The 247,882-nt window shown below is 50.4% G+C and overlaps 18 protein-coding genes, 1 long non-coding RNA gene, 1 other non-coding gene and 2 pseudogenes across 35 annotated transcripts; 10 read left to right on the plus strand and 12 right to left on the minus strand.

The window, feature by feature from the left end:
- Positions 1–2,418: 2,418 nt before the first annotated feature.
- CD2BP2 (CD2 cytoplasmic tail binding protein 2) lies at positions 2,419–4,992 on the minus strand. 3 transcript variants are annotated; one of them, XM_028109792.2, is made up of 8 exons: positions 4,855–4,992; positions 4,400–4,419; positions 4,211–4,314; positions 3,834–3,969; positions 3,553–3,710; positions 3,003–3,444; positions 2,814–2,920; positions 2,419–2,721 (listed from the first exon to the last, which is right to left on the minus strand). In XM_028109792.2, the coding sequence occupies exons 3-8, from the start codon at positions 4,286–4,288 to the stop codon at positions 2,611–2,613; spliced, it is 1,032 nt and encodes a 343-aa protein (XP_027965593.1). In that variant the 5' UTR covers positions 4,289–4,314; positions 4,400–4,419; positions 4,855–4,992; the 3' UTR covers positions 2,419–2,610. The 3 variants fall into 3 exon arrangements, with proteins under 3 accessions (XP_027965593.1, XP_027965592.1, XP_027965591.1); XM_028109791.2 differs by lacking the exon at positions 4,400–4,419 and having other exon boundaries at positions 4,855–4,988; XM_028109790.2 differs by having other exon boundaries at positions 4,211–4,419; positions 4,855–4,987.
- Positions 4,993–5,084: 92 nt separating this feature from the next.
- On the plus strand, positions 5,085–10,715 carry LOC114214289 (sesquipedalian-1-like). Its single transcript, XM_028109793.2, has 2 exons — positions 5,085–5,635; positions 5,861–10,715. The coding sequence occupies exon 2, from the start codon at positions 5,885–5,887 to the stop codon at positions 6,500–6,502; it is 618 nt and encodes a 205-aa protein (XP_027965594.1). The 5' UTR covers positions 5,085–5,635; positions 5,861–5,884; the 3' UTR covers positions 6,503–10,715.
- On the minus strand, positions 6,665–16,962 carry TBC1D10B (TBC1 domain family member 10B). The gene is made up of 9 exons (XM_028109789.2): positions 15,972–16,962; positions 13,003–13,102; positions 12,595–12,702; positions 12,398–12,504; positions 9,311–9,425; positions 9,118–9,183; positions 8,747–8,936; positions 8,261–8,415; positions 6,665–8,176 (listed from the first exon to the last, which is right to left on the minus strand). Exons 1-9 carry the CDS (start codon positions 16,916–16,918, stop codon positions 7,553–7,555), a joined length of 2,412 nt encoding a protein of 803 aa, XP_027965590.1. The 5' UTR covers positions 16,919–16,962; the 3' UTR covers positions 6,665–7,552.
- Positions 16,963–20,737: 3,775 nt separating this feature from the next.
- Positions 20,738–23,188, plus strand: MYL11 (myosin light chain 11). Its single transcript, XM_028109982.2, has 7 exons — positions 20,738–20,869; positions 21,476–21,571; positions 21,822–21,897; positions 22,093–22,197; positions 22,304–22,382; positions 22,866–22,914; positions 23,006–23,188. Exons 1-7 carry the CDS (start codon positions 20,867–20,869, stop codon positions 23,108–23,110), a joined length of 513 nt encoding a protein of 170 aa, XP_027965783.1. The 5' UTR covers positions 20,738–20,866; the 3' UTR covers positions 23,111–23,188.
- A 440-nt stretch (positions 23,189–23,628) lies between these two features.
- SEPTIN1 (septin 1) lies at positions 23,629–27,567 on the minus strand. Its single transcript, XM_028110053.2, has 11 exons — positions 27,490–27,567; positions 27,227–27,317; positions 27,043–27,129; positions 26,693–26,816; positions 26,250–26,384; positions 26,038–26,155; positions 25,048–25,149; positions 24,828–24,927; positions 24,426–24,591; positions 24,094–24,184; positions 23,629–23,989 (listed from the first exon to the last, which is right to left on the minus strand). Exons 1-11 carry the CDS (start codon positions 27,490–27,492, stop codon positions 23,903–23,905), a joined length of 1,104 nt encoding a protein of 367 aa, XP_027965854.1. The 5' UTR covers positions 27,493–27,567; the 3' UTR covers positions 23,629–23,902.
- A 6,370-nt stretch (positions 27,568–33,937) lies between these two features.
- On the plus strand, positions 33,938–38,404 carry ZNF48 (zinc finger protein 48). 3 transcript variants are annotated; one of them, XM_028110052.2, is made up of 3 exons: positions 33,938–34,083; positions 34,622–34,715; positions 35,795–38,404. In XM_028110052.2, exons 2-3 carry the CDS (start codon positions 34,637–34,639, stop codon positions 37,594–37,596), a joined length of 1,881 nt encoding a protein of 626 aa, XP_027965853.1. In that variant the 5' UTR covers positions 33,938–34,083; positions 34,622–34,636; the 3' UTR covers positions 37,597–38,404. The 3 variants fall into 3 exon arrangements, with proteins under 3 accessions (XP_027965853.1, XP_027965852.1, XP_087885212.1); XM_028110051.2 differs by lacking the exon at positions 33,938–34,083 and adding an exon at positions 34,268–34,454; XM_088029086.1 differs by lacking the exon at positions 33,938–34,083 and having other exon boundaries at positions 34,495–34,715.
- A 4,763-nt stretch (positions 38,405–43,167) lies between these two features.
- Positions 43,168–54,291, plus strand: ZNF771 (zinc finger protein 771). Its single transcript, XM_028110263.2, has 3 exons — positions 43,168–43,239; positions 43,596–43,743; positions 50,197–54,291. Exons 2-3 carry the CDS (start codon positions 43,603–43,605, stop codon positions 51,007–51,009), a joined length of 954 nt encoding a protein of 317 aa, XP_027966064.1. The 5' UTR covers positions 43,168–43,239; positions 43,596–43,602; the 3' UTR covers positions 51,010–54,291.
- On the minus strand, positions 53,192–56,197 carry DCTPP1 (dCTP pyrophosphatase 1). Its single transcript, XM_028110264.2, has 3 exons — positions 56,045–56,197; positions 55,201–55,311; positions 53,192–53,687 (listed from the first exon to the last, which is right to left on the minus strand). Exons 1-3 carry the CDS (start codon positions 56,143–56,145, stop codon positions 53,387–53,389), a joined length of 513 nt encoding a protein of 170 aa, XP_027966065.1. The 5' UTR covers positions 56,146–56,197; the 3' UTR covers positions 53,192–53,386.
- A 7,970-nt stretch (positions 56,198–64,167) lies between these two features.
- On the minus strand, positions 64,168–66,413 carry SEPHS2 (selenophosphate synthetase 2). The gene has a single exon (XM_028110258.2). It carries the CDS (start codon positions 66,267–66,269, stop codon positions 64,926–64,928), a length of 1,344 nt encoding a protein of 447 aa, XP_027966059.1. The 5' UTR covers positions 66,270–66,413; the 3' UTR covers positions 64,168–64,925.
- A 17,466-nt stretch (positions 66,414–83,879) lies between these two features.
- Positions 83,880–121,886, plus strand: ITGAL (integrin subunit alpha L). Of its 5 annotated transcripts, XR_003610446.2 has the most exons (32): positions 83,885–84,066; positions 85,125–85,227; positions 86,083–86,177; positions 86,290–86,357; positions 87,807–87,924; positions 88,046–88,176; positions 88,981–89,126; positions 93,354–93,486; positions 93,629–93,779; positions 96,401–96,474; positions 96,574–96,706; positions 100,048–100,199; positions 100,553–100,690; positions 101,175–101,372; positions 101,518–101,648; positions 103,113–103,273; positions 103,352–103,503; positions 104,989–105,078; positions 107,480–107,536; positions 107,630–107,703; positions 108,048–108,189; positions 109,780–109,890; positions 110,230–110,309; positions 110,408–110,494; positions 112,025–112,100; positions 116,736–116,849; positions 117,109–117,165; positions 117,262–117,360; positions 117,764–117,859; positions 118,543–118,653; positions 120,480–120,819; positions 121,016–121,886. XR_003610446.2 is itself a non-coding variant. In XM_028110275.2 (31 exons), exons 1-31 carry the CDS (start codon positions 84,012–84,014, stop codon positions 120,651–120,653), a joined length of 3,507 nt encoding a protein of 1,168 aa, XP_027966076.1. In that variant the 5' UTR covers positions 83,885–84,011; the 3' UTR covers positions 120,654–121,886. The 5 variants fall into 5 exon arrangements, 4 of the variants coding, with proteins under 4 accessions (XP_027966078.1, XP_027966079.1, XP_027966076.1 ...); XM_028110275.2 differs by having other exon boundaries at positions 120,480–121,886; XM_028110276.2 differs by having other exon boundaries at positions 83,886–84,066; positions 107,483–107,536; positions 120,480–121,886.
- LOC114214544 (uncharacterized) lies at positions 90,131–90,943 on the minus strand (annotated as a pseudogene).
- A 4,659-nt stretch (positions 121,887–126,545) lies between the features above and the next one.
- Positions 126,546–129,128, minus strand: ZNF768 (zinc finger protein 768). Its single transcript, XM_028109771.2, has 2 exons — positions 128,733–129,128; positions 126,546–128,435 (listed from the first exon to the last, which is right to left on the minus strand). Exons 1-2 carry the CDS (start codon positions 128,818–128,820, stop codon positions 126,844–126,846), a joined length of 1,680 nt encoding a protein of 559 aa, XP_027965572.1. The 5' UTR covers positions 128,821–129,128; the 3' UTR covers positions 126,546–126,843.
- Positions 129,129–130,137: 1,009 nt separating this feature from the next.
- On the minus strand, positions 130,138–138,073 carry LOC114214273 (zinc finger protein 764-like). 5 transcript variants are annotated; one of them, XR_015769552.1, is made up of 5 exons: positions 137,575–138,073; positions 137,291–137,404; positions 135,336–136,482; positions 131,460–131,760; positions 130,138–130,702 (listed from the first exon to the last, which is right to left on the minus strand). XR_015769552.1 is itself a non-coding variant. In XM_028109775.2 (3 exons), exons 1-3 carry the CDS (start codon positions 137,768–137,770, stop codon positions 135,572–135,574), a joined length of 1,218 nt encoding a protein of 405 aa, XP_027965576.1. In that variant the 5' UTR covers positions 137,771–138,073; the 3' UTR covers positions 133,150–135,571. The 5 variants fall into 5 exon arrangements, 2 of the variants coding, with proteins under 2 accessions (XP_027965576.1, XP_027965575.1); XR_003610390.2 differs by lacking the exon at positions 131,460–131,760; XR_003610388.2 differs by lacking the exons at positions 130,138–130,702; positions 131,460–131,760 and adding an exon at positions 133,150–133,252.
- On the plus strand, positions 136,832–141,176 carry LOC114214277 (uncharacterized). Of its 2 annotated transcripts, XR_003610392.2 has the most exons (3): positions 136,848–137,076; positions 138,870–140,077; positions 141,031–141,176. It is a non-coding gene; the product is annotated as an uncharacterized LOC114214277 (long non-coding RNA). The 2 variants fall into 2 exon arrangements; XR_015769553.1 differs by having other exon boundaries at positions 136,832–137,076; positions 138,870–141,176.
- A 6,732-nt stretch (positions 141,177–147,908) lies between these two features.
- ZNF688 (zinc finger protein 688) lies at positions 147,909–151,212 on the minus strand. 2 transcript variants are annotated; one of them, XM_028109776.2, is made up of 3 exons: positions 150,631–151,212; positions 150,212–150,325; positions 147,909–149,070 (listed from the first exon to the last, which is right to left on the minus strand). In XM_028109776.2, exons 1-3 carry the CDS (start codon positions 150,824–150,826, stop codon positions 148,550–148,552), a joined length of 831 nt encoding a protein of 276 aa, XP_027965577.1. In that variant the 5' UTR covers positions 150,827–151,212; the 3' UTR covers positions 147,909–148,549. The 2 variants fall into 2 exon arrangements, with proteins under 2 accessions (XP_027965577.1, XP_027965579.1); XM_028109778.2 differs by lacking the exon at positions 150,212–150,325.
- Positions 151,213–156,832: 5,620 nt separating this feature from the next.
- Positions 156,833–161,320, minus strand: ZNF785 (zinc finger protein 785). Its single transcript, XM_028109773.2, is given in 4 exon segments — positions 156,833–159,197; positions 159,199–159,868; positions 160,695–160,811; positions 160,971–161,320. Coding segments are annotated over 4 exon segments (1,233 nt in total). The 5' UTR covers positions 161,176–161,320; the 3' UTR covers positions 156,833–158,956.
- A 5,647-nt stretch (positions 161,321–166,967) lies between these two features.
- On the plus strand, positions 166,968–167,072 carry LOC114214575 (U6 spliceosomal RNA). Its single transcript, XR_003610452.1, has one exon. It is a non-coding gene; the product is annotated as a U6 spliceosomal RNA (small nuclear RNA).
- A 3,223-nt stretch (positions 167,073–170,295) lies between these two features.
- Positions 170,296–177,607, minus strand: ZNF689 (zinc finger protein 689). Its single transcript, XM_028109772.2, has 3 exons — positions 176,910–177,607; positions 176,569–176,682; positions 170,296–175,045 (listed from the first exon to the last, which is right to left on the minus strand). The coding sequence occupies exons 1-3, from the start codon at positions 177,112–177,114 to the stop codon at positions 173,883–173,885; spliced, it is 1,482 nt and encodes a 493-aa protein (XP_027965573.1). The 5' UTR covers positions 177,115–177,607; the 3' UTR covers positions 170,296–173,882.
- A 5,314-nt stretch (positions 177,608–182,921) lies between these two features.
- LOC114214423 (uncharacterized) lies at positions 182,922–185,977 on the minus strand. The gene is given in 3 exon segments (XM_028110059.2): positions 182,922–184,563; positions 185,215–185,328; positions 185,529–185,977. Coding segments are annotated over 3 exon segments (1,524 nt in total). The 5' UTR covers positions 185,725–185,977; the 3' UTR covers positions 182,922–183,349.
- A 12,766-nt stretch (positions 185,978–198,743) lies between these two features.
- On the plus strand, positions 198,744–199,156 carry LOC148162862 (cytochrome c oxidase subunit 6C pseudogene; annotated as a pseudogene).
- Positions 199,157–210,385: 11,229 nt separating this feature from the next.
- PRR14 (proline rich 14) lies at positions 210,386–215,766 on the plus strand. 2 transcript variants are annotated; one of them, XM_028110267.2, is made up of 12 exons: positions 210,386–210,511; positions 211,298–211,369; positions 211,494–211,662; positions 212,495–212,616; positions 212,689–212,887; positions 213,121–213,164; positions 213,349–213,458; positions 213,767–214,355; positions 214,694–214,763; positions 214,844–214,935; positions 215,232–215,303; positions 215,394–215,766. In XM_028110267.2, the coding sequence occupies exons 2-12, from the start codon at positions 211,347–211,349 to the stop codon at positions 215,671–215,673; spliced, it is 1,770 nt and encodes a 589-aa protein (XP_027966068.1). In that variant the 5' UTR covers positions 210,386–210,511; positions 211,298–211,346; the 3' UTR covers positions 215,674–215,766. The 2 variants fall into 2 exon arrangements, with proteins under 2 accessions (XP_027966068.1, XP_027966067.1); XM_028110266.2 differs by having other exon boundaries at positions 210,429–210,511; positions 213,394–213,458.
- A 1,481-nt stretch (positions 215,767–217,247) lies between these two features.
- FBRS (fibrosin) lies at positions 217,248–229,980 on the plus strand. Its single transcript, XM_028109980.2, has 18 exons — positions 217,248–218,791; positions 219,081–219,260; positions 219,996–220,031; positions 220,150–220,179; positions 221,269–221,317; positions 221,409–221,709; positions 223,141–223,442; positions 223,694–223,899; positions 224,015–224,059; positions 224,322–224,417; positions 224,665–224,733; positions 225,535–225,564; positions 225,944–226,015; positions 226,326–226,446; positions 226,552–226,632; positions 227,616–227,699; positions 227,831–228,038; positions 228,138–229,980. Exons 1-18 carry the CDS (start codon positions 218,336–218,338, stop codon positions 228,742–228,744), a joined length of 2,973 nt encoding a protein of 990 aa, XP_027965781.1. The 5' UTR covers positions 217,248–218,335; the 3' UTR covers positions 228,745–229,980.
- The last annotated feature ends 17,902 nt before the right edge of the window (positions 229,981–247,882 follow it).

Below are 247,882 nucleotides of genomic sequence, written 5' to 3' on the forward strand. Positions count from 1 at the left end.
ACTGAAAGATGTTAATAAGGGAAACTGGCTGAGCTCACTGTACTCTTTTGTACATTTTCTGTAAATCTACAACTGTAAAATATAAAAGGCTTAAGTAAAAATTATACATGTGCATATGTACACACAGACGCATACATGCTGTTTTAAGAAGGGCAAGAGAGTTAAATGCTGATAGGGGCTTGAAATAGGGACAAGGCCACAGGGAGAGAGAACTCTGGGATGTTTGTGGGAGGGGAGAGGCATTCAGCTAAATGGGGTATGTTAGGTTTCCTACTGGGGCTGTAACAAATAACCACAAACTTAGCAGCTTGAAACACAAACTTTATTAGGATTCTAGAGGTCAGAAGTCCACAATGGTTTTCACTGGGTTCAAATCCTGAGTAGGGCTGCATTTTGTAGTGGCTTTGGGAAGACTTTTTCTTGCCTTTCCCAGCTTCCATAGGCCACTGCATTCCTTGGCATATGGCCCTGTCTTCCATCTTCAAAGCCAACAGCTTTGTTTAACACCTTCACCTCCCCCTCTTTGACCCTCCTGACTCCCTTCACTTTGTAGGACCCTTGTGATGACATTGGGCCCACCCACCTCAATAATCCAGAATAACCCCTCCCCCCAACTCATTGATTGATCACACCTGCAAAGTCTCTTTTGCCACGTAAGCTCCCATACTCAGATTCTGTTGAGGGTATGGATATCTTTGGGGAACCATTATTCTGCCTACACAGTGTCATCAGAGAGGTTGGGGCGCGCCTGGGTGGCTCAGTGGGTTAAGCTTCCGACCCTTCATTTCAACTCAGGTCATGAGCTCAGGGTGCCGACACCAAGCCCCACTGTTGGGGACTCTGCATCAGGATCCGTACTGGGCATGGAGCCTGTTTAAGATTCTCTCTCTCCTCCTCCCTTTGCTCCTCCCCACCCAGCTCTCTCTCTCTCTCTCAAAAACTTCAACAACAACAACAAACAAAAAAACGGTGAACACAGGAAGATGCTGTGAGGGGAAGATAGGGTCAGCTCTGGAGAGGCGGAGCCTGAGGTACCAATGGCATATCCGAGGGCACCGTGCCCTTGGCCTTCATCTATTCACCAAATATTAAGCACCTCCCATGAGTCAGTCATTGGGGTTATAAAGGGGACCGCTGTATTGTTTTTCACTTCTGAACATTTCTGCAATGAGGATGCATTTTAATCAATGATCTCCTGTAAATGTAGTTGGCAGGGGTTTCTTTCTTAAGGACAGAAAAAGACTTGTTACAATCGAAGGCATCCTGGAGTCAATGAACACCAAGCCTGCAGGGACCCAATTATTACAGAAGCTGGAGCCCTCACTGGGGCACCAAGTATCCCCACCCTGTCCCGGTCTTCCTGCTTCCCAGCCTGGCCCCTTCCACCTGGGGCTCTGGTGCTCAGCAATCCTGCAACAGACTCCAGCAGAGCCGTGGCCACACGTGCTCAGCTCTGCCACCACCACAGGATCCGGTGAGTGGCCCCTTGTTCTAGGCATAACCGAGTCACAGGAGTCAGGCTCAGTGGTTCTCCACCTGCCCGCACACTGGAATCCCCTGGGAGCTTTCAAAAACCCCAACCACCAAGCCACTACCTAGACCAATTCATTTAGAATCCGAGGAGTAATTTTACAGCTCCCCCGAGACTCCAAATGGACAGCCGAGATAGAAAAGTGGAGGGTTCAACCTCACCTGGTGCAAGAGAAGAGGTCTAAGGCGGCACTGGTGAGAGGTGGGAGGTGTTAGGTCCAACTATACCTGCCTGTCTCCCTCCTGACCCCACTCCCCAGAATCTCAACTCCTGGAAGAGGATCAACCTCCTAGCTAGCTCAGTTCCTTCAAGGCACCAGCCCTGTACCAGGCACACTGTGAGACCCCAGGAAATGGAAACTTCAGGGCCTCAAAGGTGCCAAAAAAGGTCGGGAAAGAAGCCTATTGGGTCTGGGCCAGCCCTCTGCTTCACTGTGTGAGCTCCAGGGAGGCACTACCTCTTTGTGTCTGTTCAATGGTTGGCCCAGGTGGCCTTGAGGGGCCTTGAGTTTGCCGTTCCCCCCAAGGAGCTTGAGACCCCTGGGGAGCCGGTGTATACCAGGCTTACTACTCACCCCAACAGATGTCCTAGCCCTTCGAGGCCTAAAATCTCCACTTCTGGTGCTCTATCTTATATTGGCTGCAAAGACCCTGAGGTTCTAAAAGCTGAAGATCTAAGAAGAGCAAAATAGGAAGCCTGCTCCGAGAATACTGGAGAACAGCATGTGAGCAAAGGGATTTTTTAGATGGTAAGCAGTCCGGGTGCGGTCGCCACAGACCACCCGGGAGCCCTGGCTCTGCCCCAGGAGTGGTAAACAAAGGTGAGGTGGTTCAAGTGACCAGAAACTCCCAAGAACGAACTTCATGAGGAAACACTCATGAGGCGAGTCCAAAGGGGCTATGAAGAGCCTTGGCTTCTGCCCATCAGCACAGCCAAGGCCCTAATATACAACTAAAGGCTTTTATTGGGAAAGAAAAACTGAATGAAAAATGGCCCCCCAAATCCTCACTGCCTGAGGCAGCTGGGGCCTCCTCCAGAGAGTGCAGGAAAAAAAACATCAAGCTGGGCCCTCGGCAGGCTCAGGTATAGAGGTCAAAGTCAATGCGTTTGGAGTTATAGAACTGTCCACCGGGAGGGTCCAGCTTCCGGCAATAAACACCATCTGCGAAGTAGCCTTCGTTCACCCAGGTCTGCAGGAAACAAGAGACAGCGGAGCTGGGAGCGATCTGATACGGGTGCGGGGGCGGAGAGCAGTGGCAGAAGGAAGCAGGCAGGGGCTTACCTGCATCTGGGCGCTGGTGAAAGGCCCGTAAAGCTCGGCGTCCCCCGTGTTCTCCCACTTATACTCCCACATCACGTCCACCAGACCGTCGCCTGGCAGCTCTGCTTCTAAAACAACAGGCAAAGCCATCTGGGCCTCAAGTGCCCTGCCCCCTGCCGCCATCACCCCTCCTCTGCCTTCCAATCTTACCTCCCTTCTGGGTAGGGGTTGGGGTCTGCAGCTCCCCCTCTGCCACTTCCTCAGCAAACATGTCCAGAGTGGGTGGGGGCGTGGGCTCAGGGGGTCCCTGGGTCCGGGACCCCAACCCCTTCAGCCGCATGGCTAACCGTTCTCTTGTCTCCTGATACACACCAAGGTTGCCCCGGGCCACCATTTGGTCAGCCAACCCAGAGAGCCGATCCAAGCGCTGGGGGGAACTAGGCCGCCCAGCCCCCTTGCTGCCCCCTTTGCCTCCTCCTCCTCCTCGGGCCCCCAGACGCCTCAGTGCCCCGGCCACTGTCTCTCTTGGCAAGAGCAGCTCCAGAAGACCCTCCAGGAGAGCTTGGGCACTCATTGGTGTCTGGCCCAGGCTGTCCTCTCCCTCTGAGTCTGACGGCGGGTGCTGATCAGGTGGTCGCTCCCTGATCTTCACCTGTGACATGAAAACAGGGGGGTGTTATCTCCAACAAACAGTGAGCAGGGCCCAAGCCCAGCACTTGCTGCCTCCAGGTCCCCAGCCGTGTCAACCCCTGGGCCACACCCAGTCAATGTTGTCCAGCCAGCTGTCTCGGATCTGAGCATCCCGGTTCAGGAAATAGTTGCCATCGGCGTCAAAGTGGCCCTCCTCCATCTCTTCCTGCAGGTTGAAGGGTGTGATCCGCACACCTCCCTCACTGGGGAGTGTGGCTGCTTCCTGACCTGCACCGAACACAGGGGTGTCCCACGCTGAGCAAGCAATAAGAGACAAAGGCCTTCCTTGCCCCACATCCCCTGAAGCCCTATCTGTTCCTCCAGCAGCCTCAGTTCTTGGATTTAGCTCACCTTCCACATCCTCTGAGGCCAGGATGTCATATTTGCTGGACCCCTCCTCATCATCATCCTCCTCATCGCTGTCCAAAGAGTGTTTGCCTTTGAAGCGGCTCCCAGGACCCCCTGCCCCGGTCACAGGATCCACCAGCTGTGAGGAGGAGCAAGTTGAGAGAGGCAGGTTACTGGCGATTCCTCAAAATACTCTAGGTAGGTTTTTCTTCAAAGCCTTCTCGGACTGAAAATTCTCCAAACCCATTTCCCAGAGAACATGGAAAAGCTAGCCCTTTCTACGCGTCCTTTGTCCCCACGGGCTTTCTTTCTCTTCTAGCTTCTAGTTCCTCTTCCCTCCCCTCACTCCTCCCCACAATGCAAGAGTGTGGCCCCCTCACCTTCTTTTTGGGGACACTGATTTCATCCTCATCAGCCTCATCTCCTACGCCTTGGAAGGTCACTTTCCTCTTTGGCATGACTGCACAGAGGGGCCTTCCCCAAGCTGAGCCGAGGTGAAAGGGTGCAGATTAAGGGAACTGGGCGAGGCTACTCACCGCCGAAGGGCCCCCAGCACAACAAATTATCACCTGGTACGCACTAGATCCAGCTTGGGAGGAGAGGGAGCACAGAATCAGGGGCCGAAAGGGAAGCTGGCAGCCAGGTGGCCCCCGGGACTTGGTTTGGTCCAAAAGAGTCGCTGGAGACAGGCCGGAGAGGCGGACGCGCGGAGAGGTTTCCCACGGGCAACCCCCACCCTTGACGAAAGGAGACAGGCTCCCCCCACACGCACCCCCCATTCCTGGCCCCCGCAGTGCTGGATGCGACGGGGCTCCGCGGGCTGACACCCGCTCCTACACCCCCAGCTCCCTCAGAGCCCGCGGGGCCCGGGCGGACCCAGGACCTGGCGTCCTGGCAGCCCCCCTCCTCCCCGCGCCGAACTCCCAACTCCGCGGGGTAACCACCAACTGTCCCGGGCTAAATATACAAATCAGAGGGGCGGCAGAACCGCGGGGATTCGAGGACCCCACCAGCGCGCGCTCACCTAAGGGTCTACGGGAGGCTGAGGGGAAAGAAAAAGAGAGAGGCTTTCACCGGGGCTACGTCCGGGGCACCGGCCGCCACCACCCGGAAGAGAACTGCGGAAGGCGCCAGAGAAAGCCGGAAGTGGCTTCACTCGGGTTAGAGGACTAAGTGGAGAAACGGGCGGAAGTGCGCCGTGAGCGGGGAAGACCACGCCGCCCTGCCCAGAGTGACGTAAGCAGCGTGGGCGACAATGGCGAGGACAGGGGACGTATGAACGCTTAGACCCTGATCAGACGAAAGGGATGGCCGGCTGCGATTCCGACTCCCTCCTACAGCAGTTAGAGGCTCTGGGGAGAAAGTGGAGCACACTCTACTTAAAGGGGCACCCGGGACCTTGATGGAGGGCCAGAGTGGGACAGTGGGTTTCGGCCTGTTTCCCTCTCCAGGGTTGAGTCACCCTTCCCCAGGATTGGCCAAGAGCTTTGCGCCCCTCACCACCTCTTTGGGGATCCTGCTTTTCCCTTCAGCGTCCAGTTCTATCCTGTCCTACTCCTAGGTGCGGCCTTGCTCTTCTCCCTGGGGAGAGGCCGGGTTCTGACGGCCCGCCTGGAGGCCCCGGATGGCTCTGGGAGCACTTACCGAACCCAGCTCTCTTTAGGACCCAGGGGAAGTCATTTACCCCACGCCAATCCCTTGGGCGAGTTCCCGGTTTCTGAGGTGGGAAGAGCCATCACCGGAAAGGTGACGGTGATACCTGTGCCCGGTACCCAGGCCAGAAGTCTCTTGTGTCCTGATCTCAGGTAGGCCTGGAAAAGGGCAACGGTGCCTCTCTCGAACCACAGCCGCAGGCAAATAGGGGCCCAGGCCAGCGTCCCCTGCCCAAGGTCTGTAAACTGGCCCAAGGGCCAGAGCGGGAGGTGGGAGGTGTGGGTCCCAGTGCTGTGGGGACAAGACCGTTACCTCTTGAGGACAGAGTCTTAAATCCCACCGGGCTAGGACCAACCCTCCTCTCTCCTGACCCCCAGGGTTTACTCCCCAGTTGGACTACCATGAAACTGCACCAAAAGCCCGTGCTCAGTTTCTTCCGTGGATGCAGAACACAGGCTCCAGACCGGGAGGGCATCTTGCTAAAGAAGGGAACCCGAAATACCAGCTATCAACGCCGCTGGTTCATCCTCCGGGGAAACCTCCTCTTCTACCTGGAGAACCAAGCGGATCACACCCCCCTGGGCCTCATTCTCTTGGAAAACAGCCAGGTGGAGCCACGCCTTGGGGCCACAGAACCCTATGCCTTTACCATCCTGACCCCCAGGGCTGAGGGCACAGGTGGGCGGGCCTACAAGCTAGCGGCAGAAAACCAGGAAGAGCTGGGAGCCTGGCTGTGGGCGCTGGCTGGGGCGAGCTGGAGGCGGCTGATGGTGCTACTGCCCCCCCTGGAGGCCCGGTACCGGGAGCTGTGCCAGGCAGCTGGCAAGGAGCCCAGCTCACCCCCAGAGGACTGCGGCTTCCTAGCCACCCTCAGTGCCCCCTACAGCTTCCAGGAGTTGCACGAGCACTTTGGGAAGGAGATCCGGGTGTTGCAGATGGTACGTAGAAGGCCCCAGGCCAGTCCCGATGGAAGCAGCAGATCCCAGGCAGAGGAGGAGCAGGAGCTCAACAGCTGTTGATGAGTGACTGAAAGATGGACCAAAGACCAAGAGGTACCTACCTGCCAAGACCAGCCAACTGCTTCAGGAGACACCCAGATCCAGGCCTGCTCCACTGTTTCCCACCCCCTGCCCCGTCCTTATTCTAACCCCCATCATCAAATAACAAAGCGGGAGACAGGCCCAGGTACAACAGCAGGTTCTTTTCTGGTTCCTCAAAGCGCCGCACAGGGTGGGAGCAGAGACAGAAGAGAATGTAAACATTGGGTTCCACCCCCTGGAGCTCAAGGGAAGACCCCCTTCCCCAGATGGGGGCTGCAGGGGAAACAAGGTGAAAGGTGGGGACCCTGGTGGAGACAAAGCAGAAGCCTGAGAATACACAGGAAGGTGGGTGAAGAGGAAAGAAGAGCAAGGAGGATGGCGGGTGGGGAGAGGGGGGACATGGCCTGTTCCAGTGCATGTCCCCTTAAATAAATGAGTGCAAGAACATTGTGGAAGGAGAACTAAAGGACAGAAGACAGAGCGAACACCCCCACCCTGGACCCACCAGGTCCTCTGTACATAATTACAACAGAGAGATGTCCACAAGTAGAGCGAGGAGAGCCTCGGCCCCCAGGCAGGAAGAGGGGGAGACCGGCAGAGCTGAAGAAGGGAAAAGGGAACCCAGCTCCACTCACGGATAAGGGGAGAAACTGGTGTAAGAATCTGAAAACTGCTGATTCCCATCGCCGAGTCACCCCTGAGGTGACAAAAGGCCAATTAGGACTGCACCTGGGAAGGACCCCAGAGGGAACTGGGGCAGGAGTGACAGAAACCCCAGCTGGGCCCAACTGGAGGTGAGGGGGCTCCAGATTTGTTCACGGCTGCCCCAAGGAAAGGCAGCTGCCCTGTGCACTCACTGTCCCAGCTGTGTAGGGATCAGCAGCTGGCAAGGAGATGGGGAGCCAAACCGCTTTCCCCAGAAAGAGTGACGGCCTGCCCAAGAAGCTCAGGGCAGCACCCCAGGCCAGGCCTGCTCTTGACTGAGGAAAAAGAAGAGGGAGGCCGAGCAGTCCAGCCCCGACACAGATGTCAGAAGTAAGCATCCTGCCGGGCCTCAGACGCCGAGGACCTGTCCCCACCATCCTGGGGGGCCGGGGGCCCATCTGCCTTTCGACGCAGCGAGAGCTTCCTGCCTTGGGCCTTCTTTTCCTGCTTCTGCCGCTCCTTCTCCTGCTCTTTTTCCCACTTCTGCCTCTCCTTCTCCTGCTTTTCCCGTTCCTTCTCCTGTTTCTGCCGTTCCTTCTCACGTTCCTTTTCCTGTTTCTGCCGCTCCTTCTCCTGCTTTCGAGTCTCCTTGCTGGGACCCAGTGGGGTGCTGTTGCCAGTAGGCGAAGGAAGGGATGGATGCAGTCCCTCAGCGGTGACCACAGGCCCTGGGGCAGGTCCAGCGCTGGCCCTGCGGGCAGGAGGGGGTGGAGAGGGGGCCCCCCCGGCTGCCCGGGAACCTCGGCTCTTGAGGCCAGGGAGGCTAAGAAGGCTGGAGGAGGGGCCCAGGGGTGGCTGCTGCCGCCGCCGCTCCTCATGGATGGCCCGGGAGCCGTGTAGTCGTCGAGAGGGCCGATACTGCAGCTCCCCCCGGGTTTCCCGCCACTTCTTGAGCTGGGCCGTGTTCTCTCGCTCAATCAGTGCTTCTGTCACCGGGAGGGTGGTCACCTAGACCGAGAAGGAATGGGGAGAGTGAAGGGGAGGGCGGAGACGTGCTGAAGCAGGTGCGGGTGGACTCAGGCTGCGGCCTACCTCATGCACCAGGAAGTCCTCCTGCATGCACTGCGGGGGCAGGTTGCGCAGCTGCTCCATGGTCTCGTACATGCCCTGGCAGGAGCGCAGCTTCTCCACCGAGCCCAGCGTGTGCCGCAGCAGCACCAGGGCCACCCGGAAGATGATCTTGACGCCTGCAAGGGCACAGAAAAGATCAGGGCTGGGATCTCCGCCCGTCCCATTTAGAAGAGACTCACAGGCCCTATCCCCGTCTTACTGCCATCCTCACAGATGAGGAAATGGAGGCCCCACGGAGGGAAATGAGCTGCCATGGGTTTCAGACTCCTGGGAGGGAGAGTGGGCTCCGGAATGATGGCAGAGCCAAGACCAGGCCCCAGTTTCTCCAGCCCCCGGACTGCAGACAGGGAAGCCTAGGCCTCAGACGTACCTTCTGGCAGCAGGCCCCTCTCTGGCAGCCACTGTGGAAACCCCAGACCCCTCATGGCCTGAGCGGCTCCAGAGTACCTTCACAGAAGAACATATCCCAGACACGCAGCACTGACGCCCAGGGCAGGGTGCGGGCAAAGATGCACATGAACCACTCGGTCATGTAGAGCACGGGGTCAATGCGCTGCCGCCGCAGGTGCCGGTGTGCCAGCGGAGAGGCCCGGCGCAGCAGCGCGAAAAAGATTTCTCCATCCAGCTGAATGGCCTCCTGCAGGTGGGAGAGGCCATGAGAAGAGTCCTACGGTGGCCCCCGTGGGGTAGCACTGTCCCTATGAGGGGATCCTCACCTCAGTGGGAGAGGCCCAGAGCAAAGGGACAAAAGGGCAGCAGGTGGGGCAGGACAAGGACTTCCCTGCAGCCTTGGGTGCACCCAGCCTTCAGACACTCACCAGCCCTGCACTGTAGTAACCGGGGAGGTACTTGTCGCAGATCTGCACCAGGCACCAAAAAGCTTGCTGAGGAGGGCAAGAACAAGGGGCGGGGGGATAGGACCTGAGAAACAGGGAGTAGAGTGCTCCCCCATCACCACCGTAGGCCAAGGTCCTCCCAGGCCCTCCCCAGCCAAGACCAGGGTATGCTGACCTCAGCAGGCATGTGCATGAGCAGCACGGCGGCCACTGGGGCCTGGGCCTGGCAGTAGCCCTCATCGGGCCGGTAGATCGTGTAGGCCTTCAGGATTCGGTACAAGTCCTGTTGCCTGTGGGTATTGGGAAAGACCATGAGGGCCATCAGCGGAGTTGGGGGCTCTCTGCCCCAAACTAAGCCTGCTCCCCCCAACCAGCCCCATTCCAGACCCCTCCTAGATCCAGTTCCAGATTAACCTCAGAGCTTCCCCACCACACACCTCCACTGGCGTTCCTGGTGATGCCCACCAAGGTGAAGCCAAAGACTCCGACCATAAGCAAAGCATTCCAGCCTTCCACCTTGCCTGCACACCCCACATGCTCCCTACCCATTCCCCCGCACAGACTGTGCTCTCTCTCCTTCATCTGCCACCATCCCATAGACCTTCAAAGTCACCTTCTTCGGGAAGCTTTCATTGCCCGCAGCATCAGCCCTCCTGTCGCACTGTCTGAATGCTTTTAGTACCTCGGAGCAGGGGCTCTCCCAGAGCAGGGCTCCCCTCATCTGCCTCACTGGATTGAATCAGGTCTCCATCACCATGTCCAGTGGGCCCTGGTTCTTGGGAAGCCTCAGTGAAGGCTTGGGAAGCCAGCTGTGCCTCAAACCTTTCTCTTGTCTCTGCATCCAAAAGAATAAAGTCTCTGCCCTAGACCTGCTCCTCTTTCTTGAGGGCACCCCATCACTGTGTCTGGGAATCCCATTTAGTCAGCCCCACACTGGAAAAGAGAGCCCTTCATCACTCCCCGTGGCTAAAACCAAATCTTCTCAACACTACCTCTTGATTTTCATTCATATCTGTTCCTTCTCTCTGCCTCCACAGCCATTCCGTAGCTCAGACCCTTATTTCTTACCCAGAAAAAAAGTAAGAATAACCTCCTCTATCCCAAAATTCAGTCACTGAAATGTGATCTTCATTTGTGCTTTATCTGCATACCTCCTGGCTATTTTTCACTTAATCTTTTTTCTCCACTTTGCAATAGCATCCATGAAATGACAGGTTGGATGCACTAGTTATTTTACCTAATACCTATTAAAATAAACATGTAATTCCCACAAGCTCCCATGCTTCATTCACCTACCTACCTGCATGTGTCCCTGCTTTTCTCCCCTGTTGCTGTGGGTGAAATGTCTGTGGTCCTGGCCAAACACAGCCTTTCCACTTGGGCACTGCACTCCATCCACTTACCTACACGGGCCATCACCCCAGCAAGCCTCCCACCTCTCCTGCATCATCAGTTTTTCTCTCCCTACTAGATCATTCCCATTGGCATACCAACATCTGTTATTTCCTCTTGCTTAAAAAAAAATGTCTCTTGACCACCACCCCCCTTTCCCCTCCAAACACCATTTTTCTCCTTACCTACTCAGCAAAAACTTCAGGGTACAGACTCGCTGTCATCAAGCTCTTTCCTCCCATTCTGCAGTCAGGCTTTAACAGACTGCCCCGTGCAAAACTGCCCTTATCAAGGTCACCAATGACTGCCACTGTGCTGAGTCCTGAGGTCAATCTGCAGACTTGACTTTACTTGACCCATCAGCAGTATTTCATACAGCTGGTCCTGAAACCCCTCTTTAATTTGCTTCCAGAAACCACACTGCCCTGGTTTTCCTTCTACCTCTCCAGCTTCTGCTTCTAGTCTCCCTTGCTGGTTCGTTCTCATCTTTCCATTCTTGAAATGTTGGAGCAACAGGGCTCAATCTTTGAGCTTCCTTTTGTATCTACACTTGCTGCTTTGATGATCTCATCCAGTCCCATGGGTGAGATTTAGTCCCATCTAGAGGCTGACAACTCTCAATCTCCAGCTTACCCTCACTTTAAACTTCTCCCCAAATTCCAGGCTTGCATATAGTGTACATTCAACTTACTTGACATCTCCATCTGGACATCCAATTAGCATTTCAAACCTCATATTCCAAAACTGAACTCCTGATGTACCCCTCTAACTTCTTTATCCCCATTTTCCCCATCCACATCAGTATACAACAATTCCATTTTTCTAGTTTCTCAGGCCCAAAACCTTTAGAGTCAGCCTTAATTGTGCTCACTCTCTCTCACACACATCTGTTGGCAGATCCTTCTGTTGGCAGATCCTTTTGGCTCTACCTTCAGAATATACCCAGAACCCAACCACTTCTCCCCATAGTTACATGGCTACCAATCTGGTCTATCTGTCATGGTCTCTCTCCTGGATTATGGAAATGGTCTCCTAAAGGGTCTCTCTGCTTCTGTCCTCGTCTCCCTATAGTCTATTCTCAGCACAGCAGCCAGAACGATCCTTTCAAGACACAAATCAGATCAGATCACTTGTAACCCCATCTCCGTTCGCATTCTCTATTCCCCTTTCTTGCTTTAAACTCCTCTTTCATACCATTTCACATGCAACATACTTTTTCCTTCTTTGTCTTATTTATGTATTGTCTATCCCCACTAAAATGTAATAAGCCCCATAACGGGAGGAGTTTTTGTCTCGTTAACTGCTGTCATCTGTGGCTAGACCAGTGTTTAAGTGTTTGCTGAAAAGATGAACCAACTGATGAAAAAAGTCCACCTGCGAGCCACCTAATACCATCTTGCATGTTACTAAGGACTCATACATATATATACATCTTGGGGAAGCCTAGCATACAGAACAAAAGCACAAGTGCCTGGGAACAGTTTTTAAGGGCCTTTGGTGATCTGGCCCTAAACTGCTTCTCCAGCCTCAGCTCTACCCAATCGGCACATCCCAGACAGAGCTTACATAAACCCCCGACCAGGAAAAACCTGCCCCCTGCTCTGCTCCCAACTATCCTTCAAAACCCAGTTCAAATGCGATCTCTTCGATACGTCGTTGTGCCTCCTGTACCCCCTCCAGCAGCCCCCCAGCCCCAAGTCAGAATCTCCCTCCCAGCACGCTTCCTTCAACATGGCTTGGCACTCAGTCCATGAAGGACCACTCTCCTAGAATCCCTGGAGAGCAAGAACTGCTTTCAACCCAGCCCTGTATCCACCTGGAGCCTTCTACCAATGTTGGCTGACTGACCTACGCGGTCAGGCCATCTCACCCATGCCCCCCTCGAGCAGCAAACATCTCATGGAAAGGGAACTGGCGGTGCAGGTCCTTCTCAATTACATCCAGCCACTTGGGGTCCCCAGGCGCCCGTTCCAGCTCCTGCAGTGGGACAGCAGGGATTAGCTCAGGATCTGGAGGGGACTGATGATACCCTTCACACCATGTCACATCCCCATACCCTGGACACACCTCAAACTTGCCGGGGTTCTGCTCCAGGAGTTCCTTGCTATTGGACAGGTACTGCCAGGCCTTGGCTCTGAGGGAAGAGGGGATCCCCTTCCGGCAGCGCAGCTTCACCTAAGACAGAACGGCAGGCAGGGCAGCAGCTCCAGGGGCTGGCAGAGCCTCCAGGCTTTCCCCAGCAGTCGTCGGGCTTCCCGGCACACCCCTCACACATCCCATTGGCTTGACTCCACTGGACCTGGTCTGGCCTTCTATCTTTAAAGCTACTCCTCCCCCCAGGCCCAAGGACCACCTGCCCCCCAGTGTGGCCTAGAGAGCAAATACTAACATGGCTTCCCCGGACCACATGAGCCCTCCCTGCCTGCCCCCTTCCCAACCTGTCCATCGCCCTGCCCACCACTCAGCCTTCCAAACCTTCTGGAAACGCCGTGACAGCCACTTATCCCAGTTACTGAACATCTCCAGCCATTTGAGCTCCCGCTGCCGAGCCACATCTACAGGAATGGAGCTCTCTCTGCAGGATGAAGGGAGCATGGAAGGGGTCAGGAGTGGTAGTGTAAAACATGGATTGCTGGCGGAACTGAAGCAAGCCACCTCCCCGATTTCAAATGAGAGACTGTGAGCTACCAAATATCAGGACATCTGGCCGCTCAGCCATCCACGGTCTAGCTTACCACACTGAAAGGACTTCTCTTTAGAAGGAATCTCTGTACAGAGATTGTGTTCTCATGTTGGATCTCTATACATGCTGGGTGTGTTCAAATCCTGCTTATGGCACATACAAGTTTGGGGAGAGGGTACAGAATATTTAAAAACCACACTTTGCATTAGACCTGGGTCCAAGTTCTAGCTTTACCACTTACTCATTGTGTGACCTTGGACAAGTCACTGAATTCCTCTGATCCTCAATTTCCACATTTGTAAGATGCAGAGGTCATAGGAGAGAACAAACAGCAAGTGCTCAGTATTGGCAATTATTATCCATAAAAGAAAATACAGAACAAATATATTTCTCTGCCTCCTTAGAAACAACTATCTGAGTTTCCTCCTTTCAGACTCTTGAGATCTCCTGGGCCATCTGCAATCCCCTCTACCTCCTCCTCCCTGACATCACCCTAGATTCCCAAGCAAATGAAGTTTTCCTTGCACTGTTTGCCCACTGTTCTGTCACAGCCTCACACTCAAGATGCCCAATGAGTCTTGAAACAGTTACTTGTAGGAGCCAGTACCAGGAGGTGAATGGAAGAAAGAGCTTGAGTTTCCAGACAGACTTGAGCTCAAGTCCCAGTTCCATCCATCTATTAGAAGTTGGGGAATCTTGGCAAATAATAACCTGAGTCTCTTCCTCTCCTATAAAAAAGCGATGTCACCACCTACATCACAAAGTTATGAGAGGACTACTGAGAAACTATATAAAGGACTGGTAAATGGAAGGGCTCTTTAAATATTGGTTTCTTTTGTCTTAGAAGCCCCTTAACCACCTCTCATTAATTTCTATCTAAGTCAGTTGGAAACTCTACTAAGGATCAGGAAGAATAAGATAATATCTTTCCTGTCCTCAAGAAGGTCACAAGCTTGCAGGGGAGATCACTGCAATGTGGTATGGGAAATGCAATGATAAAAATGCACAGAAGAGGCACCGACTGGAGTAGGGACAGTGGATATCAGAAAAGGCTTCCTGGAGGAGGAGATATCTGAGTTATAAGCCATGAAGGACTGAGTAGAACATACTAAGACAAGAAGGGGGAGAAAGGCATTCCTGGCAGGTGGGAAAGCCTGAGTAGGAAGGTGGGAAGACTACAATCCATTCAACAGGACCACAGTACTAAGTGCACGGTTAGGAGTGGTGACAGAGAACACCAGAAAGGCTGGCAAAGCCAGATACTAAGGAGCCTATCTGCAGAATAAAGCACTTGGGACTTCATCCTGTGGCCAGTGGGGAGCCACTACAAGCTTTTAAGGTAACACGTGCCCCAGTCTTAACTCAGAAGTATATTCCGCCAGCACAGTAGACGGATTTTAGAGGAACAAAATTACAAAACATAGAAATAGCAACAAGCACGGTGCCTGGCACACAAGAGCAGCTCACTAAAATGTAATTCAATCCAAGCTCCTAAGGGCAGCATGGTATTGAGAAAGCCTGTCACACAGATCAAGATGTGAGTGGGGCAATTCACTCAACTGCTTCAATCCTGTTTCTTCACCTATAAATTGCGTACAATGCTTCCTCCATGCATGGGAAAACACCAAGGTCAAACTTCAGTTGCCTTCCTAAGACCATGAATGTTGGTGCTCAATCAAAGGTTTTCTGGTTTCTGTTGGATTATAAAACATACTTAGAATATCCTCCCAAGTGTTCCCCCCAACCCCAACATGCACATACACAACTAAATCCTACATTTAGTCAGCATTCAGACCAGCCTCAGCTGACTTCTGAGTGGGCAAAAAGATCCCTTCCCTAGGTGCTCACAAAATCCTGTGATGATCTCTAGGCTAAACCTTATATCGAAACCAACTCTTGAAGTATTTGTTTCTCCCTCCAGATGATAAGCACCTTGAACAACTATTTTATCCAGCACAGGGTCTGGAACCTGGGTGCTCCAGTGATGCTGTAGGTTAAACTGACCAGCAGGTTAAAGAGGTACAGGAACAATGCACAGGATCCAGAGAGAGGGAAGGAAGAAGTCAGAGGCAATCACACCCCTACATCAGGAGTGACTCAGGCCCCTGGAGGGAACTAGGAAAGAGTAAGCCGGGCTGGGGAGATGAGGAAATGGGGAAGAGGCCTCCCCCAACCCTTTCCTTCTAAGAACACAAGACTGCCCTTCTCTGTTTTGCAGGGGAGCCTTGCCTTCAGGGTCTCCCCTCCATCAACCAGACTTCCCCATCTCACTGCCCCATCAGACCTAGGGCTATGGGGGAGGGGAGACGCCTGCATCCCTCCCAGACTCCTTCCCCCCTCAGGGACCAAAGATCTCTACCAGAACCCCTGCCCAGCCAGCCTTCCAGAATATCTGGCCCACAGCTGGAGTTTCACATCAAGGGCCTGGGACGACCTTAGGTATCATGTCACTCAACCTTTCACTTTATAGAGAAGGAAACTGAGGCACGGAAATAGGGAAGACACTAGCTGAAGGCACACAACACACTAAAAGCAAAGCTCAGACCCAGAACTCCTGGAACCCTAACATGCAAGTGCCACCAAAACCTCAGGATGCTCTAGGCATGATAGGGATCACCAAATATCTCACTCCTGCTGGAGCCACTCCCCTGGAACCTCAGAGGAGGCTGGGCTGCCAGAGTCTGGGCAAGGTGTATCATTTCCTCCTCCCCAATCTTTGCTTCCCTGAAGCAGTCCCACTGGCTGCCCACTGGGTACTCACAGACTGCCCGAATACTGGCTGCCCCCAAGGAAGCCATACTTGTCCGTCTTGCGCAGGGCCAGCCCATTTATCTCCGAGTCTGAGCCCATGGAGCTCACATCATCTGCCAAGGACTCCAAGGTCCCAGACATGAGGCTTACAGAGTCCAAGTAGCTCAGAGTGTCCGGGGCCTGCCCTCGAGGCCCAGAGATGCCGGGACCCAGGCTGGACGTGGAGCCTAGGTCCTGAGAGTTTTCAGCAGGCTCCGGAGCTGGGGTGACCGTCACGACAGCTACCAGAGCCTCACATGTCCCTGAAGGGCCTAGGCCAGGCCCTGAGGGGTCCTCTGGAGCCTGTTCAGTTGATGCTGATGTTGCTCCTGCAGCTCCATGTCCACTTGTCACCTGTCCTGCTGTCACTGCTGCAACCCGCGCAGTCACTCCTGAGGCAACTGTGGTTCCCGGCTTGGGGGCAAGCGGGGGTTTGGCGGTCAGAGCCCCAGGAGCCGTTCTGGAAGGGGTCCTGGTGGGGGTCCCGGTGGGGGTACCTGGTCCAGGGGCGGTGGAGGTTCTAGCTTCCTCCGTCTTCGGAGAGTCTGCCCCCGGGCCCAAAGCCATAGACATCTCGGCTCCTGCCACTGCCGCGGGCACCAGGGCTTCTGAGCCAGGGGAGACCTGCGCCCTCGCGGCTTCGGGTGAGGCCTCCAGCGTCAGCACCACCACTGTGCTGCTCGTGACGGCCGAGGCCGGGGCCGGGGCCGGGGCCTGGGTGGGCTCCGGTACCCAGGCGGGCCGCGCCTCCCCGGGGGCCACCAGGGTGACCGGGGCCGAAGTGGCCGTGGTCACTGGCGGCCCCGGAGCCACCACCACGACGGGTCCGGCCCGGGAGCCGCGGGGCGGCGGCGAGGGGGCCGCGGGGGCGCCATGACGGCGCGGCGGGGCCACCAGGGGCGCCGGGCCCGTCTCCATGGCCGCGGGCCTCCCCTCACATCCCCCCGCCGGGGCGGCCGCAGAAGGCGCCGCCCCTCAGGCCGCTCCGCGCCGCCCGCCAAGGAAGGGGAGAAGGCTAAGGGCGCGGCCCGGCGCGCGTCGGGGACGGGGGCGGCGCGCGGGCCGCCGCCCGGCGCTCAGAGGCGTGGCAGGGGTCCCGGGGCGCCAGGCGCCGGGGTCCCGCTCGCGCCCTCTCACCCCTTGCGCTCTCTCGCCGCCTCCCCCTCCCTCCTGCTTCAGGCGAGCGGCCGACCTCGCGCCTGCGCACATGCCCCAGTGCCGGCTAAGCGGCCAGCGTTTCGGCGTTTCACGCCTGCGCGCGGGCAGTCCCATCGCGCTCCTTTTTTTCTCCCGCCTTGTCAGAGTGTTTGGACGAATAATAGGAGAGAGGGAACTGGGTTTCTGCCAATCGTTGGAAGGGTGGGTGGGGTTGGAGGTGGGAAGGGGCTGGGTAATTTGGAAAGAGGAAATGGAGAAGGCGGAGGGCTATAAGACCAATGAAAGGGTGAGTGAAGGCAGGAGGAGGTGGAACAAAAGAGATAACTAATAGAAAAGCGGGAAGCTGAACCTCCTGGCCAGTAAAAAAGGCTGGAGGGTGAATGACCACGGAAGGAGGCGGGGGCTGCGCGAGAAGAGGCCAGCCTGGCCAATGGAAACAGTAAAAAGGGAGCCAATGAAAAAGGGGAGTAGGCGGAGGTCAAGTTGACAGACAGTGGTGTCTCTTTGGGTGGTGACAGACAGCATCTGCAGTCAATAGGAAGAGCTGAGGAATTCTTTAGGTCTCCCAAGAAGGTCAAGAAGGAATGACAGCTGGGGGGGCGGGCCAGAATTGCTATTAATTTGCATCGTCAGCCAATGAGCGTATTCCCACACTTTAGCAACAGGGAGGGGAGATAGACGGCTGTCTCAGCCAATGGCAGCATCCAAAGGGTAGGGGAGCCGCCAGCGGCGGTGCCAGCGCAGGGATATCGGTGACAACCGGAGACAAGCGCAGGAGGGGGTGACAGTTGGGGACAGCGCCGAGAGGGGGCGGGGGCCAGGGACATTAGAGCAGTCCTTAGCCAATAAGAGCGCCGCGCTGCTTTGCTTGAGTCCTTTTTGGGCTGCCATTCTCTCTCTTTCTCTCTCTCTCTCTAAGTAGGTTCCACAGCCAAGGTGGGGCTTGAACTCACGACCCTGAGATGGAGAGCCGCATGCCCCACCGACTAAGCCAGCCAAGGGCCCCCTGGACTCCCATTCTCCATCCAGAGCCGCCTCACTCTGGTGGTCTGTAAGAGCCCACCACAGATCCAGTGCCCTGATCAAGTACTCTCAACCTCCACTCTGTCTCTAATTTTCATTCCGACCCGCAACCAACCTCAACACTCAAAGCCCAGACGACTATGACCAGAGCCCCCAAATCCTCTAAGTGACCCATCTCCCTGGATCCTCCATTTCCTATAGGAATCCCAAGCCCTAAGTCCTTCTCCTCAACACCTCCCCTCCCCCATCTATCTCATCTCCTCCCCAGAATCCAGGCTCTAATTCCTTGGACCTCATCCTCTGAGTGCCCCCCCATTCTAGTGGGTATCCTAGACCCCAAACCATGAATTCCCAGTAACATGAACTCCCATATCTGTGTTCTTATTCTTTGGGGGATCCAGGACCTGTCCCATCAACTCCTCTCCCATCACTGCCACACCTCTCTGTACTCCTCATTTTCTGCTAAGAAAGCAGACCCCAATCTCATGAGCCCCCAGGCTACCATAGATCACAAACACAAAGCCCTGACTTTAGGAGTCCCATCTCTCTCTGACCCCCATCCCTTTGAGCCTCAGGGTTAGAGGGCCCCACCTTCCATACAGAGTCCACCATCCTGGAGTTTCAGTCAAGCCTAGCTCCCAATGTCCCAGGTCCTCCTTGGTTTCGGAGTTCTCCCAGGCTACTCGTTCCCAGCTCAGACCCAGATCCTGTGTATTCCCATTCAGTGTCAGAGTTAGATATACAGCTACCTGAGCACTTTCCCCTTCCCCTCTTTGGAGTTTTTCTCCCCTCCCAGAACCCAGAATCAAGTGGGCTCCTCCCTGGGCCTAGACCCCCATGGTAACCGTATAAGGTGAGGCAGCTGTCAATTGAGGCGGGGAGGGGCCGGTGTAGGAGGCCAAGGGCAGCTGCTAAGTTTAGGGTGGCTCCTTCTCTCTTCTTAGAGACAACAGGTGGCTGGGCCCCAGTGCCCAGAAAAGAAAATGTCTTAGAGGCATTGGCATGAGACTGGAGGAGGGCAAAGGGAAGAATCACCTTCCTCAGGACATCGGGTCCTAGAGGGAGCAAGAGAAGGAGGAGACGTGTGTCCTTGCCAGCCTTGGCCTCGTAGGGGGCTTCCTCAGCCACTATTTCCCCAGGAGAGGGTACCTCAAAGTCACACAGTCAGCCAAACTGGTTCTTGCCCAGAATGAAGAAAGGAGCCACTGGCCATCCCAGCCACCCGGAAGGAGGTGACCAACTAGCTTCCCTCTTGGTATTTTGACCCCCCTCCTCTGAGTTCCAACTTTCACAATAGGATCCAAAGAAATGATTATGGACTCACACCAGGTTATGTTCTCCTGTGTCAAACTTTTCCAAGGCTCCCAAGGTCTCAATGCTCAGCCTGGCATGGAAGACCCTCCAATTTCTGGTCTCCAGCCTGCACCCTCTGCTCCAGCCCCATCACCATTCTGGCAATCTGATTTTTCACTTCTCCAGGCCTTTGTCCATCTGTGCTCTCTGCTTAGCATGCTTGCCCCTCCACTTTCACCTGACTTACTTTTCCTGGCCTTCATAAAGTCATCCCCATAGTCCCACACAGGGCTACTATGCTTTCTACTTTTGTGCTCCTAATCAGCTGTTATGACATTTTCTGCCTTTATCCTGTCTCCACAGCTAGGCTGTAAGTCCACTAAGGCAAGGCATAAATACTAATTGTAATGATTATATTTCACTAAACTGTTTCCAAATAGTGTGCATATCCACAAGTTCTGTGGGATGGGGAAGACAAGGCCCAGGGAGTTAAAGCACAAAGCGCAAGATCACAGAGCAGGCTTTCTGCTCCAGGCTGTCTAGCCTCTTTCTACCTGGTCATTCTATGCTTGGCATCTTTTCTTGAAACATCCTCCCTGCCCCCACCAAAGGGGATTTGGAAGACCTTCTTGATTCTTCAGCTTCTTAGACAGCTGTCTCCCTTTCAATTCTGCCACTACCCCACAAACATACATATACTTGACTGTGAACTCCAGAATGGGAGTGGGGGACTATGCTTGCCAGGGGGCACCCATGAGGCACAGCCCAGTGCCTGGCATACTGTAAGTGCTCAATAATTTTACTGGCTTTAAATCTGGAGGGGCGCCTGGCTGGCCCAGTTGGTAGACCATGCAACTCTTGATTTCTGGGTTGTAAGTTTGAGCCCCACGTTGGGTGTAGAGATTACTTAAAAATAAAAAATCTTTTTAAAAAACACAAATAAATAGAAACATAAAAATGTTAATTTCAAAATAAGGAATATTTTTTAAATAAATAATAAATCTGGACCCACCCCACTCAGGGGTACAGGGGCCTGACTTATCTTTCTCCCAGTACAATGCTTCAGTTTGGGTCTTCTCTGAACTCTGGCACATTCAAGTCCCCTTTTGGGAAAGAGAACATCCCTTCCTGCCCAGGTCCTAGTGAGCCATGCATCCCAAGACCCACTCCCTCCTCCCTCCCTGGGCTCCAGCTGCTGCCCGCCCTCCAAGAAAGGAGAGGCCCTGAGCCGGTCTATTTTGGTATCTGGGGTGGGCACCCACAGGGCTAAGGTTACCCTGGTATGTTGAGGGCTCCCTGGGGCAGGACTATATAACCCCAGAGGGATCGCCACAGGCTGACTCTGCTCCTTTCCAGCCAGAGCCACTGCTTTGCCCCCAGGAGACTGAAGACATGGTGAGTAAGAATCCTCCAGCCCCTACCCAGATCCCTCAGACCTCAAGGCAGCCTCACTTTTTAAAAGAAAGTAGCTGATTCCCAGTCCAGTAAGAGGAAACAGATGAATCTTCCCTTTCTTGGCATTGCTAATGAGGAGCGTACAGAACGATGGCCTAAATGACCCAGCCCAGTCTGCCCAAACTCTCCACTCACAGGAGACCCATCCCTCTCAAAGCATGCTCCATACCTTCCTGCACTCCCTCTTCCTAAAACCCTCTGGGACCAATCAGGCAAGGATTCCAACTCCCATTTTGTAAATGGGAGAGTCAAGGTTCAGACAGGGTGAATGAGTAGGTCAGGGTCACACAGCAAGTCTGGGACTCAGAGGAGGCAAGCTCAGGGCACTGAGAAGGGGACTCGACTTGTTCAGTAGAATGGAGGATAGGAATTTGGGGATACAATCAAAGCAAGTCCCTCAGCAAAGAGCTCATAAGGAGGGGAAAGCCTAGAACAAGAAGAGTTACTTTAGAAAAATGACTCAAAGAACCCTGAATCTAATCCATTGCCTCCAGAGAAGAGGAGGGATTGGCCCATGGACCCCTTTACCCATCCCTCAACCCCCAGGCACCCAAGAAGGCCAAGAGAAGGGCAGTGGCAGAGGGCGGAAGCTCCAACGTCTTCTCCATGTTTGACCAGACTCAGATCCAGGAGTTCAAGGAGGTGAGTAAGGGGAGAAGGGAGACTGAAGACTAACCAAAGGCCCCCCCTGCCGCCCCTCCCCCCCAACACCCCCTCCCTGGAATGTGCACCTGTTTGGGGGGAGGGGAAGGGCTTAGAACTCCTTGCTCCCCTCCTCATTTGGCATGCAAAAGAACAGCTGGCTGGGGGCCAGAATCTGATCTGCCTGGGGTAGGGATGCTGAAGCCTGGCCATGGGGGACCTAACCCCTCCCTGCCCCTGCCTTCCACAGGCCTTCACAGTAATTGACCAGAACCGTGATGGCATTATTGACAAGGAAGATCTGCGGGACACCTTCGCAGCCATGGGTGAGCCCCTTATCCCACCCAGAAAGATTCAAGGCTACAGAGTCCTGGGAATTCAGAAGCCTTGGGTTTCAGCCTTGCTGGCTCCACCTGGGCCTCAGTCCACCCAGAGGAAAATGGGTGGGATGGTCTGAATTTATGGGAAGGATCAACCCTTGGCCGCAGGACCCCACTCCAGCTTCCCCCACCCTGCTCCAGGGCGCCTCAATGTGAAGAATGAGGAGCTAGATGCCATGATGAAGGAAGCCAGTGGTCCCATCAACTTCACTGTCTTCCTGACCATGTTTGGAGAGAAGCTCAAAGGTGAATGAAGTGTCCTGGGTCTAAGCCCCGAGCTGCCCCTCCCCAGACCTTTCAGGGACAGAAACTTCAAGGACCCTTTAGCTTCATGTGCCTTCTGATCCTCCAGGTGCTGACCCTGAGGACGTGATCACTGGAGCCTTCAAGGTCCTGGACCCTGAGGGGAAGGGCACCATCAAGAAGCAGTTGTAAGTGACCCTCTCCAGCTGCTCACACACAGAAAGCCTCCTTAAATTCTTTTCTTTCTTAAAGATTTTATTTATTTGGGGGGGGCAGAGGGAGAGGGAGAAGCAGCAACCAGATGACCAGAAGAAGAGAGGAGCTCAGTCCCAGAACCCCAGGATCATGACCTGGGCCAAAGGCAGCCGCTTAACTGACTTAACCCAGGTGTCCAAGCCTCCTTAAATTCTCAGCAAAGGTTAGGTATTAAGGGAGGGGATAAGGGAAAAATTAGCACTGTGGAAATGGGCTATAGGATTACATTTTCACAGCACATATGGGAAGGGAAGAGCAAAAGCAGAGAGGCCAGACTGTTTGGGAGACCAGTGAGGGATCTAGAGTGACTTGGGTTTTCAAGCTGATACTAGGAATGGCAACCAGGATGAGATGGGAGGGAGTGGAAAGGAACCACGAAGCCCAATCTCAACTCCCCATATGTCACCTCTCTCCAGCCTGGAGGAGCTGCTTACCACGCAGTGTGACCGCTTCTCCCAGGAAGAGGTGAGGGGGCGGGGAGGGCCCGGGAGAAGCAGAGGGAGGGGGGAGGGGAGCATATGGAAAGGGTAGGAGACGCCCCTGAATCTTTCCCCAGATCAGGAACATGTGGGCAGCCTTCCCCCCCGACGTGGGAGGCAACGTAGACTACAAGAACATCTGCTACGTCATCACGCATGGCGATGCCAAGGACCAGGAGTAGGGGACCCACCCTCTTAGGCCTCTGCTGGCCAACGCCTTGCTGCCAGTCCGACCCCCCCACCCGACTCTAATAAAACTAAACTGGTCGTTGTTTCTTAGCGGCGGCGCCTTCGGTGCGTTTGTGGGAGAGGGGCTTAGGTGGGACGCGGTGCTAAAACACAGCCCGGCACTAAGCCAGCGCACAACAAATGAATAATTAGTGGCTGGGAGGTCTGGGTGGGGCGGTTTCGTTCCACCCGCTACACCCGCCACTTATTCCCGCTGGAAAAGTAAGACTTGCGTGGCCTCGGGGAAACTGTTTATTATTATTATTATTATTATTATTATTATTATTATTATTATTATTTAAGATTTACCCATTTATTTATTTGAGAGAGCGAGCGCGCGAGCAACGGGAGGGGCAGAGGGAGGGGGAGAGAGAGAAAATGTCTAGCCGACTCCCCGCTGAACAGGGAGCCCAAGGCCGCTGAATCCCAGACCCTGAGATCATGACCTGAGCGGAAATCAAAAGTCCCACACTTTAACCGACTGAGCCACCCAGGAGCCCTGAAACTGTTTTTATTGAAGTCACAGCTTGGGTGAAGAGCGGCGGGGGTGGGGCCAGGGGCGGAGCTGGAAGCTGGGGCGGGGCCGGTGGGGGCGGAGCCAAAGGCGGGGCCACAGATTTGGGATTGGGAGAACCCGTTAGCCGGTGAGCCCCCTGCGGGGGCGGACCTCTCAGGCTGGGGCTCCAGGATTGGATGGGAGACCGACTGAAGGCGGAGCCGAGGTAAAGCGGGGCTCCGCGGGGTCCTCAGAGAGCTTCAGACTGCTCTCCCTGCGTCTGGCTCTGCTGCATCTGGGCCTGCATCTTCTCCAGCATCTCTTGCATGCGGCGCAGCTGTGCGGGGCAAGATTGTAGGCGTGGGATCGGGGAGGCCAGAGAGGGACTTCGAAGAGGACTTGGGGCCTTGGGGGGAGGAGGGGAGCGAGGTACTTGCTCACCTCTTCATCTTTCTCGCGGATCAACTTTTCGGTCTCGGCCAGAGGCAGCATGGGCAGCGGGATCTCTGTGGCGCTCTGGCGGGAGAGTTTACTAGGGGGCGTGGGAAAAGGGACAGGGAATCAAGGGCGGGACCCTCCGTTGTGGGTCGCAGAAGCGGGGCAGGGCGTGGGGCGACGTTGGGGCCTAGGAGGCAGGGCCATAGGTCCTTTCAATGCCGTAAGCAAAGTGGGTGGGGAGAGATTCTGGAAGAGTGGTCTGGATGGTGAAGGCCGGGTCCGGGACAGTGAGGGCCGGGTCTTGGGAGCCCCTGGGACTCAGGTCGGGCTCTCACCTACGGCTGGCTCGATCACGAGCCCCAGGCCGGGCCAGGCTCTGTAGGCAGCGGGCTCGGTAGCCCTCGTAGAGCAGATCGTGGGTCACCTCCTTCAGGTCCTGCAGGTGTGTTTGCACCAGCATCCGTCTCAGGTTCAGGAAGTCGCAGTGATGTGGGTTCTCCACTGAGGGGCGGACCGGCGAGCGTCAGGGAGCTTCGGGTCCAGCCCTATTGGCCGGGTCCAGTCGGCCCGGAGTCCTGCCCCGGACCTAGGTGAGGGTCTGCAGTCCAAGGACCCCTCTTTTGGCCCTTAGGATCGCCGGGACCAGAGATCGCCCCAACTTCATATGTTGGGTGCGGTTGACTCAGAGGCATTCTGGGCTCCCTGTTGGCCTCAGAACGCATGCCCACCTTACTCACCCTCCACGGTACCCCAGGAATAGCGGCGTCCCCTCACGGGACGGGTCCCGCCGTCCCTCACGACCTCGCAGGAACCAACGACTGCGAAAGGGATGCTTTCCTGGAGGGCAGGAGTCAGGAATCACCGTTGGAGCCCCCCTGGGCAGAAACCTCGTTTTCAGCCTCCACCTCCACATCCGCCTCCCCTGCTTCTTTGCCCCTTCCTCCTTTGCCTCTGCACCTTCATCTCTGCATCCTGCCTCTTGAAGTCTTCATCCTCATCAGAGTCACAATCGGGGAACTGGTAGATGTTGATCTCCTCCTCTTTCAGCTGGTCCCGGATCTAGGAGCAGACATGCACAGACGGTGAGAAACAGAGGCTGTGCGCAGCAGACACTGCATGGCTGGACACTGAGATACAGGTTCCAGGTGGTCAGAGACAGAGAGGAAGACATGAAAGACAGAGATGGTAACATACAGTATGCCCCAAACCAAAATCTCAGAGGGGCGCCTAGCTGGCTCAGTCAGTAGAGCATGTGACTCTTGATCTTGGGGTTGTGAGTTTGAGCCCCACATTGGGTGTAGAGATTACTTAAAATCTTGGGGCGCCTGGGTGGCTCAGTGTGGGTTAAGCATCCAGCTTGATTTCAGCTCACATCTTGATCTCAGGGTCGTGAGTTCAAGCCCCATGTCGGGCCCCGCGCTGGGCGTGGAGCCTACTTAAAAAATAAATAAAAATTTGCAAATAAATAAATAAATAATCTTTAAACAAAAAACCCTCAGACAACGAGAGATATAGATGGTGAAAATGAGACAAAGACACCCTAACAGGGATGACCTAGGTCTGGAAAGATTGTAAGATGAGGCCGACACCAGAGGCCCAGGAGAGAGAGGCCTAAGCATAAACAAGTAGGAGAGGCCTCTGAAGTCATGAGGCAGGTCATCATCCTGGGGCTGGAGGGATATCAAGAGTGCTCATGTCTTTGCTGCCGCCCTCAGACAGGCCTCAGCCAAGCATCCAGTCCAGGGATTCTATTCCGGGCCTCCGGAGACATGGCTCCTTCAGCCAGCTTACTACCCACCTTCCTTGGAAACTTTCTCCCACAATGTAGCTTGACACATTATACTTCCAAAAGGCAATCCCAAGATCAAAGAAGTCAAAGCTGAGTTCAGGTTTGATAACGACTTCTGGCTTCATGTAGGACCAAAGATCAGGGGTCACCAGACATACCTTCTGCTTGAGGGCCTGGGTTTCCTTAGGCATCAGGGCATCTGCTTTGCCAATGACTGGGATGATGTTGACCTTTTCGTGCACTGCCCGGAGGAAGGCCACATCTAGGGGCCGGAGCCTGCACAGAGTGATTGGTCAGGGCTCAGCCTTAGGCCACAGAAACCCTCCCCATCCCTCTCCAAATACCCCAACCCCCCAGGGTGTCCCCAGACCCTCGGCCAAAGGGTGAGATGAAATAGAGGCAGCAGTGGACACGGGAATCCTGAATGTTCTTCCGGTTCAGGCCACTCTCATCCCTCAGATACTGCTCAAATTGCTCCTCAATGAAGCGCACCACAGGCAGCCAGCTGGGTGTGGGGCAAGAGAGTAGGTCAGAGATGAGGGTTCACAGGGCAGGGAAGGCACCAAGGTTAGCCAGGACTGGGGGTAGGAACTAGTTTCTTGGGGTCCAACCAAAGACATCAAAGGAGATTGGGAGTGTTTCGGTCAGATGTCAGGAAGCACAGGGCACTCTGGGCCACATGGCCACCAGAAACGGGCCCCACCTTCTGGGGAGGGCAGGGGCTGAGCAGACCAGCCCTGGAACTGACCCCTCAGTCTTCATAGAGTAGCCACATTGGGAAGCTTAGTCCCCGCTCCTTCCCCTGCTCCTCACCAGTCTGAGCAATCCACGGAGTCCCCAAAGCCAGGTGTGTCCACCAGGGTCAGTTTCACCTTAATACCCCCCTCCTCGATCTCCACACCCCGGCGCTCAATGGTCAGCGTTTGTGTCAAGCGAGCTGTGGGGACGGGGAGAGGTCAGGGAGCTGGGTAGGGTTCTGAGCCAGGACTGATTTCCTTTCTCAGAATCACAGTTACCCCCACCCATTTTTAGGGGAGTCTCAGAGAAAAGCAGTGAGTGGCCCAAGTCCCCCAGAAAGTCAGGGGAGACCCAGATGAAAAGAAAGAGAGTGCAGCCTGGGGATGGGAGAGACAGAGTCCCTGGAGAGGTCAGGAAGGTCTTACCACTGGCTTCTGGCAGTTGCCGGTCCTCATAGAGATTGGTGAGAAACAGGCTGTTGATGAGGGTGGATTTTCCCAGGCCTGACTCCCCTGTAGGCAGGACAGACCCACCCGGTCAGGTGAGGAGACAGCCAGGGTATCTGGGGAAGCCTCCCCCAACCAGTCCCCTGTCCAAAACCCATCAGACCTGCCACCATGAGTGTGAAGTCAAAGCCCTTCTTGACGGACTTGCGGTGCAGCTGGTTGGGGAGGGCGGCGAAACCCACATACTCCTTGTCCTGTGGTGGGGGACAGTGTGAGGCTGCTGGGAGCAGCGGGCTGGGCCCCCAGGATAACCTGACCTTGTGGGTGAGGAGAAGTCAGCCTGCTGTGGGTTGACCTGAACCTGGCTACTCTGGGGGTTGGGGGCTGAGGGCAGAGATGCCTGTATTCTGGGGCAGAAGGACTCACCATGGCCCTGCTAGCTGTCGCTGCACCTGCTATCTCTCCCCACTTCCTCTGGTGGGGCAGGAAGTTGAGTGTGGCAAATAAGGGGGCGGGCAATGTAGGAAGCTGAGATGCTCGAACTGGTGGGGAAACCCAAGACCAAGAATACCTGGAGTTCTCACTTCCTGGATCCCTTTGGCTATCCCCCCATGAAGCTTCAACACCTCAGTTCTCTGCACACCCTTATTCCAAGCCCCCTCTGTAGTCCCATCACCCGGGTAGATGGGGTATAGGCAGAGAGGAAGGAAGCAGATTGGTGTCTCTAGCAAGTGAGACGAAGGCTTTGACTGGGATGGTTAAAAAAAAAAGTTCCCAGGGTCTAAGTGGACCAAAAATCATAATAGGATTAGGGGTGGAAGGGGCCATCAATTTTCCTTACCAGCTCATGCAACTGATTCTTTTTCTTTTTTTTTTATGCAATTGGTTTCTTTTTTTTTTTTTAAGATTTTATTTATTCATTTGGGAGAGAGAGAGGGAGAGAAAGAGAGCACTCAGCACATGAGTAGGAGAGAAGGGGGAAAACGGGGGGTGGGGGAAGGAGAGGGACAGAGGGAGAGAGAGAAGCAGACTCCCAGTGAGTAGGGAGCTCACCTTGGGGCTCGATCCCAGGACCCTAAGATCATGACCTGAGCTAAAAGCAGACACTTAACCACCGAGTCCCCTTCATGCAATTGATTTTTGAAAGGACTTCAAGTCTTTGGACATCACCGCCAGAGAGACCTTCCTTTAGAATCCTGGCCAAGGCGGTCCCCTGCTCTAGCCCCTTCAGGGGCTTCCCAGTAACTTCAGAATTAAGTCTGAGTTCTGGCCTGGCAGCCAGAGCCTTCCACATCTGACCTTATCACCCATCCCTCACTTCTCCTTGGAGAATGCCCACATCCTTCACTCTGCCCACATTGAGTTGTTTTTTTTTTTTAAGATTTTATTTATTTATTTGACGGAGAGAAACACAGCGAGAGAGGGAACACAAGTAGGGGGAGCAGGAGAGGGAGAAGCAGGCTTCCCGCTGAGTAGGGAGCCCGATGTGGGACTTGATCCCAGGACCCTGGGACCATGACCTGAGCCAAAGGCAGACGCCCAGTGACTGAGCCACCCAGGCACCCCCACATTGAGCTTTTCCTTCTGCTCTTCCAGATCCTTCAAGGGTTTGATTCAAAGATCTCTTCTTCCTCCTCTAGGAAATCTTGCCCAGCTACCCCAGGCACAGTCATTTTCCCTCCTCCAAACTCTCTAACACCTTCCACAGACCTCTCCTCAATGCTTGCATTTATTTATCTGGCTATCTTCTCTACCAGCTGAGCTTTCTGAGGTCATGGACCATGTCCTCTTCAGTTCTATATCTTCAGTGTCTTGCCAAGGCCCGCCACAAAGCAGGTGCCAATAAATAATATACTAGATGAATGCATGCATGGAGTAATGAGTGAATGAAGTTGGTCAGGGCCCAAGCCTAGCAGAACATGTAAAAGGAGCCTTGCTCTGGAGGCAGAAAGCTCTGCAAACCTCAGTTCTCCCACTTACTATGGGACCTTGGGTGAGTCATTGGACCTCTCTAAACTCCATTTTCCTCATGGTAAAATGAGATACACATATTTCCACTTGGTTATCAGGACTTGGAGTAGTTTCAGATGACATGAGCTTTGGAGTCAAATCAGCTGTATGCACAAATCCTGACTTTAGCCTCTACGACCTGAGTCACCTCTCCAGGCCTCTAAAGCTAGTCTTCCTACTATGGCCTATAAGGCCCTGCTAGAACTGGATTCCATCTACTGCTCCACCTCATTTTCTTTCTCCACTGCTTGTGGTTCTATTTATTATTTCCCTGTTAGGCCCTGTTGTGGACTCAACTGTGTCGCCCTCGGCCAAATTCATGTGCTGGAGCTCTAACCCTCAATGTGACTGTATTTGGAAATAGGGCCTTTAAGAATGTAATTGAGGTTAAATGAAGTCATAAGTCATAAGGGTGGAACCCTGATCCAATAGGTCTGGTGTCCTTATAAGAAGAGACACCCATGGGGCGCCTGGGTGGCTCAGTCGTTGGGCGTCTGCCTTCGGCTCAGGTCATGATCCCAGGTCCTGGGATTGAGTCCCGCATCGGGCTCCCTGCTCAGCAGGAAGCCTGCTTCTCCCTCTCCCCTCCCCCTGCTTGTGTTCCTGCTCTTGCTATCTCTTTCTCTGTCAAATAAATAAATAAAATCTTAAAACAAACAAACAAACAAAAAACCGAAGAGACACCCATGATCTCAGCCCAGGCACAGAGGAAAGGCCACGTGACCATGTGAGGCCACAGTGAGAAGGTAGCTGTCTGCGACCCAAGGAGACCAGAAACCAGCCCTGCTGGCACCTTGAGCTTGGACTTCCAGTCTCCAGAACTATGAGAAAATCAATAGCTGTTGTTTAAGACTCCCAGCCTGTGGTATTTTGTTATGGCAGCCGGAGCTGACTGATACAGCATCGTAGCTCACTCCTATCCCTCATCCTAAGGCAACCACCCTAATGTGCTTCGAGTGTAGTTTTTTGGTTTGTATACATTTTGAAAAATGTGTAGTATACAGTGCATGTTTACACAAATGGTTATACATGTATATATGAATACATATTTGTTAACTTTTTCATTCAGCACTATCTTTTTAAAACATTTTTAAAACTTTTTTTTTTTAAGTAATCTGTACATCCAATGTGGGGCTCGAACCCATAACCCTGAGAGATCAAGATTGCATGCTGTTCTGATTGAGCCAGCCAGGCACCCCCTTCTGTACTATTTTTTAAGATCCATCCATGTTGCCATGTGTCTATCTTATTCTCACTCAAACTCATTTCTATAACTGTCCCCTTCGTGTAACCTTGGACATGAAGTCCAGGACCTCTCTGGACCTTACTTTCCTTATCTTTCAAATGGGATTGGAATCTCCTGCCACATTAAACTCAGAAGTTGTGCAAGAATCAGAGGATTATAGAGACATCGTGATTAAGAGATGTATGATCTTGCTGTGTGATCTTGGGCATCTTACTTTTACTTCTCTGTGACTTCGTTTCTTTATCTGTTAAATGTTAAATTAATAATTCTACCTCTTAGGGTGACAGTGGTCTAATTATATGGTCTAATACACATAAAGCTCTTAGTTCAGTATCCAGCGTAGGAGATGAGCGCCCACAGAATGCTGGTTATTGTTGCATTACTTGAGCGGAGGGCTGTGTCAGTACCACGGTCTCAAATCTAGTGACTGCTCTTTGCTGAGGATCCAGACAGCAGATCGGTCGGGGTTTCGGCCCTCTGGGAAGACAGAGACAGCCAGTAGTAAGTATGCCAAAGAACACTGGTGCTAAAAATGTCGTGCAACAAGGATATAAACAGAGGACTTTGAGAAGCCAAGGGAAAGGATAATTATACCCCTCCTCACTCCACCACAGCCCTTCCTCCTGCATTTCTTATCAAGCTGAGCAGGCCTAATGTCTTAATTAAAACTCTGAGCTCCTCCCCCTTTGCGCTGCACAAGTACATTTGACTCTTGACCAACACTGGTTTAAACCGTGTGGGGGGGGCACTTACATGCAGATTTTTTTTCGATAAATACAGTATTATAAAGGTATTTTCTCTTATGATTTTTTTAAAATTTTTTATTTATTTTTTAAGAGATTTCATTTATTATTTGAGAAAGAGAGAGCAGGAGAGCACAAGCCGGGGTAGGGGCAGAGGGAAAGAGAGAAGCAGACTTCCCATTGAGCAGGGAGTCCAGTGTGGGGCTTGATTCCAGGACCCCAGGATCATGATCTGAGCCAAAGGCAGACACTTAGCCCACCCACCCTGGTGCCCCCCCCCTTTTAAGATTTATTTATTTGAGACAGAGAGAGAGAGAGAGAGAGAGTGTGTGCATGAGGCAGGGGGAGAGGCAGAGGGAGAGGGACAGCCAACTCTCCATTGATGGAGGAGTGCAACTCAGGACTCCATCCCGGGACAAGATCATGACTTGAGCCAAAGTCAGATGCTTAACTGGCTGAGCCACCCAGGCACACCTCTCTTATGATTTTCTTAACATTTTCTTTTCTCCAGCTTACTTTGTTGTAAGAACACAGTATGTAATACATGCAACATACAAAATACGGGTTAATCAATGGTTTATGTTGCCTGTTCAAAGAAAGGAAGATCCTACCTTGAGATTCCTATGGGGCAGTTTATAGTAGATAGCTGTTTTCCCATTTAATCATCTGGATTAGTTCTTTTTCATCTTGCCATCAAACCTGCACAGCTATCTATGGCCCCACCAGGCATCCCTGGAGGGGCTTCTTTATCTTTAGACCCAAATTCAGATTCAGACCTAATAACTCCAGGCTTTCTCTTCCCAAAGTTAAAGGTAGCTCTGTGAGTGAGTATGGCGTGTGGGCTGGCCACCTTTCAGGGGATGATTCCTCCAAGAGGGGCTACCTCTCTGCCATTTGGTACCCTCTTAACCTGTTTTCCAGCACAATTGGCTGGCACATGGTGGGCCCCCAGGAAACAAAAAAACGTACCATTCTATCTTCAGCTTCCGCTGCTTTCCTATTATGTAAACTCTTGACACATTAAAACACAACTATTCTGTTTTCCTCTTGGAAGATAGGTCTTGACCATCTTTGGATCTCAAACTTCTAGCACATAGTAGGTTTTCAGTTAGTGTGTAGGCAGCTGTTCATTTCATTCCCTTTGTCTGGAGTTCTTCGTTCAGCCCCCACTTCAGCCCTCTCTGGACTTTGCAGAAATCTTAGCTGTTCTGAAAGGATTAGCTCAAAAAAGCCACTTTCTTTCTTGGTTGCTCCAGCCAAAAGAGTAAAAGCTGATATTTTTGGCTAAGCACTTTACACATATAACACATATGAATTCTCACCATTCAAATTAGCTATTATCATCCCCATTACAGTTTAGGAAACAGAAGTAATTTCCCCAGGGTCAAATAATAGTAAATGACAAGGTCAGGAATCAGACTGCAGGAATGGCCTTAAAGACAGAGTCCACGGCCACTAAACTGGACAGATTTCTCTCTCTGCACTACACTCCTATCATATTTTGTTCATCAGGTTGGTAGGGAATCTGTCTCATCACCTGCACATCTCCATATTCTACTGGACCAAGAGCTCCCTGAGTTCCTTTGTATTTTCAGGGCCTGGACAGTGTCTAGATACTGGTTGGTGATCCCTAAGTATGTGCTGATTGATTTGTGGCCCTGGTTTCCGTGTCTAACATCCACGCACACCAGGCACCCACAACCATGCAGACTCATTCCCACAGCTTAGAATTCTTCCTGCTCTCCCACACTATCTTGTACTGGTACATGGAACTCTCCCATGCCTTCACAATTTTCTTTTTCATATTTGTGCGCTTGCCCCTGTAAACTGGTAGCATCCAAGGACAAATCTTACATGTGTTTCATCTCTTTATCCCAAACTCTTGGCTTAGCATTAAGGTGCTAATTAAATGTGAATTAATATAGGGCGCCTGGGTGGCTCAGTCGGTTAAACGTCTACTTTCAGCTCAGGTCATGATCCCAGAGTCCTGGGATCCAGTCCTACATCAGGTTCCCTGCTCTGCAGGGAGCCTGCTTCTCCCTCTGCCTCTGCCTCTCTGTCTGTCTCTCATGAATAAATAAATAAAATCTTTTTTAAAAATGTGAATTAATATACAAACCTCAGTCACCCCTCCCTATCATCAGATCATCAAGGGACCCTTCCAGGCACTCCCCTCTTCCCCAAAGGCAAGCTTGCTCGGAGTACAGATACCTGGGAACACAGACCCAGGCGGCACCAAGCTGGGAATCAGGGTTTAATGTTTTAGGTTCCCCTTGGGTTTGGCCTTTGTAGGTCTGTCGACCTGTCCCCTAGTCTCCCTATGGGCTCTTTCTTTGTGTCTCTCTTTGTCTCTGCCTGTTTCACTGTCTTTTGTTCCTCTGCCTCCGGGCCTGCTTCTCTCCAGATTCCCTTCCTTTTCTTACAGCTTCTCCGACTGTGCTTCAGTGACTTCGTATCTATCTCTTAGGTTTCTACATCTCTTTGTCTCTGGTGGCCAATCTCTTGCTCCTGTATTTTCGGGCCGCCGCAGTCTCTCGGTCTCTTTCTCTGCCTCTGTGTCCTTTCTGACTCGGGGCTCTTAGGTTACGACTTTGTGAGTCTCTGGCTCCGGGTCTCCGCTCCGCGCCCCAGGCCTGATTTCAACTGGCCGCCTCTCCCCATCATTTCTCTGGAGTCTGTCTCTATCCTCTAGCTGCAGCTCGGGCCTCGGTCTCCCCCAGCCCAGCCCCCCTCCCTACCCCACCCCCGGCCCTAGGCCTCTCGGACCGGCCCCGCTTTGTTTCCTGTGTCTCGGCGCCCCGCCCCCGCCCCGTCTGGGGTCTCCGCCGCCCTCCGCCGCCCTTTGTTTGCCTTGGTCTCTCCCCCACCCTTTTCCCTGGGTCAGTCTTCGGATCTCTCTTTGTCTCTCCCGGCCGGGGAGGCTGGCGCAGTCGGCCAGCCCCGGAGGTTGGCGCGGGCGGCCCGACACAGCGATAAATAGGAAGAGTCTTCGGCCCTCATCGCCCGGCTCCAGCCCAGGAGGTACACGGTTAATACCACCGAGTTCGGGCAACTGTCCTCGGCTTAGAGTAGCCCTGTCCGCGGCACGCGGCCTCCCGCCGGCCACAGAGCTCCGGCGGACGCGGGCGGCCCCCACAGGCGTGCAGCTTCTCCCGGGTCCTAGAGCGGCTCGGTGAGGCCCAGCGCTTCCGCTTCCCGTCCCCGCCCCCGGCGGCCGCCCCCGGGACGCCTGGGTCCGAGCCCCCTCCCCATTTGGCGCGGAGCCCGCATCCCGGGGCCGCCGGCGGCTCGGGCAGCGGAGCCCCGCCGAGGAGCTCGCGAGGGCGCCGGGGTGACATAGCCGGAGGCGGCCAGGAGGAGAAGGGGGCGCTGCGGGCCGGAAGGAGCAGCAGGTGCAGGGGCGGCCGGCGGCGCGGGCGGGGGTCACCGGGAGCCGCGCCCCGCACCTCGGACCCGGCCGCTGCCCGGTGCCCGCGCTGGCCGGCAGAGGGCAGCGGCAGGGCGCCGCGGGCCGCACATGGCTGTGTGACCGTGGGATTGTGTCTGTCCCCTTGCTCAGGGCGGCGTGCGGGCGATGGAGCGCGCGGTGGAGCCCTGGGGCCCGGATCTCCAGGGCGCAGAGGAGAGGGAGCAGCTGAGAGGCGCCCGCACAGGTGAGGGCCGGGACGGTGCGCCGCCAGGGGCAGGTAAAGGCCGGGTGGGGACTCCGGTGCTGGGCTCTGTCTAGCCGAGACCCAGAAAAATCGGACGTGAACTGTGCTTCCAGGGGGAGGGGGAGGGGAGCAAAAACCGAGGTTAAGGAGCCAACGTTTCTGAGCACCTACTCTGCGTCAGGCCTTGAGGGGCTTCATCTCAAGGACTCTCCTGGCTCCTCGACAGTCATTACCAGCCTCACTGCCTCTGCCCTACTTCAGCCCTCCTTTTATCTCATCCTGACAATTGCAACAGCCTCCCCACATCCCTTTTCTCTTCAGTGATGCACTCAGCAGCCACATTGATCCAAGTCCGTATTTAATCCTGTTTCCCTTCTCAAAAACCTTCCCTAGCTCCTTTCTGCCTACTAATCAAAAGCCTAGTGTTTGATCTAGGCCTTACATGCTTAATCTAGTCCCAACATCCCTTTCCAGCTTTATCTTCCATTCCTCTCCGTGGTTTGCTCTTTTCTTTTGCTGTGAAAGCTTGGCCCTATCTCCTTATTTCCTCGCTCTCTTGTGACAGTGGTTATTCTGAGCCCACAATTACATGTGCTTGATCTTCTCTCTCCTACCAACCCTATGCGTTTTGAGGGACAGGTGGGCGTCTGGGTCCTCTTAGGTACAGGCAAGATGATTGAAGTAATAAATTACAGAATGGGCTACAGGCTTGGGAATCAGACAGACCTGAGTTAGAAACATGGCTTTGCTACTTTCTAACCTTTCTAACCTTGAGCAAGTGACTTAAATTCTCTGAGTCTTCATGTCTATAAAATGGGAGTAGTAATAGTATTATTTCATAGCATTGTTTGCAAGGATTCAGTGGTGCCTGGTTCAGTGACTGGCACATATTAAGGGCATGTTATAAGGAAGTTACCATTGTTAATGAGAGGCAGCATTAGGAAGTTTCAGAAGTTCAGAGGAGAGGGAGAGCATCCTTGTGACCGCAGATTGTCAAGGAAGCCTTCCTGGGGAAGTTGTTATCAAAGATAGGGGCTGAGCCAAAGGGCAGGGTCTACTACTCCCTTTTCTTTCCCCAGGTATAGGGAGTGAGAATGTGGAGATTTCTCAGCCGGATGAGTTTGAACATACCCCACAGGAGGATGACTTGGGGTTCAAGGAAGAGGAAGATTTGGCCCCAGGTCATGAAGTAGGAAATGCCTCTCTCAAACCTGAAGGCATCCAGACCTGGGATGACTTGTGGGTCCAGAGAGAGGGACCAGGAAAACCTCAGGCTCGAGACAGAGGTCCCCGGCTCCTGGGAGAGCCACGTTGGGGCCAGGCTAGTGATCGGGCTGCCGTATGTGGTGAGTGTGGCAAGAGTTTTCGGCAGATGTCAGATCTGGTGAAACACCAGCGGACCCATACAGGGGAGAAACCGTACAAGTGTGGGGTCTGCGGCAAGGGCTTTGGGGATAGCTCTGCCCGTATAAAACACCAGCGAACTCATAGTGGTGAAAAGCCCTACAGAGCCCGACCACCAGCCCAAGGCCCCCCAAAGATTTCTCGGTCCAGGATCCCAGCTGGTGAACGTCCCACTATCTGCGGCGAATGTGGCAAGAGCTTCCGGCAGAGTTCTGACCTGGTGAAACACCAGCGGACACACACGGGTGAGAAGCCCTACAAGTGTGGCATCTGTGGCAAGGGCTTTGGTGACAGTTCTGCTCGCATAAAGCACCAGCGGACACACCGGGGGGAGCAGCCTCCCCGGCCCATGGTGCCCAGACGGCAGCCTTCTCGAGCAGCCACGGCAGCCACACAGGGACCTAAGGCCCAGGACAAGCCATATATCTGCCCCGATTGTGGCAAAAGATTTGTGCTCAGCTGCAGCCTTCTGAGCCACCAGCGCAGTCACTTGGGGCCCAAACCTTTTGGCTGTGATGTGTGTGGAAAGGAGTTTGCCCGGGGCTCAGACCTGGTGAAGCACCTTCGGGTGCACACCGGAGAGAAGCCCTACCTGTGCCCTGAGTGTGGCAAGGGCTTTGCCGACAGCTCTGCCCGGGTCAAACACCTCCGCACCCACAGTGGGGAGAGGCCTCACGCCTGTCCAGAATGTGACCGCACCTTCAGCCTCAGCTCCACCCTTCTCCGCCACCGCCTCACTCACATGGAGCCCCAGGACTTCAGCTTCCCAGGCTACCCCTTGGCCCCCCTGATCCCCAGCCCACCCCCCAGCTCAAGCCCACCCCCACCTCCTCTTGGCACGAGCCCCCCGCTGACACCTCGAAGCCCTTCACACTCGGGTGATGGGCCTTTTGGCCTGCCTGGCTTGGAGCCAGAGCCTGGGGGCCCACAGGCTGGGGAGCCACCCCCACCATTGGCAGGCGACAAGCCCCACAAGTGCCCTGAGTGTGGCAAGGGCTTCCGCCGAAGCTCGGACCTGGTGAAACACCATCGTGTGCACACAGGGGAAAAACCCTACCTCTGCCCTGAATGCGGCAAGGGTTTTGCTGACAGCTCAGCCCGAGTCAAGCACCTCCGCACCCACCGGGGTGAACGGGCTCGGGCACCACCACCATCCACTCTCCTGAGGCCACATAACCCCCCTGGCCCAGCACCCACAGCCCCTCGACCCCGAGTCCGAGCCCAGCCCTCTGGACCCAGCCAGCCCCATGTGTGTGGCTTCTGTGGGAAGGAATTCCCCCGGAGCTCAGATCTGGTCAAACACAGGCGAACACACACTGGGGAGAAGCCATATAAGTGTGCAGAGTGTGGCAAAGGTTTTGGTGACAGTTCTGCCCGCATCAAGCACCAGCGTGGGCACTTGGTCCTGAGGCCCTTTGGGACAGGGGATGGTCGAGCAAGGCCCCTCAAAGAGGAGCCACCAACAGGACTGGAATGATGGGGTCCAGGGAAGATGCAAGCCCGGGAGACCAAAGGGAGGGTATCTGCTGCTTAAGCAGAGAATAAAGGGCCGGGGAGGTGGTGGGAGGGAGAAGGAGGGGAAGAAATGGGAGAAAGGAGTGAATAGATAGAAATAGAGATTGGAGACAATGACCTTGAAGCTCAGGAAACTGTCCTGGCTGGGCTCAGTCAGGACCTTGACAGTATGGTCTATACCCCCAGCTTCTAGAACACTGCCTTGTATTCTGAATAGTGTAGGCGCTCAGTACTTATTAATGAATAAACTGGCCTTAGCCTGAGGGCCCTTAAAAAACTCTAAATTCTGCTGCCTCTTAATCTAAGAATTGATCCCACCCAACCTTGCCCCTAGGAGACCAGCACCCTGGCCAGCACCAAACAGGGTTTGTTTGACCTCATGAGCCACAACAGTGAGACTTCAGGAGTTTTGGGTGGTAGAGAGGCAGGGGCATTTTGAACCTTCTGATGGGAAGAGTATTGCTGTGTGGATTGCAGTATCCAGGCTCAGGCCACTGGACATGGTCTTAGCCAGGAAGGGCGCTGTTGGACAGCCCAGACCTATCTGCCCTGGAGAACCCCAACCCGCCCCGACACCTGGACACTGGCAGAATAGACCAGAGACAGCAGAAGGAACAAACACTCGATGCCAAGCCCAGGTCCTGGTGCACGTCAGCAGACAAACTGGCTGGGAGAAGGGCAGGACTGGAGTGAGGAGAGGCCAGGGAAGCTCCAAGGCAGGACAGCCACATCTCCGTGTATCTCCTCGCCAATAAACTTTCTTGTCTGAAGCTCGGACTCTGCTTGTGTATGGGGGCGGGGGCGGGGGGGAGGTGTCAAATCCTCACCACAGGTGAAGCCATGCGCAAACTTGTGAGGGTCCCTTGCCCTCTTCGAGCCCGTCAGATAAAGACGTTGGAATAGTGAGCCCCTTTCCAGCTGTGACATCTGGTTGGAAAAACGGCCACCAGGTCTGTCAGCTGATGTCCTAGACCTGAGTTCTGGCTGTCCACAGGCGCCACCTACGCCACAACGTCGAGCGCGACCCCTAAAAGGAAAAAACACGCGGCGCCACGGGGGTGGGGGTGGGGCGTAGGTCGGTGAGCGCCGTTGCTATGGCGACAAGTGGGGGAGAAAGGTGGCCAGCTGTCTAGTAAGGCGCGGAGGTCCCGACACTGAGGCTCTGCCTACTGGGAAACCCCGCCTCCCTGAGACCCTTTTTTATTTGTTGAGAAACAGGTCATTTGACTGCATAGTCCAAAGGGAGGGCAAAGGGGATGCCTCTTTATCCCCTGGAAAAAGCAACCATATTTTCCCAGCGACCCATGCGTCATTAGGAGCAAGACTCCAATTCCTAGCTTTTTCCGAGGAGGGCGCCAGTAGGGAGGAAGGGAAGGAGGAACTGCCCTGATTGGCCAGGGACAAAAAAGACGAGGGCAGTTCACCCATCTAAGAAATGAAGTACAAGACCGCTTTGCAACTTCGCCGGTTGGGCGTCTCTGCTAGTCTCGGTGGGGGAATGGTCCCTGGATAGAGGCTCTCGCGAGATCTTAACCATTGGCCGGGCTTCCCTAGAAACCAATGAAAGCTGGCCTCGGCGCCCTTCCCCCCGATCTTCCCACCTCTGACAAGTTGTACTACACATTCGAAATGTTGCGTTCAGGCCCGGGGTTCTTGGAGGCTTCGGTCCTTAGGAGCACACACGCCCATAGGCCTGAATGGAGGCCTTTGGGGGCTTTTGGAAGATCGCCCCTGCTGGTTTCCGTGTTTCCTCTCCTTACCAGTCGGCCTCCAAGCCGGCCTGCAGTGACCTTTGTAAAATTACATCTGTTTGTGTCGCTACCTATTAAAAACCCTGCCGTAGCTCCATATGTCTCCTCTGGAAAACGTAGCTCCTTGGCATTCAGGTTGGCATCCAAGGTCTTCCATTTGTGTGGTTTCAGCCCTGTGCTTCTTAAATACTGCTTCGTTTACTTGGAATGTTCGTTCCTCCCCTCCCCCCCCACTTCTTACCTCTCCGAGTCAGAACACTTAAAGCATTACTTTCTCCCAGATGCTTTCCCTGAACCTCCAGCCTGAGTTAAAATCTACTTCTTCTGAACACTTGAAACATGGAGAACTTCTTGAGGATGATTAGTCACTCAACAGCATTACGAATTGTGTGCTGGGTATGGGGGATAGGAGGGTGAATAAAACAAAGTCTCTGCCCTCAGTTTCTATGCAGAAGACAGACGCTGGACAAATAATTACAAGTGTAGGAAGGACTATGCAGGAAGCATACCTACAGAAGGGAATCCTACCTGATTCAAAGGCCTCTCCAAAGAAATGGCAACTATGTTTAGACCTAAGGACTGAGTAAGCTAAGAAAGGAGGAGTGAGGGATGGTGTAGGAGCTGGAGTCTTCTAGGCAGAGAGAAGAGAATGCTCCCAAGTCCTTGGGCATCAAGAACTGAAGTAAAGTTCTAGTGAGTCTGAAGGCAAACAGTGACATGCAGAGTAATGAGTTGTATGATAAAGACTTTTCCAGATTCAGTTTTCTACCTCCCAGTCCCAGCGGGAGCCTGGCACACAATAGGCCTCACTAAATACTTTGGTGAGCAGTGTGTCCTTGGAACATGATGTGCTCTTCACAAGAGTTTACAGTCCCACAGGCTGCTACCTCCTTGTCAATATGGCAAGCTCCCACTCATCTTTGAAGGTCCTTCACATTTATCTCCTCAGAGAGGCCTGCACCCGATAACCACTCCCTTCCTAGGGGGTTATTGTTATTCACTCATCTTAAGTATCCTGCCAGAACACTTATACACCTACTGCTTTCCCATTCATACATATATATTTATGTTTATTTGTATATATTTATATATATATTTATTTTTTTTTATCACAATCTTTTTTGCTAGACTATGAGATTCTCAAGAACAGAAACTAGATCTGAGTTCAGGTATCTACTTGTACATGTTTGTAGAGCAAATGGACAGAAGTCCTTTTCCTCCTTTTGCAAACATCTATTCCAAAGCCCTCCCACAGCAGGAGACCCTCTCCATGGTAACTTTTCACTGTTCCCAGCTGAGTCTCCTCACTGATTGAATCAAGGCAAGCAGGTCTTACCTTTTGCTAGAAGTGGGGTTCCAGCCATAACCTCGCCCCTCCCCACCTCTCCTCCATCTCTCATGTTACATTTCCCCTTGCTAACTCACTTGGCTCCAGCCACACAAACCTTCTTTCTATTCCTTAAATATGTCAAGCTTATTCTCACCTTAGGCCTTTGCAGTTCTGTCTAGAACACTTTTCCTCCAGATTTTCAAATGGCTAATCCTTTCTTATCATTCAAGATTCATCTCAAGTATTTCCTGAGATGCCTTCCCTATCCACATGATAGAAGCCTCCAAGGGGCACCCGAGTGGCTCAGTTGTTTAAGCATCCAACTCTTGATTTCGGCTCAGATCATGATCTCAGGGTCATGTATAAGGAAGGATCTGGGCTCCATGCTCTGCAGGGAGTCTGCTTGAGATTCTCTCTCTCCCTTTCCCTCAGCCCCTCCTTCCCCTCTCTTGCTCCCTCTCATAAATGAATGAATGAATGAATGAATGAATGAATGAATAAATAAGAAAGCCCCGAACCATACCCACTCTATTGCATCATCTTGCCCTATTAATTTCATTAACTACATTTATCTTGTTGATTTACGTGTTTACATTTTTTACACTCTTAAAAGTGCCGTAGCAGTCAAGATTTTTGTCTGTTTTGTTCACTACTGCATCTCCAATACCTAGAATGGTGCCTGGCACATAGTAGGGTACACACAACCAAAGTGGAAATTGAGTGTGAGTATTCAGGCATTTGCCCCCTTTTCCTTGCTTTGAGGAAGAGCAAAAGTTTAACCAGATGTAATCCCAACGTCCAAATTATGCCCTGGCCTCTGAAAACTGAGACTCGGGTTTGAGTACTGGCTCTGCCGCCAATTTCCTCATGTAATTTCATTTCTGAAAGATAATTCGGTGCAATAGAAAGAGCATGAGCTTTGGAACCTGTTACTTACCAGCTTTGTGACTTTTAGCAAATTACTTAGGTTCTCTAAGCTTTGGTTCATTTGTCAAAGGGAGACAATATCATTGATCCCCACAGGGCTGTTATAAAGAGACATAGGGGTCACAAGCACTTGCTGAATGTTATTTCTATTTCTTTTCTGAATCTTGGGTGCCCCATTCATAAAATAGGAGAATTGGGTATCTTTTTCTTTCTAAGATATATTTTTTAAGATTTTATTTATTTATTTGACAGAGAGAGACACAGCGAGAGAGGGAACACAAGCAGGGGGAGTGGGAGAGGGAGAAGCAGGCTTCCCGCTGAGCAGGGAACCCGATGGGGGGCTCAATCCCAGGACCCTAAGATCATGACCCGAGCGGAAGGCAGACGCTTAATGACTGAGCCACCCAGGCGCCCTTGGGTATCTTTTTCAAGAGAAGTGGGAAATACAGATCCTTATTCAAAATATCCCAATTTTTAAATGTGGGAAATTAAAATGTGTAAAAGACCTCTATTTTTTAAAACTAATTTTTTAAAAGTAAAAATACCGGGGGCACCTGGGTGGCTCAGTCGTTAAGCGTCTGCCTTCGGCTCAGGTCATGATCCCAGAGTCCTGGAATCGAGCCCCTGCATCGGGCTCCCTGCTCAATGGGAAGCCTGCTTCTCCCTCTCCCACTCCGCCTGCTTGTGCTCCCTCTCTCGCTGTGTCTCTCTCTGTCAAAGAAATAAATAAAATCTTAAAAAAAAAAAAGTAAAAATACCCTGAGGGCCAAACAAGATACTTCTGCGGACTGGATTTGAGCTACTGGATTTGGGCTACTAATTTTCCGCTTAGGCTATTGGTTGTCAGGGATGCTATGACAACCCTTACTGTATAACATAGGCAAATCAGTTTTATCTCCCTCAAGTTCAATTAGCTCATCCGTAAAATGGACCCATCCTTGTGCGGATCAAAGATCAGGTGTGTAAAACGCTTAGCATTAATGCTGGAGCATTGTAGGCACACCACACAGGAAGTGGCAGCGGTAGCTTGGGTGGCTGTTGATTTGGGAAGTACGTATTCAAAAGGGGCAAGACATCCCAGAGACTGGGAAGGCGACGCCTGGAAAGGAGAAAAAATGGGAGAGGAAAAAAAGAGGGAAGGGAAGAGGTGAGCAGGCAACAGGGTCCGCCCTCCAGGCGGGGCGCCAGCGAGAGGCCCAGGCCGGGGCGGGAGCGCACGTGGCCTATTTTGGGCGGAGCGGACGCGCCTGGTCGCAGCGGAGACCTCCGAGGCGGCCACAGGAGACGAGCCTTGAAGGTAGGTTACAGCTGGTCTGCGAGTACCTTGGACGCCGGGATGGGGCGGCCCGGGGGTCCCTGGGAGTTGGGGTACAGCCGAAGGCGCCAGATCCGGGCTTGCCACCCTCCCGGGGCAGTTCTGGCCGGACGCCTGGGTCCTCTGGGCCCCTCCCCCTCTGGGGCGGGGTTAGGCGATCTGACCAATGAGCGGCCGTTCGCGAGGCCCCGCCCCGCCCCGCCCCCGGAGCCGCGGCCTCGCAGAGTGCCCAAGCGCCCGGCGCCCTGGCCAGGGGCTGTGCGAGCGCCGAAGCTGCGGCTGGTGAGTGCGCAGCCCCCGAGGGTCTCCGCCTCGATCCCGCCCCCAGCCCGTGCCCTAGAGCTCTGGACCGCTGGCCGGGGCGCTGGGGAGTGACTCAGCGCGAGGAGGGTGGCGACTTGCTGGGGCTGGAGATTCGAACTGTTCAGGGCCTTGAATGCCGGGATGAATGCGGAGAACGGGTGTCTTCGGAGCTGGTCCTGGGACCTGGGGCCGGGCTGGGGTGGAGGGAAGAGGGCAGTGCAGGGCGGGAGAAGCCAAGGCTCCTCCGCCTTGCTGGAGTCAGGGCCGTGGGGCGGGGAGGAGGGGGGTGGAGGGGGGTGCGAGTCCGGAGCTTTTGACCCAGCGCCTCGCCCTAGGACCAAGATGCCTGGTGAACAGCAGACAGAGGAGGAGGAAGAGGAAGAGATGCAAGAGGAGATGGTGCTGCTGGTGAAGGGTGAGGAAGATGAGGGTGAGGAGAAGTATGAGGTGGTGAAACTCAAGATCCCCATGGACAACAAGGAGGTACGTGTCCCACACCAGGGGGCTTGGTTACCCTTAAATCTGGCCAGGTCCAGCCTTCCTCAGACAAACCAGCGATCCGGCCCCTACTTTCCTCTGAGTCTTAGACGTAGAATCTCAGGGTTGGTGGCCCATCCTTCTGCCCTACTGCCATCGTACAGATGTTAACCTACTGCGCCAGCTATCTTTGGTTCCCCATGGAGCTTGATGTCTAGCGGGATTGGACTGACAAGTAACCACGCTGCTACAGTCCCGTGTGATGGGTGCAGGCACAGGAGGCATGGAAGCCCAGAGCTGGGAACTGCACTCTTCGGGGTGGGGGGAGGGGTGGTTAGGTAGGCAACAGCGACAGCTGACTCTGAGTAGCATTTGCTATGCACCAGACACTGTTCTAAGTCCTGCAAATCTGGAATGGAGGTAGTATTTCTTCCATTTTACAGGTGAGGAAACAGGCCCAGGAAACTGGACAGTTTGGTGACTGACCCAAGGCCTTAAAGTTAGTAAAGGGATGACTTAGCTGAGACCAGTGGGGATCTGAGATTTAGAAGGAACGGCCCGATTCATTGCTTAGGGAGGTGGGTGGGGCACTGGGAGAAGTGAAGGCAGGTGGTTCAGCCATGCTATAGCGTGAATGAGAGTAAGGTGGTTGGCAGGCTGGGTGGGACCTCTCCTCTGGGTTTTATCCTGAGGGTTTTGAAGGTTTAAAGAGAGGACTTTTAAGGAGATCTGAATAGGAGTTAGATTTCCCTATGGGAGATCCTAAGTGCCACCAGGTATGTTTCCACTTCCCAGAACCTTTTAGGACTCTCACCCCCAGCCAGAGGAGCCCTGAGTCCTATCTGGAGGACTTCTGTTGGGCGGGGTTTCTGGGCCCAGGCTCCCTCTGATTTCTTCCTGCAAGGGGCCAGTTCTCTGGGAAAGACAGTTCTGCTGCCCCCTAGTGGGCGTGTTGGGCTCTAGGGGGAGGGGGCTGGCTGCTTTGGCAACCGGTTCTAGTCAAAATAACTGTTTAGTTCCGTTTTCCTCAGGCCTCCTTGGTCTGTCATCCTAGCACAGCCTGCCTCTTCTGGCTCTGTGGATCCCCTGATCTCCACCTTTGGCCTGTAAGTTAAGAACCCAGACTCCAGGGGCGCGTGGCTGGCTCAGTCGGTAGAGCATGCGACTCTTGATCTTGTGGTTGTGGGTTTGAGCCCCAGAGTACTTAAAAAAATAAAATCTTAAAAAACAAAAGAACCCAGACTCCAGAGCTTAGGTGGACTTCCAACTCTATCACCTTCCAGCTGTGTGACCTTGGGTAAGTTTCTTAACCTCTTTGTGGCTCAGTTTCCTCTTTGTAAAAGGGAAATCATAACAGCATCTACTTCTTAAGGTTGTGAGGACTAAATGAGTTAGTACTGAAAAGAGTTAGAACTGTGTCTGGTGCATAATAAACACTATGTAAATATTTGCTGCTGATAGTCATTCTTCTCCCTATGGTTCAGGACCTTGCACTAGGACATCCTTCTGGAGATTTTTCAACTCCTTTTTATCAAAGAACTTTCTGGCCTGAACCCCGGGGCTGGGAGTGAACAGGGAAACCAACCTGGAGGCCTAGACAGAGGACTGAGGGCAGACAACTCAAGGCAATGGGGAAAGCTTCATGGAGGTGACTTTTGACTTGGTGCTTGAAGACACAGTGGTGATCTGGCAAATGGAGAAGGAGAAAGGGCATCCCAGGAGGAGGAATAGCAAACGCAGAGGCTCAGAGGAGATGAGGCCAGAGAAGTCGGGGTAGCCAGAGAGTAAAATGGCATTGGAAGCCAGCATAGGAATTTAGAGCCTCAAATTGGAGGGACATGACTAGATTTTCTATTTAGAAGAATCACTGGCTGCTATGGGGAGACCAGGCCAGGGAAGGCTGATAGCCTGCTCTAAGGTTGTGACAGCAGTGGAGAAAAGATGGAGAGAAGGGGATATTTGGGAACCCCAATTGGACTGGCTGGAGGTAAGGATGAGGAGGTGGAGAGCGGGCATGTCTAGTCATCAAAGGTATGTAGGGCTAGACTCTAAATGGTATCATGTAGCAGTGAAAAGCATTGGTTCAAATCCTAATTCTACCATTTACCAGCTTGGCCTCGGCTTTTTCATCGGTAGAGAGGGGTAATGAAAGTTAAGGTCCTCGAATGCCAGCCTGAGAAGTATCATCTGGGTTACTGGGTCTGGGGGAGGAGGTTGGAATTGAGGATTGCACACAGACACCCTATGAACATTTAGCACTGTGCCCACAGCATAGCTCATTAATTTGCTGTGTGGTCTCCCTGAGACTCAGTTTCTAAAAATGGTGATCTTGAAAGCTCTTTCCAATGCTGACATTCTGTGACTCCTTGCTATCACCCAGTCCCGTGGCCAGTCGTTGCCCAGAATAGGCCTGAATTATGCGCATTTGGGCTGGAGTATCCTCTCACTGCCTGTCAAAATCTAGTCTATCTTTAATGAGTAGAAAAGATTTTCTCAGAGGGCTCTATACATATCCAATTCTGTCTCTCTTTGCTTAAATCCTTGAGTGGTTTCCTGTTTCCTTCAGGATAAAGTCTCAGCTCCTAAGCCTAGCATTCAAAGCTACTCACCATCTGACCTCACATCTTGGCTTATCTCTAATCACTCAGTACCCATCCCATGCCCTGACTTCAAACACACCCAACCCTTTCTCATCTCTAAGACTTTGCCCGTGTGGTCTTTCAGCCTGTAAAGCCCTCTTCACCTTTTCCACCTGCTTTCTCCAGGAGTAGCTCTTGTCTCTTCTAGATCAGGTTTCTTCACTTGAACATGCATACAAATCACCTGGTGATCTTGTTAAAAGAAGATTTTGATTCTGCAGGTCTGGGGTCAGCCTTGAGATTCTGCATTTCTAGCAAGTTCCTAGTGATGCTGTTGTTGCTGATCTGTGGATCACAATTCCTGTAGCTAGGAGCAAGAGAATAGGGTTGTTATTTTATACTTTGTACCAAAAAGGGGAGATTCTGACTGCTAAAAGAGCGTAGGGGAGGGAGACAAGCTGTGTAGGTGATCTCCCAACTTGTCAATGACAGAGAATTGCATCATGGCTAAGAGAATGCGTATTTTGGACAAGGACAGACTCTCAGTTCCAACCTCGGCTCTGCCATTGATGAGCTGTAGGGCCTTGGGTAATCACTTTACTGCTGAGTCTTATTTCCTTGTTCAAAAATGGAGCAGATAGTACCTAAAAGAAAGGGTTGTGAGAGTTTAAAACGAGAACATGGGTGAAAAGCACTTAGCACAGTTCCCGGCACATAGTGAATCCTCAATGAATGGTAGCTGTTGTTTTTTGTTTTTTTTTTTTGGTAGCTGTTGTTCTTAATTTAGGAAAGTAATGGCTAGGGGGAACAGACATGTTTGCCCTGATTTAAAACAAAAACAAAAACCTAAGCAGGAAGACAAAATCACAAACTTCAAGTACTTGGATTTTCCTATTATGATATCACATTGATTGTATACTCATAGTACCTCTTGTTATAGTACAAATACCGTTCTAATATTTAAGTCTACTAGCTGTAGATTTAAGACGTAGAAGGGCCTTTAATGATCTCCTAGCCTGGTATTTGCCAAGCTTCAGTGACATGTATATTGCCCATCTGTTGTGCTCATTTATTTACTGCTTTTCTTCAGATAGATTCACACCATTTTGCTAAATAAACCTGCCTTCATCTACACAATATTGATGGAATTGTGGGTTTCATGTGATCTATTGTTTTTCTAATGTCTGTAAAAATAAATACATAATGATTATAATAAGATAGTTTTCCTACATAACACCTACAGTCCTCTTGCATCTTGTGGTGTGCATGCTTCACGTTGGGAAATTTTGATCTCACCTAGCCTACCTTGCCTTCCTTGGGACACTGAGGCAGGAGAAGGGAGTGACTTGCCTGGGGTCTTAATGAACTGGACCCTGGCTCAGTTGGTAGAACATGCGACTCTTGATCTCATGTATTTGAGGGTCACGTGTTTGAGCCTCACGTTGAGATTACTAAAAAAAAAAATATATATATATATATATATTCTTCCTGGGGCATCCAAGGCCCCTTGTCCTGAAGCTGGAGATACTAAGGCTACTCATGTGAAGGATTCCTTTCTCATAAGTCAGTGAACCCAGCACGAGGAAGCCCTCAGGCTTGTCAAAGTCATCTTACAGAAGGGTGCCAAAGAAAAATGGGCCAGAAAAATGTAAACATAATGAGAAAAATTCTCTCCACAATGGCTGATGTGTTGAAATAAAGCCAACAGATGTCAAAACCAGGGCGAGATTGCAAAGTATTACGTTGAATTCAGACTGTGCCAAACCTGCTGTGGGGAGTTTCTTGATTTAAAGTATCAAGTTGTATTTTAACCTTGAATCCCCCTTGGAGAGCACCAGGGACTTGGAGTCCAGCCTCTGTCACATCTTGGCTATTCTAGTGTGGGGAAGTAAGTGTAGCCTACTGGGAAAGGGTGAGTGCTCAGTCCCGACTCCTCCTGGCTTTGTGAATGTAATCTCAACGAGCCTCTGTTTTCCCAACTATCAAAAGATAACACCCTGATTCAAGGGGGTGACACGAAGCTTTAATACGATAATGTACATAAAATAGCATTGTCAAAGCCTTACACTGTAATGTTATCACTGTTATCACTATAAATACTGTTTAAACCAGAGTTCCCATGGCTGGTCACTAATTTCCCAAACTGCCTTGTTTTCCAGTTTGAGTTGGTTACCAAAAAGCTGCCTTTTTATAAAAGATCTTGAAGGACTTGAAGTTGCCCTCCTTGCAACTTCAGAAATAAAAGAGCCTTACTATTCCTTGTCACTCCCCTCTCTTAACAGTTTCCTTATCTATAAAATGAGAATAGTAATAACTACTTTGTGGAGATTGAATGTGGGGAGAAGCTAACACTTTCTTGTCCTTAATATGTGCCAGTTATTTCATTTGGTCTTGAATTAATGTGCCTGTCCGGTTCACGGTAGGTGTTCAATATATCACTTTTGCTAGGATGAGCATTCTCTTTTCTAAGAAGAGAGCAACGTGCCCCCAGTATTCCTCTTCACTCTGCTGTTAGTACAAAATGTTTTCTCTTCTCCTGCCTCTTACAAAGCATTTTTCTTTTCTGGATTTTATCTCTAGAGGCTCAAACCTCATGAAACCAGCTCATTTTCAAAATTTTCCATTTCAGGCCTTGCTTTCTTCACAACTTAAAAAATGATAGGTGCTTGCTCTGAAAAGTTTATTAAAGACTCTGGACTCGGTCCCGGCCTGGCTTCTAAGACACCATGCCCTCCTGGATCTCCTGCCTCATTAACTGCTCCTGCTCAGTCTTTGCTGGCTGCCCATCTGGTTGCCTCAGGTTCTCTCTGCCCATTCCTGGGGTGATCTCATCCGGACTCAGCTTTAAAAAACATTGATAGGCTGACAGCTTCCCAATTAACATCTCCAAGCATAGGCCTCTTTCAGCTCCAGATGTGTCCAGGAGAACTGCAAATATGCTCCAAAACAAATTTCACCTACCACCTTGCTTCTCCTACTGCCCTCATCTCTGCAGATGGCCACTCCACCTTTGCAGTGGCCAAACTCAAAATCCTTGGAGTCATTTTGACTCCTTTCATTACACTATGTATCCAATCTATTATCCAGTCTGTTGTCTCAAACTGCAAAATATATCCAGAAGCAGACCACCTTCACTTTCCACCTGTCACCTGGGTCTGAGCCACTTCTCTTCGCCCTCTCCCCTCCTTTCTGTTCTCAACTCCAGCAACCCGAGGGTGACTTTTAAAACGAGTCTGATCTGTTCAGATCCCTGCTCCAAACCCATCTGACATCTCTATTGGCTCCCCATCTCGTTCATATTACTTGGCCCTAAGCTAGGAGATCCCCTCCAAGACCACCCCATTCATCACTCTGTCCCTCAAGCATTCTGCCTTAGGCACTTTTTCATGCCATTCCTGGAACTCAACAGGCAAACTCCCCGCAGGGCCTTGCTGGTCCGTCTGTAGCCTGCTCTCTCACCTCCTTTAAGTCTTTGCTCACGTTCTATCAGTAAGGTTTCTTAGCAATCCTATTTAAATGTGCAGCACGCCACTCCCTGCCCCAATACCAGCACTCTTTATCCATTTTTCCTGAAGCAGTTTTTTTTTTTTTTTTTTTTAATTTAATGTTGAATCCCCAGTGCCTAAGCAGAGTCCGGCACATTGTACGCGCTCAATAAATATGTCGAATTAACGAACTGCTAGAATGACACTAGGCCTTGTGATACATACGTTAACAATACTATCTCATTTAAAGCGCACAACCGCCCCGAGGCTGGCACCGCCGCTTTTTCTATTTCACAACGGGTAACTGAGAGGCTGCAGCTTGCGGACACCCCGGCTTCCGGCTCCCGCGCCCGGCTGTCAGGGCTGACGTGTCCCCCCTCCCCCTCTCCCCGCAGGTCCCGAGCGAGGCGCCAGCGCCGTCGGCCGACCCGGCGCGCCCACACGCGTGCCCGGACTGCGGCCGCGCCTTCGCGCGCCGCTCCACGCTGGCCAAGCACGCACGCACGCACACGGGCGAGCGGCCCTTCGCGTGCACCGAGTGCGGCCGGCGCTTCTCGCAGAAGTCGGCGCTGACCAAACACGGCCGCACGCACACGGGCGAGAGGCCCTACGAGTGCCCCGAGTGCGACAAGCGCTTCTCGGCCGCCTCGAACCTGCGGCAGCACCGGCGGCGCCACACGGGCGAGAAGCCGTACGCATGCGCGCACTGCGGCCGCCGCTTCGCGCAGAGCTCCAACTACGCCCAGCACCTGCGCGTGCACACGGGCGAGAAGCCGTACGCGTGCCCGGACTGCGGACGCGCCTTCGGCGGCAGCTCGTGCCTGGCGCGTCACCGACGCACGCACACGGGCGAGAGGCCGTACGCATGCGCCGACTGCGGAACGCGCTTCGCGCAGAGCTCGGCGCTGGCCAAGCACCGGCGCGTACACACGGGCGAGAAGCCGCACCGCTGCGCCGTGTGCGGCCGCCGCTTCGGCCACCGCTCCAACCTGGCGGAGCATGCGCGCACGCACACGGGCGAGCGGCCCTACCCGTGCGCGGAGTGCGGCCGGCGCTTCCGTCTCAGTTCGCACTTCATCCGCCACCGTCGCGCGCACATGAGGCGCCGGCTCTATATCTGCGCTGGCTGCGGCCGGGACTTCAAGCTACCGCCTGGCGCCACGGCCGCCACTGCCACCGAGCGCTGCCCAGAGTGCGAGGGCAGCTGAGCCACCGTTCTTGTCGCCGCGGGGTTGCGAGCGTCCGGCTTGTGGGAGGAGTGGGGGCGGACACGCTGGGACCCTAGACCTGGGGCCGCATTAACCAGGACCTCCCTGGCTCACCACCAGGGGCTGGGAAAGGGTGGGATGGCAGGCCTGGCTGCCTTGGAACTGGGAGGCAGGGAGAATCCCCTTACTGGGAACCCTGGAAACAGTGCCCACTCCCCGCTCACTACAACCCCTTGACCCGTGTTAGTGAATAAAGTATTATATCCTCGCCCCACCTGTGCCTGTGAGTGAGGCGGGGGGAAGGAGGAAAGTTGGTGTCTTATCCAGGCTTAAGTGACTTGAATGAGTTATGGAGCCAAGTGGGGCAATAGGCCCAAAGGGGTTCCCTGAACTGGCTTTTTGTGTGTGGGGAGTCCTCATAACTTAAGGTCTGGAAGGGTCCACAAATAGAGCATATTCTGGTCAAGCAGCCGCTGCATTGTTCGGCGAGCAGGCATGAATTTCCTTCTAGGAGAGATGGGCTGACTTCATTTCTTAACTTGGATGCCAGCGTTCGGTGTCAGGAGGGCACAGGATGAGGAGCAGGACAGGAATTGAAGTGGTGGCAATTGTTACACCCCAATCTGGACACGTTGAGTGTGAGATAAACGCAGAGGAGTCAAGTGACTGGAAATAACAGCTTGGGGATAGCAGGTCTGGAGTGCATGATACCTCTCCTAGAAGAGGGTACCCAAGGAAAGTCTGTGAAAGGACAGCCAGAGCTGGAAAGAAAACAGAAGCGTCCTGTCTGGGAAATCTAAAGGAAAGTGTTTCATGGAGGGAGTGGTCACTCTGTTAGATGCTGTATCTGTAGCTCAGGGAAAGTGGTGACAGGAGGAGTGGGGGTGAAAGCCATCCTTGAGTGGGCGAGAGTATAAATAGGAGAATGAGGAAGCCGAGTGGATGGGTGTAGACAACCCATTTTAAGAGGCTTGGCTGTGAAAAGCAAGAGGGAAATGGCTGGAGGTTCGTTGGGTTTGTTTGGTCAGTAGGGAAGAAACCTGATGATGCTTTATATATGCTGGTGGCAGAGCTGACAGAAAGGAAGAGAAGTTGGTTATATAGAAGAGAGGGGAGGTAACTCATCATGGAGAGGACATACGATAAGAGACCAGTAAGGATAAGGTTCCTGCTGTCACTAGTAGGGAGAGGAAAGGTGGGTTTGGGAATACAAAGCTGAAGCAGTTCTAATCCGCATTTTGTTTTACCTGGCAAGTAAGAGGTCACTGGTTAAAAGGGAGTGAGGTCATTAGTAAAAGGAATGAGACCAGTAAAGAAGAATGCCTCTTTAGGCTCAGAGGGGCAGCAAAAGTAGTTTGGAGGGTTTTTTCCGGCATTACTGCACACTGAGGGAGGTAGGCCATGGTTATCCCCTAAAGGGAAGTGATGTGCCTGAGGTCACACAAGGGGTAAATCATACGCACCCAACACCAGAGGTACAAGTGGAAATTGGCCTTGGGAGGATAGGGGAGGAGGTAAGAGGCCCTCTCCAAGATGAGAGGAGTCTCTCTGTTCTCCCTATCAGACACTTGACCCTAATTTGTGATGAGGGCCCAGGGAGAGGAGCATTAGGCTCTCACAGGGTTGGGGTCCTGATCGACAAAGGTGGGTTTTAGGCCCAGGACCCTCTTAACTGTTGACATTCCCTGCTCTGGGGCCCTGAAAGTTTTGAGTTGAAAAAGCAAACAGATAACTGCAAACTTAGAAAGTCCCTCCTATATGCCAGGCACTGTCCTAAGCACTCTCCTTAAAAACGACTTAAACCTTACAACCCTATAAGGTAGATACCATTATTTTAATTTTAGATGAGGAAACCAAGGTGCAGAAAGACTAAGTAATTTAATGAACGTCATCCAGCTCGTAATTATCAAAGATGGCATTTGAACCCAGATAGCCTGGCTCCAGAATCTGGGCCCTTAACCAACACTACAATATAGCCTCCAGTCCCCTTTAGAGGCCCAGAAGGGCTAAGGGAATTGCATGACATCAAACAGGGATCTTGCTAGAAACCCACTCTCTCTGCCCTGTAGGTGGGAGGTATACTAGAGAAACATGGCAGCTGGGCTCAGAGGCATCCCTGGCGCCCTGCTCCAGTACCTGCTAAGATAGAGCCTCCCCAGTCACTCCAGGAAGAATCTAGAAGTTGCTAGCCAGAACTTTTATTGAGAGTGAAAAATACCAGGAGGCTGTCTTCTGGAGGTTCTTGGGCCGCAGACCTTATGAAATAGGGCCCCCAGGCCCCTGATCTGTTAGGAAAAGACTAGAACAAAGTTCCATGGCCAAGCCACTCTCTGCTTCTCAGATGCCATGCTGAGTTGCAAGTCCTGTGCCCATGTTTCTAGGTTGAGGCCTGGCCTGTGGACTCACAGTCAAGGTCTGCAGGCCCCACAGCTTGGTCTTCAGAGGTGGCCCCATGGGGCAAGTCTGTATACTTGAGGGCAGAGCCACGGGACAGATGTGCTGGGTAGCGCCGGCGGTTGAGGTCCATCTTGGAGAGCACCGCTTGGGGCAGATCCACATGGCAGCGGGCTGCTAACGCTACCAGGTAGATGAGGACGTCACTAAGCTCCTCTTGAAGGGCTGCCCGTTCCCTGGGGGACCAAGCTTGGGGGCCAGGCTCCTCATCAGGCTTCCACTGACTGGGGGCAGAACACACAGGCACAAACACAGATGCTAGCTAATACGATGGGCTCCGCCTCTCTTAGGAGCCCCCCAGTCCTTGCAACAACACACTTCCAGCTCTTAGGAAGTTCCTTCAAGGACAACTCAACCCACCTGGGCCCCAGGCAGAGTCAGGGTGGGGAAGAGACCCCAGCAGATGATTCATCCAGACCTCTGTGTCCCAACCTGAGCCAAGGACTGGCCAAGAGAACATTTCACTCGTTAAGACCCAATTCCACCTCTCACCAGCCCCAGCCACTGCGACTCCAGACTAATCCCCAGACCTGGACCACTGGGAAACCTTGCTAACTCACCTTCTACTCTTGCCCAGTACCATCTTTTAAACCCACAAATTACATCTTGTCCCTCCGCTGCTAAAGTTCCCCAACTGTACTTGGAATAAAATCCAAACTCCTGGATTTTGGGCGCCTGGGTGGCTCAGTCGTTAAGCATCTGCCTTCAGCTCGGGTCATGATCCTAGGGTCCTGGGATCGAGCCCCGCATCGGGCTCCCTGCTCCGCGGGAAGCCTGCTTCTCCCTCTCCCACTCCCCCTGCTTGTGTTCCCTCTCTCGCTGTGTCTCTCTCTGTCAAATAAATAAAATCTTTTAAAAAAATAAAATAAAATTAGTTTATTGTTATTCTCCTTGTACTGTGAAGGCAAGAACCGTGTTTTTTTTCCCCCAAAGATTATTTTTAAGTCATCTCTACACCCAATGAGGGGCTTGAACTCACAACCCTGGGATCAAGAGTTGCATGCTCCACTGACTGGGCCAGCCAGGAGCCTCAGGAACCTAACTTGTTCATTCTAGGAGCCCTAGCACATAGCTGATGCTCATATATCTGTAATGAATGAATGGCTTGCCCTCACACTTATCTCTGTGCTCTCATTTCTCCATCCCCAAAGTGACTGCCCTGGTTTAGGCCTGCCTTACCACCTCTTGCCTGACCTGTATCAGCCTCCTCATAGGTCTCCCCTGCCCCAATTCTCTTGGTAACCCAATCCACCCTGCAGAAAGGGATCTTTCTACCACTCTAATCTGGTCAGGTCTTCTGTCCAAAGTCCATCACTTCCTAACTCCAGCTCTGTCACTCTGGGTTCATATTGCCACCCTTCTATTCCACAGCCCCATCACTCACTCTGTAGATACCACTGCCTTTGGTGCACCAGGCACGTGGGACACGGCAGACAACAAAACAGATACAAAATCCTTGCTCTCCCTCGAAAAGCTTACCCTGAAGGAATCTCAGGATCTCCCTGAATTTAACTTGCCCTTTCCCACTTCACTACCTTTGCAAATGATTCTCACGGCTGGAATGCCACTGGGAGGTAGGTCTTCTAAAGAACACCCTCCTTTCCACCCCCAAGAGGGCAGGGACAGGTGAGTCCTTTCAATCCCCAGGTACAGAGCCCAGCATGGGTAGTTAATGATCAGATAAATGTTCCCCTCCCCCATAACACAGACTGTTCCAAGACGACTTCATCTACTCACAAGAGCTCCGCCAACTCCCCGACTTCCCCCACCAAGGCCAGCAGGAGGTTCCGAGGCCGGTGGAACTGGCCCCAGTCTCGTTCAGCAGCAAACTCCGCATGGAGGCGGCGGCTGGAATAGAAGAAAAGGGTGGAAGTCCTGGTTCCAGGGTTAGAGAACTCAAGAGAAGACACAGAGCCCAGGCGGGCATCTCAGTGATATGCAATGGGGGCATAAGTATCAGGGGTTGGGCAACGAATTCCTTGGATGGCCTTAAGCAAATCATTTCTTCTCTTTGGGACTTGGACTCCTCGTCTATAAAGTGGGTGCGCCCTACACAGACCCTCAACTCTATGGAAAACTAACAATACCCTCTTTTCCATTATTCCACCTCTTGCTACTGCTTCTGCAGTTTCTTCCACCTGAGGAAGAGTCCTCTCTCTGCATATCGAAATCCTACCGATTTTAGAAAAGGGCAGCTCCAGGGACACTTCCCCCTAAGAAGCCCTCCTTGATTTCCTCCAGCAAAAATAATATCACCCACCTCTCAGCACTGCATTTGCCCCGTCCTACCACCCACTCCTGGAGGGCAGGGGCCAGGCAGAAGCAGCATCGGAAGTGGCAGCCCAATTTCCCCAGGGCTGGTTCTGATGTTACTCAACGGGCGTCACCATTTCCCCTGCCTTTGGTGGGCATCACTAAGCCCATTTTGCAGATAAGGAGGTGAGATGACTCGCCCGCGATCAGCCAGCCGAGCTGGGACACCAGCATAGCCGCTTAGCCTTCTTCCAGACCACGTGAAGGACCCTCCCCAGTAGGAGGGAGAAAGGGGGCGACCTCCCCAGGCCGGGCAGGGACGGCTTACATGTCCTCGAGCGTGGGCTCCGGGCTGAAGCTGAAGGGGCCGGCAGCAGCAGTGCCGTCTCCCCCCGTGTCCCCACGCGCGTCCCCATTCGCCCGATACATGCCACCCACCACGCAGCAGTCTGGATGCACGGAACAACACCGCGCCAAGCTCGGAACCCGCCTCCAAGGACCCTGACCAATCACAGGCGATCACGACTGCTTCTCGGGGCGGAGCCGCAGGAAAGACCAATTACTTCTGTGGACTTTACTGAAGCCCGCCCTTTACCCCGCAGCCTTGGATTCTTCAGTCTTGGCCGATAGCATCTTAAAGGTATAGAGACCAGATTCGACCGCGAAGAGACAATGGACAGAGGGCGAGGAGGGTGCAGGCGCGTCCCTTCTCTTGTGGGCGCCAGATGGCGCCAAAGAGAAATGACGGAGCGGGGAAGGGGGTGGGGCGCTCCGTGGAAAACCCCAGAAATGGAGGAGGGTTTAAGCGAGAAAGGGAAATTTATTATAAGGATACAAGAATGTCTCCAGGATATAGGAACTAGGGTAACCGTTCTAAGCATTTTACATATTTAATCCTCACACCAACCCTATGAGGTAGGTAGTATCGTCATCACCATTTTACAGGTAAGGAAACAGAGAGATTGAGTAATTTAACTCAACAGCTGATAAGGTGGTAGCCAGGTTTCAGTTCTAGGCAATTTGGTTTCAGAGTCCGTTTTTTAACCCTACCCTATATTGCCTCAAATGATAATAAATACAATGGAAAAAAAAATATTTAAACACTGTGAAAAGTGGGGGCAACGTTAGATTGCATGATCCAGGGAAGATGGGGTAAGCATTGTTGGTTACCAGCTCAACTGCCTTTTCCCCTCCTGCATTCTTGCACAACCGTGATTTTATTCTGGTGTTCACCCTCCTCTACTTGATTGATCATGCGGCCCCATTGCCCTGGCCTGATCAGTTTATGGGTGAGTATATGGCCTAGTTCTTGACAATGAGAAGTTGGGAAGTCTGTTGGAGACTTCTGGGAAAGATTCTCAGTTCTTTTGTTAAAAAAATCCCAGGATGTTGCTACCTTTAGATGTTAGTATGTGAAGAAATCTTCGTGTGGAGGGCTAGCCCACAAACTGATGGGCAGCGAGGAAGATAGAAAGGACCTGGATCCTTGGTAACATTGTTGGTACACTTATTTCCCAGAAAGGTCCTAATTTAAGACTCTGGTTATATAAAAAAATAAATCCCTTTATTGGTTAAACCACTTTTAGTTGGGTTTTCTGTTACTTGTCTTTGAGAAAGTGACATTTAATCTGAGCAAAAATCAAGGGGACTAGAGCTCTAGGTAGAGGGATCACCAGTGCTTAAAGCAAGAAAGTCTTGGCATGTTCTAAAGACAGAAAGAATTCCAGTGTGGCAAGGAATATGGTGAGGAAGGGGGAGAGTAGTTGGTTGTGGTATTAGGGAAGTGACAAGAGGCAAGATCAGATTGATCAACCATGGATTTTATTTTATATTTTGTTTTATTTTAGATTTTAAGTATTATGGAAACCCTTTGGAGGGCTTTGGCAGGGAAGTTGTATGATCATATTTTGTATTTATGAACCCTCTGGCTGCCATGTTAAGAATGAGGGTAAGGGTAGAAGCAGGGAAATGAGTTACTGCAATTGCCCAAGGAAAAGATGATGTTGACTCTGGGCCAGATTGATGGTGAGTGAAGATGGAGAGAAGTGGATGTATTGGGGAGATATTTTTGGAGTTAGATCTATAGGCTTTGTTGATTTTGAATTAGAGGTATGGGAGGAAGGATAGAGTGAAGTATGGCTTAAAGGTTTTGAATGTTGAGCAACATGGTGGATGGTGATGACTCATACGGGGATGAGGAAAGTGAGGTGCAGGATTGAACATACATGGCATCAGGAGTTTGGTTTAGAACAAAGCTAATTGAAGCTACATATCAATTCAGTGGATTTATGAGACTAAGGTTTAGAAGAGAGATCAGGGCTACAGATTCACATTTGGTAGTCTCAGTCATTAGACAGTACTTAAAGTCATAGACTTGGAGAAGAATGACTACTACAGGAATCTAGATAGACAAGACTAAGATTTGGGGTACTCCAACATTTAGCAGTTGAGCAAAAGAGAAGAGACAGGTGAGATAACAGGAAAATCGAGAGTGTGGTGTTATAGAGGCTGAGGAGGAAAGTGTTCCAAAACAAGGGGACATCTGATTTGGATGCTGCTGAGCTGCAGGGTAAGAAGAGAGCACAGAAGTTGCTGCAGGATTAGGCAACGTGGAAGTTGGATATGGGATTCGGGAGAAAAGAGGGAGTCCTGGGTAACTCCTGGGTTTCTGGCTTGGGTGAATGGATGGATAATTTTGTCATTTGCTGAAAAGAGGACACAGAAGTTGAGGTGGAAAGGAAGATAATGAATTCAGTTCGGGGCCTGTTGAGTCTAAGATGGCTCTAGAACATCTAGATGACGTCCAGTAGGCAGGTGGACATACAGGTCTGAAGTTCAGAACATTGAGCTGCCTATGTATCTGGGAACTGAAAGTACCTTCCATAGCACCTACCCCAAGGTTTGCGAAGCTTCTCCAGACAAGAATCCAAAGTCTTTTACTGGAATGTAAAACACAGCTTTCTCAGGAGTCGTCTGCATCTCAGATTTTTGAAGAGTCAGGGACCAGGACTTCTAGAGCTCACAGGTCAGATGGTCCTTGGTGATTGACAGGAAGGAGGAGACACTCTTTGTGGGACTGCCTCTGCCTTCCTTCTAGGAGCTCCTGACTGAGCTTGTAAGGCTTTTGCCAAGCATCCTGCAGAACATCCCAGTTCTTTGCTCCATTGCATTGTCCTTGGAAGACCAAGCAAACCCAGCTCCAGCACAGCACAGGGTTGGAGGGGTGGGGAAGGCCCTCGTGCAGGAGAGGGAACAGACCTGAACATGTAATTGGCCCCATGATCTGGACCCTTCATCCAGACTCTGTACCCTCAGCCCCACATCCATTCGCTTTTCTCCATTCTCCTCAGACACATCTTAGCAACCCGACCTCCCTGCTTTAGTCAGGGCCTCAGTGTGCTTGGTCTTGGCTTTTGGTTCACATTTGTGATTGGCCTTTACGAGCCTATCCCTTTAGGGACTGGGTGCCCTAGTCTTTTTGACCAAAGGTGTTTTCCCAGTGTAGGCTAATAAATATTTAATGACAGGATGGGCAAGCTGGAACAAACAAACATGCACACACTGTCCTTCTGTTATGCAAGAGTTTGGATGCCTTCACCACTGTGCCCAACCATGTGCAACTGATCCCAGTATGGCTTTTGGAAAACACTGGAGTGGAAGAGGTGGCAACGATTGGAGAACAAAGTAGCAGAGACCCATAAGCTGGGTGGGTGGTGTTGGGGTAGGGAAACTGGACTGCTAAGATCCTAGAGACAATAGAGGATGATGGCAAACTAAGAGTCAGATGATTGGGAACCCAAGCACCAATGCCCTTGGGAAGATTGTTTCTTTTCTCTGAGCCATGATTTCCCTATCTATGTAATGGGGCTCTGGCCTAGGCAGCCTCCAAGGACCCTTCATGTGTGTGCTGGGAAGGCCGGGACAATGTGTATTTTGTTTGTATCACAATGCTGTTCTTATTGGAGGTAGAGCCATTGACCTTGTTGGTTTTGAACTGAGGGATGGCAGAAATGATGCTACTATAACTAAAAGTATTTGTTCTTATTAAGTTTTTCAGGGGGAGTCATGACAGAGGTTTTGAGAAATCTCCAGGCTAGCCCATTCAGGCCAGGGAGTCCCCAACACCTTTAGAAGCTCTTCCTAGGGCACCTGGCTAGCTTAGTCAGTAGAGCATGTGACTCCTGATCTCAGGGTTATGAGTTCAAGCCCCATATTGGGTGTAGAGCTTACTTTAAAAAGAGAGAGAGAGAGAGAGAGAGAAGTCCTTCCCCAATCTATGTATCCAGACTTATTCCCCTACACCCATGCTTAAATCCAGCCAGATGATCCCCACTCTCCCTAATTTTGCTCATATCTGGAATGCCCATTTTCCCTTCTCTGCATATCCAAACCTAAATTCTACTCATTCTGCAGAGCCCTGCTTCAAAGCCACCTCCTCTGGGAAGCCTTCCTAAACTTCCTCCAAAAAGGAAATAATTTGACCACCTATAGCACTTAATCCACTCTAATCCATATGTCACTTACCATTCTTCATCTTGATTTTGGGGTGATGGGTGTCCCTGTTCTAGATCTCCTTTTAGACTGAGTCTCCTGGAGAACAGAAGCAGTGTCAGGCTTTTGTTTCTCCAGGGCCTGGTACTTGATTAGATCTAATAAATACTAATTTATAGGACCATGTCTCATGGGATCCTCTCCATGACTTCCCTGCTGTAGGTGGGTATGGCTGTGCCTATTTTACAGATGAAGAAACTGAGGCCCAGAGACTTCTCTGAGATCACCCAGAAAGGTGAATGCTGAAGCTCACCAGTACCTCCCAGTGCTCCTCAGCAAGTGAAATAAATCTCCCTACCCCCACAAGGGGGTAAAAGAGGCAGCTCAATATTTTTGGTATTAGCTGAGCTTACCTTGCTACTGCCTTTTCTTCTGTCCTTCCGTCCTGTCTTTTCATCTTCTTTCTCTTCCTCTATCTTCAACTTCCTCTCCTTTTTCTTTTCTGCATTTTGCTTCCTTTTCCTTTTCTTTCTCTTTTCTTCCATCACCTTCCTTTCCTCTATTTGTGATTCTGTTCTGATTTCTACCCAAGGCCGTGTCCCCTCCACCACCTGCTGCCTCTCTTTTGCTGCCCAGCTCCTCCCCAAGGAAAAGATGGATGCCTATCTTGCTCTCAACCCCTAACCTTTTCTAGGTTAACTAAGAGGACGCATCCCATCATTTTCCTCCCCTTTTGTACTGCCCACTCCAACCAGTTAGAGAGCTGTGTATGTGGACAAACAGAACCAAGGCCTGAATTTCTTCTTCAAAGCCTTGTCTTAAGAGATTGGTGATACCAGCCTCCACCACTAGGAGACACCAAGAGCAAGGAAAGTGTGGACAAAGAAGGTGCTAGGGTCCCCAGCGTTTACCCTACTCACTCACTCATTTATTCAATATATTCTGAGCACTAACTATGGATCAGACAGTGTTCTAGGTACTGGGGATACAGAACATCTCCTGCCATCTTGGAGCTTACATACTAGCAGAAAGGGACACTTAGAAGGTAAACTAACACATTCTCAAGATAATTATAGATTAGGGTTAGAGCTATGAAGCCAATAAATGAGGTGATGAGTTGGGGAGTCGGTAGGTATGGGCTGATGTCAGAGAAGGTTTTTATGAGGTTTAATTTGAGCTGAGACAGGATTGAGGGTGAGCCTGCCAGGTAGAGAGCCTGAGGTGAGGCTCCAGACAGAGGGAACTGCAAATACAAAGGACCTCGATTTGTTTGGAGCTCCACAGGAAGGCTAATGGGCTAGAGTTTAGTGAGAGAGGGAAGCCGAGTGCCATGAAATGAGGTTGGAGATATGTAGCAGGGGTTGTATGGAAAGTGATTTAAGAGCTTTGAGTAGGAGAAAAACTGGTTGAATTTTTTTTTAAATGATTGTTGTAGTTAGATAGTATTTACATTACAACTATGTAAATGTTCATTGCTGAATACTATATATGATTACATTTCATTTGTCACACAAGGTTTTATTTTTTGTTGGAGTTGATAACTGCCTCATTTTTTTTCATTTGCTAGTTTTCTATATAATTATCACTAATTCTTTTTACATCTTCCATTAACCTTCCAAGATAATTTTTCACAAAATCAAATGTATCAGTACTCAAACAGGTCCATTTTCCTTTTCCTGGGAGGCTTTGGGTTCCTCTTCCTGAGTGATGTGCCTGTTCCAGGCTGCTCGCTCTCTAGGCCCGCTGTAGAGCTGTTATCGTGAAACCTCCCTTCAACTTCTCCTGTGCTGGCTTGGGTTTCCTGAACCCCATGTTTTCCTCTTTCCCAGTTTGCCCCCTTATTTTCCTAGAGCACATCTTCCTGTAGTTTCTTGAGATGCATGGGATGAAACCACTTTGATACTTTGCATGTCTAAAAATATCTTTTTTTTTTTACTTTTACCTCTGGCCTTGGAATGTGCTTGTTTGTAAAATGTGGCTAGGTATAGAATTACACAGAGAAAATAATTTATCCTCAGGATTTTGAAGGTGTTACTTCATTGTCTTTTAGCTTCCAATTCTCTGTTGAGAAGTCTGATACCATTCTGATTGCCAGACCTTTCTACATGCTCTTCCCCTCCCCCCCAGAAGGTTTGAGTAGAGCATAATGATTAGAAGTACGGACTCTGGAGGTATCTGGCTGGCTCAGTCAGTGGAGCATGCAACTCTTGATCTTGCCATTGTAAGTTTGAGCCCCACATTGGGTGTAGAGATTACTTAAAAATAAAATCTAAAAAAAAAGTTAATAATGGACTCTGGACTCACACTGCCTGTTAGCCTGTGCAACATTGGATTTCTTAATCTCTTTGCACCTCAGCTTCCTGATTTGCAAAATGGGGTTGTTGGCAGTTCAAATGACTTAATATACATAAAACACTTCTCTTTATTGCTGGTTATTTTAAAATTTAATAAAATTAATGTAGGTCATTTTTCATTCACTATGCTGGGAAGTCAAGAAATGTGTAGTATTTACAACTTTTTAAATTTTAGAAAACTTTCTTGTATCATTTCATGTATTTTTTTTCTTCCGTTTACTTTATTACCTCTTTTTGGAATTCCTCCTAGATGTTGAACCTCCAGGCTTACCTCTAATTTCCATACATTTTTTTCTTCTATTGTGCATCTTTTTGTTGTTCTACTTTCTGATAAATTTCATCTTCTAAGTATTCTAATGAATTTTAAAAACTTTAGCTATATTTTATATTCTAAATGCTTTGTTCTCATTACCTTTTTATGAACTCTTTTATCTTCTTTACCTCTTTTTTTTTTCTTCTGCTCCCTGTTCTGTCTCTTTACTTGGTTTTTTGTTTCTTTGACTTCAAGTTAGAGGCTTACCTCAAATGTCTGGTGATCCTTGACCGCTTATATTTAAGAATGAGGCATTGACAAGAATGTGCTTGAAACTTTTCAACTGGGAGGCTTCCTGGTACAGGGATTTTCACTAGGGGCTCCCTAAATGTTTATAGGTCTTTTTCCTGGGCACTTTCTTTTTCTCCAGAGGAGCAAAGGCGGTATAAGCTTTCTGGACTGTGTTTTTTAATAGTTAAGGGGAGGGGGCGCCTGGGTGGCTCCGTCATTAAGCATCTGCCTTCGGCTCAGGTCATGATCCCAGGGTCCTGGGATCGAGTCCCACATTGGGCTCCCTGCTCTGCGGGAAGCCTGCTTCTCCCTCTCCCACTCCCCCTGCTTGTGTTCCCTCTCTCGCTATGTCTCTCTCTGTCAAATAAATAAATAAAATCTTCAAAAATTTTTTAAAAAATAAAAAAAATAGTTAAGGGGAGGAAGGGGGCTGGGGCAATCTCTTTCAGCCTTTATTCTTGTTTTTGGTCAGGCCCCCTGTCCTTTACTGTGGTGTCCCCAACTTTGCAGTATTTTTAAAATTCATTTTCCAGAAAGTAAACCTCCCTTTACCTACAGAGGTGAGAGGCAGTCATCTGGCTATGTGACATCGGGAAGAGATTTGTGAACTTCAAAGATCTAATTATAATTACCCTATTGTATAGAAGCTTTCAAATAATATCTGTCTTTATCCCCACCCTTGACCCCTTAGTACCTCCAGAGCACATCGCCTTGCTTCCTGTTAGTATTCTCCAACTCTGAAAGCATTTACTTTGGCTTCCTCTATTCTGCTAAGTCAGTTACCCTTCTTTCACCTACTTTCAATCTTCCAAGAAGTGTTGACCCCTTTCTTTTGCTATTTCCTCTCCCACCTGCTAGTCCTTGGGGTTTATGCCCGTTTTGAGTCCTCTGCTGTCAACACAGGGGGAAGGTGCAAACCTAAATCTAGGTGTTAAATCCTCTAGTCCAGAATCTGGGAAAACATTCTTCACTCTCCACTTGCCAGACTCTAAATGTATCAATTGGTTCATTTTATGACTGTAAAAGATTCAGAATTCCAAGAATCCAAACATTAGCCAGAAGAATTTTCCCACAAAGTCCTTTTTATTTATTTCACTAGAAATTACTCTTTATTGATTAAATCACCAGGAATTTTCAGCACAAGATTGAACATCTTAATGACCACCAAGGTTTGGGCTCTGGGGCTTGTTCTGCCTCTCCCAGTCCTTAAAGGGGTTTAGAGAGAGAGACGTCATTAACAGAGACCAAATCAGATGGTTGCAGGTCCTCCTTTCCCAGTCATTGGACAAGCTGCTCAATTCTTGTCCAGAGCAGGAAAGAGCCAGTACTTCAGAAAAATCTAATAAAGAATTTGACAATGCATGTAAGATCTCTCTTAACAATTTAGATTTACCAACAGTATTGGTCCAATCTTATTTGCTTCTGATCTAAATCATTTTGCAATTTACCTTTTTTTGGTGCGTATGTAATTCTAATAAATAACCTCACTCCCTGTGCAGACAACCCAGTGCCAAGAAAAAAATCCCTCAAACCAGAATAGCCTCATCTTGCTCTTGGAAAGAAGTAACCTCTTGGAAAGAGGTTTTTCTGCTCCTTTTACACATACGAGATGAACAAACCTCCCCCCGAAGTCCAAAATATTACTTCTGGCCTTGGAATGTGCAGCTTGGGATGGGCTGATTCAAATCACCTCGAAAAGGCTGCTGGAACTACTATGCAGGCAACCTTCTTTGGAAATTTCTTCTTAAAATAAAGTTCTGAGAATCGTTAATGATCGTGTACAGAGGCTCTAAGGTCCAAACAACTTCTGCTATTCCATCTCACGAACTAGGCTCAGAGGAGGCACTGGAATTGTCAGGAGCAAGAGCGGTAGCAGTGGCCCCACGAGGTAGGACCTCAATAACTCGAGGCTTGTCAATGATCCGGGCTGTCCGGTTTCCCTTTTCCACAATACCGACGATCCATGCTTGGTGACCCTCTCCATACTTGGAAGATTTGATTTCAGAACAAAAGCGAGCTGCCTGTTCTCTTGGCAGACAAATCAGTAATCCCCCAGAAGTTTCTGCTGAGGTTCCTTGAAGGAGCCCAAAGCGCCCACTGGCCTTGCTGATGGCAGCCATCTTGGCAATAATTGGCAGATTATGAATGACAAAGGACACCTCGTTTCTTTGTTGTTTTGCAAGGTTCTGAGAGTGTCCTAGGATGCCAAAGCCTGTGATATCCGTGGCTGCGTGTGCATTAAACGTGTGCATTAATCCAGCAGCAGTTCTGTTTAGGGTAGCCATGTTGAACATGGCTTCCTGATAAGCCAGCTCTACTTCTTCTCTGGAGACCACCATATTTATTTTATTCCATCTCTCCGGATTATCCAGCCATTGGTGGGCATTGACAGCAACTTGGGTTCCTAAGGGTTTGGTTAACACGAGCACATCCCCAACAACTGCACTGTCGGGCATGATGAATTCATTTGGCTGACATACCACAGTGGCAACCCCACCGACGATAATCCAAGGGTTTACCACCGTTTGTCCACCAGTCACTGCAGTCCCTCCTTCCTCAGCAGCATCACGAAAGCCTTTGATCATGAGTGGTGTTATCTTTTCTCGCTCCTCCTCAGTCATACTCTGGCTGACGCTGAGTAACATCAACATGTTGTCACATTCAGTAATGCCCATGGCGTAGAGGTCACTCAGCACGTTGGCACACGCTATGCGCCCCATCATGTAGGGATCTTCCACCAAGGGGTAAAAGAAGTCCGTAGTCTGCACCAGTGACAGACCCCCGTGCCTCAGTGGTATGACGCAGGAGTCCATCCCAATGCCCAGGGCTGGAAAGGTGGGGTTGGGTTCGGCCCCGGCCGGTAGGCCGCCTTCCTGGGCCGCCTCTTCATGGCTTCCGACCAGGCCCAGGCCCAGCGGGGGCCGCACGTCTGGTCGCGTCAGTCCCGCCAGGAGTTTGAGCAGCGTCTCCTGGGGGACCTTGCAGCCTCAGCCCTTCATGCCGGAGAAGCCGGTCAGCCGCCAGCTCGGGCTGAGGCCCAGCGCCTGGGGCTCGAAGGGCCGGTAGCTCGAGAAGCCCCGGCCCAGAGAGAAGCCCGCGGAGCCCGAGCCTTCCGCCGCCGCCACCACCTCTCCGCCGGCGACCGTCCCCGCGGCTTCCGCCATCGCGCCTGCCAGGCAGGGAGGGAAAAGAGGAGAGGCGAGCTCCCTTCTATTTTCTACTCCAGTTACTACGGACTAACAGATATTACCGCAGAGATTCTCCCCGGCGCCACTCACGCCCCCGGACTCACTGCACACCGCGCGCTCCTGGCCTTCCTGAGGGAGGAGCCGCCGGCCTCCCCTACTTATAGTCCTAGTGATTGACAGCCGTGCCATCCAATGACGACTTCGCTACCGAGAGGCGGGCTTCCTTTCGTCTAAAAGATAAATTGCAAATCAACCAGCAGCTTGCGAAATTGTTCCCGGCGAGGTTACCCGCGAGTGCTACGGCTCTCTACCCTAGTTGTAATTTAAACGATCTCTAGGGAGTGGCTGGCGGAACTTTGCACCCCTAGAGGCAGTTTACCAAGTGCAGCATTTTCGGCTCTCTCCCCTAGTTGTAATTTAAACGATCTCTAGGGAGTGGCTGGCGGAACTTTGCACCCCTAGAGGCAGTTTACCAAGTGCAGCATTTTCGAAGACAAGGAAGATCGGTCACATGGCAGATTTGCCGGTCAGAATTGTCCTAAGGTCATTTGACAGCGCTCGTGACCAATCCAGGATAGGAAAATAGCCCAGGGAAAAATTCGGAAAGAAAAATGAGAAATTAGGTTTTAAATTACTACCATTAAGCAAGCAAACCGTAGCATCAAAATAATGAAATGAAATGAAATGAAACGAAATGAATCGAAATGAAATGAAATGAAATGGGCTTCAAAGCATTTTAAGACTCGGGCGCCTAGCTGGCGGAAGAGTATGCGACTCTTGATCTCGGGATCGTGAGTTACAGCCCACATTGGGGGCAGAGACTACATTTAAAGAATAAGATCTTAAAGTCTTTTAAGACTCTTAAGTCACCACTGTGTGAGTCACTTTCCCTCTCCCGGAATCAGTTGACTCATCTGGACAACAATGTGGCTTATCTTGTTCTGTTCTAAAGTTTCTTTAAGTTAGTATATATGAGGATCTGTGATGTATCCATTAAGAGCAATTTGGCAATATCTATTAAGAATATAACTGCACATAATACCTTTGACTCAGCAGTTCCAATTCTAGGACTTTATCCTACAGATAGATGTACTCAGAGCTGTGAGTGGGAAATGATAGAGTTGTTTTATTTTCTTTTGTTTTTTTCCTGTGCTGTTTGTAATATCAACATACTGGAAACAACTTAAATGTTTATCAATTGTGATTAAGATAAATCGTGGTACATTTATATGATAGACTACCCAAGCAACTCTTAAAACAGAATGAGAAAACACTGATGTAATTATATTGATAACAGTTACAAGCCTAAGAGGCACAGTTCTAAATGCTTTAGTATATTAACTTAGTTCTTACAAAAACCTTTGAGTTAGGATTCTTTCCACATTTTACAGATAAGGAATATACTGCACAGAGAGATTATATGACCTACTCAAGGTCATAGCCAGTTTAGAAGGGAGCTGGATATGAATCCAAGCAATCTGTTCCAAAGACCACCAGGTTATATTGCCTATGATGTTTGTTAAGAGAAACAAGCAAACTTCAGAGCAATATTTATAGAAAACTATTATTTGTTGTAAAAGGGGGGGAAAATATATTCAATGGCATATTTCTGGGAGGAGAAGCACCAGAAACCAGTGAATTGATTGCCTCTGGGGAGGGAATGAGGTGGTTGGGGATGGGAGATTCTTCATTGTATTGTCTTTTTTTTTAATTTAAAAAAATTTAAAAATTTTTTAAATATTTGAGTGTATTACATAGTTCAAAAAAAAAAAAGAACAACCTGCCTATGGGACTATAAATTGGTGCAACCATTTTGTAAAAGAGTTTGGCCTTAACTGATTAAATCAAACATGCACAAATTCATGCATTCCACCCATAGGTGGAACTCCCCAGCAATTCTACCCATAAAACATGCCCTAGGGAAACTCTTGCAAAGGTGCCTCGGGAGACACGTGCAAGAATGTAGGAGCAACGTGAAGGTACTTAACACTACTGAACTATACACTTAAAAAAGGCAAGATGGTGAATTTTATGTTATGTGTATTTTACTACAATTAAAAGCATAAACACATAGGAGATACTTAACAGCTCTTAGAGTAAGTCATTACATTTGGTTTTATTATTAAGGCATGGAGTAAATTGGAAGAAACTCGAACGTTAAAATTAGACTGAGTTGCAGTCTTGGCTCTCCTAATGACCTTGGGCAGATTGTCTAACCTCTAGGAACCCATTTCACTACCTATAAAATAGTCCTTTCACCTGAAGATAATGATAGACACCAGATGGAGTGTTTATGAGAATTAAATTTTAAAATGTGTGTGAAGCTCCTAACACAGTTCCTGGCTGATGATAAGCTGTTCATTTTAACTACTGTTAATGTGGATGTAGGGGCTGGAATTTAAATTCACAAAAGTTGTAACATCTTGGAAATGTTTTATAAGAACAAGTCCATTTGTCTTCCTAAAGAAAAAGAAGACTGTAATGCCAGGACACTGGAAACAACCTGTGTGTCTGTTAACAGGGAATGCATAAACGAATCATGGTGTAACTACACAATGGAATATTGTTTATCTGTGAGAATGAATGATAGGTCTAGGCATCATCAATAAGGGTAATCTCAGAAACAAAATGTTGGGCACAAGAAGCCAGTTGCAGAAGAATCCATAAACTAAGATGCCATTTATATAGAGTTCAACATCAGGCAAATCAATATAATATATTGATAAGAGATGCAAAATGACAAAAAATGTTTTTAAAAATAAGAGAGTGGATGATTAACAAAATTTAGCATAGGGATTACTTCTGGGGAAGGGGGTTAGGGCGGGATTATAGTTACATGATGTTCTTTAAACCATACACATCTATTTTCCCACGCTCTTTTTGTAAGCTGTATGTTAACATTAAAAAAAAAAGAAAATGTGCTATATTTCAGAATTAAAAACATTGAAGGTAACTGAGGGTTGCTGGAGTGGTGGGGGGTGGGAGGGATGGGGTGGCTGGGTGATGGACATCGGGGAGGGTATGTGCTATGGTAAGCGCTGTGAATTGTGTAAGACTGATGAATCACAAACCTGTACCTCTGAAAAAAATAATACATTATATGTTAATAAAAAAATAAAAATACTAAAGGAAACACGAAATAATGAAAAAGCAAGAGATGTGGAAGCAAAAGACCTCTGGAATTTGGCTGACCTTTAGATTTGCTGTCAGTGAGCTGTCTGCCCTTGAAGAAGTGATATAACCTCTGTACACCTTAGTTTCCACTTCTGTAAAATGAGGGTCATCGTCTCTGCTTAGGATCTGGTATAGGGATTGTATGAAAATCTCAACTATGAAAGTTTCCTTGCAAAATGTTCAGTGTATTGTACCTGTGAAGGATCTTCCTATCACTAAGGGAAAAATGAAAACGCTCTACTATCTGTGGTCACCTCACCTGGGTTAAAAAGTGACTAGATCAGGTGCCCCTGTTTATATGCTCTCTTTGTTCTTTGGACTTTCTCCTCTCGGCATTTAGGATAGTCTGTAATTTTTTTAAAAGATTTTATTTATTTATTTATTTGCCAGAAACAGAGCAAGAGAGCACAAGCAGGGGGAGCTGCAGAAGGAGAGGGAGAAGCAGACTCCCCGCTGAGCAGGGAGCCTGATGTGGGACTCGATCCCAGGACCCTGAGATCATGACCCGAGCCGAAGGCAGACGCTCAACAGACTGAGTCACCTTTTTTTTTTTAAAGACTTTATTTATTGGGCACCTGGGTGGCTCCCCCTGCTTGTGCTCTCTCTCTGGCAAATAAATAAATAAAATCTTTAAAAATATAAAGATTTTAGGGCACCTGGGTGGCTCAGTCGTTAAGTGTCTGACTTTGGCTCAGGTCATGATCCCAGGGTCCTGGAATCGAGTCCCACATCGGGCTCCCTGTTCGGCGGGAAGCCTGCTTCTCCCTCTCCCACTCCCCCTGCTTGTGTTCCCTCTCTCGCTGTGTCTCTCTCTGTCAAATAAATAAATAAAATCTTTAAAAAAATAAAGATTTTATTTATTTGAGAGAGAGAGCGAGAGAGCACAAGTAGAGGGGAGGGGCAGAGGGAGAGGGAGAAGAAGACTCCCCACTAAGCAGGGAGCCCAACGCTGGGCTGGATCCCAGGACCCTGAGATCATGATCTAAAGCATCCACTTAACCAGCTAGCCACCCAGGCGCCCCTGTAATTCTTTATTCATGTGATTATTCCACGACTGTCTGCCCCACTAGTCTGTAAGCTGCAAGGGCAGGGGCTGTCCTGTTGTGTCCACCCTGGCTTCCTTGGCACTTTACATGGCAATGACATTTGATGAACGAATACATCATTTTATGCAACATAATTTGCTGAGCTCATATGATGAGCCAGGCCTGGTGCTGAGCATTTTGCACTTATTCATCTCCTCATTAATGCTCATAGCAGCCCCAGGGAATTGGCATTATTAGCTCCATTTTAGAGATGAGGAAACTGAGGTCCCTAACAGGTCAGGAGTCCTGCCCAGGGTCACTTAGTGAGAATACAAACCTAGGTCTGTTTAACCTGAAGGTTGGTGCTCTATCCCTCATCCTGGGCATTCCTCCCCTTGAGAATACTAACAACCCCCATCATGCACCTCGAGAAACCAGGACTCTTTGGAAGGAAGATTTCTTTTCTTTTTAAGATTTTATTTATTTGTCAGAGAGCGAGTGAGCACAAGCTGGGGGAGCAGCAGACAGAGGGAGAAAACAGGCTCCCCACAGACCAAGGAGCCCTCTGTGGGGCTCGATTCCAGGACCCTGGGAAGGCAGATGCTTAACGACTGAGCCACCCAGGCACCCCTGTTTAGTACACTTTAAAAAATATATTTTATTTTATTTTTATTTTTTAAATTTTTAAGATTTTATTTTTAAGTAATCTCTATACCCAAGGTGGGGTTTGAACTCATAATCCTGAAATCAAGAGTCACGCGCTCTGTTGACTGAGACAGAAAACTTATTGCAAAATCATTATGTTGTCATTGGAGAAAAATCACAAGATTCAGCTTAGTAAAAAAGAAGAAAGTTAAAATAACTCGCAATCCCTTCTCCCAGAGAGAGGTACTAGTAACAGCCTAGCAGAGTGGATTTTAGACATTTTCCTTCAATGTTAAGGAGAGCCACTACCTCATATTGAACTCCAGGGGGAGCCCTGTCACTCCCCCAGGCAAAGTGGAGCTGTGTGCTCTGTGTATTTGCATATACTTTTTAACTTTTTAAAACAAAAATGGGATCATTCCAAGTATTTCTAGTAAGAAATAACATAATGGATGAAAATAATCTGGCATGTAATAGATGTTCAACACTCCTGCTGGGTTCATTCATAAATATTTATTGAAAACTTTTTTTTTTTTTTAATTTGAGAGAGAGCCCAAGCAGGGAGGGGCAAAGGAAGAGGGAGAAAGAATCTGAAGCCGACTCTGTGCTGAGTGCTGAGAGCCTGACGTGGGGATTGATCCCAGGACCCTGAGATCATGACCTGAGCCAAAACCAAGAGTTGGACGCTTAACCAACTGAGCCACCCAGGTGCCCCCTATTTATTGAAAACTTTTGTGCACTAGATACTGAAGTTATAACAATGAACGCCAGGCAAAACTCCCTGTCCTCATGGAGCTGACATACTAATGGAAAGAGATAGCAATAGATAAGATCAATCATTTGTTAGAGATAGATATCGAGGGAAAAATGAAGTCTGAAGAGGGGGAGGGTAGGAAGTCTGGTATGTGAATGTGTCTTCTGTGATTGTACCCAGGGAAGACCTCACTGAGAAGGTGACTTTGAAGTAAAGGCCTGAATTAAGAGAAGAATAGCATGCAAATATCTGGGAAAGAGTGTTTCAGGCCGAGAATGGTAAGTGCAAAGGCCCTGAGGCAGGAGTATACCTGGGGCATTCTAGGAGCAACAAGGCAGCCTGATGACTGGTGCACACTGAGTGGAGAGAGCTGTAGGAAATGAGGTCAGACAGGTGTGTAACAAGGTTGGTGAGGATGGCACAGGACATAGGGCCTTACAGGTCATTGTAGGACTGAGGTAATCTGACTTTGCTCTAGCTGTTACTCTGCATTCAAACCCCAGAGGTCAAAACGTTCCCCATTGTTCTGAGCCCCCACCACCCTGGCCCAACATCCAGGTCAGTGTCTCCGTTGCCAGCCCCTGAACCTAAGCCTGACCCAGGCCAGGCACAGCCTCAGCCCCCAATCCCACCTCCCCTGCATTTGCCCCATGGGGCTGCCAGCACTAGGCTCTCCCTTAGGAAACTCGAGAACTGACACCTATGTTCACAGCCCCTCACACTGTTAACCATCTTCCATCACCTTATGGGGCAGGAAGTTTCATCTCTGCCTCTGGGGTAAATGTGAGAAGCCATACTGAGTCACCTCTTGCCATAAGAATGAGAGAGACACAGCACAGAAAGAGACTGAGAGTGATGGCAGAACTCAGGGAATGGAAGGTTTGGAAATGGAGATAAAGAGCGAGAAGGTGAGTGGGAAGGTGCAGAGAGAGGGACTCGTGGGATAACCTGGCAGAACAGCACCCCTGGCAAAGGCCCCAAGACGAGCAAGCCTCATGTGTTGGATGGAGGCCAGTGTGGCTGGTGACAAGTGGGCGAGGGAGAGAGCAGGAGGAGGTGACACCGGAGAGACAATGAAAGGCCAGATGTGCAGGGCCCCTGGACTATGGGATGGCCTTTGGCTTTGGCTCTGGGTAAGATGGGAGCCACGGGACGGTTTAGACCAGAAGAGTGACATGGTCGGTCTGGCTGAGGTGAGGGTGGACAGGGTTGGCAAGTGGATACAGAGAGACAGTGAGGAGCCTCCTGCAAAAACCCAGGGGAGAGACAATGGTGACTTGGTTACATCAGGGATAATGACAGGTGGTCATATTCTGGATATTTTTTGAAGGCAGAACCAACAGATTTCCTGATGATTAGATGCAAGATCTGATGGGTTAGGGCGCCTGGGTGGCTCAGTTGGTTAGGCATCTGCCTTCAGCTCAGGTCATGATCCCAGAGTCCCGGGATCCAGTCCCCCACCACGCTCCCTGCTCAGCGGGGGGCTCTCTTTGTGCTCTCTTTCTCTCAAATAAATAAGTAAAATCTTTAAAAGAAAAACCGATCTGATGAGCCATGTGAAGAAATCTTGGACTTTTTGTCCTAAGAGAAAGAGGAAGTCACAGGATTGGTTTTAAGCAGGGAGGTGACATCATTGTATTTGTAATTTTGAAAGATCACTCTGGCTGCTAGATCAAGAACAGACTGGAGAGGAATGATGCAGCAGAGGATGGTGGTGACTTGGATTAAGATAGAGTAGGGTATGGGATGGACAGAACCAGCATAGTTCTCTCTGCCTCAGGGCCTTTGCACAGGCCACTCTTAGTTACCCAACAACCCTTCATGCCCAACAAACACTATTATCTTCAAGACTTCAGGAGGTCCCTCCCCTGTGATCCCATAACCCTGAAATTTCCTTGTTTTTGCAATTATCATTCTAGATTCCCTCTAACATCTGTAAGCTCCTCACAGCTGGGACCACGCCTCACTGGATTCCAGGAGCTCAAGGCCCAGCATGGGCTCTGGTGCAGAGAAGGCCTTAGAGAGCATTTGTTGAATGAATAAATGGAAAGAATGTGAATGAGGTGGGAGATTGACACCCTGATATTTGGAGCTCACCAAAGCACTGCAAATCCTTTATTATTATTGTTTTCTGATTATAAAAGTAATGTGTGCTCTTCATAAAAAAAAGAACACTACATATATAATGAAAGAGCTCTAAAACGTCATCCTCTATACTCTAGAAATAATCAAGACATCTCTAGAATCTAGAAATAACTATGTAGAGTCCAGTAAATACCCTCCCCCCAATTTTTTAAGTTTATTTATTCAAATAGTCTCTACACCCAACGTGGGGCTTGAACTCACAACCCAGAGATTAAGAGTCACGTGCTCTTCCAACTGAGCCAGCCAGACAGCCCTCTTCCCCCACCAAGTTTTTTTAATGTATACACCAAAAAATGAAGTGTTTAAGATGTAACACATGCTAGGGGCGCCTGGGTGGCTCAGTTGGTTAAGCGTCTGTCTTTGGCTCTCTGCTCAGTGGGGAGTCTGCTTCTCCCTCTCCCTCTGTGCTCTCTCTCTCAGATAAATAAATAAAATCTTAATAAAAAAAAGATGTAACACACACTAGTAATTTGCTTTTCTTCTCCTTATATTATCATGACAATCTTTCTATGCCAGTACATGTAAATCTACCATATTTTTTAAAGGCTGAATAGTATTTCATAAAATGGACTTATTCAACTGGTATAACCAACTTCCTATTATTGTTAGATACTCAATTTACTTTTTCCTTTTTTTAAAAAAGATTTTTATTTATTTATTTGAAAGACAGACACAGCGAGTGCAGGAACACAAGCAGGGGGAGTGGGAGAGGGAGAAGCAGGCTTCCCGCCAAGCAGGGAGCCCAAAGTGGGGCTCCATCCCAGGACCTGGGATCATGACCTGAGCCAAAGGCAGACGCTAAACGACTGAGCCACCTAGGCACCCCTAGTTTTTCCTTTTTTAATTAAAGTATTTCCTTGAATATCCTCGTTACATTTATTTCAAGGCACCAGATTTTAGGAGGATCGTTGAAATGGGCATTCTTCCTGGGGTGGTCAGAGGACTTGAGACTTTGTCTTACAGGGAACATTAGATATAATTGAGGATGTTCAGCCTGGAAGAGAGACCCATAAGCCTTGTCCACATTTCTGAAGGGGCTTCCAGAAGAGAAAAAGAACAGATTTGTCCTGGGCATTTCAGCCGGGCAGAACCAGGTCTAAAGCATGGAAATCACAAAGAAGCAAACTCGCATGTAATACAAGAAAGCATTTTCCTACAAGCAGAGCTGCAGGAGATGCAGTGGATCTCCTTGGGAAGTCAGGAGCATCCTGTCTCGGGAGGTGTGGAAGGAGAACCTGGTTGAAAATTTCATAGGAAGTAATATATAAGGGGCATTCGTGCAGTAGGCCAAAGTTTAATTAGGTGATATTTGAGAGCCCTTTCAAATCTGAAATTTTGTTACTACGCTTTTTTTAAAAAGATATTTATTTACTTGAAAGAGAGAAAGAGAGGAGGGAGGGGCAGAGGGAGGGGGAGAGGGAGATTCCCAAGCAGACTCCCTGCTGAGTGTGGAGCCTGACACAGGGCTTGATCGCACCACTCCAGGATCATGATCCCAAGATCATGACTCCAAAATCATGACCTGAGCTGAAACCAAGAGTCGGACACTTAAGTGACTGAACCATCCAGGTGCCCTGTTACGACACTTCCAATCGAAGGTATCATAAAGGATGGCACAAAGAAGTTGGCACAATGCCTCAGGGCTGGGAAGGTTTTGACAAATGGCAATGGGGATGCACGTTCCACGCAAAGGGGATAGGCTGGTGAGAGATTGAGGGCAGAAAGTAGGGCATGAAGCTAAAGAAAATTATGGAGTAAGATTGAGCATTAGCCCAGGTAACTAAGAACTTCAGAGGTTGAGGGTGAGGTGGCCAGATGCTGGTTTTTGTGTAGGACCCTGTTTCCTTGGCAGTAGCTGATTACTGTAGGGTGAACATTTCACCCCAGCTTGGCCAGATTCTCTTTCCTAAGAGTGTGGAAATTCAGAGTGTATGGAAAGTTGGGCTGATGTTGGCATTGAAGGGCAACCTTCTTCAACCTTTGTTGAAGAGGTGGAGAAGGGTGGAAGACCTGATCGTATTTGGGTTCTTCTAAGGGCTTTGTGATAGCCCTTGGACAAAGATATTCGTTTGCTTTCTGTCAGCTCAAATGGGTTCCTGTGACTTGCCATGACAGGACATTTGGCCAAGACCCTCTAAATTAAGAGGGAGTCATCCAAGGCTTTGAAGGAAGTCATCCACACCTCCTGATGGAGCTTCAGGAACATTCAGCTGGAGGAGCAGTGGCAGAAAGGATTGAGAAGAGTCTGATAGATGGTGAGAGCGGGGAGGAAGCCTTCCTTAACACTTAGATAATCAACAGGGCTGCTGCTTCCCCCAAACGCTTCACCTCATTATACAGTGCAAACACGTAATGCAATGACAAGTGTTCCAGGTTCTGTTTGACTTGTTTTCTAAACGGACTCAGGCTACCTCTTCAGAAGACAGGAGAGGTTTTCTTTTCCCCAGGGAAGGAGAGTTATGGCAGGGAGTTCACTTTCCTTGATGCAACAAAAAAGATAGGCTGGAGTTACCAATATCCCCATTGTAAGCCAAATGTGGGTTTTGGTCATTTTGGAAGTTCCAGAACAACTGGGCGTGTATGGAGAACTAATGGGGTGACCCAATAGAAGACCTAGTCAAGAGGGAGCATCAGAGTGCCCTAAGGGGGGGAGGCTCAGACTAGAATGAGCTTGACCCCAGAGTGAAATTTGGTTGTCAGAGGGGAGTAGTGGTCCTTCCTGTACATGTATCTATTCTGCAGGTCGGTCTGGCTCAGCTCCCTGAACATAAATCCGTGAGAAAGAGAGAGAGAGATTGGGGGAGAGAGAGAGACAGATTGAGACAGAAAGAGAGAAAGTCATAAGTAAAACTTGAAAGGGCTTCTTTACTAGCCTGTACACACTGGAGCCCAAGCAGTTGGAGCTTAGGGTAACTCAAAGCAGAGAGGCTCTTCCTGACTCCACCACAGCTTTGGTGTTTTACGGGCTTGGGGCGAATAGCCAAGAATTGTTGTATCTGTGGTTTTGGTTATAGAATTACAGCCAAGATGTGAAGCCTGGAGCAGCTCCCATACAAGGGAGTGGAGTACAAATGAAATACCTCTGAAGACTTTCTGAAATAGCAGAGACTTTGCAGGAAGCGGGAGATCTTGTACTAGCAGGTGGGGGTAATAAGGCAACAACATGGGAGTATTAACATTCATATGATCCTGTTTGAACTCACAGACTGGTGAGTCCTGCAGAAGCCTGAGCTGTGTAGGGAGGAGGGAACCAAGGCCCAGAGAGAGGTGAAGGGAGGTAGTGGCACAACATAGCAAGTCAATACTGCTTGAAACTGGATCCCAGGCTTCTGGCCCCGAATGATAGCCTCTTTTGGACACAATCAACCATATGCCAAGAGGCTGGACGTGGAGCCTCCAGAGTGAGGTCACTCAGTGACAACAGGACCCCGTGGACTGCATGTGAATACTCAAGAGTGCCATCCGTAGAAAATCCCTACCTGTGGTGCATTCAGCTCAGCCCTCCCTCAGAAAATCCCAGGTAGAGCTTCTAGGACTTTAGAATGCCCTGGTGCACCTAGCCATGAGATCATAAGGGCCTTGGAATAGGGTGGTGGCCTCTGTGCCGCACCCACTGTGGGTCCCTCTGGGCCTCAATGACCTCCCCTCCCCTGAGGCCCAGCCTCCTTCCCCAGGGAGTTTCTCCCTCTAACCTCCTGGCAGGTGGAAAGAAGGGGAAAGGCCACTGTGGTGAGCCAGATATTTCTGTTAGAACCATCCTGACCAAAGTGGCCTATGTTACTCTACCTAGGAGGAAGTGGTGGGTGGGGAGCCTGGGCGAGGAGATAGCAGCTGATGGCAACCAGCAGCATTTGCACCAGCAAATCTTCAGTGTGAATCTGAAAAGAGAACTTTGCCCTGGTTTGTCCTGGGTTTGTAGGCAGTCAGGCCTGGTGGATTGGGGGTGGGGGGCAGGGGAGGCCCCAGCTTGCTTTTCCTGCTGCCATCTACATCAGCCAGGGGCCCATTGGTCCCCAAACATGCCCAGAGGCTCCCTGCTGCCACACCTTTGCTTAGTCAACATTTTATTCATTTAAGCACCACAAGAGAAAGGGTTCAGCATGGCCATACTGTGGACTGGAACTAGGGAGGCCATCAGGAATGGAGGCAGCCCTCCAAGCTGTCACCACTCCTTTCATAGACCTCATGATTATCTCTTCTGACATCCATGTCTCTGTATGTCTGCATCATTCTCCCCTCCCTTGTGAATTGACCGGTCCCCTCTGCATCCTCCAGTTTCTGTTCTAAAGGGAGCCAACTGATTGCTAACCTGCCACCAGCTTATTACTTAATTTTATATATTAAATTAAATGTATAATTTAATGTGGGCCTCCACTTTCAACTCCCCCAACCTCTCTTTCTTGCTCCTAAGCATCTAGACCCTGGAAAGCAAAAACCTCTTCATTATCCTCAGCAGCAAGAGGAGCATTCATTCATCAGTAAATATTTGCTGACTACATATTTACCTACTATGCTCCAGGCACTGTTTTAGGTACTGGGGATAGAGCAGTGAATAGCAACAACAAATAATCATGAGTTTAGGTTGTAATAGGGAAGATGGACAATAAGCCAGGTGGATAAGTAAATTAGATAGTGTAAGCAGAAGTCTACAAGTGCTAAGGAGCAAAGTTCAAAGGAGATGATGCAGGAATGAGCCATGAGGCTTTCTTGGGAAAGAGAAGCAAGAGAACAGCAAGTGCAAAGGCCCTGAGGCAGGGGTGTGATGGAATGAGTGAAGAGCCAGGACAGCAGTGTAGTTGAAAAGGGACGAGCAAGAGGGGGACTGGGTTTCAGAGAGATAGTGAGATGTCTGATAGGTTAAGGCTTTCTAGGCTACAATGAGAACTCTGGCTTGCATTTTGAGTGAAATGGAGAACCACTGGAGGGCTTTGAGCAAGAAAGTAACATGATCTGATCCCTCTGGCTGCTGTGTGGAGAACAGACTATAGCAGGGGCAGGGTTGGAAGCAGGGGCACCAGTTAGGGGACTGCCACAAAGTCCAGGCACGAGGTGATGGTGGCTCGGACCAGGGAATGAGCAATGATGAAGATGAGAAATGGCTGGACACAAAGTCTTGTTTACTCTCTCCAGTGGAGCAAGAGAAAATTCTCTCTCATCGTTTTCAGATGAACCCCTAGAAAAATAAGACATAATTGAAATCATTTTACCTTACAAAAGACACAGCAGACCTGAGCTATTCAGGCCACTGAGTGCATCTTAGATGCACAGATTCTGGGTACCCCAGAACTCCCCAGTCAAGGGTCTCATTTGTCACTCCCCTGTGAGATGATATGTTGGAGTCCATTTCCATGGAACAATGGAAAATTTGTAAGTGGAACAACCAAGTCATCCTGAAGAGAGCTGGCATCTGTTGGGTTGAGTCTATTTGAGGCACCCTTCGCCCTCGGCATTGATCTTGGGTACGGCCAGCACCATCAGTTTCTTTTCCCTTTTTCCTTTTTTTTTTAAGATTTTATTTTATTGTTTTTAAAAAATTTTATTTATTTATTTGACAGAGAGAGACACAGTGAGAGAGTGAACACAAGCAGGGGGAGTGGGAGAGGGAGAAGCAGACTCCCACCGAGCAGGGAGCCCGGCACGGGGCTCGATCCCAGGACCCTGGGATCATACTCGAGCTGAAGGCAGACGCTTAACCAACTGAGCCACCCAGGCACCCCTTTAAGATTTTATTTTTTTTTAAGATTCTATTTATTTATTTGAGAGAGAGAGAGAGAGAATGAGAGATAGAAAGCATGAGAGGGAAAGAGGGTCGGAGGGAGAAGCAGACTCCCTGCTGAGCAGGAAGCCCGATGTGGAATTCGATCCCAGGACTCCAGGATCATCACCTGAGCTGAAGGCAGTCGCTTAACAAACTGAGCCACCCAGGGGCCCCTAAGATTTTATTTTTTAAGTAATCTCTACACCCAACATCGTGGGGCTCAAATTCACAGCCCTGAGGTCAAAAGTCACACACACTCCACCGACTGAGCCAGCCCAGCGCCCCAGCACGATCGGTTTTGTACTGTTCATTTGATGCAGGCAAGATAACATCAAGCAGAAAGCACCTACTGAAGCTAATTTCCTCGGGAGGGGGTCACAGTATGGCGGATGCTCTGAGTTTCATAGACTCCTCTCTAGATACTTTGTCTGTTTAAACCCTGATGAGTCATTGTCTAGCTAAGTTAGAGCACAGAGTATGGAGAGACAACGAGGCCCTTGAAAGCCATGCCAACAAACTTGGACATGATCTTGTGTATGCAAAAGGGGGAATCAATCACCTGAGGTAATTCTTAAGAGAGACATGCTCATGTTTCTCGAGGTTAATTTGGAATTCCCCAGGAGGTAGAACCTTCTCTAGAGGCAGGGTAGTGAAGGAAGAAAGAGCTGTAGAGGTTGCAAATTGTTCACATGGGAACTGATGGGGATTTGAACAAATGGAATGGAATTGGAGAAACCCAATTGGGCCCTGAGAGAACTGACAATCTGAGAGATGATGAAGACCCATGACTAACGAAGTGTGTGTGTGTGTGTGTGTGTGTGTGTGTGTGTGTGTAAGGAAAATCCTGCCTCAGGATTTCCTCACATGGCCCAGCCTGAGATCTCTGCAACCCAGTTCTTCAGGGGAGTCAACTGCTCTCTCCAACTTGGAGCCCCTGACACTCTAGAATCCTTGGGGCTTACTTGTACTTTTGTAGCTTCCTCAGCCTTAGCCCTCAAACAGCAGGGGAAAAAATATTCTTTTGTTCTTTTAAACTGAAAACCGGAATCTGATAAATATGTAAATGAGTTGCTTGCCTACTGAAGCATATAGCTAAACTACGATCCAAGCAGTGGGGACGTTGAGATCATTTCCTGAATTCCTTCTGTCCCAGGTGTTAAGACTGATACACTTGAAGTTTCTATAAACTTAAGCCCTAATTTAAGAATTTAAATTTTGAAGACGGTCTACAGGAAAACCTTCACTCTAGAAAGGGCCAATTTGGCTATTAATTCTGGGTTAGATGTTCTGTGGTGAACAAACTGGTCCAACTTGTATGGTTAATTACTAGAACTAACAAATTTTTTTCAGTCTAGAAGAATGTACGGCTCTAAATTGTTACCAATGGTTATTTTTGAGATTTAGGAGTGTGTGTGGGGGGGTGGTGGATATTAAAAGAGAGTGTTTATCCTTGTACTTTACATGCTCCTGTAGTGTTTGAATTTTTAAACATGTATTCTTTTTTGTAATTTCAGAACAACCAAAAGAATTTGATTAGATGTAAATTTTAACGGCTGTACAGAGGATCAAAAGGAGTCAGTCTGAATTATCTGATTTTAACTGAATTTGAAAAAGACTATCTGATATTATCTAAGTACCAGGAGGCAACTTGTCACGTTGCAGCTGCCTAGCAGCAGATTATAATGTGTCTGCAAAAGCATCCCACAGGCCATGACCCTGGAAGTGGCCTTGCAAGCTGAGCAGGATTTCCTCACAACACAGGGAGAATCTGAAGGGCCTTCCCACTTTCCCATAAATAAATACAAGTTCCTCCATTCTGTTGTGTTTTTAATTATTTTTATTTTCTAAAATTATGTAAGTTATACATCCTCACTGTAAAAACAAAATTCAGACAATACAGACATATGAAAACCTTATTCTTTCAGAAGTAACCACTGTTTGGAGTTTGGTTGTGTGTCCTTTCAGATTTTACACACACACAATTTCAACTCCTAGTTTTCTTTCTTTTCTTTTTTTAAGTGGGTTCCACACCCAGTGCGGAGCCCAGCATGGGGCTTGAATTCACAACCTGGAGATCAAGACCTGAGCCAAGACCAGGAGTCGGATGCCTAAGGGACTGAGCCACCGAGGCACCCCTACCTTTTTTATTTTTTTAAGATAGAATTCACATACCATAAACTTGGCCATTTTAAAGATTTTATTTATTTATTTATTTATTTATTTATTTATTTAAATGTATTTGAGAGAGAGCGAAAGTGAGAGAGATCACAGAGGGAGAGGGAGAAGCAGACTCGCCACTGAGCAGAGAGCCCAATGCAGGGCTCGATTCCAGGACCCTGGGATCATGACCTGAGCCAAAGGCATCCACTCAACTGACTGAGCCACCCAGATGCCCCAGACTTTGCCATTTTAAATAAGTGTACAATTCAGTGGTTTTCAAAGATTTTTTTTTAAATTTAAGTAATTTCTATACCCCAAGTGGGGCTCAAAATCCCAACCCCGAGATCAAGAGTTACATGCTCTTCCGACTGCACCAGTCGGGTGCCCCCTATTCAGTGGTTTTTAATATATCCATAAAGTTGCACAATCATCACCACAAATTCCAGAACATTTCATCACCCCAAAAAGAAACCCTATACCCATTAGCAGTCACTCCTCATTCCCCACTCCCCCCACCCATCCTGGCAACCATTAATCTATTTTCTGTCTCTAAAGATCTACCTATTCTGGACATTTCACTTAAACGGAATCACACAATATGTGTCCTTTAGTACCTGGCTTCTTTCACTTAGCATGTTTTCAAGGTTCTTCCACATTGTGGCACGGATCCATGCTTCATTCCTTTTTACGGTTGAATAATATTCCATCCTGTGGATAGACCACATTTTTTTGATCTATTCATCAGTTGATAGACATTTACATTTTTTTCCAGTTTGGGGCTAATATGAATAATGCTGCTGTGAGTATCCATGTATACATTTTTGTATGAACGTACATTCTCCATTCTTTTAGAATTGCTAGGTCGTATGGTAACTCTATGTTTAACTTTTCTTTGAGAAACTGTCAAACTGTTTCGCACAGCAGCAGCACCATTTTACTGGCAACTTACAAGGGCTCCAGTTTCTCCACACCCTCATCAATACATGTTATTTTCTTTCTTTCTTATTCTAGCCATCCCCATGAGTGTGAAGTGGTGTCTTATTTTGGTTTTTGATTTGCATTTCGCTAAGGACTAATGATACTGAACATCTTTTCTATGTGAGTGGCTGTTTACATGTCATCCTCAGGGGCGCCTGGACGGCTCAGTCAGTTAAACATCTGACTCCTGGTTTTGGCTCGGGTCATGACCCTGGTGTCCTGGGATCGAACCCTGTGTCAGGCTGTGCACTCAGCGGAGAGACTACTTGTCCCTCAGCCCCTCCCCCCCCAGTTGCACATGCGCGCACGCTCTCTCTCTCTAAAATAAATAAAATCTTACATATCATCTTTGAAGAAATGTTTATTTAAATTCTTTGCCCATTTGAAAAGCTGGGTCAATTTGTCTTTTCACTGTTGAGTTGCAAGAGGTCGTTGTATATTCTGGAGGCAAGTCCCATAGCAGATATAAAATTTGCAAATATTTTCTCCCATTCTGTGGATATTTTTTTCTGTTTTTTTTAATAAAAATAAGTTACTAAATATACTATCTGTAATTTGTTCTTTGTCTTCATCTGTATTATGGGCCTCTTTCAATGTCAAGAGAAAACTATGTCATTCTTTTTCCTACGTTATTTTTTTCCTTCCTTCCTTTCTCTCTCTCGCTTTTTTTTTTTTTTTTTTTTTGGTGGCATTCCATTATGATTTGACCAGTCTTCTGCTGAGCTTTACAGAGTCTTCAGCTTGTGTGTTGGTGAAAGACAAGGCATCAGCAACTGTTGGACTGGAGAGACAGTCATCTACCTACTGTGTTGTCTGCTCCTGGACGATGTGAAAACGCAAGCGGGTAAAGGAAGTGTCTCTAACCTGCTTATACTTCCTCTCAACCAATGCGGTTTCACAACCCCTACAGGCTCACCCCCACCCAGTGTCACCAGCCTGGCGCCTCTGTGAGAAAGTCCCACTGTAAGAGGCCCTGGGGCATTATCATTTCCTTCTTTCACCCTGTCTGGGTTGCCAGCAAATCCCCAGGGCTCTCTGAGCCTGGAGTGTTGGATTAGGTCCCTCCAGCTGCTGGAAAGATGAACTCCTGCATCATCATAATGAGGCTCCTGCTGTCTGGGCCTTTTCTCTTTGGTAGGCAAGGGAAAAGGGGACGGGAAGGGAAGGGAAGAGACTGTGTCGGTGGCCAGGGAGACTGCAGGGCTTTGTGGAACTGGAGTAAATGAGCAGCTGCTGGAGGGTGGGATTGGCCATAGGTGACCGTGAGGCTCAGGAATCTCGGAGGGAGAAGAGGGAAAGGAAAGAAAGTCAGAGTCCAAAGTCGAGTCAAGGTCTGGAGGGAAAGACAGAGAAGGGAGACACAGGTGGCAACAGAGAAGCGGAGTGGGGTCTTAAAAGGAGGCAGATGGCTAATGGGTACCTGGAGCTGTCGCTGGGGTCTGGTCCTGCCCGTGGTAGGACCGTGTACCACCATCTCAGCCCTTTCCCCTTCCTGCGCGTCAGTCCATTCGTCTGAACAAATGGCGGGGCAGCTTCTCTGCCATCCTAGGATGGGGCGGAAAGAAGCCTGATGCCTGGAAGGAAAGCAGAGCCAGAGAAGACAGTTAGGGACTTGCAGAGGATGCATAGGTTGCTTGAGGTGGGGGTGACATGGGGGCATCTGAGAGCTAACAGAAGGAAGAGACTGGTGCATGGTAGGGCGGGCAGTAGGGGAGCGTTAGATGAGAAGCAGTTTCACAGAGACCAGGGGATCCTGAAACCATGAGTCTGTGGGCAGAAGCCTGAGGCGAATTATCTTGGGTCTCAGGCCCAAGGGAGAAGTGGGTGTGTAGGGAGGCGAACCCTGCCATGGGGCAACCCCATCGCCTGGGGGCCCTTCCATCTGCCTCTTTCTCCCAGACCTCCACCTTCTCATCCTTCAGTCTTTGCTGGGGTAAAGCGGGCTCTGGGTAGTAAGGCTTCGCTGTTATCAGATTTCCCCGGAGTCAAGGCCCTGAAAGGGGAAGCCCAAGGGGAAATGTTCAGCTCTGCCTCTCGTGCTGGCCGCCTGCCGGAGGAGCGAGCCGGGTCTCTGTGGGTGGGCCGCCCACTGGGGGCACGTGGGCGGCGGCCAATCAGCGCTCGCGGCTCTGGGGGCACGTGCCGGGACTGGCCAGCCGAAGTGGCTGACCACACCCCCTGGTCTCCCTCAGCCCCCGCCTCAGGCTACAACTTGGAAGTACGGCACGTGCAAAACTTCTCCTTCCCACTCGCCGGGAGGCATTTTGGGTACCGAGTCCTGCAGGTTGGAGACAGGTGAGCTGCCGCCCCAGGCCCTCCCTGCCCTGCAGAGCCAGGACGGGCGACCAGGCAACCAGGCCACCAGCCCCGGGTGGGCCAGATCCGGGGAACCGGCAGGGAGTCTCCTGTCTGGAGACGTCGTGGTGGGATTTCTCGGAAATAGGAGCGAGGCCATCAGATAGTAGGACGAGGACAGTCCATGGTTAAATCTCCACACGAGTGCCTGAAAAAAGGGGAAATGTCACAACCCCTAAAGGGCTTTGCAGCACTTCTAGATTCCCCACTGGTGCTCTGACTAGACAGTGAGAGCCTTGATGGCAAGGATTTTCCCCCTCAGCCCTAGTACATGCCCCAGCCTAGCACATAGTAGATATGCCATAAATGACTTTTTAAAAAGGTTTTATTTATTTATTTATTTATTTGAGAGAGACAGTGAGAGCATGGGCAGGGAGGAGGTGCATAGGGAGAGGGAAAAGCAGACACCCCACTGAGCAGGGAGCCCAACACGGGCTCGATCCCAGGACCCCGGGACCATGACCTGAGCTGAAGGCAGACGCTTAACCAACTGAGCCATCCAGGCACCCCCATAAATGACTTTTGAATTGATAACTGATTGAATGAACTCATAATGTGACATTCTGGCACCTCATTCTCTGGACCTCAGTTTTCCTAGACTATAAATGGAAAAGATCCTTAACTTTCTAGAAGTTTGAGGTATTCAATAGGGAAGAGGTAGGGGCTGAGGAGCCTCCCTGAAAGGGACTGGCTGCATTGCTTTGAGAGATACCTGTGGATCTGAACCCCCCTAATGGGTAGGAGGGGTGGGTAAAGACGGGACAACTCCGTCTCACCGGTGAGATTTCTCATCAGGGTTATCGTGGGAGCTCCAGGTGAGGGGAACAGCACGGGAAACCTCTATCAGTGCCAGCCAGACACTGGCCACTGCCTTCCAGTCAGCCTGAGTGGTGAGTAACTGGTGAGGGGCCTGGGAGGAATGGTGTCCCAGGGAAGTTGAGGCTGGCTGTGCCACACCTGGGTTACCTAAGTTCCTCCAGACCAATCTCCTGGTGCCTACAGGTTCCAACTATACCTCCAAGTACTTGGGGATGACCTTGGTGACAGACTCCACAAGTGGAAATATTTTGGTAAGAATCTTGTGTAGTGTGATATCAGTCGATGCTAAGACAGATTGAAAAGAAGGAAGGAAAAAGTGAAGTAAAGATCCTATAGGAGATTACAGGCATCAGAGAGATTCTGATTCAATCAGGTTTTTTTTTTTTTTAAGATTTTATTTATTTTTTTGAGAGAGAGAGACAATGAGAGACAGAAAGCACAAGAGGGAAGAGGGTCAGAGGGAGAAGCAGACTCCCCGCTGAGCAGGGAGCCCGATATGGGACTCGATCCTGGGACTCCAGGATCATGACCTGAGCCGAAGGCAGTCGCTTAACCAACTGAGCCACCCAGGTGCCCTCAATCAGGGTTTATTAAGAACTGAGTATGAGCCAGCTAGTTTCGAGACCTTACTTATGTCAGTTTTTTCCAAATATGAAATGTGGCCATGGATATACAAAGATTATTTTGGTGGTACAAAAACTTTTAATGTTTTGTAGTTATATTTTTATTTAATGGTTTATTAGGGAAAATATACAACACATCAAATTCATGATTTCTTGGATCGAATTGCTTGGGATAAGGCTAAAGTTTAAATAAAAAGTAAATTTAAGGTAAAATATTAAACAAATAATAGTCTGCATGATATGCCCACGTGGCTGAAATTGTGAAGTGGTGCACAAATGCCTAAAGTTTGGGAAACACTGCTTTCTCTCTTTTAACCTTCAAGACACTCGGGGCAGACAGGGATCAATATACACATTTTACATGTGAAGAAACAAGACCCAAGGGGTTAAGAGACTTAGCCAAGGTCACATGGTTTTAAAGAGGTAAAGCCAGGATTTGAATTAAATTCCCATTTGATTCTAAGCCATTGATCTTTACAGTTTATCCCAGCAGCATCTTCTGACACAGGTATATGAGAGATAGAAGGCTGGCTGAGTGAAATATTTAGCCAGCATTTACTGGGAGCTTGTTTACTTAGCCCCTATTACATGCCAGCCAATGTGCTAGGCTCCAATGGGGTCAGAGGAGTGAGATACAAAGATGACATGAGCCCCGACTTTCCAGAAATTGCAGTCTGGAAGGAAAGATAGTCATAAATGAAAGAAACAACATTGTATATTCTGGGGATAGTGAGTGATCTGGCTTAAACACAGAAGGTGTGATTGGGAATCAAAGGGGATAGACCTGGAAATGTAGGAGAGTGCCCAAATGTAAACAGTATGAATGCCAAACTCAGGAGTGTAGACTCTCTCTTATAGGCAGTGAGCATTCACTTGTACACAGCTTTGGTAGGAGGGAGGGAGAGGTGGCTGTAAGACCTGGAGGCAGAATTACCTTGCCTTGGTCACCAGTTGGATGTAGGGAGTGAGGTCAGGGGATGGTGACCCTGAAGCTTCTTTTTCTTGGCTGATGATGCCCAGAAGACACACAGGAAGAAGCCCCACCCCACCCCCCTTTTTAACCTTTGCTTCTTTCAGGCCTGTGATCCTGGGCTGTCTCGTATGTGTGACCAGAATGTCTACCTAAGTGGCCTGTGTTACCTTTTCCACCAGAATCTGAGGGGTCCTGTGCTGCAAGGGCGCCCTGGTTATCAGGGTAAGGAGCTGGGGACCCAGGGGGTAAAAATTTCTCCCAGGGAGCTGCCCATACAAGGAAACAGTATGGGCAGGCCAACCCGTGGAGACACTTCAACTCCCTTTGTGTCTGGGGTCTGTAGAATGTATAAAGGGCAACGTGGACTTGGTATTTCTGTTTGATGGTTCAATGAGCTTGCAGCCAGATGAATTTCAGAAAATTCTGGACTTCATGAAGGACGTGATGAAGAAGCTCAGCAACTCTTCCTACCAGGTAAATATATTAATTTGTTTTCCTGTTTGTAGGCAGTAGATGCCTACTTGAGCTAGCTTAAGGCATAAAAGAAAAATTTAGTATGAGGTGTCTCCAAAACCTAAAGGCACAGTTGGACTGGACCTCTGGAAGAGACAAGAACTAGGAAGTAGAAAGTGTCTGGGATTCTCTTTAGTTCTCATTTCTGTTTCTTTTTGGCTTTTGCTTTCCTCTTCTCTCTCCACAAACTGACTCCCACAGCTTCTTCGGATCACATGGGCCTGTGGAAAGCTCCTCAGTTCACATGTTGAAGTTTCAGGAGGGTCTTTTTTCCTCTCCACCAACGCCTCCCTCTGCAAATTCCAAATTCTTGGAGGATAGATTCTGAGTGGGCTAACCTCAGCGAAGTGGCCATCTGTGGCCCAACCAGCTGTATCCAGCTTAGCAGGGTCACCAGCAGAACCATCCCCACTGGGAAGGCAGGCCGACCCAGAGGACAGGAGTTCAGCAGACAGCACTACATAAGGGATCAGAGGTTTATTTAATTGTATTTCTGTGTTTGTGTATATATTACCTCATTTTCAAAAGAATGCTTTGAGGCAGGGATGTGGGGTTGGGTTACCCAGGTCCCAGATAAGAAATAGACTGGAAGGGGCACCTGGCTCGCTCAGCTGGAAGAGCGTGCAACTCTTGATCTTGGGGTTATGAGTTGGAGCCCCATGTTGGGTGTAGAGATTACTTAAAGTTAAAAAAAAAGAAACAGATTGGAGCAGACAAGTAGGAAGGGATATGTAATGATGTTTCATTTCTTGCTTCTTTTTCTAGTTTGCTGCTGTTCAGTTTTCCACGGACTGCAAAACAGAATTTAATTTCTTGAAATATGTTAAGGTGAAGAACCCTGATGTTCTGCTGGGCAAAGTAGAACACATGCGCCAGTTGACCAACACCTTTGGTGCCATCAACTATGTCGCGTGAGTCCCCTTTTGTAGGAGACAGCCCACCCGTCAGTTGCACTGGCTTCTTCAGGTTTCAGAGTATAGGAACTCAACAGGTGGGCTCAGCAAGGGGCAGGTTATTGTAGGAATTCAAGTGGAGCAATTTTAGTCCAGTTTCTTTTACTTTTTTTTAATTTTTAAAAAAGATTATTTATTTATTTGAGAGAGAGAGAGAGCATGAGCAGGGGGAGGGGCAAAGGGGGAGGGAGAAGCAGACTCCCCGCTGAGCAGGGAGCCTGATGGGGGACTTGATCCCAGGACCCTGGGATCATGACCTGAGCTGAAGGCAGATGCTTAACCGACTGAGTCACCCAGGCTCCCCTAGTCCAGTTTCTTTTAATTATAAGTAACAGAAATCTTTTAATTATAAATAACTAAATCCTCAAGGGCAATTCTTTGGAGGATTCAGGGATAGCTCATGAGCCTTTGGGACAGGGAGTAATGCCAAACCTCATGAGGAACGAGAGCCAAGACTTGGAAAGTGATTGTGAACATGGAAGCCATGACTGAGTCACATCTGAGTTGGGGATCAGCTCTTGAAGTCAGCGTGTGAACAAAAATCTCTTAATAGTCAAAATTCTCCTTGAAAAATTCCTTGAATTGTTCATAAAATTCAATATACTCGAGTCCCATATTGGAAGCTAGCATATCCTGATTTCCTAAATCTACTTTAGATTAGAAGTTTTTTCCCCCAGAGTTGGACCAGGTGGCTGTGTTTAAATTGAGGCCTAGATAAATGCAGTTAGGTTGTGTTGAAGGGCCATATTGTATATTTTATTTGATTTTTTTTTTGTTAAGGATGATAAACAAGACATTTACTTTTCATACTCATTTGGGGGAAAGGAGAAAAATCAGTTTGTCCTACTCAACAATGGTCTGTCTGAAAGAGTCTCCATTCATTCCATAGAATTGGATAGGTTGCTTGATCTGAGGATTTTGTACTTTTCATTCATAAAGAGAACTTCTTTTGAAGTGAGTGATCAAAGGGTGAGTCTTTGTGAGCAGCTTCACTGGTGCACAGCCAAACACCCTCTGAGTGAAGCTTTTCCCACACGGGCCACATAGATAGGGTGTCTCTCCTGTGTGGATTTTGCCTTTCAGGATACAGTTCCCCCCTGGTGTGAAAACTCTTCCTACACTGTGTTTCAGGCTTGTGTGGACTCTGACGTGAACAATTCAGGTTCCTTTCTGACTGAAGGCTTTTCCACACTGATCATATCTATAGGGCTTTTCACCGCTATGAGCTCTTCTACGAACAGCAAGGTTACATTGATTCCTGAAGCTTCTCTGAGAAACAGCACACTCATAGGGTTTCTTTCCAGTGTGGGGTCTTTCACGAACGGCCAGACTACCTCATCAACTAAAGCTTTTCTCACACTCCTTGCACTGATAGGGCTTCTCTCGTGTGTGTATTTGCTGATGTGTAACAAGATTGCCTTTGGCCCCAAAGCTTTTTCCCCAATGAGGACACTCAAGGGGCTTCGGACTAGTGTGGATTCTCTCATGCAAGTTTAGACTACCTTTTTGCCTGAAGGATTTTCCATATTCCTGATACTCATAGACTCTCTGTCTCACTCCAGGTGAATCTTCCTGTAGTGTCTTAGAATCTGGGGACTTTTGTTCCAGTTTCTCCCTTCTGAAAGAATTCTGGAAATCCCAGCTTGAGGATCCTGTGGCCTCAGAGTGATCATATTTATGGTGGGCTTCTGTCATTACAGTCACTGAAAAAATGCTACATTCTGGGACTTTCTTCCATGATAGTCCAGCAGGGTAGCTGTTGGGAATCCAGTCATGTCCACGCCTGTGGTATGACCTTAATCCCTGCCTCATCATCATAGCATCATAGAAATATATTTTATGAATACTTCTTGACTACCTGTGTGCTAGGCAGTATTACAGGTCAGGAGGGGGCTGATTTTTTTCTGTAAAGGATCAGATGGTACATTTTAGGCTTTTCTGGCCACATACTGTCTCTCTTGCATATTCTTCTTTTTTGTAACTGTTTAAAAACAAAACTATAAAAACTATTTTTAGCCCATGGACCATACAGAAGGAAGCTGTGGGCTGGCTTTGGCCTGTGGGTTGTTTGCCATGTTCTAGGTCCTGGGGATATAGCAGTGAATGAAACAAAAATCTCTACCTTCTTGAGGTTTAACATTATATTAGGGGAGAGAAACACAATAGACAGGACCAGTTTGTAAATTAGACAATATGGTAGAAGATGTAAGTTTTATAAGGAAAAAGAAAGCAGTATTCAGTAGGAAGATGAGGGAAGGTTACATTTGAGCAAAGACTCATTGGAGGTGAGGAAGCAGCCATGCCCATACTGGGGAAGACCATTCCAGGCAGAGGGAATAGCAAAGGCCCTGAAATGAGAACATGCTTGGGACGTTCGAAGAAGAGCTAGGACACCAGTGTGACTGGAGAGAAGTAAGTGAGGGCGAAAGTGGTAGGAGATGAGGTCAGAGAGACAGGGGAGTCCGGAGCACTTAGGGCCTTGGAGGCCGTAGCGAGGACTTTGGCTTTTCCTCAGAGTGAGATGAGAAGTCATTGGAGGTTTTGAGCAGAGGAGTGATCATATGATTTATGTTTTTATGTTTTTATTTTTTTTAAAGATTTTATTTATTTATTTGACAGAGAGAAACATAGTGAGAGAGGGGACCCAAGCAGGGAGAGTGGGAGAGGGAGAAGCAGGCTTCCCGCTGAGCAGGGAGCCCAATGTGGGACTCCATCCCAGGACCCCGGGATCATGACCTGAGCTGAAGGCAAACGCTTAACGACTGAGCCACCCAGGCGCCCCTGATTTATGTTTTTATAAGGATCACTCCGGGGCACCTGGGTGGCTCAGTCAGTTAAGCATCTGCCTTCACTCAGGTCATGATCCCGGGGTCCTGGGATTGAGTCCTGCTTCAGGCTCCCTGCTCCATGGGGAGCCTGCTTCTCCCTCTGCCCCTCCCCCGATCGTGCTCTCTCGCTCTCTCTCTCTCAAATAAATAAATAAAATATTTAAAAAAAAAAAAAGATCCCTCTGGCTGCGGGGCTATTAGGTTGTGGAGGGAACAGGGGTGGGACCAGGGAGGCCAGGAAGGAGGCTATTGAAAAATAGAGATGAGAGGTAATGGCGGTTTAAACAGGGTGGAAATCCATGAACAGGAACCATGAGAGGCCGTGTCTGTGTGGATGGAGGCTGGGGAAATGATTTGCATCCAAGATGGAACAGAGGTCTCGGCCCTGCCCCTTTCAGAGCTCCTCTGTCCTGAGGTTCCCCCCCTGCCTCTCTCCCCCACCTGCCGTTGTGCGCCACACCCTCCCCCCCCCCCCCCGTGTGACTTTCTGCTTCCCCTTCCAAGGCAAGTCATGTCATAAGTCAGGGGTTGTAGACTGGCTGCTCTTGGATTAAGCGACCATCTCTGGTTAGCTGCGGGGTGGGGACGGAAAGATCAGATGGTGCAGAGAGAGCTCCTGTCCCAAAAGAAGCTGTGGGCACCCTGTCTTGCTCCAGAAGGAGGCTGTGGGCAGGTGGGACTTTGGAGAGTTGGCCTATCCAGTATTCAGGACTCCCTTCTTCCTTTTATGTCACGTGCGCTGAGCACCTGCTGTGTCAGGAGCCAGAAACACAGCAGCAAATCAGACATGTTCCTTCCTTGAGGAACTCATGGTTTGGGGAACATGGAAACGGAAACAGGTGACTTCGATTCCCGAGGAGACTTGCTGTAGCAGAGATCTACAGGCAGCCTGCCATCGATGGTGGGGGGTTGCCAGATGAGCTTGCTCTGGAAGCGTGACTTCCCCATTTTCTCCAGCCATGGAGCCCATTTTCCGTACTGAAATCTCACCTGGATCCCCAGCATGTCTAACCGCTAAAAGGGTAGCTGTCATGTGGTTGAACTGGAGAGTAGGAATGGAGAGTAGGAAGCCCACGGTCTCTCCTCAGAAAGCCTCCGCATCACTGTCCATGGGCTCCGGGACAACCTCCTGGCCACCCAGAATTCCTTCAAAGACCACTGGTCTGGAAGCAGAGGTGTGGCAGCCAGGGTGAGGGAGGAGGTTCAGGAGAGAACTTGGAAGACTGGGGATACCTGCCTGGGGGATAGGAGAAGGGCTTCTGCGTAATCAACAGGACAGTGACTTAATGAGCTGGGTGAGTGGGGGGAGACCTCATGATTTGGGGGGTCTTTCACATACACCCCTTCCTGGACACAGGACAGAGGTGTTCCGGCAAGACTTGGGGGCCCGGCCAGATGCCACCAAAGTGCTTATCATCATCACTGATGGGGAAGCCACGGACCACGTCAACATTGACTCAGCCAAAGACATCATCCGCTACATCATTGGGGTACGGGCCTTGGGTCCTGGCTGCTTCCCAAGTCCCATCTTCCCTCTCCTGTTCCTGAGCCTCCCTCCGCTTTCTCCTCGGGGGCCACGGCCTTCTCTGCAAGTCTGGGGATGCCAACTCTCCAGTCTTTACTCCCTCACAGATTGGAAAGCATTTTGCAACCAAGGAAAGTCAGGAAAGGCTCCACGAATTTGCCTCAAAACCCGCGAAGGATTTTGTCAAGATTTTGGACAAGTTTGAGAAGCTTAAAGATCTGTTCACTGAGCTGCAAAAGAAGATCTATGTCATAGAGGGTGAGTGGCAGACCTGGGGAGGGAGAGTTTGGGAAGTTGTTTACAGAAGTTCATCTGGGACAATAAGACTAGAGACATGCTGGGTGATAATAAAGGACACTTACAGAGTATCTGCCACCGTGTGAAGCACTCTCCTGGGAAAGGGCCTCAGGTGGGAATTTGGGGGAGGGCGCTTGATGAGGAGCCTCTGTTTCTCTCTCTGAAATTCCATCTTCCTCGTAAAGCTCAGCTGGGTCGAGGATGGGGCCCAGAACTGACCTTTAGCTTGCTGGTGTCAACCGAGGCCCGTGGAAGGAGTAGAATTCCTCCCCCCACTCAGCTCCCTCATGCTCCCTTGTCCTCAGCTTACTTAAGGTGGACGGGTGGGCAGGGCCCGAGTGCAGGGAGCCCACAGGCCCTCTTGGCCCGGAATAAGAGAAGGTTTGGACGGCAATCGCAGGATAGAGGGTATTTCCCCAGGAATCCCGGTCTGCTGAAAGCTAAGTGATTCCCTCTGGGAAGGCCCCTTTGCTAGCACTCGGGCTTGGTGTTTGGTTCAGTTGAAGGAGCAATGTGGTATATATAATGGGACTGGGTAGACCACTCAGGAATCCACTCTGCCCACGCTGTGTGACCACCACCAGGTCACTTTCTCTCTCTGAGGCTCGCTGTTCTCTGCTAAATGGGGCTAATAATACCAATCTCACAGCCCTGGGAGGTTTGACTGTTGTATTGGTTTCCTAGGGCTGTTGTAACGAAGTACCAAAAACCGAGCAGCTTAAAGCAACGGAAATTTATTGTCTCACAGTTCAGGAGGCCAGAAGTCAGAGATCAAGGGGTGGGCTGGGGCATGTTCTATCTGACAGGTCTAGGAAAGAACGCGTCCTCGCCCCTTCTAACTTCTGGTGTCTGCAGCAGTCCCCGGCATCCCTTGGCTTGTGGCTGCAACACTTCCGTCATCGGGCTGTCTTCTCCCTGCGTCATATCCTGTCTTCATATCCCCTTCTCTCTGTGTCCACATTTCCCTCTGTCATAGGACACTAGAAAATATTGAATCGTATTGGATCGAGGCCCACCCCAGTGACCTCATTTTTAACTCGATTACACTGCAAAGATCCTATTTCCAAACAAGGTCATATTCTCAAGTACTAGGGCTTAGGTCGTGAAAATATCTTTTTTTTAGAGAACACAATTCAAGCCCTAACCCCTGCTTGGCAGCGTGCTTGGTACTTTGTAGGCCCTCTGTACATCGCAGAGCTGGTTATCTCTGGCTTGGATCGTCTATCCTGACCTGCCCTTAGTCATACTTCAGATTGTATCTTAGATGTCATTTCTTCCAATAAATTCTCGCGGAACCCGAGTCTGGGTTGGGGGCTTCTTTCCGGGTGCTGCTGTAACGGCTGTATGTTCCTTATCAGAGCCCCTGAGGCTTACGTTGTGTTAAATTATGTGCTCCATGTCTGTCCCCCACACCACAAGGGGGGGGTTCTGTCACGGCAAGCAATGTGTCTGCTTTTTCACCATTGTATCCCTGGCACCAAAAGTCTAGTTGCTCTAAATATTTATGCAGGAACGAACAAAATCTTCATGGTAATTGCTGTGTTTCTTGAAAGCTTGCCAGGTAACAGGCACTTTTTCTATATCATTTAATTCATTCCTCTCAGAAGCTTTGCAAGGCTGGTGGGATGATTTTCATTTTATTGATTCAGGCTTGCACTAACCAGGTCCCAGGTACACGTGAATAAGGCGCTAGGGGATATTGTCAACATGGAGCTCATATTCAGGCTGGATAAAGAAAGACGGAAAACAAATGAACAGGATAATAGGAGATTATGATAGGTGCTGTAAAGAAAGTGAATAAACTGGATAGAAAGATTTCACTGGGGGAAGCCACTTTAGATAGGCTCTTCAAGGAAAGCCTTTCTAGAGGCTTTATTTTTCGACGGAGGTAGAATTCACTCTGAGATGACATTTGAGCTGAGACATGAAAGATGAGAATCAAACAGCCACATGAGGAATGTGGTCAGGCCTTTTGAAGTCAGAGAAGAGCCAGCGCAGGGGCCGGAGGTGGGGAAGGGCGGGCAAGCTAGAGGAACGGAAGAAAGGTCAGCGCGACAGGGATGTGGTGAGCAAGTGAGACGACGGGGGAGAGATAGGGGCCTTCCTCATAAGCCCCTGGGGTTTTGATCCTAAGAGTGATGGCAAGGGATGAAGGGTTTTTAAGAAAGGGAAACGTGTGGTCTGATAGACATTTTTAAAAAAAGATTACTCCAGCTTGCTCTGTGGAAAAAAAACACGACAAGAGGAAGAACGAAGTCAGGGACCAAATGAGTAAGTGAGCACGGTTGTCAGGCAAGAGAGGAGCATGGCCGGGCCCATGTGGCGGCAAACACACTCTTCAGAGAAGGGGACAGATGCATTTCAAATGTAGAACATCCCAATTTGCTGATGCAGCGGGGAAGCCTGAGTGGGAACAGAACCACAGAGCTACATCCTGGCCGAGTTCACAGCAGACTCAGCCCACATCCCTGCCCAGTCTAACTGTCGGGTGGGCTCTTTCTACCTTGCCCAAAGGCCGGTGCCATGCTTCTTTCTCGGTCCTTTCTTGAGTGTCCACACATTCTCTTTACCTGGTCCCTCAGGCACAAGCAAACAGGACCTGACATCCTTCAACATGGAGCTGTCCTCCAGTGGGATCAGCGCTGACCTCAGCCATGTGAGTGGCAGGCCTGAAGCGGCGGGGGGGGAGGAGCGGGGGGGGGCTTCGGGATGTTGTGGACACGTGACCAAACATGCTTATCTCCTCCCTGGGCAGGGCCATGGCATCGTGGGGGCAGTCGGAGCCAAGGACTGGGCTGGGGGCTTTCTAGACCTGGAGGCAGACCTGCAGGATGATAGATTTGTTGGAAATGAACCACTGACACCAGAAGCTAGAGCAGGATATTTGGGTGAGTACTTTTCTTTTCTGCTGCGTTTTTTTGGTCTGAGGGGCCAGCGTCACTCAGACTGACTTTCAAAACAATAATGAAAGCGGTTAAGCAACCAGCATGAACAAATTCAGAATTTAAATATGGCTACAACATTCTTAATTTTTCCCTTAATAACCCCTCTGCTGTGTAGTAATCATGCTTTTATTTTCTGTATTTTATGATCCTTGGACATCTTGAGGCCTTGCGAATCCCAGAGACACTGCCCCTCCCAGGGCTAGCTAATTCCTACAGTTAGTGAAGAAGGGGACTGTGAGCAGGCCTTCGACATGCCAACCAGCCAACCCTGAGCCCATATCCCCGGCCACCTCCTTTACCTAACTTTCACACACCAAGCCAGTATTCCCCCAGACCTAAATATCTAGTTAGCTAAGGACCACCCTTGTAGACCAGTGCCAACCAGCATTATTCAAACTGTCCCATCCTAAGCTTGCTCAAGCTTGCCTACCCAGCGACCTCTCTAGGTCTTACCCATAAATTAAATCCTGGGTCCATTTTATAGCAGCCTGCCTCATTAGTAGGGGGACCAGCAGTTCCTCCTTGAGGCTTCCTCCTCTAGAATTGTCCATGAACTCCGAGGTTGATTCACCTCAAGAGATCTTCAGATGCCAAGCGCAGAGCAAAGGCACCTGGTCTGTCCACAGTTGCAGTTGCTTCTCTCTGCTTTGTGGTGTCGCTGTTGAGAGCTTGTCCCGCACAGTTCTGTGGCTGCCAGTCTACCCAGGGGATGCCAGTCTCAGGCACAGAGAGGCCTCACTCTTGTGCACAGAGGTTATAGCTCTTCCAGTCAACCTGTGTCAAGGCACAGACTGGCTTCAAGAGCCCTGGGGTGGGGCGCCTGGGTGGCTCAGTCGTTAAGCGTCTGCCTTCGGCTCAGGTCATGATCCCAAGGTCCTGGGATCGAGCCCCGCATCGGGCTCCCTGCTCAGCAGGAAGCCTGCTTCTCCCTCTCCCATTCCCCCTGCTTGTGTTCCCTCTCTCGCTGTGTCTCTCTCTGTCAAATAAATAAATAAAATCTTTATAAAAAAAAAAAAAGAGCCCTGGGGTAAGACTGCTTCCAGGATCTACCTAGAAACCCCATCACCCGGCCTCATGCATGACCCCTGTATAGGGCTGGGCCATGTCTTTATTAAACTCACAGAGCACAAAGACTCCCTTACATAATTACCTTGGCAAAATTGGTGCCATTCATCTTGCATCTACCCTTCTAAGGAAGGCTACCCTCCACGATTTTCTCTATCTCTCTTTTGACATTCTTTACTAAGTATTATGTGCCAGGCGCTGGTGCACGACATGCATTGACAGATTTTATCTTATTTTATCTCATTTTATTCTTACAGTAACCCTGTAAGTAGGCATTTTTATTACCTACTCTTTTTTTTTAAGATTTTATTTTTTTATTTGAGAAAGAGAGAGTGCACGCATTTGAGAGCCAACAAGCGGGGGGAGGGGCAGAGGGAGAGAGAGAATCCCAAGCTGACTCCCTGCTGAGCACGGAGCCTGACGCGGGGCTCGATCCCAGGACCCCAAGATCATGACCTGAGCCGAAATCAAGAGTCGGATGTTCAACCAACTGAGCCACGCAGGCACCCCTATTACTTCTATTTTATAGATGAAGGAACTGAACCCAGGAGAGTTTAAATAACTTGCCCAGGGTCACAGAACAAGTAGGTGGAGCCCAGTAGTGTAGCCCCAAAGTCTGTGCTAGTCAGCACTACACTTACACTATAGTTCCTAACCCTAACCCTTCAAGGAGCTTTGTGTCCCCCAGTATCCTGTGAGCTAGCCAGCAACACTGCTCTTTCAAGAAGAAATAGCCTATAGTTTAATTTCTAGTTAGGCGCCTGTCCCACTAGACACACACACACACACAATGCATGTATATGTGTATATATGGATATGGTTATATATGCATGTATATATTATATGTGTACATACAGATATATGATTGTACATACATCACCTTGTGTCAACTATACTTCAATAAGAAGAAAAGAAAAAAAGAAACATTTCAACTCCTGCTAAAATAAATAAATAAATAAATAAATAAATAAATAAATAAATAAATAAAATCAATCCCGGGTGCCCGTGGTGCTACTCTCCTTCAAATCTTAGTTTAGATGTCACTAGCGTAGTGCTAAGCATTTTCTATATGCGGTCGTCTTTAACCCTCAAAACCACCCTATGAGGCTGGTACTATCCCATTTTTTGGATAAGAAAACTGAGCCTCAGTGCGTGGTATCATTGACCACAATCACACAGCTGGGAAGCATCAGCACTAGGAATAAAACCTCGCCTCTGATTTCAAAGGGCAAGTTCCTAACCCCAGTGCTCCAGGAATGTACACAGATGAATGGGAAAGGGCTTCAGCCTCTCTACCCTTCTTCTCCTGTGCTGTGGCATCTTGGATGGCTCTGTTTTTGTCACTCATTTGCAACTGCTCTAAGCAGAGAAGATGAAATTGGGTCAGTTAGTCGTCTCCTGAATCAGAGTGTTCCTATTGGATGGGTCCTGGCTCAAGCACAGTCCCTGGTCCGGTTTCCTGCTGCATTTCCTCAGACGTCCCCGCAACATGCTCACAGGGGAGAAACCTTGCTCACACGCAAGCTGTGGACTAGGAAGGTGGCCTGAAGGGATAACTAAACAAAATGTGTTCAAGTCTCCTGCTTTATTTTTAATATTCCTACAGATTTTGCATTCTTCTTATGAATATATCTCACTTTATTTTTTTAAAGATTTTATTTGTTTATTTGAGACAGGGAGAGCATGAGTAGGGGGGAGAGAGAGGTGGACTCCCTGCTGAGCAGGGACCCCCCCCCCCAAGAATCGGGGATGGATCCCAGGACCCTGGGATCATGACCTGCGCCGAAGGCAGATGCCCAACCAACTGAGCCACCTGGGCTCCCCGTTATTTGATTATTTTTAAATAGTGTAGCTCCCTTCCCAACCTTCAGGTCAGCTGAGGCTCAGGAAGATGCGCCATGTTTACTGGCAGCCTGTCATCCATGGCTGCTTTTTCCTGGGCCTGTGTGTTGGCCACAGTTTGAGAAATGCAGTTTTGGACCAAGATGGCGGGATTTGTGCCACCCGGATCACATGGCTGCTTTTCTCTGGAGAAGGTCCTCTGACTATTTCAGTGCATCTCTGCTACTAACCCAGTTTCCCAGAGTCTCTGCCCTTTTTGTCCTTGGGTTTTACTTTCTTCCAGACGCCACTGTGCTTCTAATTCCAAGCCCCTGTCCTTCCTCTCTCCCTCTCTCTCTTTCTCTCTCTCTCTCTCTCCCCCCCCCCACGCCCCTCAGGTTACACAGTGACCTGGCTGCCCTCCCAAAGGCTCACTTCCCTGCTGGCCGCTGGAGCCCCCCGACACCAGCATGTGGGGCAGGTGCTGCTGTTCCAGAAGTCAAAGGACAGAGGACACTGGAACCAAATCCAGAAGATAGACGGGAGCCAGGTGAGCACGGCCCCAGAGGCATCTGCAGGTCAGGGACTAGTATGGCACTGGTCATGCTCCCTGCTGTTGGCAAGCACTCACCCACTCACGGTGCGGCGGGCCCTGTGCCAAGCACTGTCACATTCAGTCCCCACAGAGCCCTCGAGCTGAGCTTTGTCATCTCCACCTGCCAGTTTAAGAAACAGAACCTCAGAGCACCCTCCTTGTCCTGACTCATACAGGCTCTGCGGAGGCGGGGGGGTCCAGGACTTGCACCTGCATTTGAGGGATGGAATAAGATGGACATGGTACAGCTGAGGGGGAGGAGGTGTCCAGCTCACGGGGCTTCCTCAGACATCTTCCTCTTCCTGCAGATTGGCTCTTACTTTGGTGGCGAGCTGTGTGGCATTGACATCGACCAAGATGGGGAGACAGAGCTGCTGCTGATCGGAGCCCCCTTGTTCTATGGGGAGCAGAGAGGAGGCCGGGTGTTTATCTACCAGAAAAAACAGGTGGGGACCAGGACATGCGGGGGTAGGAGAAACAGATTCCCAGGCTGACCCAGCTCCCAACTATTCTGAAAGGCTTTCCCTGTCTGATCATGGTGGATCAGACCTTTAGAGCAACTGACAAACGAGAGCTGACACTCTGTGCTCAGGGAGGGTAGGCTGTGTGCAAGGCCCAGGGCCAAACCTTTTATTTACAGGACACCTCCGTTGGTCCTCACACAGTCACCTTCTGGGAAACTCCGAGCTTTCCTTCATAAATGGGAGCACTGCGGCTCAGCAAGGCCGGGTCACCTTCCAAAGCCCCAAGGTCACCCAGATAGCAAGGGGTGGAGCTGGGACCTGAGCCCAGGTCAGTCAGCAGCACTGTTCCCATTCTGTGAGGGACCACACCTGACCCTTCTTCAGCGTCCTCCATGTACATGGTGCCGCCCCCTGCCAACTCGTGCTGAGTGCCTGAAGTGGGGCTTGTCACTTTGCTTCTTCCCAGCTGGGGTTCGAAGTGGTCTCAGAGCTGCAGGGGGACCCTGGCTACCTGCTTGGGCGATTCGGAGCAGCCATCGCGGCCCTGACGGACATTAATGGGGATGAGCTGGCGGACGTGGCGGTGGGGGCCCCTCTGGAGGAGCAGGGGGCTGTGTACGTCTTCAATGGGCAGTACGGGGGGCTGAGCCCCCGGCCGAGCCAGGTGAGAGGCACCCTGCCTGCCCATCCAAACCCATTCCCGGGCACCCAGAAGCCTCCAAGCCCAGACCCCACTTCCCCACCTGACTCTTCCCGCCCTCCGGGCTGTCCTCTCCCTAGCTTAGCAGGAATTTTTCTCTTGGTCTCAGCGGATTGAAGGGACCCAGGTGTTCTCAGGAATTCAATGGTTTGGACGCTCCATCCATGGGGTGAAAGACCTCGGAGGAGACGGCCTGACAGATGTGGCTGTGGGAGCTGAGGGGCAGGTGATCGTGCTCAGGTAAGATGGGACTGTTGATAATCTCAGCTCTCTCATCCTTTGAACAGCTACCCCTGTACTAGGACTCCTCTGATCTCTTCCTGCACAGCCTTCCTGTCTTACTCTGGTTTAAACAGCTACAATTCAGTGACAGACTGGGATTTGAACCCAGGCCTGGCTGACATTAAAACCTCCTAGAGAAGCAACATCCTGTGATGGCTCTAGAACCGGGTCACCTGGGGCGCCTGGGGGGCTCAGTCGTTAAGCGTCTGCCTTCTGCGCAAGTCATGATCCCGGGGTCCTGGGATCGAGCCCCGCATCCGGCTCCCTGCTCAGCGGGGAGTTTGCTTCTCCCTCTGCCTCTTCCGCTCTCTCTCTGTGTCTCTCATGAATAAATAGATAAAAATCTTAAAAAAAAAAATAGAACCTGGTCACCTGGATTCAGGTCAAAGCTCTACCATTTACTTCTTGGGTGGTCTGACCCCAGTCACTTAGCTCCTCATGTCCTCAGTTTCTCATTTTTGTGAAACGGTGACGACAGTTCCTGTCTCTCCCCTGTCTTCCAGTTATTGGAAGCATCGTGTAACATCAGTGAGTAGACTAAAGCACCTGCTGGGTTTTAAATACTGGACCAAGCATTGAGTACAGAATGTATATGTGGGGAAATCTGTAATAAAAAGTTAAGCACACAGGAAGGTGATTACAACTCGTGGTGAGTGCCGTGAGGGAAGTGAACAGCGTTCTGTGAGACGGAACAGTAGGTGAGACCTCCTCTAGATGGGGTGGCTGGGAAAGGCCTCTCGGAGGAGGTGATATTTGAGCTGGGACTTAGAAAAGGAGAAGGAACCAGTCTTGCAGAAATCTGGGGTAAGAGCCTTCCATGTAGAAAGCTCAGGATGTGCGGAGGCCATGAGGGAGGCAAAAGTTGGACTTGGCTGGAACGTCAGCCAAGGGAGAGGGTGGGAGGAAATAAGATGGGAGAGGCGGGCGGCGTGACACGGATAGTAACAAGTTTGGATTTTGTTCTGAAGGCCATGTGGCATCAGTGAAGCATTATAAGCACAGAAGTAGCTCAACATGATTTCTCTTTCTAAAAGCTCGCTCTTCTGGGGGCCCTGGCTGGCTCAGTTGGTTGATCGTCTGACTCTTGATTTCCGTTCGGTTCATGAGCTCAGGGTCATGAGATGGAGCCCTGTGGCAGGCTCCACCCTGGGTGTGGAGCCTGCTTGGGATTCTCTGTCTCTTTCTCCTTGTCCCTCCCCCCCCCTCAAAGCTCACTCTTCCGTATGGAAAATGGGTCAGAGGGCTGCTAGAAGGAACTGGGAAGCCCTAATGAATTACCATTATTATTAGTGTTTCAAGGAGACAGTGCTGTTGAGGTCGGCTTTCGGGGAGGAGAGTCCTCTGGACGCGGGTAGAAGGAGCCCCGAGTCTGACTGGGAGTGCAGTTGAGGCCCAGGGAAAGTGTCGTTCTCCGCTCCGCAGCGCCCGGCCTGTGGTGGATGTCCTCACTCAGATATCCTTCTCCCCGGCGGAGATCCCAGTGCATGAAGTGGAATGCTCCTATTCAACCAGTAACAAGAAGAAAGAAGGAGTTAACATCACGGTGTGTTTCCAGGTCAAGCCTCTCACCCTCCAATTTCAAGGTCAGTGCCATTTCCCCGCTCCCTAGAGCTGCTGCTTATGGCTCCACCCTTCACCTTCTGCCTTTTCTCCCTGCCCAGGGCTCCTGGTTGCCAACCTCACTTACACTCTGCAGCTGGATGGCCATCGGACCAGAAGCCGGGGGCTGTTCCCAGGAGGGAGACATGAACTCAGCGGGAATGCAGCGGTCACTGGAGACCCGACCTGCACCAAGTTCTGGTTCCACTTCCCGGTAAGGGAGCCATCGAGGCTGTGCTAGGAAGTGTGGGGGCGGCGGAGCCGACCGCAGTGGGTGCAAGGCTCAGCTCGGTCACCGACCAGCTGGGTCACAAGGCCCTTGTATCTCTCTACACCACCATCTCCTTGTGTAATAGTGGTAATAATACCGTTAACATATTTTCTCTAGTCCTCAATCTATGGACGTAGGCCTTCTGACATTGTTACCATTAGAAAGTACTTCCCATTTTTTCCCCTAATTTTTCCACACATCATATATTAATGCTGCTACCCAGCTTTTCATAAGTATTTTAATAGGTACAGAATATTCAGTCATGACGGTGCGTCCTTATTTGCCAGGTACACATAATCATTTATTATTAACATCCATCGCAGAAAAAGGTTTTTAAATATCAGTTTGAGCAACTGCTGAGACGCCCAAATTCAGTTTGCTTTTAACAGTCCTGTGTAAAGTAGGGTTGATGGTAAATTATTCTGATCCCTTAAATATTTGATAAGAGACTGGGTATGGGATTGGTGTGTAAGATTTTGAAGTTCAGGGGCACCTGGGTGGCTCAGTCAGTTAAGCGTCCAACTCTTGATTTTGGCTCAGGTCATGATCTCAGAGTCGTGAGATCGAGCCCCATGTCGGGCTCCATGCTCTGCATGGAGTCTGCTTGAGATTATCCCTCTCCCTCTCCCTCTGTCCCTCATCCCCCCGTCCAAAAACAAAAAGATTTTGAAGTTTGTTTTAAATTTTTTGTTATGGGGAAATTTCAAACATAAAAGCAGAAAAAAATAGCTCAGTGAACCCCCAAATACTCATCACCCAGTGTTAACAGTTATGAGCTTATTATCTTAGCTCATTCATACCTGCATTCAGTGCCCCTCTGCTTCCTTGCACCCCATCCATACCCACCACATGATTTGGAAATTTTCAACATAAATTTGCCAGAGAAGAGGTAGTGTGTCATGATGGGAAGAACTTGGACTTGGAATTGGACAGATGTGGGCTCACTTCCTAGCTCTAAGCCTTAGGAAACTTGGATTACCTTTGTTGACCTTATGTTCCCCATCTCTAATGTGGAGATAATAATGCCTGCCTCTTTGGGTTGGTGAAGGAGTTCAGGTGAAGATGATTCGGGTGCCTACAAAGTGCCAGTGTGAGGGACTGGTAATAACATAAAAGGCCAAGACTCATCCCTGTTCTCAAGGAACTAGGATATTCTAGTTATTCTAGAATATTCTTTTCTTGTGCAAACTTCAATAATGGCTGCCTAGAGCGGTTTGACAAAGACTCAAGGACTTTGGTCAGGACTCAATGGGAAAGGTGGGGTGGTTGATCAGCAATGTCTGCCATGGGAGTTGGGGCTGAGAAGCGACCCTGGGCATATTATAAACACCTGATGCTAGAATCTCATCATTGGTGAAGTATGAACCAGGTGAGCATTTAACTGGAAGATTAAACTCACAATAGAGGTGGTATTCTCATCACCCTCAGGTATGCATTCAAGACCTCATCTCTCCCATCAACGTCTCTCTAAATTTCTCTCTCTGGGAGGAAGAAGGGACACCGAGGGACCAACATACGGTAAGAAGAGATGACTTAGAGGAATTGACAGGAAACAGGGGAGAGTAGAATTTCAGTTTAGCAAGACTGTATTATAGAGGAGTCTTTGGTTTTAAGCAATAGAAACCAAATACAGCCCACTTCAGCAGGAAAGGAACGCATGGGAGCTTGTATTTGGCAAAGCAAGACTGGGAAGAAGGAGAACCATAGTGGAGGCTCTGGGGGCTCTTGAGGGGAGGGAATAATGGATGGACTCTTCAGGACATAGTGCCTTCAGTGAATCTACTCCAGGTCCCTGCCAAGCATCAGCTTCAGACCTCACCAGGATCCTAGTAACACTGCTCAAGGAGCAAATTCCAGGCAGGACAGGGCACCCTGATCAGTCTTCTCACCGAAGGGTATTCAGTTGAGAGCAGGTAGTTTCCTCAAAGCCGGATGGGCGGGATGGGCATCATGATGTAAAAGAAGAGGGAAACAGTATCTATCCTCATCTGGACCACACACTCCCCACCCAGGGCCAAAGCCAGATTTCCTCTCCTCAAATCCTTGACACTCAGCTGGTGATTTAGCTTCAAGTCAGCAGGATCTGGTGGAAGGAGCCTGGGCCTGCCAGTCCAGAGATGTGGATTTTGTTTTTCCTGGCATGAACATCTGAGCAGGTTCCATCCCTCCCTTGGACCGTGTCCCCACCTATAAAATAAGTCACGACATCGTGAGGTCTCCCGCCTGAGACGCGACCCCTGAAGTCCCCAGGTAGAGAAGGGGAGGTGGGCGTATATAGAGAGAAGGCATCGTATGAGCCCAGGCAACAAAGATGGCGCAGCTTGTGGGTGTTGGGAGCACAACAGGCCTGAGAGAGAGCGTGCAAGAGCACACCCCTTCCCTTTGAGACGCCTTCCTGAAATCCATGTGATGCTTACCCTTGCATCTCATTGGTCAGAACTTGGTCACATGGCCACACCTAAGTACAAGGCTGAAAAGCGCAGCCTCCTGTCCAGGTGGCCCTATGACCACGTGGAAAGGGGAGGCTCTGTTTTAAAGGCAGATGAAGAGGAAGGGTATATGGAGATAACCAGTAGTGTCTGCCATCGGCACTAATTTTTTTTTTTTTTTAAAGCCGAGCTGTGTGGAGTAGGAACTCGGTAAAAAAGAGACGCGAGCTCACAGTTTCTTAAGAAAGGCTTCCTGGGGGAAGTGTCCCTGGTTCTGGGTCTTGCAGAATGAGTCGACTTTGGGTAGGTGGGTTGAGGAGAGGTAAAGGGAAAAGCATAAGGAAAGGTGTGGTGCTACATTCAAGGGAGATGAGGAGATGGGCTTAGCTTCTTTCTGGTAGAAGGACAACTGAGCAAGACAGAGGCCCCGGATGCCCATTTGGGGGCTGGCTGTGCTCTAGTGAGTGGCGGGAATCTGTGTTGAGGAGGGGTGGGAACAGTCAGCAGAGGCCCCCAGGACCCCTGCCCCTTAAGGAAGAGTGTGAAGGTTGTTTGGCAGGTGGCCTGGAAGTGGAGGAGGCTGGAGTCTTTCTAGAACATTCAGCTAATAACTCACAGAACACGTCTATGAAGCCATTACCCTCAGGATAAAGTCCCAATTCCCAAACGTGGCTTCAAGGCCCAGGGGAACCTGGACCCTGCTGCGGTCTCCTGCCCCCACCACGCAGCACTGCGGCGGGTCTGAGCGTCTTCCTGCTGCACGCACAGGCGTAAGCTCTCTAGCCTCGGGCCTTCGTGTAGCCTGCCCTTTCTTCCTTCCTCTCCCTCTTTACCAGGCTCTCTCCTGCTCATCCTTTAGACTTCAGTGGGGGATAGGATTTCCTTCTGCAGGCTCTGAATATACCCTGTACTTGTCCCTTCAAACTCTTGAAGATGCTGGTCGTTTCTCCCCCCTTCCCCTGCCCAGATCAGGGGGCGACGGGGGAGGAGGGAATGGGCAGTGTGTCTCTTTTGTTCTCTGGTGTGTATATCCAGTGCCCAGCACAGGGCCCAGCCTGGAGCAGAAGCCCCAGAAATGTTGGGAAAACTGGCCTTGATCTGAGGAGAGATGGAGAGCTGCTCTGGGGGGAGCTGGGGTTTGCCAAGGAGAACCACAGTAAGAGCTAGTCACTGGCGGGTGAGCCCAGGGAAGAAGGAGATGGGCTAGGAGGAGCTTTGGAGCTGCTTTGTCAAGGCCAGGTTCTCTTGCCCAATGGACACCCTGAGCCTCGGCCTCCCTTGAGGAGCTGCCATTTGAGGTCTGCACAGGTGAGCTTGGGGCTGAGTCAGGAGCGTGAGGTGCCGCCTGGGGCGGGCCTTGGCTCCTGAGAGGGGCCGACCAAGCCAGCCCATCTGGGCCCCAAGCTCTGAGCCCCTCCAGCCCTCCTTCGAGAGTTCTGCTGCCTCAACTCACCTGTCTTGTCTCCCGGCCCTCCCACCACTCTGCTCAGCAGGGCAAGGACATACAGCCCATCCTGAGACCCTCACCACACGCAGAGGCCAAGGAGGTAAGAGGGAAAGAGAGGCAGCTGGAGAGGCCAGGCTCCCTCCCTCCCGGGGCTGGGGCCTGAGTCTCCTAGTCTTTCTTCTTGGCCTTTCAGATCCCTTTTGAGAAGAACTGTGGGGAGGACAAGAAGTGCGAGGCCGACCTGGGGCTGTCCTTCTCGTCTGCAGGGTGAGGCCTCCAGCCCCCTGGGCCCTCCGGTGCCCCCTGGTGTTTTCCTGAGGCAGCTCCTGGGTGTGGGAAAGAACAGGGCGCTTCGAGTCCGGAGACCCGCGTCTGTACTCACTAGACCTGCCTCGTGGGCCTTCGCTCACCTCTCGGGGAAATTCCAGTCCCTTGGGCACGCCTGTCAGGATCAGCTGAGGTCGCATCACTCAAAGCCCGTGCGCAGGAGCTGATTGGGGTGTATTCATTTTTTTCTAGCCTAGCAGATCCCTCAGTTCTGACAGCCCCCGCCTCTGATCCTGCTTCCTTCACCTGGGCCCCTGTGACGTTTCCCTGGTCTCGCCCCGCAGATCCAGCGTCCTGCGTCTGACCCCCTCCGCCAGCTTCTCTGTGGAGCTGATACTGAATAACTTGGAAGAGGACGCCTACTGGGTCCACCTCCACCTGAGCTTCCCCCGGGGACTCTCCTTCCGCAAAGTGGAGATGCGCCAGGTGAGCGCCAAGGCAGGGCCTGCCCAAGTCCTCCCTTGTCCCCACAGCTTCTGCTCCCCTCGCAGGGCCTCAGGCAGACTGGACACCCTGAAGATGCGGGCAGCAGCAGGCGCGCAGAAGCCTTGCGCCCACATCCGGGTTCTCAGCCTGATGGCCACCCTCACCCTCCGTGGGCCTCAGATCCCCCACCAGAGAGGCTGGGGACACCCCCAGGGCTAGCGAGAGGGTCACATGGAATGGAGAATGTGACAGAGGCTCATGGATCTGGTGACCAAGAAGGTATACGCAGATTTAGTGAGCTCCGGCTCCCCCCCTCCTAAAGGGGACCAACGTGTTTTTGCAGGGTGGTCTGGGTTGTTTTTATTTTATTTTATTTTTTTATTTTATTTATTTTGTTTATTTATTTGACAGAGAGAGACAGCGAGAGAGGGAACACAAGCAGGGGGAGTGGGAGAGGGAGAAGCAGGCCTCCCACTGAGCAGGGAGCCCGATGTGGGGCTCCATCCCAGGACCCTGGGATCATGACCTGAGCCGAAGGCAGACGCTCAACAACTGAGCCACCCAGGCGCCACCAAGCCTGGGTTGTTTTATTTTTTTTTATTTTTTTTTAATTTTATTTATTTATTCATGAGAGACAGAGGGAGAGAGAGAGAGAGAAGCAGAGAAGCAGAGGGAGAAGCAGGCCCCCAAGGAGCAGGGAGCCCGATGCGGGACTCGATCCCAGGACCCCGGGATCATGACCTGAGCCGAAGGCAGACGCTTAACCATCTGAGCCAGCCAGGCGCCCCAAGCCTGGGTTGTTTTAAATACAACTTTTACTTTGTTAATTCTCAGCACAGAAGTAATACATGATCACCACAGAAAGCTGGAAATCACAGAGAAGTTTAGAGAAGACTATCACCCCATACTCCTACTACTCAGCACTTACTACTTTTAATATTTTGGTGTTTATCCTGCTATGTATCTACACACATACATATAAATTACGTTGCATATTCATTCATCCTGTACTTGTTTTTACTGATTGGCAATTTGTTCTCCATTTGGTTATTTTTCCTCCTTGTTTTTAAAACAAATGGTTATTGTGGTAAAATATATGTAATAGCAAATGTACCATTTTAGCCCTTTTCAAGCATACAGTTCAGTGGCACTGAGAACATTCACGATGTTGTGCCACCGGCATCTGTTTGCAGAATTTTTCCATCATCTCAAACAGAAGCTCTCAATCCATTAAAAGCTATAATTCCCCATTCCCCACCCTTTCGCCCCTGGTCATCTCTCATCTACTTTCCGTCTCTATGAATTTGCCTATTCTAGATTTTTCACAGACGTGGAATCGTAGGATATTGTCCTCTCGTGTCTGTCTTCTTCGCTTAGCATGGCATTTGTGAGGTGCATCCATGTGACAGCATGGGCGAATTTGCTTTTTAAGGCTAAATAATACTCCATTTTATGGATAGACCACATTTTGTTTATCCGGTCATCTTTCGGTGGACATTTGAATTATTCTCACCTCCGGGAACCCCGGAGGCCTCTGGGAACCTTGGCCTTGCCCACTAAGAAGTCTGTTCCTTCTCTTCTCACCCGCAGCCCCACAGCCAGATACCTGTGAGCTGCGAGGAGCTTCCCGAGGTATCCGAGCTTCTGACCAGGATCCTCTCTTGCAATGTGAGCTCTCCCATCTTTAAAGCAGGTAGCTTGGTAAGTGCCTCAAACCCTGAGGAGCCAAGCCGCCGCCGCCGAGAGGCTCTGGGCTGAGGTAGGGAGGGAAGGGTGTAGGTGATGGGTAAAGAAGCTCCCCCCTCCTACCCCAAAGGGAATGACAGCTTGGACTTTGGAATCAGATAAACCTGGGGTTGGGTTATTCATTTTGTGACCTTACACACAACTTAAATGTTTGGAACTTTGGATCATCATCTGTACAATGGGGATAAAACACCTATTTATGGGGCCAAATAACAGTGGTCCCCGGTGTCACAGCAGTTGGGCTTGGGGGCCCTGAAGTGCTTCCCTCCTCATTGCCCTCTCCTCCCCTGCCAGGTTGCCATCCAGGTGATGTTTCATACGCTGCTGAACAGCTCCTGGGGGGACTTTGTCGAGCTGCACGCCAATGTGAGCTGGTGAGCAGGCCCCAGGCAGGCGCCCCGGCTCGCAGACAGCCACGCCGTTCTGGCCACGCGCTTCTCCTAACGCTGCCCTCTGCCTTGCCCCTGTGTAGTGACAATGAGGACTCAGACGTCTTGGGGAACAACTTGGCCACCACCAGCATCCCCGTCCTGTACCCCATCAACATCCTCACTGAGGAGTAAGTCCTGAGCAGCCCACCAGCCCTTTCCTCCCACCTCCCCCTCCCCCACCCAGGGCTCAGCCTTGCCTCCCGGGGCTCTCCTTCAGAGCCACCTCCTTTCCTCTGGCCCCCCAGGGGTCATTAGAACTGATTCCAGCCATAACCCCAAGAGTTTTCAACACCCCAAAGAGTGGAGGCCCTTTAGGAGTTCTGAGATCAATGGTTTACTGATGGAAGAAAAAGCACACGGAGTGTTGACCTTATTTCAGACACTGTGCTCGTTGCAGTGCACAGCTGGGGCCTCCCCTGGAGCTTTCAGCCCCTCGGGGGCAGCTGTGCCTCTCTCCACATTACCGGGGAACAGGCAGGCTCAGAGGAGAGAGGAACTCACCCAGAGTCATACAGCTAGGAAGCACCGATGCTGGCATCCGAATTTCGGTCTCTCTGACTCCAGAACCCCATGCTAGAGGCCCCCCGCTTCCTGGGGGCCAGGAGCGCTGGGAGAGAGAAGGAGAAACTGTTCGCAATGGCTCTTGCCCACAGAGAGCTCATAGTCAGGTAGGAGAGGCCAAGCTCATGCGAACACAGAATCAGTGAGTCTCACAAGGTTATGGCGGGAGGGACCCATGGGGATCCCCAGTTGGATTTTCTCATTTACAGAAAAGAGGATGAAGCCCGAAAAGTGGAGTAGCTTTCTCAGGTTGGCTCAGTGAGGGGGGGACAGGGACAGTGACTGAGCCAAGGTCTCTGGCGCTTTTGAAGGCAAATGCCAAACACAATGATATTATCTGGAGTGCGATATGAAATTAGAGCCAGGAGAGGTGATTTGGGTTGGAGGAGAGATGGGAGGGTTCATGGGGAGGTAGGGGCTTAAACTGGGGTCTGGGGAATGAGGGGGTTCAGATAAGGGCCAGGGAGGAGGAAGGACGTTCTCCCAAGAGAGAAAAAGAGAGAGAGAGAGAGAGAGAGAGAAGAGCGTAGACAAAAGGAAGCAGCAAGCAGTGGGGTGGATTTGGGGAGCAGGGAGCGTGCAGGCGTGGGGGACTACAGGTGTGTGTGGCGTGCAGCGGGCAGGACTGGACATGTGGGACTGTGGGCCTGACCCTTGTAGGCAGCAGGGGGCCATCGGCGGATTCCGAGTAGGCAGGTGGCAGGATCAGACAGTGACGTTAGGAAGGGCGTTGGAAGGATGGGATGGCGAGGAAGCCAGAGGCTGGTGCCATTATGCAGGAGATGAGGGACCCAGAAGACAATGGAGACCCTCGTGAGGTGGGGACCCTGTGTGGCAGGGAGCACACAGCTCCAAAGGCACATCTGCCTGGGTTCCAGCCCTGGCCCTCCATGGCAGGACACTGGACAACAGACAGACCCCTTCCACGAGCCTCACTTTCCAAAGGGAAACAGCAGAGCGCTGGAAGGTTACATGAGAGCAAGGCTGCGTGGTCCCTGGGAGTCCCCTCTGAAGCTTCCCCTGGCCCAGGCCCCTGCCCTGCTGGAGATTGGGTCCTTGTCTTCTCTTTCTACCTCTGCTCTTCCCTCTCTCCACAGCAAGGAAACCTCCACACTGTATGTCAGCTTCACCCCCAAGGGCCCCAAGAGACACCTTGTCAAACACTTCTACCAGGTATGAACCTCCGCGTGAAAAGGCCCTTCTGGGTCACACAGTTTCCAGCCCCATCCTGAGGAAAGTGCAGAGGCTGCAGACACAAGCCCCATCCTTGGCGAATCCGGCGCCCTCCGCCTCATCCCGTGATCCTTTCTAGAGCTCCTCACAGCCCCCACGGAAGTGCCTCCGGCTCGTTTCCAGCACTGGATCCTTTGTGGGATCGCAGAGCTTGAGAGCCAGAAGCACTCTGAGAGAGAACCTAGATTTTCATTCACACGTTTAATGAACCACAGGTCTAGTCTAGGTACTTTGCTAGATGCTGGGGCAGCAGGTCAGTCAGTCAGGGCCCCTGACCCAGTTCTCTGCCTGGTGCTTTATATACGTGACCCCACGCCCCCGTGATTCTCACCCCAGAAGGTAGAGGCGTGGCCATTCCCAGGGTACAGATGAGACATCCACAGCACAGAGAGGCCGAATAACTTGCCAGGTTACACAGCCACTAAAGGGGAAAGGTCAGATTCCAGCACTTACTGGAATACCAAATTTCATGTTTTAACCTCTACGTTAATGATCTGTCACTTCTCATGCCATATGCTCGGGGCTGTAATAGCAATCTTCATGGGAACAAAGAAGAGGGAGGCCAGCCCCTGAGACTAAAGCTCTAGGAGTCTAAGGCCTTTTTAGAGGTAACCTCAGAGAGGAATAGGCACTGACTGTGCCGAAGGCATTCTTGTTTTCCCATGGAGGAAACTGAGGCCCCAAAGAGAGACTGTCTTTGCCCAAGACCATGTTGGCGTCAGGGCAGACTGGGGCAGGAACCCAGCAGGAGAGGGACCCCAGGCAGGCAGCCCGTTTAGAACAGAGGCTGGAGCCATCTCCTCCGGAATCAATGATGGAGGAGAGGGACCCTTGGGGAGGTCAGATGCCCATTTGCACAGAGAATGGCCAGTAGGATTGGTTTCTAGTGCTGTTCACTGGGATGCCTCTGGGTTCCCCAAGGAGGTTGGCAGACTAGTCCTTTCGCCAGCAGAATAGTGGGGAAGACTTGGGCAGGCATGGATCCAAGCCTCAACTCTACCCCTGGATCTCTGTGTGACCTTGGGCCAAGGGCTTATCTGTCCATGCCTCAGTTCCCTGCTGTGACAAATGGCATTTGGAACGAGAACTTGTGGGTGTTGTGAGGTTGAAGTGGGGTACTTACTCCCCGTGGAGTGCTTGGCCCAGTGCCTGGGGAGTGGAGGCTGTTCATGGCTGAGGCGGGTCTTGGGCCTCAGCCTGGAGATTCCACAGCGACTGTGGAAGCCTGCTTCCCTTCTTGCCCCACTCCTCTGGGAACCAACTCAAACCTTTTGTGCTCCCACCTGCCCCCACACCCCATTTCTCTCTCTCTCAGGCTAGTCACCAGGGCCAGATGCCTCCGGCCACCTCCAGCCACCTCAGCACCCTCCAGCATCTTAAACTCTGCATTTGGCTCCCTGCCTCCTGGCCCACCGCGCAGCCACTCTTGCTAAAGGCCCTAATGATGTCTGTTTTAACGAAACCCACCTAGGCATGGGACCCTGGGGATCTTTCCCTCCTGCCGGAAGCTCTCCTGTTAGTTGCCACAAGGCGGTCAGCTCGGGTCTGTTATGAGCTCAACAGGCATGGGAATCCAGTGAGAGCTGGGCAGCCGGCCCGTGGGGTCTTCTTCCTCATGGCCTCCCTCTCCCCTGGCCGGTTAGGCGTACAGGCTTCTGCCAGACCTGAAATCTTTTTAAAGCTCTGCCATTTCAAGCTGTGTGGCCTTGGGCAGTTCACTTAACCTCTCTGAGCCTCAGTTTTTCAATTGGTAAAATGGGGATGATAACCGCACCTACTTTAGGTGGGTCCATCAACCAGGGAAGGTGATAGAACACAGCCCATCCGGTCTCTGGAGGCGCAGCCTGGGTTCAGGTGCCCGCTCTGCTCCCCGATCACTTCAGACAAATTCTTCTCCCTGAACCTCAGTCCTCTGCTCTGTGACACGGGGACAGTGCTGCCCACCGCAGACACCAGCACTTGGCGAGAACCACGGGAGGCCCAGCAAGCGTTCGTGCGTGCGTCTCCCCACACGCCCCGTCTTCACCGCCCGCCGGCATGGGTTCCCACGGTTCGAGCCCCCCTCCCAGCTCACAACTCCGCACCACGACCCTCCTGCTCCCGCAGCGCGCCTGGCCCTGCAGCCTGTCACTGCTCTCCGCCCAGATGCCCTGGAACGTCTTTTTTTCCGCCTTTTTTAACAGCTTTATGATAGAATGAGATACAGGTCACAGTCCGTACGATCTACCTGCTTTTTTATTTTATTTATTTATTTATTTTTAAAGATTTTATTTATTTATTTGAGAGAGAGAGAGAGAGAATGAGAGATAGAAAGCACGAGAGGGAAGAGGGTCAGAGGGAGAAGCAGACTCCCTGCCAAGCAGGAAGCCCGACGTGGGACTCTATCCTGGGACTCCAGGATCATGACCTGAGCTGAAGGCAGTCGCTTAACCAACTGAGCCACCCAGGCGCCCTCTACCTGCTTTTTTAAAAAAAGATTTTATTTCAGAGAGAGCACACAAATGGGGGGAGGGGCAGAGGGAGAGGGAGAAGCAGGCTTCCTGCTGAGCAGGGAGCCGCAAAGTGGGGCTTGATCCCAGCACCCTGGGATCGTGACCTGAGCCGAAGGCAGACACTTAACCGACTGAGCCACCCAGGCGCCCCTGATTTACCTGCTTTTAAAGTGTACAGATCAGGGGCACCTGGGTGGCTAAGTCCCTTAAGGGTCTGACTTTGGCTCAGGTCATGATCTCAGGGTCCTGGGGCCCCCTGCTCAGCAGGGAGTCTGCTTCTCCCTCTCTGCCCCTCCCCCTGCTTGTGCTCTCTTTGTCTCTCTCTCTCAAATAAGTAAATAAAATCTTTTAAAAAATAATAAAGCATAGGGTTCAGTGGCTCTTAGTATATTAGTAAAGTTGTACAATCATCACCATAATCTAATTTTAGAAGATTTTCATTATTCCGGAAAGAACCTCTATGTAGGGGAGGAATCCTACAGTATGGGGTCTTTTGTGACTGGCTTCTTTGAGTTCACATGGTGTTTTCAGGGGTCATTCGCGCTGTAGCCCGGGCCAGTTCTGTATTCTTTTTTATTGCCAGATAGTATTACATCGTGAGGTAGGCCAAGCTAGATTTGTCCGGGCATCAGCTGGTGAGCATCTCGGTGGTTTCCACTTTTTAGCTTTTATAGACCGTGTTGTTTGAACATTCCTGCACAAGTTTTGGTGCAGACATGTTTTATTTATCTTGGGTATATACCTAGGAGTGCAGTTGTTCCTCTTGAAGCTTTGTCTCAGCATGTTCTAAACCAAATGTATCACTTTCCCCTAAGCCAGCATCACCTCAGGGGTGCTCAAAAGCACCCTTTTCCTCAAGCAAAACTTCCAAGTCTGGGTGAATTTGTCCTCCCTCTGTGCCGGGCCCCCCTGCCTCCTCAACTTCTATTCCGTATTCTCTTGTCTCTTTGGCCCCCACTACTGTTCAGACTCAGGTTCCTCTCCCTCTTACAGCTGTTGGCACAGGCTCCTAGCTTGGACCTCGGCCTGCCTTCCCCGCCTCTTTCCCTTCTGGGCCTGGCGTGAGGGAGCCCCCCCAGAGCCTGCCCTCCTCAGCTGACTTGCCTTGCCTAGTTGAGGGTCCCCTGATTTCTGGACTTAGGCCTTCTGGGCACACAATCTCACCCCAAGTCTCCTTTCCAGACGTATGTGCTACCTCCTCTCTGTCCCAGGCCCCCTACCTCCTGCTGTGTCACACTCGCCTGGTGCTGTCCTGACTCCCCACATTTTCACTTCCTGGGTGCCTTCTGCCATCTTCATCTGTTCCAGTCCTCTCTGTCGTCCACGGCTAAAGTCAAATGCTGCCTCTGACATTAGGCCTTTTCAATTTAATATACCTGATATTTTTCAAGCGTCCACAAGTGTTTGTCAGGTGACTAATGGTAGAACCTCTCCAACTGGATATCAGTTTCCCTGTTTGGCCTCCCTGAGCCGTGGTTCCGTGGTGCTACTCCTGGGTCACTTTCTTCTCCGCTTCTGCATCTCCCAGGCCTCGCACAGTTGGCCCTTTCATCTAAAAGGTACTCAGGACTTGTTTCTTAAATCAGTTCCGTGCCCTCGCCAAAATGAGTCCTTCCCAACCTGCATTGTGCAAACAATTTTTGCATCTATCCTTGTTAAATGCCCTTCGTTCTTTCTTTCGCTCATTCAAGCATCGATTTTTCTGGAGACCTGCTGTGTGCTAAGTAGTTTGTCAGGCAGCAGGGAATTGTTAGGGAAAGAAGCCACAGCTGCTGCCTTCACGGAGCGTGTAGTCCGTGGACAGACAGACCCACGTCCTGCTGGGGACGTGGAGCGCTGGGGGAACACATGGCGGGGTAGCCGCCCTCCCCTTGGGGAGTCAGCCGAACCATCAGAGATGATACTTGAGCGGTACCTTGCTGGGTGTGCAAGGGTTTGCCCCGTGGAGAAGGCAGAGAGGCATAGGTAGCCCGCACTGGCCTGACGTCTCCCCCACCCCTCCCTCGGGCCTCAGCCAGTGAGGATTGCCTCTGGAGGGGCAGCTGGCATTTAGGGCTCTGCGGGCCCATGTCCTCTGTCCTAGGTGAGGATTCAGCCTTCTGTCTATGACCACAACATGCCCGCCCTGGAGGCCTTGGTTGGGGTGCCAGGGCCTCACAGCGAGGGGCCCATCACACACAAGTGGAGTGTGCAGATGGTGAGTACTGCCCAGAGGAGGGAGAGACACCCAGGTTGGTGGGAGTGAGCCCATAAAGGGGTACAGATGTGTGGGAAGGGAGTGAGGATGGATGCATCCTGCTGGGCTCAGTGATTTCTGAATCTGCCAAGAGCCAGTGGGAGTGAACTGGGATGCCCTAGATCCGGCAAGTTGGGAGGGAGGCCACGTTCTGGCCTTAAGGGGCCAGCGTCCTCTCTCTGCTCTGGACTAACCAAAGACCCCGTCTCATCATTCCTAGGAGCCTGCTGTGACCTGCCATCCTGAGGATCTCAAGAGGCTGCCCAGTGTGGCTGAGGTCCGGGCCCATGGGCTCAGAAGCTGGGGTGGGGGCCGGCAGAGTGCAGGTGGGAAGACAGGCCTCACTGACCCCTGCTCTCTTCATTCTTGACAGCCTTGTTTGCCCAGAACCAAGTTCCACTGCCCACTTGTCTTCAAGGAGGAGATCCTCGTCCAAGTGAACGGGACTGTGGAGCTGGTGGGAGAGATCGAGGTAGCACCTGCTGGCAACAGACGCAGGGGGTGAGGGGATCCCGAGGGCTGAGCAGTGGGCTTCCACACCAGATGGGCTTCCTGCATTTTTCTCTAGTACCCGGATGCAAAGCCCTGATATTTCCACAGTGGCAGATGAAAGAGAACCATGATTGGCTTGAAATTTGCAGGGCTGTTTTCATGGGCCTATGGATGGTTCTTCTGGGTTCCCTGTAGGAAAAATTTCCTTCCAGCCGTGGGACGTGGCCCATTAGGACACTACGGTAGAGAACTCAGAAGCCGCGGTGCACCCCACTGGGGCCCCTTCTCCTCGGCTTCTCCCCCTCAGTTGAGGTGGGGTGCAGAGGTCAGTGGGTTGTGCTCCTTGTTCCCCTGGCCTGACATCTCCCCCAACCCTCCCGCAGGCCCCCTCCGTGTTCAGCCTCTGCAGCTCTCTCTCCATCTCCTTCAACAGTAGCAGGCATTTCCACCTCTACGGCAGCAATGCCTCGCTGGCCCAGGTATGGCTTTGCCTCCTCAGAAGCTTCGGGAACAGAGGGCAGCAGGGGGCTCCGCGGAGCCCCAGGGCAGAGCTGGAAGAGCTCGAACCAGAAGCCAGAGGGGCCCCGTGGGAGGTCTGGGCTGGGCCCAGAAGGAAGAGCTTCCTGGCGCTCAGAGCTGTTGGCCTTGGCCAAGGCCGTGCTGGATGCCATGGGCGCCCCGCCACCACTGGTGGGCAAGCGGGCCCCACGGTCACCTGTCTGAGACGTGTCAGGCAGAGATCAATTCGATGGCAGCTCAGCAAAGGGTACCCACCCCGTGTCCACTCTGAGCATGACGGGAAAGTGCTCGAAGCAGAGCAAGCATTGAGTGTGGGGGCCCAGGCCACCCAGGCAGGAAGCTCGGAGCAGGGGAAGGGAAGCTGCACCTCAGCCAGATTCTGGAAGGTTTTGCATGCTGAGCTGAGATTCTGGCATTTCATTCTGGGCCCCAAGGAAGCCATGTCAGGGCTTCCGATGGGTGGTGTGCACGTTTACCAGCTCGCTCGGGCAGCTGCACGGGGAGGTTCACTGGGGAGAGGCATCTGGGCCAGCCTGGCGGTGTCGGGCAGCAGTCCCGACCAGAAACGCGAAGACGTCACCATTCACAAGCATGCTGGAGGTGGGAGAGCCTTCTCCTTACACCCTCTTCTCTCCTCCTGCAGGTCGTCATGAAGGTTGACATCATCTACGAGAAGGAAATGCTCCACGTGTACGTGCTGAGCGGCATCGGGGGGTTCCTGCTGCTGCTGGTGATTTTTGCTGTCCTCTACAAGGTGGGGGCTGCTGGGGGCCACGCGCCTGCCTGAGACAGCCAGGCTCGGGAGGGGGTTCACGGGAGTCGGGGCAGAGAATGTCAGGATCAGGGAGCGTTAAAGCTAGAGGCGGCCTCCGCCTACTCCCTCTTTCTACAGATAAGGCTCGTGAGGCCCAAAGAGCAAGGGAGACTTTTCTCCCCCATCCCTCCACCAAGCACTCGCAGAGCCAGGACTGGGGACCTGGGGAAGGGGGCTGCGCCCACGTCTCAAGGGCCAGGCCCTGGGTCAGAGCAACATCCCACAGACATGGTCCCTGCCTTTGCGGGACTCACAGTCTAATGGGGGAGACAGACAGGCGCACACATGGTAAGGGCTCCACTCAAGGGCCTTTGTGCTGGAGCCTCACTTAGGCTGGGGAAGTCCAGGAAGGCCTCCCAGGAGAGGAGGCATTTGAGTTGGGATTTGAAGGGGGAGTCGCCAGGTGAAGAATGCCAGAGGGCAAATGTTCCATATGAAGCCCTCAAATACTCCAGCAAAAGACAACGCAGAAAATTGGTTTCTTCCTGTTGCACTCCCAGAGGGTTGTCGCCAACAACCATTCGGTTTCTGTTCTTCCAGGTTCTAATTTTGTTGTTTAAATATGTGTATACGTGTGAGTGTGAGAGAGACAAAGAGAAAAGTCAGTGTCTGTGTACACAGGTGGAAAACGTAAATGGGGGGTGGGTGGCTCAGTCGGTTAAGCATCTGCCTTCGGCTCAGGTCATGGTCCTGGGGTCCTGGGATCGAGCCCCACATCGGGCTCCCCGCTCTGCGGGAAGTCTGCTTCTCCCTCTCCCACTCCCCCTGCTTCTGTTCTTGCTCTCACTGTGTCTCTGTCAAATAAATAAAATCTTTAAAAAAAAAAGAGAAAGAGAGAAGAAAATGTAAATGGAAGGATACCATATAAACTGCTTGGGAGCTTGTATTTCCCACCGGATATTCTATCTTGCTGTCTCTCCGTGTGAGCAGTCAGATGCACCTCTTACTCTTTAACCTGGCTGGTTTGCTGCTATCTGGATGCTCCACCTTTTATTTAAACAAGATCCCCACTGATAAGCATTTAGATGGTTTGTAATTTCTACCTATTTTTTTAAAGATTATTTATTTATTTGACTGAGAGCGAGAGAGAGAGAGAGCAGAGCAAGGGAGAACACAAGCAGGGGAAGGGGCAGAGGGAGAGAGAGAAGGAGACTCCCCACTGAGCAGGGACTCCCCCGCTGCCCCCGACTTGGGGCTCCATCCCAGGACCTCGGGATCATGACCTGAGCCAGAGGCAGATGCTCAACCCACTGACCCACCCAGGCGCCCCTAATTTCCACCTGTTTTAAACAGTGACCAAAAAAGGCTCTTGGCTCCCACATCTTTGCACACTTGTCCAAAACTTCTTTAGAATTAATTCCTGGAGCTGGAATGGCTAAGCCAAAGAATATATACGTTTTGAAAAAAAAGAAGAAGAAGAATATGTATGTTCTGAGCTTTCAACAGAGACTACGTGGCCCATACTAAGCACTATGTAAGCGCAGGCTATTGCTCTTACTATTACTGGATATTGTCAAACCGCCCACCCCAAATACTGGTCCATGACATTTTGATGAGCCTGAAGAATAAACTGTTAAACGTACAGCTTTTCAACATACTGCCAGGAAGCCGGTGTGGCAGATACCTCGCCCCGTCCTTGGAGCGGGTACCACACATCCGTGGCATGCAGGACTCATTACCATGAAGGGTGCTTTGATGTTTTGCTGAGGCCGATTGGTCCAGAGTGTTCCATGGACTTTCCTCACTCCAGTTTTGTCTCCCTACAGTTTGGCTTCTTCAAACGGAACCTGAAGGAGAAGATGGAGGCTACTGCAGAAGCTTCCAATGGAATCCCTAGAGAAGACTCTGAGAAGCCAGTGTCCAAGGAAGAGGCTGGGGACCCGGGCTGCCTGGAACCCCTCCAGGAGGAGGAGGCCCAAGATGGAGACGGCAAAGACTGAGGCCCCGGCCTGATGCAGAGGGCCCACAACTGGACTCGGGATGCCGGCTGGCTCTCTGCCTCTACCTGTGTCTTGCTGTGTGTCTTCGGGCAAGTCACTGCCCCCACCTGGGCCTCCGTGTCGCTGTCTGGAACACGGCGCTCACTGCGGGCTCTGCAGGCTCATGGTGAGGGTCCCTGAGGGATGGGCGGGCAGACCACAGAGGGGAGGCCTTGTCATGGTCAGCTGGCTCTGGCTGCCCCCGGTCCTTCTTAGTATCCTCCCCTGGAAGATAATATGTGATCTAAATCTGGAGAAACTGTCATCTCAGGACCTAGTGACTCTCCCACCCCTCACACCCACCTGCCTTTGGATGTCCGCAGAGGCCTCAGACTCCCAGAACCTTGCCCTTCGCTCTGTCCTGCCCGGAGTCCTGTCAGCTTTCCATCTGCCGCCGGAAAGCAAACCTGATCTGTGTCACTACTTTGCTGCTGCAAACCCCTTGCTCTGGGGCTGGAGACCAAGTTCCTGAGCATGCCTTCCAGAATCTGCAGAATATCCTTAACATGCCAGTGCAAATCCGGGCCCCTGTTGCCTTCCTGGCCTCCTCCAGAGACTCCCCACCTCCCTTCCTGAGCTCCAGTTACACCAACCTTCCTCATGAGCCAAGCTCCTTCCTGTCTCACTGCCTTCACCCAGACTGCTCCCTCTGCCTGGAACATTCCTCTCCAGCCCTTTCCCTGACCGACTTTCACTCAGCCTTCTATCTCAGCTCCAGTAGAACTGCCTCAGGGCAGCCCCCGCCCCCGCCCCAAAGGGGTTCCCATATCACACATGCTTACCCTCGCCTGCACTCTCCCTCATAGCGTGGATTATGTTTGCTACTTAATGTTCATCTCTCAAATCCAGCCATGGACTAGGTGGGGGTAGGGACCATACCGGTCATGTTCACCTTGGTGACATCACAGAGCCGGCCACAGTAGGCGCCCAACGCAATTTCACCAAACTAGGGAGGGTGTCTGTGGGAAGACGGAGAAAATTTTGGGTGGGCCCATGGCGTCTCCACCCTTCAAGGCTCGGTCTTTCCCCAGGCTCTGGCCTCCTTGCTCCACAGCCCCCACGGGGACGCCCCACGCCCCACCGTGGCCCCCACTGGGAGGCTGTGAGCTCAAGGCGCCCGTCATGTCTATCCACCTGGCTCCCGGCACCAGACACAGTGCCTGCCTGTGTTTACCCAATAAATGGGAAAATCCATCCAATTTTGTGATGTTTTTATGCTGGTGCCCCATTCTGGCCTGGCTCAATTAAATGAACATTTCCTTCTCAACCCTTTCTCTAAGTGGGACCCAAACAGCTGTTCTCTTTTTTCTTTTCTTTTTTGTTATGACAACCCTCAGAGACTGACCTGCATAAGGCATTGACAATTCATTAAGGTGTGAGAATAGACCCTCCTTGGCCTTTTTCTAAAAAAACAACAATTGGTGGGGCTTGATTCCCGAGGCCCCCACCTTTAGGAGGGACAGAGGGGCTCCTCACTGCTGCCCTCTTGTGGTCAGTAGGACCCCGGGAGCGGCGGGGGGCACAGAATAGGGAGTAATTCTCAGCCCAGCTCTCTGGGTCCAGCACTGGTTGCTGAGAAGCATTTGGTCTCCCAAGCAGTGACCTTTGAGGGCTCCCTTCTGCTTACAGGGTGTAAGCGAACGTTCTCAAGCCTGGCACACAAGACCCAGAACAGTATTTCAGAGCCTGCCGGCCTCTTCCACCTCCTCAACCCCCTTCTGGTCCAGCACCCAAGGAACCATGGGGCTGGCTCATAAGAAAGACCTCAGGAAGGAAGAAGTGAGGCCCATTTTCCCAGAGAGGGAGAAAAAGGGTTATAATGGTCAGAAATATCACAGAAATGCTAAAAATGCATGAAGTTATCCGTAGGTCTCGTGAAGCCCGTCGGCTTCTATGGATTCACGCAGTATTTCTTGAGAGTTCTGTGTCAGAGCCTGCTCTGTGCCCCGAGGACACGGTGATGAACATGACAGACAAGTCCCTGCCCCCAGGAAACATCAACCCAGTGGGAAAACAGAGTGAAAAGGTAGAAATGTGATTCCACGTGGGCGAGGGGGTTGTGAAGAAGATAAAACAGGATAGCAGGCTGGAGAGTGATGGGGAGGGCCCTCTTACATCGGTGATGCTCTGTCACACACACACACGCAAAAAGTGAATATTTTCATCAGGGTTGGGAGCAAAATAGCACAGAAAATCTGGGAGGTTCATTTCAGGAACAGACCTGCCCAGGAATCTATATCCCCACTCCCTTAAGAGCTCCCATCCTCAATTTCCTACATGTCCTTCACCGCCTGTGTCTTTGCAAATGCTGTTCCCCTTGCCAGCGCATCCAATTCCAGCCCCTTTCTATCCTTTAAAATCTTCCTACTTCAGGGGCGCCTGGGTGGCTCAGTTGGTTAAGCGACTGCCTTCGGCTCAGGTCATGATCCTGGAGTCCTAGGATCAAGTCCCGCATCGGGCTCCCTGCTCAGCAGGGAGTCTGCTTCTCCCTCTGACCCTCATGCTCTCTCTCTATATATATATCTCATTCTCTCTCTCAAATAAATAAAATCTTTAAAATAAATAAATAAATAAATAAAATCTTCCTACTTCAAAGCACTTCCAAGCTTTTCTCATCCCCTCAGTTCCTAGACAAAATGACCCATTTCATCTTCACTTTATACCCCTTCAGAACACATAACACGGTGTGGGCTCCTCTCTCAAGACTGGGAGGTTCTAGAAGGCAAGATTCAGTCTTTGCTCACTTGTGTTACCAACACTGACCCCTCCCCAGGGCTGGCAACAAAGAAGACATTCAATAAGTGTTTGATTCAGTGGCCTTCACATGTTTTGGGCTCAGGACCTCTTTATACTCTTAAAAATTAAAGATCCCCAGACTTTTTGTTTATATGGGTTATACCTATTGGTGTTTGTCCAGTTAGAAATTCAAATGGAGAAAAATTTAAAACATATGGAGACCCAAGTCCACATTGCTCACAAGCTGTCCGAATGATGACATATGTTCTCACAGGCCATGTAGCCTCTAGAAAACACCATCCTCTTGGCACAGAGTGAAAAAGTAACACCTTAGTATCATTGGGAAAATGGTCAAAACTAGTCAGGTTTGAGTCCAGGCTCTGCTGCTTCGCAGCTGTGCCAGGTGGGGCCATTACTTACCTTCTCTGGGACTCATTTCTTCATCTGTAAAATGGGAATAATAATGGTATATCCCTCAGAGCTCTTGTGAACATGATATAACACTTGCAAGTGGTCTAGAACTTTGGGGAGCACATCTGTGCTTGATAAAGGTGGGGAATAAAAATGGTTTAGTTGTGGGGATGCCTGGGTGGCTCAGTTGTTTGAGCGTCTGCCTTTGGTTCGAGTCGTCGTTCCAGGGTCCTGGGATCGAGTCCTGCATTGGGCTCCCTGCTCAGCGGGGAGTCTGCTTCTCCCTCTGCCTGCCATTCCCTCTGCTTGTGCTTGCTCTCTCTCTGACAAATAAAGAAAATCTTAAAAAAAAAAAAATGGTTTAGTTGTGTAGCGCCTGGCTGGCTCAGTCGGTGGAGCAGGCGACTCTTGATCTCGGGGTCATGAGTTCAATCTCCACGTTGGGTGGAAAGATGACTTTTAAAAAAATGGTTTAGCTGTGCAGGACGATGTGGTCAAAGCAGCACGCTGGACTGCAAAAGACCTGGCACTGGAGTCCTAGTTCTTTGCTGTGACCTTGAGAAAGATGCGTGCCCTTCCTGGGCTGCTTTGCCCCACCTGGGACCTGAAGGAACCTCAGGAGCTGTTGTGTGGAAGAGAGGGGTGGTGGCCGAGCAGCTGAGGCCCCCTCACTTGACCTGCTTTAAATGCTAAGGTCCGTAAGTAGCATGCAGGCTCCTTTATCAATTAAGCACCACAAGTACCGTGCCCAGGCCCCCTGGCTTTCAATGGCCTACAAACATGTTTGGGAGCTGAAAAAAAAATCAACCCCAAAGTACAAAAATTAAATTGTATAATTGAAATAAATGTTAAAGTAAATGTCTACAAATGTAATATGTCAGGTAGTCAAATGCGGTTCTATTTAACATCTGTAGTTACATATATGAACTATATGAAATATGGAGTATTTTAATATTTGAAATTATGTGTGGTAGGGTATCGTACAAAAATGTGCATAAAGTTTACAAAGATCTTTAAAAGTCCGAGAGATTTTACTTGAAAAATAATGTTCTACTCTCAAAAATAATTAAAACTTTAAAAAAACACCAAACACAACCAAACTGTGTTGAACTATGTGATTTCTTTTTTTTTATAAGATTTTATTTATTTGTCAGAGAGCGAGCAGAAGGAGGGGGAGTTGCAGAGGGGGAGGGAGAAACAGACTTCCCGCTGAGCAGGGAGCTCGATGCGGGGCTCCATCCCAGGACCCCGGGATCATGACCTGAGCCCAAGGCAGACACTTAACCGACTGAGCCACCCAGCCGCCCCAAACTACGTGATTTCTAAGGCTCCTTCCAGAGCTTGCAGAACATAAGAGGCTGGATAGAAACATCGTTGGAGAAGTTATTTGCTCTTGACAAGTTAGAAGGCCCCGAGGATGGGTGTGGGGCTGGGGGTGACTTGAGGCTTCGAGGCCCAAGAGCCCTTATAGAGCCCTGAATCCCCCGCCTGCCTGTGTGGCCGAGCCGCTGGGGCTGATGGAGCCAGGCAGATGTGGTCCGATTGTCTCACCTGCCTTCTATCCACAGAGTGACTTTAAGCAGGTCAGAGCTCTGGGAACTCATTTCTCCTTATCCCTGAAAGAGAATGAAAAAATCTTCGCAGAGACATCGGGCCCTTACAGGCACTCATCTCAAGACGTTCCTGGCAGCCAGGTGATTCCCCAGGGTGTGGCCTGTCCTACTCAGCTAAGGTCAAGGCAGGCCACACCCCAGGATCCCACACACTCACCGCTGACGCCAACTCTCCATTCTTTCCTGAGAGCCACGTATTAGGAGGGCTGAGGCTCAGATAGGAAAGAAAAGGAGGATAAAGGCAGAGTGGGAGCAGGGTGATCCCAATAGGCCCAGGGGTCCTAAAAAAGAGGCAGAGGTGTGGCAAATCGGGCCCAGCCTGGTGGGTTGGTCTTGAAGGCTGGAGTTGTTCAATCCTCTCACCGGGTCCCCTATGTGCCCCCTACAGGTGGGGTCGGGACTGCAGGCACTCTGTGGTTCTGGTCACTCCGGGTCTGCACAAAGTTGATGGCCAGAGGTTCCAGCTGGGGAGGGGGGAGGAGGATGGCACAGCTAGATGCTGGGAGCCAGGAAGAGATGGAACACAGGCTCTATGCCTGGCTATGAGAACAGGGTCTGTTCTCTGGCCCGAGGACAGACCCTCTGTGTTTGGTGAAAGGGATATCCCACAAAGTTGAAGGCTCTCTCACCCCTCCCAGACTGAGCTCCCTCTGTGTTTGTGCAGGATTCAAAGCATGAGACAAAACTTGGGGATATACGGGCAGGTCACATCTCCTGAACATCACATTATAAGATTCCAGGGAAACTTGGAACACAAAAGCGCTTCCCAGACAGGACCCTATGGCTTCACTGGCTCTGTGTACTTATCACTGAGCGTCTCCCACTGCCCGAGGCACTACCCATGCACACATTTTAAGGACAAGTCTCTTTTGCCACATAAAGGTTTTTATTGAACTCAAATTCAGGGGCTCCAAAGCCTGAGGAAGACAAGGGAGGCTGGGGTTTGCACTGAGGCCCAAGCCCCACCCCAGGGCCCCACTCCCCACCCCACCTACCCTCACCCCTTCCTGACTCAACGAGGGTCTCAGTAGCTACCAATCTAAGCTACCCAACTCTAATTAAGTAACCCTCCCCCCTCCCCCCCCACCCCCGCCTAGCGCTTTGCCAAGCCAGGCACCCACCAAGGGGTAAGTTGCTGCCAAGGCCAGCTCTCTGCTGACCTCTCTCCTGGATCTCTCCCAGAACCTCCCACTGCCTGCCTGGCCTCTCTCCAACCCCTCTTCATAGCCCATTTCCCATAAATCTCCAGGGCACGTAACTTCCTGCACCCTGGCCCTCGACTCCTCCAACCTCCCCCAGCTTTCCCACTATCCCCTCTAAAGGTTTTTCTCTAGCTCCCTGGCCTCTTCTCTTCTGCCCACCACCTCCCCAGCTTCTGGCAGGGCCCCAGGTCAGCGCCGGCCGGCTGCATGGGTCCGCTGGTGGCGGATGAGGTCGGAGCTCTGCGAGAAGGCCTTTCCACAGTCATCGCACTTGTAGGGCCGCTCCCCGCTGTGGACCCGGTGATGCTGCAGCAGCGTGGAGGAGCGGCAGAAGCCCTTGCCGCACACGGCGCACCGGTAGGGCCGCTCGCCCGTGTGGGAGCGCTGGTGCTGAATCAGCGTGGAGGAGCGGTTGAAGGTCTTGCCGCAGTCGGGGCAGCTGTAGGTGCGGCCTGGCAGGTGGGTGCGGGCGTGGATGGCCAGCACCGAGCTCTGGCCAAAGCGCTTGCCGCACTCAGGGCACTTGAAGGGCTTCTCGCGGGCGTGGCTGCGGGCATGGGGGATGAGGGCCGAGCGCTGCGAGAAGCTCTTGCCACAGATGCCACAGCTGAAGGGCCTTTGCCCGGTGTGCACCCTCTGGTGACTACGCAGGGAAGAGTTCTGGCTGTAGCACTTGCCGCACTCGGGGCAGCTGTAGGGCCGCTCGTGGCTGTGGGTGCGCTGGTGCCGCAGGAGGTAGGAGCTGTCACCGAAGGCCTTGCCGCAGTGCGGGCACTTGTAGGGCTTCTGACCAGAGTGGGTGCGCTGGTGGCGAAGCAGGTAAGAGCTGTCGGCGAAGGCCTTGCCACAACGGGGACACTTGTAGGGCCGCTCGCCCGTGTGGGTGCGCTGGTGTTTGATGAGGTCAGAGCTCTGGGAGAAGGCCTTACTACAGACCTCACATTTATAGGGCTTCTCACCCGTATGGATGCGCTGGTGCTGGATCAGGGTGGAGCCCCGCCCAAAACTCTTCCCGCAGATGCCGCAGATATTAGGCCGAGGGCCCTGCCCACCCCTGGCCCGGCCACCCCGCCTGCCTGGCCCCCGTAGGGCCCCTGTCAGGCCCAGGGGATTCTGGAGCATCTCAAACTGGGGTGTGGCCAGCAGGGCCCCTGTGGGCATCTCAAAAGGTGGCCCTAGGGGTAGGCCCCCTGTGGGCTGCTCCCCAAACCCCTGGGTGAAGGAGTCCAAGGGGTGGACTCCCAAGGGGATGCTCAAAGGATTCTTTTCCTCAGGATTCAGAAGCATCTCTGCACCTTCCTGAAATTTGGAACTTTGAGCTTCAAATTCAGGGCTTTGGGTTTTGAACTCAGGATTCTGGGCCTCATATTCCGGGCTCTGGGATTCATACCCAGGGCTCTGGGATCCATACCCAGGGCTCTTGGGTTCATACCCAGGGCTCTTGGGTTCATAACCAGGGCTCCGGGGTTCATATCCAGGGCTCTTGGGGTCATACCCAGGGCTTTGGGGCTCATACCTAGGACTTTGGGGTTCAAACTCAGGACTCTCTGATTCAGGGCTTCTGGGTGCAAATTCAGGGCTTGGGGGCACAAACCCAGGGCTTCGGGACTCAAAACCTGGGCTTTCAGGCTCAAACCTGGGGCTCTGGGGTTCAAACTCGGGGCTCTGTGGCTCAAACCCAGGGCTCTGGGGTTCAAGCCCAAAGGGTATCTCTTCGACCTCATAGTCCCCAGTGCCTTCTTGTTGAGACATTTCTTCTTCCTCATTCTCACTCATGTTGCCTGCAGGATCAGAGAATGACAGAACACACAGATTGTGCGGGGCCTGGAAGGTCATTTGGTCCCACCACTAGTTGCCACAAACCCCTCCCTCCTCCTCCAGCAGGGTCGCTGGCCCTTGAGCAGGTGCTGAAATTCCCACCTCCCCCTCCGCCGACCCAGGACTTCCAGTCCCCGCCCCCGCCTCCTCCAAGTCCCAGGTGTCCAAGCCCCCCGCCCCCGCTCTCTTCCCCTCCCATGGCCCACAGCCCCCTCTCCCGCTCCCAGGCACGCTCCTCAGAGAGACGCTCCCTCCCTCACCTTTGAGGGACCCTTCGGGGCTCCCCAATTCGTCAGGACTTTGCACATCCCCAGGCTCAAGGCCCCACGGCGACGCCTCCCGTTCCATCCCCGCCGGCTCCCAGTACGGCGGCGGCGGCGATGGCGGACGATCCTGCGACCAGGCCTGAGTGCCCTGAGACCCGGGCCCTCGCCGCCCGCCTGCTCAGCGCCGCCCAGGGGACCCGGCTGCCCAGCCCGGGCCCCTGAGGCCGGACGTCTTGACCCTGGGCCTCTCTGGCCGGCCGGGCCCCTCCCCTACCCGCGGCCCCGCCCCCACCCACAAGGTCTCGCCTTGCCCTGGGGCCCTCCAAGGCCCCCGTGCGTCGTGGCCTCGGAGACGAGGGTCTTCACGACTTGCCCTGCCGCCCCCGGACGCCGCTCCCCGCCCGCGACCCCGCAGTCTGGCCCCCCAGCCCCGGCTGGGCTGCGGCTGTCCGACCCCCTCCCCCCTCCCCCCGCACAGGAAGTGTCCGTCCGCGGCCAGTTTCCCCCGCTGGCTAGCGCCACAGCCTCTCTAGGAGCGGCTGGAGGTGGAAACTCGTTGGCATTAACCCTGGGCTGGATGGCCCCGGCTTTGAGGTGGGGGATGACGGGGAGCCCTGGAGCCGGCAGGAAAGGCTGGGGTAGTTTGTGTGCTATGTCCTAGGTCTCCGTCCGCCCAGGAGCCTATCTATCCGTCTCCCGGGCCCTGCGTCCGTCAGTGCCTGTGGCCAAGGGCGAGGCGACAAGCGAGACCAAGGTCAGCGAGAAGGAGCGACGCTTCCCGGCGCCAGCGGGGGCGGTGTCTAGCTCCCCTCCCCTCCCGGGCCTTGGGGTCAGCTTCGGCCGCGCCTCGGGAACCTAGACGGACCCCACCCCCAGCCCTGAGCTCCTGAGTCTTGGGGCTCCCACCCGCCCAACCTGAACTCTACTCCTCCGCACCAGCGCGCCCACCCTCACTCCTCCCGGCCCCCTCCCCTCTCTGCCCCTCCTAATCTCCACCCTACCCACTCCGGGAGGGCTAGGATCGTTGCCAATGAAACAGCCCCGCCTCGGGTTTCCAGAGGCACCGCCCCTACCACCCAAAGAGTACAGCGATTGGCCGGGGGAGCTTGTGCTCTCGTCGTCCCGCCTCCTCCCACTACACCAACTGCCAGGAGGTAATGGTCGCCAGGGAACGCGAGGCACCTTTCTGATTGGCTGGAGGGGGCAGGCCGGTTCCACCTACCCCAGCGGTCAGAAGTGCCTGCGGGAGGGCTGAGAGGGAGGTGCCTGGTGTCTCCCTGCCCGTCCTCCGGCTGGTGCTTTCAGAACTTTTCCCGCCTCTACTTATCTTTCATTATGTCTTATCTCTCTGAAGCAAGCCAAGGGATCTGGAGACAGACAGCCTTCCCTACACCGCCCCCCCCCCCCCCGGTCTCCCGCATACTTCCTTTCCCAGCACTTTCCTTTCTCCCACAGGTTCCTGGTGCTGAAAGGGGCCAGTTGGCCGATCCTCCCGCAGAGAGGAGGCTGCTTTCCTTTCTGTTACCTGCCTATCCCTTCCACCTTCCCCGAAGTGGGAACCTTAGTCCCTGGTTCCTGGGTTTTCTCACAGGAGAGGCAGGGATCCTACGGGAGTTACTTCCAGGTGAGGGTGGTGTTCAGAAGTAGAGAACCATCTGGCCTTTAAGGGAGCTAAGAACTCTACAGTCCTGTCTGACTTGGACAGAAGCTTGTAGAAGGGAACCTAAGAAACACTGCCCTTGGTGCAGCTTTCAATCAAGGGAAAAGTGAATCTGGAAAGACAATTCTTGTTCCCTTTTTTACCCTTGCTGCTGAAAGTATTTTGGTAGCGTTCTTGACAATTGATGAGCCAAATTCTCCCTGTGTGAGTGATGCAGGAGCCATGATCGTGTTATCTCGTTGCCTTCTCAGACAAATGAAGGGAAGAAACTGGTTTAGGAGGAAAGATGGCATCTTCCATTCTCCTGAAAAGAGATGAGAACAAGAATCTGGAGAATTGCAAGCAGTAAAAGCCTAGAGAAAACAGAGGCTTACAAAGAGAATCACAATTATCTCCCTACAAATAAAGCAGGAGCACGTTTCTCCCATGAAGAGGAACAGCTTCCAGCTCCATGCCTGTCTCCCACCCCACTGTCAGTCTGTCCTAAAACCTTGTGTGAATAATGGCTCACCCAGTCCAGCACTAGATGGCCCACACGGGCAGGACACCTTACAAGTGCACTGACTATGGAAGGAGCTGGACCTGGAGCACTCTCTGGTCATTCCCAAAGCACTCACACGAATGAGAAACGGAAGTCTCCTTCATGAGACACTTTTCTCTGATCTCCAACCTGCTTACCCACCAGAAAATGTACACAGGAGAGCAGCTGTTCCCTGCAAAGTGCGTGGCGAGGCCTCCAGCCCCAGCTCTGACCCGGTCCCATTGTCTGCAGCACTCTCCACCAGCCCCACATGTAGCAGAAGTCAGGGCAGGGCTGCAAGCTGCTTTGGCACCTGCATTGCCACATGGACATTCAGTCTTCCTAGTGCCTAGAGTAAAGGAGGAGCTGACTTCCAGGCAGCCTCCTCCAGCACCAGGCCTATCCATACAATGGGCCTGAGAAGCAACCAGCTTGTCTGCCACTCACCCATAGCAGTGAGAGGCTCTAAGCACAGGGAATCCTCTGATGTGGGTTCCAGCTTGACCCGGCACCAATTGATCCAAGGCAAGAGTCCACTGACCTTATTCTACCACTGTGTCCTGGTGAGGAGGAGCTGTGTTTGTGTCCTGAGTTGGGCAGCCACTTTGTCCATAGGATCTTTACCGGTGTGTGGCAGAGCTGGGGCAGAGGTATTCAGTGTGCAGCCAACACTTATAGTCCAGCCAACTTGGCCAACACTTGAGCAAAGGCCCTCAGTGTGAGGGCGACTCCTGCGTGAACTGCTCTTTCCCTGCATGCAACGGACAGATGCCATGAGAGACGTCCCTGTATATTCAAGAAGATTTGAGGTACCAGGAAGAGCTCAGCCATGGCACAGGCCCCTTTGGGAAGAACAAACAAAATGGGAGTCTTTGTCATCCTCTGACCTCAAGCATTTGCAGAACTAAAAGTAGCTAGAAAGTAACATTTTGTTCAGAGCATCATTACCAGGTGTGAGAGTCCATCCCTGGAGATTCTGATTCAATACTCCAGAGATAAAGCCCAGGGAGCTGGCTACATTTTAAAGTTACTGAATGCGATTCTGTGGCAGAAAGGCCTTACTTTGAAAAATACTTGCTTAGGGGCACCTGGGTGGCTCAGTTAGTTAACCATCTGTCTTCAACTCAGGTCATGATTCTGGGGTCCTGGGATCAAGCCCCACATTGGGCTCCCTGCTCAGTGGGGAGTCTGCTTCTCCCTCTCCCTCTGCCCCTCCCCACCCTGCTTGTGCTCACTTTCTAATAAAATCTTTAAAAAAGGGAAAAAAAAGAAAAGAAAAATACTGGCCTAGAGCAGGTTTTTCCTTCTTTGGGTCATAAACATCTTTGCACATCCCATTCCTAGAGACACACATAAACAAACATTCAAAATGTTTAGGGGTCTTGGGGCACCTGGATGGTTCAGTCCGTTAAGCATCTGCCTTCGGGGGGGCGCCTGGGTGGCTCAGTCGGTTAGGCATCTGCCTTCGGCTCAGGTCATGATCCCAGGGCCCATGATCCCAAGCCCCACATCGGGCTCCCTGCTCCACAGGAAGCCTGCTTCTCCCTCTCCCACTCCCCCTGCTTGTGTTCCCTCTCTCGCTGTGTCTCCGTCTGTCAAATAAATCTTCAAAAAAAAAAAAAAGGATCTGCCTTCGGCTCAGGTCTTGATCTCAGGGTTCTAGGATGGAGCCTGCATTCCCTGTGGGGCTTCCTGCTCAGTGAGGAGCCTGCTTCTCCTTATTCCCCTGCCACACACACCCCTTGGGCTCTCTCTCAAATAAATAAAAACCTTTAAAAAAATGTTTAAGGGTCTTTAAAAGCTCAAGTCGACACTTGTCCTCATTTTACATGGCTTGGACAAGTTAGGAATGGGCCACGTGGTCATGACTTTGACCTTTCACTCTGGCCATTTGCTTGGGGCTCATTTTGTCTGATTCAGACAAGCATTTCTCCTTATGTACCAAGAAAGCCCTAGGAAAACCCTCTTCCTGGCTTGAAAGTGCTTTGGGGTCTAAGCCTTAAAGACCTATGGGAGCAGAGAGAGAAAAGGGAGCCCCATCTCTGGTGGCAGCAACCATGCCAAGAAATGAGCTGAGAATGGAGTGAGGCTAAGGCTTAAGCATTTCGTGACACTCAAAAATCGATTAAATGGCAGAAAGTTGGGTCGTGAGGGCAGGAAGCGGAGGAGCTGGGTCTGGTTTTGGGGCCCTAAGCAAGCTTGGCAAACTTCAAAGCACTCGGAGAAAGTAGTAATTATGGTACCTTTAATTGTCAAGCTGAGGGCAGGATCCAGATCTGACTTTGAATCTGAGCTGACAACCGGTATTGCAGGCTGGGCTTTCCCCGGGCAGTGCTGAGGGTGAGGTAAGGGAAGGGTTGTACACTGGCTTCTCTTTAGGGAATTAAAAGCTGGTACAAAGGTAGGTCCTGCTGTCAAGGTGCCTCTTTTCACTGCACGTCCCCCTTGTGACAAGATGGCACCTGAGCCAACCCTCCCATTAAAATTTAGGGTAAGCCAGGTCCTGGTGGGGTCAGATCTGAAGATTAAATTGGTATCAATTCAGTTGATTATTTCACCTGAACAGTGTCTTTCCCCCCCAGATTTTCTACCTCTTCCTTTAGAAGTTTCTCTAGGTTGACAAATCTGGTTTCTTCCTAAGGTAGGCCAGACAGGACACGGGACAGATTTGGGTGAAGGAGACAGGTGCACACAGACCGGCAGAAGACATAAGCCCCTGCTATTACTCCTTGAGGTGAAGGTGAAGGAGGCAGGAACGGGTCCGCCTGTGGCGGGTAGCAGCGTCACTGGGACAAGGCTGGACTCTGAACACAGCGGAACTGGGTGGCTAATGGATAATGGAGTCACAAGCAACACGGCTTGGGAATACAGATGAGCAGTTCCCTTGGCTACTAACCCCAAATGTTCCTGGCCTTGTCCTTCTTTGTTCATGATGAGAGGTACTTAAAAAGAGAAGAGGCAAGCTTTGCTTCTGTTTGCCCTGGAACTCTCATCTCAGGCTGGTTTCTCCCTTGCCTTGCTTTGCTGTGTGGCTGTTCTGTCAATTTGTAACTGGGCCTCACTGACACTGGGTTGCTCTGTCCCTAGTCCAGGTCATTGTTTGGGAGCTGTCGTAGGGAGGGAGCAGATTGCTCCAGAACCCTGGCTGAGACACGGGCAAGGAACTCAGGCATGGCGTGGTAAAAACAGCAGTAAACCAAGAACCCTGGAGTCTCACTCACTCTGTATGTGACCTTGGACAGGTCGTTTGGCCTTCCCCAGTCTGAGTCCCCAAACAGAAGGAGAGAAAAGCTAAGATCTCTTCCAGATCAAAAATGTGATGAGGCCCTCCTGGCTGGCTGGCTGGTGGCTAAGGCCTGAGCAATAGGGCTCTCCCAGGGTTCTCTAGGAGGACTGGAGGGCACACTCAGAGCCTTCCTCTTCAAAACCAGGAACTGCCGGTCAGCCAAGAGGCCTATCGTGGCGTGGCAGAGATGCCTCTCGGTTTGGGGCAAAATATAGCCTCTTCCTGACTGGGCTGTCCTTTCCAAGCTACATGGACAAGGTCCAAGCTGATGGACAAGACAGTACTTTGTAAACCAGAGAACGTGATACAAGCAGACATCTGAAATAAAGCCTGCTTTTCCTTCTCTTCTCCTGCCCTTTCACACGGGTGCTGTCAACCTAAATCCCTGGGTCAGGACAACATGAACGTGGGGCGCCTGGGTGGCTCAGGTTAAGCGTCTGCCTTCAGCTCAGGTCATGATCCCAGGGTCCTGGGATCGAGCCCCGCATCGGGCTCCCTGCTTTTCCCTCTTCCTCTACTGTTCCCCCTGCTTCTGCTCTCTCGCTCTCTGTGTCAAATAAATGAAATCTTAAAAAAAAATAAAAATAAGTAAAAAATAAAAAATAAAATAGAACATGAATGCTATCCACCAGCCTGCAAACTCAAATGACTACAGGAGCCCAGCGGGTCACGTAAACAAGAGGAAAATGCCCGATGGAGAGGGCCTGCTGTACTGGGGACACGGACAAGCGGGGACAAGGGCCAGCTGACACTGGTGGCAAGCCGGGAAGGGCTAGTGGGCAGGCTGAACAGCTGCCCTGCACTTCCTGCCACCTGTGCCTTTGTGGGAGCTCAGGTCGAGTTGCCAAATCCCTGAATTTTTCAAAAGAGGCCAGAAACCTGAATTTTTGTGTGAAATATCCTTTTAAGTCTTAACCATGATTTGTAACATTTTAAAATGCTAGTTGGACCACAAATACTTTGTAAAAGGTTTGCTACGAGCCAGATTTAGTACAAGGCCGTCAGTTTTTAACCCTTGCAGTAAAGACAACCAATACAGCAAACTTCCCTTCTACCTCAATCCTCTTAACATGTCTAAGTGGAGAAACAGCCTTTTCTTCCCCACAGCGGAGGTCTTGTGCAGGTGCTTACCTCAGCCCTAACGGAGCAGAGGGGGCTTCTAGACTCTGGGACAGTAGGGAGCAAGGTGTCAGCAGATCAAGCTTGTGAAGGCCTAAGGTAAGAAGCTCCTCATCCCCCAGGTCCACCTCTTGCCTGGAATTGTGGGACCTCCCTGGAGCTGCCACAGAGGTTCAGGCCCCTGAGCCCAACCTGGGCCTCAGGCAATGTCTAGATCTTCACCCTTTGCCTTGACATCTTTAGGACCATCACCCACACTCCTGGATTATTTCTGGGTAGTGCTGGAAGCCCACAGGTGGGTCCAGGTCCCCTTGGCCAGGGGCCAGAGGCACAGGCAACGCACTGGCACCCCGGCCCCTGGGCCCCCCGGCACCAGGCCTATGGACCCACTGGTGCTTGGCCATGGCTGACTTCTGGCCAAAGCACCTGCCACACTGAGGACAGGGGTAGGGGCGTTCACCGCTGTGGGTACGCCGATGGGCTGCCATTTCGGAGCTCTGTCGGAAACAACGCCCACAGTCTGGGCACGGGTAGGGCTTCTCGCCCGTGTGGGTGCGTATGTGGCGCCGAAGGTCTGATGCATGGGCAAAGGCGCGGCCACAGTCCGGGCAGGGGAAGGGAGTCTCGCCACTGTGGACCCGCTGGTGCTGGTAGAGGGCAGAGCTCTGGCTAAAGCAGCGGCCACAGTCAGCACAGCCGTAGGGCTTCTCACCCGTGTGGACCCGCAGGTGAGTGGTGAGGGCAGAGCGCTGGGTGAAGGCCCGGCCACAGTCCAGGCAGCGGTGGGGCCGCTCCCCACGGTGGATGGCCCGGTGCTTGCTCAGAGAGGAGGCCTGGCTGAAGCCCTTGCCACAGTCAGGGCAACGGAAGGGCTTCTCCCCCGTGTGGGTGTACAGGTGCTCCACTAGGGTGGAGCGCCAGGCAAAACTCTTCCCGCACATGTAGCAACCATGACGCTGGTCGGCTCTTGGGACAGGGGGATGCGTACAGAGTGGGGGGCGACCCCGGCGAGGTGCCTTGGACGGCTGCTCCAAGCTGTCAGGGAACCCAGCAGAAGGGTGTGTTGGAGCCTTTGGCCCAGGAGCTTCCACAGAAAGGCTCTTCTTCAGGGCCTCAGTCCCTTCTCTTTGTTTTTTCTCTTCCTTGTTTCTGGAATCTGCTGGGAGGTAAGGGGAGAGCTTAGACCCTGGCTTACCCTGGTTCTTATGGCCAAACCCCAAATGGTGACAGAGAAGCCTTTTAGATACAGCCACCTTCTGGACCCACTGCTGCCTCTGGGACTCAGCTCGGTACAGGCAGGGAAGCTCGGAGTGACACATTTTCCTGAACTGCAGAGGACAGAAAAGACACCAAGACAAAGAAGGAAGGAAGGAACGGAACACCGTACATTCTACCTCAGAGCTGGGGAAATGCGGGCAGAGGGGACATTCTTGCTGGATCCTGGAGGATGACAGGATGTCTCAGGACACTCCAGGCAGCAGGAACATGTTCGTGCAAGAGAGGCAGGACCGTGGCCGGCATTGACAAGCTCACAGGGAGGGGGTGCGGTGCAAGGATCAACTGGAGGAAGTAAACAAACAGTGGAACCCACGAGAAAGGAGACCACAAAAACGTAACAAAAAGAAAGGAAGCTAAAACACAAGAGGCGGCCGCGAAGCTAGAGTGTAGGAAAGCGGCAGGAGGGATGATGTGAAGCTCGAGAGAGCTCTGAGACCAACCAGATGTGAGGGGCACAGATTCGCTGGAGAGGCAGGTACGCAAGGCCCCGCACCCCAGCAGAGCCCGGGCCACACTCGCAGCCCCTTTCTAGGCTGAAGCCTGCAGCGAGGCACGGGCCGGGATGGTAACCTCAGCGGGGAAAGCAACCCAGGGAAGAAAATGAGGCGCAGGGAAGGTGCTGGCAGAAGGTCAGCTGGGTGGCCCAGGCCCAGAGGCGGTCCCGGGAGACGCAGTACCCAATACTTCACCTGCGTCTGCTTCTGTCAGACACTCTCCCACCTCCGGATCCCGGGCAGCCGGGCCCCACAGGTCCGCCTCTTCCTCCACCCAGGAAATGAGAGCTGGCTTGGCGCCTCGGAACCCTGGGGGAGGAGAACGGAAACCCCACGCTGCCGGGAGGCCGCCCTCCGTCGCCCCGGCTTCCCGGACCTCGGGGCTCCCACTGCCGGGGCCGGCCCGGGAGGCTGGGCGGGGTGGGCGGGGTGGGCGGGGTGGGCGGGGAGGTGGCCCGGGCGAGCCGGCGGGGCCTCACCGAGCGCGCCCAGGTGGCCGTAGGTCTCCCGCATCACGTCCCGGTACAGGGCCCTCTGCGCGGGCCGCAGACAGCCCCACTCCTCGGGGGAGAAGTACACGGCCACGTCCGCGAAGCTCACGCCGCCCGGCCCCCTCCGCTCGCGCCCCGCGCCGTCCGGTTCCCACGCGGGCAGCGGGGCCGGAGGCGGCGCCATGGCAAGGGCCGGGCCGGGGTCCGCGGAGCCGCCCGCGCCGGAGGACGTCCCCGGGCCGGGGCGCGGTCCGGAAGGCCGCGAGCGCAGCAGCCCGCCCCTCGAAGGCCCACCAGGGTGGCCCAGGACCAAGAGCCGCGGGCGGAAGGGACACAGAGCATCAGAAAGAAATGGCGGCAACGCGCCGCGCGAACGTTTCTCCTACGCAACCGTGCCCAGATGACGCCTCCCCGGGGTCTCCAGGGGGCTTTGTCCTCGAGCCCTCAGCCAAAATGGCCGCGACGGCTACAAGTGCGGGGGGGGGGGGCGGCGAGCCTCCTCCGCCCCGCGAAGTGCACGCGCCCGCCGCGCTGGGAGGCGCAGCCGCAGCCCCGCCCGGGTTTGGAGGCGGGACGGGCGCGGCGGAGGGTGCGGGCTGACCCGGCCCGCTCTGCCCTCGTGAGTTCCACGCTACTTTTCGTCGCCGGGCCGTTCATAAGTGGGTTCCTGGGTTTCGGCCCGTCACTGGGTGACAACGCACTTTCCCCAACGTTGAGAGGAGAAAAATGTAGTGCGTAAAAGAGAACCTTCTCTACTGGGAGCTTCTATTAAGGAGATCGTGGCGGCGGCTGGGGGGGGGGTAGGGTAAGGTCTGTAAAAGTCGGCAGGACCCACTTTTTGCAACCTTATTTTCTTACTTTCTCCGCACATGCTCTGCAGGAGGCCCGTCGAACATCTGTTTACCTCTAGCTCAAGCCTGGTTCCTAAGCTCCTGATCACAGAGCCACCTGCTCCCTTGCCCCTGCACGAATTCCCACTAGAACTTCACACTAGGCATGGCTCCCACTGAATTCATCATCCTTTTCTGCCCCCAGCCTGCTCTTCCTGGAGTCTTTATAAGCAAGTGGCACCCACTCTCCCTATCATTTCTACCTCTAATCTCCTTCTCTCACTCCACACATTTATTGACGGCTTACTCTGCGTCCCCATATGCCTTCATAAATACCCTACCCTAAAAAGACTTGATAATTTTCCTTTGGCCGGCTAAATCACTGCATTTCACACCTTCCTTCACCAGGTCTGGGGTCTAGTCTGGAGCTTCTCTCTGCTTGCTTCCTTCCAGAGGTCTTCCTGAGGCTTTTGCCTAACACCTTGTATCTGGTGGATGCTTCTCCCCGACGCCAGAGGAGCTGGGCAAGTAGAGGTAATCAAAGTAGAAAGAGGAAAAGGAAAAGATGAAAAGCCTGGGAAAAGGTAAGGAAGCAGATTTGCCCATGGACTTGACTGAGCCCTAGCTACTCCTAGCCTCCGGTCCCTGAAGGACACAAGAAAAAAAAAATTTTTTTTTTTTTCAGTAAGAGTAATAGCATTTTATCATCTGTCAGCGCCCACCCCTCATGGTGATGCCTCTCACACATAGGCCTGGAAGAGCTCTGGGTAGTGCTGGAAACTCACAGAGGGGTCTGAACACTCCTGAGGAAGAGCCCAGGGCAGAGTTCACACCTGTGTGTCAGCCCTTGAGGTCCACGGCACCAGGCTGGCACTGGGGTCTACTGGTGGGCCTCTGGCTGAAGCACCTTCCACACTGGGGACAGGAATAGGACAGCTTGCCTGTGTGAGTCAGCAGGTAGCACGAGAGGTACCACCTGTGGCAGAAACAGGTGCCACACTACGCACAGGCAAAGGGCCCCTCTCCAGAATGCACTGAGTCAGGTGAAAGGTCATGGCAAAGCGTGCCTGCACTCGGGGCAGGGTGCTGTGTGAGTACCAGGCACTGAGGCTGGGTGTAGAGTTGGGGCTTGGGAAAGGCCTGTCTACCTGGGGTGCTTTGGCCACAGGCTCAGAGACCAAGCTAGTGTCTCTGACCCCAGGGGCTCATGACAACTCCCCAGTAGACTCCTTCTGCTGGCTTCTTCCAAATGTATCATTTTTCTGAGTGGCTGTTTTGAAACAGCAGATTCAAAACTTACTTTTTGCCCTATTCAGTCAAACTCTACTCAATGTTTAGGTGACAGAATCAACTTTCACAACCTCAGATGGGTGCCTAGTCCCTGGAAGCACCCACCTAGACTGTGTTGACCAATTGAGGGGGTCACGGCAAGTCAGGGACATTCCCACTTCAGGACCAACCCAAAGAGACACCCTCAACCAGAGAAACAGGTGTTACAAGGCACAGGCACCTACAGAAAGGGGAACTGCTTCCATCCTAAACTTTAATTCACACGTTGACACTGACCTAGAGTTTGGATGATTTGTACAGTGTGACCTGATCTTGGGACGCGTGGATGCCTCAATTAAGTGAAAAAGAGAAGGTCAAGATTCTAGTCTCCGGTGGGTATCATAAATTCAGGCCAGCAGGGGCTCCTGGGTGGCTCAGTCGGTTAAGCTCAGGTCCTGATCTGGGATTGAGCCCCGCATCGGGCTCCATCCTCGGCAGGAAGCCTGCTTCTCCCTCTTCCACTCCCCCTGCTTGTGTTCTCTCTCTCGCTGTGTCGTCTCTGTCAAATCAATCAATAAAATCTTTTAAAAAAATAAAAATCTGCGAGGGCGCCTGGGTGGCTCAGTTGGTTAAGCGACTGCCTTCGGCTCAGGTCATGGTCCTGGAGTCCCGGGATCGAGTCCCGCATCGGGCTCCCTGCTGCGCGGGAAGCCTGCTTCTCCCTCTCCCACTCCCCCTGCTTGTGTTCCGTCTCTCTCTGTCTCTCTCCCTGTCAAATAAATAAAATCTGGGCGCCTGGGTAGCTCAGTTGGTTAAGCAACTGCCTTCGGCTCAGGTCATGATCCTGGAGTCCCGGGATCGAGTCCCACATCGGGCTCCCTGCTGAGCAGGGAGTCTGCTTCTCCCTCTGACCCTCTTCCCTCTCGTGCTCTCTATCTCTCATTCTCTCTCTCTCAAATAAATGAATAAAATCTTAAAAATAAATAAAATCTTTTAAAAAAACATTAAAAAAAATCAGGCCAGCAAAAAGTAGTAAGGTACATGTAGATGGTGTTTTTTTCTTTCTTTTTTAAAAGATTTTATTTATTTGAGAGAGAGAGAGAGAGCATGAGCGGAGGAGGGGGGAAAGGCAGATGGAGAGGGAGAGGCAGACTCCCCGCTGAGCAAGAAGCCCGATGCGGGACTCGATCCCAGGGCGCTGGGATCATGACCAGAGCCGAAAGCAGACGCTTAACCGACTGGGCCACCCGGGCATCCCTAGATGGTGTTTCTTGTTCAACAAAACATTTTCCCTTCCAGCTGGAGCTGGAACATTACCCCCACTCCTCATCTTTCTTTCTCTCAGGCGTCCACCTGGGGATCCTGAGCATCTGCACTCCACAGCTGGGCCATCTTTTCTACCCAGGAGATGAGAGCTGGTTTGGGCTCTGGAATCTTGGAGAAGAACGTTAATCACTCAATAAACAATTCTTCATTCATTTAATGAAAACATATTGGGCATTGTTTGTGTGGCAGGCATTGTTCTAGATGTTCTAGGTGTTGGGAGACATTGGTGAACCAAGATAAGGTTCCTACTCTAAGTTTATACTAAGCTCTAAGTTTACGCTAAGGGAGAGAGAAAGCACCTATGAGCTCTGGGGGCAAAGGCGCAGAGACCTTCAGGCAGTTAAAGAGCTAGACAAAGAGCTGCAGCTGAGACTTCCTACTTGTGGCAGAAGAGCTTCAGGAAGAACTTCTTAGAGACATTTGAAAGGCATTTGAAAAGGGCATTGAAAGATGTTAGATTAGGCTCATTAAGCCAGATGTGTGTCCAGGGCTCCCTGCTCCGCAGGAAGCCTGCTTCTGCCTCTCCCACTTCCCCTGCTTCTGTTCCCTCTCTCTGTCAAATAAATAAATAAAATATTAAAAAAAAAAAAAAACCCAACCCAAAGATTCTTTGTAGCTGGAGCCAATGGGATCATCAGCCTGTAGGGAGAGACTGGGTTTGAATTGGGGGTTAGCAAGCCACGGGCTTTCACACTGTGGTACACAGGTTCTGAACTTTTTGCAGAAGTCCTGGGGAACCACGGAAGAGCCTGGCCCAAGAGGCTCCGCTGTAAATTTCAGTTGGGCCGATCTGGCGGGGGTCACAGGAAACGAAGTCATCTGAGGGCAGGAGTGGGGGCGAGTCTGGCACTCAGACCTGCGCATCCCACCCGCCCCCTTCCCTTTTCAGAGATCCGGGTTGGCTATCGATCTCCTGCGTCAGGTCTACGCATATGGGCCTCGGCGGGCACCTCAGCACCGAGCCGGGAGCAGGGCCAGGGACCCAAACGCCCCTCCCCACCAGCACCCCTGCACCGGGGAGGGGACGCCCAGCATTCCGCCTCCAGGGAGCTAGATTCTTCCGGGCCTAGGCGGCCGGCCAGTACCCTCGGGTGGGGCGGCTCTAGGACAGCTAGAAACGGTCGGTTACGCGAACTCGGTGGTTGCGCGACCAAGAAAATGAAGGCGCCTTCAGAAAAGATGGTGGCATTCCAGTGTTTTTCAGTTTTAGAGAAGCATTTAACAGCGTCACTACCAGGGTGACGCCAATACCAGGGTCTGGTATTGATGACCTGGTTTATTCCTCTCTCGAGCTGTCCTCTGCTATTCCGCAAGCCGCCTTGGGAAGCGCCTCTTGCCCACAGTTAAGATGGCCGCGGCCGCTTCGGCGTCCGTGCTCAGGTCTGGCGGGGGAAAAGGGAGGAGGCTCGGGTGCGTGAGCGTAGCCGGTTGCTAGGGGTCCGAGAGAGGGGGAAAGGGGCCAGGACTCTGGGCCCTCGGCCTGGCGACTCCCTCCCAGCCCCCTTCAGAACGCCCACTCAGTGACCTGGTCTTAAAAGAAAATTTCTTTTTGGCAAGCTAGTTCATTTCTCAGCTTTATTTCGTTTACAAGGTACAGAATAATATTCTGTGACGTCTCCTCCCCCACCCTTTTCTTCTATTAGGAGTTTCTAGAACGTGCCTCCAGATATAGCCTGTCTACCTATCTGCTATTTCCATACATTTGCTAGCTCTTTAACCGAGGACACTAGACCGAATGCCTCTGAATGCCTTAGAGTTCAGCTCTTTGACCGAAGAGGAAACTGAAGCCTGGTGGTTACCAAGGTCAGGCAGCCCATTAGTTGACTGAGCATCTTCAGACCCCTAAATTCAGCCTTTTTCACCATCTGGCGCTGCCTCCTCCAGGCCTGTTCCAGGAAAGCAACTGAAGACTTTGAATGTACTGACCCCTGCTGACCTTGTGAAAATGAACTCCATTCTCTATTTAAGAGATGATTGTATAAAAAGCAGATGAGTTACTGAATCACCTGACTTGTTTGTTTTAACACTCGGTTTGAAGGTGCCCCCAGACTTCCCAAGTCAAAGCTCCTCTAAAAGAACAATGGCCGACTATGCAAGGGATGCAGTTTGTTCTGTGATAGAACTAAGACATTAATCATACTAGTTTACCTTACTTGATCACTTACTATATGCCAGACTGTTCTAAGTGCTTCTGCCTGTTAACTTATTGAATTCTCACAATCCCTCAGAGATAAGTACCCTTCTGGATCAGGAAACTGAGGCACAGAGCGGTCACCTTGCCCCAGGCCACCCAGCTAGTAAGTGGTGAAGCCAGGATTCAAACCCAGGCAGTCTTAACTCCAGAACCCATGCTGTAATGCTTTGAATAATTGAAGGTACAATCTCAGCAACCACAGAGCGAGGTAGGATTTTAAGACAGGCTACCAAGATGCAGTTGAAATGTGAGATATGGCAGCAACCTGGGAGGTTAGAAGAGCTGCTTCTGGTCACCTATACAACTCCATGCTGTCATGTAAATGTAAAGAGAAAAAAAACTTAAATGATGGGCTATGGTAAGTACTGAAAGTAAGTAAAAGGGTTGTATTTAAGGGTCATGTCATGGCAAAAAAAAAAAAAATGTCATTCAGGTGTTTAGAAGGTATGTGAAATTGCCCTGGGGGAAGGGTGACGACAGGCTTCACAAAAGGTACCCTGTTGCATCTCTCACCAGTGGGCTCCTCTTGCCCAGGCCCTCGCTGATTTAGGCTTGGGTGGCCTGGCTGATCTCTGGGCCTCCAGCCTTTTGCCTTTCCCATCCATCGACACCGCAGCCTGGTATAGTGAAAAGAGCAAGAACATCCACTGAGAAATCTGGAGATTTGGGTTCCAGGCCTGCCTCTGCCACTACTTCAACTGTGTGATCTTAAGTAAGGGCCTTCCCCTCTCTGGGCCTCAGCCTTTCTCAGAGCGTATTCTGTGCAACAGTATTTACGTGAAAGCTTGTGGAAAGAACCAAACATTCTTCCCCATGTCCCCTGGAGAATCTCCTCAGGAAAGAAACCTATTCCACCCACAGCTTCCTAAACCCTGCTTAAACCTTTGAGCCAGGCAGCTCCTAAAAGCTCCCTTCCAGGTCTAAAATGCTGTGGTCCGTGGGGCACCTGGGTGGCTCAGTCATTAAGCGTCTGCCTTCGGCTCAGGTCATGATCCAAGGGTCCTGAGATCGAGCCCCGCATCGGGCTCCCTGCTCTGCCAGAAGCCTGTTTCTCCCTCTCCCACTCCCCCTGATTGTGTTCCCTCTCTCGCTGTGTCTCTCTCTGTCAAATAAATAAATAAAATCTTAAAATAAAATAAAATGCTGTGGTCCACCCTGTCACCACCTCCCAGGAACTGACCCCTCCATCTTCCTCCTCACTCAGCCAAAAATCTTACCATCGTTCCTGGCTCCTCTGAGGCTCTCAGCCCCACCACACTGCCCGCTGCAGTCCATTCTCAGAGCAACCAGAGTGGGTTTGCGGGTCACATCACCTTGCCACTCTGCTTGAAACCTCCCCATGGTTTATATGAGGTCCCTAGAATAGTCAGACTCATAGAGAGAGAAAATGGAACCGTGGCTGCCGAGGACTGGAGAAAGGAGGAGTGGGGACTTAGTGTTTAATGGGTATGGGGTTTCAGCTGGGGAAGATGGAAAAGTTCTAGAGAGGGCTGATGGATGCACACGTGATTGTACTTAATGCCACTAAACTGTATACTTAACAAAATATTTAAAATGGTAAATTTTGTTACATGTATTTTACCACACGGCAACAACAAACACGACCCAGTGGCTTTCCAATATGTTTAGAATCAAACCCAGACCTGACATCGTGGCAAGCCAGAGTTCTATGATCTGCTCCCTTCCCCTCCTCCAAGCTCATCTGTGATTCTGTTCCGCTCAGTTCCTCAGTCCAGCCACCAGGGTCCTTTCTGTACCTCACCCAAACTCACCCCTACCTCAGAGCATGGCACCTGCTATTGCCTCTGTCTGGAATCACTGCCCCCCCCAACTCCCAGCCTCTGAAACCCTGCACTCCCCCACTCCCACATCCTGCCACCTCACCCCTGTTTCCCTTTGGCTCCTTCTCATCATTTGGATCTCAGTTCAGATGTCTCCTCCACTCCACACCAAGACCTCTCTTAATAAGTACCTGTCTGCAACGGGCACTTTGAGGACATCCTGTTTTAGTACCTCTGTGGTACTTATTATTTACAATTATAATAACTTGTCTGACTTGTGCTGGCTTATCACTTATCCGTCTTACTTTTTTGGGGGGGGGAGATTTTATTTATTTATTTGTTTGTTTGTTTGTTTGAGAGAAAGAGCACGAGCAGGGGGAGAGGGAGAAGTAAGCTCCCCACTGAGCAGGGAGCCCTACATGGGGCTCGATCCCAGGACCCTGGGATCATGACCTGGGCCAAAGGCAGATGCTTAACTGACTGAGCCACCCAGGTGCCCCACTTATCTTACTTATGTGCTGGCTTATCCCTTGCTTTACCCTACCCTTCTTGAACGTAAGCTCCAAAACAGTTCCTATGTCTGTTTGCCATGCTCTATCTTGGCACACAGAGTAGTGCCTAGTACATGGCAGATGCTTAGTAGGTATTTGTTAAATGGATAAACACGAAAGAAAGCAGACAGCACTCACTCTGTGCCGTATGCTGACCTGGGCAACTCTGTGCCTGATACACTATGCCAGGTTCTGCTCCCCCCTCCCTCATGGTGCCTCTTCTCTTTGCCTCACCTCTCTCCAGTACTGGTCATCTCTTGTCCTCCACACTGTCCCACTCCTGACTGACTGCCCCTCGCCAGACCCTCAGGCTCCCTTGCTCCAGCTCTCCATGCTTGAACCCCCTGGGGCGTACTTGTTCCCAGCTCCTATTGTCAGTCACTGAGCCACACAGATTCTGTGGCAGAAGCCTGTCCTCAATATCTTTCTCCCCAATCCCAAGGTCAGCAAACAAGGGCAACTGCAAGAAAAAGTGTTGCTTTTTAGCCTGGTCCCAGCTCCTGCTCACCTCTACCTGGGAGCAGATGCCCAACAGATCTCTAGTCTAGTCTCCTGCACAGGTGACATCTTCGGACAGAAGTGGTCAAATAGCCCTGCTCCCTGTTCAAGACCTGTCTATGGCTCCTCAGTGCCTACTGGGTAAACCTCAAGCCCTCCTTCAGGCATTGTTGGCCTCCCCAGATTGCTGCATGTGTCTTCTATGACCCTTTACCTAGTTCTTTATGTTTCACTCAGGTGGCACTGCTGACCATTCCCTAGACATGCCCAACCTGGTTGAAATCTTTCCCATCCTTCAAGGCCAGTTTGAAACTCCTCCTCCAGGAAACCTCCCTCGATTCAGAAGATCTGCCCACATCTCCTCTTTGTCCTCTTCACATACTCTTTTATATTCTTTTAGAATAACAGTAACCAGTGTTTATTAAACACTAACGTGCGAAGCCTTCTTTAGTATTCTCTCATTTAATCTGTACATCACTCTTAGGAGGCAGGTGCTATTATTATGCAGGTTTCACAGATTAAGAAACTAAGGCACAAGACGAACCATGAGAGATGATGGACTCTGAAAAACAAACTGAGGGTTCTAGAGGGGAGGGGGGTGGGGGGATGGGTTAGCCTGGTGATGGGTATTAAAGAGGGCACGTTCTGCGTGGAGCACTGGGTGTTATGCACAAACAATGAATCATGGAACACTACATCCAAAACTAATGATGTCATGTATGGTGATTAACATAACAATAAAAAATTAAAAAAAAAAGAAACTAAGGCACAGAGAGGCGGGGCGAGCACCGACTCCACACTGTGCCCATTTTTCATCCTTCCTATGAAATAAGGCTCCCTTTGCCTGAAAATCTCCCCTCACACCAATTCCTACTCTACTATTCCTACTATTTCTATTAGAATTCCTACTCATGTATGGGAAGCATAACCGTCTCCTTCTCCAAGCTGCATTTCCTGGTGGATCACCAGCCAGGAGGGGTTAGGTGGTGCCTCTGGACTTCTTCCAGCATAGCCCCAATCACCATGGAACATGGGACCTGAGTTTGAGTGTCCCTGGAGCCCAGCACAAAACCCCACAGAGGCCTCATATGGTGTTTACTGAATGAATGAATGAATGAATGAATAATGAATGAGTCTGAGGGTCCCTAGAGCCCAGCACAAAACTCACAGAGGCTTCATGTGTTTGCTGAGTGAATGAATGAATGAATGAATGGGATCAGCCTGCCTCATCCCGGAACTCCCTTACCACCTAGTAGTCTCTCCCACAGAAGCCACTCAATCTATGGCCACTGAATGTTGCCGGCACTTTCTAAGTGAAAGGTCACTGGCCTTGGTGGGGCTCTCCATTTCCTGCTGAGACTCCCCCAGGAAGGCAGGGCTGGGCCCCTGGCCAGACCCCAGTTTTCACCTCACCCTCACCTGAGCCCCTGCTCTGTTTTCTGCCCAGAAGTGACTGCCCATAGAAAGTGGTAGGTATCGGGTGCCTGGGTGGCTCAGATGGTTAAGCATCTGCCTTCGGCTCGGGTCATGATCCCAGAATCCTGGGATCGGGTCCCACATCGGGCTCCCTGCTCCTTGGGAGCCTGCTTCTCCCTCTGCCTCTCTCTCTCTCTCGCTCTGTCTCTCATGAATAAATAAATAAAATCTTTGGAAAAAAATGAAAGTTATAAAAAATTTTTTTAAAAAAGTGGTAGTATCTGGGCACTGTGTCAGTTTCCAGCTTTGCTGCCCTATAGCAGTGACCCTTTGAGAAAATCACTTTCTCTCTCAGAGCCTCAGTTTACTCATCTGCAAAATACGGCTATTGATGTCCATGCCCTGCCTCTTTAGCAGGCTTCTTTACATTTTCGGAAGCATAAAATGTCAACGATAATTCACTCTTTCAACAAATGTTTATTGCACATTGACTCTGTCCTACATACTATCTTGTTAAAATTTCAGCCTTCACAGTGACCCATTGAGGTAGATATATTTAATCTTTATTTTACAGATGAGGGAGCTGAGGCTCAGGGACGGCATGTGACTTGCAAGCTGTGCCTGGGGACAAGTTGCAGAGACTAGATCTGTGCTTCTGTACTCTTTGCACCCACTTCACTTCCCAGGGTCCCTGCTGCTGTCAGTTAGCCGAGGCCTCCGCATGCTCTGGGTCCCGGAGCAGAGGGGAGAGCCCTCCCCAGGCCTTAGTCCCCTCAGCATTTGCCTCTGATGCAGAGAAGTAGCAAGGGGAGGTTTCTGAGACAACGTTGCACCTGCTGCTGAGATTAACACTTTGAGAAAAGTCCAGCATCTCACTCATTTTTTTTTTTTTTTTTTTAGAAAGACTGGCGGGAGTAGTGTCAAGTTTAATCTATTTGCATCTTTACAGGCACTTTTCTTTTTACAAGTTTTGAAACTTGAGGGATCCTTGAGGGAAGCCCAAGGGATGAATTTCGATTCCCAAGTCCCGGCCTCTGGAGCCTCCCTCAGGGCTCAGGCAGTCCAAGGTCAGGCTCAACCCCAGCCTGCGGGAGCAGCTCACCCGCACTCCTCAAAGATGTCCGGGTAGTGTCGGAACAGCACGGGAGGGTCCCGGTCACCCCTCACCGGAGCCCGAGGCACAGCCCGGATCCCAGGCCTCCGGCCCCGCCGCCCGCCGGAGCAGGAGCGGTGGATCCACTGGTGCGCCTCCACGGCGAACTTCCTCTTGAAGCGCATGCCACACTCCGGGCAGGGGAAGGGCCGCTCCCCCGAGTGCATCCGCCGGTGGCTGACCAGCAGTGAGGGGTAGGTGAAGCGGCGGCCACAGTCCGCACACACGTGACGCCGCTGGCTGTCCTGCGTGCCCACGCCGGGGGCCGGGCCGGACGGCTGCGTGCCTGTGCTCTGGCTGCAGGCAGCGCTCGTGGGCCGCTGTGCTCTGGCCGAAACTTTTCCGATGGTCCAGTTAGGGCTCTGTTTAACCAGCTCTTTAGAAGGCTCCTTCCCGGGAGGCTTTCTGGGTCCCTTGGCTCCTGACCCTTCCTGCGGTGCCTCTTCCTTCTTGTTTGGGGTGTCTCCTGGGAAACGGGAATTAAGATACATTTTATTTTTTAAATATTTTATTTATTTGACAGAGAGATAGAGAGAGCACAAGGGAGGGGAGTGACAGGCAGAGAGAGAGGGAGAAGCAGGCTCCCTGCTGAGCAGGGAGCCAGATGCGATGCGGGACTCATCCCAGGACCCTGGGATCATGACCTGAGCCGACTGAGCCACCCCGGTGTCCCAAGATACATTTTTTTTTTTTGGACTTTATTTATTTATTTGAAAAAGAGAGAGACAGCGAGAGAGGAAACACAAGCAGGGGGAGAGGAAGAGGGAGAAGCAGGCCTCCTGCAGAGCAGGGAGCCCCATGCGGGGCTCGATCCCAGGACGCTGGGATCATGACCTGAGCGGAAGGCAGACGCTTAACGACTGAGCCACCCAGGCGTCCCCCAAGATACATTTTAAAACATATTTGCTTACACCATCTCAGGTTATAGCGTTCTTACACTTCGGGAAGTGGCAGAAAAGTACTGCCCAGCAATTGACACACAGTCTTTGCAGGATGACAAACAAGGTTCACATTCCTAAGAGTGACTTATCCGGGCCTTGCCTCTCATGTTTCAACTGGGAATCAGTGGTTTCTTTACTTCACAGGGTTAGGAGGATTAAATCAGGAGAAGCATGTTAGGCATTTAGTAAATGCTCAATAAAACAATAGCTAGTATTACTGTGTTTGCTCGATTTTTTATAGGATAAGACTTCTGCAGATGAGGAAACATATTTGCTCAAGATCACTCTGCTAGGGGATGGGGAGAAGAGCCACCTTGTTGATTACTGGGCATTTCCTCTTGTACCACTTTGCCTTGCTTGAGGAATGTGAAAGGAGGACCTGAAGCTGCTTCCATTCCTAGGGGGTTTTAGTCGTTCTTGAAAAGGGGAGAATGAGTGGTGTTTTCTCCAAGAGGGCCCTAGAAACCTGTGACTGGGACTTGGGTTCCTGATTCTCCTACTCTGGTCCTAAAATGACAGATCTGCCTTCTTTCCTCCTTTAGTATCCAACATCGGGGGGCTCTTTAATTCCTTTAGGGTTGCTGGAAGTGGGGATCCAAAGGAAAATTTTGTGAGACAGGAAGCCCTGGAGCGCCAAGTGGGGGGAGACTTGGGACAATCCCTCACCTCTCAGAGCTCCTCCCAGGCTTTCCCCCTCCTCAGGATCCTGGGCGGCGGGGCTCCAAGCCTCACTCTCCTGTTCCATCCAAGAGATGAGGGCTGGTTTGGGGCCTGGGAATCCTGGGAGAGAACAGGGATCACAGTGCTGGCCTGAGAGGCTGTCCTAGGCAGATGGCATCCCCCTGCCAGGGTAAGGGCACCTCCTCAGAACTTAGGCTCAACCTGGACAGGGTCTGCAATGCTCCTGCCTGAAGGAAGCGGATGCCAGGTGGAAGCACTCCCTAACCTGAAGCCCTGGGAATGGAGGGGGCTGGTGCTGTTGGTGGAATAGTGTGGGATTAGGGCTCACAATCATCTCGGTCCTCATGTCATCTCCCCTGTGAACCCCAGTGAAGGAGGAGGGGGGCTCTGACCCGGGGCCTCACCGAGCGCGCCCAGGTGGCCGTAGGTCTCCCGCATCACGTCCCGGTACAGGGCCCTCTGCGCGGGCCGCAGACAGCCCCACTCCTCCGGGGAGAAGTACACGGCCACGTCCGCGAAGCTCACGGCCCCGGGCTTCTTGTAACCAGGCCCGGTCTCCCCCGGTCTCAGCGCCAGAAGCGGGGCTGGGGGCGGCGCCATGGGGCCTCCCGGCCCCGAGTAGCGGCCGCCTTGTCCCCGAGGCCACCGCCTCCCCGCGCGCGGCCTCAGCTTTCGTCGTCCACAGCAAGGGCTCCGGAGGTCGGGGCCCCGCCCAGCCTTGGCGTCCGAACGCAGTCGAGGGCACCGAGGTAGCAGGGCCTGGCTGCGAGGGATTCGGGGGTTGTGATGGGGACAAACAAAACCCCTCGGTGTTTATTCACTTCAAGGCAGCTTGGACTTAGACAGCCGGGTTAAGGGACCCGGAAGGTGTCTTCAGAAAATATGGCGACATCCTGGCTTTAGTTGTCACTGGATGCTCTTAAGGGCGCCATTCCTTGATCATATCAAACATGGCGCCTGTCTGGCTTCTCTGGCCTCAGCGGCCACTTGCCCTCAACTACAATGGCCGCTACAGGGGGGCGGGGGGGTGGGTTTAGGCGAGGCAGAGACGGAACTAGGAAAAATGGACTGGGGGGGCGGAGCCTTCCTGCCCTCAAGAAAGATGGACGGGCCGTGGCTTCCAGCACCGCTCTTTGCCCGCGCTGCCCGGCGGCCGGTGATTGGCCCACAGAGCAGGAAGAGGCTGCGCCGCCAGGTCTCGGGTTGGCGGGGCGTTGGAAAGCGCACCTCGGTCACCTAGCTTTGGAACCTATGGAGTCCTTCCGGGTCTGTGGAACTCGGGATTGTGCCCTCGACGGTCTCCCTCCATGCCTCCCGACGGCAGGATCTGGAATCGGGTCCCTAGCCCCTGTGAGAGACGCACATACCCTGGCCAAACCCTGGGGACAGCCGAGGTAAAACCAGGTACACGGTTTACCGTTGAGACCACGGCTGCAGGGCGCGCCCGACTCCTTGCACCCGCGGGACGGCTCGCAGTTTCTGGACTGGAGCTTAGGGGGAGGAACTTTGCTTGGTGAGGTTGGAATCGGAGTGGGGAAATTATACATTACATTTTAATTTTCTGCAAATTACTATGCATGGCTTTTTAAAAAGTAATTCAAAATTATAATGAAAAAGGCAGCCCCCTGTATCCTTTCACCTTGTTCCCTAAAGACCACTTTGTTGAACTCTTTTTATGAATCTGAATTATATCATACATACAGTAAAATGCACAGTTCTTAAGTGTAAACTTCGCTGAGTTTTGACAAATACATACAACCGTGTTAACCGTCACCCAGAACAAAATATAGAGCATTGATGACCCCTGCATGTTTCGTTGTGCACTTTTCAATCACTACACAACTTTTCACTGTGGTAAAATACATGTAACAAAAATTAACCACTTTAGACCTTACAATTCAATAGCATTTAGGACATTAACAATATGCAACTATCATCACTATTTTTATCACCTCTAAAGGAAACTCCCTACCCTTGAAATAGCCACTCCCGGGGCGCTTGGGTGGCTCAGTTGGTTAAGCGACTGCCTTCCGCTCAGGTCATGATCCTGGAGTCCCGGGATCGAGTCCCACATGGGGCTCTCTGCTCAGTAGGGAGTCTGCTTCTCCCTCCGACCCTCTTCCCTCTCGTGCTCTCTATCTCTCATTCTCTCTCTCTCAAATAAATAAATAAAATCTTAAAAAAAAAAAAGAAATACCACTCCCCATTCTCCCTGCCTCCATTGCTTGACAATCACGAATGTTTCTGTCTCTGTGGATTTACTTTTTCTGGATACTTCACATAAATGGAATCATGCAGTATGTGGCCTTTCGTGTGTGGCTCGTGACAGCAAAATGTTTTCAAGGTTCATCGATGTAGCATTTATCAGTATCTTACTCCTTTTTTATGGTTGAATAATATTCCATTGTATGGATACAGGTTTTCCCTGCTGTCCCAAAGTAGAGCATTTCTATGAAACCTTTCATAAGCTGAAATGGTGTAAAGCAAAGAAGTAATTACCGCTAATTCATATGGAAAATTTTTTGAGCATTCCCAGACTCCAAAAATAACCTCTCTTAAGGCTTTACTGATACCTTAGGACACATCTTGCTAAAAGATGCACAGAATAAATGTAGGCCAAGCACAGATGCTCACGTATTTCAAAGCTCTAATAGCTTGATGCTGAGAGGCTGAGTGTAGCTCCCTGGGAAGGAGCTTGGTGGGGCCAGTCTCCCTGCTTGGGTTGTGAGCTGCCTCTAAAAGTAAAAATCCTCTTCAGATTTCTTTTGGTTAGTGAAAACAGGTACTAATGTAGGTTTTTCTTAAAATGAAGTGGCCTAATGGGAGCTTCTGAAAAGTGAGGGGACAGCTGGGGCACCTGGGTGATGCAGTCCTTTGGGCATTTGACTCTTGGTTTGGCTCAGGTTTGATCTTGGGGTTGTGGGATCAAGCCCTGTGTCCAGCTCCGTGCTCAATCTGCTTGTGTTTTTCTCTCCCTCTCCTTCTGCCCCTCCCCACTGTGCTCTCTCCCTCTCTCTCAAAATAAATAAAATAAATCTTAAAAAAAGAAAAAAGAAAAATGAGGGGACACCTGTATACCATATTTTGTTTATCCACTCATCAGTTGATGGAAATTTGAGTTGTTTTTACTTTTCGTGTTGCTGTGAACATTTGTGTAAGGCATTTTGTTTAATCGTTTTGAGATAAAATTCACTCATTAGATAATTCATGCATTTATTTATTTATTTTTTAAGATTTTATTTATTTATTTGACAGAGAGACACAGCGAGAGAGCGAACACAAGAGGGGGAAGTGGAGAGGGAGAAGCAGGCTTCCCGCAGAGCAGGGAGCCCAATGCAGGGCTCGATCCCACGACCCTGGGATCAGGACCTGAGCCGAAGGCAGATGCTTGACAACTGAGCCACCCAAGCGCCCCTAATTCATGCATTTAAATTGTACAGTTCAATGGGTTTGGGTATATTACATTATTTTTTTTAATTGTGGTAAAATATACAAGACATAGTATTTGCCACTTTAATCATTTTTAAGTTTACAGTTCAGTGGCATTAATTACATACATGCTGTGCGTCTATCACCACTCTTTCCGAAACATTTTCACCACTGCAAAAGGAAACTGGGAATCCACAAGGTGGTCGCTCCCCATTCTTTTCCCCAGCTCCTGGTAACTTCCAGCTTGCTTTATGTGCCTATGAATTTCCCTGTTCTAGGTACCTTATGTCAGTGGAACTGTATAACACCTGTCTTTTGTGTCTAACTTATTTCACTGCCATCTTAACCATTTTTTAAGTGTATGGTTCAGTGGTATTAAGTACATTCACATTGTTGCACAACCATCATCATCATCCTCTCTAAAACTTTTTCATCTTCACAAACTGAATCAATACACTTTTAACTCTTAGCCTTTCTTCTGGAGCTTGCATTTATGTATGTATGTATGTATGTATTTATAGATTTTATTTATTTAACAGAGAGAGAGACTGCGAGAGAGGGAACACAAGCAGGGGGAGTGGGAGAGGGAGAAGCAGGCTTCCCGCTGAGCAGGGAGCCCGATGAGGGGCTCAATCCCAGGACCCTTTTCTCCCTCTCCCTCTGCCTGCTGCTTCCCTTGCTTGTACACTCTCTCTGTCAAAAATAAATCTTAAAAAAAAATATGCTTTAGATTCTCTCCCTCTGCCCACCCCCAACCCCTGCTTGCTCCCACCCTGTGTACACATGCTCTCTCTCTCTCACTCAAAAAAACTCCTTAAAAAAATGCTTTTACTCTTGTTTCTTGATATATTAATTTTTTGTATTTATTTTTTTTAAAGATTTTATTTGTCAGAAAGAGAGAGAGCGTGTGCACAAGCAGGGGGAGCAGCAGGTAGAGGGAGAAGCAGACTCCCCACTGAGCGAGGAGGCCGATGCGGGACTTGATCCCAGGACTCTGGGATCATGACCTGAGCCAAAGGCAGATGCTTAACCGACTGAGCCACCCAAGCATCCCTTGATATATTCATTTTAGAAATTATTTGTGGGCATCTTGCTATGATACTTGCTCAGTTTCTAGCCCCATCTCCTTCACCTCTTTTCCCGACATAATGCAATAAATTATTATGAAATTTCCTGGGGCACCTGGGTGTCTCAGTAGGTTGAGCATCCGACTCTTGAGTTCAGCTCAGCTCATGATCTCAGGGTCTTGAGATCCAGCCTCATATCAGGCTCCGTGCTCAGCGCAAAGTCTGCTTGTTCTCTTCCCTCCCCATCTGCCCCTTCCCCTGCTTGCACGCTTGAAATCTATCTAAAATAAATAAATAAATAGCTAGATAAATAAATAACATCTTAAAAAAAAAGTCCTGTACATGCTATGATTATGTTTCCTTTCTTGTCAACTGTTTGCTCTTTTTTACTGAAACATACTTGACATAGAACATGTGTAAATGTAAGGTGTACAACATGTTGTTTTGATAAATTTATATATTGTAATATGATTGCCATTGTGATTGTTGGCCTTTTTAAAAATTTCCAGTTGTATTCCCTTTCAGTTGCATTATCTGTGCTTTCTGCTTTTTTTAAATTTTTATTTTTTTTAGATTTTATTTATTTATTTGAGAGAGAGTGAAATCAAGAGAGATCACAGAGGGAGAGGGAGAAGCAGACTCTCCTCTGAGCAGAGCCTAATGCGGGGCTCCATCCCAGGACCCTGGGATCATGACCCGAGCCAAAGGCAGACACTTAACCAACTGAGCCATCCAGGTGCCCCCGTTTTTTGTTTTTGTTTTTTATTAAAGATTTTATTTATTCATTTGAGAGAGAGACAAGCATGAGCGGGTCAGGGGCAGAGAGAGAAGCAGACTCCCTGCTGAGCTTGGAGCCTGATGGTTGGGCTCAATCCTGGGACTCCGAGACTGTGACCTGAGCTAAAGGCAGACGCTTAACTGACTGAGGCACCCAGGCGCCCCTCTGCTTCTTTAAGTTGTTTTAGATTACCAGGGATAGCATCAAATCTCAGATTACCATTTTTTCCCTGGGAAACCTCCTTCCTTGACCCCTCGGTCTTCTCTCTCCAGACTTGCCTGGGCCTCAGCTGTCATCCAGGGTCTGACTTCCCTACTGTCCTGAATTGTATCCTCTGCTTCCTAGTTTCAATATCTTCCTATTTTTTAGTGGAGATGGATCATCTTAATGGTTTGTGGCATTGGGCTATAGATACTAGATAGCTTTTTTTTTTTTTTAAGATTTTATTTATTTGTCAGAGAGAGATGGAGAGAGCATAAGCAGGGAGAGCGGCAGACAGAGGGAGAAGCATGCTCCCCGCTAAGCAAGGAGCCGGATGCGGGATTCGATCCCAGGACCCTAGGATCGTGACCTGAGCCGAAGGCAGCCGCTTAACCAACTGAGCCACCCAGGCGTCCCTAGATACTAGATAGCTTTATCCCATTGGGAATATTCCTGCAATCAGGCAGGATGCCAGATGCTCTTTGCTAAGCATGGGGCTAGTCGTTGGATTAACGAACAAAACCTACATCTCTGTTGACAGCAGTGCACTATCTGGTCTTGGAACCTTGGATCTCCTGCCTGCCCTAGCACACGCTGTCTCTCTTTTGTGTTCACAAATGTCCTTCATTGCTAAGTTAGTGCCTTCTCCGTCTTTATATTTTCTTGCCCCACCCTTGCTGTTTTTCACCTGGAATACTTCTGGCTTTTGGTATGACTTCTGCTGATTTCATCTCAACAATTACCTCCTTGTTCTGTAACTTTTTAAACTTGAGTCCCGGAGGGACCTCACTGCACTCATTGTGGTGAATAGTGTAGAAATGGAATAAGGAAAAACGTATCTTCAGATAAGAGTCTCCTTCTAAACGGAGAATCAACTTTACCTAAAGAGAAACTACAAAGGATTTCACCTGGACCAAAAAATAGTTTTGTTTACTCAGGTAGTATGTTATAAATCACTTCTTTTTGCACCAGGGATGGAGAAAACTTAAGGAGATGGAGCTAAACAATGAACTGGGTGTTAACTAATGAGATTGAAATAAAGGTTCAAGACTAAAACTGCCCCATCCTAAGTGGCTGATGTTATGTTGTTTTTCCTGCCAAACATTATAAAAATACAAAGATGCTCTTGCTTTCAAATTGTTTTATTGCCCACCAAACTGTATGTTTGTTCCAGAATCTTAATCAGACATAATTATAAGAAATTATAAAACATACAATGATACAGTTCATAAATTTTACTTGTGTATAACAAGCTGCATTTGAATTTTTTTTTAAAGATTTTACTTATTTGAGGGATGCCTGGGTGGCTCAGTCATTAAGCATCTGCCTTCGGCTCAGGTCATAATCCCAGGGTGCTGGGATTGAGCCCCACGTCTGGCTCCCTGCTCAGAGGGAGGCCTGCTTCTCCCTCTCCCATCCCCCTGCTTGTGTTCCTGCTCTCGCTATCTCTCTCTCTGTCAAATAAACAAATCTTTAAAAAAAAAAAAGATTTTATTTATTTGAGAGAGTGAGAGCGAGCAGGGGTAGGGGCACAGGGAGGGAGAGAATCTCAAGCCGACTCCACACTGAGCGCAGAGCCCCACACAGGGCTCATCTCACAAACCTGAGATCACGACCCGAGCTGAAACCAAGAGTCCAAGGCTCAACCGACTGAGCCACCCAGGCGTGCCAGCGTATCTGAATTTTAAGGGAGAGCTAAAGTTTCTTGCATAAAGCTTAGCCTTCTTCCATTGAAGTGTTTAGGGATGAAGTATAATGATGCCTGCAACTTACTGTGAAATAAGATGTATAAATGAACAGATAGGGGATGGATTCATTGATTGACATGTGATAAAGCAGCTTACTGTGAAATAAGATGTATAAATGAACAGTTAGGGGATGGATTCGATTGACATGTGATAAAGCAAATGTAGCACAATTATAGAATCTAGATTATAGAAAGGGTGTGAGTGTTTCCCAAAAAAATTCTTACAACTCTTTTGAACGAAAAATGTTAGTAAAACGTTGTGGGGGCACTCAGCCACTTGTTCTTCAAACTACGACGATCTGTGAGGTGCTTTCATGTTTTATCTCAGACAACCCTGTGGAGTTGCCAAGTGAGACAGTGAAGGCTTAGAAAGGTTGAATGATAAGCTTATGGCCCCACAGCTAGTGGGGACTGAGCCAAACCTGGAATCCAGGTCTTACCAATTCAGGAGAGCCTATGTGGTGTGGTAAAATAACACCCAGTTTCCATTCATAATCATCTTTGGAACCCAGGGGTTCCAAGAGCAGTCTCTTGTTCACAGAGATAACTGAGTCCCCCAGGACCACTCCTAGCATGCAGCTGTGCTTAGTCCCACCCACGTCCTGATTCCATCAATAGTCTCCTGATCAGAAGTACGGCTAGCAGATCAAAGTGGGTCAGAAAGACCCCTCCTAACTGCTGACACATACAAGCATTACACTAAAAACTACACTGGAGATACTTGGCCTTGATTTCAAGCCTAATCACAAGTAATTTACTCTCTTAAATAGAAGTGCCAACATTATGTTTCCAGTTGCTGTAGCCCAAGAACACATCTTTATTCAGGAGATGTAAAATCCGGACGACATGCAAATATCTGAAGAGAAAAACACTGCAATCACTAATTCATAAAAGTTTGAGGGGGAAAAAAAACCCCTTTACACTAAGCTTGACACTTTTGTGCACTAGGAGCAGAGTGAACATGGGGCAGGATGGTTCCCCACCTGAAGCCATTGTTCTCCTCCCTATGGTCACCTTCAAGATTTTAAGACCAAAGAGTGCCAACGGTGGCTTGACACCGCATGCGTCTCCTTGCCAGATGTCTCATCGGCACTGGGTAAAAGAATCCTTGGATGAGCTTCCCCCCGCCCCCCAGGGGATAGGCCCAAGGTGTGTTCTTGCATGTGGGGACCCCATCTCTGAGGAACAGGAGAGTTACAGGCCGAAAGCAGAATGCTCTAATGGAGAGAACAATCCGGGGGTGGGGTGGGGTGGAAAGCCAGGTAGGTAAATGATTTGCTGGGAAGAAACTCCAAGTGGGACTTGGAAGTGGGAGCAGGAGCTCAGAAAATGGGGTCAGCCTTCAGGTGGCCTTTCAGATTCCTGCCTCCTTCCAAAGGACCAGCTCTGTGCTCCCTTAACTCAGAGCTTTGTTTTCCTTCAATGCCTACTTCCTTTCCATTCCTTATCCCCCAAATGCATAAACTTTGCCTTTTCCCTTCCAAAGAAAACATCTCTTGTGAGCTCTATCACCCACATTCTTGAAATATATCTGGAAAGTACCGGAAATGAACTGGGGGATCCTGGCCTCCCAAAACAAGGATCGGCTCCGAGAGCCCTACTGCAGGCCGTCGCCACCTCAGCCTCTTGCCAGAGCAGTGGACCCACTGATGGGTTTCCAAGGCATACCTGCGCTTAAAGCCTTTCCCACACTATGGACAGGGGAAGGGCCGGCTGTCAGAGTGAATGCGCTGGTGACTGAGGAGGAGAGGAGTAGGTGAAGCGGAGGCCACAGTCTGGGCAAGGGTAGGGCTTCTCGCCCGTATGTGTGCGCCTGTGGATAGCCAGCAGGGAGCTGTAGGCAAAACGGAGGCCGCAGCTGGGACAGCTGTAGGGCTTCTCGCCTGTGTGTTTGCGCTGGTGGATGGCTAGCAGGTAGGGGTAAGTGAAGCGACTTTGGCAGTCTGGGCATGGGTAGGGCTTCTCCCCGCTGTGAGCCCGTCTATGGATGGCCAGGGAACCCCTCTGGCGGAAACGTCGTCCACAGTCAGGGCAGGAGTAGGGCTTTTCACCTGTGTGGATGACCTGATGCTGAAGCAGGTACTTGCGCTGGGAGAAATGAGCCTGGCACTGGTCACAGGGGAAGGGCTGCTCCCCAGAGTGGACCCGCTTGTGGTTGGCCAGGAGGGAGGGGTAGCTGAAGTTGCGGCCACAGTCTGGGCAAGAGTAGGGTGATTTGCGGGTAGTGGTGTCCTTGAACCAAGGCTTGACTGGGCTCCGCCCTGAGTTCCAGCAGAGCGCTGGGCAGGAGGCTCTGTGATTGGCACCAGATGGCCTGCTGGATGGTAACCACTCCTCGAGAGACACTTCCTCATGCTCCATCTCTTTTTGCTTTGGACTCTTCTTCAGTTCTTCTTTCTCTTCACTCTCATCCCTGGATCCTGAGACAGGGAAAAAGATAAAACCTGAAACTCAGGAGCACATTCCATACAGTGGCCTTCCCTGGGAGGCAGCATGAGTGTCTGAGTATATGGCAGTCTTTGAGACTGGGGCCTCATCAAGCCCAGAAAGCCATCCTGGAGTAAAAGCAAAATTCATCGTCTGGCTGGTGTTAACACAAGAAAGCTCTGAAAACTGGAGATAAATGGAGGTGTCAATAATATTGAACCCCTACTCTCAGGCAATGAGGGTGGTGATGGTCCCAGCCTTCATAGAGCTTACGGTCCTGAACCTGTTTATGATCCCTTTGCAAAATAGCCATTAAATGATCTCCCTTGGTGCCATTCAAGGCCATCGCCAAAATGTCTACACTTGGACTGTACTCCAGGTTCCACGGGAAGACCTGGGAACAAGCATTTATGACATGGCTGCAGAGAAAACACCTTTTCTTGATTTTAAGATCGCTGATGAATGACATTATCATTACAGTGTGATCCACATAATAGCCAAAAGGAACATTTGTCTTCATTTTATTACACAACAAAAACCAAATTACGGATGTGTTTCTCCTTTCCCTTGGCTGCCCTGGCAACTCGGGCACTATTTTGCACTAAACTGGGGATTCCCTGATTAATTAAGTGGTGCTGTAAGTCCCAATTTAGCTCTTCTATGAGCCATTCTGCAGTGACACTGGAACTTTCTGGAGATGAGGTGTAGGGAGACACGATGGGGCTTTGGAGGAGGCAGTGTGTACTGTGGATCCCAGTTGGGGGAAGGGGTTCTCAAAGGTCCCATACTGGGTTTGAAGTGAAGTACCTGTTACCTTACCCCTGTCTCTGATGACAGCTGCTCGGGTCTCACCCTCTGGATCCTGGGCCTCCGGGCTCCACGCCTCCACCTCTCCTTCCACCCAAGAAATAAAAGCGGGTTTAGGGCCTGAAAATCCTGCGGAGGGGAAACATTGGGTTCGGCTGAGAACCCGAGAGGGGAGGATGAGGGTGCTTCCTCAGTGCCCGACACTTCCAGCCCACTTGTCTCTGGGGACATCAGTTAGTCCCCGCTTCCCACGTATTACTGGGTCTTGGCTGGACCGCCGGGCCTCACCGAGCGCGCCCAGGAGGCCGTAGGTCTCCCGCATCACGTCCCGGTACAGGGCCCTCTGCGCGGGCCGCAGACAGCCCCACTCCTCGGGGGAGAAGTACACGGCCACGTCCGCGAAGCTCACGGCCCCGGGGCTGCTTTCTCTCGTCGGCCCTCTCCCGGCCTCCCCGGGTACATCCGCCGGGAGAGGGGCCAGGGGCGGCGCCATGGGCAAGCTCTCCAGTGCTACGCCAAGAGAGGCTTCCGGAATATGTGGAAACGCTAGAGCCTTCCTGGCTTCTGAAAAGGTCCTTAAGGGCCAGAGCACTGCCCTTGACCAACATGGCGTCCCTCCGGACTCAATCTCCCTTGCCTTTCCCGTCTGCGGTTAGGTACCAAGGGGAAAACCAGAAGGGAGGTTGGAGCCGCAGCGCAGCCAACCGTAGATGACGCGCGTTGATTGGACAGCGCTGGGTGGACTGGAGAAGACGGAAGGCTGTGATTGGTCGTGCCGGAGCGGCATATTTGAAAGGCTGAAGGGAAGGGAGTGACTGGTCTGAAGCTGGCGGGCGCTGAGGGACAGTAGGCTCTTTTTTCACCTGGCTTTTCCCCGGACAGGTCCTAAAAAAAGAGGTTTTGACGGGTTGGAGCTATTCCCTTCTACTACTACATGAGGCCGATGCTAGCAGATGCCGATGTCCCGGGCTTGGAGGTGAGTAAAAGCCGACGGGCTAAGGCCGATTCTGGAGATGTTGGAAGTGAGGGATGGCCCGTCCCCGCCTGCTCTGGGTACTCAGGGCAAGGCTACCCCGGTTCTTACCGGTATTTGATTTGACCCATGCCCCGAGGTCACAGATGTCTTGACTTTAACAGACTCAGCAGCTGAGGAACAGAAAGCCTAGGTGACTGCTCACGGGCGGCAGAGCCGGATTCAAAGTTATTTTCTGGCTTCCAGGTTCAGCTAAGCGCTAAGGCTTAGCTAAGTGCTTACTGTACCCTGTCTCAATCGGAAAACTTGTGTTTAAATTACAGCTTATAAATGAGTAATAAAACTGGGAAACGAATCAGATCATCTCTTAATCTGTTTTTCAGACTTTAACAACTAACATTCATAGGAGCAGCAAAGGAAAGTTCTAGAGATATAACAAAAAAGCTGACCATCCCCACAGTGCAACCACTTGGAACACATAGTATAGTTTTACAATTCATGTGGCTATGCATTCTATTTCATAATATAACCACATTCAATAGAATGCATAGTCAAAAGTAAGATTTGCAAATGTTGAACGCTCTTACACTACAGGTGGAGTGTAAGTTGGTACAACTACTTTGGAAAACTGGCAGTATCTACTAAAGCTAAATATATGCATACCTATGACCCAGCAATACCACTTCTCCCTGCCTACCCAACAAATGTGCATACATATGTTTACTGAAAGACATGTGCTCGAATGTTCACAGCAACAGTAGTTGCAATAGGCAAAACCCAGAAACTATCCACAACAGTAGAAAAACGAATTAAAATATTGTGGAATATTCATGGGAATACTATTTACAGAATACTATTCATAGAATACTGCTCAGAAATGAGAATGAATGATATAGAATTACAAGCATAATGTGGATGAATCTTGCAGACATGGTGTTGAGCAAAAGAAGCCAGACACAAAATAATATGTAATATGTGATTCCATTTATATAAAACATAAAATTTGGCAAAACTAATCCAAGCTATTACTAATCCAAGTTTTTTGTTTGTGAAGTGCTGATAATCTGTTTCTTGATCTAGATGCTGGTTACACAGAAGTGTTCCGTTTGTGAAAACCTGCACACTTATGTATGTGTGTTATGCTTCAATTAAAAAAAAAAGTCTCCTCCCTCTAGTTTTCCTTCCCCTTCCCAGAGGCAACCTCTGTTACCGGCTTCTTGTGTCCTTCTGGACATAATTTAGGTACATAAAAACATATATTTTTTTTTCTTTTCACAAGTAGCATAATAAACACCCTGTTCACTTTTCTTTTTTTCTCACTTGATGCATCCTGTAGATTGTTTAATTTCAGCACATATAGATTGCTTTTTTTAATGGCTGCGTACATAGTGTTCCGCTATATGGATAAAACAGTTTATTTAGTTCATTTTCTGTTGATGAGCAATTAGTTTGTTTCCAGTCTTACTACCATAAGATACTGTAATCACATCCTTAGATATACTTCTTTAGATGCATATATTAGCATGTCTGTAGAATAAAATTCTAGAAGCAGAATTGCTGATTCAAAGATTTTCTCCCAAATCCACAAGAAGCATTGATATCCAGAAGATATATTTATTTTGTATCTTCAAGATGCCCAATTTTGAGAAGCGTGGTTTTAAGGTCTTTTATTTATTCAGGTGACATGGCAGACAGAGTAATGGACACCAAAGATGTCCATGTTCTAATCCCTGAAACCTGGGAATATGTTATATTGGCAAACAGGACTTTGCAGATGTGATCAATCTAAGGATTTTCAGATGGGAAGACTATCTTGAATTATCCCAGTGTGTCCAATGTACTTACAATGATCCTTATTAAAGAGAGATAAGAGGCTCCTCTGGGCTCGGAGCTAGTTTGCAGCGACATGGCTAAAATGCACCAAGAAGGTCAGAATTGTCAGTAAATAAGGACCCATTATGGTGCCTCCGTCAGGAAAATGATGAAGAAAATCGAAATAAGGGGCGCTTGGGTGACTCAGTCGGTTAAGCCTCTGCCTACAGCTCAGGTCATGGTCCTGGAGTCCTGGGATCTAGCCCCGCATCGGGCTCCCTGCTCTGTGGGGAGTCTGCTTCTCCCTCTCTCTCTGCTCCTTACCTCCCAACTCATGCTCTCTCTCTCTCTCTCTCACTCTCTGAAATAAAATCTTAAAAAAAAAAATTGAAATAAGCCAGCACACCAAGTACATTTTTGCTCCTTCTGTGGCAAACCAAAGATGAAAACACGAGCTGTGACAATCTGGCATTGTGGTTCCTGCATGAAAATGATAGATGGTGGTGCCTGGACCTACGAGACTGCTTCTGTTGTCCATCAGAAGACTGAAGGAATTTTTTTCATTTGAAACATTGCTAGCCTATAATAAATGAGTTAATTTATGTAAACAAAAAAATGGGAGGGAGGAGGCAGGAAGATCAAAGTCGAAAAAGATGTGACAACAGAAACAGGTGGGAGTGATGGATTGCTGGAAAGGGGACACAAACCAAGGACTTTGGGCAGCCTCTAGAGGCTGGAAGAGGCAAGGGAAGGATTCTCCCCTAGAGACTGGCCAATGCAACCTTGCTAACACCTTGATTTTAGTCCTGTAAGACCTGTTTTCACACTTCTGACCTACAGAATTGTAAGATAATAAATTTGTGTTATTTTAAACCACCTAGTTTGGTAATTTCTTGTAGTAGCAATGAGAAACTAATCCAGGTAACCTTCCTGAGGAGCTCTTTCTGAGCTTTATCAGGTACTGTATTGGGTGTGGGAGCACTCTCCCAGCTCTGAATTCAAGAATTGAAGATCTGAAAGAAGCATTACTCAAAGAGATTATGCTGAATGAAAGAAGCCGTGGGCAGAAGAATACACACTGTAGGATTCCAGTTGTATGACATTTTATAACAGGGTAAATGAATCTGTGGTGGGGACACAATTAGAGCAGGAGTTGTCTCTGGCGGGATGGGGATGGGTTTAACCAGGAAGGGAACTTTGTTGCGTGACGGTAATGTTCTATATCCTGATAGAGGTTTAGGTGTAAGCATCGTCAACACTCAGCAAATACACACTTAAAATTTGTTTGCATTTTATTCTTTGTCAGTTTATTTTTTTAAAGATTTTTTAAAGATTTAAAGATTTTATTTATTTACTTGAGAGAAAGAGCACAAAGGGAGAGGGAGCACAGAGGCAGAGGGAGAAACAGACTCACTGCTGAGCATAGATATATATATTCCAGGAATATATCCCATTTGGTCATAGTGTATAACCCTTCTAATATGCTGCTTTGGTTTGCTAGTATTTTTTGAGGATTTTTCTATCAATATTTGTAAGGGATATTGGTCTGTAATTTTCTTTTCTTATAATGTCTTTGTCTAGCTTTGGTATCAGTGTAAGAGTTTTTAAAATATATTCTAGACTCAAATCCCTTTTCAGATATATCAGTTGGAAATATTTTTTCCCATTCAGCAGACCATCTTTTAATTCTCTTCAAGATCTCTTTTGAAGCACAAGTTTTAATCTTGATGAAATCAGTGTATCTATTTTTATCTTTCACCACTTGTGCTTTTTGTGTCATATCTAAGAAACCATTGCCTGATCCAAGATCACAAAGATTGACATCTGTGTGTACTGCTATGAGTTTTATAGTTTTAGCTCTTATATTTAGGTCTGTGGTTTGTCCATATTGAGTTATTTTTTTTCCTTAAGATTTTATTTGTTTGAGAGAGAGCACAGTGGGTGGAGGGGCAGAGGGACAAGCAGACTCCTCGCTGAGCAGGGAGCCCATTGCAGGGCTCGATCCCAGGACACTGAGATCATGACCTGAGCCGAAGGTAGATGCTTAGCCAACTGAGCCAACCGGGTCCTCAAATTAATTTTTATATATGGTTGAAGGTAGGGACCCAACTTCATTCTTTTGTATGTGTATATTTAGTCCCAACACCATTTGTTGAAAAGACCATTTCACTTTTTGAATTGTCTTGGCAATTTTGTTGAAAATCAATTGATCATAGGGGTGCTTGGCTGGCTCAGTTGGTAGAGCATGGGACTCTTGATCTGAGCATCATGAGTTCAAGCCCCACGTTGGGCATGGAGCCTACTTAAAAAGAAAAGAAAGAAAGGGGTGCCTGGGTGGCTCAGTCATTTAAGTGTCTGCCTTCGGCTGAGGTCATGATCCCAGGATCCTGGGATCAGCCCCACATCGAGTTTCCTGTTCAGTGGAGAGTCTGCTTCTCCCTCTCCTTCTGTTCCTCCCCCTGCTTGTGTTCTCTCTTTCAAATAAAATCTTTAAAAAAGAAAAAGAAGATCACTTGGTCATAGATATAAGGGTTTGTTTCTGGAAGGACATTTTCTCTTATTTAATAAATTCCTCACATTTAATCATTCCATCCTTCAGTTGCAGAGGAGTGTCTGCTGTGACCTAAATGGGAGTATAATGACTTAAGTGAAAATGTTGTAAGGTCCTTATATTTTACCTATAGTTTGGAGATTTTGGTCAACATTAGATTTTTTTCCTTCAAAAGATAAAAACCTTTTAAATCCTTTAGCAAGTCCCTGTGAAAATACTGTACTGTGTACAATAAAAGTGAAAGGTGAGTACCTAGTATCTGACACTTAGCTGACTGAGCCACCCAGGTGCCCCAGTGTTTTTCATTTTATTTATTTATGTATTTATGTATTTATTTACTTATTTATTTGACAGAGAGAGACACAGCGAAAGAGGGAACACAAGCAGGGGGAGTGGGAGAGGGAGAAGCAGGCTTCCCGCGGAGCAGGGAGCCTGATGCAGGGCTCGATCCCAGGACCCCGGGACCGTGACCTGAGCCAAAGGCAGACGCTTAACGACTGAGCCACCCAGGCGCCCCGTATTTTTCATTTTACATTAAAAATAGGCAGGAGCACCTGGGTGGCTCAGTCAGTTAAGTGACCCACTTTTTTTTTTTATATATATAGATTTTGTTTATTTATTTGACAGAGCAGCAGAGGGAGAGGGAGAGGCAGACTCCCTGCTGAGCAGGGAGCCCGATGTGGAACTTGATCTCAGGACGCTGGGATCATGACATGAGTGGAAGGCAGACACCCAACCAACTGAGCCACCCAGGCACCCCAAGTGACCCGCTTTTGATTTTGGCTCAGGTTGGGATCTTGGGATCTTGGGGTGGTGAGATCGAGTCCTACATGGGGCTCACACTGGGTGTGGAGCCTGCTTGGGATTCTCTCTTCCTCTCCCTTTGCCCCTCCCTTGCTCTCTCGCTTTCTCTAAAAAAATTAAAAATAAACTAAAAAATAGACATACAGTGCTCGTTCAGCAGTACATATACTAAAATCAGAATGATACAGAAAGATTAGCATGGCCCCTGCTCAAGGATGACATGCAGATTCGTGAAGTGTTCCATATTTTGTGCAGGCTCCCAGCAAATGGCCACCCTTCCCAGATGAACTTGGAGGAAACAATATGAGTCAAAGCACAATGTGCGGCACCGAATGATGAAAATTGTGGCATTTCACTGGAAAAATATTAAAAATGAAATAAAAATAGGCATACAGATAATGAGAAATATTAGACTTAAGTTAGATATATGTGTTGAAAATTGAAGGGTAACTTCCAAGAGAATGTATTACTTTCTTTTTTTAATTTTTTTTTAAGATTTTATTTATTTATTAGATAGACACAGTGAGAGAGGGAACACAAGCAGGGGGAGTGGGAGAGGGAGAAGCAGACTTCCCGCAGAGCAGGGAGGCCGATGCGGGGCTCGATCCCAGGACCCTAGGATCATGACCTGAGCTGAAGGCAGCCACTTAATGACTGAGGCACCCAGTCACCCCAAGAATGTATTACTTTCAAAGAACAAGGGGTGAAAACTTGCATAAAGAAAGAATATGTAGCGGGTGCCTGGGTGGCTCAGATGGTTAAGCGTCTGCCTTCGGCTCAGGGTCATGATCCCAGAGTCCTGGGATCGAGTCCCGTATCAGGCTCCCTGCTCGGTGGGGAGCCTGCTTCTCCCTCAGCCTTTCTCTCTGTCTCTCATGAATAAATAAATAAAATCTTTAAAACAAAAAAAGGAAAAGAAAGAATATGTAGCGAAAAATCATTAAGTCAATATACAATGACAAATTAGAAAAATATTTGCAAATTATATTCCAGAGGACTAATTTATTATTAAAGAATTACAAATGCAGAAGACAAAGACTAACAACAGAAAAATAGGTAAAACGATATAAATGGCAATTCACGTAAAAGAAAATACAGCAATGTCTTAAAGCATTTGAAAAAATAATCACATAACAGGGAACGCAAAGTAGAATTGCATGATGGTATTTTTCAGCTTTCAGATGAGCAGGGATCAAAAAGTTTTCTGATGGGGGCGCCTGGGTGGCTCAGTCAGTTAAGAGGCTGCCTTCGGCTCAGGTCATGATCCCGGGGTCCTGGGATCGAGTCCCACGTCAGGCTCCCTGCTCAGTGGAGAGCCTGCTTCTCCCTCTCCCTCTGCCTGCCTCTCTGCCTACTTGTGCTCTCTCTCTGTCAAATAAATAAATAAAATCTTTAAAAAAAAAAAAGGTTTCTTTAAAAAGAAAGTTTTCTGATGGGGGAAAAAGTTTGTTGAAGAGGGTAGGCAGGGGGAAGAAAGTTTGCTGATACTCCTGTCCCCAAATAGTCCCCCTTGTCACTTTCATCCCCTCATCCTGCACTGACCACTTCCTGATATTGTTTGTCTTTTTCTTTGGCCTGGAGTCTCCACGAGGGCAAAGACTATATTGTCCACTGTTGCATTTCCATCTCTGAGAACATTACATGGCCTGTGGCAGTTGCCCGAGATACTTGTTGAATGAAGGAATGAATGATGCACTGTTTTTAGAGGTAGAGGCACTCCCACATATTGGATGGGAGTGTAAATTCATGTAGCTTCCTTGGAAAGCAATTTGGTAATAACTATCAAAATTGCAAATACAACATTCATGTATTTATTATTTAATGGGTACATAGTATCTGTTTGGGATGATGAAAAGTTCTGGAAATTGTGGCAGGCTGTACAACATTGTGAATGTACTTAATGCCACTGAACTGTATACTTAAAAATGGTGAACATGGCAAAATTAATGTATATTTTACCACAAAAAAATCTGCAATTTTGTGACTTCCACAGCAATTTAAGAGACCAACTTATTTTACTTCCAAAACTTCTAGAACATCATTTATAGGAGATATGTACGAAGTATCCTGTGAATAGAATATTTTATTTGCAAGACTGACTCCTGGTTAGCAGCAGGCGGGACTGGGGACACAGACTTACCACCTGGCCACCACTATAAGCGAGGTTACCCGATCCTGTTGTGACATCTTTTATTCTAGGTGCTCCTGTCCCTTTCACAGGTATGTTGACTTTCACTTTCAACTCTGTAGGAACATTTCCTGGTCTTGCTTTTAATGACATCTAAACCACTAACTTCTCTGTTTATTTATTTTTTAAAAAAGATTTTATGTATTTATTTGACAGTGAGAGAGGGAGAGCACAAGCAGGGGAGCGGCAGGGAGAGGGAGAAGCAGGCTCCCCTCCAAGAAAGGAGCCCGATGCGGGGCTTGATCCCACAACCCTGGGACCATGACCTGAGCTGAAGACAGATGCTTAACTGACTGAGCCACCCAGGTGCCCCTTCTCTGTGTTTGTTGTTAGGCTTTAATTCACAGGACAATTATGGTACTTTTTTTTTTTTTTTTTGCATGTTCCCAGTTCTTGGAACTTGGGTTAATGTATTCATTTCCCAAGAGACGCTGAGAAGGAATTCCTACATGTACACACTAGAAGCAACCACAAGAGGCACCAGGAACACTAGAAGAAAATGGTGCATGAAAGCTAAGTTATGAGAGAGCTTCAGTAGGAAAACTAAGATAAATAAGGTAAAAATTAAATTACCGATTTGCTAACTAAGTCATGAGTTTCAGTGGAGTAGTACCTTGTATTGCAGCCAGCTTTGGAGTCAGACCTGCCTTGGAATCCTGGCCCTTAGGTTTACCAGATATGTGATCCTGGACATGTTATTTAATATTATCAGTGAGCCTCAGTTCCCTCCTCTGTTAAAGGGAAATAATACCTACTGTCAGGTGTGTAATTTAAGGTTACCCATTGTTTCATGGATGCCGGCCGAAGACAAGAGACTCCAATGTCATAGACGAAGGACCTTATTCATGGAACAAACCACCTGAGCATCATGTATGTATCAGCTCTTTTGCCTCCTAAGCCCCGCAGAGGCAACATGGAAGGGGCCGATGAATGCTAGGCACACAGTGAGTTGCACTATGGGGGAGGAACAATGAACTTGGAGAACCTGGTGCTTTGTGGTAAGTAGTAAGCAAGCTGCTCTTTGTCCCACATAGAGACACTACTTCTCCCTCATGGTTGCTTAACACAAACACAACCCTAAGAAATGGCTGAGAAGAGTAAACGAGGCGTCAGGGCCTTGTCTTTTTTTTTTTTTTTTCCTTTCTTTCTTTCTATGCTCTAGGTTATAGCTTATTAAAGGAAAAGGATACAGATTAAAATCAGCAAAGGAAAAAGGGGCATGGAGCAAAGTCTAGGAGAAACCAGACATGCACGAACTTACAAACTTCCAGGTGTCCTTGTCCAGTGGAGTTGCACAGGGATGCACTTTATTCTCCCAACAATGACTTGTGACAGTATGTGTGAACTGTTGCCAACTGGAGAAACTCACCCAAAGCCTGGTGTCTGGGGTTTTTATTGGGGAGTCAGTTACACAGACATGGAGTACTCACATGACTGATCTCAGCTACTCAGACTGTCTCCCAGAGCAAAAACAGGCATTCATCATAAACCACATTGTTAGGATAAACTCATCTGGTCAGACTGGTACAGCATGGCTCGAGGCCTCCAGCATATGAAAACACACTAATCAGGCAAAATATTACAAGGGCTCGGAATTTATCTCCCAGGAATGAGCCAAGTGCTAGTCCTGAAGATGAGCTTTCTTTGGAATGTGCAGGGTTTGAGCAACCTAGGCCTGCTGAGTTAACCCTTTTCTGTACATGCCTGATCTTCATGAGTCCACTGCCTGGTGAACTACAGTGATGTTTTGGATCTCCAAGAATTAGAATGTGTCTAGATCCAATGTCCAGTAATCCCTGACAACTCTAGTTACTTTCCCTTTTCCTGTATCCTGCCACCCTGGGAAATGGTACCTTTGGAAAAGGCTAAAAGGAAGATATTCAGCACATTTTTGCCAATATAACATAGTCCTTCATCAAGGGACTCAACCTTTCCTCACTCAAAAGGCTCTAGGTCTGGAATCAGCTCATCTGACAATTTGTTGAAGGCAAGGCCTTGCCATTTTTGGCATACTCAGCAAGATATGGGGCAATGCAAGAGACACATGGAAGCGTATCTCCAAACAACTACTTTGTGGGGTTCTCATACACATCACATTGGAATGCATATAAAGTGTTAAGACACAGTACCTGGCCCATCATAAATGCTGTTGCAGTAGGCCAAAGAATACAGTGAATGTAAGCTACTGTTTCAAGAAATTTAGCTGAGGGGCGCCTGGCGGGCTCAGTAGAGCATGCGACTCTTGATCTTGGGGCTGCGAGTTCGAGCCCCATGTGGGGTGTAGAGATTACTTAAAAATAAAATCTTTAAAAAAGACAGATTTTAGATTGGCATGTATGTGTTCCAGATAGGAGAGGGACTCTGAAACCATAAAACTAAGAGGAGAGAAAGAATAACAGATGTAGCAAAGTCCCCGAGAGGGCAGTAGATGAAATCAAGCACAGCTATGTTGGTGAGCGTCACACCTAAGTACTGGTAAACGTGGAGTCAGTGGGGAGTGGAATGTTGAATTCCTATTTGAAACCTTGGGTTTTAGTGGAAGAGAAGGTATTCACTGGTTAAGGATGTAGGGAAGACTTAAGTCATACTGAAGGTGAAGGCTCACTGAGGTTGGAGATCAGGAAAGGGGTCGTGCTGGCTCCTCTCAGCAGCACTGCAATTTTCCCCTCTTCAAAGCTTATGGGCAATAAATCCATACTGGGATGGTGGATTAGTTTATTCTTTGGGTTGCAAGTAACAGAAACAAACTACCTGAAACAGAAGGGGGAACAAATTGGAAGGATACTGGGATCTCCCGCTGAAAACAGGGCCAGGATCACAACTGGTCAGGAATGGATGCTGGGACTGACGTGCCTTAGGGGACCTAGGAAGTTGTCGATCATCTTGGCCCTCCACTGACTGCACACACACTGGAACTTGGCCTCCAAGTCTTAGGAGTTACAATCCAGGCCCAAAGAAAGTTATAAAATTCCTAGATAAAGAGTTGGATCAGCCTGGTGATAAAAGTAGAATAGCCAGCTCTAATGCAGAGCTAGGCAGACATTCGAATAGCTCTGTTAGAAGGCAGGTCTCCATCAGAACTAAAAATTTTTACCCAGTCAAGGACCTAGACTTATGTTTTATAAACAGTGATTCAACAAGGAATATCATTTATCGACATTTTAATGAGACCCAATCTGGTATGACCCCGGTCGGTGTTGGGGCAGCTCATCCATTCATCCAAGGAGAAACAGACCAACAGTTACAATGCAACTTGCTAAATACCACAGAGGTAATTACAAACACTGTGTTCCCCAGCTGCTCTCCCACTTTGGGGCTGAGATTGGGAGAGCTGAAGAAACAAGCAACAGGGGTAGGAACATGACCCACTCCAGCTGTTGAATAGGAGAGAAGTCATGTCTGAAAATTCCAATTTGGTGCAGCTACCCAAGGCAAAGTGGTGGGCCTTGTTCATTGAATGCAGTAAAGCTTTACTGAGCATCTACTCGGGGGTGGGTGCCAGGGAGGCATATCAAAGATTAAGACACATTGCCGCCACTGCTCTGGGAGCTTCTGTAAGGAAGGCAGGCATGAACACAACTTGATGACTGTAGACTCCTTCCTGCCCTGTATTCAATTACTTAACTTTCTACCCTCCTTGAACGGCCTCATCTCACTTTATGAAAAATGTTGACTGAGGACTCATGGAAGGTTCTGTGCTGATGTCTCCTTATTCGGTTGAGAATCAGGGAGGAGTGAGGCCCAGTTCTCAAGGATTTTCTAGCCACTGGCTGCCTGGAACTAATCCAAATCCACTGGATGAAGTACAGACTAGTGCCAGTTTTACTCTTGCTGCTAGACCACAGCTCCCCTCCTTCTCCTTAAAATCAGTCTTTTCCCAAAGCTCACTTTGCCTATGTCCCAGACCCAACTTGAATCAATTTTCCAAACACAGGGGGCAGAAGACTTAACTTCACAGTATGTGGTTTAAAAAAAAAAAAAAAGGCTTAGGTATGTTATGTGTCTGCCACCCAATGAAGCCCTGCTACAGTGTCACCACCCCCAAATTCAGTGCAATCTAGAGCTGTCAAAACAAGTAGAGACCAAGGTGTACCGTGCACACTGTGGTGCTGGCTTATTTTTGCATGACCCTTTAAAAGGAACATTGGAGAGAAAGCATGTGTGGGGACTGAAACCCTGTCTTTAAGGAATGATTGACCAAATAATGCTGTTTAACCTGAAAACACGGGCAAAGCAGCTGTGGTTATCTGAAATGCTGTCATGTAGATGAAGTATTATATACTCTGGGCAAGACTTCTAGGGAAGGAGAAGGTAGTACTTAACCACCTTCTAAAAATCAGAGCTATCCCACAGTGAAATGACCTGCCTTGTGAGGTAGTGAGCTCCCTGTCAAGGGAGGTTTTTAAAGCAAGGGTAAAAAAACCACTTGGCAGGAGTGTTGAAAAAAAGGGGGCTAAACCAGGTTTGTTTAACGCTGGTATGGAGGAAGGGGCAGAGTAGGGCAAGATACTGCCCCCCACAAATGGGATTCTCCGGACTGTATACAAGGGGACAGGTGATCCCTGTATGCACAAACTAGAAAAGCAAACAGCCCCTAAGATAGATGGGAGAACTCTTAGCCCTGATATCCACACACACAAATTCTTTCAGGATAGGGTAGCCTGGAAAAGAGCCACGCGATGTCCCCTGTCCTAATGGGACTGTCCGTTCTAGACACAAGCAGTACGGCCGCCGGTGTGGTGAAATATACTAAAGTTCAGGTCTCTGTAGCAGGAGACCTGGGTTTTCCTGCGGACTCTGCCTTGTACGACCCGGGGCTTCTTCCCTGGACCCCTCCACGAAGTGAAGTGAGAATCTACCGTCCTTCCCGTACTAAAGGGCACTGCCCTTCTGGCCGGCGCCCCCTATAGCGGCCCTGGGGCTACACTTGTGGACGGCCAGAGACCACCTCTGGCGGAAGCAACGGCCACACTCCAGGCAGGGGAAGGGCTTCTCCCCGGTGTGCAGGAGCTGGTGCTGCGCCAGGTGGCTCCACTGGGCGAAGCGTTTGGAGCACAGGTCGCACGCGTAGGGCCGCTCGCCTGAGTGCACGCGCCGGTGACTGGCCAGGAGCGAGGGGTAGGCGAAGCGGCGGCCACAGTCGTCACAGGCGTGCAGCTTCTCCTCGGTGTGCGTGCTGCGGTGGATGGCCAGCGAGCCGCTCCGCCGGAAGGCACGGCCGCAGTCCGGGCACGGGTAGGGCTTCTCCCCCGTGTGCAAGAGCTGGTGCTGGAGCAGCGTGCTGCGCTGGGAGAAGCGGGCCTCGCAGTGCTCGCAGGCGTAGGGGCGCTCCCCGGAGTGCACCCGCCGGTGGCTGACCAGGCGAGAGGACGAGGAGAAGCGCCGCTCGCAGTCTGGACACGGGTAGGGCTTCTCGCCCGTGTGGATGCGCTGGTGGATGACCAGGGCGGTGCGCTGTCGGAAGCGGCGGTTGCATTCCAAGCAGGTGTAGGGCTTCTCGCCCGTGTGCGTGCGCTGGTGGATGGCTAGCAGGGAGGGGTAGGCAAAGCGCCGCCCGCAGCTGGGGCACTGGTGGGGTTTTTCGCCGGTGTGCGTGGTCCGGTGATTGGCCAGGGACCGGCTCCTCCGGAAGCAGCGGCCACAGTCAGGGCAGTGGTAGGGCTTCTCGCCTGTGTGGATGACCTGGTGCTGCGAGAGGTTCTTGCGCTGGGAGAAACGTTTGCCACACTGGTCACAGACATAGGGACACTCGCCAGAGTGTGCCCGCCGGTGACTGACCAGCAGGGAGGGGTAGGAAAAGCGGCGGCCGCAGTCTGGGCAGGGGTAAGGCTTTTTCAGATTCTGGGCACACTTGTGGCTCTCCAGGGCCAGCCGATCAGGGAAGGTGCAACCACAGTCAGGGCAGATGGGGCCCCCAGAAGTCTGCCTGGGGATCAGGCGGGGTTTGCTGGGCCGCCGGCCTCGCTTGCCCTTTCGGGGCGCCTCCTTAGGTGGGAACACTTCCTTCTCTCCGTCCTTCTTTCTGGTTCTGGTTTCTACAGAAACACAGGGAGATATTAACAAATACTGGGCCCCTCCCCTTGCCTATGACAGTGTCACAGATTAGAAGACAGACAGGCTCAGCCCGTCTTCAGGGAGTGTTAGTGCCACAGACATCCCACTGTGACACACCACTACAGAAATGTGGAGGATATTCCAGGAGTCCCAAGCTCAATCTGGAGAAGTCAGGAAGTGTTTCTTGCAGGTTATGCAGGCTTGAGAAATTAGAAGTTTTTGAAGAGGTAAGTGTAAGGCAGGAAGTGGAAATACAAGATATAAGCTGGCAGAGACTAGGTCATAAGGCCCTCTAAGCCAGTGGTTCTCAAATTTTATTGTGATCAGAATCATTTGGATGGCTCATTGAAACAGTTTTGGATTCAGCAGGTCTGGGATGGGGCCCCCAAGAATTTGTATCTGATTCTTTCCCGAGTGATGCTGCTGCTGGTGTGAGGACCACATTCTCAGAACCACTGCTGTTCAGGACCATGGGCTCTATTTTATCCAATGGTTCTCAAACCTAAGCATGCATGCCAATCAACTGGGGCTGTTAAAAAAGAAATACAAGGTCCTAGACATCCATCAGAGTAAATCAATAGTTCTAGGTCCAGGAATCTGTATTATTTTTAAAAGATTTTATTCATTTATTTGACGGGGGTGGGGTGGGGTGGGGGGAGCGCACAAGCAGAGGGAGCTGCAGGCAGAGGGAGAGGGAGAAGCAGGCTCCCATGGAGCAGAAAGCCTGATGCGGGGCTCAATCCCAGATGACCTGAGCCGAAGGAAGATGCTTAACTGAGCCACCCAGGTGCCCCTAGGAATCTGTATTTTTTTTTTTTTTTACCAAGTTCCCCAAGTGACTTAGAGATAACTGACAGCCATTTGACAACCTCCATGGCAAAAACTGAAAGGTTTTTAGCAAAGAAGTATCATGGACAGATCAGAATCTTGGAAAGATAGCCCTGGTGTCAGAGAATCTAGCACAGAAACGGCAGCCCAGATGGTTACATCCACCCCTGTGGGTAGATCTGGGGCCGTTCTACCTGAATGGCATTAATCAGAGCCTTGCTTGACCCTGAGGAGAGCACAGATTCCTTCACTGATTAGGGGTCACCCCTCCAAAAGGGCAGAAAGAGAGCCCTGCACCCCAGGCAGCTGTTCCCCATGAGATCCCTTCAACCAAAATCCAGAAACTCAGAGAGGTACCAGGTGTCTAAGTCAGAGCACAGTTCAGAGAAGACTGAGGACAGGGATCCTGGGAGGGAGGCCAAGAGGGTAGCTCCTTTCAAAAGCTCACAGATTCATTCACACAATAGAGAACTGCGGACCCTTAGTATGCAAACTGATATGTAAATCACTGTATGGTGGACGCACCCAACACCATCAGAGAGACACGACCCTGAAGCTGTGAAAACAATCACAGTAAATAAAGCATTACGGCATGGGCCAGAGGTACCCCTAGCCACCAACACTCTAGACGGAGTCGTTGGAGGCTGCAGGCCCTGCACAGGCATTTTTCACTCACTTCTTTGGACTGTTAACCCCCTTGGGCACTCCTGCGGATCCAGGGCGGCCGGTTCCCAATCATCGGTATTTCGTTCCAACCAGGAGATGAGGGCTGGTTTGGGACCTGCGCACCCTGGGGAAGGAGAACCAGTCAGACGTCCAGCTCGTAGATAAGGCTGGGTAAAAGATCTACCCGGTGTCACCTCCTGCCAAGCCCCTGTCCTCCTCCCCTGACACAACCTAGTCACGGGCCAGGTCCCTGGACGCTCTGCACTCCGTGCCGTCGCCCCCACCCAACCCCCCGCCCTAAGCTCCTCCAACGCTTCGGGCCCCGCGGAAGCGAACTGGGCCGGGCCTCACCGAGCGCGCCCAGGTGGCCGTAGGTCTCCCGCATCACGTCCCGGTACAGGGCCCTCTGCGCGGGCCGCAGACAGCCCCACTCCTCCGGGGAGAAGTACACGGCCACGTCCGCGAACTTCACCGCCCTCGGCCTCCTTCCCCTTCTCCGGCCGGGTCCGGCCTCTCCTGGTCCCCGCGCGGAGAGCGGAGCCGAAGGTGGCGCCATTGGACCCCAGGAGCCGGCGCCACGGCCTTCCCCGTCCCGGCCTGGACCCCCGGCGGACCCCGCGATTTGGGAACCCCCGCCGGCCCGGAGCTGAGCGTGCCTGGGGAGGCCCTGAGGGAATCGGAATCAGCCGCCTTGCGGGGCTAACGGAAACCTTTTGCTGTTATTCAGGAAACTCCTGCCCGAACTTCGGTGAAAGGCACCGGAAGATGCCTTCGGGGAAGATGGCGGCGCCGCTACCGCACCGCCTTAGCCTGGAACACAGGCAGCTTCCAGCTATCGATTTTATTGACCGGAGCGCCATGCCGGCTTCCTAACCTCTTTGCCCTCAAGTGTGATGGCGCTGCGATTGGGCTTCACGCCCTTTTTTTTCCCCCATTACACGCGCTCATTGGGCGGCGGCCGAAGATCGGGCGTTCTGATTGGGTGCTGGCGAAAGCGGCTTGTTTGAACGAAGCCGACGGAAGCGTAAGGGCAGGAAGCCGACCTTCCGTGCCGGGTGCCTGCGGCCAGATCCGCGGCGGGCGGCGGCTGCGAGCTGCCCTGGTGTCAGTGACGGGCCTCTGCTCTCTGGCAGGGGCTGCCTCGCTGACGGAGGGAAGGATTTGAGTGACGGAGCCGCTCCGGCCAACCCGGGGCTGAGATTACCCCGGGTGGCTTTCTCAGAATTGGGACAACTTCCTTGGTGCCCTTTTGGGAGGGAAATTAACGTTGGCGTTTCCTGCGCGCCGGCACTGTTCCCCTCTTAACACATCTTTTTTTCTTTGCTACCATTGTATGGAGTGATGGTCGTCATCCGGTTCTACTGATAAGGAAACTCTCAGAGGGATACTGCTAGTAAGGAGAAGGAACAAAGATTTTAAACCCGGGGCTGACCGGGCTTTTATTCAAACTGCTGAACTCGGCTCCCTTCCCCCCACACTCTCCGAATTCGCTTGTCACAGTCTGAGCTCCTGGCCTCTTCTCAGGTTCAATCTTATTTTACATGACACATCTGTCCAATGTACTAAGCGTAGCGCTTGCCAGTTTGGAAATAAGTCATGCACCATGCTCTGAATGGAGTTCATAGCTGAGTGAGGCATACGCATTTACAACTGATAACAGTGCTGCAAGCATGTATGTGAAAGGTATAGGAAAATTGCTGTTGGAACCAGTCAGCCCCCACTCCCTCGGCTGCCACTCCTGTGTAAGTGTGCAGGGTTTCACCAGCTCAGGGTCATCTCCCAGGGGATCTGAGGGTCGGAAATATGCCATTTGCTACATACTAAAGCTGGTTACATACGTATCTCTCCAACCCATTAATCAAAAATTTTAAAGCACCTGCTATGGGCAAAACGCTACCCCAAAGCCTGCAAGGAGTGAAGACAACATGTCAGGAATTCACAAGATAACCTAGGTAGCAAGAGATTCCAAGGACGATGACTTTGAACAGAGGAAGTAGGAAACACACACACAACTGCAGTAAACATTGAGTTCTACTCTGTCCCAAGCACAGTGACGGTTTATTGAACAAACTACTGGGGGAGCAGGTGGAATGTCAAGATTGCCAAAATAAGTAAGACAGAGTCCCTCTGAATGACTTTCCAGATTGATGCATCAGGTGGGAAATGAGTTTGGTTTATGAATGGGTAGGATTTAGGGAGGGCAGTGGTGCTCAATGTACATCTGTTGAATAAACAGCTGAATTCCATGGCCATAAAGATCTCTGGTACAAAGCCAGGAATTCAGGAAAGTTCTGAGTGTGGAGGGAATGAGGACACTTTCTGATGCAGTACAAAATACTGTTAGGGTAAAACTGAAGGATCGAAAGGATATGTTGGCACCAGATATTGGACAGCTTCATCCTGCACATTGGGGAGCTCCAAATCAGTCTAGAGGAGTGAATTACCTTCCAATGTTTTCGGAAAATTACTCTGGCAGTCTGTTTGCACGGCAAACTGATAGCTTTGTGTCTATGCTTTCTGCCTATACATAGTTCAGTTTGGAGAAATAAGAAGAACTTAGGCTCCAAGGGAATACAAAGGCCAATGGACAGCAAACCATTTCATTTGGAAGAAAGTGACTAAACAGAAGGCTGGAAAGGAATCTGTGGACATTTTGCCTAAATGGTAATGATGTACTGTCAATGATGCTGACATTGCACAGGAAGGATGATTAACTACTGAGGTGAAAAGGTGCTGAGCCCTCTTCCCATAAGCAGGAAATGGGAGGGCAGGCTGGGCTGAGGTGCAGCCTAGCCCTTTGGCCCTGGGCTGGGAAGGCCCCATTTGGCCTGGCTTGCCACCGTCCTGGTGGGAGCTACTAAGGCAGGACCGAGGAATCAGGCAGAGTCGGAGGCTCTTAACTGCGGGAGATATTTTGGAGAGAGAAGCACCCAGGACTTAATGTGAGAGCAGAGGTTCTTGCTCCTTTTCTGTATAAATTCCTGGATCCACATTGGGCACAGGGACAAGCAGGGCTCCTCTTGAAGACTGCCCACTGTAGAGAAGGATGGAGAAGATCTAGGGAGTCTACACACCAAGAGGCCACATAAAGACTAAAGACACCTTGTTTTGGACAAAAGGAAATGGTGTTGAGGGCCAACTAAGTACCAGGTGCCACCTTGTAGGCACATCGATATAGATGATCTCAACTGAAACTCACCTTCCAGGGGCACCTGGCTGGCTCAGTCGGAGGAGTGTGTGACTCTTGATCTCGGGGTTGTGAGTTCGAGCCCCATTTTGGGTGTAGAGATTACTTAAATAAATAAAAACTTAAAGAAAAAAAGAAAAAAGAAACTCACCTTTCAAAGTCCTTATGAGGACAGTTATCAGACAGTTGCGCAGCTTGCCCAAAACCTGTTAGTAAAGGCAGGGGTGAGATTTGAACCTAGAATGTCCTCTGCATTCCACTGGCAGCTCTAAGCTGGGTGCAAGGCTTTGAGATTAATTTCTTCTTGTTGCATACTCAGTGAGAGGGAAGTAACTGGCAGTGAAACCTTCGATTACAGCACACATGGATTTCACCTTATAGACTAACTGGAACCCAACCTTTGCCTCAAATGTCATTGCACCATGAACCCAGACTCCAGCAAGCAGTGTTAGTCCTGGGAGAAAGTCATGCCATGAATAATGAAGGAATCTCATCTTTTTTTTTTTTAAGATTTTATTTATTTATGAGAGAGAGAGAGAGAAAGCACACAGAGAGAAGGAGAAGCAGACTCCCCGCTGAGCAGAGAGCACGACGTGAGGCTTGATCCCAAGGACCCTGAGATCATGACCTGAGCCGACATCAAGAGTCAGACACTTAACTGAGTGAGCCGCCCAGGCGCCCCTTGGCTTCTCCATGTTTGCCCAATGGATCCCCTGGTGGGCTTTCAGGGCAAACTTTCTCTGGGAGCTTTCCCCACGCTCAGTGCCATCAGAGTGGATGTGCCCATGGCTGAGCAGGAGGGAGGAGCAGGAGAAGCAGATGCCACATTCTGGGCAGGGGTACTTTCCTGGGTGTGTGTGCGTGCACCTGTGAATGGCCAAGGGTGCCTGTGGCAGAAGCCCCACGAACAGCCCCAGCACCGCTAGGGCCTCTTTCACGTGTGGATAAGCTGGTGCTGGAGATTTTCAGAAAGAGTACCATCCCTTCTCACCGCAGGCCTCCAGAACTGTAGCGCGTTCTCATAAAGAAGGGTTGAATTTTTTTCAGAGGGAAGCTGGCACCTCTCCCTGGTTAAAGGCCTTACATATGGACATTTCAGTGGAAATATTTCTCAAAAAAAACAAAACAAAACAAAAAAAACAAAACCCACACCTCAGTGCCTTTGGAGCACACAAAAACACCTGTTTTCATCCTAAATGAAAGGTGGCAGTCATTAAATTCTACAGAGGGCTCTAGGCAGCTTCCCGTGGCAGGATATGCCCTGAGAAACAGGGGCAGGCCAGCGAACCAAGTGCACTTCTGGCCTCTTTCCAAGGCCCGTCAGAAATGCACCATGCCTACTCTCTAGGCTTAAGTTAATTAGAATGAAAAACTCACTTCCTTGGGCACAGGAGCCACATTTCAAGTGCTAAATGGCCACATGTGGCTAGTGCCTTCTGTGTTCGGCAGCACAGATAGAACATTCCCATAACTGAGGAAAGTTCTATTGGAAGCAATAATCTAAGTACTTAGAGGAAAGAAGGCAAAAGACCTCAAACCCCAACTGCTGCCTTGCCCCAACCCCTAGTTAGGGCCAGAGGGACCCGCTACCGTTGAACGCAAGGAAGCCTCCAGGTCTGGGAAAGAGAATTTTAGAAGAGAAGGTTCATCGGATTCTTAGGAATTGGGGTCCTTAAAGAGAAGGGTGCGGTGTAGGTGTGGCTGCGGGAAGAAAGGGCCTGCCCTGGCTCGCTCCCAAGAGAGGCTGCAGAACGTCTCACCCCCACTTTCCTCACCTAGAGCAGATCCCGTGTGCCTCGCCCCCTCCTCCGGACGTTTTCCGGGCTCCACGCCTCCTTCTTCCATTTTCAGGAGACGAAGGCGGCTTTGGGGTCTGCGAATCCTAACGAGAATAGGCCAACAACAGGCGGGGTGCGAGGATGGAGCCTAGACAAGGCGCTTCCTCTGCAGGGGTGGGTACAGCCTCCTGAACCCGAGCGGCGAAGACCCTCCCCAACAACACAGGCGCATCCGCAGCGATGCGCGCTGGGACCCTTCGATCATGCCCAGGTGGTCCGGGGTCAGGCGCATCACGTCCCTGCGGAGGGCCCAGTGCGTGGCACCAGGTCCACAAACCCTTCGTCCTCAAGGATAATGGCACCGCTGGGCTTCACGCCCTGCTCCCTCCCGTGCACGGCCATTGGGTGGCGCGGGGCCGGAAGCCGGGAGCCGCGTTCTGATTGGGTCTCGGCGAACCACTCCGTTACGGGGAAGCCGGCGGCCGCGTGCGAGCCGGCCTTCCTCCTGGAGCCCCAGCGAACCCCGGGCGCTCACCCGCCGAGCACCTGCTCGGTGCCCCGCGCGGTGTCGGGCAGCGCGTGCGAAGGGACGGGGCGGCGCAGCCCGGCTGCCGACACCCAGTCGGGCCCACAGCACCGCTCCTCCTCCCGGGCCCGCTCGGCCCCGGTCTCTCCAGAGCCCCGACTGCGTCGCTGCGGGGGCTCCCTGCCGCCTTCGCACTCAGACTTGAACGACGCTCCCCCTTGCATTGAACGCGAACTTGTGTTGAGTACAGCTCTGGGAGCCGGGTCAAGAGCCGGGACCTAAACAAAGTCTGCTCGGCCCCGGAGGTTACATGGCGCTCCACAGCCTTCCAGATTCTCAGGTCCCCGCTGGGTTGGACCCAAGGTTTAATCCCTGAGCGCCTGCAGCTCTGCGTGTCTGGTGACGATTAAACGCGGCATCTCCAGACATAATGTTGGGGACTGGAATGAGGTGGCTCTAAGGGTGCCCGCTCTCAGCGGTGCTTGCAACTTGGTGAGACAGAGACCTAATACATAAGCAAAGGTCTGGGTGCCTAAGCCATAGTGACACACTGCAGGGAATTATGAGACAGTCTCTCATCTCTGAATAGAGCACAGGAAAAGATAAGCACTGTGAATCCCTTAAGGAAAAAATAAGGCAGTAATAGTTTCTAACTTGCTAAGACATGTAAAAGAGGTAGGAATTTTACATTAAAAGCCGTTGTTTTCAGCAGGGGTGATTAGGTAAGGCTGTTCTCAATATTCAAGAAACTAGTGTAACGTGCAAAGCTTGAAAGGATATACACAAGTGAGAAATATTGTACTAGACAGTTCTGACTGAATATGTATTATTTAATCCTCACAACCACCTCGGGAGCAGTATTAATGTACTCATTTTATAGTCAGAGAGATGTTGATGATGCAAGGGATGAGCCAAGATTGAACATGGGATAAACTGGTTCAAAGCCTATGATCCTCCTCTTACATTACGGCTCCTGGTCCAAGGAGGTTTGTTCTCCTGAGATCTACAGTCAGGGGAAACCGGAGCTGAAAGGTCAGAGGTCAGCAGTCCGGGCTGGGAGCTGACTGAAGGAGTCTCATGCTTTTCCTGACAGGTTCTTCACTCCGGATGTCCTGCCTCTCAGCTCCCAGGTCTCGCATAGATTCCAGATGTGGCTCAGCCCCCACCATCTCCATTTTGCCTGATTCCCTTTTTCTCCCCTCTCCTATCCCTTGCCCTCTGTGCACCTCCTTCCCAACACTTGATGAGGGAGAACCTTAAAACATTTGTTCCTTCACACTGCTTTACTCAGACACTCACACTACTGGAACATATCGGGAAAATGTCGGAAGTGTACGGACGGTTCCTGACCCTCAGGGACACAAGCCTGGGCTGGGGGTGGTAACAGAGGTCTGTCACCCCTCTGACTTGTCCCGCCTGTACGATGGATCCATTGGTGGGCTTCCAGGGCACTCTTTCGTTTAAAGGTTTTCCCACACTGGGAACAAGGGAAGGGCCTCTCAACAGAATGGATGCGTCTGTGGCTGTTGAGGACACAGGAAGAGGTAAATTGGTGCCCACACTCGGAGCAGGAGTAGGGCTTCTCCCCTGTATGTGTGCGTCTGTGGATAGCCAGGGAGCCGCTTTGCCGGAAGCAGCGGCCACAGTCGGGGCACGCATAGGGCTTTTCCCCTGTGTGAATGAGCTGATGCTGGAGCAGGTTATTTTGCTGGGCAAAGCGGGCACTGCAGTGGGTACAAGGGTAGGGGCGCTCACCAGAGTGGACCCGTTGGTGACTGGTCAGGAGGGAGGGGTAGGCAAAGCTCCGACCACAGTCAGAACAGATATGGGGCTTCTTCCTAGTGTGGGTGCGCTGGTGGATAGCCAAGAGAGAAGGGTGTGTAAAGTGGCGTCCACACTCAGTGCACACATACGGCTTCTCCCCACCATGTCTGTGTCTATGGATGGCCAGCGCCCCAGTCTGGCGGAAGCAGCGGCCACAGTCTGGACATGACTAGGGCTTGTCCCCTGTATGAAGCAGCTGGTGCTGGACGAGGTGAGCCCTCTGGGAGAACTGAACCCCACAAGGTCCACAGACATATGGACGGTCTCCAGAATGGATTCGCCGATGCCTGACCAGCATGGAGGGGTAGGCAAAGAGCCTCCCACAGTCTGGGCAGGAGAAGGGCTTCTCCCCTGTATGTATGCGCATGTGGACAGCCAGGTTGCCTCTTTGGCGGAAGCAACGTCCACACTGGCCACATGGAAAAGGCCGCTCCCCCGAGTGGACCCGCTGGTGGCTGGCTAGGAGGGAGGGGTAGCTGAAAGAACGGTTGCATTCCAGGCAGGGGTAGGGCCTCTTGGGAGTCTGGGTGCACTGCTGCTCTGTGTGTGCAGACAGCTGAGGCAATGGATGGCTAAAGTCCCTGAAACTAGGAACCAGCCTGGCCTGCACCGCTGGCGCGTTCCTCACAGGGGCTTCCTCAAGCTCCTCGGCCCCAATTTTGCTGCTGGGTTCGTTCTTTTTCTTGCTTTCTAAAGAGACAAGAGAATTGAAACAGAATTGTTGAGTGCTTGTACGACCATGCCTGTGTTTTCCCTCACGGTGGGGGGATGGAGATGAAGGGGGTGTTTCTCTGTTCTAGACCGTTACAGAGCCCCCCAGTCTCATCTCAGGCAGCAGCTCCCCACTCCATGGCCGCCAGGCCCTTTAGTCCCCCCTCATGTAGGGCTTGGAAAATTGCAGTTTGTCACAAGGTGAGGGATCGTACTACCTGTTGGAAACAAGCAATCACCTGCTGTGTTAAAGGCCCTAAATGCGGGCATTTCAGCAGGGACGGCGATTTCTCCAGGCACTGGAATGGACTGCAGGTCAGTGTATATAAAACCGGCAGTCACTACCTGCGCCAAAATTACCGGCGTCACGAAGTGAACGTCTGGCCCCTTTCTGAGGCATGCAGACACTCTAGGAACATGAGAGAGCAAGGCTCACTAAATTTCTAACTCCAACCTCACTGTCCTTGACCCAAGGTCTGGGAAAGGGAACTTTGGAAGAGAAGGCTCAGAGGATTCCCAACTGGGCTCTGTAAGAGAGGCTGTGTGTGGGAAGGAGGCTGCGGGAAGAAACGGCCTGCCCTGGCTCGCTCCCACGAGAGCTGCAGTCCGGCTCAGCCCCGCCTTCCTCACCTAGCCCAGATCCTGGGTGCCTCGCCCCCTCCTCGGGATCCTCGGCCTCCGGGCTCCACACCTCCTTCTTTCTCTCCAGCCAGGAGATGAGGGCCGGTTTGGGGCCTGCGAATCCTAAGGGAGGAGAGGCCGACAGCGGACAGGGTAAGAGGATGGAGCCTAGATAAGGCGTTTCCTCCGCAGGGGTGAGTACAGCCTTCTGAACCCGAGCGGAGAAGACCCTCCCCGACAACAGACACTCAAGCGCGTCGGGACCCGAAGTCTAAAAATCTCCGTGTCACAAAAAGGGAGAGAAGGGGCGGGCCGGGGCTCACCGAGCGCGCCCAGGTGGCCGTAGGTCTCCCGCATCACGTCCCGGTACAGGGCCCTCTGCGCGGGCCGCAGACAGCCCCACTCCTCGGGGGAGAAGTACACGGCCACGTCCGCGAAGCTCACGGCGATCGGCCTCCCTCGTCCCGACTGGGTTTTTTCCTGACCGCCGGCGAGGCGCGGGACCCGGGGCGGCGCCATGGGTCCAGAGCCTACCCCCACCCCCACCCCGGTTCGCCGGCGGGTCCGGGGTTCTAGACGCGGCCGGTGCTCGGGCTCAGAGGGCCGCCCAGGAGGCCCGAAGGGCACCGGGACCAGCCTCTCGTGGGGCCAGTGCAAACCCCTCCGGAGTTATTCTTACGGGTCCTGCAAGGACCTGGGTTAGAGCACTGCAGGATGCCTTTTGCCACGGTGGAAGCACCGGAGACGCTCGGCCGCAACGGGGCAGGAAACCCTTCGCCCTCAAGGATAATGGCACCGCTGGGCTTCACGCCCTGCTCCCTCCCGTGCACGGCCATTGGGTGGCGCGGGGCCGGAAGCCAGGAGCCGCGTTCTGATTGGGTCTCGGCGAACCACTCCGTTACGGGGAAGCCGGCGGCCGCGTGCGAGCCGGCCTTCCTCCTGGAGCCCCAGCGAACCCCGGGCGCTCACCCGCCGAGCACCTGCTCGGTGCCCCGCGCGGTGTCGGGCAGCGCGTGCGAAGGGACGGGGCGGCGCAGCCCGGCTGCCCGAGGGCCCACAGCACCGCTCCTCCTCCCGGGCCCGCTCGGCCCCGGTCTCTCCAGAGCCCCGTCTGCGTCGCTGCGGGGGCTCCCTGCCGCCTTCGCACTCAGACTTGAACGACGCTCCCCCTTGCATTGAACGCGAACTTGTGTTGAGTACAGCTCTGGGAGCCGGGTCAAGAGCCGGGACCTAAACAAAGTCTGCTCGGCCCCGGAGGTTACATGGCGCTCCACAGCCTTCCAGATTCTCAGGTCCCCGCTGGGTTGGACCCAAGGTTTAATCCCTGAGCGCCTGCAGCTCTGCGTGTCTGGTGACGATTAAACGCGGCATCTCCAGACATAATGCTGGGGACTGGAATGAGGTGGCTCTAAGGGTGCCCGCTCTCAGCGGTGCTTACAACCCCTTAAGGTAGACACACAAATATACAAAGGCCTGGGTGCCTCAAGGGCTGGAAAAGCCCCGGATTGGAGCCAGCAGTCCCAAGGTAATAAAGACATCATAATGCAGTGCAGACTTCACACCTAGCTTAGTATGACTTCTAGAAGCATCTGAAGGCAGGCCAATCGGCCTCTTGAATATTTCACTTCAGGTGACACCCTTTTCCCAACATATTGGTAAACCTGTGAAGATTCACACGGGATCTACCATTGAGAAAGCCACAGTGATAGCACCGACTCACTCCAGGGAATTATCAGACAGTCTCTCAGCGGAGTTGAGAAAGACAGAAAAAGACAAGCATTGCGAATCAGTTAGGAAGAAGAAAGAAAGAAAAAAGGCAAATAGCTCCTCACTGACTGAAACCTGGAGAAAGAGCTAGAGAAATTACATTAAAAGCAGTTGTTTAGGGCTGTCTGGGGGGGGCTCTGTCAGTTAAGCGTCTGATGCTTGGTTTTGGCTCAGGTCGTGATCCCAAGGTGGTGGGAATGAGCCCCGTGTGGGGCTCCCCGCTTAGTGGGGAGTCTGCTTCTCCCCCTCTGCCCCTCCCCATGCTTGAGCACATCCTCCCACATTCTCCCTCTAAAATAAATAAATCTTTTTTTTAAGCAGTTGTTTAAAACGGATGATTACATAAAGCTGTTCAATATTCAAAAAAGCTGTGCTGTTCTCCAAACCATTAGGAGGCCTACTACAAACAAAATAAAACAAACAAACAAAAACAAAACAAAACAAAAAGAATAAAAGAAAAGAAGAAGTGCTGGCCCGGATGTGGAGTAACTAGGATCCTGCGCACTGTGGGTGGAGATGTAAATGGTGCCGCTACTATGGAAAACTGTATGATGGGTTCTAAAAAATTTAAAAATTACTTTATGACCCAGCAATTCCACGTTGGGTATGTGCCCCATGAATTCAAAGTATGGCCTTGAAGAGCTATTTGTCTACACGTTTATAGCAGCAAATTCACAACAGTCAAGAGATGGAAGGAACCCAAATGTCTGTGGACCGATGAATGGGGAAACAAAATGTGGTAGATAACATGCTATGGAATACCATCCAGCTGAAAAAGGAAGGAAATTCTGACACATGCTACAACTTGGACTGAACTTGAGGACATTAAGGGCGCTTTGGTGGCCCGGTCGTTAAACGTCTGCCTTCGGCTCAGGTCATGAACCTGGGGTCCTGGGATCAAGCCCCACATTGGCCTCCCTGCTCCACGGGAAGCCTGCTTCTCCCTCTCCCACTCCCCCTGCTTGTGTTCCCTCTCTCGCTGTGTCTCTGTCAAATAAATAAAATCTTAAAAAACAAACCTTGATGACATTATACAAAGTGAAATAAGCCATACTGTATGATTTCACTTATATGAGGTGTCTTCTATAGTATCAAATTCATAGAAGCAGGAGGTTGGGTGATTGTGATAGTGGTTGGGTGATTGGCACAGGCTGAGGTGAGGGGGGAAGGGGGTTATTTAATGAGTATAGAGTTTCAGTTTTGCAAGAGGAGAAAAGTCTGGAGATTGGTTGCCCAACAATGCAAATGTACAGTTAAAAAATGGTTAAGATGGTAAATTTTATGTTGTGTGTATTTTACCACAAATAAAAATAAAAATACTTAACCAAATCCACTAACAGACCAAATCAAGCAACGTATAAAAAAGATTATATACCAGAATTGCACAGGACTAACCCAGAAATGTAAAGTTGGTTTAACATCTGAAAATCAATTAATATAATACATCATATATCAATAAAGACAAAACCCACATGATCATCTTAACAGACATGCAAAAAGCACTTGATAATATCCAACACCCCTTCATGATAAAACCACTCAAAAACTAGGATTCAAAGAAAATGTCCTCTACCCGATGAAAGACTGAATGCTTTCCCCCTAAGATCAGGAACAAGACAAGGAAGTCCACTCTTGCCACTTCTATTCTATTCTACTCACCAATTATTCTCATCACTTCTATTCCATTACATTGTACTGTTCTAGCCAGAGCAATTAGGCAAGAAAATAAAATAAAAACATCCAGATTAGAAAGAAAGATGTAAGACTATCTGTAGATGACATGATATACAAACTCTTGAGGAATTCATTGAAAAAGCCATTAGTATTGGGACGCCTGGCCAGCTCAGTCAGTAAAGCATATGACTCTTTATCTCGAGGTCGTTTGTTCAAGCCCCATATTGGGTGTAAAGCTCACTTTGAAAAAGAAAAAAAAAGCCACTAGTACAGCCATTTTATAAGACTGTCAATTTCTGGGTGCCTGGGTGGCTCAGTTGGTTAAGCGACTGCCTTCGGCTCAGGTCATGATCCTGGAGTCCCTGGATTGAGTCCCGCATCAGGCTCCCTGCTCAGCAGGGAGTCTGCTTCTCCCTCTGACCCTCTTCCTTCTCGTGCTATCTCTCATTCTCTCTCTCTCGAATAAATAAATAAAATCTTTTAAAAAAAGATTTTTAGGGTAATGATATTATAATGATTGGTGGATACATGTCATTATGCCTCTACCAAAACCCATAGAATGTACAAAACCAAAACTGAACCCTAATTTAAACTGTGGACTTTGGGTAATAATGACATATCAATGTAGATCCATAGGCTATAACAAATGTACCAATCTGGTATGTGATGCTGATAGTAGCGAGGCTAAGATGGGGGTAGAGGGTTATGGGAACTCTCGGTACTTTCAACTTAACCCTAAATTACTTTAAAAAATAAAATATATTAAAAATGTTTAAAAAATGATTCATGGAACAACATGGATGAACCTTCAAAACAGTATGCCAGGTGAAAAAAAGCCAGACACAAGAGACCACATATCTTATGATTACAATTATATGAAATGTCCAGAATGACAAATCAGTAGACAGAAAGTAGATTAGTGGTTTCCAGGGGCTGAAGGGGGTGGGGGAGAACAGGATCGTGATGACTAAAGGGTTTCTTTCCAGGGTGATGAAAACATTCTGGAGTTAGATTGTAGTGATGGTTGTACAACTCTCTGAATATACTAAAAATCACTGAATTGTTTACTTTAAAGGGAGGAAGTTTACGGTGTGTTAATTATATCTCAATAAAGCTATTTAAAAAAAAACCCAACTATGTTGTAGTCTTAGACAAGGAAAGAGGGTTACGTAAATTATTTAAAAAAACAAAGCAAAAAACCCCAAGGCTTCCAGGAGGCATTCTAGAACAGTCCCTCCCTAAGTCTCAGCCCCGCCACTTTACCCCCTCTGTCCCCCATCCCTTCTAGGCCTTTTGCACGTCTGGGTGGTTTCCGTGGCTGCAGCTGTCGCCCAAGAACTGGTTTAGATAGATTGTGAAAAATGAATGAGTGAGCAGCAAAAATGGGCAGAGCGAGCGCCCCCAAGTGACCTTAGGTCTCCGGCATCCCATCCGGCACAAGGCCTTCTGAGCCTCAGATTTCTCCATTCCCCCAAGAAAAAATACACGACCACCGCGGCGAGCCTCCTCGGCTCCGGTCCAGGTTCTGCGCTCCAGATGGGGAGCAGGGCTGGAGGCGGCGCTTTGGACTCTTCCAGTCCCCAGATCCTGGATGCTCCAACCCCAGGGTCACTGTCTTTTCCGGGCTGAGGAGACACTGCCCCACTGGGCCCGGCGTCTGAGCTGGCCCGGACGTGGGGCCAAGCTCCGGCTGCAACGGAGGAATCACGGCATCGTGGGTCACTCTGGTACTCAGAGTGGGACCGGAAAATGCCCCAAGAGAATATGGCAGCGACCTGCCTTCACAACCGTCATTCAGATGCACTCGGAAGTTTGTTGTTATTCGTTCCGGTTGACCTTATCTGTCAAGTGTCAGCTCCGAACGCTCAGCTCCTACAATTCCTAAGCCCGTATTGGCGCTGGCGGAGATTGGCTAGAGGACGTTGCTTCTGGCAGCGCCCAGTGATTGGACCACTCCATCACTGAAATAACTAGGTCTGCGCTGGTTGGTCCCTGGGGCCAGACTCTAGGACGCTGTTGCTAGGTAACGCCTGGCAGGGGGCCGGTTCACACGCGCAGGACCAGGCGCTCCGACGAGGTTACTGTGTAGTGAGCCTGCACTGGTCAGAGTCCTCTGCGCGATTCTACCTCGGCTCTTTCTGTTCCGCTGACCCCCAGGCCTCCGGGAGTGCTTCCTGGCTGCAAAATGAACCGCGTTCCTGTCCCGAGAGAAGCCAATTCTAGGGAAATTTATGGAATTTCTTCATTATCTATGGAAATTTATGGGATTTATGGAATTTCTTCATTATCCCAGGTACACAACAGCCTCCGTGTGAATCATCTAATTCTGAGCAACGCTCCTCGTGAGGGTAAGGAGTGTGGTCCCTGTTTAAGAATAAGAACATTGAGACTAGCTCGATGGTACTCAGGGCTATCTGACTCCAAGTCCAGTGCTCGTTCTACTGATATAATCAGTAGAACTTTCCGTCCTGAGCCATCTCAGCCCTTGAGCAGTTCACACACACTCCTGGGATAGAAGTCCTGGCCACCAGTTGCACTGCAGTGGGTTACAGAAGCGCCCTCTTCCCTTTTATCCACCGCTCTGAAGGCTGAGTGGGCAAAGGCAGAACCTTATTCTTTGTTGTTTCTAAACATCTAATAACTGTAGTGTAATAACAAAACAACAACCCACACAATGTGCCAGAAACTGCAGAAACACTTCAATACGTTATCTCATTTAGTCCTCGAAACAACCCCATGAGGCTGATCATTTCACTTTCTGAGCGGGGGCACTCAAACTCAGTCCAGTAAGATACCCTCCTCTGTAACACTGCTAAATGAAGGAGCCAGCATTAGAATCCAATGTATCCGACTTTGAAGCCCATTTATCCTAACCACTGTGCTATACAGCTACGCCTAAGCACAGCAATTGTTCAAAAATATCAAAGGAATTAGGGCACCCGGGTGGCTTAGTCGGTTAAGCATCTGACTCTTGGTTTCAGCTCAGCTCATGATCTCAGGGTTGTGAGATCAAGTCCCACATCAGGCACTGGGCTCAGTGAGGAGTCAGCTTGATATTCTTTCCCCGTTCCATTCCCTCCCCCTCTTCTCCTCCCCATGCTCACGCTCTCTCTCTCTCTCAAATAAATAAATAAAACGCCTTTTTTAAAAAATCAAAGGAAGGAAACATTTTTTTCTTTGCTTTCCCCTTGCTCCTGTGCCCTACCCCCATCTACAAAAGAGATGGTCCTTCTACTTCGAGAGGTTTGCAATGGACCCTCAGTCTGTAGTTCACTCCCATTACAGATATGAGACACAGGACCTGTGATGGACTCCTAATTCAGCGGGAAGAGCTCAGGAGAAAGGAACCTCTCTTGAGCCCTGGCTCCACCTTTTGGCAGCTGGGTGATGTAAGCAAGTTACTTTACCTTGCCAGTGTAGGTTTCTTTGTAAGACTGGGGTTGTACCATCTGTCTCACAGACATGTCATTGAGATTTAAATAAGTTGACCGGGTAAAGTTTGGGGTCTGGTAGGCAGTTAATTCAAGAGAATTATTATCTGAAGGAGATGGAATTTGCCAACAGGAGAGATGCTTCGTACCATGTTCTACTATCTTGAAGCAGTGAGAAATGCCATAAGTTTATATTTTTTATTCTTGGAGAAGCCTTGAAGGGTGGGGGTATGGTCTTTGCCCCATCTTCTTCAGAGTCCCATCCCTTAGCTATTCAAGTATCTCCCAAATCTACATCCTTGGTGTCCCCCTCACTCTCCCAGACTCAACTAACCTAGACTTCTGGAAGATACCTGGATAGTGCTTAATGCCCTCAGGTGAGTCTGGATCTAAGAAAGACCCCAGTTCTTTTTGCTACTTCTTAACATGTTTCTGGTTTTTTTTTCTACTACTGAGGGTGATTCTGTTGATGCTTAATCAGAGCTAATACATGGAAAAATATTTCAGGCCCTTGGGAAAGGTGTGAGGTCACTCCCCATCACTCATCCAGGTGATGTCCTTGTAAGAGCTAAAAAGGGCCCAGCACTTCCTGTACCAGTAGTGAGATATTTCTGGGCACTGCTTCTGTGGCTAATCAGTTCCTAGGCCCTAGAGAAGCAACAGTCACACCCAGGAAAGAGGCAAGGCCATGAACCTTGGTGCAAATCCAAGGTAGAAAGTTTCCAGAAGGCCCAGTTACAGTCAAGGTAACATATCTGATTCCAGGGTTTATAGTGGGGGATTAACACAGATGGATGCAGACTGCAGGTTCTAAGATGTCAGAGCATCATGAATGCCAGGCCATGGTCCTTAGTCTCAGGGTTAGGCACCTGCTCTGGCCCCAATATTTCTACCTCCCAAGGTTTTTTGGCTTTTGGTCCCTTCCTTCTGCATCTCCTTCCTCTTATTTTCTGCTGGAAAATAGGGAGAATCTCAGAACTTAGTCTGTAACCACTTTTGGTCCATGGAGGCAGTGGGTAAATTCACACTTGAGTCAGATCTCAAGTTGATTAAGAGAGGTGCCCAAGTCCCCACAGTTGGCTCACAGTCCTATAGAATCCTGGGACCATTAATCCCTCACCAAGAGCCCATCTTGTCGATGAGGATTGATAGAATACCTCAGTGAGGGCATTATTCTCCACCTGTGAAGGTAGACTCCCCCCAACACTCCTTTCCAATAACAGGAACCCTCTAGGGACCTTCTAGGACTAGCTCAGGAAAGACAAGGGCCCTGAGATCCTCACCCTATAGAGAAACTACTTCAATACTCTTTCCATTTTAGGTTTCTAAAGGCCCAAGATTAGTAACACATGAGTGTTCAGAAAAATGTCGCTGGAAATCTGGGGAAAAAAACCCACTAGATTTTAACCTCTTTTTAATGAGTGGCATACTAAAATCCTGATCTTCACCTTGAAGTGATCATGAACATCAACTTACCTCATACAACTCTCCCACCCCAACCAAAGAAAATGTACCCTGAACTCCAACACTTAATTCATTTTTGGGACCCTTTCCAAAGAGTTTGTTTCCTTGTGAATTCCCATTTATAAAGCACTCTGATCCTATGCTCCCCATTAGCAAGGGACTAAAATTCTCTGCCTTAATTTTCTTACCTATTAAACACGGATAATCATTTCTTTTTCTTATGGATGTTGTGAAGATTAAATGAGATAATGTAATTAAAGATTCTCTTTAGGAACACTGAGGTTCAGGACCTGAGTTCAGTAAGTGCTGAAGAAAATTTATTTCTCTTCCCCAGTTCCACATCAGGACACCCTCTCTCTGTATCATTCATTGGAGAAAAGATGTGTGGAGAAAGAATAGTCAAGGGTTATTTTTAGAAACTTATTGTTATATTCCCCAAAACTAGAAGCAGCTTGGTACCACTTGTAATCTGAGAAAATGGAACTAACCTAGAAAAGGTACTGAATTTGCACCAGATAGATCCTTTAGAGGGAGATCTTTGTGAGGGATGGGTCCTTGAGGCTTTCCAAGAAGTCTAACTTCAGGCATACATTGATCCCCTCAACTCAACAGACTTCTCTGGGATATGCCTTGTCTTTGACATCTGGAGCTTAAGAGAACCACAGACCTCAATTTTTTGTCCTACCCAAGAGACAAAGGTTCTCTCAGATCCTAGGGAAGAAGAAATGAGTCAGAGATGGTATAGGAGTCCAGAGGAAGTGTGTATGTGTGTGTGTGTGTGTGTGTGTGTGTGTGTGTGTGTGTGTGTGTCAGCGGTGGGGGGGGGGATACAACTCCTGCGAGGCCTCAGGTAGGCATTATTGGAACCATTTTAACATTAAAAAAACCTGGAGGCTCAGAGAAATTAACTGGTTTGCCCAAGCCCACACCACATGTAAGAGAATCAGGATCAGAATTCAAGTCTCTCTAATATCAGTGCCCAAGTACTTAACCACTTAGAGGTACTGAATATGCTACCTCTGGGACCCACAGATTGGAGCTTCAGAAGCATGGCCTAGGCTGGTGGGAGGCAGAGGGTCTTTGGCCCCGGGCCTTATTTTCAGGAACTCTGAAATGTAAACTTTTTTTTTAAAGATTGTATTTATTTATTTATTTGAGAGCGAGTGAGCGAGAGAGCAGAGCAGGGGTAGGGGCAGGGGCAGAGTGAGAGGAAACAAACTCCCCGCTGAGCGGAGAGCCCAATGTGGGACTGGATCCCAGGTCCCTGGGATCATGACCTGAGCCGAAGGCAGCTCCTTAACTGACTGAGCCACCCAGATGCCCCTAGATGCCCCTAGAATGTAAACTTTTGATTTTATCTTCAAATAGTCTGGACCCAGAAACTATTACTAGACCTTCCCTTATGTATTATTTTTCTCTTATAGTTATTTTGTGAATAGCACAATTACACTGCAGTGTATTTTTGTATTAAAAGCATCAGTATTCTAAATGCATTTAAGATACACCACTGCTGTACTTTTTGTTTTGTTTTGTTTTTTTAGTCGTTACCTGCCCCCCCCCCCATTTAAAAAATACGGCCGCTTGGGAGGGGGTGGGTATGTAGGGCTAGGACTTCTACCGACTTCTTAATTAGACCCACGTCGGCCTGGGGCAGCGCACCCAGGACGCCTCCTTCTCGCCCAGGGATCCTCCCCACTCGGAGCCCCAGGCCGCCCCTTAAGTTTAGGAGCCCCTTGGAGGACCTCTCATTTTGGATCTGTATCCTGAGAAAGTCCCGTAGAAAACCTGGCGACGCCAGCTTCACCGGGGCTGCCACAGCCGTGTGAGGACCTTTCCTCGCTAGGTCAAGTTCACCTCACTAAAGCAAGCACTGCTGGCGCTCCAGGCTCTTCACTGCCTTGGGCGCTGGGGCACGCGGCTCTGGGCGCCGCCGGAGCTGGGGGCCGTCCCACGACCGCGCTCGTTGATAGGCCATTTCCGGTAGAACTCTGAAACAAGCTGCGTGGTGATTGGGCCTCGGGGGCCGGGGAGGTGTGAATGGCCCCTGCGTGGAGTGACCTGCCGCCGCGCCTCTCTGGATCTTAGTGGGGCGGGTGACCCCGATACCTGGAGGAAAAGGTGGCCCGTGGCTGCTCTCACTTGCAATGCAGCGGCCAGAGTGAGGGGGGAGAACCCAGGCGGCTCTCCCCGCGGAGCTCGGGGTTAGCTCCGGGGCTGCTGGATGGAGGACCGCGGCCTTCCCACTCCGGAGTTCAACATAGCAGCTCCTCTAGGCAGCGAATTCGAAATCCATGTGCAAGTTTAGGTTTTACACATCCTCAACAACGGTCAGTTTTCTCCTGAAAAATAGGGGTGTTGATCCCCAAAGATCATTGTAAAAAAAAATTCCCACGAAGAGAAGTCCTTGTGGGAGTCAAATTAAAATGTGTGAAGGTTGGGCGCCTGGGTGGCTCAGTTGGTTAAGCGACTGCCTTCCGCTCAGGTCATGATCCTGGAGTCCCAGGATCGAATCCCGCATCGGGCTCCCTGCTCAGCAGGGAGTCTGCTTCTCCCTCTGACCCTCTTCCCTCTCATGCTCTCTATCTCTCATTCTCTCTCTCTCAAATAAATAAAATCTTAAAAAAATAAAAAATAAAATAAAATAAAATAAATGTGTGAAGGTTTATATGAAATGTCCAGGATAAACAGGTCTGTAGAAGGGCTGGGGAGGGGGTTGGGAAATAGAAAGTGACAGTAAATGGATATGAAGTTTCTTTTGGGAGTGATGAAAATGTCCTAAAATTAGGTTGTAGTGATGCTAATAGAACGCCTTCGAATTGCACTCTTCGAAGAGGTGAATTATGTGGTAGGTGAGCTCTACCTCAGTAAAGCTGTTTTTAAAGTGTGTGAAAGTTCTTTGTCACCTCGCTAAAATTTGAGCGCACTCTAGTATTCCAAAACTTCCCCGTGTATTATCTAGTTTGTCCTCCATCCAGTTCTTTGAGTTGAGCAGAGTTTTAGAAAGGAACGCAAATAATTGCAGGGCAGAAGGGACAGTGAGAAATGCCCTAGAAGATCAGAGGAAGGCACTTGAAGAAGGCTTCAGGGAAGAGGTGCCATTTGATCTGGGCCTTCAAGGATGGACAAATGGAGACCTGAGGATGGCCTGGGAGAGGGTGGGAAAGCATAGGATACATAGCATGGTAATAATTAGATCACTTTGGCTCTAGTGTAGAGTATCTGAGGGAGAGTTTTTGCAAATGTCCCCAGAAATGTTCAAGTCCTAATCCCCAACAGCTCAGAATGTGACTTTATTTGAAAATAGGGTCTTTGTAAATGTAATCCCGTTAGGATGAGATCACACCCAATTAGAGCGGGCCCTAATCTAATAGAACTTGTGTTTGTATGTATGTATGTACGTATGTATTTATTTTAAGTAAGCGCTATGCCCAACTTGGGGCTTGAATTCACGACCCCAAGATCAAGAGAGGCATGCTGTACAGACTGAGCCAGCCAAGTGCCCCAGTGGCTGGTGTCTTTATAAGAAGGGAAAACAGACACCCAATGACAGACTCAAAGAGAATGCCATGTGATGACAGGACAGAGATTATAATGACGCAGCTGCAGGCTAAGGAATGCCAAGGATTGGTGGCCACCATCAGAAGCTGGGAAGAAGTAAATTCTGCTCAGGGTCTCAGAGGGAACATGGCCCAGCTGACACCTCGATTCTGGATTTCTAGCTTCCAGAACTGTGAGAGAATAAATTTTTGTTGTTTGAAGCCACCCAGTTTATGGTTCTTTTTTTTTTTTAAGATTTTTTTTTTTTAATTTGACAGAGAGAAAGACAGCGAGAGAGGGAACACAAGCAAGGGGAGTGGGAGAAGTGGGCTTCCCGCCGAGCAGGGAGCCCGATGCGGGGCTCGAACCCAGGACCCTGGGATCATGACCTGAGCCGAAGGCAGACGCTTAACAACTGAGCCACCCAGGCACCCCCAGTTTATGGTTCTTAGTTACAGTAGCCCTAGAAAAGGGAGGAATCCCTTTCTCTGAAAATGAAACAAGAATTTTGGTCCTTACGCTGTAGGTGGCAGGGAGTTATTAAATGTTCTTGAGCAAGGGAGTTATATGGTTTTAAGATTTGGAAGAGGAGAACCCGGAGGTGAAAAGAGGTTTTTGCTTTTGTTCATTCACATCAGAGTAAACAGGGGTCTTAATTCATGGAAGAGTAGTAGAAATGCACAGGAGTGTCCTTTCCAGAACCTTCTGTGGTCTACTGTGTTCTAAAAGAATGGCATGGTCTCATACTGTTTAGAAAATTCTCTTTTTTAGATCAACTTTTTATTTTTTTAAGTATTATTTATTTACGTCATCTCTATGCCCCAAATGGGGCTCAAACTTGAGACCTAGAGATCAAGAGTCACATACTCTTCCGGTTGAGCCAGCCAGGTGCTGCAAGAGAAAATTCTTAGGGCTCCCAATCCAGGAAGCCAATCTCTTGAAATTAGTCTGAGGAAGCTAAGGGTCGGGTCCAGATCCCATTTCATGCTTTTCTCCAACTTAATTTGTTTAGGGCTCTGCTCCCTTCTTCCTTCCTTCAACAAACATCCTCTTTCCCTCTTGAGAAGGGGAAAGATTGATCCTCTGTCCTTTCGAAGACCCTCCAGGAATGAAGAATGGTGGTGGAATACACCTTTGCTTTCTCTCTTCCCAATTTCCCTGCAGCTTCACTCTCTCTGATTCTTTCTCTCTGCTTTTGACCATGTTGTTCCATATTTGCCTGGTCCCTTTCTCGTTGCTAGCTACCAGACTGCATCTACTTTTTCATCACCTGTCTCACCTAGTTGTACACAAGCACACACAGACACACTGCAACAGGGTTTTGTCATGCAATTCCATTAAAACAATTCTCTCCCAAGTCCTGCCAACTTCCTCATTAAAACACTCTGCCGCTTGCTTTCATTGGCTTATGAATCCCTTTTTGTTTTGTTTTGGTTTTACTTTTCTGGTTTTTCTGTCTTTTGTCACAGCCTTCTTTTTTTTTTTTTTAATTTTAAGTAGGCTCCATACCCAGTGTGGAGCCCAACACGGGGCTTAAATTCACAACCCTGAGATCAAGGCCTGAGCTGAGATCAAGAGTCCAACACTTAACTCACTGAGCCACCAGGTGCCCCACAGCCCTCCTCTTTATTTACTTATTTTAAAAAATTTTTAGGTCCATTTCTATATCAGTTAGGGAGGACGTTAGGTTTGAGGTTGGTGTTGAGGAGAATAACTACCATGACTTCCAGTGCTTTGACGAAACCTCAGATGCGAGGCCTTCTGGCCAAGCATCTGCGATTTCATATTGTTGGAGCGTTCGCTGTATCCCTGGGGGTTGCAGCTTTCTATAAGTTTGCTGTGGCCGAACCAAGAAAGAAGGCATATACAGATTTCTACAGAAATTATGATTCCATGAAAGATTTTGAGGAGATGAAGAAGGCTGGTATCTTTCAGAGTGCAAAGTGATTTGGGAATGTAAAGAATTTCTTTGGGTTGAGTTCCATTGAAGTCTGTCACTGACCTGTGTTCTGAACTATGAAACACGAATACTGGCTTATGGAATAGTTTGTCTTGATAAATAAACAACTAACAAATAAAAAAAATTTTTTTAAAGTTTATCTGTTTATAAGTAATCTCTGCACCCAACGTGGGGCTCGAACTCATGACCCAGAGATCAGGAGTCGCGTGCTCTTCTGACTGACCCTGCTAGGTGCCCTGACAATCTTCATTTTTAAAGTACATTTCCCCAGGATTCAGGGATCCAACCCCTTTCCCTTGGGTTCAATTGTCATTCTATCCTCTAGGACAGTGATCCCCAACTGGCGGTTGGGTGGTGATACCCCTTCCCCGGGAACGCTTGGCAATGTCTACAGATATTTTTGGTTTTGAGGAGGGAGGGCGGTGGCAGAGAGAGGAGGACAGGGAGGGTTGTGTATGCTACTGACGTCTAGTGGGGAGAGGTTAGGGCTACTTCTACTAAACATCTTACCATGCTCCTCACAACAAAGAAGAATCGGGTCCAAACTATTAATAGTGCTGAGGTTGAGAGGCCTCCTCTAGGCCTCCACATCAAACTGGCTGCTTGTTACTTTTTCTAGATATTTTAATTGACTATTCAACTACACTTCACTCCTGTTACTGGCATATCAGACTTACTGATATCTGACCCCTTCTTTTTCATGGCTTTTCCCTGCCAATCCTGAGAGTCTGTTATATACTAGAAGCTTAAGATAAATCAGTGAAGGGGCGCCTGGGTGGCTCAGTTGGTTGAACGTCTGACTCTTGGTTTTGGCTCAGGTCATGATCTCAGGGTCGTGAGATCGAGCCCTGCTTCGGGCTCCATGCTCAGTGTGGCGTCTGCTTGAGATTCTCTCTCTCCCTCTCCATCTGCCCCTCCCTCTGCTTGTGCTCACTCTGTCTCTCAAATAAATAAGTAAAATCTAAAAAAAAAAAAAAAAGATAAACCAGTGAAAAGGTAGGCAAAGATCCTCTCCTCAAGGAGCTTACATTGCAAGAGAAGAGTATAAATAATTTCTAATAAACAGAAGTAAGAGATACTTCTAGATGATTGCTTTACCCTTGCTATCTTTTCCATTCCCATCATTCTACCTATGTGTAATACATGGCCTCAAAATTTTTAGCTTTTTTTTATGTTATGTTAATCACCATACATTACATCATTAGTTTTTGATTCAAAATTTAGTAGCTTAACAACAAGAGTTATCATCTTGGTTTCCATGTGTCAGGAATTTGGTAGAGGCTTAGCTGGATGGCTGTAGGTCAGGGTTTCTCATGAGGTGGCAGGCAAGATGTTGGCCAGGTCTGCAACCATTTGAAGGTTTGATGGGGCCTGAAGGATTTGCTTCCAAGTTCACTGACGTGGCTGTTGGCAGGAGGCCTCAGTTTCTCTCATGTGGGTCTCTCTATAGGATTCCATAGAGCCACTTACAACATGTCAGCTGGCTTCCCCCAGAGCAAGTGATCCAGGATAGAGCAAAAGAGGGTGTCTTTTTATGACCTGGTCCCCAAAGTCACACGTTGTCAGTTCTGCTTTCTTCCATTTATTAGATTCGAGGTACTAGGTCCAGCTCATACTCAAGAGGAGGGAATTAGGCTCCAATTCTGAGGGGAGAAGATTCTAAGAATCAATGGATATACTTGTAAAATCACCACACCCCCCCTCCCTATTATATCTAGCCTATTTTAATAACTTGCCCCCATATATAACTACTCCCAAATTCATCTTGCACAGGAGTTGCTAAATCTTCCTAAAACATCATCTTAATTTTGTCTTGTCCTTCTTCAAAAATCTCCACTATAGGGACACCTGGGTGGCTCAGTCGGTTAAGCAGCTGCCTTTGGCTCCCGGAGTCCTGGGATCAAGCCCTGCATCAGGCTCCCTGCTCAGCAGGGAGCCTGCTTCTCCCTCTGCCTGCTTTTCCCTCTGCCTGCCGCTCCCCCTGCTTGTGTGTACTCTCTCTCTGCCAAGTGGATAAATAAAATCTTAAAAAAAAAAAATCTCCAGGGCGCCTGGGTGGCTCAGTCATTAAGTGTCTGCCTTCAGCTCAGGTCATGATCCCAGGGTCCAGGGATTGAGCCCCACCTCAGGCTCTCTGCTCAGCGGGAAGCCTGCTTCTCCCTCTCCCACTCCCTCTGCTTGTGTTTCCTTTCTCCCTGTGTCTCTCTCTCTGTTAAATAAATAAAATCTTTAAAAAAAAATCTCCACTATAAAATACAGGTGCTAAGTGACACATATGTAAAGGTTATCATTGAAGCATTGTTTATAGTACTGAAACGTAGAAAACAACTTAAATCCAATCAATAGGCGAGTGATTAAAGAAACTGTGGTATAGTCACACAATGACCAAGTAGGCAGCTGTTGAAAATAACACAGAAGTGCTCTACACACTGCCGAGGAAAAAGCTTCTGGATGTATGGGTGAGAGCAGAACGGTGTGTGTTGTATGCTACCTTTTAAGTATAAACAAGGCAGGGGGAAGAAGAGTAGATTGGATATTTGCTTTTATATGCACAAAGAAACTCTGGAGGATAGATAAGAATTTGATAAGAATGATTTCCTATAGGGAGCTAGGACTGACTAGAAAATTATTTTAAAAATATAAACCATGTGAATATACTACCTATTAAGAAGTGAATTTTAGGGGCGCCTGGGTGGCTCAGTCGTTAAGCGTCTGCCTTCAGCTCAGGTCATGATCCCAGGGTCCTGGGATCGAGCCCCGTGTAGAGCTCCCTGCTCCGCGGAGAGTCCGCCTCTCCCTCTCCTGCCTCTCCGCACCCCCAGCTTGCTCTCTCTCTCTGTGTCAAATAAGTAAAATCTTTAAAGAATAAAAAGTGAATTTTATTTACTTATTTTAAAGATTTTATTTATTTGAGAAAGAGTGCATGCACAAGCAAGGGGAGGAACAGAGGGGGAGGGAGAAGCAGACTCCCCGCAGAGCAGGGAGCCCGACGTGGGACTTGATCCCAGGACCCTGAGGTCATGCCCTGAGCTGAAGGCAGATTTAACCAACTGAGCCACCCAGGCGCCCTAAGAAGTTAATTTTATTTTATTTTTATTTTATTTTTATTTTATTTTTATTTTTTAAAGATTTTATTCATTTATTTTAGAGAGAGAATGAGATAGAGAGAGAGCATGAGAGCGGAGAGGGTCAGAGGGAGAAGCAGACCCCCCCGCTGAGCAGGGAGCCCGACGTGGGACTCGATCCCAGGACTCCAGGATCATGACCTGAGCTGAAGGCAGTCGCTTAACCAACTGAGCCACCCAGGCGCCCCCCTAAGAAGTTAATTTTAAAAGTCAATAGTTTCTTATTACCTGCAAGCTTCCACTCACTCATTTGTTCTCGGACTCACTTAACAAATCGTTACGGATTACAAACCTATTAGTCCCACCTTTATCCCCCCACTACATTTTTCCTCCAACTAAGCTGACTTTCACTGAGCTCTAAATAATCTTTTCACCTCCCACTTCTTTGAGCATCCCTCCCCAGTTGCTGATCTTTTTTTTTTTTTAAGATTTTATTTATTTATTTGACAGAGAGAGAGGGAACACAAGCAGGGGGAGTGGGAGAGGGAGAAGCAGGCTTCCCGCGGAGCAGGGAGCCCGATGTGGGACTCGATCCCAGGATCCTGGGATCATGACCTGAGCCGAAGGCAGACGCTTAATGACTGAGCCACCCAGTTGTTGATCTTTATGCTCTAAATCTGTGGCCCTAAACCAGTGGCTTTAAACAGGGGATAGTGCTACCCCCTAGGGAGTGTTCTGTGAATTTGTGGGGACATTTTTCGGTCACAGTGATGGAGGACCTATTGGCATTTAATGGGTGGACCCAAGGATATCAGTTGTCTTACACAATAGCAGATAGCCTTGTTCAGTGAAAAACATGTCCCTTGTCCTCCACCATTTTCGGAATGATTCATGGACCTTCATGTAGGTCAAAACACATTTATGATTATCCAAGTACAGAACCTAAATCCATTTTATATATAAACACACATTTATAAGTATAGTTCTAATCCTGGTGTACCTGGCTGGCTCAGTCGGAAGAGCATGTAACTCTTGATCTTGGGGTCATGAGTTTAAGCCCCACATGGGGTGTAGAGATTACTTAAATAAAACTTTTTAAAAAACTGTTTTAGGGCGCCTGGGTGGCTCAGTTGCTTAAGCGACTGCCTTCGGCTCACGTCATGATCCTGGAGTCCCGGGGTTGAGTCCCGCATCGGGCTCCCTGCTCAGCAGGGAGTCTGCTTCTCCCTCTGACCCTCTTCCCTCTCATGCTCTCTATCTCTCATTCTCTCTCTCAAATAAATAAAATCTTTAAAAAAAACTGTTTTAAAAAGGAGCACAGGTTTTTTTTCAAAGATTTTATTTATTTATTTGAAAGAGAGAGAGAGGATGAGCGGGGTGAGGGGCAGAGGGAGAAGCAGACTCCCTGCTGAGCAGGGAGCCTGGTGTGGGGCTCCATCCCAAGACTTCGGGATCATTACCTGAGCCAAAGGCAGACACTTAACTGACTGAGACCCCCAGGCGCTGCAAAAAGAGTAGTTTTAATCCTCACTTTTCCAGAGAAGCAGACACCTTTACATACCAAGGGAAGATTGTATTTTGTTTTGTTTGGAATCTCACCAAGAATTATTTGCCATTTTGGAAAATCATGGCACAGATGGGCCCACTTGAATTTGAGTCTGAGCTTGTAGCTGCTGAATTCATAGAGATCCTGCATGCAGATGCAAGCATATGATGACTTCATTATGACCACTTCACTAAATCTTCTGACAAAGCCCTCCCCAAGCATTGACATACTGCGATATACATTATTTAATTTTTTAAAGAATAATATAATACAGGGGCGCCTGGGTGGCTCAGTCGTTAAGCGTCTGCCTTCGGCTCCGGTCATGATCCCAGGGTCCTGGGATCGAGCCTGCTTGGCGGGAAGCCTGCTTCTCCCTCTCCCTCTCCCCCTACTTGTGTTCCCTCTCTCGCCGTCTCTCTCTCTGTCAAATAAATAAAATCTTTTTAAAAAAAGAATAATATAATACAGAAAAGTGCACAATTCTTAAGTGTAAGCTCAATGAATTTTCACAAAGTGAATACATCCACATAACCAGTACCCAGATCAAGAAACCAAAACATTTCTAGCACCCTAGACCCTCCCATGCACCTTCCAGTCAGTGTCCTTCCCAAGGTTACTAGTCTGATTTCTAACATTATAGATTAGTTTTGCCTCTTTAAAAAAAATTTTATATATATATATTTTAAAGATTTATTTATTTGAGGGAGAGAGCGTGAGTGAGCCGCAAGCTGGGGGAGGCGCAGTGGGGGAGAGAGATGGACAAGCAGACTCCATGCCGAGTGCAGAGCCCAACATGGGGCTCGATCCCAGGACCCTGAGATCATGACCTGAGCCGAAACCAAGAGTCAGATACTTTACCCAACTGAGCCACCCAGGCACTCCTTAAATATATATTTTTAAGTTTATTTATTATTTTTTATTAATCTCTACAACCCAAGATTAAGAGTCACAAACTCCTCTGACTGAGCCAGCCAGGCACCCCTAGTTTTGCCTCTTTTTAAATGTAATACAAATGGAATCACACACTATATATATATACATATATGCATATATGCTCTTTTGTGTCTGGATTCTTTTCCTTCTAAAATTCGTATTGTTGCCTGTAATTGTAATTTTTGATTCTAAATTATGTATTTAATTATTATATTATACTATTGGATACACATTTTAAAATAAATGACTTTGTCTTTTATAGTGAGGATTATATTGAGTTTTTAAATGTGGCACTGTAGGGGTGCCTGGGTAGCTCAGCCAGTTAAGCACCTGCCTTTGGCTCAGGTCATGATCTCAGGGTCCTGGGATCGAGCCCTGCCTCTGCTCAGCAGGGAGCCTGCTTCTCCCTTTCCCTCTGCCTCTCTCTCTCAAATAAAAATCTTTTAAAAGTAGCACTGTAAATGTGTTACTTCTCCATTCATTTCATCGTAGTAAAAGGAGCATTCAAAATATTCTAAAAGGCAAGCAGTAGTTCTGATAGGCTGCCGAGCAAATTGTTTGCAGCCTCCTGAGTTTGCCCTCTAGCCCTTTGCACAGTTGAGGTAATCCAGGGAAAGTCTCCCTTCCTGACTCCCTTTCCTTCAATTCTCAGATGATTCATCACTTTCTCAGAGATGTCTCCTTCTCCAGCTCTGCTTCTGTGCTCTTTCAGGAACCTGTACACAAGTTGAGTTCAGCATTTATCTCACTATGCTCTGTGTCTATTTACTTGTCTCCCTCTGTCTCGTTCACCATGGTAGCTTTTGTGTCTGGTATGTGCTTGGGATTCAACAAATGTGTTGAGCAAATAAATGGACACCTTAGCCCATATTTAGAGCTTTCTCCAACAGCCAGGGCCCTTGCTGTCCCCCATCTAGGCCTCTCTCTCTGAAGGAAAGATCATGGAGGTGTGAATCTGTGTGTGTGTGTGCGTGTGTGTGTGTGTGTGTGTGACGGAGCTCCCTGCCCCAACATTGTCACTCTAGCCCTGAGTACCACTGTCCCTCGGCCTTCCCAGCCTGCAACACCAAGCACAGTCATTTCCAGAAACCTCTACCTACACTTGTTTCCTGAGTGCTGTCTAGAGCTGACCTGCATCTGAAACCAGATGATGCCAGGGATTGCCTTTAGACGACATGGCGGCTGTCCAGCTCAACTTCCTCCATTCCAACTGAGCCAGCTGTTCTCACAGGCACCATCTGCGCTCATTTTCTTCTTTCTTTCTTTCTTTTTTCTCCTCAAGTGTGAAAGGAGCATTCAAAATGCCTTTATGGAATATGTCTGCAATGCAGACTTTAAGCCTTTCTTGAAAACGGCCTACTCTCTCAAGTATCTGCATGTAATTACAGTAGGGACTCTCAGATCTTCTGTTTTATTTAATGATAAAACACTAGTATTTTTGTTGGCGACAGCGTAAGTCTGCGTCCAATCAGGAGGGGGAAAGTACACAGTAATTTGAACAAGGACAAGTTTATTCTACAGAATTATTGGGGCAGGGGCACCTGGGTGGCTCAGTTGGTGAAGTGTCTGCCTTCCGCTCAGGTCATGATCCCAGGGTCCTAGGATCCAGCCCCATGTTGGGCTCCCTGCTCAGCGGGGAGTCTGCTTTCTGCCCCTCCCCCCCCACTCATGCTCTGTCTTCTTTATCTCAAATAAATAAATAAAATCTTAAAAAAAAAACAGAAGAATTATTGGGGCACCTGGCTGCCTCAGTCAGTGGAGCATGAAGCTCTTGATCTCAGGGTTGTGGGTTCAAGCCCCACACTGGGTGGCGAGATGGCTTAAAAAAAAAAATCTTAAAAAAAATGAATTATCAACTATAACAGGGTAGAGAAATGAGGGCTTGGAATGTGTATTAGTTTCTCAGGGCTGCCCTAACAAGTTACACAAACCAGGTGGCTTAAGACAACACAAATCTATTCTCTCATAGTTCCAGAGACTGGAAATCTGAAATCAAGGCAACAGCAGGGCCATACTCCCTCTGAGATCCCGGGTAATAACCTTCCTTGCCTCTTCCTAGCTTCTGGCGATTGTTAGCAATCTCAGGCATTCCTTGGCTTGGAGATGCATCACTCCACTCTCTGCCTCTGTTGCCACATGGCATCTTCCTGTGTCTCTGTGCATGTCTTCACGTGGCGTTCTCCTTTCTATCTGTGTCCAAATTTCCTTCTTCATACAAGGACACCGGTCATTGGATCAGCACCCACCCTAATCCAATATGACCTCACTTATAATCCCAAAGATTCTATTTCCAAATAAGGTCACAGTTACAGGAACTGGGGGTTAGGATTTGAACATATATTTGAGGCGGGGGGAACACCATTCTGCCCCCTACAGATAATAGGAAGTAAAGATTCTAAAGAATGCAGGAATAGCAGATGTAAGAAGTCACTACCTCAGCTGGGGATATAGCACTCAAGGAATAGCCTCTACCTGGGCCTCCCTGGGGTGAGATCCAGAACTTTTTGGAGAGAGCACAGAAGTTGCTGGGGTGCTGCCTCTGGTGGCACTTGCTGGAAATCAGGGAAACTTGCTGGGATGCCAGGGAAAACTTTTCACAGGAAGGTGTCTCAGAGGCACTCCAGCAGAGAACCGTCCAAGGAATATACCGGGGGGAGCTGCTGGCCCCGCCCGGAGCCCGCCAGGAGCCCGGCACTGGAGAAGCTGCCTGCATTTCAGAACCTGGGAGCGGGGGAACCCACTTGTACCCCAGGAGCCTGCCAATAGGGCTCACTGGAACCAGGCAACGAACCCCTTTTTTTCTGCAATGGCTCCCCAGCTGTCTACTGACAAATTTAATATGATGCCAGTTGGCAAATATATTTAAAGGGCTCAGATCCTTTTCACAGAGGAGGCAAGAAGGATGAATTTGGAGCTGATAGGTAATAAATTGGCAACTGGTATAGCGACATACCATTGTTTCAGATATTAATGGACATCTCCCTTCAGCCTTCTTGATTCTACTTTCCTCAACCTTCTCCCCATCTCACCATAAGCCCTATCACTTTATCATTCAGTTCTTCTACACTTGACACCTTCCTATCATCTCTCCCTCAAAAAGAAAAGAAAGAAAGAAAAAGGAGACAAAGAAAGAAAGAAAAAGGAGACAAAAAAGAAAAAGAGAGAGAGGAAAAAGGAAGGAAGGAAGGAAGGAAGGAGACAAATACAGTACTGGTGGCAGGTGGCTCTCTAACTGGGCAAGTGGAGTTAGACCAGAGGCAGGACCAGCTTTCTCAGACCAATATAAATTCTGGCAACTCATAGTAGCTGACCAGAGTGGAAAGCCCCGACAGGTGGGTCTTGAAAGCTCCTCACCTGGGGAATTAAATTGATCAGGAATTGCTGACACCTGGCTGGGACAAGCCCTTTAAGGGGAAAGAGAGCTGAAGCTGCAGGAAGTAGCAGTAAATGCCAATTTTGTATACAGAGACGAAAACTCCAACTTCCTGGGGATAAGCACCTGTCTATCGCCAGGCACAGCATGTAGGAGGTGTTGAAATCTTGTTAAATGGCTGATGCCAACCAGACCAGCAACCCAAACTCAAAGCTTCCTGTCATTTTTCAGGGGTGGTTCTTAGCAAAGGAGCTCTAGCTGACCATCACACCCCTCCCAATACCCAACAACCCAACACAACCTGCCCTACCCTGGCTGATCTGGAGCTCAGCCTAGAGGCTTCCGCAGACAAAGGTATTGAGCAGAGCTGGCTTGAGGGCCAGAAGGGATAGTGTACTCTGAGAGAAAGAAGAGATAGTTTTATCATCTGCATTTTGCCTGTAACCCGAGACTTAATTTATCAGGCACATTCAGATGTGTCTTCTCATTTGATCTTGATCTTTCAAGTCGATTTTGAGAGAGGCATGACAGCGTTTATTGTCCCCATTTTACAAGTGAGGCCACTGAGGCCCAGAGTCTAAAGGGGCCCAGAGTTTCTGGAGAATGAAACATTCATGTGTCAACCTCCAGCCACATCACCTGCCCCACTGAAAGCTATGTGGGGCCTCTTGCCACTGGATCAGCACACACTGGCCATGCCCTAGAGCGTGTACACAGGTGGTGGGTTAAGGTAAGAGTTGTTGAAATGGTAGTCACAAAGAAGGCAGAGGTGAGACCGTGAGGCTCTTAGGCTCACCATTAGTGGCCTGGGCGTAGGGCCAAGACACCCCAGTCTACATTAGACTTCAATTTGATGAACTCCAGCACCCCAGCTTAGGGTCTTAGGGCTGCGCCCTCTCTACCAGATTCTCAGGCCCAGGCCCTTTCCTTAGGCTACTTCCTTTGTCCTTCGTGTTTACTTCTTCAGGAGACCCAGAGAATCAAAACTCTCATCAGGCATGCTCTGCCCTTGAAAGCTTTTCTTGCCCTGGGGCTTAGGAAGCACCTGTTTAAGCAGAAAAGTGAGAGCCTGCAAGAGGGGCTCTCAACTCACCAAGGTTGAGAAGGTTCTCCAAGCACTCACAACTGGAAGCATCACCATACCCCTAAGGAAACATCTTCAGGCACCACACAGCCAGCTGGGATCCAGGGGAGAGAAAACCTCTAGCTGAAAGAGCTGCTGCCCACCCTCATCAGAAGTTTCATCATGGATTTCCAGAGGTCCCTGCAAGCCTTGTGTTACAAAGAGTTGGCTGTAGTCCTGGGAGAGCTATCTGGATAAGTCCTTGCCTTACAGAGCTGGGGAGGAGTCTTCACTTTCCACACCAGCTCTTAAGGGATTTTGCTCTTTGCATATCATCCTCTCTGTGTCATTACTTTTACCACTAAGTCCCAGAAGAGAGAATTCGGCTGGGCTGGGTACTCTGCACCTTCATCTCAGACCCAGGGTTCTAGGCTTCAGGCTTTCTTGTTCCACCAAGAAAATAAGTACAGGTTTGGACCAGAGAATTCTGGCGAAGAAGAACTAGTGGAAGCGCAGGCTCTGGTTTGGCGGCGAGGATGCCTTCACAGTGCAAGAAGTTCGTGCATGCCCACTTCCTCCCCACCAGTAGCCCAGCTCCAGGTAAACGTTTCATGATACAGCCTCTCTAGCAGCGGGATTTCATCCCCGATCCCTTAATAGTAAAGACTACTACTATTACTAAGGACTGTTTCCCTTGAAACAGGGCTCGTGGTAGCCCGGAACAGAGAGGAAAGCTGCCGAACACCACCGAGCACGGCAAGGTGGTTATTGGTGCGCTGCAATGACGCCCCTATACTGAGCCCTCGGCGCGGGCCACACAAACCCCCACAACTCCGGGAAGAAGATCAACGCCCCCAGCCTCCTCCCAGTTTTGGCTCAGCCCAGGCTCTCCGGGACGTCGCGCAAACACTGGGGCCGGAGGTGGCACTATCCCTAGTCCCCGGCTCCTAGTCCCGCCCCCAAATCTTCTCTGCGACGTGGGGACCCTTTCGAAGATTCTCGGAGGGTACCGGAACCGCTCTCAGTGAGGCCTCTCTAGGAAATTGGGAATTTCACATGTCGTTAGTATTCAGTTCACGTTTATTGGCCTAAGAACTAAAGAACCGGAAGATGCCCTTAAAAAACGTGGCGGCACTCTATTCACTACAGCTGCCTCAGTAGCTCAAGAAACTTGGCCTAGTGTTCAGCCACTGACTGACTGGCCTTCAGAAAATGACACCATCCGGTCCACTTCGGTTGATGGGGGACAGAGCTACCTGCCCTCAACTATAATGGCGGCGCTGCCCAATTTGGCTTCTTGCCCCTAGGGAAGATGGCTGCCAGATGGCTTCACTTAGTTTCTCACTACCCCGGAAGACGGGGACCGGCGATTGGGCGGTGCCCGAGGGCTCGGAGAAGAAGGCCCTTGGCGGTTGGGCAGTGCTGGCTAAGGCTAGTTTTAAAGGAGCCGGAGGTGGGAGCCGTCGAAGACCCGGGATTCGCGGGAGGCGGCGGTGAGCGGCGCGCGGGGGAGGGCACCGAGCGGCTGGAGAGAGGGCGGGAGGAGGGAGGGAAGGAAACATTTGAACCATCTGGTCCCGGGCTGGGGAGAGCGCGGGGCGGGGAGCCGGGGAGGGGGGAAGGAAGGGGTCTGTGGGCGGGACCTCCCGGGATTGGAGTGAAGGGGGTATCTGCTTGACAGTGGATCCCCGGGGATCCGGACTGAGTTCGTGATGCTCAAGCTCGGGCCGCCCCTGTCTGAGTGGAGCTTTGCGGAGCCCAAACTCACAGTGAGAGGAGGATCCTCGCGGCTTCTCATTGGAGGAACCGCGCTGTAGGATTCTTTCCGCAGGGATCTAGTCTAGGGGATCTGGTGTGGCGGTGGGGGGGGGAACCATCGGTGTGTGGGAGTATTGCTTCGGAGTTCTTGGCCACTCGCTGGCAGTGGATGAGGATTACAGAGGGATCCGGCGGAAAGTGAGCCTCCCAGGACCGGGATCCCAGCCGATCCCGGGAGATCTCAGGGCGGATTCTGCAGGGACAAAGGCCCCAGAAGCTCACTGGGGCCTCTGCAAGCCAGGTTCTCCCGGCAAGTGCCAGTCAGGGCGCGGGTGATCCACTGATCTCGGGCGACGGCAGCGGGAAGACATCCGCTCCGGGCGGCCAGCCGGGGGCGCCCTGTCACGCCCCAGGGCTTCGGCCCGTGGGCTACCGGGAGCCGCGGGCGGACCATGAAGGGCGGAGCCCCAGGGGAGGGGCTGGCCCTCACTCCCCGCTCCCCCGCTCCCCCCCCATCCCAGGCTGCCGCCTGGGATCCCCCAGGGACTCCCCGGAGCCGCCGCTTCCCCCATGGACTTGCCCGGGGACTCCAGGTGAGAGCGCACCCCGCCCGCCTGTCTTGAGCACGGGAAACGGGGAGCCTAGCGGCCGTACCGGGGAAACCACAGAGCCAACGACAGGCTCAGGCGACCGTCCTCTGCTTCTCTCATCCTCCAGTCCACCTGGCCGGCCACGTCTGTGTCGCCAGCCTCTGGCTCGAGCATTATGGGGAGCCAGGAGCCCCAAACGGCCGAGACTGCAGTCTCTAGCGGCCCCTTCACCTTTGGAAAAGGCCTCTCGGCGGGTTTTGGCTGTGGTGCTGGAAGATGTTATGGCTGCCCACATGGTGAGCCCCCCGAACTGAGAGGCCCCCCTTCTCCCTGAGGCCCCCTCTTCAATACCAAAGTCAGACCAGATCACTAGTGAGGATAATTGAGATCCAAATACCTCATTCTCACACCCATTGCTAGGCAGCCTCCCTAATGCTAGAGTCCTACTTGGCTCTCACTTAATCCAATCTAGATTTGGGCAGGGTCTCTAGTGCCCATTCCCCACCATCAACCCTGTTGGGCTGGAACCACATCTCTACAACTCTTAAATATGAGAAACCCTTGCTTTCTTCCCAACCCAATGTCTAGGCAATTCTTGGGAAGCAGGCTGAGGTCTTTGGCTCCATTGCATAGGTTAGAAAAACAGGCCCCAAGGGCGCCTGGGTGGCTCAGTCGTAAAGCGTCTGCCTTCGGCTCAGGTCATGATCCCAGGGTCCTGGGATCGAGTCCCACGTCGGGCTCCCTGCTCAGCAGGAAGCCTGCTTCTCCCTCTCCCACTCCCCTTGCTTGTGTTCCTGCTCTCGCTGTCTCTCTCTGTCAAATAAATAAATAAAATCTTAAAAAAAAAGAAAAGAAAAGGAAAACAGGCCCCAAATAGGGCAGTGACTCACCCAAGGTCACTCCTTTTTCATTTCTCCAAACAGCCTGGCTGAGATTACTGCTGCCCAGGATGCTGTAATAACTGGCCCTGAGACTGATTCAGTCCAACGCACTTCTTTGGGTTCTCAAGTGAATTCTAGCCCTAATCTCTGTCACTTTTGTGGCATACGGCACTATTAGGTTCAGGGAGGTCCTGTCCAGTCTGACCTCATTTCATCACCTTGCTCTTGACACTTCCTCCTCAATTAGGTTCCCCTGGTGCCCCAAGAAGAGACCCCCACCCCACGGCACCACAGCAACCAACGGGATTCTGTCCGCAGCCAGCCACCTGCCTCGCCACCGCAACAGGCCACGTGGTCCTCACAGACCAGGTGAGCATGGCGGGATGGAGGGTAAACTAGAGGCATACCGGAGCCCCACTGATCTTCCTGTTTCCTCTCTAGGCCTCCCAACCCACTGGACCCACTGCGCTTATGCCGAGAGCCCCTGAGCCGCATCCACCGGCCCTCTTCTACCCTGAGGCGGCGATCAAGGACAACCCCTGGCCCAGAGGAGGGCCCTTCACAAAAGGTGGACTGGACCCCCCAGCCCACTCTGGTGGTGATGCTAGAAGACATTGCCAGCCCAAGACCCCCAGCTGAGGTATGAGAATGTGGGGGTAAGGATGTCAGGGGTTCAGCTGGGATGAGTTTTGCTCAGAGCAAGGAGAACAGCATTTTAGACGGAAGACGCTGAGGAAAGACCTATATGAAAAAAAGTCTTTGGTGTGAACCCTGGCAGGCTTCTGGACACTTGAGAGGGTCAGAATGTGGGGAGCTAGGGAGGCCATAGGGGGCTTCCCTGCCTCCCCCAGAACATCCTTTGTTTACATCCAGGGCTTTGCTGATGAGACTCCCAACTTCCTCATCCCAGCGAGAAGGTAAAAGGGCTGGGGAAGGGATTATCGAAATGTCCAGGCAGCTAGAGCTAAGGGCATCAGAATTTACTTGTCCAGTCCTTGCCTGTAGCACCTTCTGAAGCTTTAAGGGACAGGGGAGGTGCTGGCTCAGGTGGGATCTGAACCTGGGAGCTCCCTCAGCCTTTACTTTGCCCCTTCACCCCAGAGCTGAGCCCATGACGATTGTTCACCAGTCAATGCCTCCGTCCAGGGACCTGGATCCCCCATTCCAGCCATCTGCCCTGCCTGAAGACCCTCCAGAGACCCCACCACCAGGTAAGGACTCAGAGGGATGAGATTTAGGGCTCTGGAAAATCCTGGCTGAGCTTCAAAGGGGCAGGGGCAGGGCAGAGGCGGGGGGTGAGGCTTATCTCCCTCCCTGAGGGCAGTTTGGTGTGTGAAGTTGGGGTATAGACTTCACAGGCCTGATGTTCAACTCCTAAATTTAGGGCTCGGTATTTTAGGTGTGGGCTTCTACCTCTGTGGGCAAAGCTTAGTGTTAGGGGGAGGGGCTGAGGCTACTGAAGTAGGGCTTAGGCACTTGCAGCCGAGGAATGCCCACCTGAGCCTCTCCTTTTCCTCAGCCCGGGATCCTCTACTGGAGCCCCCATCGATCCCACCGCCGTCCAGCCTTTTACGCCCCCGCCTCAGTCCCTGGGGCTTGGCCCCCCTCTTCCGTTCCGTCCGCTCCAAGCTGGAGAGCTTTGCTGATATCTTCCTCACACCCAACAAAGCCCCACGGCCCCCACCCCCATCACCCCCCATGAAGTTGGAGTTGAAGATTGCCATTTCAGAGGCCGAGCAGTCCGGGGCTACTGAGGACACTGCGTCTGTCAGTCCTCGGCCCCCTATCCGCCAGTGGCGGGCCCAAGACCACAATCTCCCCGCACCTCTGTCTAAGCCCTCTCTGGGCCGAAGCCACTCTTGCCCTGATCTGGGGCCCCCTGGCCCAGATACCTGCAGCTGGCCCCCTGCTCCACACCAACCAAGCCGGTCACGGCCCCGGCGGCACACTGTGGGTGGTGGAGAGATGGCCCGAGCCCCACCACCCCCTCGGCCCTGTCTCCGGAAAGAGGTCTTCCCTCTTGGAGGAGTGGGAGGCTCTCCTCCCCTTGTCACATCTTGCTCGTCCACCGCATCTTCTTCCTCCTTCTCTGAACCTGCAGAACCCAGGTAGTGCTCTCGATAAACCCTTCTTTTTTTTTTTTTTTTAAAGATTTTATTAATTTATTTGAGAGAGCGAGCGAGCATGTGCACAAGTCGGGGGGAGGGCGAGGCAGGCTCCCTGCTGAGCAGGGAGCCCGACATGGGGCTCAATCCCAGGACCCCGAGATCATGACCTGAGCCAAAGGCTTAACTGACTGGGTGAGCCACCCAGGCGCCCCTCGATAAACCCTTCTTAAAGCCCTGGCACAGTCTGGGCTCAGCCTCCTTCCCTGTTATCCAGTGGGCAGGCGATGGGGATATTGCTATAAATGTTATTTGTCCCTGAACCTTGACCTTCTCTGCAGGTTGGGTTCAACCAAGGGGAAGGAGCCAAGGGCCTCAGAGGACCAGGTGCTTTCAGACCCTGATACCAAGGTAGGAGTACAGATGGGGGGAGGAGACAGGTGGGAGCCTGAGGCCATGCTGCACCCTTATCCTTTGCCCTATTTTTGCAGAGCATGGGAAAGGTTTCTCGATTCAGAATACGCAGGACGCCAGCCCGTTCTCAGCTCAACCTTACACCAATGGGGCTGCCTCGACCAATCAGGTGAGTGGCTCAGTGTACACAGAGCTGCCTTGGCCAGACAGGTTGTATTCTCAGATCCCCTGAAGTGTGGCTTTGTCTTCTCTCAGGGAACACAATCCAGCTTGGAGGAGTCAATCTGGTCTGGACATGGTTTGCCCTTAGAACTATCTGTCTGCCTTAGGCAGCACTCCTGGCCGTAGTGTGTCCCAGAAACTGAAATATAGACCAGGCCTTGCTTATCCTTTTTCCAGGGTACGATGGCCCTGAGTTTTTCAATGGCCTTGGGTTTTTCAATGGCCTCTGCTCTTTGCTCCCAGGTTGAACAAGAAGGAGTTCAGCTTAGAAGAAATTTATACCAACAAGAATTATCAGTCGCCTACAACCAGGAGGTGAGAAACTTTGAAGGCTTGGGGGTGATAGAGGGAAGGCTGGAACCAGGGGCCATGCTGGTAACCAGCACCCCTCCCTGCCTGGTCCAGGACCTTTGAGACCATCTTTGAGGAACCCCGGGAGCGCAACGGGACTTTGATTTTCACCAGCTCAAAGAAGCTTCGGCGGGCTGTAGAATTTCGGGACAGCAGCCTTCCTCGAACCCGGCGGCCCTCTCGTGGGGTCCGGGCTGCAGCTGGCAGGACCCTTACCCCCAACCTGGCCCCCAGCCCAGATGTGGGACCTCTGCTGCAGCAGCGGCTGGAGGAGCTGGATGCCTCACTCCTGGAAGAGGAGGAAGTGGATAGGGAGCGGCCCCATCGGACCTAGGAGCTCCATCTGTTTGTTCATCCGTCCTGAAGCATCTGGGGCAGTTATATATTTTTCTCTATATTTCTAGTAAAGTTTTCGATATGTTTCTGATCCTTTTGTTACGTCTCTAGCTGAGTTTGAGATTGACCGTACTGCCTGATGTTTCTACTTTGGCCCCCAAAGACTGGGAAATGGGGGAGGTGCCAGGGAAGACAATGAGGGTTGGATACAGGAAGAAGTGGGGGAATGGTCACCGGAGCTACTTCCTTGATTTGAGAATTTTCCTGTGTGGAGGGATACTTCGGAACCTGCTTCAGAAGATATTGTGACCCTGGACCCTGCTCAGGGTTCTCTAAATTCACTTACAGCAAGGAGGAGACTGAGGGACCCAGAGTGGACCAAGGCCTTGATCAAGATGGCTCTGAAATCCTCCTAACATGCAGGCCAGGACTTGCTTCTGGATTCAAGAGATAAAAGTAATCAGCTATAATTGAGCACCTCCAACAACCTGTCATATGTACTTGACTTGCACATAGTCCTGTGAAAGGGAATTATACCCATTTTACACATAAGAAAGTAAGTTGAGGGGCTCCTGGCTGGCTCAGTTGGTGGAGCACACAACTCTTGATCTCAGGGTGTCATGAGTTCAAGCCCCACGTTGGGTGTAGAGATTACTTAAAAAAAAAAAAGCAAGTTGAATGTTATAATGTAATGTCCTCATTAAAACGGTAACCCAGGCAACCAGAGGCCAGAAGTGGCGTTCTCCCATCTTTTTGAAATTTAGAGGCAGAATAGAGCAGTGGCTAAGAGCACAGACTGTGGAGTTAGACTTGAGTCCAAACCCTGTGTAGGAAACTGTGCATCAATTCCCCTCCCTCTCTGTAAAATGGGGCTAATAGCAGTACCTTCCTAAAAGAATTCTTACTGCCAAGTGAGTTAACATGTGAGAAAAGTAGCCGGCGCACGAACGCACGGTGTATTTTTCCTTATTAGCACGCGGACACCACAAGCCAGCACTCTCCCATTGAAGGGAGCGATAACGGGACGCAGTTTCCTTCCCAGCGCGTCTGGCGCTCGCAAGGCACGCCGCGTGCTCCGGCAGCCCGGCACCGCGGGGGATCCCACTGAGCTGCCAGCCGCTCGACAATATCACCACGCGCGTGCGCGAGAAGCCAGGCGGCCTGTGGGCTAAGCCAAGAGGCGCAAAGGCGGAGACGACGTAACTGGTAGTCGAGAGGAACCTTCCGCGGCCACACGCCGCCAAGCGGCCAACGGCCCCCTAGGACTCGCGCACTACATCACGACTCTTAGTCTCGGCGCTGTCTGAAGACGGACCAATGAACAGAGAGCAGGAAGAGGCGGGGTCACCTGGGGGACCGCCCCAAGCGCCTACTTCTAACCAGTCGAGTCACAAGACTCGATGAGGGGCGGGGATAATCTGACGTATACCCAATCCCAGATTTGAGGGCGGTTACATATTACCCACTCCCCGGAGCTTGACTCCGCCCTTCGCCTTGTCGTACACTTCTCAACCTATCAACGACTAAGCTGTGGAAGGGCGAGGGGAAGGGGGCGGAGAGTGGGAGGAGGCCCAGAGAGGAAGGAGGCGTAGGCTGAGGAGGAAGAGGGAGGAGGGGCAGGGAAGTCCTGGCGGAGAAGAGGCTCAAGACGCCAAAGGAGACAACAGGAGGGTGCGCTGGAGCTCCCCCGCCTCCCAACGGCCGTTCCGGATCCCTTACGGCGCAAGTCAGGCAGAGACGGAGGAAAGGAGGAAGAGACTTTTATGTCGGCAGACAGAGAAGCTCTACCCGTCACCGTTGCCTCACATCCGGGGCTTTGGAGGGCTGGCCCCGCGGCCCCGCCCCCCCCCCAGCCTTTCATGGCGACCGGAGGCGGAGGCTGGAAGAGCCGGGCCTGGAGGAGGCCCCTTTAAATCTCCTTAAAGGGGTGGCCGGTGAACTCGGCGACTACAACGGCAACCTTAAAGGGAAAGCCATCGAACAGAAGCTGACAAACTGAGAACTGTGCTGTTGGGAGACCTGGAGCGAGTGGGGATTCTCACCTCCTTTTCTCCTCCACGCAAGAAGTTCTTTAAACTTAGCTTAAAGGGGAAGTGGCCGCTTGGTGGAGGACCAGAAACTTAACTCCCGAGTCCTTAAAGGGGCGGCCTGCTGTTTGGAGGACCCTGGACTCCTTAAAGGGGTGGCCTCTTTTAGCCGGAGGACTGGAGACACTTTTAAAGGGGAGGTCTGCGTTTCGGGGCGAGCTTTCGGTCCCTTTTAAAGGGGTGGCCCTTCCTCTTCCTCGGGGAGACTTGTCTCGACCCCTGGCAGGGGGCGACCACCGCACTAGGCCGCCTGGACACCATCGGGTCGTCTTAAAGGGGTCAGGGGCTGGACAACTTGAGGCCTCGCCTTAAAGGGACGGCCGCCCTGTTTTCGCCTTATCGGCCCCGCCGGCCCCACAGGGGGGGCCCTCGGGCTTGTCGCCCCGGGGGCGGCGCCGGCTCCCCGGGCTTTGGCCTTGGGGCAAGCTCGGGGCCAGTAGATCCTGCTTTAAAGGGGAAGCCGTGGCCTTTTCGTCCCTGTGCAGCCGTCAGCGCCGCGCCTGCGACCCCGGGCCTGCGGACAGGCCGCTTCGGGCCCCGCCGCCTCCGGATGCGGCGCTGAGGGCGGTCGCCATGGAGACGGCAGCGGCCGCGGCTCCGGGCCCGGGCTGGGCCGCCGAGGGGGAGCGGCGGCGGCGGCGCTGCTCGCGCCGAGACCGAGACCGGGAGCAGCGGCGCCGCCGAGGTCCCGGCGGCGATGCGCCCCGGGCCCTGTTGGCCGCCCCGCGCGGCTCCTCGTCCTCCTCGTCGCCGCCACCGCCCGCCAGGCCTTGGTCGTCAGCTTCGTCCGGAGAGCGGCCCGGAGGCCCGAGACGACGGCGGCCCCGTCCCAGGCCTCGGCCCCCGCGACCCCGAGCTCGGAAGCGGCCTGCCGGCTCGGGCAGCCGCGGGGAGGAAGAGGAGGAGGAGGAGGAGGGGGGCGCAGACGACGGGGAGGCCGAGGAGGAGCCTGAGGAGGAGGAAGAAGAGGAGGAGGATTTGATCGATGGCTTCGCCATCGCCAGCTTCGCCAGCCTTGAGGCCTTGCAGGTGGGGGCTGATGGAGCTGGGGACCTTTGGGGGCTTCAGAGGGGCGGAGAGAAGAGTATGGTGCCTGGAGTGGGTGGAGTTGAGGGGGGAATGCTGGCACCCCAAACCAGAGCAACCGGCTCCTCTGGCCAGGTCTCTGCCCCACCCTGGGGTGGGAGGAGGTAGAGTTAGTCTCCAGGGACCAGCCAGGTTACCCGGCCTGAGAGCCACTTTGGTAGCTTGGTCACCCCTAGAGAGGTCGGGAGATTGCCTTTCTCCATCTACTTTAGTCCCACCTCCTCCTCCACAGAAGGATGCATCTCTTCAGCCCCCAGAGCGACTGGAACATCGGCTGAAGCATTCTGGGAAGCGGAAGAGGGGGGGTTCCAGTGGGGCCACTGGGGAGCCAGGGGACAGCTCTGATCGGGAGCCTGGCCGGCCCTCTGGGGATCGGGCCCGAAAATGGCCCAATAAGCGGAGAAGGAAAGAGGTGAGCTTGTCATAGATCCTTGTCATTTAAAACTCTGGACAGAATGTCCTTCACAGAGACTTGTTTTCCATCAGCAATGCTACTGCCCATCATAAACAGTGATTTTATTCTCTAACAGCAGAGAAGAAGGCAGAGCAAAATTGAGCCCTCACTCCTCAATCCAGGTCTGATAGAGAGATGCCCACAGTCAGACTTTTCCGCTTTTGGCTGGCCCTGTCTATTTCAAACATGTTGATTAATCAGAGATGTTTAGACTTAATGGAATCCTAAATGAATTAGATACGGTCTCAGATCTCTCCAGGCAATAGCAGTTTAGCAAGAAAGAAACAATCTGAGCAAATACCTAGATCAAAACCTGAGAAGCTACAGAAGGCAGAGATCTGGAAGAGATGCTGCAGAAACCCACATGAGGAAGCCACTCATTCTGCCTGGGGGATGGGAGGAGGGTTGTGGTTAGGGAAAGCCCCCTAGGATGTCTTAGGCCTTGAAGGATAGTCATAAGTTTGCTAAGAGGAGAAACGCGCTAAGTTGTTTTGAGCAAAAGCACAGAGATGTGAAAATATATTCAGAAAATGGCGAGAGCATTGGGAACAGGGGTGAGCCATAGCAGAAGCAGCTAGAGAGAGATTGAGAGTGTGTCGTGAGGGGCCTTGAGTTCCTTGCTAGAGAGTTTAGACTTTATCCAAAGGCCTCGCCAGTCAGCCTTCCTTATGTCTGGACTCTGGTCTTTCTCAGGCCTCCTCCCGTCATTCTCTGGAAGCTGGATACATAGTAAGTGCTCTCCACCTGTACGGGCCCCTCCCCTCTCAATTCCTCTCTGAAAGTCCCCTCTCTCCCTTGGGCCCCACTCTTCTTCCCTCTTGTGACACCTGTCTTTCCTTTTCCCCAGTGTGATGCAGAAAGCGATCTGGACGAGAGGGTGAGTAGGGCTAGAAGTTGTTGGGTGGGCAATGTTGTAATTTGTAAAGTGAAGTCCGGTTTAGGGGTCTCCTACGTGCAGCAGACAGAGCCTCCCCTTCAGTGGGGAACATAGGTTAGGTTGAGCCATGACTGGATTGGGGAGTGGGGGGGTGGGCAGATCGAATGGGTAAAAGACTTTTTTTTTTTTTTTTTTTTTGGTAACTAGAGCCAGTTGACCAAAGAATAGAAAGCCCGTGCCTTGGTGTACCATCTTTTCCAAAGCCCTTGGAGATACCAGTGGTTCTCCACAGAAATTCAGGTGGCTGTCGAACTGAGCTGGTCATTCCTGCTTGCGTTAGTCTGCTCTCACAGATTAGAGTCTGAGCAGAGACCACGGTTATGGCAGCGAGGACACCAAACCATGTGGTCAGTGTAAGAACGTGTCTTAGAAAGTTGTATTTCGGTTTATCGTTAGGTCAGATTTGCTTGTTTTGGAATAACGTGTTCTAGCAGCTCATGCTCTACCCCTGTAACAACTAAATTTGTATTCCCTGATGTGTGTCTTGTTTTAGTTTAAAAAGTTGGTTGGACAGGGACTGTGGTGAACCAGAGTTCTTGTCTGTCTAAAGGAGGTGACCACTGTCTAGTTCTAGCTAAGTGTTGCCATGCAAGAAGAGGAGCCAATTCTTAAGGGAACCTGCAAGTCTGAGTGTTTGTGAGCAATTCCTGGGTTTGTAAATATCAGCAATTAGTTTAAAAGGTTTTTGCTGACACTTATGAGCCAAACAAATCTGTAAGTCAGGTAGTCATATGGGCCAGCACTTAGCGATACCTGACATTTTGTCTTTGATGTGCCTACTTCTCTGCAACGTAAGTGCCACCTCAGTTCAGTTCTCCTGGCCTATCACATTCTCAGGCTCAGCTCTCCTACCCCTCTTCCCAAGCATAGGCGCCCTGAAGCCCACAGTCTTTGCTGGATTTCAGCTAAGCTGATGGAATAGACTTGCCCCCACTGCCGCTTCCTAGCAGGCTCTGGGGGCTGTTAGTCTTCCTGGGTGAGGGCCTCGCTTGACCAGAACCTGACCCTGTCCCTGCCCTTCTTCCCCAGGTCTCCGATGATGACCTCGACCCATCCTTTACTGTCTCAACCAGCAAAGGTTGGTCTCAAGGGCTGGGGCTGGAGACGAGGGAGGGAAATTGGGGGAGTGTGGGCCTCAGCTGAGTAAGTCTGCTGTGCTTTCCTCCCAGCCTCGGGCCCCCACGGCGCCTTCAATGGGAACTGTGAAGCAAAACTCTCCGTAGTCCCTAAAGTGTCGGGCCTGGAGCGGAGCCAGGAACAGCCCCCAGGGCCCGACCCGCTGCTAGTGCCTTTCCCCCCGAAGGAACCACCGCCTCCACCGGCCCCTCGGCCTCCTGTCTCACCCCCTGCAGCCCTGCCGGCCGCCCCCAGTCTGCCACCCCCCCCACAGCCCCAGCTGCAGCTCCGGGTCTCGCCCTTCGGCCTCCGCACTTCTCCCTACGGCAGCAGCCTGGACCTCAGCACTGGCAGGTGGGTGGTCCGGGGTTTGGTCTGGTCTGCAAGGACCTGGCCACTTGGGCGCCAACCCCTGCATTCTGTGGCTGGGACATGGGATGGTACCTGCGGGATGTGACTTGTAAAAGGGATTCAGAGGCTGAAAAGCTTGAGAGACACTGGGTGAAAGAACCGTCAAGTGATTACTTGCTGACAGGACTTGGCAGAACCGTTTCACCCGGCATTCCCGTGCAGGGGAGTCCACTTGGTGCCGATTCCCAACTGTATGTGCTGGTGTAGACCTTTTTGCAAGACACATCTGCTAGGAATAGTGTTTTTCAGAACATACTTTGGGAAATGCTGACATGATTAAGGGTGCTGGCTTTGGTGTTAGTCAGACCTGGTTTCAAATTCTTAATCCGCCACTTGCTTAGTGGCTGTGTGATTTTTGACAAGCCACTTAATCTCTCTCAGCCTCAATTTTCTCTTTCTGTAAAAAAAGAAATGGTAACGGTATCTTTATCTTGGTAAAGCTATTGCGAGGATCAATGACGAGTTCATTCAGTGTTTCCCAAAGTGTGTACGTGCATCATTACCAACATGCGAGATCATTTCAGCTGTTACGGGGGCAAGTTTTTTTTAGCTGTTAAACGAGCTTTAGAAAAACACGGTTAGTACCTCAACCCTTTGATTTCACATGTGTTGCTTGGGTGAGGCTAAGTAAAAAAGCAAGAAACCGAGTTAAGTGAAAGAAGTAAACGGTACAAGTGGTTACGTGGATGCGGCAGCTGTTGGGAAGGTGGTGTGACATGGTGGAGATTTGGATTAGCATGTAAAGCGGGTGCCAGCACTTGGCCTACAGTAAGTGCTCGCTAAAGGGTAAGAGTCACTGATACGTTACCATCATCGGTGCTGTTTCTAGTATCGTCATCGTTACCGTCCTTTTTCTTGTTCTTGAGAAAACTAAGGCTCAGAGAGGGGCAGTGACTTGCTCAAGGTCACCCAGGGTGTTACTGGCAAGACAGGCCTGGAATTGAGGTCGTCTGACTCCTAGGCCAGGCCCGTGAGGTGCTGCTTCCACTGTCTTAGGGCGGGAACCCAGGTGGCCTGTTGTAATGAAGTGTCAAAGTGAGTGACGTGTTTTGTGCTGCGGTTGAGGCAGGAAAGGGCACGTCCTGTGGCCGGAGACGTCCGAGGCAGCTGTGTGGAAGAGACCTAGAGAGAGGGAGAGAGAGAGAGAGAGAGGGGGATGCCAGGTGTGGGGGGGTACCTCAGTGTGAGGATGGGCTCCCTGGGGGAGGAGGGGCGGCGGCGGGGGGGGGGCGGGGGGGCCGCCTGGGGGCCGGGTTCCACCACCTTCCACGTTGGAGCGCCAGGGTCAAGGTATCGCCTAGGCTGCTGATCCCCCCCCCCCGTCAGAGCTGGCACCTCCCAGCCCCTCACTCATCTCCCCACTTCTCTCCCCAGCTCTTCACGGCCGCCCCCCAAGGCCCTGGCCCCTCCCGTGGCTCCGCCTCCCCCCTCATCATCCTCTTCGTCCTCTTCCTCCTCATCTGCCTCCTCCTCGTCCGCGCAGCTCACCCACCGGCCCCCGACGCCCTCACTGCCCCTGCCTTTGTCCACCCACAGCTTCCCCCCCCCTGGGCTGCGGCCCCCCCCACCCCCCCACCACCCCTCCTTGTTCTCCCCTGGCCCCGCCCTGCCCCCACCCCCACCCCTGCTGCAGGTGCCAGGGCACCCTGGGGCCTCAGCTGCTAACGCCCTTTCTGGTGAGTGTGGGGTCCTGGCCGGGGTTGGGGGCCGGGGGGGGGACGCGGTGGGGGGGCGGCGGCGGCCATGGCCCCGGGCTTGGGCCCAGTCAGCTTTGGGGCATCTGGACCTCAACAGATATCAGGGCTTGAGGAGGGAGTGGCTCAAGGCCAGAAGGGAAGGCCGGTCCCCCCACCCCACCCCCCGGGCCCAAGGAGGCTGACCTGGTGGCACCAGACGTTAAAGCCTTCTCCCCCCTCCCCTCCCACAGAGCAGGACCTGATCGGCCAGGACCTGAACTCTCGCTACCTGAATGCCCAGGGTGGCCCCGAGGTGGTGGGGGCAGGGGGCTCGGCCCGGCCCCTGGCCTTCCAGTTCCACCAGCACAACCACCAGCACCAGCACACCCACCAGCACACCCACCAGCACTTCACCCCTTATCCCCCGGGCCTGCTGCCACCCCACGGCCCCCACATGGTGAGCTCCTCACTGGGCCAGTGATGAGGCCCGGAGACTTGGGGGGAGGGTGTGGCTTCCAGGGGAAGGTCCTGGGTCCCTGGCTGGCAGCTTACTCTTCCCTTCTCTTCCCTAGTTTGAGAAATATCCAGGAAAGATGGAAGGCCTTTTCCGGCATAATGTGAGTGTGTGTGTGTGTGTGTGTATGGGTGGGTGTGGTGTGGTGTGGTGTGTGGTGTGGTGTGGCATGTGTGGGCACAGACGCATCAAGGTGTGTGGTGGCCCTGACTGTTGGGGTCCAGTCTTCAGCTTCAAAAGCAAGAGCCTTGAGCCTGGGAGAGCTCCCTGGGGGGTTTTAGGGTGGAGGCCCGAGGACTGATGGGCAGACCAGACGGGGGCTGCACCTCCACCCCCGGCTTGGACTAGTCCCCTTCTCTCCGCAGCCGTACTCGGCCTTCCCTCCCGCAGTGCCCGGCCTACCTCCGGGCCTCCCGCCGGCTGTCTCCTTTGGCTCCCTGCAGGGGGCCTTCCAGCCCAAGGTGAGCTCCCAATCCAAACACCACCACCTCCCACCCCCTACAAACCCAGACACCACACCCCGCCTCCCTGCCCCCCAGATCCACATACCTCCTTCCATTTCCCAAAGCCATGCCTGTTCTGCCCTCCCCCTGTGGACCGAGCTTTCTTCAGAGCCATCCTCCCTCCCTGTCCCAGCCCCCAGCCTTGGTTCCAGACCCCTTTTATGCCTGGTGCCAGCTCTCCTGACTGATCCCTCCCCTTTCCCAGAGCACGAACCCCGAGCTGCCACCACGACTGGGGCCAGTGCCAAGCGGGCTTCCCCAAAAGGGGACACAGGTGAGGGGGGCCAAGGCAGGTCCTGGGGGAACTAGAGTATCTGTTGAGGGAGAGCAGGGTTGATTGAGAGCAAACCACTGATTGTTGCCTTTAATGTACGATCAGGGGTATCTCTGAGAATCTGATGAGAGGGAATGGCTGTAGATGACAAGGTTTCCCAGGCACGAGGAATAGGAATTTCATGAAGTTGCCCCAGAAATAAGATTACTGGGACAGTGGTTTTTGTGGGAGTGGTTCAAATTTTTTAAGTCACAAAAATCTTTTTTTTTTTTTCCTCAAATGACATCATACCAGGAAGTCCTGTCCGTAAAACAATGAAAAGATAAGCTGCCCCTTTGTGAAGTGGCACAGGGAGCAGCTTTCGAGCCCGTGGCTCTGGGAACATCGGGAAAAGCACAGGATGTGTTTCCTAAAGGAGAGACTAGACCAGATACCTTGCAGGGTCTTCTAGCGGCAGTAAAGGTTTTTTTCTAAAGAAATTTTAAGTAGAGCCTCATGACATAAAGCTGTTAAAAGGAGAGTTTCTCTGGTTGAGAAACCTGTCCTGCCTGCCCGCTAACCCATTCCCCAGTCTTCCAAGCAGGGCACATCCTTGGGGTCTGATTCAGGAACTTAGTGCTGGAAGGGAAATGCCCAGAGTGGGAGAGATGGGGAGAGGAGTCTTAACAGGAGCGGGAAAGGCGTGAGGGAGCCACGCAAGGTCTCCAGTGTTTGGGTGGGGATTAGGGACTATGGAGATGAGGTGCCCAGGACAGTAAACAGGTCTGAATCGCCACCAATCTCTTGCTTTGCCATCCCCAGATCCCCGACCATTTCCGGCCACCTTTGAGGGTGAGTTTGGTGAGGACCTCAGACTGCATGAGGCTGGGGGCTGGTGTCAGGGTGTTTGGTTGAGGGTGGGTCTTGCTTGGGAATGAGCGAGAAGCCCAAGACATGGAGGCAGCCAGATGTGGAACAGCAGAAAGGGCAAGGCTTATATGCCGCAGACCTGGGTTCCGACGTAACTGGCTATGGGACCTTGGGCAAGACAGTTTCTCTCTCTGAGCCTCAGTTTCCTAGGCCATGAAATGAACCTAGTCATCCCTCAGTTGTAGGGATGATGAATGGGGATGTTGTGTGGAAAGGCTGGGCTGAGGACCAGGCCTGGAGTGGGTGATGAGTGAACGTTCTTTCCTTCCCTTTCCCTTTGGTTATTCTTCTGGGGCGGCAGAAACCAGGGAAGTGGTGTGCCATGCACGTGCGCGTGGCTTACATGATCCTGAGACACCAGGAAAAGATGAAGGTACTGGGGCTGGAGGGCTGGGGCGAGTGGGCTGGCCTGAGCCTTGGGCATCTGCCTTTGGCCGAATCTTGGCCAGAAACATCCCCTCCTGTCCCTGGTCACTGCCTGAGTTCTTTCGCAGTAAAGTTAGCACTAGGTTCTCTGGCTAACTAGGGGGGATGGTCCGAGAAGGCGCTGTGAGAGGCGGAGGCTAGGCACCCAAGCCCCATCTCGGCTCCAGCCAGCCCTTGGAGGGGACCTAGGGGTGGAAGAGCAAGAGCGGGACCTCCCTTGGCTCCTCACTCACCACCCCTCTCCCTGTCCCATGCAGGGCGACTCCCACAAGCTTGACTTTCGGAACGACCTCCTGCCCTGCCTTCCGGGGCCCTATGGGGCCCTGCCCCCTGGGCAGGAGCTCTCCCACCCGGCCGCCTCCCTCTTCACTGCGACTGGTGAGTCTGGCCAGCCCTCTTGGGGCTTGAGGTTCCCTGTCTCTAGCCCAAGGCCCACCTTGCGCCCACTCAGCCTCATCAGAATCTCCCACCTCTCTGCCCCAGGTGCCGTCCACGCTGCAGCCAACCCTTTCACGGCAGCTCCCGGGGCCCACGGACCCTTTCTGAGCCCCAGCACCCACATTGGTAAGAGCCAAGGGCACGTTGGGCAACCCCAGCCTGGTCCCTGACTTTCAGGCGTTCTCAAGCTGGGGATGGAAATTAGGCCAGAGAGGCAGCTGGAATGGGGGTAGGCCTGGTGCCACTTGGTTTGTGACCTTGGACGAGTTACTCTAACCCCTCTGAGCCTTGATCTCCTCACCTATGAAATGGGATAGGGCAGGGCAGAGAGACTGCCAGGCTCTGCCGGCTCAGATGCTCTCTGAACTAGCCAGTGCTGGGAGTAGTGTGCCACCTGGGCGAGGAGGCTGGAGGAAGGCTGTGCGGGCCCGGGCGGAACGTCGGCACCGGCTCCGGCTCCTAGCAGTCTCAGTGGGCTTTGCAGGGAGATTTCACCGGGGTCTGGGTCAGCAGGAGGACATGGAGCCTGATGGCGTAGGGAAAGGTGTTCCTGGAAGAAGGAAGTGTGAGCTGTTCCCGTAGTAGAATAAATAAGTTAGTCGTTCTGACTGGCTACAGGCATGAGATTAGGGTCAGGTCGGGAAGGGCCCTGCATGTCAGGTGGGCGGAAGCCGGCGGGGATCTTCAGGCAGATGGCTTGCTGTAGAGCTGGTCTGGGTGGCTGGTGTGGGGGATTGTGGGGTTAGAGCTTGATCTCTGGAGTCACAGAGGCCCTGGCTTGGGGGGTACCACTTCCTGGCTAGATGACTGACCGTTGGCAAGTCACTTCACCTCTCTGAGCCTGTTTCGTCATCTTTAAGTGGGAGCGGTCCTGTCTGCCCCATGGGGCTTGTCGGTTTGTGAGGTTAAACGACACCGTGCGCGTCACAGCTCAGTGTCTTGCGAGGCCCAAGGGAGCGCTCAGCACCCTGTTGTTACGACCAAGACCAGGCGGCCGGTGGGGCTCCGGGGCCTTGCTCCAGAGCTGGCTCTTCCCTGCTGGTCTTGGTGCCTTGGTGCCTGCTCAGCCGGCAGCCCAGGGCTCTGACCATCCCCCTTTCCTCCCACAGATCCCTTTGGGCGTCCCACAAGCTTCGCCTCCTTGGCTGCCCTCTCCAACGGGGCCTTTGGAGGCCTGGGCAGCCCTACATTCAGTGAGTGCGGGCGGGGCCGGGCGGGGCCGGGGGGGCGGGCGGCTGGGGGGTAGGGGTGTCGGGTCCCCGAGTGGGGCAGCCGCCGCCTCCTCGCGGCTCCTGTCACTCTCTCCTTCCCCCCCTCTGTCCAGACTCCGGCGCCGTGTTTGCCCAGAAAGAAAGCCCAGGGGCCCCACCAGCCTTCGCCTCCCCCCCAGACCCATGGGGCCGCCTGCACCGCAGTCCTCTGGCCTTTCCTGCCTGGGTCCGGCCCCCTGAGGCCGCCCGGACACCAGGCTCAGACAAGGAGCGGCCTGTGGAGCGGAGGGAGCCCTCTCTCCCCAAGGAGGAGAAAGACAGGTGTGCTTGCCCGCCCCGCCCGCCCCGCCCGCCCCGGCCGCCTGGCCGCCCGCCGGCCGGCCGGCGCCCACCGCTGGAGGCCCTCTCTTCTCTCCCCAGGGACCTCCCCTTCTCACGGCCCCAGCTCCGCGTTTCTCCCGCTACTCCCAAGGCCCGGGCTGGCGAGGAAGGGGCCCGGCCGGCCAAGGAGTCCGTGCGGGTAAAGGAAGAGCGGAAGGAGGAGGCCGCCGCCGCCGCCGCCGCCGCTGCCGCCGCCGCCGCTGCCGCCGCCGCCGCCGCTGCCGCCGCCGCCACGGCCGGGCCCCAGGGTCTTCACCTGCTGTTCGAGAGGCCGCGGCCGCCCCCCTTTCTGGGCCCCAGCCCCCCCGAGCGCTGCGCTGGCTTCCTGGAGCCCACCTGGTTAGCAGGGCCGCCTCGCCTGGCCAGGCCGCCCCGTTTCTATGAGGCCGGTGAGGAGCTGACGGGCCCCGGGGCCGTGGCGGCCGCCCGCCTCTACGGTCTGGAGCCGGCCCACCCCCTGCTGTACAGCCGCTTGGCGCCCCCGCCGCCACCGCCGCCACCGCCGCCCACCGCGGCCCCGGGAACCCCTCACCTTCTCAGCAAGACACCCCCAGGAGCCCTTCTGGGCGCACCACCTCCACTGGTGCCCGCCCCCCGGCCTAGTTCCCCACCGAGGGCCCCTGGCCCAGCCCGGGCTGACAGGTGAGGGGAGGGGAGGGACGGGGGAGGGGGCAAAGCTCCGTTCCCCCTTTCCTTTTGACAAGGTCCTAGAGCTGAGGTTTCAAGCCAGGGCTGGAGGGCAAAGGTCACGACCTCACCAGCCACCTCTGAGGTCATGGAACCTGGGAGCAGAAGCCCCCACCCCCACAAGACCAAGCATCAGATGGACCTTGGGGTCACCGGGAGGGCAGAGGTCACAAGCCTCTAGAGAGAGGTGTGTGTGTGTGTGTGTGTGTGTGTGTGTGTGTGTGTGTACATGAGAGGTGAGAGTGGGGGTCATGTCAGAGGTCATAGCTCGTGATCTCCTGAGGTACACCATCCCCCCCTCTGAGGGCCCCTAGGCCCTTGGCCTGCCTCCCCAAGGGCTCACTAAGCCAGAGGCCAAAGTGCCCCCCTCCCCTTCACCTACCACCCAAGTCCTCATGCCCTCTCAGGGCTGGGGGAGGAGGGGCTAACGGAAGGGGGGTTCCATGTACATATTTATCTCCCCTTCCACATAGCCCCCCAGACCTTTTGTACATTTTTACAGGGGTGCCCCTCCCAATAATCCCCCTTCCTGGTTAATTAAATCCTCAGACTGGTGCTGTGTTCCTAGCCTCTGGCCTCTCTGTGGGGGGAGGGGGGATTGTAGAGGGAAGAGCTGGGAGGGGACAGGCCGGAACCCAGGGCTTTTATCCCTGGGAATATGGAGTCAGCAGGAGACAGAGCAACTCGGGAAGGGACCTGGGTACCTAGGCTGGAAAGAAGGGCAGATGCTTCCTGCTTGGCTGACAGCCCAGGTCCGCCCCCCACCCCCCCACTTGTTCCTGTTACCTCTGTGTGCCACCACCCCCAAAAGGCTCAATCTCTAAGCTTCAGCCTCTTAGTGGCTCAGTTCCCCCTACTCCATTTCCAAGTGCCCCCAGGACTCCTGGGCCCTGCCCTCCAGAACCCTGTTCCCCAGAACCCTGCCCTAGGCTGGGGAGGCGGGCAGAGAAGGTCACCATTACCACACACCAAAGAAGGGGGTCGGCCCGGGGGCGGGCCACACAGGCAGCTCCTTCAGCAGCCTCTCAGCGGCAGCCCCAGCCTTCCCAAAGCAGCAGGCACCCCCAGGCTGGGGCCCGACCTAGAAGGCAGGGCTCAGTTTAACAGAAACGTAACGTTGACTTTTTTTCCCCGCTGGGGCTTATTCTGTAACATGACTTGCGGATATTTATATAAAAACGAGTGTTACAATGAGGCCCCTTGGCTGCTCTTTCAGTGTGTGTGGGTCATCTGGGGGTGGGGGGGGTACCGGGTCAGGGAGGGATGAGGGAGGACAATACTAGGCCTGTCCTGATGAAGGTTCGCTCTCCCTCCCACCTGGGAGAGCTGTTCTTTTACTTGTGGATGGTTGGATTGGAGCATTGGGCATTGAAGCTTTTCAGTTTCTACAACCCGTACATATTATGCAGGATTCAAACAATACAGAAGAATAGCAAAACTAAATTTCCCGTTTACCTGCCAACCCATGCTAAGCTTTGTGCCTTTCCTGAGGTAACCACTCAGTCGTTTGGTCTGTGCTCTTCAGGCCCATTTTTGTGTGTTTATCTACACGTGTGTACATGCATAGTTCTGTTAGAAAAGATGTACAGGTTTTTTTTTTTTTAGAAACTATTGGTTTTTCTCTTATATATGATCACTATGAAATGAATACAAATACATAGCACAAGGGGAAAGTGCCTTAGAATCTCACCCCTCAGAGGTGACCACTACTAATTGTCAGGAATATATCTTCCTCTAGTTATTTTTCTAGCTGTATGCTTCAAATACTGTGAAAAAGATGGGATCCTGTGAGATGTATGATTTTGCAACTACCTTTTTACACTTAACGTTATTTTTTGATGCGGTCATTAAAAACCAAGTGACTAAACTGAGCTAGAGAGGCTGGCTCCCACCGAAGCCGCCCGGAATTGTCCTGTTCCACTGTACGCATCACCTTAAGGAAGATGGCCGCCAACGTTCTCTGCTCCACATGCCCAAGGCCTCTAGGGAAGGCTCAAGCCTTGACTGTTCACAAACAGAAATCAGAAAGAGTTGACCAGAAAGACATGGCAGTCCTTGTTTTCAACTTCTTAAGAAAAATCTAAAAATCTGTTGACACTATACCTGCTTTCTCTGTGGCTGCCCCCTTGAGATGGGGCATGATCTCTCCAGATCGCCACTGTCTCCTCCACACTTGTTTAGGAAGGAGTCGTCGTCACTACTGAGGTACCTCCCTGGTCCCCGTACACATTTGAATGTGGAACTCTCAGAAGAATACCTCCTGGATACGTATGCCCAACGTCTCCTAGACCCCCCCAAAAGTAACTTAGATACCCAGTCGTCTCCCAGATCAGATGCTGTACCCCCTAGCCCGACCCACTTCCATCTCTCTTATCAGCACCCAAGTCAGAAAGCTCCCTCTTACTTCACTTGATTCACGGTCGGAACTAAGCTCCCTCTTACTTCACTTGATTCACGGTCGGAACTGCGTTGTATTCTTTCTACCACTGTTCTTTTGATCACCCCAGCCACTGACGTCGTGGCTGGGGATACAGAGGTAAACAAAACAAAAAAAACCCCAGCTCTCCTGGAGCTTAGGCGCCGGTCCTAGGAGGAGTAACAGCACATGCTTCCAAAAGACAAGGAGGGTGAAGGGCACGACTCCCCAGGGCTACTTTTTGGGACCTGTCCTTAGAACCACTAGGCTTCATTGACCCATCTTTGCATGATCTGATCTGAACTCAGGAGCTCCTCAGAGGTAAAAGAGGAATCCAGAAGGACTGAATGCCAGGGAAAGGCAAAACAAAACCAAAATCGTTTCACCATCATGAGGCTGCTATTTGGAAATGCATTTTTTTGTTGTTGTTTTGAATGAACTCAGAAGTGTAGCTGTGTAATCTTAAGCAGTGTGCTTATTTCCGAGCCATGGTTTATTTGTAGAATGGACAGGGTGTTTTTTTTTTTTAATTTGAAGATCTAATTGACTCTATTAAATGATTCATGGATTGGGCGGCACCCCATCTAGCAAATGGAGAGGTGCTCCTAAAATGGAGGGTTTTTAAACAACTTCACTGAGATAAAATTCACCCCGTCTTTTATGACTGGCTTCTTTCACTTAGCATGATAAGCATTCCTTTTTATTGCCAAACAATACTCCATTATATGGATGTACCACATTGTGTTTATCCATTCTTCAGTTGATGGACATTTAAGTTGTTTCTTTAAAAAAGATTTTATTTTGAGGGCGGGGAGAGAGAGTGCCTGCGGGGGGTGGGGGGCGGTAAGAGCAGAGGGAGGGGGCAAGCTGACTCGGGTGAGCGCAGAGCCTGATGGTGGTGGGGGAGGGGGCTGGATCCCACAACCCTGAGATGACCTGAGCCGAAACCAAGACGCTTAACTGACTGAGCCACCCAGGCGCCCTAGGTAATACCTTTCTGGTTTGAAACTCCAAGAAGCAGATCTTAGAGCTCAGTTAAGGAGAATGGCTTACTTACATGAAGTTTATTGGGAAGGCACATTTTTCAAAACAGACTTTGAGGTGAGGAGCATCTATCATAGGGGCAGAAGAAGTCTGAGCCAGTGAAGAACACAGGTTTAGAGCCGCCTTCATCAGACAGACCAGAGTTTGAGTTCGCCTCCACCAACTAGCTCTGAGACTTTGGTCTTTAGCCTGCTTCCGCTTTTCAAAGAAAATGACAATCCCAGCCCACAGGTTCATTGTGATAGTTACATGCAGGTAGAGGGTACTGAGCACAGAATTGAGTACACAGTGGACATTCACCAAATGAGAGTGTTGTTACTGATTGCAGCGGGAAAGACTATAAACAGGTCCCCTATTTCAAAATAGGTAGGTTGAAGTTCAGAGAACTTTATATGAGGCATGGAGTTAGGAGAAGAAAGGAGACATACACATTTGGGGAGGAGATTAAAAAAATAAACTTGATTATTGTTAAAACAGCTTTAGAGGGGCACCTGGGTGGCTCAATCGCTTGGGCATCTGCCTTCAGCTTGGGTCATGGTCTTAGGGTCCTGGGATCGCGCCCTTCATCGGGGCTCTCTGCTCAGCGGGGAGGCTGCTTCTCCCTCTCGCTCTCCCTCTATGCTCTCCCTCTCTCAAATAAATAAAATCTTAAAAAAAAAACAAACGAAAACAGCTTTAAATATACAAAAAAATTGGCAAAGATAGTAAGCGAGTACAGAGACTTCCTATATGCCCCGAACTCAGTTTCCTATATTAACACCTATTAACATCTCACATTTGTTACAATTCATCAATCAGTATTGGTGCATTATTGACTTAAGTCCAACTTTATTCAGATTTCCTTGTTGTTGTTTTTTTTTTAAGATTTATTTATTTGAGAGAGAAAGAGAGGGAGATTGCACCAGCAGGAAGGGCAGAGGGAGAGAAAATCTCAAGCAGCCTCTGCGCTGAGCAAGACCGACCTGGAGATCATGACCTGAGCCAATAACCAAGAGTCAAAAAAAAAAAGAGTCGGACGCTTTAACGGACTGCATCACCCAGGTGCCCCCAGTTTTACCTAATGTCCTTTGCCTGTTCCAGGATCCCACAAGGACACCACATTACGTTGTCATCATGTCTCCTTAGGCTCCTTTTGACCATGAGTTTTCTAGACTTTCTCTGTTTTTGATGATCTTGAGTTTTGAGGAGTATTGGTCAGGTATTTTAGAAAATGTCCCTTATTTGGGATTCATACGTTGTTTTTCTTAGGCTATAGTTTTTCTTAGACTAGAGTTATGGGTTTGGGGAGGAAGCAGAGGTAAAGTGCTGTTTTCATCACATTGAGTCAGTGGTACATGCCTTCAAGATGATCCATCCTTGTGGCTGAGGCAGTTCCTGTCAGTTTCCACTGCAAAATTACTCTTTCCCCCTTTTTTGCATATTCTACTCTTTGGAAGGAAGTCACTCTGCAGCCCAGACTGTGGGAATTGGGAAATTATGCTCCACCTCCTTGAGGGTGGAGTATCTACATAAATTACTTGGAATTCTGTTTAGGAAATGTGTCTCTTCACACTTTATTTATTTATTCAATCATTTATTTATATTAGGATGGATTCATGGATATTTCTTTTCTTCTTTAGGTTATACCGCAGTACTCTTTTATTTATTACTCCCCGGTTTTCATTTGGCTCCTGTGTCCCTTTCATTGTGGGGTTTTATTTTGCTTTTTTTTTTTTTTTGCAGAAGCTGATTTTTTTTCTGTTTACCCTTTTGTATCTTTTGGTTTTTGTCTCATGTGCATGTATCATCTGTTCTTAAAAGTTAAAAACTGCCAGTGTAATTAACATAAAAAGTTTGTAGCTTATAAAAGAAGGTAGAATCGGGGGGGCACCTGGCTGGCTCAGTCAGAAGAACATGCGACTCTTGATCTTGGGGTCATGAGTTTGAGCCCCACATGGGGTGTAGAGATGACTTAAATAAAAGTTATTTTTAAAAATTTATTTTTTTACTTTTTAAAATATTTTATTTATATTTTTTAATTCTTTTTAAAAAGGAGGCGGAGTAAAAAGTCTCCTTCCTTCCCCTGATGACTCCTGCCTTGCTCCATTTCAGCTTTTCAGAGATACCATGTTGATTTCTTGTTTGTGTCTCCAGAACAGTTCTTTTTTTCTTCTTTCAAACAACTATTTACATATTACACACTGTTCTGTATGCTGTTTTTCTCGAGTAACTATCTCTTGCAGGTTATAGCATTCCTTTGTAAGGCTATACCATAATATATTTAACCAATCTCCATTAGTGGACATTCATGTTCTTTCCAGTCTTTTACTAGAACAGGGAGTGCTGCAGTGCCTACCCACCTCTTTGTATACCTGAGCAAATAAACCTGCAGGATAAATTTCTAGGCAGAGAATTGATCTGAGTCGAAGAACATAGGCGCTCAAAATTTAGACGCTAAATTGTCCTGCACAAACCTCATGCCAATTGCCAGTTCTCACTCTCACCAAGAACGTAGGAGAGGACCTGTTTCCCCACACCCTTGCTAACCGGAGAACTAACAAGCTTTTTGATCTTTGCCAATCCCACAGGTGAAAGAAGGTGACTCATAGAAGTTTGAATCTGTGTTTCTTTTATTATGAGTGAAGCCCAACATCTTGCTGGACATTTACAAATCCTTTGTGTCTTCATTTTCTGTGAAGATGCCTTTTCAAACGTCTGCCCATTCCACTCTCCCCTGCTGTTTTGTGTGGTTTTTTTTTAAGATTTATTTATTTATTTTTATTTGAGAGAGAGAGAGAGAGAGAGAGAAAGCACACACAGAGGGAGAGGGAGTGGGAAGAAGCAAGCTCCCCACAGAGCAGGGAGACCGACGCGGGGCTCAATCCCAGGACCCTGGGATCATGACCTCAGCCGAAGGCAGACGCTTAACGACTGAGCCACCCAGCTGCCCTCTTTGGTTTTTTTTATAATCTTTGTTTTGTGTCTCAGTGAAAGCTACTCATTCATTTCTTCCACTAACAAATATTTATTTACCTACTGTATATCAGGCTCTGTTTTAGCAATGTGACAGTGACCAGAAAGAGCAAAGGTATTTTTCTTTGGGAGATTAAAATTCTAGAGGGGGTAGACACAGAGTAAAGAACAAATACATGTTGGCCGGCAATACCTGTTAGGGGGAAAAAGTAGGGTATGGGCTTGAAAGTTCTGGGGTGCTATTTTATATAGATGGATTGAAGAGGGTTTCTCTGAGGGATGCTAAGGGAACAGAGATGGGAATAAAGTGAGAAAAGGAAGCATGCAGTCGTCTGCGAGAAGCGTGCTTCTGGCAGAGAGCAGCAGGGCGAAGCCCCTGAGGTAGGAACGTGGTGGCTGAGCTGGCAGATCAGCTCAAGGGCCGGCGTGGCTGGAGCAGAGCGAGCGAGAGGCAGAGGGGCTGGGACACGAGGTTTGAGAGGTAAGTGGAGACCAGATCATGCAGGGCCTTGCAGGCCTTTGTAAGGACTTTGGCTTCTACTCTGAGTGAGGTGCTAGCCATTGCAAAGTTTGTTTATTTTGCCTATACCTTTTTTTTTTTTTGGACAGTTTTGGAGCAGAGGAATGACATTATCCAATTTAGCTTTTTAAAGAACCATAGAGGGTGCCTGCATGGCTCAGTTGGTTGGGCATCTGCCTTCAGCTCAGGTCGTGATCTCAGGGTCCTGGGGTTGAGTCCCGCATTGGGCTCCCTGCTCAGTGGGGAGTCTGCTTCTCCCTCTCCCACTCCCTCTGTACCCATTCTCTCTCTCAAATAAGTAAATAAACTATTTTTTTAAAAAAATAAAAGACGAAACAATAGCACGGTCTAGGAATTGAGACATTACAGTACACGTGTCACTGGGGGCATTTCCCATCATCAGCCTGTTCAGCTGGAATATTTAGGAGACTGGCCTGCTTTTTTTTTTTAAGATTTTATTTATTTATTTGAGAGAGTGAGAATGAGAGAGAGAGAGAGCACATGAGAGGGGGGAGGGTCAGAGGGAGAAGCAGACTCCCTGCTGAGCAGGGAGCCCGATGTGGGACTCGATGTGGGACTCGATCCTGGGACTGAGCCGAAGGCAGTCGCTTAACCAACTGAGCCACCCAGGCGCCCGACTGGCCTGCTTTAAGCAAATCCCCAATGTGTGTGGGGCGCCTGGGTGGCTCAGTCATTAAGCGTCTGCCTTCGGCTCAGGTCATGATCCCAGGGTCCTGGGATTGAGCCCCGCATCGGGCTCCCTGCTCCGGGGGGAAGCCTGCTTCTCTCTCTCCCACTCCCCCTGCTTGTGTTCCCTCTCTCCCTGTGTCTCTCTGTCAGATAAATAAATAAAATCTTAAAAAAAAAAAAAAAAGCAAATCCAATGTGTGCAATTTCAGATGGACCTGATTTTCTCTAACGGACTGGGCAGTCATTGCCATGACCATGGGCTCAATTTGGCAGGGCTAATGAGGTGATCCCAAGCCTCTAGTCCCAGAGCTTTTGCTCATGGGTGACAAATAAGCCTACCTTTTTTTTTTTTTCCATTGGAAGGAATCATCTCCCCAAAGCTCAGCAACCACACTCTAGAAGTGCTTCCTGCTGCTGCCTTTGTACAAACCCATAAATATGTGTGTTCAAGAATGTTCTCAGAATTAGATAGGTGGTAATAGCTGCACAACTTTGTGAATATACCAAAAATGCCTGGATTGTATACCTTAAAGGGTTGGAATTTATGGTATATGAATTGTAATTCAATAACACCAATAAGAGACATTCCTAGAAACCCTGTTCATCATAGGACAAAGACTGGAAACAAGTCTATCCACGGGGATCTGTTAAATGCACTTCTGGATCATCAGTGGGTAAACATGGAGACATTAAAAAGAATGAGGTGTGTCTGCCTTTGCAGATGTGGGAGAGAGAGAAAGCTCTCTGTGATGGACTGTTAAGTTTTAAAAAATGAAGGTGAGGAACTGTGTGTGTAGCATACTACCATTTGTATTAGAAGAGTGTGTACTCATACACGGAGACTATTTCTAGATAGTTGAGAATTTCTTAACAGGAACTTTTAGGGAGTGGAGATAGGGTTTTACCTTTACTGATGGTTTCTACCCTCTTTACTTCTATTCATTTTTAAAAAGATTTTTATTTACTTATTTGACAGAGAGAGCAAGAGAGCATAAGCAGGGGGGAGCAGCAGAGGGAGGGGGAGAAGCAGGCTCCCCACTGAGCAGGGAGCCTGATGCGGGTCTCGATCCCAGAACCCCGGGATCACGACATGAGCAGAAGGCAGACCCTCAACTGACTGAGCTACCCAGGTGCCCCTACTTTTATTCATTTTTAAAAAGATTTTAAGTAATCTCTACACCTAACGTGGGGCTCAAACTTACAACCTTGGCCAAGATCAAGAGTCACACCCTCTTCCAACTGAGCCAGCTAGTTGCCCCTCTACTTAAAAAAAAAAAAAAAAAAACATATATGTTGGGACGCCTGGGTGGCTCAGTCGGTTAGGCGTCTGCCTTCGGCTCAGGTCGTGATCACACGGTCCTGGGATCGAGCCCCGCATCGGGCTCCTTGCTCAGCGGGGAGCCTGCTTCTCCCTCTCTCTCTGCCTGTCGCTCCCCCCACTTGTGCTCTCGCTCTCTCTCATCAAATAAATAAATAAATAAAATCTTTAGAAAATACATATGTTTCTGTATAACTTTTATGCACACATACATTTTAATTATCACAAGAAAAATTAAAAAATACAAAAATAAAGAATTGGGGAGAGGAATGCTTCAGGCAGAGGGAGCAGGAGTGCCCAGTGGCTGAGGTAGAAATGTGCTGGGTGGACTGGGGGATCAGCCAGGGGCCATGCGTGGCTGTTGCTGGCTACTGACCGAAGAACAGACTGTGATGAGCATTTGTGGGGCACTTTCTACATGGTGGGCGAGATTGAGATGCTTTCCTAATTCCTCCCAACTCCCAGAGTTGGTGGGAGGCCCCAGGTCTTGGAGGGCGTCCTCTCTTGCCTTCTTTCACCCCCTCCCACCTTTTCTCCAGGACCCATCAATTCTGGAGTAGGCAATGACCCTTGAGCAAAGGACTTCACCTTCCTCAACCTTAGTTTCCCCATCTGCAAAATGGGAATATTGATAAAGCCCATCTCAGTGGATTTATGAGAATTATCGGTGTCCTAAAAGTAGTGAGAAATACTGCGAATGTTAGTCTACCTCCGGCACTGACTACTTGGGTTGCCTATTGAATAATAAGAGTATAATTATTCTCACAACTATACAGAGAGGTAGGCAAGGCTGGTATGACTATGCCCATTTTGTACATAAGTACAGTGAGGCATGAAGATGAAAGGGGCTTTCGAACTTAGTGAAAAATTCAAAATGAGCAGAGTTTAGGGTCGTACAGAATATGAGTTTGAATCCCTGCCCTGCAGTCTATTTGCTTTGTGACTTTAGGCTAGTTAGCTCTCTGAGTCTGAGAGTTAACCACACCACCAAAAAGGGACAAGGCCTCAGACCTCACAGGACTTCAAGGATTAAAAGCTGCTGGAAAAGAGAAAGGCCTCCCATAATGCTTGGTCCAGGAAATAGCTGCTATTAAGGTAATTATTCTGTAAATATTCTGAATGATAATAATATTTATGGACCGAGGTGTCGCCTATGTTAGGTGCTGAGGTCAGATGAGAGACTAGGTCTTGTGGTCTCTATCTCTTTCCCTAATAGCGACTCCTGCCCTCCGGAGCCCCACAGTGAATGAGGAGGAGAGGCCCTCAGTGATGCAAATGAATGTTGACTTTTTCATTAACAAAACAATGAGCTCGTTGACACAGACGGGGGGGGGGGGGGAATATTTAAAACTTTGAAAGGAGAAAAATCGGTTCACAAGTATTTGTTGATATACTCACACCCTGCTCTCCTCATCAATAAACATTTCCCAAGGCCTGCGGGGACAACCCGGGGTTGGACTCCTGGTGAGGTCTCTAAAATGCTGTGTGAACTGGGGCCTCACAGCGTTTCAGGCTAAAGGATGCCAACCCCTCAGGGCTGGGGGGCGGGGCTTTGGTGAAATGTGTACGAAGAGCCTGGGACCACTTAGAAACAAAGCAATTTTTCTTGTCTAAAGAAATCAGTTTATTTTACCCCAAACCTCCCCCCGCCAACCCTTAGCTTCAGGAGGACGCTGACCACAACCTTTGGGGATCACAGAGCCGCCGTCAGTCTCCTGGGGAAGACATGGGGGAGGAACAGGGCGAGGAATAAGGAATGAGGACACCTAGGGCCATTGTGCTGGGTGCAGAACAGGCTGGTTAGGTAAGCAATAGAGAAATACCAAAAAAAAAAACAAAAAAACAAAAAAACAAAAAACTGTTTTTCATATACGTGAAGATATTCACTACAAGTGTATCCACTAAAGTATTGCTTCTAGAACCTAGAGAATGAAAACAATTCCAGTGTCCAAAATAAGAGACAGATTAAATACATCATTTGACATTCACCCAATGAATGGACCAATACGGCTTTTTAAAATATAAGGTAGATCCTAACATGAAGATCTGGGCTAATCTTCAAGATTTATTATTAATAAGTAAGCGGAGATATCTTGTGTTCATGGAGAGGAAGACAGGATTGTGAAGATAGAATTTTCTCCAAATTGATTTGTAAGAGTCAATACAAAACCAATAAAACAACAGGATTTTTTTTTAATGAAACTCAAGAAATCAATTAAAAAATAGAAGGGGGGGCACCTGGCTAGCTCAGTCAGAAGAGCATGTGCCTCTTCATCTCAGTGTCGTGAGTTTGAGCCCCACGTAGGGTGTAGAAATTACTTAAAGATTTTTTATTTATTTATTTGACAGAGAGAGAGAGAGACAGTGAGAGCAGGAACACAAGCAGGGGGAGTGGGAGAGGGAGAAGCAGGCCCCCCGCCGAGCAGAGAGCCCGACGCGGGGCTCGATCCCAGCACCCTGGGATCATGACCTGAAACGAAGGCTAACGCTTGATGACTGAGCCACCCAGGCGCCCCTAAATAAGTAAAGTTTAACTATAGGGGCGCCTGGGTGGCTCAGTCAGTTAAGCATCTGCCTTCAGCTCAGGTCATGATCCCGGGGTCCTGGGATCGAGCCCCACGTCAGGCTCTCTGCTCAGCAGGGAACATGCTTCTCCCTCTCCCTCTGCCACCCCCCCCCCGCTTGTGCTCTCTCTCTCAAATAAATAAATTATATATATAATATACGTGTGTGTGTATATATATATAGAGAGAGAGAGAGAGGAGTAAAGGGGCAAGAACAGGAAGATGCTTCTAAAGAAGAATAAAAAGAAAAGGCTTGTTCTACCAGGATTGTTTAAAAGTTATAGTAATGAAGACAAGGTGGTGTTGGTAGCAATAGGAATCACCAAAACCAGCTCATGAATATAAAAAGTTCTGATAAATAACCAGGGTGGCAGAGCACATCAAAGGAGGGACTGTTCAATAAATGGAACTAAACAAAAATTGTCATCCATATGGGAAAAAATGAAGTTAGATCATTTCCTCACACTATCCACAAAACCCAGCTCCAGATGTAAGAACTTAATTATCAAAAGCAAAATTTTAAAACTTTTAGAAGAAAATCTAAAGGAATTTCTTTCTAGACTTGGGGTAACAAAGAATCTCTCTTTTTTAAGATTGTATTTATTTAGTTATTTTAAAAATTTATTGATTGATTTTTACAGAGAGAGAGTGTGTGAGCCGGGAAGGGCAGAGGGAGAAGGAGAGAATCTCAAGTAGGCTCTGCGCTTAGCACAGAGCCCAACGCAGGGCTTGATCCTACGACCCTGAGATCACGACCTGAGCCAAAATCAAGAGTCAGACGTTCAACCGACTGGGCCACCCTGATGCCCCTCAAAAATTTTATTTTTAGGGCGCCTGGGTGGCTCAGTTGGTTAAGCCACTGCCTTCGGCTCGGGTCATGATCCTGGAGTCCCGGGATGGAATCCCGCATGGGGCTCCCTGCTCAGCGGGGAGTCTGCTTCTCCCTCTGACCCTCCCCCTTCTCATGTGCTCTCTCTCTCTCTCTCAAATAAATAAAATCTTTAAAAAAGTTTTATTTTTAAGTAATCTCTACACTCAACGTGGGGCTCAAACTTACAACCCAGAGATGAAGAGTCACATGCTCCAGCAACTGAGCCAGCCAGGCACCCAAAAAAGAATCTCTTAATTAAACAAAACACAAAAGAGTACTCATAAAAGAAAATATTAATACATGAGTTATGTATTTTAATATATAAGAAAAGAAAATGAAATGATAAGTTATAAATTTGCAGAAGAAACGTGCAAACATACAACCATTCAAGGATACTTTCGAGATACTCTAAACACCTTCTGCAAATCAATAAAGAACAATAAACCAGTAAAAAAAAAAATGAGTAAAAGACTTGAAAATGCACTTGAAAGAAAAGGAAACGTGGCTGAAAATCTCAAGAAGGGATCGATGCTCAGCATCACCAGTAATCAAGGAAATACAAATCAAGATCACAATGAGATGCCGCACCAATTTATATGCAGTCTGTGGCAACAATTAAGAAGTCAGATAACACTAACTGTTGGAGAAGAGCAATAGGTCTCCTGTCCATAGCTGGCGGGAATGTATATCCATTTAGCCATTTTGGAAAGCAATTTATCATTTTCTTATAAAATTGAACACTCATATACTTTAAAACCCAGCACTTCTGCTCTTGGGCAAATATCCAGGAGCACGTCTTGCACGTGTGCTCAAGGAGACGTGTATATGAATATTCATAACAGCAGTGAATAAATGGCAAAAAAACATACAAACAAACCTCAACAATAACAGAAAGAACTCCAACTGCCCTTCAACAGAATGGATAAATACATGGGGGTACATTGACCAAATGAAATATTACAGAGTGAAATTTGAATGAATCACAGCCACACATAACCATATGGATGATTTTTTTAACATTTATTTATTTGAGAGAGAGAGAGAGAGCATGCACGCATACAAGGGGAGGGGCAGAGGGAGAGGGATTGAATCTCAAGCAGACTCCGTGCTGAGCTCAGAGCCTGATGCAGGGCTTGAACTCACGACCCTGAGATCATGACCTGAGCCAAAATCAAGAGTCGGCTGCATAACCGACTGAGGCACCCAGGCGCCCCAGGGATGATTTTTATTAATATAATACTGAGTGTAAAAAAAAAAACAAAACAAAACAGAAAACAGAAAGCCAAGAAATACCTACATCATGATACCCCATTTCTAAAATTCAGAAACACTACAACTAAACAATATATCCTTAATCATCACATCAAGGACAAAGCTACAAAACTAAAGGCAAGAAAACAATAAATACACAATTCAAGATTGTGGCTTCCCGGTTTGTAGAGTGGAGAAGCAGCTTGAATAGGATAGAGGTAGAGGTCATCAGAAGATGTGAATTATTGTCAATATGTGGTATTGATGAGGGAGGGGCAAACAGGCACCCTTCATACCCTGTTGGTGGCAGAAATTGGTGCAGCTACTTTGGAGGGCAATATTTAGTAGTGTCTGTGGAAATCTTAAATGCACATATTCTGACCCAGCAAGTCTCTTCCACTTTAAGAATTTTCTTGGGGCGCCTGGGTGGCTCAGTCCTTAAGCATCTGCCTTCAGCTCACGTCATGATCCCAGCGTCCTGGGATCGAGCCCCGCATCGGGCTCCCTGCTCGGCGGGAAGGCTGCTTCTCCCTCTCCCGCTCCCTCTGCTTGTGTTCCCTCTCTCGCTGTGTCTCTCTCTGTCAAATAAATAAATAAAATCTTAAAAAAAAAAAAAGAATTTTCTTTACAGGGCGCCTGGCTGACTTAGTAGAGCGTGAGACTCTTGATCTCAGGGTCATGAGTTCGAGCCCCACTATGGGCATAGAGATTACTTAAAAAAAAAAAAAAGAATTCATAGATTCACTTGTACAGCTCAAGATAAAAGTGTACGAGGTTGCCATCACAGCACAATACAAAATCAGCTACACACCATGGTATATCCACTTAAGTGAGTTTTCAGCAGCTATTTAAAAGTGAAAGATAAGTCTTATGTATTAACCTGGAAAGATGTTACACATATATTAAGTGTAAAAAGACAAAATGTAGGACAATATATAGTATGATATCATTTGAAGACATAAAAGACACACATACTCATGGAAAATTCCTGAGCAAATGCAAACAACTGTTAACACCCGTTACTTCTGGGGAGTGGAATTAAAAGGGTAAAGGAAAGGACATACTTTTTGGTTTATATTTAATACTGGATTTTATTTTTTATAAAAAGCAAACACTTATTACTGCTGTAATAAAAAAAATATTTTAGGGGTGCCTGGGTGGCTCAATTGGTTAAGTGTCTGACTCTTGATTTCACTCAGGTCTTGATCTCAGGGTCATGAGTTCAAGCCCCATGTTGGGCTCCATGACCAGCATGGAGCCTACTCAAAAGAAATAAAAATTAAATTAAAAATCTATTTTAGGGGCGCCTGGGTGGCTCAGTCGTTGGGCGTCTGCCTTCGGCTCAGGTCATGATCCCGGGGTCCTGGGATCGAGCCCCGCATCAGGCTCCTGCTTGGCGGGAGGCCTGCTTCTCCCTCTCCCACTCCCCCTGCTTGTGTTCCCTCTCTCGCTGTGTCTCTCTCTGTCAAATAAAGAAATAAAATCTTAAAAAAAAATCTATTTTAGAAGTTCAAAACAAAGCATTATATGTCAATTATATCTCAGTGAAGCTGGGGGATAGTTCATAAATTAAAAAGAAGCAATGTGGGGTACCTGGCTGGCTCAGTCCATAGAGCATGTGACTCTTGATCTTGGGATTTGAGTTTGAGCTCCATGTTGGATGTAGAGATTACTATTTTTTTAAGATTCTATGTATTTATTGTGTGTGTGAGAGAGAGAGAAGGCACGAATGGGGAGGAGAGGGAGAAGCAGCCTCGCTGAGAGTAAGGAGCCCCCATGGGACTCGATCCCAGGACCCTGGGATCATGACCTAAGTTGAAGGCAGACGCTTAATCGACTGAGCCACTCAGGTACCCAGGAAATAGAGATTACTTAAAATAAAATCCTAAGGGGTGCCTGGGTGGCTCAGTCGGTTGAGTATCTGACTCTTGTTTTTTTTTTTTTTTGCTCAGGTCCTGATCTCATGGGTTGTGAGATCCAGCCCTCCCCGCCCCCGCCAAATTGAGCTCTGCGCTCAGTGGGGAGTCTGCTTGAAGATTCTCTTCCTCTGCCCCTCCCCCCACTTGTGCACGCTCGCACACGCTCTTTCTCAAATAAGTAATCTTTATTTTTTTAATGTTTTATTTATTTATCCATGAGAGTCAGAGAGAGAGAGAGAGAGAGAGAGAGAGGCAGAGGGAGAAGCAGACTCCCCGCTGAGCAGGGAGCCCGACGCGGGACTCGATCCTGGGACTCCAAGATCATGACCTGAGCCGAAGGCAGACACTTAACCAACTGAGCCACCCAGGCGCCTTCAAATAAATAATCTTTAAAAAATAAAATCTTTTAAGGGCGCCTGGGTGGCTCAGTTGGTTAAGCGACTGCCTTCGGCTCAGGTCATGATCTTGGAGTCCCAGGATCGAGTCCCGCGTCGGGCTCCCTGCTCAGCGGGGAGTCTGCTTCTCCCTCTGACCCTCTTCCTTCTCAAGCTCTCTATCTCTCATTCTCTCTCTCTCAAATAAATAAATAAAATCTTTAAAAAAAATAAAATAAAATCTTTTAAAAAACATTTTATTTGTTTATTTGAAAGAAGGAGGGAGAGAGTGAGAGAGAGAAAGAGATCTCGAGTAGGGGGGAAGGGTAGAGGGAGAAGCAGACTCCCCGCTGAGCAGGGAGCCCCATGTAGGACTCGATCTCAGGACCCTGAGATCATGACCTGAGCCGAAGGCAGATGCTCAACCTTAACTGACTGAGCCACCCAGGTGCCCCATAAATAAAATCTTTAAAAAAAAAGAAGCATTGGGGGCGCCTGGGTGGCTCAGTCATTAAGCGTCTGCCTTCAGCTCAGGTCATGATCCCAGGGTCCTGGGATCGAGCCCTGCACTGGGCTACCTGCTCAGCAGGAAGCCTGCTTCTCCCTCACCCACTCCCCCTGCTTGTGTTTCCTCTCTCGCTGTGTCTCTCTCTCTTTGTCAAATAAATAAATAAAATCTTTTAAAAAAATAAAAAATAAAAAAAAGAGCAATGTGGGGTACCTGGGTGGCACAGTCGGTTGATGCATCCAGCTCTTGGTTTCGGCTCAGGTCGTGATCTCAAGGTCATGAGATCAAGCCCCACTTTGACTTCGCACTTAGTGGGGAGTCAGCTTGAGATTCTCTCTCCTTCTCTCTCTGCCCCTCCCACTCATGTTCTCTCTCTCAAATAAATAAATAAATCTTTCAAAAAAGAAGGAATGTAAAAAGAAACAATTTTTTGCTCACTGCAAAAAAAATTTTTAAGACAATATAGAAGCATATGAGGAAGAAAAGATGACAGTTTTTGCCTTCTTATCCTCAACAAGGGGTGACATTTAATAGTTTGGGGTATATTATTTTATTTTGTTTAAAGATTTATTTATTTATTTATTTATTTGAGAGAGAGAGAATGAGAGAGAGAGAGAGTACACGAGAGGGGGGAGGGTTAGAGGGAGAAGCAGGCTCCTCGCGGAGCAGGGAGCCCGACGCGGGACTCGATCCCGGGACTCCAGGATCATGACCTGAGCCGAAGGCAGTCGTTTAACCAACTGAGCCACCCAGGTGCCCCTGGGGTATATTATTTTAAAAATTTTGTCTGCTTTTTTTGTTTGCTTATTTAGATATATTTAGTTAGTTAGTTAGTTAGTTAGTTAGTTTATTTATTTGTCAGACAGAGGGTCTGCCGTTGGCTCAGGTCATGATCCCAGGGTCCTGGGATTGAGCCCCGCATTGGGCTCCCTGCTCCGCGGGGAGCCTGCTTCTCCCTCTATCCCTCCCCACCTGCTTGTGTTCCCTCTCTAGCTGTCTTTGTCACTATCTGTTTCTCTCTCTCTCAAATAAATAAATAAATAAATAAATAAAATATAAAAAAAAAACCAAAATGGAATCATCTACCTTATCAGTTTTTTCCACATTTTACCATGTCAATAATATATATGTACAGTATCAGTTGTTTCCAAAACCGGAAATAACTACTTTTTTTCTGATTAGACAAATGTGATTCACAGAGAAAATAACTCTGTAGCTGTGTGGCTAAATAAGAAATGCAAATTGTTGGGGCGCTTGGGTGGCTCAGTCATTAAGCGGTTGCCTTTGGCTCAGGTCATGATCCCGGGGTCCTGGGATACAGTCCCGCATCAGGCTCCCTGCTGAGCAGGGAGCCTGCTTCTTCCCTGCCTGCCATTCTCCCTGCTGTGCTTGCTCTCTGTCTCTCTGTCTCTCTCTCTCTCTGTGTCAAATAAATAAATAAAGTCTTAAAAAAAAGAAATGCGAGTTGTAGAACAATACATATAGTATGATGTCGTTTTTGTTTTGAAAAAAGGAAAAAAGAAACTGTGAATGTGTGAAGGTCTGAAAGATGGTCTATGAGGAGAACCACTAAACTCTGTTCAGAGTAATTACAGGTGGGAGATTGGATTGAGGGAGTTTGGGAGTTTTGTAGTGCGTTGTTTTCATAATAATGATACATGCATGTGACTACAATTTTTGAAAATTCAGGGGCGCCTGGGTGGCTCAGTTGGTTGAGCGACTGCCTTCAGCTCGGGTCATGATCTCAGGGTCCTGGGATCGAGCCCCGCATTGGGCTCCCTGCTCCACGGGAAGCCTGCTTCTCCCTCTGACCCTCCCCCTGCTTGTGTTCCCTCTCTCCTTGTCTCTCTCTCTCTGTCAATTAAATAAATGAATAAAATCTTTAAAAAAAAAAAAAGAAAATTCAGACAAACGTACAAAAAGTTGAGATCATCCCTAAATCCTACCGCTCAGAGATAACACCAGTCAGCATACTAGTACACATTCATTCTTCTTTCCTTCTCCACCTAGAGAAACATACTCATCCTTTCAATTTATAAACCGGAATCATCCAGAACACACTACTCTGTGCCCTGCTGTTTTCAATATGTTCCATGTCAGTACATTACTGTATGACTGCACATTTTGCCGTTATAGCATCTATCCCATAACTTAATCATGTGATCCCTTGCTGTTGCCCCCCCATTTTTAACTTTTTTTTAAAAGATTTATTTATTTATGTTGAGAGAGTGAGAATGAGAGAGAGAGAGAGTACATGAGAGGGGGGAGGGTTAGAGGGAGAAGCAGGCTCCTCGCCGAGCAGGGAGCCCGATGCGGGACTCGATCCCGGGACTCCAGGATCATGACCTGAGCTGAAGGCAGTCGCTTAACCGACTGAGCCACCCAGGTGCCCCCTTTTTAACTTTTTAATTGGAAAGTATAACGCACATTAGAAGACTGTATAAGTACATATATTTTTTAAAAGATTTTATTCATGGGGCGCCTGGGTGGCTCAGTCGTTGGGCGTCTGCCTTCGGCTCGGGTCATGATCCCAGGGTCCTGGGATCGAGCCCTGCATCGGGCTCCCTGCTCGGCGGGAAGCCTGCTTCTCCGTCTCCCACTCCCTCTGCTTGTGTTCCCTCTCTCGCTGTCTCTCTCTCTCTGTCAAATGAATGAATAAATAAATAAATA

Source organism: Eumetopias jubatus, unplaced genomic scaffold, assembly GCF_037043125.1.
Source record: "Eumetopias jubatus isolate StellerSeaLion01/CBP00866 unplaced genomic scaffold, mEumJub1_p1.0 scaffold_12, whole genome shotgun sequence".
Classification (NCBI taxonomy): domain Eukaryota; kingdom Metazoa; phylum Chordata; class Mammalia; order Carnivora; family Otariidae; genus Eumetopias; species Eumetopias jubatus.

Coding starts and splice junctions, on each gene's coding strand:
- ZNF768 (XM_028109771.2), bottom strand. CDS start 128,820: ATGGAACGGGAGGCGTCGCCGTGGGGCCTTGAGCCTGGGGATGTGCAA. Junction 128,436..128,732: donor CCCCGAAGGGTCCCTCAAAG/GTGAGGGAGGGA, acceptor CTGATCCTGCAG/GCAACATGAGTGAGAATGAG.
- FBRS (XM_028109980.2), top strand. CDS start 218,336: ATGGAGACGGCAGCGGCCGCGGCTCCGGGCCCGGGCTGGGCCGCCGAG. Junction 220,032..220,149: donor CTCTGGAAGCTGGATACATA/GTAAGTGCTCTC, acceptor CCTTTTCCCCAG/TGTGATGCAGAAAGCGATCT. Junction 227,700..227,830: donor CCTGGGCAGCCCTACATTCA/GTGAGTGCGGGC, acceptor CCCTCTGTCCAG/ACTCCGGCGCCGTGTTTGCC.
- ZNF48 (XM_028110052.2), top strand. CDS start 34,637: ATGGAGCGCGCGGTGGAGCCCTGGGGCCCGGATCTCCAGGGCGCAGAG. Junction 34,716..35,794: donor GCTGAGAGGCGCCCGCACAG/GTGAGGGCCGGG, acceptor TTCTTTCCCCAG/GTATAGGGAGTGAGAATGTG.
- ZNF688 (XM_028109776.2), bottom strand. CDS start 150,826: ATGGCGCCGCCCCCAGCCCCGCTTCTGGCGCTGAGACCGGGGGAGACC. Junction 150,326..150,630: donor CGGCCACCTGGGCGCGCTCG/GTGAGGCCCCGG, acceptor GTTCTCTCCCAG/GATTCCCAGGCCCCAAACCA. Junction 149,071..150,211: donor CCTGGGAGGAGCTCTGAGAG/GTGAGGGATTGT, acceptor CCCGTTTCCCAG/GAGACACCCCAAACAAGAAG.
- ZNF771 (XM_028110263.2), top strand. CDS start 43,603: ATGCCTGGTGAACAGCAGACAGAGGAGGAGGAAGAGGAAGAGATGCAA. Junction 43,744..50,196: donor TCCCCATGGACAACAAGGAG/GTACGTGTCCCA, acceptor CTCTCCCCGCAG/GTCCCGAGCGAGGCGCCAGC.
- ZNF689 (XM_028109772.2), bottom strand. CDS start 177,114: ATGGCGCCACCTTCGGCTCCGCTCTCCGCGCGGGGACCAGGAGAGGCC. Junction 176,683..176,909: donor CGGCCACCTGGGCGCGCTCG/GTGAGGCCCGGC, acceptor CTCCTTCCCCAG/GGTGCGCAGGTCCCAAACCA. Junction 175,046..176,568: donor GGGGTTAACAGTCCAAAGAA/GTGAGTGAAAAA, acceptor GTGTTTCTGTAG/AAACCAGAACCAGAAAGAAG.
- MYL11 (XM_028109982.2), top strand. Junction 21,572..21,821: donor AGATCCAGGAGTTCAAGGAG/GTGAGTAAGGGG, acceptor TGCCTTCCACAG/GCCTTCACAGTAATTGACCA. Junction 21,898..22,092: donor GGACACCTTCGCAGCCATGG/GTGAGCCCCTTA, acceptor ACCCTGCTCCAG/GGCGCCTCAATGTGAAGAAT.
- LOC114214273 (XM_028109774.2), bottom strand. CDS start 137,770: ATGGCGCCGCCTCCGGCCCCGCTGCCCGCGTGGGAACCGGACGGCGCG. Junction 137,405..137,574: donor CGGCCACCTGGGCGCGCTCG/GTGAGGCCCCGC, acceptor CTCCTCCCCCAG/GGTTCCGAGGCGCCAAGCCA. Junction 136,483..137,290: donor TCTGACAGAAGCAGACGCAG/GTGAAGTATTGG, acceptor CTTACCTCCCAG/CAGATTCCAGAAACAAGGAA.
- CD2BP2 (XM_028109792.2), bottom strand. CDS start 4,288: ATGCCAAAGAGGAAAGTGACCTTCCAAGGCGTAGGAGATGAGGCTGAT. Junction 3,711..3,833: donor GGCCTCAGAGGATGTGGAAG/GTGAGCTAAATC, acceptor TGTTCGGTGCAG/GTCAGGAAGCAGCCACACTC. Junction 2,921..3,002: donor AACCCCTACCCAGAAGGGAG/GTAAGATTGGAA, acceptor CTGTTGTTTTAG/AAGCAGAGCTGCCAGGCGAC.
- SEPTIN1 (XM_028110053.2), bottom strand. Junction 26,817..27,042: donor GCAACTGCCAGAAGCCAGTG/GTAAGACCTTCC, acceptor CCGTCCCCACAG/CTCGCTTGACACAAACGCTG. Junction 24,592..24,827: donor TTCCTGGGGTACCGTGGAGG/GTGAGTAAGGTG, acceptor TCCGCCCCTCAG/TGGAGAACCCACATCACTGC.
- DCTPP1 (XM_028110264.2), bottom strand. CDS start 56,145: ATGTATCGGGCGAATGGGGACGCGCGTGGGGACACGGGGGGAGACGGC. Junction 55,312..56,044: donor GAGCCCACGCTCGAGGACAT/GTAAGCCGTCCC, acceptor CTTCTATTCCAG/CCGCCGCCTCCATGCGGAGT. Junction 53,688..55,200: donor GGGGAGTTGGCGGAGCTCTT/GTGAGTAGATGA, acceptor TTCTGCCCCCAG/TCAGTGGAAGCCTGATGAGG.
- LOC114214289 (XM_028109793.2), top strand. CDS start 5,885: ATGAAACTGCACCAAAAGCCCGTGCTCAGTTTCTTCCGTGGATGCAGA.
- ITGAL (XM_028110275.2), top strand. CDS start 84,012: ATGAACTCCTGCATCATCATAATGAGGCTCCTGCTGTCTGGGCCTTTT. Junction 103,274..103,351: donor TCTCACCCTCCAATTTCAAG/GTCAGTGCCATT, acceptor CTCCCTGCCCAG/GGCTCCTGGTTGCCAACCTC. Junction 112,101..116,735: donor TTGTCAAACACTTCTACCAG/GTATGAACCTCC, acceptor CCTCTGTCCTAG/GTGAGGATTCAGCCTTCTGT.
- TBC1D10B (XM_028109789.2), bottom strand. CDS start 16,918: ATGGAGACGGGCCCGGCGCCCCTGGTGGCCCCGCCGCGCCGTCATGGC. Junction 12,505..12,594: donor AGAACCCCGGCAAGTTTGAG/GTGTGTCCAGGG, acceptor GTCCCACTGCAG/GAGCTGGAACGGGCGCCTGG. Junction 9,426..12,397: donor GCTGCTCGAGGGGGGCATGG/GTGAGATGGCCT, acceptor CAATACCCACAG/GCAACAGGACTTGTACCGAA.
- PRR14 (XM_028110267.2), top strand. CDS start 211,347: ATGGACTTGCCCGGGGACTCCAG. Junction 214,764..214,843: donor TTTCAGACCCTGATACCAAG/GTAGGAGTACAG, acceptor CTATTTTTGCAG/AGCATGGGAAAGGTTTCTCG. Junction 215,304..215,393: donor CAGTCGCCTACAACCAGGAG/GTGAGAAACTTT, acceptor TGCCTGGTCCAG/GACCTTTGAGACCATCTTTG.